Source organism: Hypanus sabinus, chromosome 6 (assembly GCF_030144855.1).
Source record: "Hypanus sabinus isolate sHypSab1 chromosome 6, sHypSab1.hap1, whole genome shotgun sequence".
NCBI lineage: Eukaryota > Metazoa > Chordata > Chondrichthyes > Myliobatiformes > Dasyatidae > Hypanus > Hypanus sabinus.
Window position 1 is genome coordinate 155,121,448 of NC_082711.1, and position 288,358 is coordinate 155,409,805.

Genomic DNA, 288,358 nt, shown 5'->3' on the forward strand with positions numbered 1-288,358 from the left:
TCCCCTCTGATCTCCCTCCTGGCACTTACCCTGCAAGCAGCAGAAATGCTACACCTGCCCATTCACCTCCTCCCTCACCACCATTCAGGGTCCCAAAGAGTCCTTCCAGATGAGTCAACACTTCACCTGTGAATCTGTTTGGGTTGACTACAGTATCTGGTGCTTCAAATGCGGCCTCCTCTACATCAATGAGACCCAACTTAGACTAAGACTCCACAAAAAGCAGAATTTCCCAGTGGCTAACCATTTTAAGTCCTGTCTACATTCCCATTCCGACAAGGCAGTTCTTGGTCTCCTCATGATGAGGCCACTCTCATGATGGAGGAGCAACACCTCAAATTCCACCTAGGCATTCTTCAACCTGATGGCGTGACCATCAGTTTCTCCATTTTCCAGTAAATTTTTCCCACTCCCCCTTCCTTCTTCTTCAACTCCCCACTCTGGCTTCTCTCCCCTTCTTGTCACCTGCCTATCATCTCCCCCTGGTGCCCCTCTGCCTTCCCCTTCTCCCATGGTCTACTATCAAATTTCGTCTTCTCTTTACCTTTTCCACCTATCACCTCCCAGCTTCTTACATCATTTCCCTCCCCTACACACCCAGCTTCACCTATCACCTTCTAGCTTGTTCTCTCTCCCCCCCACCTTCTTATTCTGGCATCCTCCCCCTTCCTTTCCAGTCCCAATGAAAGACCTTGGTCCAAAACATTGACTGTTTACTCATTGCCATCGATGCTGCTTGACCTGCTGAGTTCCTCCAACATTTTGTGGGTGTCGTTCTGGATTTCCAGCTTCTACAGAATCTATATTGTTTAACATATTAGTTTACTCACTTCTCCATTCTGATGAAGGGTCATTGGCAGGAAACATTATTTGTTTTTCTCTCTCTGCAGAATGCTGCCTGATAAGCTGGGAATTTCTAGCACTTCTCATTTTTATTTCAGAACTTGAGAGCCTTCATTTCCTTTCCCCATGAATATCAAATCCTTCTTTCCATGTGACTGTATGACTCTTGTATCCTCCCACAGGCTAAAGCTGTGTAGGTTGGTAAAATAATGGCAGCTGTAAAATTACCCCTCATATGAAACGGAAAGGTAGAATCTGGATGTTGGATGATGGGTATGTGGGGAGAATAGGTTACAGGCAAAATTAGTTGCGGAATGTGATTGTTAGGCAGGTTGGCATATAAACAACAAACTGAAATAGTCTATAAGACATTTGAATCATTGAAATTTCAAGACTGCACTTGAGGAAGGGTCTAGCAAGTTCTGGACTCCCATGTTAAGCTGCAGTCAGTTTGGATCACCTCCACGATCTCTTTCAGCACAGGTGCACCACAGGGCTGTAAGCTTAGTCCTATGCTCTACTCACATTACCCTTGTGGTTGTGTGGTATTGCACAGCTCCAATGCCAAATTCAAGTTTGCTGACGACACCACTGTCATAGGCCAAATCAAAGGTGGTGACGAATCAGTACATCGGAGGGAGATTGAAAATCTAGCCGAGTCCTCCCACAGCAACAAACTCTAACTCGATGCAAGCAAGACCCAAGAGCTGATTATTGACTTCAGGACAATGAAACCAGATGTCCATGAGTCAGTCCTCAATGGGGGATCAGAAATCAGCAACTTTAAATTCCTTGGAGTTATTATTTCAGTGGACCCGTCCTGGGCCCAGTATGTAATTGCAATTACAAAGAAAGTGTGGCAGTGGCTCTACCTCCTTAAGAGTTTGCGAAGATTTGGCATGACAACTAAAACTCTAACAAACTTCTACAGATGTGTGACAGACAGTATATTGACAGATTGCATTACAGCCTGGTATGGAAACACTAATGCCCTTGAAGGGAAAATCCTACAAAAAGTAGTGGATACGGCCCAGTCCATCGTGAGTAAAGCCATCCCCACTATTGAGCACATCTACACTGAGTGTTGTCACAGGAAAGCAGCATCCATCATCAGGGAAGCCCTCCACCCAGGTCATGCTCTCTTCTCACTGTTGCTATCAGGAAGAAGGTACAGGAGACTCAGGACTCACAGAACCAGGTTCCCTCAACTATCAAACTCTTGAACCACAGGGTTCTTGAACACTTGAACTCTTGAACACTGCCCCATTTTTAAAATATTCCCACAACCTATAGACTCACTTTCAAGAACTCCTCATCTCATATATTATTATTTCTCTCGTTTTGTATTTGCACAATATGTTGCCTTTTGCACACTGGTTAAACACCCAAGCTGGTGCAGTTTTCCATTTTTCCATTGATTCTATCATGGTTATTATTCTGTCGTGGATTTATTGAGAAAATAAGAAAATGAAACTCAGGATTGTATATGGTGACATATATGTTCTTTGATAATAAATATATTTTGAACTTTGAACATATTTGCCAGAATTTGGTGTCAGATTTGCAGCATAGTAGTTAACACTGACAATTTGAACATTATTACAACCAGAATATTTGAAGCAGAATGTGGAACAATGAACTGCTGGAATGAGAATCCTCTTTCCCTGGAATCAGTTGCTTAATTCCAAATGTAATATAACAAGAAGTCACTAAAGTTATCAGTGATGGGAAAGGGAACAATTATATGAAATAATTTGAGCTTGCTCATGGCTTCTGGTTTCAAAGAAAAATAGCCAATACTTGGAAGCAATTTGCTCTTAGGAAGTGGGATATGGTTTGCAATAGAAAGGGAAAAAAGATCTTAGGAAAAGCAGAAAAAATGTCACACTTAACCAATAGTATCATTTGGACAAAAAAAAAGGGAATAAGCATTTGCTGTGTATTTAATAATTAAACAATACGGTAATAAAAAGGCCATAAACAGAAGAATTCAGAGTTCATAAAGTGTGACTATCAGGTGATATTAATAATCTTCTTTAAAAAAGTAAAAATGGAAAGATTGATGAGTTTTATTACACAACAGGTAATTGGCTCATGTATACTGAGCTATTGGAACAGTATTCTGAAGCAAATGAAATAGCCAATGAGAAGTGAGTCATCAATTTTGCTAAGTGTATTAGGTTTAAAGACATACAGTTTGCTTCAAAGTCTGCTCCAACTAAACCTGCAGAAATAAGATTTGATGATATTGTCAATGTAATGCAAGAAAATTTAGAACCAAAGCCATTTCTGATTGCAAAATGCTTTGCGTTTCATAAGGAAGGGGAGTCCATTTCAACGTATGTGGCCAAATTTAAGAGATTGTCAGAGCATTGTCAGTTTGGTAATGGTCTTAGTTTTTCACTGAGAGATGAGTTAGTTTGTGGAATCTTACAAGAAAGCATTCAAAACTGGCTTCTAAATGAAGCACAGCTTACCTTTAGAAGACCGGTGGAAGTTGCTCTTTCAATGGAAACCGCAGACACAGATTCAATTGAGTTGCAGTTAGGAATGAAGGTGAGTGTGAACAAAACGGCCACAACCAAACTGAAACCAACCCAGCCAAACAAATTGTGTTACCGTTGTGACAGGGGCTCACATACACCAGACCAATGCAGATTTAAGGGCACAACTAGCACATACAAAGAGCATGTCAGGTAGACAAAAACTAAATGGATGGCTCAGGGAACAGAAAAGGCTAAAATGTCAATTTACTGTTTCAAAATGAGCACTAATCTGCATGCTACTGATGAATAATTTGATTATGAAGAGAGTGACACAAGATTGTGTTTTCTTGAGATTTACAGTGCAAAAATTAACAATGGACAAACAATATGGTTCATGCCAGAAATAAATGGCAAATTAATTAAAATGGAATTAAACACCAGTTCAACTGTTTCAGTCATTCCTCAAAACGAGTGTGAATGCCTTTTCAAAGATACTAACCTGAAGCCAGCAAGTATCCAAATAAGAACTTGTACTGGAGAAAAGATAATTCCTGTAGGAATGACATTGATGACAGTGAAACACAACAACCAACAAGGCACATTGGGCGTGTATGTGGCAAAAACAGAAGGGCCAGCATTATGGGGTGTGATTGGCTGAGACAACTGAACTTGCTTGGAGATCCAGCCACAATTTGCATGCCACATCCTCTGCAATGAAGCTATATGAAAGCGAATTAAGAAAGGTCCTGGTTGATGCCACAAGTGTCTTCATGCTGAACACCATGAACCATTGCCCAAGAGAGAACAAACAGGTGCTGGTGCCTCTGGTTGGAAAGCATATTGGACCAAGGAAGGACCATGCTGCTCAATGGAAGTGTGGAAGTGACAAATATAGTGGTCTGCCTACAACAGCATTTGTATGCACCAGTTTTGAGAAAGCTTTTGTTATGTTGATCAGGCAGTTACTTGTGAAATCTGGCTACATTTAAGCTGGAAGAGACTTCAAGGAGCTTTAGGAAAGTTGCAGGCATTCAGCTTTTGTGGTATAAGGTTATCGCATGAACTTCAAGCAGGACAAAAAAAGCTTCTTCTAAAAGTAGATGCAAAAACCAGAGCCCAGCTGGATGAATGGAAGGCCAAAAAGAAAGGAGCCAATGCAGATACAAAAACAGAGGATCTGTCAGATGATGTTTTGAATGAGGAAACTACAAGGAGAGATTAGGTCATAAAGGGAGTAAAAGAAGGGAATATTCCAGTGAACTAAATGCGCTTTGCTGAGATCAAGATGCACAAACTAGAAGAAAAAGGAAGAAAGGTTGCTTCCGCTGTCAGAACCACTTCCTGAATTCCAAGAGTCAACTCCTGTAGCCACCACAAGTGGTGCCCCACTGTGATTGTTTTCACAGCCACAAGTCTCACCTGCCAATCAGAGTGACACCTCCCCTCCCCTCTCCACCGCCACTTGTCAGAAAAGATGTTATCCCACAAGAGTAAGAAATCCACCAAGGCAATTAAGTATTTAGACCTGACTGGGGCAATTTAAAATTTACTATGCCGTGGATGTCTGTATATAGTAGTTGTATTAATAGTCGACTATGCAAACAAGTTGAGATGCATTCTCTTTTGAGTTAGAGTTTATAGCTAAGCAGACAGGAGTGTTATGTATTTAATATTTCAATAATATTTGAGTTATCTTGTAAACATATTGTTTGATTAAGAATTATTAATTGCTTAAATAATTATTATTTGATTACATTAATTGAATGTGTCGTCTCTCTACCATGTGATACCTGCGCTCCTCGCTTAAAGTAAACCTGTAGTTAGACTCATATTTCGGACTCCCGTACCTTCTTTGAATTAGTTTAATGTTTTGATTTATCGTTCAATGTATGCCCGAAATTAAAATGTTTTTCAGACTAGAACAAACCTGCAACACGTTCTCCACTTTAATTCCACACCCCTAAAAGCAAACTCAGATTGGAGCAAATTAAGACTAATAATTGAGATTAATAACTTGTTGTTGATCAAAAATACTCCGGGCTATGGAACAAAGGCAGTTATAGAACATTAAGAGCTAGATTAGCAATTTTAAAGGTTGAACAGGTTATAAGGGTTGGCTAGTCCATTCTGCTTCTTACACTTTTGAAAGCCAGCTGAGGTTCTGACAAGAATTCGTTTGCTTACTTTTCCATGATGCAGTAACCTAGGAATAGCCAATATCAGTAGGAGGAATAGACAGGAAAAAAAGAAGCTGGAACAGGGGAATGCTAGTGCAGTGTATAATTGTGCACAGGAAAGACATCATGTATTCAAGAGGATAACATTATTATACTTGGGTAGTTAACTGAACATCAAACATGATTCAGCAATTACAGCTATTTATAGAATGTCATACTCGGATTTAAACATGAAATTGAAGTGTCTGAATGTCCAGACCTTCCAATTATGGTATTCCCCTTGGAGATGATTAAGCATTCTAGATTCATTACCAAGAAACCTTACTGCAAAAATTCTCACATCTTGTAAACAACATCTGATGCAGAACAATGTAATATCTGAATCCACCAGGGAAAATTATTACTACTATATATCTTTAAACAAGATAACAGCTTTCAGGCTTTGCCAAGAGAAAAAGAATCTGAAAACTGGATTCCTTATAAAGATTATGCAGCAGGTTAAGGAAAAGAAGGGCACAATTAAATAAATTCTAAATGGTTCGACCTACCTAGAATTTAGGCGGAGTCAATTTTTTGCATGCGCAGTAGAGACACAAGATTTGCTGGAAATCGATCCATGGCTCTCATTAGCATATTAAGCAAGCGCTCTGGCAATACGTTTGGACAAGTAAAGACCTGAAGGAAATTCTGATATAAAAGGATGGCCTGTATATGTTTTGTGCTGTAAACAGCACGGCATACACCAACTAGTACTCCAAATTTCTCTGGAACATACCATCTACATCTTTTTTCCTATATTGATGACACAACTTTCTTAAATTTGCTTTGCACATCTGCATGTGTTTTCTAAGTGAAAATGGGTTTTTAAGAGTTGTTTGATAACTGTTCCATCATACTCCCAACCAATCCTCCACACCCCATCCCACTTAACAATTTCTTTTAATTAATCATTGTTGCTTAAAAAAAATGGTATGGTTGGGTATATGTAAAGGGGATATTCCAGTCTCCAGAAAAAGTGATGTCATCAAGCAGTAAGTGGCCAATCACATTGGGGAATAAAGTTTAAAAAGTACATACTTGAAATAAACATAGTAGCATAATGATAAGTAACTTTTAAAATTAAATAGTTTTAGGAAAAAATTGAAATTGTTCAGGGAATGACAACGCACACACTTAATATGAGGTTTGGAGGCCCAGCGAGGTTGGTTAGTGGTATGCAATTTAAAACTCATTCATATTTCATGCAAAAGTATTTCATTCTCTTCTTCACACACTGTGTAGTTCATAAATAAGACACATCCTCATCAGCTCATCAATTTTCCTGACAATGCTGAAGGAATTGCAAAACAACAGACCCTGTGAAGAAGCAATAATTATTAATAGCAACTTCAGAATTTCCATATTTCACTGTATATGTGGGTGCTCTAGATATCACTGGCAGTTCCATTGTATAATGACAGTGAAAATTCACTGTTTCACAATCATTTTGATTGCAAATTTTGAACCATGATCTGTTCTGTTTTACAGAAATAAATTAATGGGAGTGCTCTGAACTGACTCCAAGTAGGATGACAAGTGCTACCCATTTTCTTGAATGAGGGCACTACTAATAAAATTGAAGCAGCACATTCAAATTAAACCAGCAAGATTAAAGAGCAATTTGTCAGTGAAACATCTATCCAAATACGTACATCAGGTATGTAAATCTTCAAGTAAACTGGTGGGCAGTGTGACTTAAATATCTGGAAGAATTATTGCTGTAAGTCAGCTTCATTTAAAATTCGCTCCTGACTTTTAGGTGGGACCTTCATTCAGCTATGTACCTTTCTCCCAGCGTCCAAATACGACGTCAACAATTGTGCAATGTCCAAACTTTGACTCCCTCATGACTTTCACAATCAGTGGTCTGAAACACAACAGTTCTTATTTACACAGCAACTAGCTTTTACCAGTCTGCTTCCTTTTCATCGATGCTATTTAAAGGTGCTCAGACAGCCTTCTTCGTTCTCACTAAGATCTGTGACCTGTTTATTCTTCAGAAAAAGGCTAACATATGAAGCTTTCCACATTGAAGTCAAGGTCGAGATGACTCTCAGCTTCTTATCATGATCTGCTGGGACTGCACCCGTCCTCTTCGATTAATACAGCATTCATTCTTAAATAAAGTCATAGGGGCATAGAATTGAACAGCATAGGATGAGGTCCTTCAGCCCACAGCATTTATACTGCCTACTGATGCAACTCCCACTTCTCTTGGCTGGATTAACACAAACATCAGCAGCTGTACAATCTAACACAGCAGGGAGCATTAATGCAGCACAGCATTCCATCAGAAGCCCAGAGCTATTGTTCAGGAAACCTTGCAACTAAAAATTATTATGTCCATAGGACTTATTAAAAAAATAGTATCAAATTGATACGCTATGCTGCTTTCATGGCATTAAAATGTGTTTATCAATTCCTCAGCCTTGGAATCATACTCCATGGACATCCTAGTATATAATGGCCGATTAAAACGCAGCAAGCTGTTAAGGTGAACCCGGACAAGTTATGCGCAGTGGATTTCAACCATTAGCAAAGAGATTCAAGAATCAACCCTGTGGGATGCTGGAATTCAATACTCGCAATCATACTAATGAATAAAATGCCACAGCCAGCCTCATCTGGGCCCACTGGTTCTAGTTAGTGAGGCATCAGCCTCAGTCATAGAGCAATTCTGTTCTCGTCTTTCGAACCACATCTTGTGCAGTTGAGGATTGAGTAAGCACATTCAAATGAGGAAACTACTATGATTGTACTGTAGATGTAGCATGGTGGGGCCAGGAGAGGTGGAAGCTGATGATTTTCTTTTCAGAAAAAGGTGAAATGGTGCATGGGTCTTTCACATGATACATGACAGCTCTTACTTAGGAAATTAGACTTTTAAATAGATGGAAAGAGAAATAATGTACAAAGTATCCTCACCTTTGGGGCCAGATTGAAAGACTCAGTGTACTGTGTATGCTTAACTAACTTTCTCATTTAAATACAAGGCCTTGGAGCCTGTGTAAACTTGTAATGCACTCCTAGTATGCAAACCAAATTTTGATTTAACAGTTCAAGACAAAAGTCAAAATAATTTAAAAATTAAGCAGTAGCATATGATGAATGATTCTTAAATCGCTGCATAAGCAATCCCCTACCAAAGTTAAACTAAATGATAAATTGTTATAGCCAAATTGAGATCACTTATAGGAACTACCAGACTTAAAATGAAGAGATGTCTAATCAGTTCAAAATAATAGAATTTTCAAAATGCAGTTGCTTCTGCACTAAGAAAACATACACCCCCTCGACGTCCCCCCCTGTGAGATGCACCATTTCAGAAGGCTTTAAGACAGTTTCCTGGAAATACTGAATATGCTTAAGGCTTTAGGCAAATGTACCAGCATTATTAGCAGCATTTTGCTCAAGAGGGTCACCAAAATTAAACTGTAGTATATTCACAAATTTTTCCAACAGCCTACTAGTTAGTGAGGTATGCACATTATGCTAGCTTTAAGAGAGAGATCACGCTCAGAAACAGATATGCCATTTAGTGACAGTCAGCAGTCCAAATATAGTTACAGTCTAACACCTGCACTATATAAAGTTCTGATGAATCATAACGTCTAATTAAACTATGTAAAATGAGGTCAATTTGAGCCTAATATACCAATCACAATTTAAATTTAAACCTAAAGTTAGATAAAAGTGATATTTGCTCAACTGCCCCCATAAAAAGTCCACAATTTTGTCCTGGTGTTCGTTTCATTGTTACATAAGACTATAGCAGAACTAGGCCATTTGGCCCATTGAGTCTGCTCCGCTATTTCATCATGGCTGATCCAGTTTTCTTCTCAGCCCCAATCTCCTGCTTTCTTCCTGTATCTCTACATGCCCTGACCAATCAAGAATCTATCAACCTCCACCTTAAATATACATAAAGATTTGGCCACCACAGCTGCCTGTGGCTAAGAATTCCACAGATTCGCCACACTTTGGCTAAAGAAATTTCCTCCTCATCTCTGTTCTAAAAGGACGCCGCTCTATTCTGAAGCTGTATTCTCTGGTCTTAACTCTCCCACCATAGGACACATCATCTCCACATCTGCTCTAGCAAGGCCTTTCACCATTCGATAGGTGAACATTCCTTACTGAGACTTGTACCATTACTCTGAAACAACATTATCCAAAACGTTTTTGTTCAGACATCAGATTGTATGCTAATGTCATTTTGCCTGCAACTATAACTGATTAATATCTAACAGACTTACCTATTTGAAACAAACACCATTCATTTAAAGTATAATACTACAGTCCTTTTTAAAAGAGATTCTGTAAAACAGGCAATAATACCAATTGCTGTCATGAAAACTGGCTAAATTATGAACATATATATGCTATAGAACATATATAGATGGCATAGATTGGGAAACAACAAAACTGCATTTTGATGCTAAGGCATAAAAATCATGCGTTTTTGCATTGCTAATTGCAATCTTGTTTCAGTATTAATTATGTTTCATCCAGTATCTTTATTTCACTTAATCATGCATACATATAATACATAATTTGAAGATCAAGTGTTTTTTCAATCAGGTTCATGAAATAAGATAAAATCACTTAATGTGGTTGCACGGAGCTGACACAGAAGCAAGTTAATGAGTGTACATGGCACCACTCAATATGATCTACTGAAGGTTTGGAACAATGGATTGAATGACAAAAGAACTTCACAACGGTCAGATAAAGCACACAGAGAAACTTGAGCAATATTAGATTTTCTGCCAACCCAATGCACAAAATAGTAAGCATTGCAGATTTTGCATCATGTGCATATATGTGTGCACATATATTTTGCATAGACATGAGGACGGTGAATACAGAAGCATCACTTGAGTTTTGCAACTAAATCCCTTGCATCCATTAGTGAGTGATTCATAGAACATAGAAGAGTACAGCACAGGGACAGGCCATTCAGCCCACAATGTTATGCCGTACCAGCTAAAAAACACATCAATAATCACGAAATACTGATCCTTCTTATCTACACAATGTCCACATCCCTCCATCTTCCTTACGTCCATGTGCCTATCCAAACATCTCTTAAAAGCCTCTAATGTATTTGCCTCTACCTCCTTATCAGGCAGTGCATTCAAGGCATCCACCACTCTGAGTAAAAAACTTACCCCTCGCACCTTTAATCCATGCCCTCTAGTATTAGACATTTAAATGATTCAATTGAGACGTTTCAGAATTAGCATTAATTAAGGTAGTTTATTACCATAATATACGGTTACTTTAAAAGTAGGGATTATGGCAGAACTAAATCACTCATACAAAAATTATTAATTCTCCAAAGTAGCAATTCATTGCACTGATGAATTGCAAGATTCAAGACAGATTACATGAACTGCTGTGGAACCAACAGACTATTTTAGTTTACACCTTGCATGGCATTAACAAGAGATCTCATGGCAAGGGATATTTCGGTGAATACTGATCACAACCAAAATGATTTTCTTTTAATAATCATAAAATTTGATTTGACGTACTTGGGGCATAGACATCAACTATACAGGTACAAGGACAAGCTGGCGAAGTTAAATTGGGAAGTTGGACATTGTGTAGGTAAGAGGATTGCAGGCAGATAACATAACAAAACAAAAAAAAACTATTTCCAAGTTTTCCACAAATGTACTTCCCATCTGCAAATTAAAAACTCTTCAGGAAAAATGGGCTAGCACGGCTAATTAATGAGGTTCAATATGACAACATTTTAAAGCAAAGCATAAGTTTCCAAGGTAAGAATCAAGACTGAGCATTAGGAGCGTTTTAGGAAGGAGCAAAAAATTGCCAAAATACTTATTGATGGAGAAGGAATAATGCAAGTATAAATTAGTAAGGAATGCAAGTATCAAAAATTATATAGAGTAAGCATATTTCCAGAGGCAACTATAAAAGGCAAGATAAATTATGAAAGGAAAAGCTAAGTGCATGAACAAAATGGCTTCACAACTAACAGGGCTGACAAGATGTAATAAGAAGGAATCTGGATCATGTTCTTCTTCAGCCATAGAGAACCAGTGAGTAAAGGCATTATGGGTCAAAATATTCCTGGCTTGCACAAATGTGATTGAAATGTGGAAGTCAGGAGTGCACTAGAGATCAGATGCCAACTCTGCTGATGGATTTGCCACCAAATCAGGAACAAATCACATTCCTGCTGATCCATGGACCAGCTGGATGTTCAAGTTTCTAAGGCCAATAACATCATAACCCAGGAAAGAGCCCAGCAAACGGAACATTCCACTTCATGGGCGGCCACAGCCGCAAGGTCTGGAGCTTGATTTCTTCATTGGGGCTGAAAATAAGTTAGTACAGCTGGTGAGGAGTTGGGGTGTGGGGACTATCTGCTAACATTAGGCACAGAATTGAATCAAGCATACTAGTGCTTTATTTCTGAATTTACAAAATGGCACAGCGGGTGGTTATATGAAATTAGAGAATCAAAGGATTGGAGGTAATATAGTAGAATAATTAGATGATTGGTTGAAAGGCAGAATGCATAGAGTAAGAAAAAATGGATTACCTTGTGATTTCCAGATTATTGCTCAAAGGATGAAAACCTTCTATTGTTTATAATCTACATAAATCTTGAATGAAGTGTACTGCATCCCAGTTTATTAATAATAGAGATTTGAATTGGAAAGTAAGCACTGGGGATTATTTAAGATGATACAGGCAAATGTTTTGGAATGTCAGAGTAAAGGCTTCTTATTGCAGGTGTGTAGAGCTTTGGTAAAGTGCCATATAAAATTTTAGTTCAAGAATTTACAGAATTATCTATCTGGAAGAAGTAAAGAATAGCATTACACGATTGATTCCTGAGATGCGGGCTGTCCCAGAAAGAGAGACTAGGAGGTTAAGCCCAAATTATTCAAACGGCTTGGCAGACTGGCACAGAACTGAAAAACAAAATATAGTGAACAGATTTAAATTGGTATTTTAGTAGTGTTTCATTAATTTAAAAGGATGCTGCTTATTTACTGGTTATTCATTTACTGCTTATTTCTCGCCAACTATCAGTGGCAGAAATTTCAGCAATTTGAACACAAACATAATGCTAGCTAGAAACTGTCTGGCAGCAGTCTCCTGTCCTAGTTAAGTGGTACAGTGTCCCAAATAAGCTAAGGGAATCCTGGCTATTTTTTAATAAGTTTTTGTTCTTTAAGAGTTTTGCCAAATAAATAACTGCCCCAATTCACCAATAGTCCAATGAATACAATACATTGTTGTTTGTACAAGGTTCCTTTGTGTAAATTGGTTTCTATGTTTCTTACATGACAATAGTGATGGTATTTAACATGCTTTAAAGCACTTTTGGATAGCCTGTGATTGTGCAGATGTACATTTTCCTTTTTGAATACAAAGTTAGTCTATTTTCTTTACTAAGTAAGGAGAGATTGCATCATCTCACTTGTAAAAGGCATCCAAAGTTACAACATTTCGCGCTAAAGAGACAATTTAGATTACAAGACTTTGAAGTTTTCTCAAATTCACAAGATATTTCAGCAAGGTAATTACGGAACTAGATTGTTAATTCAGAGGCCTGTTCAAATTTTCTGGTGATTTGATTCCAAATCCCAGTGAGGAAGAAAAATATTCTGAAAAATTAACTTACAGTAGCCATTATTCTGACATTGCACTCAACTACAGTATAATAAAACAACTACTATATAAAAAAACTTAAATTGGACAGACTGCTCAACATCAACATGGCAGGACAAACCACCAAAAAAAACTTGCTCAATACACTTCTGAACTACTCTCATTGCAAATTGCAGCCTGTAATTTCCCTTTAAGTAATGTACTTCTGAAAAATCTTACCAAACTAGCAATTTCACGAGTTTCTGAAGGACCTAACATTCAAGGATGCAGATACTACACCTTTAAGCAGATGAAAGGACAACACCATTGTCATAGAGGGAGAGAAGGGAAACACTCCAAGCCACAGAAAAAACCAAGGCACGAAAGTTCCTCTATCTAGTATTATGTTAGCAAATACACAATTGCTGGTGAACAAGACTGTGGATCTAAGGACAAGATTATAGTAATGGAGGGAAATAAGCCATTGCTACATTCTGTGTTTCACCAGACATGGCTCACTCCAGTATGCCTGACTCAGCGATCAAAGCCAAGGGCTTCTTGATACACATGATGGAGTGGACTGTTGATTTGGAGAAAGGAAAAAGTGAGGGTCTGTGTTTCATGATAAACTCTTTGTGATGTTTGAAAACAGCAGTCTTTTTGCACTCTTTTTCCCCCAACCTAAAACATCGAATGATTAAGTGCCAACCATTCTACTTACCAAGAGAGTTCTCTTGCATGATTTTGACCACAGTTTACATATTGCCAGAAGCTGATGTAAGCAGGTGCTCGAGGCACTGGGTGCCACCAACAGCAAACAAGAAATAGCCTATCCCAGTGCACTTCAAATCATGGTCAGGGACTTCCGTCCTGAGGAATTCCTCAGATCTTTTCTGGATCACAGACAGATAGACATACCTTATTGATCCCGAGGGAAATTGGGTTTCGTTACAGTCGCACCAACCAAGAATAGTGTAGAAATATAGCAATATAAAACCGTAAATAATTGAATAATAATAAGTAAATTATGCCAAGTGGAAATAAGTCCAGGACCAGCCGATTGGCTCAGGGTGTCCAGCATGCAAATGCCATTATAAAGAAAGTACAGCAGCAACTCTATTTTCTTAGAAGTTTGGGAAGATTCAGCATGTTTCCTAAAACTTTGACAAACTTCTATAGATGAGGCCTGAACTATATTGACTGGCTGCATCATAGCCTGGTATGGAAATACCAATGCCCTTGAATGGAAATGTCTACAAATTGCAGAGGATATGGCCCAGTCCACCATGGGTAAAGTCCTCCTGACCATTGAGCACATTTCCATGGAACTCTGTCACAAGAAAGCAGCATCCATCATCAAGGTCCCTCACCAACCCTAGGCTTTCATGCCATTGTTGCCACCAGGAAGGAACTTCAGGAGCCTCAGGACCCACAACACCAGGATCAGGAACAGTTATGATTCAACCACCAGGGACTTGAACCAGAGAGGATACGTTTTCTCAACTTCACTCACCCCATCACTGCGCTGTTCCCATAATCTATGGACCCACTTTCAAGGACTCTTCTTCTCATGATCTCTGTATTTATTGCTTAATTATTATTATTTCCTTTTTTTAATTTCTTTCTGATTTTGCAGTTTGTTGTCCTCTGAATTTGGTCTGTCCTGTCCAGTGAGGTCTTTCATTGATTTTGTTTCTTGATTTACTATGAATTCCCACAAGATAGTGTATCTCAGGGTTTTACATGGTGACATATATGTACTTTGATAATAAATTTACTTCAAACTTTGAAGTCTGCAACATATAACCTTCCTCACTAATAATTGATTATTATTTAGAAAACAAATCTAGTTCATTCATTTCGCATATGTGTGCGATGATAAACCTGATTCTGACACGGGTCTCTGTTGTGGACTGAGAGTGGGAAGGGGGCAAGGAGAGGGAAATCGTGCTTTGGAAAAGGGGAAGGGTGTGGGAAACACCAGAGAGGCATTTTGTAATGATCAATAAACCAATTGTTTGGAGTCAAATGATTTTTGTGTGGTGTCTCAGGGCTGGGTGTGACCGCACCAGCACCACACCCCATCCCTAGCACTGTTTCTCTGTCACCTGCTCCACACCCCTCCTGTGGCGCGCCACCCATGCCATTCCCAACACCTGCCAGATTTACAAACTCACTCTCTGCTCCATATGGACAAATACTGAGCAAAAGTCTTGGGCTTCCTAGCTCTATCTATCTATACACACACACACACACACACGTATATATATATATATATATATATATATATATATATATATATATATATATATATATACACACACACACATATATATATATATATAGAGAGAGAGAGAGAGAGAGAGAGACACTGTGTGCCATGGCCTTGAGCAAGCACAGTATTTGCACTGCAAGCAGATCTCCTCCTTTTAACTCTAAGCAACACTTCATCGTGTTTAGGGCAAATATATTATGCTAGTTTATTATTCCTTGGTCAAAAGCTAGCACTTGGTATCTAATAGCAGTTAGTGCAATAACTTTTACAGCACCAGAGATCAATGATCAGGGTTTGATTCCCACAACGGCCAGCAAGGAGTTTTTTTTATATTCTCCCTGACAACGTGTGGATTCCTCCGGGTGCTTCGGTTTCCACTCACGTTACACATATGTATGATTAGGGGTATTGATTTGTCGACATGCTATTTTGGCGCCAGAAGCATCATGAAACCTGCGGGCTACTGTCAGTACAATCCTCAGACTGTGTTAGTTATTGACACAGAACATTGCACTTGAGTAATGTTTTGAGGTTTTGATATACATAAAGTGAATTTTAATCTTTCATTATAATCTTTAAACAGTAACAATATTTGAGAAGCATTTAGTCAGATACTTACATGAGCAGAGTATACAGGAATGTAGAATTAATGATGGGATATGGGGTGGGTACAGATGCATTAACCTGAAGGGCATCTTAATGACTGAATTTACGCAAAAAGACAATCCACAAGAAGCTAGGTATGGGGTATAAATATCAACTTTGTTAACAACACTCACATGAAAAGAAACTGAACAGGAAAGGGCATCATTGGGCCAAATAGAATCAGACAAGAATAGACTCCAAAGAACTGTCAGGGCTGCAGAAAGGATTATTGGTGTGAAGCTGCCCTCGATCCAGGATTTATATGCATCTAGAGTCAGGAAATGAGCAAGCAGCATTATTGTGGACCCATCACACCCTGGACATCACCTGTTCCAACTCCTTCCTTCTGGTAGGTGCTTTAGATCACCGTATGCCAGGAGAAATAGGTACAAGAACAGTTTCTTTCTGTATGCCATCAGTCTTATGAACACTTGAAATTAGTCAATTATAAATCGTCCACCTGTACATTCAATGAGTTTGTATATAATTTATGACTAATTTGCACTATTCTTTTTGTTTTGTTGTTGTTTTTGTTTGCATTTAATTCTGTACAGAGAAAGCTCAGGGAAACTGGCATCAAATTCCCTGTATGTGTCCTCATACTTGGCGATAATAAAGGAATCGGATTCTGATTCAAATCAGCATTTAAGATATTTTAGCCTTGTTTAGCCAAATAACCCTAAAGATGCTTTATTTGTTTCTTTTTATGTATCAGAATCAGGTTTATTATCACCAGCATGTGGCATGAAAGTTGTGACCATGTTAAATTTTAATTTTAAACCATTAACATCCAATATAAATTGCAAATAATATTTCAATTCGATTTTAAAATACAAGTTATAATCAAATGGATTTTAAACTGTCGTTGACATAATTTAGAGTGATGTTTCTGTGATCACTTTGAAATTTTTGACTGCAAAAAGGAGTCTATTTTAGGAAAACACCTTAATAATATCAAAAATATACTCTCTTCATACCGATTGTACAAGAGGGTCAAAGTACTGAATACAATCGCATGACTATCTGTCCGCTAAGAATAATAACAACGTAATCCATCATTTGATACCATGGCGTATTGAGTAATCAGCAAACAGCATGATACAAGTTGCCATTGTGAGAAGGTGGTTACCGGAGGCAGGGAGGTTAGAGCTTGCAAATGTTCTATATACCTACATCTCCACCCACCCCCACCACGGCCGCCTGCTGCATGTGACCAGCTTCATTGACGTCACACTTCGGGACGTCCCATTAGTCACGCGGGCAAGAGTGGGAAACAGCTGATCGCACTCCATGAGGTCAGCGAGTTCGCAATGCTCAGCTGGAGGGGCGGACCCTTTTACGCAACTCTTTCTGATGAGTCATTGAGTCAACCGACCTCGCCCAAGTCCCGCCTATCCCGTTAACCACCATCCGGTTGGCTTGGGCAGCTGCCAGTCAAATCCCTGCTCCTTCGTCCTCTCGTTATTCTACATTCGTTTGTAAGTTGCGTTGAGTTAAAATTATCGCATTGCGAACTTGATCCATGTTTAGTGAAATTGCCAAGATAAATAAACCAAGGGATGGACGAACAGTCAAAAACTAGCAAAATAGCGTGCAAAAAGTGGAAACACAGAAGTTTCATCGTAAAACTAACCGCGAGCTTGCTCTTTTTAGCAAATAACATGAAAGAAACTGTTTAAAAACTCCTAAAATCACCATCCATGAATTGCCAAGTCATGCAGTGCAATGCTTTCTGGGATTTGTAGTTTCAAGTTCCGCAGTGCCTCTCATAATTGAGAAACTATTTGACTGGAACGACAAATCCCGACAAAAGTGGATTCACCTCATTGGGCTGTTTGTATCCTGACACTATGTTAGGAGAGGCGCAGGCAAGGTATTGCCATTCCTATTGGTTTATACCTCTGTCAATCCTCTGTCGTAACAAACCGCAGCCCCTCCTCCTCCTCCACCTCATTTCTGCTTGCATTTGGATTGGCTGCTCTCTCCCGTTTGGTCGAAAGGCGGTGCCGAGACTACTTATTGGATAACTGGTTGCGCTGGCCACCTTTCTCTTCCTGCGGACTGGTGGGTGTCACTGTCAATCTCGGGAAAACCGTGACGATCACAGCTGTCAAGAGAAGTTGAGTCGGAACCGGCTGGTTACTGAGAGTTGCGTTGCTTGCTGCGCAGTGAGAAGCTGCGAATGGGGAAAAGTAGTTATTGTGTCGGGTGTAACTTCAGAAGAAGTAGATGATGGGCTTAACCTGGACATTGAAGAGAGTGATCTAGATCTCAAATACTTATCATTGGCGCGAAGAGGAAGATACCGAAAAGCAACTGGATCGGCCGGGACAGGGACTTTAAACGTGTAGTTTGGTTTTAGCCCGGTGGCTGGTGGTCCGTATCTGCGCAAGTTCCTGAAATGAAAAAAAACGATGAGAACCCAGACAACTCCCTACAAGTGTAGAGAAGAGGGTGATCACGGGAGAAAATTATTTTACTTCTTATAATATGTATTTTCGTTATATACTCGAAAGTCTTAACTTTTTTGTAGGAGGAACAGAAAAGATAATTTGTATGTCTGGTGAGAATTTTTGGGCTGATCTTTTTGTGCCTAACTTTTCTTAGGTATCGAAGCTTTTCTGTGCCAAAGGCGGGGAAAGTCCTGAAATTTCTATTTTATACTTAGATGCATTATGAAACCTCAGCGGTCAGGAAAGTTCTCGAAGTGCAAAGGAGCATTGTCTGTGTGCGAGGAGCTTAATTTAAAACTACAATTAGGGAGTTTTAAGAAGGCAAATGTATTACTGCTCACCTGACCTGACCTGTGGAAGTTCCGGAAAAATCTGTTCCCATATGGTACATAATTAAAATGTATTTTTTCTCATTTAAAATTTTCCTGAACCCTGGTGTGCTTGTATTTCATGTATCAGAAATCTGAGATTTTCGTCACGTTTTCAAAATAACAAAAAAATGCGAGTTTAGTTGTTTGCCTTTATTACATTCGTGCTTGCGCAACACTGCAGTTGAGTTACTGCCCTTAGTTTGTAACTGCGGGGAGCAGTCTAGCTCCAGTGACATTGATCTGGTGTTTGTAAAATGTGGTCTCTTTCGTTTATTTTTCCAATTTCCGATCCCATTCCTAAGATTCCAATAATTTAGCCCATGGCAAATCAAACCCTCTCAAGTGCCTGGCTGTTTTGTGCATGTGCTTCATGAAAGGGAACTATACAATCTCCCCAGAGCGGAGTGTAAGCTGAGTGAAATCTCTGCGGAAAGCAAAGTGAAATGACTAATGCGGTTTACTGTAAACCTTCAACGTTATCTGGAGTCATTTAGGTTGGTATTTCTCATTGGGATTATCGTGAGTATGGGTGCTCTTTAATGTTGTAAGTAATTCTCAGTGTGCTGTATGAAAATGTTCTTAAGAAAAATCTGGGGTGTGTACTATTTGTGTCAGCAAAGAACTTACTGGGAATTGCATTTTTTTTTGGCGGATATAAAGGCTTTCACAATCGTTACGTGTGAAATGGAGGTAGTTAATCTGAATGCGTGGGATAAATCGCGAAGTTTCTCCTTTATCGCAATCTGGATATTGGGGGCAGCACTCAACTTGTAACTCTCCCCAGTGCTCGTTTTTTCAATAACAGCAAATCTATAATTGAATATTAGTCTGTCTTAACATTTTAACAGGTTCTTGAATCAATGAAAAAGGCCATGTTGTTTTAATTGATCAGTTTCGAATCTATTAATCTATACAACTATACAGAAAATAATGCATTATATAATGTGAGCTTTCAGATTTTTTTTCAATGATAGCAGATTTGTTGCCTCGTATTTCTCGTCTCCACTCCACCCCAGATTTCCTGTTAAGTCACTTGAATGAAGCCTCTTAAGCTTTGGCCTATTGCTGAATCATGCATTAACAGCAAGGTGAAAGGCGTACTGACATTTGGAATACAGTTCAGACAAATGGCTGGCAGACTAATTGGAATTTGTACCATATGTAAGAGGCATCCCAGGAATTCAAAGCATCACGAGCTTATTGAGTAACCCACAGTACTGGAATACAGGCCCATCTGGTTTCCATAGCTACAGTACCTACTTGGTTCTCTTCTGGCAAGTCTATCTCAAGAGGGTGTGACCATTTTTTTAAATAGCTAAATTTAGTTATGTATTAAATGATAGATTTTTTGAAACAGAATTCATAGAACTGACTTATTGTTTTCCTAGAAAACTTATTTTTACATAGTTCACATTGCTGGTATAATGAAAAACAATTGACCTCAAAATGTTAAAGTAAAAAAAAGCTAATCTCACTTAAAATAACCCTTGCCCACCATGGCTTCAAAGCATTTTGGTTGCTATGTAATTCATGTAATGAGATAAACCACTATTTTTCTTTTATTTTTGTAGGAGGGTTGAATTCCACAAATTGGTCTGGCTATCCTACAGCCGTTCTTCACTGGCTAGTTTTATGTTATTGTCCACCAGCTAAAGCTGCCAGTTGAAGAACTGTTGAGGTTAGCTATTTACAGCAGGACATTGAAGAGGATGTAAATGTGTGGAATTGTGGTCCATTTGAGACTAAACCATTCTGGTGTTGTGAGTAAACACTGATTACTGTTGGTCTGGAATCAACTTCGAGAACTTCATTCCAGTAACTTTATTTTTTTTTCCCAAATGACGTTTTAAATTTTATTATAAAACTTGCGTTTTTTCTCTTTGTTATTTTGGGTGGGGCTTTTACTGCAGTCATAGACTTGCAGCTGAGGTTTGAGTAAAAATGAAGAATTTACATTGGGTATTTGAACCTTCCATTGGCCTACTTCATTGTTAAAGTTCATCAGCTTTTTTTTCAAATTTCAAGGTTTTTTTTGCATCTGAATTTTGCAACTCATTATAAAACATGGTTTTAAGCAATTCCTTCACTAGTCAAATTCCTTTGTATTGACGTCTGGTGCTCCGCAGCTGCATTTATTATGTTAAAATCTGAGCTGCAATGCAACTGAAATATTTTAAAGAAGTGATAAATTTTTGCTTTTGTGTGTAATTGATGCCTATATGTTTTCTCTTTGTAAATTATTAAGTTTTTTGTCCTTTGAAATTTAATAATCTTTGGCAAAAACAGGCTGTTATTCATGCTCTTTATCTATGTTTAAGTTGCCTGCTGATTTTCGCTTTCTCTGTACAAGGCCTATGATGTATCCCGAGCTGGAGAACTAAACCCCTTTGCAATTCACATTATACAGATGTTTAATTTTATTTTTAAAGAAGGTGCTCATCTTTGGGGGAAGGAAAAAAATGACCAATATTTTATTTCAGGAATTACTTCTCCATCCACAACTTGCCTTTATGCAATATTGTCTTTAATTTAGGAACAGATCCCCCTGGATGTTTCACAGAAGGATAAATAGACAAAATAAAAACAATACACTGGGAATTTAAAAAAATGATGAGGAATAAGATATTGGAAATTATGTAAGCATTTGTAGATAGAATTTTAATCATTGCTCTTGGTGTACTACTAAATACAATTAGAATTTTAAGTTAAAAGTTTGTTTTGAATACAAATATGAAAATGGCTTTCCCTGCTAGACAATTTTGTTAATAAATCTCCTATGCATGTTTCAATGTTTTGTTTATCTTGTGCATGCATCGTGAAGCAGGTCTCAATGAATTGCTTTCTATACTGGATAACAAAATTTTTGATGTTATGAAATCCATCACAGGGAACAACCCTAATGTTGTCTACAGAATTAATAGAACAGAAAGTTTGCATAGTGATTACACAGCAAAAGTAGAGAATTGGTTTGAAACTGTTGAAATCACTACAGTAATATTTGAGTGTATGAATTTTGAGTTAGTACCTGAATTATGTTGAAAGATTGTTTTGGTGAATTGCAGGACCTAAATACCTACATTATTCTTAGTCTGCATGAGGAGTTTTATTCCGCACCAAATGGCGACAAGTATTGTAGTAATGAATAGTTTCAAATCAAAATTTTTCCTTGTTCTCAAACAGATAAAATGGGACTTCTTAAAAGTACAAAGTGTTCAATGGAAATCTAGGTGACTTGATGTAGTGTAGAATAGGAGTTTGCTTGTACCATAGGACTTTTTATTGCTTTCAATGCTGCCAAGATTGATGGTGTAAATTGACAGAAAGTTCGTGGTTGCAAGAAAATACCTGTGGTCTGGCCTGGGCAGGTGTAATGAGTGACATTGAATTGATTCTAGAAAAGCATGGGGAAGAAATGTACAGATATAGGGGGATCTTAGTTTGCTTATCTATGTCCCTCTGATGGCAAGAGTGCTAGATTAAGACCTATGGGTTACTAGATTGTTTTAGTTATGCTATCACTGTTTTAAAAACATTTTGGATCATTGCCTAGATCTAGTTGTCACACTACAGGAAATATGTCATAGTATAAAAGCGTAGACAGTAAGTTTGAGGATGTTGCCAGAGCTGATGACACAAAGATAAGTGAATTCACAAATTTTGAAGGTGACACCAGCTCGGCAAAAAAAGGCTAAGTTAAGTGATCAGGGAAAGAGTTGGCAAATGGACCATATTGTGAAGTTATTCACTTTGGATTAAGCAGTAGAAAAAGCAGATATATTACTTAAATAAAATTATACAACAAAATATTAGGCTCCTCAGTGCATGAAGCAAAGTGTTGCTATGCAGATAGCAAGTTATTACATTGGGTAATAGACTCCTAGATGAAGAGTGCTAGTGAAACTCCACATGGATTACTATTTAAAAGGATTCACTAGGTTGATTCCTGGGGATGCAGGGGTAAAGAATACAAGATAATATTATTGAAAATGTATGATGCTGAGAGATCTTTGACTGGGTTGATACTGAGAAGATGTCTCTCCAAATCGAGGTACAATCAAGGAAAGTGCCTGCAGAATAAATAGTCACATATTTTGTAAAGAGGAGGCAGAATTTTCTCCCTGAGGATTGTGGCTCTGGAATTCGCTACCCCCCCCCCCCCCCAAGGAAATTAAGCAGATGATGATGCAGTGGAAAATATTAGGGGTGACAAATGACACGCATGCTTTTATGCAAAGTGGTGGAGGTTAGTAAGCTTAATGGGCTGATTATTAATGTTCCTTGTGTATAATACTTGTAGTATTAGCCTGCTTAGGTTGATGGTGATTTATTTTTATACAGAAAAGGCAGTTTGGTGAAAAGTCAAAAGTATATAAAATTTTAGGTGTATCGTGTAAGCAGAACCACATTTCCCTTGGCAGAGAAGCGAGCATGGTGTTTTATATTACAAACTATAAATATCATTCTGAAATGAAAACAGAAAAGTGCTGGAAATATTTAAGCAGAGCAAAACCACATTAATGTTTCAATTTGATGACCTTCCATCAGTACTTTAGCACAAGATTGGAGAAAATGTGAGATTATTTTGGGAGTGGTGGGAATCTGGCACTCACTGCCTGGAAAAGTGGAGGCTGAGGCCTCCACTTTATTTGAAGCTTTACTGGATGAGTACTGAAAGATATAATCAGCTCAGTAATCACCTGCAGTGTTCTTTTCTATTTCATTATGCCACTCATTATCCCAGTATTAACCCTAAAGCCGGTTCTATAGAAAATCATTTTGGAGGGCAACATGAAGCTTATCTAATTAGACATGGGATCTTTTCACTATATTGATAAATGAAACATTGTTTTGCTGCAATTACAAATGCACACCATCCTGGAATGCTTTTGTGCATTTGTAATAGAAGATTGAACTAATGATGAGATAAAAATCTAGATACAAAAATAAATAAAGCAATTAAAATGTAGTTTTTTTTCCTTTTATTAAAAGAGGTAACATGGCATAAATTCATTAACATCTGTTTTGCACTTTTCCATGAAAATAAATAAAATTTGTACCAAATATAAAGTAGGCTTTAGAAAGCAACCTTTCTCCTACTGACCAATTTGAATTTATTGTATTAGTGTAGATTTGTATTGGTTAACATTAAGACTAAGAACTCACTCAACTATTAATTACAGTATATGGATGACTATTGTGATACACAGCTAATATTTTGCATCCATTTCATCCTCCTTTTTCAGCTTCATATAGCAAGACCACTCTGTCAGTACAGTGCCTAATGTCGTTAACCTGGTTAGTTACAATTTTCTAAATAAATGTAAATCTGTCTTGAACTTTTTTTCTGAACCATATCTAAACCAGTCCTGAAGAAGTGTCTTGGACTGAAACGTTGACTGTTCATTCAGTTCCATAGATGCTGCCTGACCTGCTGAGTTCCTCCAGCGTTTTGTCTATGTGTTACTTTGGATTTCCAACATTTGCAGAATTTCTCGTGTTCAGTATCTAAATGTGCTAATCATTAAGTGCATCGTTAAATTAATTTCTGCCACTAGTTTCTGTGATGAATGGGAACTGCCCAAAACTTTTCTGTTGTTGAAACAACCCTTATTTTAACAACTTACAACTTTTTTGTGCTCAGCTCATTTGATTTACTGCATGATTTTTTTTAAACTTGTCATTGTAGATTTTTTTCTATTATTGCTTCAGGGAAATGAAAGTGAAACTGCTGGATTGAATGCTATGATGGAAAGGATGTGCATGAACTTTCAAGTAAACATTGGAGGGGTGATTGATAAGTTCATGGCCTAAGGTAGAAGGAGTCAATTTTAGAAAACCTAGCATATTTATTTTCCCTACATCTACACACTTAGTCCAGTGGTCGTGGCGCATACTGATCACTTCTTTGTAGAAGTTGATGTTTTGGACCACCAGAAGTGGTCCACAGCATGGGGTGATTGATAAGTTCGTGGCCTAGGGTAGAAAGAGATATTAACTTCAAACTTTCTGCATTTTCACTCAGAGTTGACTTGCACGTGCATGTAACAAGAGCTGTATAACTCATCTCCTTCTACCTTGGGCCACAAACTTATCAATCACCCCTGCTGTGGACCACTTCTACAAAGAAGGGATCCATATGCTCCACGACCGCTGGACTAAGTGTGTACATGTAGGAGAGGACTATGTTGAAAAATAAATGTGCTAGCTTTTCTAAAATTGACTCCTTTTACTTTAGGCCACAAACTTATCAATCACCCCTCGTAAATCCAAGTGGTATATGCCTTGTTTCAAATTTCAGGACAGCCCAAAAGTTTAATGGAATCTTGCAGAAACTGGATTTGCCTAAGTTGGCGAGATCTGTTTGCAGAAGCAGCAATGAATTAGTAATCAGAGTAAGAAGTGTTTCAACTGTGATGGAAACTATAAGATTAGCCTCTTTCTCATTGATCCTAAGACAGAGATAACCAAAAATTACCTTAGAACATATCTGTGATGTATTCAATTACTTTCATCAGTTCTTAAAATGAAGACAACTGTTATCTATCACCATCCTAATTTTTTTGTTTTGTTTGCCCACATTTTAAATATGCAAGCGTTTGACAGCATGCTGATAGCATTAAACACTTAAAGGATTGAATGACAGCTTCTATAATGTGAGTTTGCCTTGTGCAATTCAGTGAAAGCTGACTTGATGTGGATCAAGATGTAGGTTATGACTTAAATTACACAACTCAGTGGAACAAATAGCTTGCAACGTATAGTTTTTGCCATCCTAGTGGCTGTTGCCATAAAAACATAGCATTCTCTAAACTGGGGCGTATACTTACACTTGGCTACATCTGCGGCAAGTGTAATGCTGATTGCAAAATGGTACGACACACTGCGGAATTTGACCTACTGAGTTATTTGATCTATTGCTGCCTTCTTTAGAGTTTTTGCACATTTTCCTTCTATCCAGCATTTAAATGCATTGAAACAAGAACTTAAAATTTGATCATGTATGTGTAGATTTCAAGACCATGCTTATCCACAAAAAAAAGTTGGTTAAGTATTATTCTGAAGTGGTAACTTAGTAGCAATTGGTAAAGTGGTATCTGTAGTTGACTGTCAGAAAAACCTAAAACCTCACAGATTGTGCTCAGGCATTGTAAACTAGATCATGGTGCATGCTCTAACTTTATAGAGGATATCCAGTATATGACAATAATTGTCAGAATTCTAGCCACATACAATTTGTATCAACATTAAAAATGAGCAAGACAATGCTTAGCTGATGTGTTAATATTTACCATTTTTAATTTGAAATTGTAAAAATCAGTAAAAGCATGAAAAATCTTAATATTGCCAATTTTTCAGTTTAAATTTATTACAAGATGGCAAATATTAGTTAATTTTGCCAAAATGAGGAGCTCTTGTCAAGCAAAACTCAATAATACTTATTGGAGTACGTACTGTGAAGTGCTGAGAGTATCTCTTGAACATATAAATTGAGTTGGTCATTTTAATGACCATAACAATGACCACATTTATTTTAATATATCTCCACTCTGAAAGTAAATCAGTTATGAGAGAAATAGAGAATCCTAGTCTGAATGGATAACAAGTCCTGTATTAATGTTATTGTATTAACAATATTAAACAAATAACTAAAGAAATTTTTAATACTGTATATAGTGATATTGTCAGAAAATAATAACTGGAAGCATGATAATACATGCATAGAAAAAGCTTTAATCCATTCATGTTACTTGAGTAGTTAAAAGTACAATTATACATCATTCTAAACAGCTACACAAGCTGTGACATTTCACAATGGCATAGTTTTAAAACTGCATGATCAATAAGTCAAACCACTTGCTGAACAAAAAGATGTGCGAGGATCAACATGTACGCAGATATCAAGTGAGATGGCCATGATCAGATGACATGAGAGAGTTTTAAACAAAGTTTAGCTGCAAATAGTTGGCCTTCAATTTCAGTAGTCAGAGTAATGAGCATTCTGGCTTCCTCCTAACAGTTCTTGCACTAAAAATGAAATGGACTCCATCTTTTGATTACTGGGACAAACATTAAAAGTTGTTTGAATGCTGGCCTATGCACGTGCACAAGAATTTAGATCTTGAGGTCATATGTCAAGTAAGAGAAGTGGTTAGGCTGAGCTTCCAAGATACCAGGTGAGTGAGGTGATGATGAGGATTGGGTGATTCATTATGTGCTGTGAAAAGCCTTGTCAGTTCTTTTCATCTTTTTGCTTGGGTAAGTAAATTCTAACAATGATTGCATCTTGCCATTCTTTAGGTCAGCCAGTTGTGCTATGTAAAGACTTAATATTTCTGGATGTAACAATTATTAAGGAGCAAGATTATGCAGAGGGTAACAGGGTATTGCCACTATTTCAGATTAGTGTCCTGGAAACTTAGTGAGGCCATTTCTTTAAAGTACACACACTTCAAAATTGAGGCCATGCAACTATGTGCATACAGAGAAGGGTCAGAAAGACAGCCTTGCTGCAGTAAGCTTCACTCTCAAACCAATTTAGAGCAGTAATACCTTTCCCTGGTAAGTAAACAGTTTCTGATTTAACTCAGCATGTTTGTGTTCTATTGAAAGTAGTATATTGCAGGATTACTACTTGACTCTTACACATTAGAATATAATTTCAATGTACCAGAGACAAATGGAATGCTGATAATCTCCGATGCAAATAGCATGCTTGTGCTAAATTTGTTTTTTTAATTCAAGGATAAGATGGCACACCATTAAGAGTGTGTTGGATGGCTGTAGTAGTGATGTACTGCTGACCATTTCAGGGTTAACTGCTGTGCGTTTCAGTAGAGTGGAAGACCTTGTCAGCTACTAAACTGCACAGATTTCTTTGTCAGACAAAGCGGTGCAGTAGTGTTTCTGAAGAGTGGAAGGCAAGAACGTTGCATTAATAGTGACATGTACAACAATGATGTTATTTTGGGTGTGCCCATCAATGATAGCTGCTTAGACAACATTGTCTCACCACTGTAGAGGAGGCTGCTTTAGGAGCACCGGATACAGTAGTCGACCCCTCTAGATTCACAGGTGAAGTGCTGCCTCACTTGGAGGGACTGTTTGGGGCCCTAATGGAGGTGAATGGGCAGGTATAGCACTTCTGTATGCAGGGAGATTAATGGGGAGGGATGAATAGACAAGGGCATCACCAAGTGGGTGATCCCTGTGGAAAGTGGAGGGGGTATATAAAGGTGTGTTTGATGGAAGGATCCTGTTTTCCTGTCCAGAACATCAGAAATGTTCTTCAAAGAATGGGATATCCCTTCATCATGTGATGCTGCCCTGACTCCCATCTTCCCACCACCTTAACAGGGATAGTTCCCCTTATCTTCGCATACCAACCCATGAGCCTCCACACCCAGCACATTCTCCACAACTTCCACCATATTCAAAGGGACCCTACACCAACACATCTTAGCCCCCTGCTTTTTCTCCACTTTCTGCAGGCCTTGCTCCCTCTGTGTTAATCTTTACCCCCCTCACCCACCTGGCTTCACCTATCACCTTTTAGTTTGTACTCCATTCCCGCCCCCATTGCACCTTCTTATTCTGGCTTCTTCCACCTTCCTTCCCAGTTCTGGTGACTGGTCTCAGCCTGAAACATCAACTCTTTATTCTTTTCCATAGATGCTGCCTGACTGCTGAGTTTTTCTAGCATTTTGTGTTTGTTGCTTTGGATTTCCAGCATCTGCAGAATCTTTTGTGTTTACAATATAGTCTAAATTTCCTCTCAGGGCTTTAAAAGAAGCATTCCCTCAGGTACAATCTTAATTCAGCATGTATACAGTGCTTAGTAGTCATACAAGGCACAGAAACAGCTTGGTTTCTCTCATGTAAACTAAGTATTCCATGTTACCTTTCTAGCGATAAATAACAAGTTAGTTTTCACTGAACCTTGCAGCCCAAAGCATGCACTGAATATTTATTCTGTACAGTGGGATGATGCTCTGCCTGCAAAGTAAAGTCACTAGTTTTGTAAACTTTTAAAGATGGAGAAGCTCAATTTCCACTGGATTCCTGTAAAACTGGAAATGTGGCCTTTCTTTAATTTAGCTCCTGTTCATTACCTTCATTTTGGGATTTTAGCATGGTTTAGATGTTTGGCCTTCTATTTATTCCTTCATTGCATTTGATGGTTTGTAACTCTGATGGTTTGTAAATACACTGATGCTGAAAATTAGATCATTAAGTTTGAATTTGTACCAAGATTACTTTTGAAGTTGTTTGATTTTACTTTTAATAAACTCTGTAACCAAGATTTGTCAATTTGCTAAAACTGCTATTTATCAGTTGTTCCTTTATCTGGCTCTCAAATTGGTGGTGAGGGTCCCTACCAAAATGATACATAAAAATGTTTTTTTTGGGGGGGAGAATGTTTGGAAACTATGCTCAAATAACCCGTATTTGGGCATAGTTATTTAGAATCAATTTGTGCCGCTTACATATAATCCACAGTTGTAAATGCATTATTGTTGCAAATCTCAGTCTGTTGTAGATAGGTGCTGCTTTAATGTATGTGGAATAGATGTTCTATTTTAAAAGGCTGGCCACCAGGTTCGATAATTATCTCCCACTGCCCCATATTTCAATTGGTTTTAGTAGGAGTGAAGTGATGAGCTGCCCCAAGCATGTGTATGTGCAGACTTCCTCAACAAAGGTTAAAAAATGTAGTGAGTAACAGTGTGTAATCATGTGTTCCTCATTTTTCCCCTCTGTTCTCATGAATATTGCTTTTCTGAATGTGGGAAATAATATTTATGCTGGGGACTGGTACATTTGTCAGTAGTAGCGGTATCCAGGTAAGTTTGCTGTGTGTATTAAGTTTGTCTCAGCATAAACTTCCTGCTAGTAATATGGTGACAATTAGCCATTTATACCCATCAGACCTCCTGTGGCTTTGGCAATGAATAATGGATACAAGGACAGACGATACCAAACAAAAAGTATTCTGAACTGGGATTTTATTGAGATTGGGTTCCATTAACAGCCAGCACATGCGGTGATTCAAATTATGATATACACTCAACCATCAGGTGAGACAATGGTGAGAGCTTTACCAGTTGTTTGGATGCCAGTTTGTACAAATTCTTCAAAAAAATAACTACATCTCACATCAGTATTCTCCGCAAAAACCTTAACATTGGCAAACTGTGTGTCATCTCCTTGCCCTTTTAAGTAATGATGCTGTACATTCCAATGTTATGACCTGAACGTTATTAGTATAAGAGGCAGCAAAAATAAATCAAACAAATGGCTGAACTCACCACTGCACAACATGCTAAAATTTTCAGAAAATGTTGATGCTCATTCCCGAACACTGCATTGCCCTTCTGTAAATAGGCATAAACTAAAAAGTGTCTGCATGCTTATTTTGCAAAACACTTAAGATTCATTTACAAAGCCTATGACTTTTATATCAGCATGAAAACTGAAATGGCAAGAGTGTTGTAATTATTTATGATATTCTAGGTGCACTATTGGAATTTTGAAATTGATTAATATTTTTAAATGCCAATTGCATGAGAATTGCAGATAAATCGATATTAAATAAACAAGAGTTCAGTGTAATAGTACAACTCTGTTTAAAGTAAATTTGTTATCGAAGTACATATACTGTATGTCACCACATACAATCCTGAGATTCCTTTTCCTGTAGGCAACCATGGTTAATCTGTGGCTCTTCAGACACATTTTGAGCAGCTAAATTAATTGAACATTGATACACTTTGCTTGGTATGAAATCCAAGCAACATGAGGGAGCTATGTCACCATTACTCCCCAGAATGAAGTGCGGATCTACATGTGAGTGACATTTTGAGAATCAAGCTACCATTTAAATGCTTCAATCAACTATCTTGATAAACCCCTGTAAGTTACCTTTGTTTCTACCACCACTCATCCTCATCCTCCTCCTGACATTACCCAGGAAATTCTTCATGAAAAAGGAAGAATTATTTTTAACTCAACCCTCTCTCTAAAAAGAGGCAGAATTACATTTTAGGGGAAAAAATAGATAATGTAGTATTGACTCTGGGCCGAACTGCTCATGATATTGTTAACTTTACCTGTCTGCAAGCTGGTGCTTCATCAAAATAATTTTCATTTCATCCAAATTTAGCATTGAGTCTCTTTAAGTCTTTTGAAGATGATTGTGTAATGTGATAAGTCCAATAAAATAGTGATTGCAAGTAAAAATGTGTAATCTAAGAATACACACATTTTCAGTAATGGAAAGAGGGGAAAAATTAAGGTCCTGTTCCACTACTCATGGCCTATAATTCAGAATGAAAAATGTGTTGCCACATTAGCAATTTGTAATGGGTATCATTTGCATTGTTCCTCATGCCAACTGACTGAAAACCAATTCTTTTGTTAGAATTATTTTGTCTCTGACGCAACTCTAAATCTCTACTAACAATTACAACTATATGAAATACGAGGGGCGATTTGATAAGTTCATGGCCTAAGGTACAAGGAATCAATTTTGGAAAACCTAGCCCATTTATTTTTCCTACATCTACACACTTAGTCCAGTGGTCGTGGTGCATACGGATCCTTTCTTTGTAGAAGTTGACGTCTTGGACCTCCAGAAGTGGTCCACAGCAAGGGGTGATTGATAAGTTTGTGGCCTAAGGTAGGAGGAGATGAGTTATTAACTTCAAACTTTCTGCGTTTTCACTCAAAGAGTTGAACTGCATGTACATGTAATGAGAGCTGCGTAACTCATCTCTTTCTACCTCAGGCCACGAACTTATCAAATACCCCTGCTGTGGACCACTTCTACAAAGAAGGGATCTGTATGCTCGACCTCTGGACTAAATGTGTGCATGTAGGAGGGGACTGTGTTGAAAAATAAATGTGCTGGGTTCTCTAAAATTGACTCCTTCTTCCTTACTAGAACAGAATATGTTGCCATCAGGAAATAAAATACATATGACTTGAAATGATTTGAGGAAACTCTGAGCAGCAATGGAAAAAAAACGTGATGGGTAACAAGATGAATGTAGTATTGCCTGTCTGAAAGTTATTTTTATATTGACACATGCAGGAGCTTTCTGAAGCTTTGGAAGCAATATGTAGGTTTTAGCTGTTGAAGTTTAGAGTGAATTTATTCAGGGGATAAAAATTTCATTGGGAATGTATTCTTACTAGAGAAAATGTCAGAATTCATGTGAAATAAATATGAAAATGCCACAATAGAAACTATCAAAATGGTGAAATCTGATTCTTAAACACAGTTTAAAAATAAAAGCTATTTTGGAGAGAGTTGAATATCTCACTGAGGTATTGCAATAGTTCAAATATTTCAGGTTTCTTCCATTTGTAAGTATTGTACTACTGAAACATAATTTGAAAATAATAGTAGTGCAGTGGGCACGTGAAGATTGGGTGATAATTCTTCCACATTTGTGCACTTTAATTATACAGAAACAATCAATTCCACTGATTTTATTGTAGCCTATAATGTGATAGAATACTAATCAAAACTAGAATCGAGTGGAATATTGGTGAAAAGCTTTAAAAATTTCAGATTAAATTCTAAGGAAAGCAAGGTGAGTTTTTAAGAGAAAGATACATTCAAGGAAAAAGTGTAAGATATTATAAATAAACAACCTGAACAAGACGTGGAACAAACATTTTATTGCCCAGTAAATATGAAAATATCTGTTCAATAATGATTTTCTAAAATTAACGAGTACAGTACTGTGCAAAACTCTTAGGCACACATGTACAGTTAGGGTGTCCAAGATTTTTGCACAGTATTGTATTTGCCAACATTGAGCAGAGAGAGAATATGTAAATCTGGCAGGAGCAAAAGATGTTGGGAACAGTGAGGGTGGAGTGGTGTGGGACAGGTTGCAGAGAAGGAGTGCCAGGATGAGGGGTGGTGTGGGTGAAGAGACACCAGTCAAGGTCATTTGATTCAAAGCAATTGGTTTATTGATCATTACAGAATGATCCTCCAGTGCTTCCTGCTCCCTTCCCTAACCCTTCCCATTTACCCAACCATGATTCCCCTTTCCCTGCCCCCTTCCCAAGCTCAGTCCACAATAGAGACCCATATTAGAATCAGGTTTATCATCACTTACATATGTCATAAATTGTGTTTTTTTTTTGCGGCAGTAGTACAGTGCAATACATAACACTACTACAGTGCTGTGCAAAAGTCTCAAGCTCCATAGCTGCACATATGTGCCTAAGATTTTGGCACTTATGTAGATGTAACAAATTCTTCAAAATCTGTTTTTTTTTAAGTATTTGATTTATGGACAGCTAAGAAGAAGAAATGACTAGAATATGGAGCATAATGTTCAACTTCTGGTGAATGGGAATTATAAAGGAATGTATTTTAAATTTTGCTCAATGATCCCATTTAGTAATCTATCTCACTTATTGATATGGTCAGGAATTGATTACGGAAATCAACTTGCATTTGATATGTTTGAGCTTCACATGAATTCAAAGATTGTTGCTACATTGCTATCTATAACTTTTGTAAATGTACCTTGCAGTTTGAGTGTGAGAGAGAGGGAGAGAGAAGCTAACATCAGATGTGTCAGTATTACAGTGGAATGAGAGAGGAGTTGGCCAAAATCAATTGAAAAGGGACACTAGCAGGAATGATGGAAGAACAGCAATGGCTGGAGTTTCTGGAAGCAACGCAGAAGGTGCAAGATAGATACATCCCAAAAAAGTATTCTAAAGGCAGGATGATCCAACTGTGGCTGACAAGAGAAGTCAAAGTCAACATAAAAGCAAAGGAGAGGGCATACAATACGGCAAACATTAGTGGGAAGTTAAAGGATTGGGAAGCTTTTAAAAACCAACAAGGCAACAAAAAAATCACAAGTATAGAAAAGATGATTCTTGAAGGTAAGCTATCAAATAGGATACCAGTAGATTTAGAATTATGATGAACATTGTTGATATAAGCTCATGGAAACAGTGACTGGAAGAGGATGGTTATGAGTCAAAATGTGATTAATTCTTGAATCATTCAATTGGTCTAGACTTCATCCATGATCCTGAATGATAACTGGTTAGGTTAAATATTAATACACTTTGAAACTTGTGTATTAAGAGGAAATGGTGACTCATATTGCAATGGGAACCTTTGTGGATTCATTATTATGACACTGGAACAAATGTTTTTCCAAGCAATTTAAATAAATACCATCTTTATGAAGTAACTGCACTGAAATATGTCTATCTGTATTTTGTTGCAAAGACATAAGCATTTGTGGTTTACATGTCTGAATTTTTTTTAAAGAAGAATTGATTTGCTTTGTAAGCTGCAATGTTCTCTGTACATTATGGATTCAAAAATATCAAAATATATTTCCTTTGGCTTGTGTTTTTATAAGTATATTTGACGGGATGGGAAGCTGCATGTGCAATGCTGATTCTGTGCATCTTTCAAACATGCAAAAGATGTTCTTACCCATTTTGCACCACTATCTTTGATTTCAAAGTAAAGAAGTGTTCCATGTACAAGGTTATCCACTTTTTGTATTACATTACAATCCATTAATTTTTAAAGAAATTTTGAATATTAATGGAAGCCTTGATGACAATCAGTCTTGTTCCCATTGGTGGAAAACAAAGTAGATTTGCAGTCAGTATTGGAATTACTCTCAGTGGCCACTTTATTAGAAACCTCCTATACCTAATAAAGTGCCCACTGCATATACGTTTGCGGCCTTCTGCTGCTGTAACCCATCTATTTCTAGGGTTGACATATCGTGCATTTAGGGATGCTTTTCTTCACACCACTATTGTAACATCTGATTATTTGAGTTTCTGTCACCATCCTGTCTGTCAGTTTGAACCAGTCTGGCCATTCTCCTCTGAACTCTCTCATCAACAAGGGGTTTTCACACAGAACTGCCGCTCACTGGATGTGTTTTGTTCTCCGCACCATTCTCTGTGAACTCCAGAGGCTATTGAGTGTGTAAAGCCCAGGAGATCAGTAATTTGTGAGATCCTCTGAACCACCCCAATTGGTATCAGAAGTCACTCCACAATCAAAATCAGATCACCTTTCTTCCCCATTTTGATGTTTGGCCTGAGCAACAACTGAACATCTGACCATGTCTCCTTTTTTTATGCATTTAATTGTTGCTATGTGATTGGTTGATTAGGTATTTGCATTAACAAGCAAATATCTAAATCATGTGAATGTACTTCATATGTGCAAATTTTTGATGTTTTGCATTAGAAACAAAAAAAAAGAACAAATCCACATGCAAAGTTTATTTGTGACTTACAAAAAAAGGGTAGTTGTTGGATTTGCAACCAGTAAACTCAGCAATACAGGACAGGCTTGTCATTCTTTCGGGTTTATTGTATTGGAATTGAATTCGGCTTGTGCATCATTTTCTGCCTATCGCAGGAGATTACCTTGTACTGACCTTTGTCAAAGGCACAAAGAGTAAGTGAGCCACAAGCTATCTCTTGATTTTACCATTTAGTATGCTTCAAAATGTGAGCAGTTCCCTTTGCATTTCTGTGAATTTATCTTTTCCTGCTATTTACTGATGAGAGACAGTGAAGCTGCAAGTCAGTTTCTGATGCATCACAACTGATTCCCAACTCAATTAAGGCAGATACTTGAAATGACTATAATTCTTCAAGAATCAGGTTTATTTATTACGCGTGCATCGAAACATACAGTGATGTGTGTCACTTGCGTTAACAACCTTTGAAAAATGTCAGCTGGTAGCAGTATATTTAGCAACTAGTGTGATAATATTGAAACCTAAATAACTTAATTAGTTTAAGTAATTTACATATGATGCAGCAGATGTTAAAATACCTGAAAATAAATATCTTAACCTCTCTCAGTAATAAAAAATTAGAAGTTGAGTGTTTCTTCCTGAAGTGTTTATTAGCAGCTTAAAGCAAATTATCAACGAAGAAGCTAAAATATCACATTGCTCAAATAGTATCAAAAATCTGCTTTCAGCCCTGTGGTTACAAAGAATTAATGGATGTTTAGTTAAATGTATTTGCCTTCCATTGGATTAGAAAAGTCAAGCTCTCAACGTGCCTGAATACGTTTGCTAATTATTTGGGACAAAAATTCAAAGGTATGCCAATTGCAGAACTTTGTGTTGGGCGTTCCATAATTTGAGGTATTAAACTAGATATAAAAGCTGGTAACTAGGAATTTTATTCAAGGTGTTCTGTTGCATGGGCACAATTGTCCTGAATGTTGCTGGGAACTGCATGCTCTTCCCGAGTTGATTTAATTTCAGTGGTTAACTTGAATTTGTCAGTCCTTTGATCAAGGTTTCTGTGCTAATAGGTGCAAGTTGGAGCAGCTGTAAAAAAAAATAAATAAACCGTCCTACTTTCAGTGTGATTCAGTGTATATTGGAAACTTTGTCAGATTGTGCTATCCATTATTCACATTTAATCAGCTGCAAAAACAAAAGTGTCATTTGCATCATTCTAAGTTTGGTAGATTTGAAATTGGCAGTTCAATTTAAAAGTTGAAACTTTTTTTCATCTAAATTGCTTGATTTAGAGTTAACACGGCGAATGGATTGTCTAGATTAATGAAGATCACCTAAATCTTTTAAAAGTATGAATTGCATTATAAATTCAAACATTTATAGTGATTTCTCAGTTGTATTGTAAAGAGCTGGAATGGTTAATACTGTTTGGCTTAAAAGATTACACATTTGATTCAACTGACACAATGGAAAAATAAGGACCAGAAGTTGAAAACATGAAAATTAATAACCTTTAACTTCATTTCTTCAGAAATGTCATAGAATTTCTGAAGCCTAATGGCTTAATAGAAACTTCTAGAAAGTGGGTTTACCTACATTCTGATGAAGGGCCTGGCAGCTGACTCAAAAGCCAAATGACTTGTTCCTCTGAAGGTGTTGCTGGACCAGTGTATGTTCCAGCAACACGAGCTGCTGAAGGAACTTGATGAGTCAGGAAGCATCTATGGAGGAGAATGAAAAGTTAACCTTTCAGGTCAAGACATCCAAATGAAGGGTCTCAACCCAAAACGTTAACAGTCATTTTCCTCCATTGATACTGTCTGACCCACTGAGCTCCTCCAGCATCTTGTGTGTCGCTCTAGAATTCAGCACCTGCAGTCTCTTGTGACTCCTTGTGAATATTCCAGCTGTGAGTGTTTTTCCTGTTTTCAGACTTTTAAGCATAAGCAGTAATTTGATTTTTAGTAAACAAGTTTACCCCATCTTTTAAAGCTATCTGTGGTCAACACTTAATTGAAAACATAACAACAACCCTTTTTGCTTTGAAATATTATTCTTTCTGCACTGCAAGTTGTAATAATTTTTCAATCACGAACAAGAGAAAATCTGCAGATGCTGGAAATCCAAGCAACGCACACAGCATTTGTTCCTCCAGCATTTTGTGTTGTGTTACTTGTAATAATTTTTATTAGTTTTCTTTTGTCCTTTAGATGAATGCGTACATTGTGTACATGAAATATCTATAAGTGAACTGAAAAAGAATATACTTTTGCTAAAGGAAATCTAACCTTGCATCTTTGCTACTCTGTAATACTGATTGCTTGGGGGAAGTAAGTAATTGTGCTTGAATAAAATGCGATACAAATATCAATTTTAAACTTGGCTTTAAGTAGCTTCTTGACACATTTTATAATCCAACTTGTAATCATGATGCATATTTGGATTTCTTCTCCACTGAACAAATGCTTGTACTGGGTAGAGTCCATTCATTACCACTCCAGTACCACCATTTGCCACCAGCTGAATGAAAGACTGCAGGGTAATGCAGATGTTTCTATCCCTTACGTAATTCACAAACATCAACATTGAGCTGGGGTTCACTTAAAAAGGCTGGTCTGACATGATGATATAATTATGTTAAGTTTACTGCACATTTTGTTCTGTGTTTGGTGAATTGTTACAGTTTCCCTTAAAATTAAAATGCCTCTGCCATTTTATTTATGAAAGCCTAGAAACCAACTGATCAGTCCTGGATTTATCCACTTGGTTTAAGTGTCTTCTCACTTCACTAATCGCCTGAGTTTCGAAAAGACAGTTCTATTGGAATGATTGTTGTAGATGACTGGACGTGATTTACAAAATCACAACAGGATTAGCTCCTCACAAGTTAACAATGATTAAAACAAAAGTTCTTGTTTACAAAGTTAACATCTGCTGCAACTAGACAGGCAGAATTAGCTTTGTGTATCAGTTAGTGTAACTGGCAGCAGAGCTTCTTTGAATATACCATCCAATGCCCAGAGAACATTTATTCCTGCATACACAAAACCCTGGAGGAACTCAACAAGTCGGGTGGTATCTGTGGAGCGGAATAAACTGTTGACATTTTTGGCTGAAACACTTAGTCAGCACCAAAATGTTGACTCTTCATTCCTCTCCATTGGTATTGCCTGACTTGTTGAGTTCCTGTAGTTAGATGTGTGTGTGTGTGTGTCCCACAAGATTTCCTGCACCTACAGAATCTCTTGTGTTTATGATCTTTGTCCTGTTGCTAAAAAAAAATCAAATTTGAATTTGCAATGCTGTTATTTGGCACTAATGAAATTTTTGGGAGCTTGCTCTTTGAGGGGAGAAATTCAGCCATTCTGTCGTTGACACTTGTTGCAGCTATTAAAGAAAAGAAGAACTTTTCATACACTGATATGTTGAAATTACAAATCAGTAACAGCAAAGTGAGGAACTAGCTGGATATAGATATTGTTAGTAAAAGCAGTATTTATTTTCTGTTCCTAATTGGTTTTGGTGGGAATCTACCTCCATGAGCCACTGCAGTCAAATCAGATTACTGTTGAGTAGAAATTTCCAGCATTTTTTCCCCAAAAAATGAAGGAGTAGTGATATACTCCCAAGTCAGGATGTTACTTGGCTTGCAGGAATGCTTACAGGGTGTGGTGTTCCCATGTGCCTGTTGCCTTTGCCTATTGCATGATGTAACTAGTTCAAGAACACGAGAGTTCAGTTCTACAGCCGGCCTCTTCGTTGGACATGCAGATTTGCTGCATTCAGTGCTACTGGTTTGTTTCCCTTTTGCTGCAAAAATGCAAGAACAGCAAGCTCTAAGTTATAACTCGTAATGTTTTAGAAATGTTGATTGAGACAAACATTGGCCAGGGTGCAAAGTATGATTTCCAATATGAGACAGTGTCATTGGGTCTTCCACATACAGACACTTGAAATCAGGCCATGCCGTAGTTCAGGATCACAGTCAGTTCTGAGACGAACATGAAGGGAAAGGAAGATTTTGATTATGTGGAGAGGAATAGCAGTTGTATCCAGAAGGAAGAGCAAGAAAATGCGGAGTTCAGGAGGGTGAAGAGGTAAGGTGGGAGGTAGTAGGTGATGATAGATTGGCTGTGGTTAATCTATTAATCAAACAACACTAAAGGTATTATCATAGTTATAATTTTAGTCTCCACCCTTGCCCTGAATTGAAATGCACTTGTTACACATCTCTATTTCTGATAAAGGGTTGTTGACTGAAATGCTAGTTCTATTTCTTTGTCTCTGCTGAATGTGTCGGACAAATTGTTTTTCTAATTTCTGTGGAGGGTGTTCCTGTGCCTGTGGTATACTTCCAGTAGATTCCCAATAAGTATATAATTTCAGCTGCAGCAGTGTTCAGTGTTACTGTTGACCAGGAATATAATATAGTATTTGTGCTTGCACATTGCAACAATTATAGTACAGCATGTGATATTGGTTGTGTTTTAAAGCTTATTTTGATATGTGGCTTTTGGGAATCATCAGTACTTGAAATGACCATTTTAGACATGCAAGGCAGTTTGCAGTATTAAAAGTCTAAAGAAGCAAATGAAGTTTGTTTCGTGTCAAATGTAAGAACAAATGACTTTGTTGTAAATGATATGAAGACTGAATTTAGTATACTCAGCACTTAAGTTATTAAACAAAGCCATGTTGTATCATTAGCTCTTTCCCTGGCTTGGTAAACAAGTCTGTGCCTGCAGTATCCAATACTTTACCACAGTGTATTGTCAGCAAATCTGACAGATTGGTTCCTTTTTGTTTGAAGTTATTAGTCTAAGTAGTAAATAATTGTGGCTCATTACTGAACTTGGGGGCACAACCTAACTTGTCAAACTGAAAAGGGCCCCTCCATTCCAACATTCCACTGCCCATGCTAATGCATCACCCTGAATGTAATGAGTTCTAATCTTGTACAATAATCCTTCTATGAGGTACCTTATTGAATGTCTGCTAGAGATCTGAATCATAGAGCAGAGTGAAGTTGCTTCCTGTATGTGTTCCTATTCAAAAAGTGTGACTACTTAATGCAAGAGAAAATTATAAATTGCATTGCATTTTAAAGGGTCAATTTGAATAGTTAAAAACCAGATTAAATGCTACTTCATTAACTTGTCTTCATAACTGACCAAAAGATAATTGGTACCATTTTCTGATTCCTTAATTTTCATCTGCCTTGGTGAAGATGCTGTATTGCTGCAATTGAATATAAAAAGCTGCCTGTTTTTAGTTAACAACTATTTACCATTTAACAGCCTGTATAGAGCAATGCTGTAAAATGTAGTGAGGATTAAAACTGTATTTGGAATCTAATTGGAGTAGGATACTGTGAAAGGAATCTTTCAAAAAAAATAAGTGTTTAAAATAGGAATTAAAATTCAATTCAAGTAGGTAGCTTAAGTTATTCTACTTTTCAATAAAATAAACTCTTGAGTAAGGGGTGTTTAATATAAAGCAAAGCATGTGCAAGCCAGTAGTTTCTGAGTCCACAAAGATAAAAATGTAATGGGTAGACAAAATAAATAGTGAAGCATATTATTATTTTAAAATAAAACCTACATCTTATTCCTAGATTACGTATATAAAAACTTGTAAAATTTTTTAGTGGTTATTACTATATTATGTACTTTTTTGGAAAAATAATTGTCAGAGATGTGACTAACTAAGGTGTATATTTATTACAATTTATTTTTTATTACATTACATTTATTACTATTTATTTTTTAAAAAATGGGTTTCAATAGGTAATGTTAGAGAAATGTATACAATATACAACCTGAAATTCTTTTTCTTTGCAAACATCCATGAAAACAGAGGAGTGCCCCAAAGAATGAAAGACAGTTAAAACCCCAAAGCGCCCCCCAGCTCCCCCCCTCCCACGCGCAAGCAGCAGCAAGGCAACAAATCCCCCCTCCCCACCCTCCACTGGCAAAAAAGCATCAACCCCCTCCACCGAGCACTCAAGTGTGCAGCAAAGCATCAATAAAGACACAGACTTGCAGTCCCCCAAAGACTATTCATTCACCCGACCATTCAACATACCACAGGCTCTCTCTCTCCCTGATACGGGAATAAAAGGTGTCTTCACAGCAAGAGGGGAGACATAACAAACAACTCGTTGATTTACGATGTTAAGAGTCTGTTGCATCACTTTTTCCAAGCTTAATATTAATATTACTAGATGGTAGCACAGAGCAGGCAACAAGAGAATGCAGGTTTTAATTTCTTGAGAAGTTTAAAAAAACTGATGTTCGTATCACCAAATGATCAGAGATCTACATTGCAAACCAGAATTAGGTTTAATATCACCAGCATGTGTTGGGAAATTTGTTGTTTTTTGTGGCAGCAGTACATTGCAGTACATACTAAGAAAAACTGTGAATTACAGTAGATAGTGTATGTGCCTTCAGGGTCCTGTACCTCCTCCCTGATGGTAGCAATGAGAAGAGGACATGTCCTAGGTGATGGAGTACTTAATGATGGATGCTGCCTTTTTGAGGCATCACTCCTTGAAGATGTCCAGGGTGCTAGGGAGGCTAGTGCCCATGATGGAGCACAGTGGTTAGCTCAATGCTTTACAGTACGGGAGACCAGTGTTCAATTCCCGCCGTTGCTGGTAAGGGGTTTGTATATTCTGCCTGTGACCGTGTGGGTTTCCTCTGGGTGCTCTGGTTTCCTCCCATTGTTTGAAGACATACTAGATGGTGGATAAATTGGTCATTGTAAATTGTCCCATGATGAGACTAGAGTTAAATCGGGGATCTGGGCAGTGTGCCTCAAAGGATCTATTCTGTGTTGTAACTCAATAAGTGAATGAAAACTGACTAAGTTTTCAACTTCTGGCAGCTTATTTTGTTGCTGTATAGTGCCCCCACCCCACCCCATACCAAGGGCAATGCTACTATCCTTTAAATCCTCAACTATTTCACTCTGTCTTATTATTCCCATCCTGTACTTATGGAGTTTGGAGTAGAATTTCAGAAAAACCCTGCTATGTCTAAATCCTACTCAAATCTATGACTTGGGTTCATCCCATACAAAAGTTTGTTATTACCAAATATGGATTTACTCATAGATTTTGTTTTAAATTTCTGCGAATTTGGACCTTTAGAATGGAAAAACCTCAAATCTGTTAATATATCTTTGGACTCTGGGAGGAAACTGGAGCACCTGGAGGAAGCCCATGCAGTCACAGGGAGAATGTACAAACTCCTTACAGTCCGCGGTGGGATTTTTGTGGTATTCAAGATCCTTGTCTAAATCCATAAATTTCAACCTGGTATTTCAATATTGATGCCAAACTTAAGTTACAGGTCTGTAACTTAAAGGAAGAGGGTACATAATTTTCTTTACTATTGATTGTGACTTCTTCAACATATTAACATGTTTTGGATGAAAGAAGTTTTGGCAAAAGTGTCAGTTTTCCTTTTCAAGTTATTTAACTTTCTTTAAGAATCCCCAGATGGTAAAATCAAAGACATTTATTAATTATCGGTGATTGTACTGTGGGCTTATGGAGTAAAAATATGAAATATGTTGCATGAACTAAGAGTTCTCCATGAGTTATCACCATTTCCATTTTGTTCACTGCAGTTTCCACTTGGAACAATTTCTGGATACTTTGTACAGTGATAAGTCTGGAGTCATTAAGGAGTAGTGGCTTCGACTTCCTGTAGATTATGACCGGCTTCTATGCAGTGGCAAGATTTTGAATGTATGAAGTTTTTTTGCAATGACTCACCCGAGCCTGAAGCAGATGTTTGAGGAAGGGATGATTACAAGCTTGGTCTCTGTTTTCATCTGGTCACTCTTTGAAAGAAAATGAACTTTTACACAAATAAATGAACCCACATTTATCATCTTTATTTGTCTGAGCTTAAATTTAATGTCGTGAATGAGTCACGTAGACAATAAAACTAAGCAACTGGAAGAAAATCTGAGAGTAGATTAAATAATAAGACTACCTTCTGTGTTCATTGGCTTTGCTTATTTGATCATTAGATTGTGTTACAGTGTAAATGTGCAGAACTTCTGCAGATATTTTATTACATAGAAAATGTTCAGAATTCAAACAGAAACTTCCAAGCGGACTTCAGTTATCTCTAGATCCAAGGAGAACCTCGGTTTTTATTTTCCCTGAATGAATTTTACACCTGCTGGTTTTGAGTTTAGAATATCTGACCCTTACTCCCTTTGGAAGTGCGTGTCTCACGCAGCTTCTCCTGGTGGGTCCCAGATCACATCCTCCACGGTTAAGAAAGCTCACTGAAACCTCTACTTTCTGCAATATTCATGCCCTTCTGCCGATGTACAGTCGAGAGCATCCTAACATGCTGCATTGCTGTGTGGTATGGAAACCACATGCTGCATTGCTATGTGGCTGACCGGAAGTCTCGGCAATAGGCAGTTAAAACTGCCCAAAGTATCACTGCATCAACCAATCCGACATCGAGGCAGCCGGCAGCGGAAAAGCAACATCAATTTCATTTTTAAAAGCATGTATTAATGAGATGGCATTTGAGGGGAAATTGTGTACGGGTAGTTTCTGAACATTTGGATGTAATTATTTCCTTGAAGCTTGCATAGGCTTCCAAAATAGACTTGTAAATCAGAAATCTTATGTGCCCCTCAGTAAAATTGCATAATCTTAATTCTTTTTATTTAAATTTATACTCAAAGCACTAGAAAGCCCATCCCCAATTCTTAAGAAAGTATTGCAGTCATTATGTCAGAAGTTCTCCATTAATATAAAAACAGGAGGTTTCAGGAGTTTTGAACCAAAGACCAAAAATATAGTGTCGCATTAAAGAGAAGGTTCTAAGTGGTAGCCTTTCCAGACATTTGCTAACCTCTTCCAACTAAATATTTGAAAAGAGCTGTCAAAAAAAAACCCTTGTTGAGTAGGGTTAAAGTGCTCTTTGCAGATGATGCACATTGTAGATACAAAGCACAGGTGGTTAAAGGAGTGATTGTTTAATGTGGTAGTTAGATTGCCAGCCAAAAGAGCTGCATAGAACTTGATCTATCTTACCATTGTTGTTTTGACACAATCCAGGCACAGATGTGCAAATAAGCCAGGAAAGAAAAGGGTTTGATCAGCCACAATGATAGATCTTTTCACTCTGTTGATGCTGCCTGGCCCACTGACTTCCTCTAGCATCTTGTGCGTTGCTCCAGGTTCCTGCACCTGCAGTTCCCTGTGTCTTCAAGCAGATGTATTGGAATCTGGGACAAAAAGGACAGAATGCTGGAAGAACCTGGTGAGTCATTCAGTATATATAGAGGTAAATGGTGTAAGTTGTATGTTTGGTTGTAGAATACTTGCCCCTCCTGATGCCATGATATTGATGTCCGGTACAGTCTACTTTAGTTTGAAGAAAACCTTTTAGTGGCTCAGCATACTGGATCTCACTTGTGGACCTGGATTTAATTCTGTGATATTGGGCTCAGAGGAGAGGGTGGTGGAGGTAAATCTGATCCTGCTTCTGGTATGCTCTTCTATAGTGTTTGTTCTCCTGCCCTGATGATTATGAGGACTGTATCCCCAACACGTTGCTACTGAATGTTGAAAATGGATGGCATAACCGCTTTTAAAGATGGTCTTTCTTGAGCACGACAGGGCTCGGGTGGCTTTTGATAATCTATTGGATTGTGCTTCCATTTTGGTTCATCCTCAAATGACATGGATGTACAAGTAAACCCAACTAGGCTGTTTGTCCGTTCTGTGTTAGACTGATGTCAAGTAATCCATTTGGTATCATCTAATTTTATCATATAAAAGTGTGGCTTATTGGTCCTTGTAGAGATATTAGAGAACAGTTAAGAGTGTGTCTACGGCTACATAGATGTCAGACTAGGTAGGAATAATAGATTTTCTTCCCTATAACACTAATGAATCAGATGGGTTTTTGCCACAATCCGGTAGTTTTCAAACTGTTATCGTTATCCAGACCTGTCTTACTGTTGCGGGAACTGTTTCTTTGGATAATTTCTTGTGTGTCTCCCTTAGTTCCAGGCTGTAATGTCAGATGAGAAACTTATCTATTCTCTGCTTTGAAGTTGCATTTGTGACACGCAGCAGCTTATGAATTCCTAAAGGAAAGTGGGCTGGAAACGTGTAAGTATCTTAAGCTGGCCGAACGAGCACTGAAGTGACTGAGGGTCATTGTATGGGGAGAAAGCAGACCTATTGGCAATAATTTAAAAAACGTAGGCAGCAGTCTCAATAGGTCTGCTATGTTGTATGAGTGTACTTCATCTAACGATCATTTATAGTTTAGAGCTGGGGTGTCACAGTGCCAGAGCGGGTAGAGTTGTTCAACCCCAATCTCTGCTGCCTCTGCATGTTCTGAAATCACACGAGTTCCCCTGGATCCTCCAGCCTCCTCCCAGGAAAATGTGCAGGTTAAACACCAGAGGATTTCCCCTGTTGTGTACGTGATGGAAGCCAGTGAGGAGAGGCATTCGGAACAAAATCACATTTGTACTCTTTAATTTAAATGGGTGCTTGATGATTAGTGAGGACTTGGTGGGTTAATAGTCTATCTGCAAGCTGCAAGGTCCTGACAAAGTTGTTGAAATAGATTTCTTTTTATCCTGTGGCATAGCTTTGATCAACAGACGTCAGAGAAGTTCAACGTACAGAGGTCAGTGACTCTGGTGGTAGAAAACCAAAGGTCAAAGGCCAAAGCTGATAAGTCTGGCCGTAGAAGCCCGAAGGTCGAGTCTGCAGGTCTGAGCCAAGGACTGGAGGTTGGAGGCAGCCTTTTCTGGAGCCGAAGACCTAACTCTGTGAGTGGGAGGGCGGGGGAAGGGGCTTGTTTTGCTGCTGTTGTAATGTTTTCATCTGCTAAACATTGTGGCCATGCTAGGTTGGCACTGGGATGTCTGGTTGTAAATGCAAACCATACATTTCAGTATGATTCAATATACATGAGATAAATCTGAATCTGAAACCAACAGAGAAGCAAGTAAATTAGTAACATAAATGAAGAAATGTATGGGATTTAAATTGAACAAATTCTCTGCACAGGATGGTCCTTATCTTGAACTTGGAAGACGTGGTTGTAAAGTAATGGATATATTAGTAAAGATCTTCTAAAATTCATTTCCAGGAACCATTCCAGTAAATTGGAAAGTGGCAGATTTACTGTTGCTATTAAGGGGGAGAGAGGGAAGCACAAACCATTTACTTGGCATCAGCTGTAGGGAAAATACTAAAGCATTATGAAATAAGTGTTTTCAGAGCACTCCAATCATTATATGATTAAGAGCCAAATGTTTTTTATATAATAAAAACTCAAGATTTTTTTTTCTTGAAGGTACATTTGGATTTTCAAAAGATATTCAATTGGTGGTCATGTGAACGATTAAAGGTTGGTGAGGATGCGGAGTAATAGCATGGCTGAGAGGTTAGTTAAGTTGGAAAGCAGAACGAGTGAATGAATTGTTACAAGTGATAGGGGCTGCCTCATGTAGTTGGGTGCTGGCTAAATTCTGCCAAGTGTTAATGATTTAGCAGGAATTAGCTGCTAATACTTTCCTAACTCGTTTTGTAAGTCTTAAAGTGTAAAGACGCAAATTAAGTTGTGATGAAGAAGTTAGCAGTGTAGGGAATTGGGGTTAGTAATTGAAAACCAGGACCCATTACAATTTTCCTACAGCCACAATAAGTCTGCAGTGGATACAAACACACTGGGCTTTGGACCACCTGATGAACAACAATAGCTATATCAGGCTGCTGTTTATTGAATGCAGCCAGTGTTCAATATCATTATCCCCACAGGACTAATCAACAAGCTTCAAAACATGGACCTCTGTACCTCCTTCTGCAACTGCATTCTTGACTTCCTCATTAGGAGATCACAGTCAGCACAGAAAGCGATAACATCTCCTCACTCACTGACAACACAGACACACCTCAAGAATACATGCTTAGCCCACTGCTCTCCTCTTCCCTACACCCATGACTGTGTGGCCTTGCGCTTGACATCAGCAAGACCAAGGAATTGATTGTGGACTTCAGGAAGGGGAAGTTAGGAGAACTCGTGCCAATCTTCTTAGAGGGATCAGTGGTGGAAAGGCTGAGCAGGCTTACGTTCTTGAGTGCCAAAATCTCAGAGGATCTATCCTGGGCCCACCATATTTATGCTATCAGGACAAAGACATGCCAGCAGCTATATTGGATTTGAGGAGATTAATGATGTCACGAAAGACTCCAGAAACTTCTACAGATGTACCACAGAGAGCACTCTGACTGGTTACGTCATTATCTGGTGTGAAGATGCCAATGTACAGGATCGAAAGAGGCTTCAGACAGTCGTAGAGCTATTAAATGTAATAAATCTTTGCATGAATGTACTACCTAATCCTAAACTCCTCTTATGGTGTAATTTTTTTGTAATTATATTTATTCAATTTATTGTGAAATTTGATTCATGTTAAACTTGCAGACAAAGCTGCTTTACTTAAGGACTATATTTAACCCAAGTGCTAACAAGATCAGTACAATATTTGAGTTGTGTCTCCAAAATCACATACTCCACTTGTATTAAGATTATTAATCTACTAGTCATTTGATCCTCACATCATACAGCCCTGCAATGAAAATAATTCCAATAAATTGCTAGCAATCTCTATAACCAAATATATTGGATGTCATCACATCCTGAAGGAATTATCACATCCACTAGAATCTGTTTAAGCTATGGAGTTCAGTTTCAATATGAATTTCCCAGAAATATCTCTCAGTTTCACTATCATTTGCACTGTTCTGCTGCAAAACAACAAATGTCATAATAAACATCAGTGATAATAAACCTGACTTTGATTCTGATTTTCTGTGCATCTCAGTGATAACTGTCATTTCATCAGCACAACTTAAAAGATGTAAGTATATTCCCAGCCTTAACTTACACATAAATACTAAGGCTGGTGTTAAGCCATGAATATAATCAATATAGATTAGATTGATTATTGTATCATCCTTTTTCGCTGATAGTTTAATAAGATATTGTTATCTTGTTACTAATTTAATTTCAAATCTATTGTATTTATAACCTATTTAATATAATATTATGTTATGTTTTTTTAAAAAAAACTAATAAAAAGATTGAAAAAGAAAAAGAAAGAAGCCATGAATCTATTTAGCAAATAAGCAATAATGAATCTTGGTACCATCAGCCTAAAACATTTTTTGTTATTAAATTAATTTGCATTCTAAATGCCTGAGCCAAAATGTGAGTAATAATGCATAATCTTCACAATGAGATTAATTTTTTTAAGGCATGGGCTCAAATGTATTGTAATCCCTGTTTCTTCCTGATTTATTCCCAAAAGAGTATACTTTTCATCAGTCAATCCACCTAACCGAAGCATCAGATTACATACATTCTCTGGAAGTTTAATAAATTCAGTAGAAGTTGTGATCAATGTTGCAATAACTCTTATAGTTATTTTTAGTCATTAAATCACACAATGTACTAGGAAGAGGGGACAGAAAGGAATGCTTTTTAGTTTATCCATTTCCATTCTGACTTGTAAGCACCACTGATCATCTGTCCCTTCAATTGATGCAAATCTTTCACCTGCCCATTTTCACAAAAATATACATCTCACCACATTTCCCTCCATGTTTTTGCTTTTTCCTGGGCTCGTCATAAAATAACAATCCAGAATTACAGCAGTAATTAAGGTGTGGTTCCCAGTTCATTACAGAATCATGGAAGCTTTTGCAATTTACACCGTACTCATTCAAGGGATATTCCTGTAGTTTTTCTAATTAGAATCATGTAGAAATGACTGATTTGTCATGTTCCTCAATTCTTATGCATTATCCTTCATGGAAGGAAGGAGTAGAAAATAAGATCTAATAGAACACTACGTCATACTATTGAGCAAGTTTTCTGGTCCTCAAATCCTAATGCTACTGGTGTGATACTTCATTCCATCAGAAGAACTTATTAGAATGCAGATGAAGTTCAACCCAGATAAGTGTGAGGTGATTCATTTTGGTAGGTCAAATATGATGGCAGAATATAGCACTAACGGCAAGACTCTTGGCAGTGTGGAGGATCAGAGGGATCTTGGGGTCCGAGTCCATAAGACGCTCAAAGCTGATATGCAGTTTGATACTGTGGTTAAGAAGGTAACACAGTGTGTTGGCCTTCATCAATTGTGGGATTGAGTTTAAGAGCCGAGAGGTACTGTTGCAGCTATATAGGACCCTGGTCAGACCCACTTGGAGTACTGGGCTCAATTCTGTTTGCCTCACGACAGGAAGGAGGTAGAAACCATAGAAAGGGTGCAGAGGAGATTTACAAGGATGTGGCCTGGATTGGGGAGCATTCCTTATGAGAATAGGTTGAGTGAGCTCAGCCTCTTCTTGAAGCGATGGAAGATGAGAAGTGACCTGATAGAGGTGTACAGGATAATGAGAGGCATTGATTGTGTGGATAATCAGAGGCTTTTTCCCAGGGCTGAAATGGCTAGCATGAGAGGGCACAGTTTTAAGGTGCTTGGAAGTAGGTACAGAGGAGATGTCAGGAGTAAGCCTTTTAGCAGAGAGTGGTGAGTGTGTGGAATGGGCTGCCAGTGGCACAGGTGGAGGCAGAAATGATAGGGTCTTTTAAGAGACTCCTGGATGGATACATGGAGTTTAGAAAAATAGAGGGCTAAGGGTAAGCTTAGGTAGTTCTAAGGTAGGGACATGTTTGGCACAGCTTTGTGGGCCAAAGGGCCTGTATTGTGCTGTAGGTTCTCTATGTTCCTGTGTTTCTAAAATATGCAGATTTTCAACCAAAAATTGGCCATTGTGTACATTTCAACCTTTACACTGGATTCAATGTGTGGAAGTCAAAATAATTTTGTTCTTTTTTTCTTGCATTACTATTGGTGAGAATCATTATTGATTCAAGGAATACTTATTATTAAAGTGTGTATAACTTGTACAACCTTTAGATTTGTCTGCTTACAGGCAGCCGTAAAGCAAGAAACCTAAAAGAATCCAATTAAAAAGGAAAGACCAACACCTAATGCGCAGAGAAAGAGAAAAAAAACACAAGTCATGCGAACAATAGAAGCAAGCAACAGCATGCCGAACCAGATTGAGTCCATAGACCCCAAATCCCTGGATCTGCCAGAGGAGGCACCAAGCCTCAGCCTTAGTTCATCATATAGCAGGGCAAATTGCTGCATTTGGTCTGCCTAGAGCTTGATGCCTCATGACTCCTTGTAAACAGTGACTAATTATTTTGATTATTTGAATAAACACCAGAATCCAGAAAACTCCTGAGGAAGGAGGAGAGCTTCACTTCTTTGCTGTTGAGTACTCTGGCTCAATGGGCTTACTTTCTTCCCTTCTCCACCTCTTCTTCTGGAGCTTTTGTTTAGAATGATAGGAGCATAAGAAAATCGTAGGTGTAGGTAGAAAACTGAGCCTCTCAACCCTGCATCTCACTTAATACATCTTTAGCAGATTTGCTCCTGGCTTCATCTCTTCTGTACCAGTTCTTCAAGACCTTAAATTTCATGATCTTCCAAAAATATATCCACTTTCTCTTTAAATGCCCTAAAAAACCAGCCTTCAAACCCCTAAGGATTTTCAACCCTCTCTTTTTAAATTACCAACTCCCTAATCTTACACAATGACCTCTTCACCATTTTCCCAACAGTGGAAAAAAGTCAATAATTAAAATCAAGATTGTCCATCTCTTACATGAAGTATCATATAAATCTAGCTACAAGACAAAATACTCAGGGTTAACTGGCAATCAAAGGACTAATTAGTATCATTGCAGTTTTTCTTGTGTGTTTCAGAATAGTGAGTTTAGCATTAAACTGAACAAGATGCTGTTCTCAGCTGATGGTCTCAGTTAATAACCTTATGGTAATGTTACAGTACTAGTTTACCATAGGCCCACACCAGTGATGTAATGAAGTAGTGTGCAAGTGTTCTGCAGAGAAAGGCAATCTTACAGGAAGGAAATAAAGGTTGAAAGAGTGCAGAGAAGGTTTACAAGGATGTTGCCGGGACTTGAGAAACTGAGTTACAGAGAAAGGTTGAATAGGTTAGGACTTTATTCCCTGGAGTGTAAGAGAATAAAGGGTGACTTGATAGAGGTATATAAAATTATGATGGGTATAGATAGAGTGAATACCACCAGGCTTTTTCCACTGAAGCCGGGGGAGAAAAAAAAACTAGAGGACATGGGTTAAGGGTGAAGAGGGAGAAGTTTAAAGGGAACGGTGGTGAACTACATATACCTCTCTGGGCATGCCCCCTGCTGACTGCTCCTGTGGCTCCTCCCACAGACCCCTGTATAAAGGCGATTGAGGCCTGAGCCCGGCCTCTCAGTCTCCAGGATGTAGTATGGTGGTCACTCACTGCTTGTTCCTTCTTCCAGTCAATAAAAGCCGATATCTCGCCTTTACGTCTCAGAGTGAGTTATTGATGGTGCATCAGGAACATTGGGGGGGGGGGCTTCTTCACGCAGAGAGTGGTGGGAGTGTGGAATGAGCTGCCAGACGAAGTGGTGAATGCTCACTTTTGACATTTAAAAAAAAACTTGGACAGGTATATGGATGAGACTGGTTTGGAGGGATAAGGCCCAGGTGCAGGTCAGTGGAACTAGGCAGAAAAGTGGTTCTGCACAGCCAAGAAGGGCCAAAAGGCCTACTTCTGTGCTGTATGGTTCTATGGTTCTAAATCACTTCTGAAAGCCATAATTTGCAACTGCAGATCCTAAACTTCCTGAGACATGTACGGTATGATCGTTTCAACTCTGCTTCAGAAATGTAGGGCCAGTAGCAGAAAGCCAGCTTCCTGCAGTTTCTCTACAATCACCTCTTCGTTTATCCCAATGGAAATATGCTAGATCAAAGCACACGTTGCTAAGAAGAGCAGTAAGCTGAGGATTGGAAGCATGTTTCAGAGTTCAACAGCAGATCACCAGTGCAATGAAAAGGACGTAGAAAATATGAGCCTAGCACAAAATAGAAAAAATGAAACATATAAAGAAGAAAATTAGCTAAAATTGATGTGGGTTGCTTACAGACAGATGCAGAGGCCTTCATACTGAGTTAAAGAAAAAAGCAGAGAAATTGAGCATAAGAGGCTTTACAGATGCTGGGAATCTAGAGCAACACCCGAAATGCTGGAGGAACTCAGGCAGGATGAAGGGAGTAAAGAGTTGACATTTCTGGTCGAGGCCTTTCATCAGGCCATTGTCTATTAAAATATTATTTGGCTTATGGGAAGAAGGTACAGAATGCCACCTGCAATAGTTCCAGTTTGTGAAGAGCTCATAAAATTTAGTATGGGTTTAAATAACAATATTGTAGTTGAAATGAATAGGAATGAAACCTTGTACTAAGAGCGTAGCATCCTTAAGATCTTGAAGAGGTGGTCGTAGAGATGCATTGATCCAACATCTGCCCAAATTTGATAAATTCTAGAATGGTTTCTTTTGGTTAGTAGGTACCAAGTGTAACCTTGACTTTAAGAAACAACAGAGGAGCTAAAGGTTCATAAACCATTAGCATGACAATATTATGGGATCTATTAATCTGAAAATGATAACACGTCAGTAATTTCATGATCTGGCGGGCAGTAAATCTTTGGAATTCACAGCTCATAAGGGTAATAGAAATGGGGAAGGAAAGAGTCAACATTTTGGGTTGAAATCTGTCAGAATTGAAAAGGTGAAAAAAGAAGTTAGTAAAGTTACATCAAGGGTAGGCAACCTTTAAAGATGCAGGGAGGTCTATGGAGGCTCTATATTCAAGACGAGAATTGTGTAATATGGGGTAGTGTATGAAATTATTGTAAGGGGAAAGATCTGTCAAGGTTCCATTTAAATAATAGAGCATCAATGAGGAGCTGAATGGCCTTCTGCTGCTATTTCATATGATCTTCAGAAAACTTTTCCAGGGACGGAACAAGAAGCAGGGCAGGGCTAATTGGGAAAACTCTTCCAAAGAGGCAGTACAGATGCAATTTACCAGATGCCTACCTGCACTGTGTAATCCTATGATTTTCAGGAAACCTAATGTAGATTGGTTGAATGGAGAGTTAAGTCTTTAAAAAGTACAATATTTAAGTTATTTTATAAGCAAAGCTGAAAACACAGCCAATAAGCAGCAGATCTGTCAGCATTGAGAGATTAAAGTTATGATGTATATCCTTCATTATTCTGCAGTATTATGAATTTTCACTTATATTATACCCCATAATTTTAACGTTATGTTTAATTACCTGCATTTCGCTGCTTGAGGGAAGTGTAATGCATCAGTTTTTGCAAAATTATTTTTTGCTTACAGAAACAAGCATTGGGGCATACTCAGCTGACGAACTTCTGATCTTTCATTAATCTTTGTTCCAGGAAAAGTTTGTAACCTAAATCTCCTTAATGGGAATGGTGTTGTGCTTTCAGGCAGCTTGGATGTATGGTAGGTTCACCTCCCGGAACAAACTTTGCCAGAGAATTCCTATTTTGATCACAATAACATCTGGCAAATTTGTTCTGCCACAAATATCGTGTCGAATACGGTATTTCTGTACAAGGTGGTCGCTCCAGATCCATGTCAATGGCAATAATTTTGTTCTTCTGGGGAAGGGGGAAGAACAATTGCAGCACCATTTATGAATTGTCTTTACAATCCCTAGTTACAATTATGGATTAGGATGATGCCTCTCAATGTTAGAACTCCTATTTGAAAATCAGACTTCTAAAATGCATTGGTGTAGTATGAGGCAGGTGAGTACATGACATCCACAAGAACCCCAAGAGACCCTCACCTCCACTGGAAGGGTCAACTTAACAAGGCTTTGCCACAGGCTAAACAAAATACCATCAGCAGAAGGATTGACAGACAGACCAGCCTGTGCTTTTGGCTCAGAACTGTACATGAAATAGGACTAATAGGGAAGGAATAAAAACAGGAGATCCTGAAAATATGCAGGTGGGGGAAGCAGTCAATGTTTCAAGCCAATGGCCTTTTGTCAGTTCTATTGAAGGATCATTGCTACAGGACACGCCGTTTCTTTTCCTGCTGATACTGCCCGGTCTGCTGAGTGTTTCCGGCTCTCTGGTTTATTTTGATTTCCAGGATTTGCAGTTTTGTGTTTTTTTGGTTACAACGCAGAGTTGGGAGTTAACAGTTCTTGTTTACGTTCCATTCTGCCTCTCTGGATTCTTGTGTTTAAGCAGTATCCATGACCTTAGTGAATGGAATGAGTTACTGAGCCTAATAGTTGTAAGAAGTACAAATTAATAGCTTTTAAAGACCATAAGATATAGGAGCAGAAGTAGGCCATTCAACCCAGCGAGTCTGCTCCACCATTCAATCATGGACTGATCCAATTCTTCCAGTCATCCCCACTCCCCTGCCTTCTCCCCATACCCTTTGATGCCCTGGCTAATCAAGAACCTATCTATCTCTGCATTAAATGCATCCATCTACCCATCTAGGGATTAAACTAGGGAGAAGATTATTTTGTACACACTGCTCTTTTCAGCCTGACAATTATCAGCAGCAGCAGTAACATCTTCAAAACAGTACTTTTAATACAGAAAACCTAATTAAAATGAAGGGAAACAATGCATTCTCAAAGAAATTATTTTCTTGTGGTTTCTAAAGTAATGATAACTGATACAGAAGTTCCTCCCCTCCCATCCCCAGATGTTTACTACATATCATCCAGGATCTAAACATTACCTCAGCAAAATGACCCAAATGTAGTATTTTAAATTAATTACTCAGTGGCTAAAAACTTGTAATCACAGCAAGTGAAGAATGCCTGGAATTCTTCTGTGATTCTTCCCAGATCATTCAAGAGGAAAGCAAAGTAGAGCTGGAGTTGTTTCATCCAAAACTGTCAAGATGTGTCATTTGCGACTATTTATATAATACAAAGCAACTACTGAAATTGTTAAGTTGATGGAATGCATGAACACAGCTTTAACATTTAATTTCAAGGAATATTAATTTGGGTACAAACATACCATAACAAAAGTTCTAGTGGTATATGTCACAATATAAAGATAATCACAAATCACCTTCTCAAGTGGCATTGAAAACTTACACTTCATCCTGTTCTGCACAAGTACTGTTTACTATCATGACTCTGCCTCCTGCTTGCAGCCTGCTGTCTTTTTGGCCCGTTTCCCTACTCTGAAGGGCGTGCCAACTATACTTTTGGTTTCACTCAATCATTCCATGATCTTACATGCTAGTATCTGTAGTTAATCGGAACAATTATATGAGTGGGAACGTTTTACATGAGGGCCTCTTTCTTCATTATATGCCATCCCTTCAGGGAGGAGGCTACGTAGCATCCACTTCAGGACCACCAGACTCAAAAACATTTATTTTCCCCAAGCAGTAAGGCTGATCAACACCTCCACCCACTAACCTACCCCACCACCACTACTTTACATAAGGTGTCAGAGTCACCTAATGTAAAGCCAATCTATGTATATAAGCTATCTTATTTATTTTTATTTGCTGTGTTCTTTCTCTTATTGTGTTTTTGTTTTGAGCTGCATCGGATCCGGAGTATCGATAATTTAGTTCTTCTTTACACGAGTGTATTGGAAATGACAGTAAACAATCTTGAAACTTAAAATTTGAATCCATCTCTAGGCATTCCAAAGTACTTTACAGCCACTACAGTAATTAGGAGATTTAGCTGCTGTTCTCCTGCCACAAAGATATTAATTAAACAGGACAGTTTTAGCTTGTATTGATATCCATTTTTCTAAAGTTAGCAGTGATCAGAGGACTAGCAGTGTTGGTTTCTTGTCCACAGCAGATTTTTTTTAAAAAGTTGCTTCTAGGCTTGAACTGACCGTTGGAATATTCAGTTTCGTACTGTGGTTTTCTATCTCGTTGTCAAAGATGTACATTCAGTGGTTGAGTTTATATGACAAAATGTGAAAGTTATCAGTAGAGATTTTCCAGCCAGTGTTATTGCAAAAGTGAACATCATTAACAAAACCTCTACTAACATTCTCCACTTGATCTCAGATGCAACTTGTGAACAATTGCTGACCTCAAGTTAAAGTAAGGTTCTGCACTGTTAGTCAATTGACAGAGAACCTATAATTAACAGTTATTTTGGGAAGCAGGAAGTCCATTCTGTCGTGTTAATGGAATCTTCACAGGAAGTTCCCTTTTTAGTTCTTGGAAATGGCTTCAGGAATTGGTTGAAATGGGAATTCCAGCTTCAACCTCTATCAGGTTATGGTTCTAATTTTAAAACAATTTTAAATGCGCTGTTGCAAAACTATGATAGTAGATCTGATTTTAAAGACAAAGTTTCAAGCTGCATTTTATGTGCATGGGAAGAGATCAGCTGGATTAACACTGCAGTAATCGTGAACCCTGTCACTGAAGATCCATTGTGCATTTCTGCAGTAATTGCAACAGGAAATTTGAGTTTTTAGTGTCTGTTTTTGGATGCTATAAATATCCTTCACCCTCCAGCCAAGGGCCTGCAGTGCAAATAGCAAGCTTGGCATCTTCCCTTATTCTAAATACATTTCAGCAACTCGGGGTCATGACTACTACAGGTAAAACGGCTGAGAACTCTCGCACACAAACAGCATCCACATGAATGTGAAAGGAATGTCCCGCCGTGGCAAAAAATGGCATGGTACTAACATAATACTGTTTCAGAGGAGCCATGCAGTACTGACATGTGGGGTGTCAAGCTTTTTCGTGATGTCGTGTACGCTGCATGAGCTTGGTATTATGAGAAGGCAAAGAAGAGAGCCTTTCAGACTGCAGTGCTGGAAACTACAACTGAAATTCCCCAAATGATTTCCCCTACATCATGAGCAATCAGAACCAATCATTCTGAGCAATCCGGATACACCAAGTTAAATTCATGTGCTCCACTGCATAAACACTATAGCAGAACCTTTGCCTTGATCTGATATCAGAGCTTGCACACACACTTTCTGTTGAACCATGCACTCACATTTCCCAATAGTCCCTGAGAAGCAGGAGACAAATGCAACTGTGTATAATGGAATGGGAAGCTCAGCCATTAGCAGCGTCTCTAGAAAGAGATTGCCGCTGTGGATTGAGCTCTCAGCCACCCTTGCTCTGTACTACGTGTCCACTCTCAGGAACTCTCCCTCTGGATAGGACAAGGATGAAGTTCCCTTCCCACCCCACCAGCCTCCGCACTCAATGTATCACTTTTGCCTTCTGAGTGTGTGCGCACTGCAGACCAATGCAAGATCGTGCTATCAAACCCACAGACAGGGAGGGCGTTTTTCCAGTCTGGCAAACTGACCTCTACCTTACACAGGTGAAGTGCTAGCTTTCACACATATCCTCAAACCTCCTTCCAGGCTACAATCCCACCAACAGAGTTACAGATCTCATTTCATCAGAGGATCCACAGCCTCCAATCTGGCAGTACTCCAGTCCTGCACTGAGCACTTGCGTGTCCTCCCCAAGATTCGCAAGATCCTCTTGCCCTACCGAGTACCTTTCTTCCTACCTTGAATACCCCAAACTCCATTCAGCCATGAGACCTGTGTCACATGATGATAGTCTTCCAGTACCGAAGTCACCAAAGTCCAGTGGAGGCAGATAAAGATGCCATGGTGCACAAGCCAGGAATGGAAAATAACACTGATACTGATACACGTTTTGAACCCTTTATGTCAAGCGACCTCATCTGATAACTCGGAGTTAAATGACCTGATCAGGTCATTTGTCAAAGGCAAATGCAGAATTACTGGCTTTAAGACTGCAAGGGTGGAACCTGCTGTCACCAAGCTCAAAAATTTCTACAAAGGATTTTGATGATTGAGACAGATATTTTCCAGAACAACTGTTGCCAAGATTAAGGAAGACATTTTTGCTGGTCCAGAAATCAAATACAATGGGTGATTGATAAGTTTGTGGCCTAAGGTAGAAGGAGTCAGTTTTAGAAAACCTAGCACATTTATTTTTCACTGTCCCCTAGTGTTGCCACCATGTCCTCGTGGACCTCCTTCGGTGATATGCTGTTGAGACCGAGGTAGCGGATGACTGCACGAAGGCTGATTTTGACCATTTTCTCAGACAGTGCTTACTTGCAATTTTCAATTATCTGAAACAGAATTACCACGGAAGTTATTAACTTCAAACTTTCTGCATAATCGCTCAAAGAGTTGAACTGCACGTGCATGTAACGAGAGCTGTATAACTCATCTCCTTCTACCTTAGGCCACAAATGTATCAATCACTTCCTGGAGGTCCAAGACACCGACTTCTACAAAGAAGGGATCCGTATGCTCCATGACTGCTGGACTAAGTGTGTAAATGTAGGAAGAGACTATGTTGAAAAATAAATGTGCTAGGTTTTCTAAAATTAACTCCTTCCACCTTGGGACACGAACTTATCAATCACCCCTTGTAGGTCATCAACGACAGGCAATTCAAAGAACTTCTAGTGGGACTGGAGAAAATCGCATGGGAGGCATTTAAGGAAGGCCTATAATGATACAAAACTGGAGCATTATGTGGGAAGGAAGGGTTAGATTGACCTTAAAGTAGGTTAAAAGATTGGCTCAACACCATGGGCTAAAGGGCCTGTACTGTGCTGTAACGTTCTATGTACATGTCAATTATCAGTAGTAATGAATCTGATTCTAATGGATAGTGCATTCATTTTTCTCCATGGCCATTATTCCAGTGTGCAATGTCTCCTTACGTTACACCAAAGTTCTTCCTTTTTCAAGTTAATTTCATTTGTAGAATAGAATTAATTTACAATTATTATAATTGATATTTGCCATGAAATGTGTTGTTTCGTAGCAGCAGTATGGTGCAAGACATTAAAAATACTATAAGTTACGACAATAAGTAGAGCAAATGAAGTAGTGTTCATAGATTCATGGACTGTTCAGAAAACTGATGGCAGAAGGGAAGAAGCTGATCCTAGAACGTTAAGTGTGGGTCTTCAGGTCTAATGTACCACCTCCTGGTGGTAGAAATAAAAAGGGGGCATGTTTCAGATGGTGATGGACATGAATAATGGATGTTCACTTCTTGAGGCACCTCCTCTTAACGATGTCTTCGATGATAGGAAAGGTTGTGCCTTTGATGTGACTGGCTGTGACTACAAACCCTCTGCAGCCTCTTGCCATCCTATGCATTAGAGGCTCCATACTAGACAGTGATAAAACTATTCAGCGTGCTCTCTATTCTGCACCTGAAAAGATTTACAAGTGTTTTGATGACTTACCAAATCTCCTCAGAGCCCTATTGAAGTAGAGTTGCTTCATTGTGATTACAGGAGTGTGTTGGGCTCACAATAGATTCTCTGAGACGCTCATGATAAGGAAACTGAAGCCACATACCCTTTCCAGCGCTGACCTCTCAATGAGGGCTAGTGTGTCTTCTCCCAGCTTCTCCTTCTTGAAGTCTGCAATCAATTCTTTCTTCTTACTGGTATTGAATGTACGGCTGCTGTTGCTGCACCACTCAACCAGCTGATTTATCGGATTCCAGAAAGCCTCCTCATCACCATCTGAGATTCTGCCAGCCACATTTGATCTGTACCTCGCTATACAATCATGAGTGTAGAGACAGCAGAGCAATGGGCCAAGCATGCGCCCACGAGGTGCACTGAGCAGCAAGAGAAATGTTCTGGGAACAGTGAGGAAGAACAGGAAAGGATTGAGGGGAAAGCTCAGGGGAAATTGAAACCAGTAAAACATTCAAGTTGAACCCGGTTCAATTCACTCTTACAGATAGCCCAAGACGAGTGAATCTGCAGATGCTGGAAATAAATAAAAACACAAAATGCTGGCAGAACTCAGCAGGCCAGACAGCATCTATGGGAGGAGGTAGTGACGTCGTTTTGGGCTGAAACCCTTTATCAGGAGACTTACAGATAGCCCTATGTATTATGACATAATGAAAACATTTATTTATTTATTTAAATGGTTGAAATAAAGCAACACACACAAAATGCTGGAGGAACTCAGCAGGCCAGGCAGCATCTTTGGAAAAGAGTAAACAGTTGACATTTCAGGTCAAGACCCTTCACCGGTCCTGATGAAGGGTCTCAGCCTGAAACATCAACTATTTACTCTTTCCCATAGATGCTGCCTGACCTGCTAAATTCCTGCAGCATTTTGTGTGTGTTGCTTTGATTGCCAGCATCTGCAGATTTTCTCTTGCTTATGGTGAAATATATATGCCGTTTTTTTATGAAACACATTTACATTCAAAATACAAATCAAATACTGGAAAGTCGACGTCAAGCCTGTAACTTGAACCTGGGCCGTGTGCTTAAATTTATTGTGGAACTCCTAGTCCATCACTGGTGCTCACACTTGAGGGGAAGTGGCTGCTTATGGGAATAAATATTGTTTCCGCTTTTGTCAAGCTTAGCATCCATTTGAAATAAATCATGAACACACTCAAGGGAATGGGTGAATGTGGTGGTATGCAGACACCAAGCAGGGTGCCTAATTAAAGTGAAACTAAATCCGTGCAGAGGGAAATGATCCAGCACTTGACTCCAGATTCAGCAGCGGTGTGTGTGGGGATTATGTGAAGAACTGTTCTGCCTTGTGCTTCAGAGCGCTCGCCCACAATGCGGTTTAAAGCAAATGAATCACTTGTCAGTGTTATGCACGACCACCTGAAAAAGGGACATCGGGTCCATTCTATCACTTACTCACATATGATGCCATTTCATCAACACAAGCACATAAACGAAGAGATCAAATACACTCCTGTCTACTGGAGTGACTCTGTAATATATTCAACTGCAGAGAAACAGGAGATTCATATTTAAAATTGTTTTTCCTGGAAGTACAGTTTATTTATGCTGCAGTAAGATATATAGCTATTGTTTAAATAGCTTTACTATTGGGTACCAGGACCAAGAAGTACAATTTTCTGGTCTGTGCCCTGTACAGATACAGTACTGTAACTTTAGTTATGATGGAAAATATGTATTCTTAAAAATGCCCACTTTCTGATAAATATACTTAAGTGGCGACCCACTTCCTAGCGGACTCGAACCAGCTCACAAATAGCCAGCGCGCCAGCATAAAGGCCAGTCCCAAAAGGGCGCCAGGTCTGCTTCACCAACAAAGGGAAAAGCTCGCGCGAGACTGTGAGTACGTGCCTCCTACAGCATCCACACCTGGGGAGGGCGGGATCAAGGAGGCTTTAAAGCGAAGCCACGAAGTTCGAATAAAATCTTCTTTAACTGCAGTTTACCGACTCCGTGTTGTTATTGCAGCGCTGCGTGTAGCACACCGCTACAATTGGTGACCCCGACGGTCCAAACGATATTTGGACCGGAGATGAACGACGCCGCATCTGTTCATGCGGTTTCATTGAAACTGCCAAGCTTCTGGACGCTGCGACCTCACCTGTGGTTCCAGCAAGCAGAAGCCCAATTCCACATTCAGTGGATAACCTTAGAGGATACACGTTACTACTACGTGGTGAGCTCCCTCGACCAGGAGACAGCGGCCCAGGTTGAGAAGTTCGTACAGTTCGTGCAGACGGCAAGTACACGGAATTCAAAGCCCTACTCCTAAGGACTTTCGGACTCTCACGGTGTGAGCGGGCTGCCCGCTTACTGCACCTGAATGGCTTGGGAGACAGACCTCCATCGGCTTTGATGAATGAGGTTGTCTCTGGCCACAAACCCTGCCTCATGTTTGAGCAGGCATTCCTGGAGCAGCTGCCCGAGGACATACGCCTGCTGCTGTCCGACGCGGATTTCAGCGACCCCCGGAAGGTGGCAGCCCGGGCGGACTTGCTGTGGAAAGCCAAGAAGTTGAGTGGGGCGTCCGTTGCACAGATCACCAGGCCACGCTCCCAGCAGCAAACCAGACCAGGCCCGGCCACAGAGCCCACTAACCCCAGAGGCAGGGGTGAGGAGACCAACGAACAATGATGTTTCTACCACCGGCGGTGGGGCGCAGAAGCCCGCCGCTGTAGCCTGCCCTGCAAGTTCCCGGGAAATCCCAGGGCCAGCCACCGCTGATGGCTACAGCGGCTGGCCATCGGGATAGCCTCCTGTATGTGTGGGACAAGCAGTCGGGATGCCGCTTTTTGGTCGACACCGGTGCCAAGATCAGCGTCTTACCTCCGACGAGTTACGACACCCGCAGCAGGGCACCGGGTCCCCCCGAGGGCCGTGAATGGCAGCACAGTAAGGACCTATGGCACCCGTACGGTGCAGCTACAGTTCGGCTCCAGCTGGTTCACGTGGGACTTCACACTGGCCGCCGTAGCCCAACCGCTTCTGGGTGCGGATTTTTTGCGGGCTCACAGCCTACTGGTTGACCTGCCCAGGAAGAGACTGGTCCACGTCGAGACTTTTCAGACATTCTCCCTGGGTGCAGCCCAGTTGCCAGCCCCTCACCTCGACTCCATCACGCTGTCCGACGACTTCACTAGGTTCCTGGCAGATTTCCCATCGGTTCTGGCACTGCAGTTCACGGCAGCCATGCCCCGACACGGCGTACAGCACCACATCCCGACCCAGGGACCACTCCTCCACGCCCGTGCTCGAAGGCTTCCCCTGGACAAGCTCCGACTGGCGAAGGAGGAGTTCAAGAGGTTGGAGGAATTGGGGATCATACAGCGGTCCAGCAGCCCATGGGCCTCTCCCCTGCACATGGTGCCCAAAGCGATGGGGGCTGGAGACCATGCGGCGACTACCGCAGGCTGAACGAGGCTACCACACCGGACCGCTACCCCGTGCCACACATTCACGATTTTGCAGCAAACCTGCACGGTGCACCGATCTTCTCCAAGGTAGACCTCGTCCGAGGGTACCATCAAATCCCGATGCATCCGGACGACGTCCCCAAAACGGCTCTCATCACCCCGTTCGGCCTTTTCGAGTTCCTCCACATGCCGTTCAGCCTGAAGAATGTCGCACAGACGTTTCAGCAGTTAATAGACGCGGTGGGACATGACCTGGACTTCGTTTTCATTTATTTGGACGACATCCTCATAGCCGGCAGCAGTCGTCAGGAGCATCTGTCCCACCTCCGTCAACTCTACGCCCGACTGAGGGAATACGGTCTTACAATCAACCCAGCCAAATGTCAGTTCGGGCTCGACACCATCAACTTCCTGGGCCACAGGATTACTAAAGACCCCTCTGCCCGCTAAGGTAGATGCAGTCCGCCATTTTCCCCAACCCACCACAATCAAAGGCCTTCAGGAATTCGTGGGTATGATAAACTTCTACCACCGCTTCCTCCCCTCAGCTGCCCGAATCATGCGCCCCCTGATCGCCCTGATGTCGGGTCCACGCAAGGATGTTACCTGGGACGAGGAGTCCGCCGCCGCTTTCATTAAAACGAAAGAAGCCTTGGCAAATGCTGCGATGCTAGTGCACCCCAGAATGGCCGTCCCTACCGCCCTCACAGTGGACGCATCTAACACGGCCGTCGGTGGGGTACTGGAGCAACTCATCGCGGGTCGCTGGCAACCCCTGGCGTTTTTCAGCAAACACCTGCAACCGCCCGAGCTCAAATACAGTGCTTTCGACCGGGAACTGTTGGCGCTATACCTGGCAATCCGGCATTTCAGGTACTTCTTGGAAGGTAGGCCCTTCACCGCGTTCACGGACCACAAGCCGCTTACCTTTACGTTCACGAAGGTGTCCGACCCCTGCCAACTGTCCTACATCTCTGAATACATGACGGATGTCCAGCATGTCTCGGGTAAGGACAATGACGTGGCGGACGCGCTCTCTCGCCCTACCATTCATGCCCTTTCCCAAGGGGTAGACTTTGAGGTGCTGGCAGAGGCGCAGCAGGCAGACGAGGAGATCCCTAGTTACAGAACTGCAGTCTCCGGTTTGCAGCTCCAGGACCTCCCCATAGGCCCAGGTGAGAGGACCCTACTCTGTGACATCACCACCGGCCAACCCCGTCCTGTTGTCCCGGCAAACTGGTGGCGCCGTGTTTTCGATTCCATTCATAACATAGCGCACCCCTCCATCAGGACAACCGTCTGGATGATCTCCAGCAGGTTCGTTTGGCACGGACTCCGCGAGCAGGTCAGTGACTGGGCCAGAACGTGCATGCACTGCCAGACGGCCAAGGTGCAGTGGCACACCAAAGCTCTGCCACAGCAGTTCCACCCCACCCACCGGCGTTTCGACCACATTCACGTGGATATCGTGGGCCCTCTGCCAGTGTCGCGCAGAGCACGGCACCTCCTGACTATCATGGACCGGTTCACAAGATGGCCAGAGGCGATCCCGCTCACCGACACCACCTCCGAATCTTGCGCCCGGGCACTGATCACCACCTGGGTGTCCCACTTTGGTGTACCGGCCCACATTACCTCCGACAGAGGCGCCCAGTTCACCTCCAGCCTGCGGTCAGCTATGGCCAGCCTTTTGGGGACACAGCTGCACCACACAACTACCTACCACCCACAGTTGAACGGCCTGGTGGAGCGTTTCCACCGTCACCTAAAGTCGACTTTCATGGCCCGCCTGCGAGGAGCTAACTGGGCGGACGAGCTTCCCTGGGTCCTGCTCGGCATCCGCACGGCGCCCAAAGATGATCTGCACACCTCGTCGGCCAAGTTGGTGTACGGCACGCCCCTGGTCGTCCCCAGGGAGTTCATACCAGCCCCACGGGGGCAAGAGGAAGAACCCGCAGCAGTCCTGGGCAGACTACGCGAGAGGCTCGGCAACCTGGCCCCCATACCCACTTCTCAGCATGGGCAGAACCCAACCTGCGTACCCAAAGACCTGCAGAACTGTAAGTTTGTGTTTGTACGAAGGGGCGGACATCAGGCACTGCTATAGCGGCCCTACGAGGGGCCGTTTATGGTGATCAGAGACAACGGGTCCACATTCATGCTGGACGTTGGGGGGAGAGAGGAGGTTTTCATGGTGGACCGCCTCAAACCGGCCCATGTGGACGTGGCGCAACCGGTCGAGCTCCCGGCACCGCGGTGCAGGGGCCGACCTCTCAAACAGGGTCTAGTCCAGACTGTGGACATTGGGGGGTGTATCGCCGGTACTGGGGGGGGGGGGTTATGTGGCGACCCACTTCCTAGCGCACTCAAACCGGCTCACAAATAGCCAGCGCGCAGGCATAAAGGCCAGTCCCAAAAGGGCGCCAGGTCTGCTTCACTAACAAAGGGAAAAGCTCGCGTGGGACTATGAGTAATGTGCCTCCTACAGCATCCGTGCCCGGGGAGTGCGGGATCAGGGAGGCTTTAAAGCGAAGCTGCGAAGTTCGAATAAAATCTTCTTTAACTGCTGTTTACCGACTCCGTGTCGTTATTTCAGTGCTGCGTGCAGCACACCGCTACACTTATATAAATAATTGAACATATTTAAAAACTACATTTCAAGAATTTTAAATGGCTCAATTTCAAAGTAAATTTATTATCAATGTCCATCTCCCACCACCCCCCTGCCATCCTCATCACATTCTACAGGGAACAACACACACAAAATGTTGGTGGAACATAGCAGGCCAGGCAGCATCTGTAAGGAGAAGCACTGTCGATGTTTCGGGCTGAGACCCTTCGTAGGACGGGCCTGAAACGTCGACAGTGTTTCTCCTTAAAGATGCTGCCTGGCCTGCTGTCTTCCACCAGCATTTTGTGTGTGTTGTTTGAATTTCCAGCATCTGCAGATTTCCTCATGTTTACATTCTACAGGGGTTGTATTGAGAGCATCCTGAGCAGCTGCATCACTGCCTGGTTCAGAAATTGCACCATCTCGGATTGCAAGACCCTGCAGTGGATAGTGAGGTCAGCTGAGAAGATCATCAGGGTCTCTCTTCCCACCATCACAGACATTTACACTACACGCTACATCCACAAAGGAAACAGCATTATGAAGGACCCCATGCACCCCTCATACAAACTCTTCTCCCTCCTGCCATCTGGGAAAAGGCACCAAAGCATTCGGTCTCCCACAACCAGACTGTGTAACAGTTTCTTCCCCTAAGCTATCAGACTCCTCAATACCCAGTGCCTGGACTGACACCAACTTACTGCCCTCTACTGTGCCTATTGTCCTGGTCATTATTTATTGTAATTCCTGCATTGTTTTGTGCACTTTATGCAGTCCTGGGTAGGTCTGTAGTCTAGTGTAGTTGTTTTTTTTCTCTGTGTTGTTTTTTAAGTAGTTCAGTCTAGTTTTTGTACTGTGTCATGCAACACCATGGTCCTGAAAAACGTTGTCTCATTTTTACTATGTACTGTACATAGCAGTTATAGTCGAAATGACAATAAAAGTTGACTTGACTTAATGTATGTCACCATTTACAACTCTGAGAATTGTTTTCTTGCAGGCATACACAGTAAATCCAAGAACCATAATGGAATCAATACACTCAAGGGTGGGCAAACAACCGGTGTGCAAAAGACAACAAACTGTGCAAATACAAAAGTGAAAAAATGATGATGATGATGATGATAATAATAATAAGCAATAAATATTGAGAACATGAGATGTAGAGTCCCTCTAAGTGAGTCCATAGGTTGAGGGAACAGTTCTGTGATGGGGCGAGTGTAGCTAAATGAAGTTGTCTCCACTAGTTCAACAGCCTAATGAATGAGTGTTAACAACTATTCCTGAACCTGGTACTGTTAATCCTGAGGCTCCTGTACCTTCTTTCTGATGGCAGCAGCTAGAAGAGAGCATGACCTGAGTGTTTGGTGTCCCTGATGATAGATGCTGTTTTGCTACGATAGCACTCTGGGTAAATGTGCTAAATGGTAGGGAGGGCTTTACCCGTGATGGACTGGGCCATATCCACTACTTTTTGTAGGATTTTCCATTCAAAGGCATTGGTGTTTCCATACCAGGCTGTGATGCAACCAATCAATATACTGTCCGCCACACAGAGAAGCTTGTCAAAGTACTAGATGTCATACTGAATCTTCATAAACTTCTAAGAAAGTAGAGATGCTGTCGTGCTTTCTTCATACTTGAACTTACATATGTGCTGGGCCAGGACGGGTCCTCTGAAATGATAACACTGAGGAATTTACAGTTGCCAACCTTCTCCATCTCTGACCTCCAATGAAGACTGGCTCATGGACCTCTGGTTTCCTCTCCTGAAGTCAATAATTAGCTCTTTGGTCTTCCTGATATTGTAAGAGGTTGTTGTTGTGGCACCACTCAGCCAGATTTCCAATCTCCTTTCTATATGCTGATTCGTTCCCAAATCGTTGACTTGGCCAACGACAGTGGTGTCATTGGCAGAGTTAAATATGACATTGGAGCTGTGCTTTACCATGTAGTCATAAGTGTAAAGCGAATAGAGCAGGGGGCTAAGCGCACAGCCTTGTGGTGCACCCATGCTAATGGAGATTGAGGAGGCGATATCGTTGTCAATTCAAATTGACTGGGGTTCTCAAGTGATGAGATTGAGGAACTAATTGCACAAAAAGGTAAAGAGTTTTACAACCAAAATAAAAGCTTTGTAGCTGTGTAGTTACTATTATATACAAAGGTCTGATAATTAATCCCTACATTGTAAAACCACAAATACAAATAAGCAATCCATTAATTTGTTTTAATGATATTGGTTAAGCAATAGTATCAAAAATCTTTTACAGTCGGGTCTCATGTTGTTATTGCAACTAAATGTCATTACCTTATATTATATACCCCAGAGAGAGAGAGAGCAATAAGAATTGGTCTAAAGTATAAACTTTAATCTCTGGAGTGAATTTTTTGACTTCAATCTGAGAATAGTACTATTCAGCTTGATTGACCTGTTTGGAAAAGAGAATTCCTTTTGTAGATGTATGACCTTTGGTACTTCTAACTGTTCTACTGTTTTCAGTCAGGTTTGCTAATCGAGATTATCAATAACTGCTTCAAGGAAAGCTGGAAAAGTTAAGATGGGTATTCTAGATGTAATTTTGCAGATTTCTGCAGACATATCAATTTGCAACGTCATTCAGGGAGCTCTCATATGCATTTCTTTTGAGAGGCTTGAACCGAGACTGCATATAAAGCAAGAAACATGTAATGTGATATTCCAAATGGTATACTTGAAATATAGACAACTTGCCACTTTGGATTTAACTTGTACATTAGGCAGTCAATGGTTAAACTGACTTTGTAGTAATTGAGCTACTTACAATATTGTACAGAGATCTGTGAGATCATGGAGTTGGTGTTTATTGCCAAAGAGCTGCTGCTTATATTTTTGAATCTGTTGGCTTCTTTCCAGTTGTTCCAATGATTGTAAAAGCTCAACATTAGACTCAGAAGAAATGAAAACATAATATTTTGATGTATTTCTGTTCTTGTTTTTCAAGAACTTTCTTTAAAATGAATAAGCCCATAAATCATAGTATTTGCTCTTCTGTTGTTCTCAATGACTGTACACAGCCTTTCTAGTTGATCTGACTTAATATTTACAGGTCTTCTTACATCAAATCTAAACCACAGATAATACTATTATTCAACAAAGTGCATAGTCTCTGCACTTATCATTTAACTGACCTAAGTGACACAACTTCATTAGTTTTATTTGTAAATATCTAAATTGGTGCATTTTATTGTTGAAATACATTTTACTTAAAGCTCATAGTTCTTATGATTTTTCCCTCATTTCTTCACTTGTGAAGAAAATTGGTTGGTCTTTCCAGACTGAACTATGTCCCTATGTACTGGAATGGAGGGAACCTAGAAAACTGAGATTGTTACAGCACAAATACACTCTTAGTCACTTGTGGCGGGGTTCACGAGATTTAGGGCACGAATAGCATTTCTCTTTAAATACAAACTAGTAAAAGTTTAAAAGCCCAATGTGGAAGTGACTTGATAAACAACCATTTCAAAGACAATTGCCTCATCCTGAAGTAGGAGTTTCACCTAAAACACCTGTAATTCATTCTTCAACCTTTATAGATGATGTTTGACTTGCTGAGTTCATCCAGCATCTTGTATGTTGCTTCATATTCTACAGTCTGCTGTCTACTGTCTCCATTCCAAGGACATATAGGACATTCTCTTTATGTCCTTTAGCAGCCTTTAATGATGGTGGATAAACAAAAAGAAGGCTCTTGCAAACGAGGCATCAAAGCATTAATCTTACGAGCAATACCAACAACTCACAACTTCCACTCTTGCGTGCAAAATAGATTAATTGGTAATTCATATTATACACAATTATAAACTATTTGTTTATTGTGCTTGAATAGCAGGGAATTGAAATTAAGTTATTTTGATTTCAAAGAAATGCTGATGAATTTGGTCTTGCGTGTTATTAATATTTTTACACTATAATAAAGATGTAATCTGATGCCTGGTATTCCTTTATGCTCACCATGAAGAGCTTGATCCTATTTGTTGGTTTAGAAAGACTTGGACGTACAATACATAGAGTCTGAAGTATCTTTCCCTTTAAGAAGATACTCTGCATGGGGCATTACTGAAAACAATTATCCGATCCAACTTCATTTGAATCAGTTTTCCTTTGGAAACTTCTGAGTACTTACAAACTCCCTTTTTAGTTGTGTGTTGATAAATAGATTCAGGATGGTAGAAATTTGTTAGGCTATTGGGATTTCTTTATTTTTGAGCGATGGATCCTCATTCAGTTGTGTATGAGATTGTGAAGCTCAATCTCGTTTTATTACATTATGTACGCCTTGTGCATTTTGTAACATTTGAATCACACAGTTCTGTGTGCATACAAAACAATACACTGATGTTTTCAATTCTTTTTGTACTCTTGTCCTGCTGCATTGGACAATATATGTGCACATAACTGAGTACTCAAGCAGTTGAATCTTACCAGCAGGAAGAAGCCTCACAACCATGCTATTTTAAGGGATTATTAATTACTTGCAGGTTTACTGGAGGTTGATTTAGAAGTGAGCTGGTTGGGTCAGGCTATGCTAAACTCTGTGTTTAATGAGGATCACTGTTCATTACTGGGGTAAAGCCTGCTGTATTTTGTTTAACCTTATTAGTGCTCTCTGCTGGTGGTTCTTCCGAGCATTTAGTATGAAGAGAGTCAAGTGTCAAGAGCCTACAAACACGCCTCCTTGCCTGGAGATTCTGAAGGCCTGTGAGCGAGAAAAATTCTGGGCAGTAGGGCCTAACCCTCAAGAGTCTGGTAAGCAACATTGCTCATTCTACATATCAGCGAAGAACTAGTATCTGGCGTTCTTTGTGAGATGAGCTGCAAATGTGCTCTTTTGAGCTGAATACTCTCCCCGTGGAGCAGAGGGCAACAAAGGCTCTGGGACTCGTAAGTTTTGGATCGTTCTGAATGATTGCTGCTGATGTTATTCCATAATGCAGTTTATAACACAAAACTGTATTTACCATGTGGCATAAGTTCCCCACTGAAGGTGGCAGGAAATCTTCTCTTCCTCTAATAGATTGTAGTTGGCAAATGGACTTCTCAGATATCTGGTTTCCTGCAGGGTTCAGAGGACTATGGATCTCTCTTCCTGAATACACAAATAACGTGTTCCTGGGATGTTCATATTTCATTCATTCTGAAGTGTTCTGCCCTGACTGCCAGCCCATCAGAAAGATCTTGTAAGATAAATCCCATATCCTGAATCCATGACTCCTCATTAGCAATCCACAGTGGATCATTGATCTTACTACCTGAGATTTAGTAACATTTTCAGCTGAGGGAGCTTAAGTCCAAATACACTTGGAATAAAAACAAGTGATCACCATGTAAGTGCCTGATTGTCATAGAAGTTTGGTATCTTTTGTTACTTAACAGCCTTGCCCAAATGTGACTGCCACCCATTAGTGTGATTGACTCTGAAATGGCTACTTAAGGACTGATACAACGGGTCTCTTTCTGGATGTGTATAGGATGTACCTAATAATGGCCACCTCTTACAAGAGAAGATCTAACTATCTAACCTTGATATGTAAAATCATTACACTGCCAGCAGCCCTCACCGCCCCCCCATTAATGTCTTGGGATGTCATCAGCTGAACCAGCCACAAATAACATGGCTATACAAGCAGGTACCCTGTGTGGAATCATTCATGTTCTCACATTCCAAAGGACTTTCTGCTATCTACAGAGCACAAATCAGGACCGTGGTGAAGTACACTCCACTTGTCTGCAAGAATGCAGTTCCAACAATGTTTATAAAGCTCAATGCCATTCAGAACAGAACAGAACAGTTCACTTGACTGGCATCTTAGTTAGCACCCTAAATATTCATTTCCTCCACAAAGATTGGAGCAGAAGTGATAAAGTTCCTCTTGATGTAAAAGATCATTGCTAGGTAGGAAAGTAACTTGCAGAGTATTTGTGTTCTGTCCACCACAAAAGGCAGGAACCTCCACTGGCTCCCCGCTTCAATTTGACTTCCCATTCCCACTCTGACCTCCTGTACTACTAAAATGAGACCAGACTCAGATTGGAAGAGCAACAGTTCATATTCAATTTAGGTAGCCTCTAACTTGATGGCATAAATATCGATTTCTCTACCTTCTGGTTATATTGTTCCTTGCTCTTCTCTCTTTTTCCGTTCACTATTCTAGTTACCCACCCCATTTTTTCCCTCACCTGCCCATCATCTCCCTCTGGTTCCCATCTTCCCTTTTTTTTTCCATGGTCCACTGACCTCCCCTATCAGATTCCTTCTTCTTCATACCTTTACATCATCCACCTATCACCTCCCAGCTTCTTAGTTCCTCCTGCCCCTCCTCTTCTGCTTCAATTGGTTTCCACAGCACCTGCCAGCTTGTACTTCTTCCCTTGCCCCCACCTTCTTACTCTGGCTTCTGTCCCCTTTATTTCCTGTCTAAAGAAGGGTCGTGGCCTGAAACGTCGACTGTTTATTCCCCTCTGCAGACGATGTCTGACTTTCTGAGTTCATCCACCATTTTATCTATATTGCTGAATACTTCCAGCATCTGCTGAATCTCCTGTGTTAATGATTCTTTCATACGTTCTGTGCCGTGTCGTATGACATGGGCGATCATGGTCTTTCCATGACCATGATTGTTCTCGGCAAATTTTTCTACAGAAGTGGTTTGCCATTGGGCAGTGTCTTTACAAGACAGCTGATCCCAGCCACTATCAATACTCTCCAGTGTCTGCCTGGTGTCAGTGGTGGCATAGCCAGGACTTGTGATATGCACCAGCTACTCATACGACCAACCATTACTGGTCTCATTGCTTCATGTGACCATGACTCGGGGGCTAAGCCTGCAGGCTAGCGGAGGGAAGGAGCACTTTACACCTCCTCTGGTAGAGATGTATCTCCACCCAGCCACCCAAATTATCAGAAACTCTTCTTTTCATCTTGAAGATCTCATCATGCCAGGATTTGTTATCCTGGGCAGGGCGTATGGGGTGAGGAGGCATAAGATGCCTGCAGTCCTGCGATAGCAAATCCAGACCCACTGGTCTCCCAAATGCGAATTCAGGGTTCAGGGCATCCATGATCTGAGAGCTCATAACCCGGAGAGTATCTATAAATGCAACTTGCGCATGTGTGAGCTCTTGTGTTTCTGAAGGGGAAAAAAAGCACCATGATGTGACCAGAGCAGAAAGAGGCAATACAAGAAGGGCACAGGCAGACCCGTCGAATCTCCTCAGTCAGAAGAGAGTGGCTCAATGACATGATCACTAGTACCCTTTCTTCAAGACCAACTAACCCTGCACACATTCTAAAGTTCAGCATCTGTTTGCTTTATGGGCTGCAGAAGTGTGCTTTTCCTTGCTGAAAAACAGTGTGTTAATACTTTACGTTATTGCAATGTGCCTGCCATTGCTGAATAAGTGGAGGGAAGCCTGAGTGAGATTTTTTAACTATGTGTGAGACTGTGTGATGGAGCATATAACTATCTGGTAGGTATGTCTTATTATCTTCCTGAGCTACTGGGGAAAAGATGTAGCTATTCAAATTAACAAAGCCTGCTTCTTAAACAAAGAAAGCCTACTGTGACAGCATCCAGGTTGTAGTTAAATTGCATGCAGACTGAATAGATCTGCCCAGTTCTCCATTAATACATCTACATACACACACACACACACACACACACACACACACACATTCCAAATCAAATTTATTTATCTTCACTTACATATGCCATGTTATTCTGTGGCAGAAGTACAGTGCAAGACATGATATATTTTACAAATGAATAAATAGTGCAAAAGAGGAACAAAAAAGTGGTTTAAATTCAGAAATCTGATGACCCGAGGAGAGCAAGCTGCTCCTAAAACGTTGAGGTGGGTCTTTAGGCTCCTGTACCTCCTCCCTGATGACAATTAATGAGAAAAGGGAATGTTCTCAATGGTAAGGGTTCTTAATGATGGATGTCACCTTCTTAAGAAGCCCCCAGTGGTGGGGAGGGATGTACCTGTGATGAAACAGGCTGAGTCTACAATCCTCTGAAGACTCTTTTGATCCTGCATATTGGATCCTCCAGACCAGGTTGTGATGCAACCAGTTGGAACGCTCTCCACGATGCATCTGTAGAAATTTGCTTCCGTCTTCAGTGACACACCAAATCACTGCAAACTTTTAATGAGGTCTAGTCATTGCTGGGCCTCCAGCGAAGGTTCGAAGGTTCATTTATTATCAAAGTATGTATGCAATATGCAACTCTGAGATTCTTCTTCTCCAGATAGCCACAAAACAAAGAAAATACGTGGAAACAGTTCAGAGAGAAACAGCAAACCCACCCCCGCACAATAAAAGACAGGCGACTCAGTCACAAATCTCCCCCAGACCCCTATTCCCCCGTACAAACACAACAAGACCATCAGTCCCCAAATCCTCTTCTGCACAAAAACTAACAAAAGCACAGCCACCATTTGACCCCCAAACTGCCCCTCCCCCACACAAAAAGCAACAGAAGCATCAACTCCCAAATCCCCCTCTCTCCCGGAATTAAAAATACTAACAAAAATGTGAGAACATCGATTCCCAAATCCCCTTCCCTCCCAGAATTAAGAATACAAACAAAAATGCATGAACATCAAACCCCAAGTCCCCCTCCCCCATGCAAAGCAACAAGAATATCGACTCCCAAATACCCCTTCCACCACACAAAACAGACAATGAGAATGAACGGGCAAAAACACAAGAAAATAAAAATCATAAGGCTGAAAATGTCCATAATCCATTTTCCAAATTCATAACGCAGAACCTTGGTAACATCTTCAACATTATCAAGAGACCTCAAATGCATAGGCCTGTCCTCCAGGCCCAGTGGGTAACTGGCTCTCGCCTCCCACATTTGCACATTTCAATCTTCCTCGTCACATTAATCGGTGAATAATGAAGGCTTTAATCAATAGAACAAAAATATGCCACGTTTCATACTTTGTTCACCCGAAGCTCGCACTGGCGGCTTTCTGGAATCTTCTTGGAGACAGCAAAGCACTGAGTCGCTGAACCGATCTGCAAACTGTAAACCACAGGCCCTAACAGATCCATAAAACACATTTAAGATGAAAAACAGATGTAAAGGAAGTGAAATGAACCGTTTTATGGTCTATCTAGAAGGTGTCGACCGAGGGAGTGTTGTGCGCAAGTGCAATCTTGACCGGAGAGTGCCGTCATGATTCTGCAATCTTCATGATTGTGTCAACGTTTTGGGCCTTGGATAGGTCTTCTGAGGTGCTGACATCCAGGAACCTGAGGCTGCTCACATTTTCCGCCTTTGACCCCTCAATAGAAACAATTAATCAGATTTTGTGATACTTTCAGTACACACTCAAAATTACATAAACCGCATACTTAGAATTCACCTCAACCTGACGTCGGTGTTGGAGTCATAGTGAATGGAGTAATGTGTGAGCGATGTTGTGCAATTTTTGGCAAATGTAATCTGTTGCCATGCTTAGCTAATTTAGCTAAAGCACTTAAGCTTCTGGCAATGTGTGACACTTTTCCAGGCATTGACCTTCCTTCAATGCAACTTAATTTCTTCCCTGAATGGAAACTGTCCCAAGAACAATTTCCTCCAATTCTCTCACTCCCACCCAGGTAGGCAAGGCCTATTTCCAGGAGTCACCTTCCATGAGGATCTCGAGCACGAGTCAGAGAAACAAAGTGCTTAAACCTGGATGTGTACATTGTTGTCCTGAGTGCTCAAGGAGATAGTCAATGACTAGCAATTAACCACCATCTTCTAGCAGTGAGAGTTCTCTTTAGGAGATGCAGACATGAAAGTGTATGCTATCTTCAGCTGGTAACCTGCTGATTTCATTGCCATACCTGAAATGACTCTGTTATTGAATACTCAGACATAAACGAGCCTGATTAGTGCTGCCTGTGCACTTGCATAATAACAGGAGGACTAAATATGATCTCTAACCAGTAACAAATGGCAGCATTGTGCACAAGCCCCCTCCACACCCATAGCCCCAATGCATAATCATTAACCATATTAAATAGCCATGTGAAATCCTGTAATGTGTATAACATGCAGTTAAGGTACCCCTCCGAAAGCAGTCTAACTTACGTTCAAGCACGTAACTATAGGGTCAGTTATACATCATGGGAAAGTGTCCTTTGGCCAGACTGCCCATCTCAGCTAGTTCCATTTGCCTGTATTTGGAACATATACCTCAACTTTTGATTTCATCTCTTGGTGGAACTAGACCCAACTGGGTTGGATACCTCCCAGCTTGCTACTTCAGAGCACATTGTCAAACACAAGCAATTTTCTATGCCGCAAACGTCCATGCTGTTAATGCAATTGATCCTGTTTTACCCAGTATTTGGTGATGAAGATTTTGCTGCGGCAGTTGTTGTGGGACCTACATAGTTCCAGTCAAATACTTTCCTGACAAAAAAAATGATTAGCACATCTGGCTAAAAAGTGATCCACAAATTTTAAAGAATTTGTTGTTAAGCAACAACCACAAACTTACTGTTTAGTGTGTTAACACAATCACCTGTTGCAATGCCCTCTTGTTGCATTAGAAGGTTAATTTTAGTTAAAAGTAAAGCTTAATTCTTAAACCAGACTTGTGATATAACTAATATTAAGGCTGGGTGCAACAAAGTTTGACATTAGAAAATGTGCAAACTAAAAACTGGATTGAGAAATGTTGCTGGGACCAGGAAATATCCTGTTTATAGTTCTGAAGGCTTGCAAACTAGAGGTAGCCATGCCACTGGGCAAGATAGAACCATAGAACACTGCAGCACAGTACAGGCACTTCAGCCCTCCATGTTGTGCCGACCATATAATCTTTTAAAAAAGTGCTAAACCCACACTACTCCATAACCCTCCATTTTTCTTTCATCCATGTGCCTGTCCAAGAGGCTCTTAAATACCCCTAATGTTTTAGCCTCCACCACCATCCCTGGCAAGTCATTCCAGGCACTCACAACCCTCTGTGTAAAAAACTTAGCCCTGATGTCTCCCCTAAACTTCCCTCCCTTAACTTTGTACATATGCCCTCTGGTGTTTGCTATTGGTGCCCTGGGAAACAGGTACTGACTATCCACCCTATCTATGCCAGTATGTTCCAGTATAGTCTATTATCAGCTAATACATCATCAGATAAAAGATAGAAGGTACAGGTTACAAATAGCATTCACGTTTTACTAACATCTTATATTGTAGGTCTCATCGTGGTCTTGGTCCAAGCATATGACTGTCCTTGGCATTAATCTCATGTGACTTCACAGAGCCTTGGTAAAACTAAAATTAGTAGACTTCAGAAGGAAAATACTCATCTGGTTGGAGTCGTACTTCACATAAAAAAAGATGATTGTGGTAGTTTGAGATCAAGCATCGAAGTCTCAGGCTATTGCTCCAGGAGCTTTTCAGAATGACATACTAGGTGTAACCACCTTCACATGTTTCATCAGCATCTGACCTTCAAGGCTGGGGTGCTTGCTGATCTTTGCACAATTACTAAATTTATTTCACAGTTCCAGACTGTATGAAGCAAAGCCAAGGACTTGGTGTGCATGAGAACACCACCACCTGCAGGCTACCCCAGAAGTCACAGGCCATCCTGAACTGGAAATGAATTCCTCCTCCTTCAATATCACTGGGTTTAAATCTGGAACTCCCTACACCCTGGAGAGTATCATCGCCAGAAAGGCTTCATTGATTGTAGCAGTTGGCTTAAAAGCACCACCTCAATGGAAGGGCAACGCATATGGCCTGCGCCATCAGTGGAAACATTCTGTAAAGTGCCTTTAAAAAGGTTGAGCATTAAATAGAATTTTAATAAAGGGTAAATGTGAAGTGACTCCTTTTGTCAGGGAGAATAGTAACATTACCAACACCACAGAAAATTTAAAAATATATACTGGATGTGATAGAACAGGAAAGAAGACTAAGATTAGCCGAACGTCTAGGAGCAGAATTAAGCCATTCAGCCCATCAAGTCTGCTCTGCCATTCCATCATGGCTGAGTTATTGTGCCCTCTTAACCCCATTCTCTTCTCTCCATAACTTTGACACCCTGATTAATCATCTTCATGCTTAGATATACTGAATGACTTGGCCTGCACAGACGTCTGTGGCAAAGAATTCACAGATTCACAACACTCTGGCAAAAGAATTTTTTTTCTCATCTACGTTCTAAATGTACGTTCGTCAATTCTGAGGTTGTGTCTTCAGGTCCTGTACTCTCTCCACTACAGGAAACACTGTCTCCATGTCCACTCTGTATAGATCTTAAAATATTCGACACGCTTCAATGAGACTTGCCCCCACCTTCCTCGCCCATTCTTCTAAACTCCAGCAAATAAAATCTCAGAGCCTGGGATCACTCTTGTGATCCTCCTCTGTACCCTCTCCAATGTCGGTACATCCTTTCTTAGACCAGGAGCCCAAAACTGCTCACAATACTCCAAGTGCAGTCTGACCAATGCCTTATAAATATATTCTCGAAATAAACAATGACATTGCATTTGCATTCCTTATCACCCATTTAATGCATAAGTTAACCTTTAAGGAATCCTGCACAAGGACTTCCAAGTCTCTCTGCAACTCTGAATTTTGAATTTTCACCCCATTTGCATTCAATTTAAGGTTCTCCTTGTCAAGCTGAAGGGTGAATTCAATCATATTTGTGATTACTGTCTCCTGAGGGTTTCTTTACCCTAAGCTCCCTTATCAAATCTGGGCCATCACATAGCACCCAATCCAGAATTGCAGTTCTCCTAGTGGGCTCAACCACAATCTTGAAGCTTCAAGATCTTGGCCTCAGTACCTCCTTGTGCAATTGGATCCTGGATTTCGTCACTTGCAGATCCCAGTCTATTCAGATTGGTGACAGCAGCTCTTCCACAATCTCCATCAGCACAGATGCACCACAAGGCTGTGTGCTTAGCCCCTGCTCTACTCTACTCAGCTGCTAAGCACAGCTCCCATTGCCATTTTCAAGTTTGCTGAAAACACCACTGTCATAGGCCAAATAAAAGGTGGTCACAAATCAGTATTTTGGAGTGAGATCGAAAATCTGGCTAGGTGGTGTCACGACAACCTCTGATTCAATGTCATCAAGAGCAAGGAGCCAAATATTGATCTCCCTCAGGATGAGGAAACCAGAGGTCAATGAGCCCGTCCTCATTGGAGGATCAGAGGTGGGGAGGGTCATCAACTTTAAATTCCACACTGTTATCATTTTGGAGGACTTCTCCTGGGCCCAGCATGGAAGTGCAATTACAAGGGAAGCATGGCAGTACATCTACTTATTTAGGAGCTTATGAAGATTTGGCTTGTCATCTTAAAGGACCTTAGATGTGTGGTGGAGAGTTTATTCACTGGCTGCATTACAGCCTGGTATGGAAACACCAAAGCTCCGAAGGAAAATCTTTCAAAAAGTAGTGGATATGGCCCTGTCCATTATGGGTGAAGCCCTCTGCACCATTGAGCACAGCTACATAAAGCGTTGTCTCAAAAAGTAGCATCCATCATCAGGGACCTCCACCAGCCAGGTCAGGCTCTCTTCTCATTGCTGCCATCAGGAAGAAGGTACTCACCCCTCAGGACTCACAACCACCAGGTTTAGGAACAGTTATTACTTAATCATTAGGCTCTTGAACCAAAGATGATAACGTCACTGAACTTCATTTGCCCCATCATTGAAATGTTCCCATAACCTGTGGACTGATCTCATGTTCTCGATATTTATTACTTATTTACTAATTATTATTATTTATTTGTTTTTGCATTTGCACAGTTTATTGCGTTTTTCACACTGGTTGAATGCCCAGTTGGCGTGAGCTTTCATTGATTCTATTATGGTTATTATTCAACTATGAGTATGCCTGCAAAAAGTGGATCTCCAGGGATGTATATGGTGAAATATATATTTAGCTATTCCTTTCTGCTCCTTGTGGGTGCAATTGTGCCTTTTCTTTAGTATTTTTGTATTTTTTTTTACAAGGCTGAATTGCTAGCTTGACGCTTTACCAGCAAGGATGGAAAGTACACAAGGAGCCAGCTGGATTCGAACCCAGGAGCTTTCTCATTAAAGTCTGGTGTGGATACCACTACACCACAGGCTGGCTTGACAAATACCTACATAGATAATAAATTTACTTTGAACTTCTCTTGTTTTTATTCTACAAATTCCTTCTCTTGGGATCCAGCACCAACCAAATTTTCCTAATCTACTTGAAAATTGAAATCCTCCATGGTTATTGCAACATTGTCCTTTTTTACGCACCTTTTCTATCTCCCATTAAAATTTGTAGCACACATCTTGGCTACCGTCCAGAGGGCTGTACATAACTCCCATTTGAAATTAATAACTCATCAGTTAATAACGCATCGGGGTGATTGATAAGTTTGTGGCCTAAAGTGGAAGGAGATGAGTTATTAATTTCAAACTTTCTGCATTTTCACTCAAAGAGTTGACCTGTATGTGCATGCAACGAGAGCTGTATAACTCATCTCCTTCTACCTTAGGCCACAAACTTCTCAATCGCTCCTGCTGTGGACACTTTCTGGAGGTCCAAGATCCGTATGGTCCACGACCGCTGGACTGAGTGTGTAGGAGGGGACTATGTTGAAAAACAAATGTGCTAGGTTTTTCTAAAATTGACGCCTTCTACCTTAAGCCACGAACTTATCAATCACCCCTCGTACAATATGAAGGACATTTGCCTTCACAATTTACCTTGTTGTGATCTTGCATTTTATCGTGTAACTCCACTATACTTTAAATAAACTTTATTCTAACTGTTAATGTTTTACCTTACTTTAGCTTGAATTGATTTGATGTTTTTCGAGCAGGCTTGTTGCCAATTATTATTGTATGTGACAATAATAAAGCAAAGCCAGACCCAATACCAGTCGATGCCAAACTTGGCTGTAATTGGAAGATTGCACAGTTCTTTGTCTCTGTGCTTTTAAACAAACACTGGAGAACATGATGATAATTACAAAGCTGGTTCCAGAACTGATTTTTGATGCCAGATCCTCTCCTAATTTATGGATCCAGACAAGTTAATTATGTATGGACACAGGTTAATGCCAGAGTTGTGAAATTTTTAAATGCATAGGTTAATATCTAGCAAGCAATAACATCTCTCTCTCAGAGACCTGCACTTGTAGAAATCCTGATGTAATCTGAACAACATCATAGTTTTATGATAGTTTCCCGTACTGTGCCCAATGATAATCTCTCACAGTGATCGTTAAAGTTTAGACTGGAACTTTTAAAATGTGCACAGCATAATGTATATATTTCCAAATCAAAATACAGTTACTACTCTTCACAATGATTCATTTCATAGGTGTATTTTTAAAATATGATACATGGATTTTTAAAGGATTGTCTAAATCACAAAAGAATCTTTAAACAAAGATCTTTCTGAATGTATATGACAGAACTATTAATCAAAAGTGTATATTGTGCACTGGATCAATGTAGAATTTGTTATAGTGTGCAAATGTTTTGTTTTCCTGACTCTGGCTGAGTGGTGTTGGCATGATTTATATTCAAAAGTCTAATGGCAGTTCCAGCACAGCCAGGAATAGTCACTCCACACTGATTATCTACATGTGATAACATGGTTAGACAGTGCCTCAGGTATTGTAATTACTTATGTCAATTGCACTTTGCAGTAAGATTAACTGGATGAGTAACAGCACATCCTTGCAATTGAATAAGCTGCCCTTTATTTTATTTAGAGGTACAGCGCCATAACAGGCATTTCCGGGTCAACGCTCCTGCACTGCCCAATTACCCAAGTGACCAATGAACCTACTAACCCCTACATCTTTGGAATGTAGGGGGAACTGGAACATGGAGGAAACTGATAGAGTCACGGAGGGGACGTACAAACTTCTTACAGACAGCAGCAGAACTGAACTAAAAAAAAATATGCATTCTCCTGTCTGTGGGTGTGCATTGATTTAAGGAAGAAAGGTGAAGTGTTTAAGTGGAACATGAGAGGGAAACTCAGAGGATGATGGGAGTGTGGAACGAGCTTCCAGCGGAAGTGGTGGATGTGGGTACGATTTCAACATTTAAGAGAAATTTGGATAACTACATGGATGCGAGGGGCATGGAGGGCTATCATCCAGGTTTGGCACAGATTAGATGGGCCACAGGGCCCATTTCAGAACTGCAGTGTTCCATGACTCTATAATAATAATACCAGCCAGAGAAAATGGCTGTCTTCAAGTGCTCCTTCAAATCTGGTATTTGGTAATTATCAAATTCCTGTACCAGCCATTGGCAGTGCCTTTGGGGTGGTATAGCTGGTGAAACTGCTGAGTCGTAACTAGACCGACTGATCAGGTTTGACCCTGCCTTCAGGTGCCAACTCTGTAGGGTCTGCTAGCTCTCCCCATCACCAAATAGATTTCCTCTGGATGCTCTGATTTCTTCCCACATCCTCTCTTCATTCCCCTCGCGCCTTCTGGCAAAAGCCCGCGAAACCAACGGCTTCCAGACACAGAAGAAAGAATAACATTTCCCCCCATTGGATAGTCACCTGTTATCTCATTATAACCCAAACATTGTTGCTACAGAGAAACCATTACCTCATCAGTTAATATTACAGGGAAGCCATTACATTTGCCTTAGCGGTTAACAGTACAGAGAAACCCTTACAGTGGTAAATTGCCTCTCAAATATAGGCAAGTGACAGAATCAGGGAAATTGATTGGAGTGTGAGAATAAAATGGGATTGGTGGAGTTGGTTCTCCAGAGGGTGAAGGGCCTTTCTCCATGCTGTCTGTCTCTTTGATCTCTATGACTTTACGTTGCTGCTGTGAGCCTTTCTTTTAGATGCTCCTTGACAGCTACATTTCAGGCATCTGATATAACTTTGCATGGGATAGAATTAAGTTTGCTTGATTACAGTTCTTGCATTTTCCTGTGTGCATCCCAAAGTATAAGCTATTGTTGAAATAGAGAAAAATTGGGAGACTTCCGGTGGCTGTAATGGAGTAGGTTGCACTAGCTACGTGCTCCGAAATTATTTGCTTACTTTGCTGTTTAAACCTATCTCGGTGAGAGCACCATGAGTAGAAAGCTGTCAAAAAAAGAGACTACTTTAGAGACTTTGACTGAAATGTTTCAACAAGTGTCAGAGAAACTCGAAAAATTGGATAAACTGGATGACTTGGAATCCAAGTTTGATTTGTTACAGAATTCCTTCGACCTGGTTAAATCTGAACTGAAAACGCTTAATCGGAAACTTGGACATATACAGCAGACTGTGAATGACCACGAAATTCGTATTAAGCTACACGAAGAATCTCTGCCTGTGTTGCAGAAGGATATCCAAGGTTTCAAGAAAATTTCTAAGGAACGACTTAAAAAATACGATGCGTTACTGAAGAAACTTACAGATTTGGAGACCAGGAACCGAAGGTGCAATATCTGAATTCTTGGGCTTCCTGAAAAACTGGAGGGTAATCAACCTATCGATTTTTGTGCTCAAATGCTGAAAGATTTATTCCCTGATATGTTATCGGAATTACCAAAATTTGAGCGCGTTCACCGAGTTACCACGTCTAATTGGGACCCTGCCAAACCTCGCTCTATTATCATTCGCTTTTATGACTATCAGATTAAAGAACAGATCCTTCGTGAATCAAGGAAGAAACGTATATTACAATTTCATGATCAACAGTTTTGGATCGTTCAAGATTATCCACCGGAAGTTCTAAGAGCTAGACAGGTTTTTAAAGAGGTCATGTCTGATATTTTTAAGCTTGGCTGTCGCCTTCCTCTCAGAGATGCATGTAGACTCAAGGTTACTTCTTCTGATAATAAGGTTTCTTGGTTTACGAAGCCTGAAGAAGCTAAGACATTTTTACAAAGTCTCCATCCTTAAATTCAACTTTGAGTTGTTTTATGTTAAATGTTTTAATTTCAGGTGTTCAATCAAGTAATTGGCGTTTTGTTGATAACAAGGTTTCTTGGTTTTACGAAGTCTTAATCATTTGTTTGATTAAGTAACTGGCACCTTGTTATCTTTCAAACTATGCAAAACATGCAGGCAGACAGCATCCATTTTCTCTTTTGCTGTTTTTCGCAGCTCTTTTTAAACAATACGTTATATTCTCTCAGTGTTATGTAGGAAGCTATCTAAACCACTTCCCTTTTTAGTTATCTTCTATTTGTTTCTTTACTCAATTTTTGCACCCGCGAGTATATGTTGTTTTGCTTATTGATTTTCCTTATCTGTCTTTCCTTTTTTACCGAGACTAATACTTATAATTTCCCATGGTTTTTTTTTCTCGTAATTAGCAAACTTATTTACTTTGATTTTTTTTGTATGTATATATATATATTTACAATTGTTTATTCAGCACAGCTATACATATATATTTGCTGGAGCCACCGGAGTTTTGGGTTGGGAACGTTAGAATTAGTCTTCAGCCTCCCTTGGCTGATTTCTCTCTTTGGGGGGGAGGGAGGGGGGAAATGGGTTTTTCTATAAAGCTGATTGGATGTTTTTACTGTTCTACTTATTCACTATCTACATGTCTGTGATTACCTTTTATACATTACTAAAGGATACTTAATGGATTCTTTTATTAATATACTCAGTTTTAATGTGAAAGGTTCCCTGTTAAAGGAAATAAGATTTTCTCTTATATCCGGAAACTTAAAACTCATATAATCTTTCTCCAAGAAACCTATATTCGTAAAGATGATATTTCACGTTCTTTCAAAGGATAGAAGGTATACATTTTCACTCACCCTCTCAATCTAGATCGAGAGGCGTCTCTATCCTGTTTGATCAGAATGTATTCTTTATTCATCATAATGTAATTTCTGATACAAATGGGCACTTTGTTATTGTTTTGGGTAGTCTTGGGAATAAACTAATCGTATTTGTGAATGTATACGCTCCAAATACAGATGACTCCTTGTTCTTTGAACGTCTTTTCTCTTTCCTGCCTGATTTGAATCGGTGATGGGTGGAGATTTTAATTTTAATTTTTGGCTTGACCCTATATTAGATCACTCTTCAAGTAAAACCCCTGTCGCTAATAAATCAGTCCTACTTTTTAAATCTTTTTTATCTCAATGTGGTATTCTTGACATATGGCGTTTTTTACACCCCCAAGAAAAGGAATATTCATATTTCTCTCAGGTTCATCATATGTACTCTTGGATTGATTTTTTTTATATAGATAGAAACTTGCTTCCATTGGTACGATCCTGTGATTATAAGGAGATTGCTTTGTTTGATCATGCACCTGTGCTTCTGGCTTTAAGATTACCTGTTTACTCTGTACCAAATAGAAGTTGGCATTTTAACTTATCATTGTTATCCGATAAAAATTTTCTAAAGTTTTTGGAAAACCATATTACTTTTTTCTTTAAAGAAAATTTTAAAGGAGATACTGCTGGTAATATAGTCTGGGATTCTTTTAAAGCATATATTCGTGGAGAAATTATCTCTTACTCTACCTATAGAGTAAAGGATTCTATAGTCGGGGGGCAGATAGGAAATTTTGTGGGGAAGATCGGGAGTCTCAGATGGTATGTTGCTTCCCTGGTGCCAGGATCCGAGAGATCTCAGATCAGGTGCAAGTTATTCTCGAGAGGGAGGGCAATAATCCAGATGTTGTGGTCCATGTAGGGACCAATGACGTGGGTAGAATGAGTGAGGGGATCCTGCGTAGGGAGTTCAGGGAGTTAGATGCGAAGCTGAAGAGCAGGACCTCCAGGGTAACAATCTCAGGATTGCTACCTGTGCCACGTGCGAGTGAGGCAAGGAACAGAAAGATTATACAGATTAATACATAGCTGAGAGGATGGTGCAGGAGGGAGGGCTTCAGGTTTTTAGATAATTGGGCTTTGTTCCAGGGAAGGTGGGATCTGTTCCGAAGGGACGGTTTACACCTGAACTGGAGTGGTACTAACATTCTTGCAGGGAAGTTTGCTAGTGCTTCCTGGGGGGGGGTTTAAACTAAATTTGCAGGGGGCGGGGATCCAGAATGTGAGAGAGGGTAGCAAGATGAAGAATAAAGGACAGGTGCAGACTACACGGTTCCGGAATATTAAGTGTGTAGTAGAGAAAGGTGAGGCGGAACAAGTGATAAGGAGAACACATGTACAGAGGGATGGTCTGATGGACCATGGAGTTAAATGTGCAGAAAGAATAAGTAAATTTAGCAAGGACAACAAAATTCTAGGGGCGTATAGCCTGATGGGAGTTCGGGGAGCTGGGTTAAACAGTGATAGGCAGAGATTCAAACAGAGAGAGAGGAGAAATGGGCTAAAAATTCTATATCTGAATGCACAAAGTGTCAGAAATAAGGCAGATGAGCTTGAAGCTCAGGTGCTAATGGGTAACTATGATGTTGTTGGGATAACGGAGACATGGCTGCAGGGAGAACAGACCTGGGAAATGAATATGCAAGGGTATATGTGCTATCGTAGGGACAGAAATGTGGGCAGAGGGGGTGGGGTGGCCCTGTTGGTTAGGAATGAGATTCAGTCCTTTGCAAGGGGGGACATAGGATCAGGAGAAGTGGAGTCTGTGTGGATAGAATTGAGGAACAGTAAGGGCAAAAGGACCCTAATGGGTGTTGTCTATAGGCCACCGAACAGTAGCATGGATATTGGGTGCAAGTTGAATAGGGAGTTAACATTGGCATGTGCTAAAGGTAATGTCGCGGTAGTTATGGGGGATTTCAACATGCAGGTGAACTGGGAGAATCAGGTTGGTTCTGGACCCCAGGATAGGGAGTTTGTAGAGATGCATTCTTGGAACAGCTTGTACGAGAGCCGACCAAGGACAAGGCTATTCTGGATTTAGTGTTGTGTAATGAACAGGATTTGATAAGCAATCTTAAAGTAAAGGAGCCATTAGGAGGTAGTGACCATAATATGATAAGTTTTTATCTGCAATTTGAGAAGGATAAGGGCAGCTCGGAGGTGTCAGTGTTACAGTTGAACAAAGGAGACTATGGAGCCATGAGGGAGGAGCTGGCCAAAGTTAACTGGATGGATATCCTAGCAGAAAAGACAGTGGAACAGCAATGGCAGGTACTCTCGGGAATAATGCACAAGGTGCAAAATCAGTTCATCCCCCAGAGAAGGAAGGATTCAGTGGGGGAAAAGGGGCCACAGTGGTTGGCAAAGGAAGTCAGGGATTGCATAGCATTAAAAAAAAGGAAGTATGACAGAGCTAAGGTGAGTGGGAGGACAGATGATTGGGAAATTTTTAGGGAACAACAGAACTTAACGAAAAAGGCAATACGGGGAGAAAAAATGAGGTACGAACGCAAGCTAGCCAAGAATATAAAGGAGGATAGCAAAAGCTTTTTTAGGTATGTGAAGAGTAAGAAGGTAGTTAAGAACAATGTTGGGCCCTTGAAGAATGAATTGGGTGAAATTGTTATGGGAAACGGAGAAATGGCAGAAGAATTTAATGAGGACTTTAGATCTGTCTTCACTAAGGAAGACACAAGCAATCTCCCAGATGTATGGATGGGCCAAGGACATAGGGTAACAGAGGAAATGAAACAGACTGACATTAGGAAGGAAACGGTGATGAGTAGACTGATGGGACTGAAGGCTGACAAATCCCCAGGTCCAGATGGTCTGCATCCTAGGGTACTAAAGGAGGTGACCCCGGAAATTGCGGATGCATTGGTAATCATTTTCCAATGTTCCTTAGATTCAGGATCAGTTCCTGAGGATTGGAGAATGGCTAATGTTATCCCACTTTTTAAGAAAGGAGGGAGGGAGAAAACAGAGAACTATCGACCTGTCAGCCTAACATCAGTAGTGGGGAAGATGCTGGAGTCCATTATTAAAGATGAAATAGTGGCATATTGGGCCAAGCCAGCATGGATTTACCAAGGGCAAATCATGCTTGACTAATCTATTGGAGTTTTTCGAGGATGTAACCAAGAAGTTAGACAGGGCAGATCCAGTGGATGTAGTGTACCTCAATTTTCAGAAGCCATTTGATAAGGTCCCACATAGGAGATTGGTGGGTAAAATCAAAGCTCATGGCATTGGGGGGAAGACATTGACATGGATAGAAAATTGGTTGGCAGATAGAAAGCAAAGGGTAGTGGTGAATGGGTGTTTCTCGGAATGGCAGGTGGTGACTAGTGGGGTGCCACAGGGCTCGGTATTGGGACCACAGCTGTTTACGATTTACGTCAACAATTTAGATGAAGGCATTGAGAATAACATCAGCAAGTTTGCTGATGATACTAAGCTGGGTGGCAGTGTGACATGTGATGAGGATGTTAGGAGAATTCAGGGTGACTTGGATAGGCTGGGTGAGTGGGCAGATACTTGGCAGATGACGTTTAATGTGAATAAGTGTGAGGTTATCCACTTTGGGAGTAAGAACAGGAAGGCAGGTTATTATCTGAGTGGTGTAAAGTTAGGTAAGGGAGAAATACAAAGAGATCTAGGAGTCCTTGTTCATCAGTCATTGAAGATGAATGAGCAAGTGCAGTAGGCAGTGAAGAAGGCTAATGGAATGTTGGCCTTTATTACAAAGGGAATTGAGTACAAGAGCAAGGAAATCCTCTTGCATTTATACAGGGCCCTGGTGAGACCACACCTGGAGTATTGTGTACAGTTTTGGTCTCCAGGGTTAAGGAAGGACATCCTGGCTGTAGAGGAAGTGCAGCGTAGATTCACAACGTTAATTCCTGGGATGTCAGGACTGTCTTATGCAGAGAGGTTAGAGAGACTGGGCTTGTACACGCTGGAATTAAGGAGATTGAGAGGGGATCTGATTGAAACATATAAGATTATTAAGGGATTGGACAAGATAGAGGCAGGAAATATGTTCCAGATGCTGGGAGAGTCCAGTACCAGAGGGCATGGTTTGAGAATAAGGGGTAGGTCATTTAGGACAGAGTTAAGGAAAAACTTCTCCCAGAGAGTTGTGGGGGTTTGGAATGCACTGCCTCGGAAGGCAGTGGAGACCAATTCTCTGGATGCTTTCAAGAATGAGCTAGATAGGTATCTTATGGATAGAGAAATCAAGGGATATGTGGACAAGGCAGGAACCGGGTATTGATAGTAGATGATCAGCCATGATCTCAAAATGGTGGTGCAGGCTCAAAGGGCCGAATGGCCGAATACTTCTGCACCTATTGTCTATTGTCTATATAAAGAAAAAAGCTGACAAAGTAAGGTCTGACCAAGCAGCGATATTAAAAGATCTTGATTGAAAGTATGTCCTATCTCCAGATCCAAGTATATATAATAAGCGTATTGAAATCCAATCCAAGTATAATCTTCTGCTGACTTACCCAATTGAATGACAGCTGTTGAGAGATAAAACTCAATTTTATATTCACAGGCATAGAACTGGTAGTTTATTAGCCAATCGCTTAAAATCTTTTACAGTTAATTGTCAAATCACAGAAATTTTTAAAGATAATGGAACTAAGACATCCGACCATTCTGAAACTAACAACGTATTTAAAGACTTTTACCTTAAGTTGTATCAGTCTGACTCTTCTTCAGATGATACCTATATGAATGCTTTTTTCAGTAATATTAACATTCCTACATTGTCTGCTGATAGTTTAACACAGTTAGATCAGCCTATTTTCAATGAATAAGTGGCTGAGGCTATACGTGCTTTACAATCTGGTAAGACCCCAGGACCTGATGGCTTTCCTGGGGAGTTTTATAAAACTTTTACTATGTTACTTACACCTTATTTATCCTCTGTTTTATCAGAATCCTTTAAATCAGGTAAACTCCCTCAATCATTTTATGAAGCTTTTATTTCTCTTATTCTATAAAGATGAAAATCCTGCTGAATGTTCTTCATACAGACCGATTTCTTTATTAAATGTTGATGCAAAAATTTTATCTAAAATCTTAGCTCAAAGACTTGAAAATATTCTACCATCTATTATATCACATAATCAGACAGGATTTATTAAAAATCATAACTCACATTTTAAAACACATCAATTATTGAATGTGATATATTCACCATCCAAAAAAAAAATCAGAGTGTATATTATCCTTAGATGCAGAAAAAGCCTTTGATAGGATTGAGTGGCATTATCTTTGTAAGACCTTAGAGAAGTTTAATTTCTGGCCTAATTTTATTTGTTGGGTTAAGTTAATCTACTTGTCTCCTACCGCTCAGGTTATTACTATCTCTCAAATTTCTAAGCCCTTTAAATTACAGCGGGGAACTAGACAAGGTTGTCCTCTTAGTCCTTTACTTTTTGCTTTAGCTATAGAACCCTTAGCAATAGCACTTTGAGAATCTAAGGACATTTCTGGTATACTAAGGGAAGGTATGTCTCATAAAATTTCATTATACGCTGATGATATTTTACTTTTTATCTCTAACACTGAAACTTCTTTACCTTTGGTTCTTTCTTTAATCTCCCAGTTTAGTTCTTTTTCAGGATATAAGCTGAACCTACATAAAAGTGAGCTATTTCCTTTAAATGACCTAATGCCATCAAATGCCAAATTTCGGTTCAAAGTTGTTACAAGTCAATTTACATATCTAGCTGTAACAATTACTAAAAAGTTCAAGAATTTATTTAAAGAAAACTTAAACCCCTTATTGAATTATGTGAAAAAGATGCTTTCTAAATGGTCCCCTCTTTCTTTAATCCTAATTGGCTGAATTAATTCGATTAAAATGAAGATTCTTCCTAAATTTTTATATCTTTTTCAGGCCTTACCTATTTTTATTCCTAAGACGTACTTTGATTCTTTAGATTCAATTTTAACCTCTTATATTTGGAATAATAAACAAGCTCATTTAAGTAAAGTTTACTTACAAAGAAATAAAGAGATGGGTGGACTAGACCTACCCAATTTTAGGTTTTACTATTGGGCTGCCAATATAAGGAATATTACTATCTGGTCCTATTATATTTATCGTAAAGATTGCCCATCATGGGTCTCCTTAGAAGTTAATTCTGTAAAAAATTCCTCTATTGTCTCTCTTCTTGGATCATACTCTTCTTTTTCAGCAAATAAAACAACAGTTTACATAATTGTTAAGCAAACTTTAACGATCTGGTCTCAATTTAGAAAATTTTTTGGTTTAGCAAATTTTTCATTATCATCTCCCATTCTCCTTAATTATTTTTTTATCCCTTCCGTGACTGATAAAGTCTTTAAAGATTGGGATGAATTAGGTATTAAGTATTTTTGGGACCTGTTTATCTCAGGATCTCTTGCTTCATTTGACCAATTGTCAAATAAATTTGCACTCCCAAAATCACATTTTTACAGCTACCTTCAAATTAGAGATTTTCTACATTTTCAATTAACTACTTTTCCTATAGATCCTGATAAAAATTTACTGGATGATCTTTTAAATTTAAAACCTTTTGTTAATGGTTCTATTACCGGTATCTATAACTTGTTGATTGATTCTAGACAAGACTTTTTAGATAAAATAAAAAAAGCTTGGGAGGATGACCTAAATTGTCAGATTTTTGATGATAGATGGAATAAAATTCTTATATGGGTTAATAAATCATCTTTCTGTGCTTGTCATTCTCTTCTACAATTTAGAGTGGTTCATAGAGCTTACATTTCTAAACAGAAGCTCTCCAGTTTTTACCCAATAGTTTCTCCACTTTGTAATAAATGCAACTCTGCTGATGCCTCTTTAATTCATATGTTTTGGTTTTGCCCTACAATTGAAAAGTTTTGGTGGGAAGTATTTCATACCTTCTCTCAACCTTTTAGGGTCCAATTTGACCCAAATCCCCTTACTGCCTTGTTTGGTATTATTGCACATGAAGATATAACTTTAAATACTCCTAACCTACAGGTTTTAGTTTTTACCTCTCTTTTAGCAAGATGAGCAATCTTGCTTAAATGGAAGGAGTCTACCCCTCCTACACATCTTCAATGGCTACGTGATATTATGTATTTAAATTTAGAAAAGATCTGCTGCTCAGTCTTAAATTACTTCTCCAATTTATAAAGTTTAACAGTGCACAGACTTTTATCTATATTTTTATCTTCTCTTCTTAAGTGAATATGTTTTTTTTCTAATTATCCATTGTCATCTGTCAGCTTTTTTCTTTGGTAGTTGGTAGGGGGTTGACTTTTTTTATATATAAAAAAATTTATTTTATGATGTATGACCTATCTTTAAATTTTTGATTACAGAGTGGTATACCTTTATATGTTATGCTATAACATTTTGATCAATTTTATTACAATATATGAATGTACACAAGTTATGTTGAGATGTATCTATGTGTTGCACTCTGTAAATCTTTTTTTCTTCTGAATAAAAATATTATAAAAAGAAATAGAGAAAAATTATAATTGAGTGTTAGTATCTAATTATTATGATAATGATGATCATCATCATTATGAGTTTAATTGCGTACAGGCAGACATTAACAAAGAGTCGAGGAACAATAAATGCTTTTATGTAACAGCATTGGGAAAAGCAATTCATCCATGATTTTAAGATGTGGGTGCTGCAGGGGTTTCAAGCATTTCGATACAAACAATCAGAGCCTTTCTTTGTCCATTATTTCCCTCTTCAACAAATATGACGACTTCCTGCTGTCACACCTGGTCGAATTGCTGTTTACTCAGCACCCATTGTTGAAATGCTCATCTTTGAACAGCTGCCAGTGATTGCATTTCCTGTGAGTATGAAAAGCATGCCTAAAGTCTGCCGCTGCATGGACGCAAAGTGATTTTTAATCCATTCTTAAGTAACGAAAAGTAAAGGCTTTGCTTATAATTTTGTGTATGTGGTGGGAGGGGGTAGCTTTTAAAACTTGGTTTATATTTTGATCTTTCTTTAAGTAGCTCCTCTAAGGCATTGTCTCTGAAGGGTCTGTGAAACTGTTAGGGCGTATTCTGGAGTTAGGGTATATAGCAAGTATTAATTTCACCAGCAGCCCGTCTTCAGATTTGAATGTCGATTGCAGATTAGATTTAAAACACAGCTCAGAACAGAAAGATCTCAGAGGCCTGCATATGCATGAATGTGACCTAGAGTCAGAGGAGATTACCATTCATTTTGGATGCCTGGAGTGTGGGTGTGAAAGCGTGAGAAGAATTGTATGTAATTCAAAGGAAGCATTGTAAATACATTGTAACTATAAAATTGTCCTGCTGTTACCTTTGATCTTTAGCAAATAAAATGTCATGTAATATTGGGTCGAGTTGTCCTCATCTGCCGAGTGTCTCAATATGATGCCTGCTGCTTGTTTTTGTTAAAAAAAAGCACTTCCATATTCACCAGCTTCAGTATCTCTGTGGTGACTTTGTTCACACCACAACAGCGCTATCTGCAATAGAACCTATTCCTCAGGATTTTGTCTAAAGAAAAATTTTTTAAAATTCTAAAGAAATTTGGGGCATTCATTTTGAATATTCAAAACACACTCTAGAAGGAAGTTGGATAATCTATTTTAAAATTTGAAAGTAGAAAATGAATTTCACCACAGCAAAGAATGTTACTTTTTTGTTTACAACATTGGTCTTTCCATGTAATAAATGTTGAAAGGAAAAGATTTTACTTACTACAATTTGCATCCCTTTCATGATGTCCCATTGCAAAGAACGCACTTCTTGAAATGTTCTCAGTCCTACAAAGTTGGACATGCGACAGCCAATCAGTTGTGCAGTAATCCATATACAAAGACAAGTTTCCATTTCTTTTGAACTATATTTTGGTATTATGGATTGAGGGATAAATAATAGCTGTAATCCTGCTTCAACCTCTTTGCTTACCTTTGACAATATGACATGAACTCTTTTACATTTACCTGAGAGAGCAAACAAGGACTCCGCAATAACTAGCATGAGAAAAATCTGCTGATGCTGGAAACCTGAGCACAAACAGAAAATGCTGGAGGAACTCAGCAGGTCAGGCAGCATCTATGAAAAAAAGCCGAGGAGTAGATTGCTCCTCAGCTTTTTTTCTTTAGTCCCGCCAAAGGGTTTCGGCCCAAAACGTCGACTGTACTTTTTTCCATACATGCTGCCAGGCCTGCTGAGTTCCTCCAACATTTTGTGTGTGCTGCTCTGCAATAACTTCCAGTTAATGGATGGCACCTGCAACAATGCAGCACTCTCTCGATGATGCACTGATCGTTCACCCTACATTGTTATGCTGAAATCTTTGGAGTGTCTCTTGAACCATAAACCTTATGAATGAGATGAACATATTGAGGCAGAGCTGACGGTGGATATGTCCTAATAAATCCAGTAAGGATTTTAGAGAAACAGTTGAGTTGAAGTGAATAGGATGGATGTGTTTAACAAGGAGGAAAATTTTGAAGGTTGTGTTGAAAGGGACATGTGACAGAATAGGAGGAGGTTTGTCTAAATCACAAGCACTGGCTCAGGACATTTGCTATAAATGTGAATGATCAGTTGACTGACTGGAAAACACCAAATCCATTTGTGCTCCAAAAGTGCCTAGTTATTCATGTGCACATTTTCCAGATGTGTATACTGTATCAAACAATGTGAGAATATTTCTGAAATTATTCCCTAATGTTCCACTTTCCAATAGCTCCTTTACATTTATGGTATCTAATTTTATTTATTTTCCTGAATCAACAGGTGCAAAAACATGGAAACCCATGCAGTCATGGGGAGAATGTACATACTCATTACGGGTAGCGGTAGGAACTGGACCCTGGTTGCTGGCACTGTTAAATGCTGTGCTACGACTATGCTACTGTGCAGTAGTCTTTACTACTTATTAAGTAACTGATGGTAAAATGCTTTGGGACAAGGTGAAACATTAAAGACACAAATAAAAAGGCAGACTTCTCTTTTGAACTATATTTCTATTCCAAAGTATACTTGCTCTTGTTGGGGCTCATTCAATAGCAGGGACTCATGCACTCCATAAATGGATGTTGGGAACCATTATTTCCCTTCTCCTCCCATGCATTTTGCACCATAAAATACAACATTTTCTGCTTGGGAATTGATTATTATTGTATCCTATATTACACTAATCTACCTTGAACACAAATGTGGTCAGTGATCTCCTCCCAGAGAATAAACATAGAAGCCTAGAAATCTACAGCACATTACAGGTGCTTCTGCTCACGACGTTGTGCCGACTATGTAACCTACTCTAGAAATTGCCAAGAGTTTCCCTACCGCATAGCCCTCTTTTTTTTTTGTAATTTGTTTGTTATGAAGTTCATCATCAAACATTTCCATAAGATGTATTTCAGATAATGTACATATATATCATATAGTCATATATGCCACAAATCTTCACGTAATACTTACAGAAAAGAGAGGAAAGAAAGAACAAGTGAAAGGAGAAAACTATGTACAAGTAGGGAGTGATCTTTTTTTTTACAACACATTCATTGATTTGTGAGAATAAAATCAGGTGTATAAGGTGCTATGTAGTTAAACCATTTTTTCCAGTATGAATCAAATGGTTGCAACTTATGATTAACTGATGCTGTTATCTTCTCCATTTTGTAAATGTCTATTGTAATTTCCATCCATGTATTTAAAGTTGGGCTCTCCTGTGATAACCATTTCCCAGTAAGAGTCTTTTTACCAGCCACCAACAGTATAGTCATTAAATATTTATCTCTTTTCAACCATTCTTGAGGTATATACCCAAAATATATGGTCTTACTTTCTAAGGGTATTTCACATTTAAAGATGTCTTGTAGGGCATTGTGTATCCCACTCCAATAGTCTTTGATAAAGGGGCATTCTCAGAAAATATGATAATGGTTTGCATTTTGATTTCCACAATTTCTCCAGCAAACAGAAAGGTTACTATCATAATGGGATTTCTGAGAGGGTGTAATAAAATATCTTATCAAGTTCTTCCATCCAAACTTGTTCCATTTCTGTGAACTGGCATACTTCCATTGATACCTCCATATTATTGTCCATTTTTCCTCAAATATAATTATCCCTCCTTCCTTCTCCCATTTTGTTTTAATGTATGGGCGAATGTGTTTTCAGATTTTACAAACCCTTATACATGCTTGAAATGATTCTACTACCATTATCTGAATTATAGCCCTCTATTTTTCTAAGCTCCATGTACCTATCCAAGAGGCTCTGAAAAGCCCTACTGTCTCCACTTTCACCACCGCGAGTGGCAGTCTATGTTCCCTCTAAGCTGTGCGCATGCATGCACACGCGCACACATTTTTCAACCCGCGTGCAACAGGAAATTAATGTGCACACAAAAAGTTAGTTACCTAAATAATGTAGTAATTAATAATTATACTTATTGGAAATAATCTTTTAGCTAAATGCTTCTGTTGACTAGTTAGTCGGTATTTCAGATATCACAATGCATGTCACTAATTTACGTCACCTCATCTTTCCTGTTCCGGTTTGTACAACTGCATCACGGCAGCAGCCATCTTCGTAAAGTTTACAAAGAGCTGTTTCAAATCCTGTAGATAGCTTACTAAGTTTTTGTTGAAAAAATATTGATTCATTATGTTGAGTTCAAAAGAAGCAAAGGGCATGAAGCGCAAAAGAACTGCAAATTTGTTTAAAGTTGAGTGGCTGAACAAAATAGTAGAAACTGCTACACCGAAAGCTCATGAGGTCATGAACGTTCAGCTACGAGAAATATTTATCTATGATCCGGAAACTGGAGTTACCTGTTTGTATTGTCGTTTGTACTGGATATGTTAATGAGAATCAAAAGCTATCAATTGGATGGACGTTCTATTAGTCTAGATAGAGTTTACAAAGAATGGCTAAATGCTAAAGACAGGAGAGAGAAAAAAACCTGAGTGACTTAAATATGTATGTTATTTTGTTGTTATTCTGTGCAGTTTTATGTCAAATATTTTGTAAACTACATAAACTGTGCCATGTGTGCATTCAGTGTGCATATACTCTGCCACAGTAAAAAAAATTTGCACAACATAAGATTTTTGCGCACACTAACTACTAAAAATTAGAGGGAACATTGTTGGTAGAATATTCCATGCACCCACCACTCTCTGTGTGAAAATCTTGCCTTTGACATCCCCCTTGTACCTACTTCCAAGCACCTTAAAACTATGCCCCCTTGTGTTAGCCATTTCAGCCCTAGGAAAAAGCCTCTAGCTATCCACATGATAGATGCCTCGCATCATCTTATACACCTCTATCAGGTCACCTCTCATCCTCTGCCACTCCAAGGAGATAAGGCTAAGTTCGCTCAACCTATACTCATAAGGCGTGCTCTCCAATCCAGGCAACATCCTTGTAAATCTCTTAGGCATTCCCTCTATAGTATCCACAAATAAGCAAACAAATAAATAAATAGTGTTTCCTTGCTTCTTATCTTTTTTTTTTCCATTATGCTTGTTCGATTCCTGTTAACAAACATTGCATTTATTTATTTGATATAACACTGAAGAGTATTTATTTATTGTACCTGAAATGTGTGAAGATCCTGCTAAATTCATTTCACAATACAAATAAGGTGACGTTTAACATGAACACACACAGAATGCTGGAGGAACTCAGCAAGTCAGGAAGCATCTACGGAAAGGAATAAAACCCTCCTGATGGAAGGAGGACTGTTTATTAAACATTGACTGTTTATTCCTTTCCACAGACACTGCTTGACCTGCTGAGTTCCTCCAGCATTTTGTATGTGTTACTCTGGATTTCCAGCATCTGCACACCCTCTTGTGCTTTTGATGCTTTAAGTAGTTTTGCTCCATGTGCTTTTTAAACTAAAGGCCAAACACAACTTCCACTTCTCATGTCCTGCCAATTTGGCCCCAGCAGTCCACGCAATTCCACTGTACATTTCTTCTCCTGGTCCTTTCATTGTTGGCCTTGAAGCTTACCTTAATGGTAGCCTACTCCTATTGAAATCTCAAGCTTCAAATTTCTATTCAAAGTTCAAAGTTAATTTTATTATCAAAGTACATAAATGTCACCATATACATCTCAGAATTTCATTTTTCTGTGAGCATATTCAGCATATCTGTAGAACAGTAACTATCACCGAATCAATGAAAGATCAGAGTACAGAAGACAACAAACTATACAAATGCAAATATAAACAAGCACCAATAAATAACAATAAACAATAGATGCAGAAGTAGACCATTCGGCCCTTCGAGCCTGCACCGCCATTTTGAGATCATGGCTGATCAACTACTATCAATACCCGGTTCCTGCCTTGTCCCCATATCCCTTGATTCCCCTATCCATAAGATACCTATCTAGCTCCTTCTTGAAAGCATCCAGAGAATTGGCCTCCACTACCTTCCGAGGCAGTGCATTCCAGACCCCCACAACTCTCTGGGAGAAGAAGTTTTTCCTTAAGACAGTGATGTGAAATCTCATCACTTGGAGGGTCGTGGCTCTTCGGAATTCTCTATCCCAGGTGCAATGTCTGACAGACATTTGAAGACACAGACAGACAGGCTGTGTCTAACTCTGTCCTAAATGACCTACCCCTTATTCTCAAACCATGCCCTCTGGTACTGGACTCTCCCAACATCTGGAACATATTTCCTGCCTCTATCTTGTCCAATCCCTTAATAATCTTATATGTTTCAATCAGATCCCCTCTCAATCTCCTTAATTCCAGCTTGTACAAGCCCAATCTCTCTAACCTCTCTGCGTAAGACAGTCCAGACATCCCAGGAATTAACCTCGTGAATCCACGCTGCACTTCCTCTACAGCCAGGATGTCCTTCCTTAACTGTGGAGACCAAAACTGTATACAATACTCCAGGTGTGGTCTCACCAGGGCCCTGTACAACTGCAAGAGGATAACGAGAATGAGTCCTTAAAGTGAAGTAATTGGTTGTGGGAACATCTGCATGGATGAGCAAGTGAAGAACCTATCTCTTCTGTTCAAGAGACTGATGGCTAAAGGGTAGTAGTTATTCTTGAAACTGGTGGTGTGAGTCCTGAGGCTCTTGTCCCTCCTACCTGATGGTAAAAATCAATCTGAAGTTCTTCCATAAATTCACCTGTGAGGATCATGAAGGTCAAGAACTTGGGTCCACCTGATTAATGTTTGGTTTAGTTCCACATTAAATAGAACAAAGATCAGAATAAGAGTGAAATAAGAACCAGAAGCTGGATAGCTGGTCCTTTACTCGAACTTGCTCTGCAGTTTCTTATAATCATGGTCTCAGTATCACCTTCCAGCCTCTTCTCCCCATCTCTTCAGGTCAATGTAGTTCAAATGCCTGTCTGTCTGTGTCTTCAAATGTCTGTCAGACATTGCACCTGGGATAGAGAATTCCGAAGAGCCACGACCCTCCAAGTGATGAGATTTCACATCACTGTCTTAAATGGAGAATTCCTTATTTTGAAACGATGATGCTGTTCTGGAAAATCCCACAAAGGGAAACATCCTCTCAGCAACCTCCCCAGGATCCAATGTGTGTCTAAGGGCTCTCTCATTCTTCTAAACGCCAATGAGCAGAGGCCTTTCTTTGCATGTTAGTCTCTTCTTCACCCCCCCAGCCCCAGAATCAATCTTCTCTGCACCATCTGCAATGTGAACACATCCTTACCGTAATATGGAGAAAAAAAATGTGATACCAAATAATATAATTGCTTCCTCTGGCAAAATAAAGATTCAAAAATTTGCCCATAAGAAGTTGGCCCTGTTACCCCAAAACAATGGGAATGAAGTGTTAACACTAGGGGGCACTCAAACTTAGCATTAAGATTGTAAATGAGTCTGCAGAGAGAATTGCTTTGCTTTTATGAATGGTTTTATTGAAATGCAGAAAGAGAAACAGCATAATCATGAATACAGAAATTGGATTAAATCCTATAGCATAAGTTTGCTTCTTTCATCAAAAATTAAAACTAATGTCAATGTTACATAGTTGTAGTGTGAATGGCTTGAAAGCTCAGAATAAAAAAGATACTTGTTGTGTATTTATATATATATAGATTGCAGGAAGAAGAATGTTCTGCATCAGTTGAAGAAAGCCAGTCCAAAGCAAAAAATAAGTGCTGGAAAGAATAAACTAAATAGCCAACTTTCGAGATTGCTTTCATACTTGTTCTGTTTTGGCCATTGGTATTTATACATCACTTGCAAAACAAGCATTCCAAAGACAACTAGTGCAGCATTGAGGCAAGTACTAAATGCAGACTTTGTTCTTGGATATGGTATATGTGCATTAAAAGAAGGAATAACTCCAATCAAATTTACTTGCTGCTGTTCAGTAAAGATATTTCGAAAGTTCTAATTTCAATGAAGAAAACAGAATTACTCCATCAATGTGCATCGAAGCTTCATCCAACTGGTAGAGTACTGCTTTGTGGATTATTTGGCATCTTGTGTGAGAGGAGTCATTTTCTTGAAACCAAGCGGGAGAATTGTGAATTGAATATAAAAATGAAAATGGGGGACTTAAAAAATTATTTTTACAGCTATCTCTATACATGGCAAAATACAATAAAGAGTAATAATATTCTTGTATGTCTGTGGCTTATTCTGGCTTAACTTGAAAAACACAAAATCATGTGTACAGAGATACATGTGACTTTATATTTTTAGAATATATTCATATGATTTGATTGCATAACACTGCAACAGCTTGCATATTAGAGTATACTGTATATTTTCAATGCCAATACAACAAAGTTTCCTCCACTATCAACCCCCATAAACTCAGTTTATTGGAACATTATGCCATAACGTGCTATTTATCTGCATCTACAGCTATCAAGAGGATTACTCATTCAAATTACTAGCAGTTGTGCTATAACCATTTATCAACCAGGAATAAAAAGAAATCAGGAGAATACCTATAAAAAACTATTATAATGATAATTCTAACACATTTCATTTTATTAGGCAGGTTAAAAAATATAGAAATGTTAGGTATGGTAATCAAATTTAATTGTAGATCATAGAAATTAATATTGTATTCTCCCAGTTTACATAAAATGTTTTGAAATAAAAGATTCATAAAACAAATAGAAAAATCAATTAAGTTTTGGGAAACTTCCTTTAAAATGTAATTCTAAAATTTTTGCTTGAAGCACGGAAAACGTCAGATCTTTTTAATCCATGGCATATCCTCAGAGCTGTTGGAAAGTAAAATAAATATTTCAGTCAAATGAACCTTGAACTGCATTATCATTACTACAGGACAATGAAGATGAATCAGGATGGTAGAGCACAGTGACGATTTTCATACAGATTTGAACTTGCAAGTCTACACAAAGTGACAATGTATATAGGGTGAAGGTGGTACATTCAGAAAAGAATCAACCACCAATCCAATTAGCCCATCTGGCCACAGCTGAGTATCTCAAAAGCAGTAGGAACACGATAAAGTGAAAATTTCGGGAAGTTTAGAAGTAGAGAGAGAAAATTTTCCTCTTTTCCTACTCCGGCACATGAGTTTCACATCAGGCGAATGCAGAGTTAAAGCTGTGAGGACAACACATCTCCAGTAAAACATTTCTGACAGTAAATACATTTTGTCAATCTATTTAAATGCACAGGGGTTTTGATGGGACTTTGCTGTCAGAGTCCAATCCCCTCTCTCTCTGATTACCTTGATGCTTTACCTGATCACTCCTCCATTCTGAAGAGTGATATCACACCCAGGTACCGATTCAACGCAAAATTGCACAGGGAAAGCACAAACTGCAGAAATTTAAGGTAGTATTTAGAACGGAATTTGCCTGGGTCTTTTCTGTAGAGCACTAAATCATTAAAGATATGGTCAACTGTCAGCCAACTCTCTCAAAACGGTTACAGCACAAAAAGAGGACATTCGGTCTGTTGAATCTATACTGGATCCATGTAGGAACTTAACTCATTTCCCAAAACCTCTCCACCACACTGCAAATTCTTTCCTTTCAGACTTAGCCACTTTTTGAATGCCATATTTAGATCTGTCTCTAATTGAATCCACAGTGGTGAATTGACTTGAATTGACTTTATTTCTTCTTATATCTTTCACATACATGAGGGGTAAAAATTATGTCTGTCTAAATGTGCAATCATAGTAATTTATAATAAATAATAAATAATAAAGTCAATGTAACATAGAGTACACTCAAATCAGCGTGAGTTAATCAGTCTGATAGACTGGTGGAAGAAGCTGTCCCGGAACCTGTTCGTCCTGGCTTTTATGCTGCGGTATAATTTCCCGGATGGTAGCAGCTGGAATAGAATGTGGTTGGGGTGACTCGGGTCGCAATGATCCAATGATTTTACACACCTGTCCTTGTAAAAGTCTTGAATCACGGGAAGTTCACAACTACAGATCCGCTGGGCTGTCTGCACCACTCTTCAGAGTCCTGCGATTATCCATATCAGGCACAGATGCAGCCAGTCAGGATGCTCTCAATTGCGTTCTTAGGATTTGGGGGCCCATACCAAACTTCCTCAACTGACTGAGGTGAAAGAGGTGTGCTTTATAAAAAGGTTGCTTATTTCACCTGTGGCTTTTCTGCAGCCAGTGTCATACGTCCAGGGTTTTGCCTGGGGCCAAGGTATGGATTGTGGGCTAGGTAAAATGTGAGAGCCAGGACTGAGGTCCAGAACAACAGGGGTCAGGAATATGGGTATGTGTGCAGTCGGAACCAAGGTTTTGAAAGCTTATTATATTTCCCACTTCCTGAGTCACACTGGGTTCACTGAGAGCTTAGTATTCTACTGTGTAGCATGTAAAAAATAAATTAAAATCATGCTGGGAAGTATTAGCACAAAATAAATGCGAATAGCAACAAAAAATCTGCTGGAGGAACTCAGCAGGTAGGTTGTTTGTTGTTTGAGTTTCCAGATCTCCAGTCTCTTAGCCTCCAATAAAAACTTCTAGTCTGGCACCAAAGCTGCGAGGTGCCGGATCTTTGTAATGTTAATGTAACACAGACTGAAATCCAAACAATGCAATTGTAAAATGCCTTGTACAAAGTCTCGTGATATTTTTATGAAGCTGTGATACATCCTAGGGTGCACTGGGATACATCATCAGTGATATAACCTGGGGTCATCGGGTGCTTTGGGTCTTTTCAACACCAGACACCATCACCTGGTCGACACACCCAGGGTTGATCAGGCCCCAGCATGCGTCCCAGCAGCACTGGTCCACGGGTTACACCTCTTGATCCACAACCATCTGGAGGCTCACTCAGCAGCCTGGCTCTTTTCTTTGCAGCCCTCATAATGCCAAGGAGAGAGTAGGTTCAGCACAGTGAGCAGCCAGCAAAACTTCTACACCCCACCTCGATAGGTTTGCATTGTGCCTTCCACCCATCTCCAGCACTGCTCTACCAGTTCCTGGTATTTGGCTTTCCTAAGTTCAAAGGATTCCTCAATTTTGGTCTTCTGAAGGAACTGCAATTCTACCATGCCCACCTGCTTTGAGGTTTCTGACAGAATGACCATGTCAGGCCTCAGGGTGATGATACGATAAAGTCAGCGAACTTTAGTTGCTTGCCAAGATCTACAGAAGGTTTGTACAATACAGGAGGGAAATTGAAAATCTGATTGAATGGTGTCATAACATCAACCTCACACTCAATGTCAGCAAGACCAGAAATCCATGAGCCAGTTGTCATCATGTGAACAGAGGTGGAGAGGGCCAGTAACTTTAAATTCCTGGGTGTCTCTATCTCAGATGACCTGCCCTGGACCCCTCATTTAAATATAATTACAAAGAAAGCACAACAGCACCTCTACTTCTTCTGGAGTTTGTGGAGATTCAGTATGTCATCAAAAACCTTGACCAACTCTATAGGTGTGTGGTGGAAAGTGTGCTAACTGGCCGCATTGTGGCCTGGTATGGGAACACCAATGTCTTCAAACAGAAAATCTTACAAAAGGAAGGGAATTCAGCCCAGTACATCATGGGTAAAGTCCTCAAACTACTATGCACATTAACTTAAAATGGTGTCATAGGAAAGCAGCATCCATTATGAAAGATCCTCACCACCCAGGCCATGCTCCTTGCTTGTTGCTGCCATCAGGTAGAAGGTACAAGTGCCTCAGGATTCACACCACCAGGGACAAGAACAGTTACCACCCTCATCCATCAGGCTCTTGAACAAAAGAGGATAATTCATCTGTTGAGATGTTCCCACAACCAGTGGTCGCTACTTAAGGACTCTTTATCTTGTTATTTCATGCTCCCATTTTATTGTTATTTATTTATAATTGCAGTTGCACAATTTATTGTCTTCTATGTTCTTTCTCTTTCCCTAATCCTGTTTACAGTTACTACTCTATAGATTTGCTGATAGGGCCACAGGAAAAAGATCTCAGGTTGTACATGTTGACATGTATATACTCTGATAATACATTTTACTTTGAACTTTTAACTTCAGGTATTCCAATTTTTGTGGTTTGATTTTTTTTTGTCGCATGAATTAATGGAAAGTAAATAAAAATGGCTCAACTTCCAACTAATTTCTGGAAAAAAAGGATTGCCTAATCAGGTTTTCACTGATCAACTTGAGATTGCCATCATCTCTAGTCACCCATGAATTTATTTCATTCATCAATGTTTCTCATCTAGATCATCAGACTATTTTTAGGATTTTCTGTCAATTCTGAGAAAGGTTTGGGCTGAGGAGGCAATGTTCATTCATCAAGAGTTGAATTTGATATTAAATAATATATTTTCAAAGATTAATTTCTAAGTGAGGTGCAACATCAAGTTAAAGTTGAATTCTGCCTGCAGAAGTGGTAGGAAAACATTGACAACTGGGTAAGCCACATGACGTGGTTGTCAAAGATGTCAAATATATTGAACATATCTAAACATTTTCTGATATTCAGAAACATTTTAAAATTACACTATTAAAACTTGACATTTCAAAACTTTGAAAAAATTAAACATCTGACAAATTTGAATAATTAAGTCTTTAATTGGCTGATATTTTGAAATGGAGAGCAATAGCTACGAGGAACCAAGGCAAAGAACAGGGAAATTGTTGAAGCAAGTGTTCGAGTGAAACTCCACAACTTTGTCCTCATGACCAAAAGGGTGAGAGATTTTCCTACCAAGAGAGGCTAAATAATTTGACTCTGTATTCTATGGAGGTTAGAATAGTGAAGGGTAATCTTATTCACATATACAAGATCCTAAATGAGCTTGACAGGGTAGATTTTAAAGATGCAAACATGAGGAAATCCGCAGATGCTGGAAATTCAAGCAACACAAACAGAATGCTGGTGCCTAGCCTGCTACATTCCACCAGCATTTTGTGTGTGTTGCTTGACAGGTAGATGTTGTCATGCTTCCACTAGTGGGAGAGTTTCAAACAGAGGGATATAACTATAAGATAAGGAGCCAGATATTCAGAATGTAGAAATTTCTTCTAGCGGATGGTATTGGACCCCTGGAATTAATCTCGGAAAGTTGGATCAATGGAAATATTTAAAGTGAAGACGGATAAATATTTGATGGATGGTGAATTTGAAGGGTACTGAGAAATGGCATAGAAGAAATATTGAGGCCAGCGTTGATCAGCCATGGTCATACTAAATGGTGGGGCAGCCTTGAGGCCTGAAGGCATAATCCTGCTGCTATTCTCTCATGTTCCTTATTGAGTCAGAGCACAGTTAGTAAAATTGGCAAATACATCTTAACCCAACTTCAGGATCTCTGCATTCATTTGGAAATTCCCAAAGTTGATGGACAGTTTCGCAGGGAGAAGATATCAAACAGCTGGTATGGCGATACAAAATTTTGGCCTTAGTCCTTTCCAGTGTAACTTTAATTTCTGACATTCGAGGAACACATTTCCAGTGTTCCACTTAACACAATGAAGGTTGCAACACATGAAACACAAATTTACTGCTCATGTGCAAATAAGTGAAATCTATATATTTTTATGTAATCAGACTTCTACAGAAGCATAAATGTTAGACTTGGACAGTTACAGATTATGCCCAATCTTTAGAACAGCGGCACATGTTATACTTACTTTTTAATCAAGTTCAGAGAGATACCATAGGATTTATCAAACTCACATATTAAGAAAGACATACCTAGCTTCTTCCTTCGATATAGTCTTTCCTGAGGCTAGAACTTCAGCTACTTGGGAAACCACAGGATCATAATTCAGACTGCAAACTGCAATGACTGTATCTCCTCTAATAATTTGAACAAAATATTACAAATTACATGCTTTAATTTCAGTTTCTTAAAATACAGAATCTGCAAGTATTTTTCTTATTTAAATAGATTTTTGGTGAAGACTTACTTGATATAGAATGCAACAAATCTCATTTCATCCATATTGCCATGAATGATTACTTCTTCATAGCCTACTCCATATCCTGGCAGAAAACAAAAGGGTAAATTTCAGGAGAATTAAATGCATGATTGTAATTGGTATATATGCTCTAATTGATTAGGAATGTCTCAACCAACTGAATATGCAAAATTAAATGTCATAGAATTGAAAGGAATCTCAAGCGAAACTTTTATATGACCAGGATTCCCACTTGGGATCAATAAAGTACTTACTATTAATATTATTCCATAGAAATTTAATTATGCATAACACATTATTCAGATGAGACTATGAACTATATTACTTTTAAAGAAAGTATACAATGTCAGCTAGTGTTTGAGAGTGGTGTCAGCTTAATAGAGTTAGAAAACTATAGTCAGAATGAGAATTATTATCAATGTCATAAATGATGTGAAATTTGTTTTGCAGCAGTAGTACACTGAAAAAGCATAAAATCACTATAAGTTATAACAAATAAATAAATCCCACCAAAAAATGAATAACAACATAGCATTCATAGGCCTTTAATAAATCGGAGGGGAAGAAGCTGTTTCTGAAAACATCGAGTGTGGGCCCTCAGACTCCCCCAACACCTGCTAGATATATAGTAACATCAATAAAAACAACACAAACGGGAGAAGGATTGGTTTACTAAACTACTCAAGCTGACTCTGCTATTCCCACAGGATCAGAGCAGTTCTGACTTCAGCCCCAACTCCAACACTTGCCTATTCCTCAAAATCCTAGACTCCCAAACAGACCAGCAATCCACCCATTTCAGGCTTCGTTATGATTTGGTCTCTCCAGCTCACTGAAGAAATCTAAAGATTCACAATTTCAGAGTTCATCCTACATTTTAAACAGGAATTTGTACTTAATACAACATGAACAAAAGTGGAAGTGAAGGTATGATCAGAGACCAAACTAATCAATCAATTTGTTCTCCATGCAAACAAACCCAAAAATGAAGTACAAGGCTTCCTCTGCTAAAGCAATGCACTCGGAAAGGATAGAGTTCCACTTTTATAGTTCCCGTACATTTGACACCAGTTCGTATTACTGTTAGCAAATTACTCAGCCACGTAGCCACATCATCCATTATACAATCAGCACTTACTGCTACACCACAATATTTCACAGTCAGGGTTGCACAACCATCGATGTGAAATATTGATGCAAGTTGATAGAAACGTGGAAAACCTACAGCACAATACAGGCCCCCTTTGGCCCACAAAGTTGTGCTGAACATGTTCCTACCTCAGAAATTACTAGGCTTAGCTATAGCCCTCTATTTTTCTAAGCTCCATGTACCTATCCAAAAGTCTCTTGAAAGATCCTATTGTATCCGCCTCCACCACCATTCCCGGCAGCCCATAAATATTAAGAACATCAACTAAAGAATCATTTATTTCATAAGTATGAAAGTAATAATGAAAACAAAAAAATTGCAGGTGCCTCAAAGCTAAAATAAAAACAAAAAGGATGCAAAATCCATACAAATATTTGATGAAAGGCTTTTAATCTCAAAGATTAATTTTAGCTCATCATAAACACAAGAGATTCTGCAGATTCTGGAAATCCTCAGCAACACACACAAATTACTTGGAGGAACTCAGCAGGTCAGGAGCATCTATGGAAATGAATAAAGAGTCGATGTTTTGGGCTGAGACACTTCATCAGGACTGGAGAGAAAGGGGAAGAAGCCAGAATAAGAAGATGGAGGGAAGTGAAGGAGTGTACAGAAGATAATAGGTGAAGCCAGGTGGGTGGGGGAGGGGATGAAGAAAGAAGCTAAGAGGTGATAGGTGGAAAAGGTAAAGGGCTGAAGAACAAGTAATCTGATAGGAAAGGAGAGTGATCTATTGGAGAAAGGGAAAGAGGAGAGGCATCATGAGGAGGTGACAGTCAGGTGAGGAGAAGAGAAGAGGTCAGAGGGGAGCCAGAGTGGGGAATGAAAGAAGAGGGAAGGGTGAATGGGAAAAATTACTGGAAGTTAAAGAAATCAACTTTCATGCTATAAGGTTGGAGTTCAAGTTCAAGGTTATGTTTAATTGGCATTCAACCATGCATGAATACCCATGAATAAGGCCAAATGAAAGGATGTTACTCCAGGGCCAAAGTGGGAAACACAGGACTAACAGGCACATATAAGATAGCAAATACATATAGCATATAAGACAGCAGTAAAGTACAGTATATAGTCCAAGTCTGTGAGTCCATGAGTGTTGCAGCAGTCTGCAGTTGAACAATACAGTTTGTCTTCTGCTGAGTGATCACTGGGAGGGGGCAGCAGTGACTCCAACATGGACGCCACACCACACCGCCTCCAGCACTCCCGTGCAGCCCCCAACTCCGACATCTCTCCCTGGGTGGCTGTGAACAGGAGACAACACGGCTTGAGGGCCAGTCTTCGCTACGACTGAGGCTGCGCAGCTCTCCCGCCGTCCACTAATAAACCAATGAATGGGACTTGCAGCAGTCCTCACCACCGATATCCAAACTTTTCTTGTGATCACAAGAGAAGTGACTGAGACGATCACTTGCTATTAGTCTACATGCCAACTTCACGCACCGACCCCTCTCTGTTGTAGTTAGCGTCACAATCCACTCCAAATCCAGCTCCTTCGGTTTCTGTGCCAATGAGCAACTTGTTGAAGGAGTAGACCCATAGTATTTTAAGTTATTAATGTCCAGCAGGACACTACGATTACAAAAAATACAGTAACACCTGTGGTTGACCCCAAAGCCGCTGAATCTGAGTGCACTACCTAGGCAAAATATGAGGTGTTTCTCCTCCTACCTGAAAGTAGATGGACCAACATGGGAATTGGAATTACAATGGTTAGCCACTGGGAAATGCTGCTTTTTGTAGATGGAGCAAAGGAGCTCGCCAAAGCGGTCCTCCAATCTAGATCAGGTCTCACCAGTGTACAGAAGGCCACATCAGGAATATCAGACACAGTGGACAATCCTGAAAGATTTACAGGTGAAATCTTGTCTCGTCTGGAAGGACTCCTGAATGGAGCTGAAGGAGGTTGTGAATGGGTAGGTGCAGCACTTCTTTCACTTGAAGGGGTAAGTGTCAGAAGGAGGATTAGTGGTGAAGGACAAGAAAATCATAGAGGAAACAATTCCTGTGGAAAGCAGAGAGTTGGGGAGGGGGAAGGTAAAATGTGCTTGATGGTAGGATCCTGTTGAAGATGATGGAAGATGGTGCAAACTGTGGAGAATGATGGATATGGAGGCTCAAGGGATGGTAGGTGAGAACAAAAGGAACTCGATACCTGTTAAGGTGGCAGGAAGATGGGGTGAGGGCATGTGTGTGAGAAATGGAGGAGATGCATGTAAGGGCAGCATCAATGTTGAGGAAGGTAAATCCCGTTCTTTGAAGAAGAAGGACGCATCTGATGTTCTGAAGAGGAATCCATCATCCTGGGAACAGATCCAGCAGATACAAAGAAACTGAAAAAATGGAATTGCATTTATATAGGAGACAGGGTGGGAAGAGGTAGAGTTATGATAGCCGTGGGAGTTGATGAGATTATAAAAGATATCAGTGGACAGGTTGTCTCCAAAGATAGAGCCAGAGAGCTTGAGAAATGGGAGAGGGGTATCAAAAATGGACCAATTGAATTTAAGGGCAGGATGGAAGTTGGAGGCAAAGTTGATGAAATTTGAGGAGCTCAATATGGGTGCACGATGCAGCACCAATGCAGTTATCAATGTAGCAACATCCGAAATACAAGGATACAATTGCACAAGGGGATATTGAGGCCAAGGTCTTGAATTGTATTGATTAGTTTTGAGGCGATGATAGTGCCAAATGCTGAGCTGTAGCCGATAAAGAGCATCCTGATGTATGCATCTTTACTGTCCAGATGTTCCAGGATTGAGGAATATGTTTCAAAGCACTTCATCACAGTAGGTGTAAGTAGGTGGGCAATAGTCATTGAGGTTCTTCCAGACACCGTTTTAATTGAAGCCTGCTTGAAGTAGATGGGTACCTCAGATGCCAAAGCAAGAGGTTAAAGATAATCGATGAACTTTCCAGTCGGTTGATCAGCACGGGTCTTTAGTACTCGGCCAGGTACCCCATCTGACTCGGATGCTTGCCGTGGGTTCAGCCTCTGGAAGGCGCTCGTACATTGGTCTCAGGGACTGGAATCACAGGGCCAATGGGGGTTGTATGGTTCCACCATGTTTTGATGGTCACAGAAGGCACTGGGCTGATCTGGGAGCGAAGCTTTATTGTCGCCTATGTTGCGTGGTTTCACTTCGTAAGAGGTAATAGCATTCAAGCCCTTCCACAGCTGTCGAGCATGCTCCAGTAGCTCAAGTTTGATCCTAATTGCCACTTTGCACATGAGATAGCTTTCCGGAGCTTGTACCTGGACTTCTTGCATCTTACTTGATTGGCAGTACTGAATGCCACTGATCTTGTCGTCAGCAGAAGGCGGATCTCATAGTTCATCCAGGGCTCTGCTTGAGGAAGATTCTAAATGATTTTGTGGAGACAAACTCAGCTAGGACTCTTTTAATAAAGTCTGTGACAACACTGGTGTATTCATTCAGATCCTCTGATGTGTGTTTGAACACGACCCTGTCCACCGACGTGAAGCAATCTTGTATCTGTTCCTCTGCCTCCTGTGACACCTCTTTGTTGTCCCTATCTCTGGAGCTTTGCTCTGTAGCTTCTGCCTACATGCATGTAGGAGAAGTACAGCCAAGTGATTGATTTCCCAAACTGTGGTCCAGGAATAGAACTGTAGGCATTTTTAATCATATAATAGCAGAAATCGAGTGTGTGGAACCACTGGTGCTTCAAGTTATATGCAGATGATAATTGGGCATAGATTTCTTCAAACAAGCCTGATTGAAGTCCCTGACCATGATTTGAAATGCATTGAGTCCCCAGTTCTTCAGGACTTTACACAGGGGCACAATCGAGTGCATTCTGACTGGCTGTGTTATTGCCTTGTTTGGTGAAGGCAGCATTTAATATCTTGGGTGCCTGAGTAATATCAGCTTTCGGTGGTATGTAAGTTGCAGTCAAGATCACGGAGGAGAACTCCCTTAGCAAGTAGAGTGGTCGGTACTTAATCATTAGATGTTCCAGGTGAGGGGAACAACAGTGCAACAAGACTGCCACATCTGAGCACTACAGAGAGTTTATCATGAAACACACATGAATCAGCCTTCTCCGAATCAGCAGTTCTGTCCATCTTGTGTATCAAGAAGCCCTCAGCTCTGACTGCTGAATCTGGCATGTTCAGAGTGGGCCATGTCTCCATGAAACACAGAATGCATCAATTCCTCATCTCCCTCCAATACACTAATCTTGCCCTTAAGTCCTCAGTCTTTTTCTCCAGCAACTGTACAATTGCAGACAAGAGGCTGGGTAGAGGAACTTCCATTGCTTTGTGTTTCAGCTTGACTTAGAGTCCTCCCCTCCTCCCACTCTCCCACCTGTGATGGTGTAACTTCATCTGCTAGAAGGAGCTGTACCTGCATGCTTGAGAGTCAAGTCCACTGAGTCCTTCAGAAGATGATGAAATTGCTAGTTCTTTAAGATGGTTCAAAAGTACGCTGCTTAATGGAAAATTACAGGTTGCAGATTGCAATGAGTGTAATTCAGAAGAGGTATATTTATTTATTTTATTTCTTACATCCAAGGGAGTAAAAATCTTTATGTTGTACCTCCATTGCAATGTACAAACAATAAAGAGGGGAAATATGAGAAGATATTGCCCAAACACAAAGATTGTGTACATAATTGTTTCATATACGTGTATTACAGTCAGATGCACAATCAGATTATGTACAGTCAGATACACAATCAGATCAATGAGTATTAATAAATCTGATGGCCTGGTGGAAGAAGCTGCCCCGGAGCCTGTTGGTCCTGGCCTTAATGCTGCAGTACCGTCTCCTGGATGGTAGCAGCTGAAACAGTTTGTGGTTGGAGTGGCTGGAGTCCCTGATGATCCTCCAGGCCCCTTTGACGCACCTGTTGCTGTAAGCATCCTGTTTAGAAGGAAGTTCACACACACAGATGCACTGGGCTGTCCACGCCGCTCTGCAGTGCCCTGTGATTGTGGTTAGTACAGTTCCCATACCAGGTGATGACACAGCCAGTCAGGATGCTCTCCTGAGCAAGTCCTAAGGGCTTGGTGACTCATGTCAAACTTCTTCAGCCGTCAAAGTTCATGCTGCTGATGCATGACTGCATTGCTGGATTCGGCTAAAACCAAATCATCAAGCTCACTGATAACACAAGTGGCTGGCCTCACGAACAATTACGATGTGACAGCATTCAGAGAGGAGGTAGAGTGGTTCGGAGAATATCGAGAGCACACGTGGATAATACAAAAGGGACATGTGAGGACTTTGGGAAGGTGCAGGCTGACCAGTCCTTAGTGCACATGAACTGCAACTCCATTGAGATTGTTAGGAGTACCAAATATCTGGGAGCGGCCATCTCACCTGGCCCCCCAAACACCACTTCTTTGATCAAGAAAGCATAGCACCATCTCTAGTTCCTGAAGAGAAGTACTGTGGGTGAGCGAGGATTCCCCCACCCTGCCGTTCTAACGAATTATAGGAGTACCATCGAGAGTGCCCGGACCCCTGCATCACCATCTGGGACGGGAATTGAAAGGCATCTGACTGCAAATTCCTACAAAGGACTGCAAGAACTGCTGAGAGGATCGTCAGAGTCTCTCTTCCAACCATCAGAAATATTTACAAGGAGCGCTATACTGTATATGCAGGGCCCTTAGCATTGTCAATGATCCATCCCATCAGTCCAACAATATCTTCGACTCCCTACCATCAGGCAGGACATACAATAACATTAGGACAAGAACTGTTAGGAGGGAAAACAGCTTCTTTCCCCCAGGCTGTGAGGCTACCGAACTCCCTGCCGTCACCTTGGTCTCATCACATATGAAGTGCCAATAGTGCTATACTCTTTACGTTTTAACTTGTGTTGTAAATGCACCTCATTATTTGTTAATTTATTTGTGGCAATATCACTTCACATGTTGCATGAAGTTGTGCTGTGCACCATTGTCCGGAGGAACGTTGTTTCGTTTGGCAGTGTGCTTGTGTATGGTTGTATGACAACAAACTGAACTTGAACTGTGTTGTCTGCATGAGGGATATGCTGGGGTTGGGGAAGGGGGACAGCCTGCACGTGTTGCCAACTTAGCAAGCCCACAATTTACTAACTCTAACCTGGGCATCTTTGGAATGTGGGAGGAATAAAGCTGGAGGAAACCCCTGTAGTCTCAAGGCAAATGTACAGTAGCAGCGGGGTTTGAACCCCGATCTCAGAGCTGATGTGCTACGAATCAATGTGCTAACAATTTTCCTACTGTGGTGGCCCTACTGAAGATTTATTGGGTCTCTTTAAACCCTGAGGTACATTTCAAGAGCAGGAAGATTCGGTTCCACAGAAACACCTATCTTTCAAAAGAATTCAAAGTAGAAGAGGAGAGGAACTCAGTATGTGTTCTACATTTATAACCATATAACCATATAACAATCACAGCACGGAAACAGGCCATCTCGGCCCTCCTAGTCCGTGCCGAACTCTTAATCTCACCTAGTCCCACTTACCCGCACTCAGCCCATAACCCTCCACTCCTTTCCTGTCCATATACCTATCCAATTTTACCTTAAATGACACAACTGAACTGGCCTCTACTACTTCTACAGGAAGCTCATTCCACACAGCTATCACTCTCTGAGTAAAGAAATACCCCCTCGTGTTTCCCTTAAACTTCTGCCCCCTAACTCTCAAATCATGTCCTCTCGTTTGAATCTCCCCTACTCTCAATGGAACCAGCCTATTCACGTCAACTCTATCTATCCCTCTCAAAATTTTAAATACCTCGATCAAATCCCCCCCTCAACCTTCTACACTCCAATGAATAGAGACCTAACTTGTTCAACCTTTCTCTGTAACTTAAGTGCTGAAACCCAGGTAACATCCTAGTAAATCGTCTCTGCAATCTCTCTAATTTATTGATATCTTTCCTATAATTCGGTGACCAGAACTGTACACAATATTCCAAATTTGGCCTTACCAATGCCTTGTACAATTTTAACATTACATCCCAACTTCTGTACTCAATGCTTTGATTTATAAAGGCCGGCGTTCCAAAAGCCCTCTTCACCACCCTATCTACATGAAGACTCCACCTTCAGGGAACTATGCACTGTTATTCCTAGATCTCTCTGTTCCACTGCATTCCTCAATGCCCTACCATTTACCCTGTATGTTCTATTTGGATTATTCCTGCCAAAATGTAGAACCTCACACTTCTCAGCATTAAACTCCATCTGCCAACATTCAGCCCATTCTTCTAACCGGCATAAATCTCCCTGCAAGCTTTGAAAATTCACCTCATTATCCACAACACCTCCTACCTTAGTATCATCAGCATACTTACTAATCCAATTTACCACCCCATCATTCAGATCATTTATGTATATTGCAAACAACATTGGGCCCAAAACAGATCCCTGAGGCACCCCGCTAGTCACCGGCCTCCATCCCGATAAACAATTATCCACCACTACTCTCTGGCATTTCCCATCTAGCCACTGTTGAATCCATTTTATTACTCCAGCATTAATACCTAACGACTGAACCTTCTTAACTAACCTTCCATGTGGAACTTTGTCAAAGGCCTTGCTGAAGTCCACTGCTTTACCCTCGTCAACATTCCTCGTAACTTCTTCAAAAAATTCAATAAGGTTTGTCAAACATGACCTTCCACGCACAAATCCACGCTGGCTACTCCTAATCAGATCCTGTCTATCCAGACAGAATTTAGTTAAATTTAGGCGAATATGACTTTTTTCCTGAGCTGGTTAACTAGATCTCCATCAAGGCTGGTTACAAATAATTTGAGTAGTTTGTAAGCTAGTTTAAACCCAAGTGTAGCATCTGGTTTAAAACTAGTACATACCAGTGTATGCCAAATCATACTGACACGTTTGCAGATTGTTATGATTGTCTATTCCTTTTGTCTCACGTACTAATACCAGTTCAGTGAAAGGCCAGGCAGTTGGGCATGGTGAAAATGAGAACCCAATCACATTTTGTATCACTTTAAGCCCTGTGTTGTACTGTTCTATGTTCTTTGTTCTAAGGTATTGTTACTTCCACAATGAGCTAGGCTTTTGACTGGCAGGGCCTGAATGGAGCGAGTCCAAATGCATTTTGGTCCATTTCCCCCGCAATGATGCATTAGGTCATCGTTACCTGCATATCGAACACTGCTTTCTGAAATGGCTGACCAGAAGTATGGCACGGAATTAAAGGCAGCATTTTTCTTCAGCATGCTCAGCGCAGCCACGTGACCTTAAGAGTACAAAAAAAACCCAGATATTTACATCTTCCGATTTTATAAACAAGAATACCATATAACATGTATGGCTGGAGGCAAAATCCTCACAGCATTTGACATGGTAGATACAAAATTGTCTTCCCTGGTGAAGGATCTCAGAACCAGAGTCACAGTCACAAACTGAAGTTCAAAGTAAATTTATTAGCGAAGTATGTATGTTACCATATTGAGAGTCATTTTCTCACAGGTGTTTACAGGGAAAAAGTACAATAGAATTTATGAAAAATTATACATAAACAAATACTGAAAAGAACCAATGTGAAAAAGAAGGCACACCTAAAGTATATGAGATAATATATTTGGGGTGAATACTAAGGTTAGCAAGTACTAAGGGACAGTGGGGCCTTGATGCATATGTCCAAGAATCCCTGAAGGAGGTAGAACAGAAAGTTAAAGTCAGTGTAAAAGATAGTTGCTTTCATTAGTCAGGGTAAAGAATCTAAGAGCAGGGAGGTTATTATACAATTTTATAAATCATTACTTAGGCCACAGTCGGAGTACTTCATGCAGTTCTGGGATGATGGGATTATAGCGAAGGGGTTGTAGAGAAGATTCACTTAGATGTTGTCTGGGGAGGACCGGTTCAGTTATGGAGAGGCTGGATTAGTTTTCTTTGGAGTGAAGAAGGCTGCGGGATGTATACAGAGTTATGGAGTGCATTGGCGCAACGAGTGCATTGGGACAGTCGCAAGGCTGCGGGACCAGACGGCGTCCCAGCACGGTTACTCAGAGTGTGCGCGGCACAACTGGCAGGTGTGTTTACAGACATTTTTAATCTCTCCCTCTCCCAGTGCAGAGTGCCCTCCTGCTTCAAAACATCCATCAGTATTCCTGTACCTAAAAAGACCAAGGTAACATGTCTGAATGACTGGCGTCCTGTCACTCACCTCAATAATAAGCAAATTCTTTGAGAGGCTGGTCAAGGACTACATCTGCAGCTTGCTACCACCCACAAAGGACCCCCTACAATTCACCTATCGACACAACTGATCGACAGACGATGCAATAGCCACAGCCCTACACACCATCCTTAGACATCTGAGGAAAAGGGACGCTTATGTGAAAATGCTGCTCTTCGACTACAGTTCAGCATTCAACACCATAATTCCCTCCAGGCTCGACAAGAAGCTCAGAGACCTCAACCTGCACCCTGCCTTGTGTAGCTGGATCCTGGACTTCCTGTTAGATCACCAGCAGGTGGTAAGAGTGGACTCCCTCACCTCTGCTCCTCTGACCATCAACACAGGTGCCCCACAGAGCTGGGTACTAAGCCCCCTCCTTTACTCTCTGTGCCCCCGTGACTGCGTCGCCACCCACAGCTTCAATCTGCTGATTAAACTTACTGATGGCCTAATCTCAAATAATAATGAGGCAGCCTGCAGAGAAGTCATCACCCTGACACAGTGGTGTCAAGAAAACAACCTCGTCTTCAATGTTGCAAAATCAAAGGATATGGTTGCGAACTACAGGAGGAACAGAGACAATCTAGCCCCTATTAACATCAATGGACCTGGGGTTGAGAGGGTGAACAGCTTTAAGTTCCCCGGCATGAACATCACTGAGGATCTCACATGGTCTGTACATACTGGGTGTGTGGTGAAAAAGGCACAACAGTGCCTCTTTCACCTCAAATAGTTGGAAAAGTTTGGTGTGGGTCCCCAAATCCCGATAACTTTCTATAGGGGCACAATTGAGAGCATCCTGACTGGCTGCATCACTGCCTGGTATGGGAACTGTACTTTACCCAATCACAGTACTCTGCAGAGAGTGATGTGGACAGCCCAGTACATCTATAGATGTGAACTACAGATTGATGTCATTATAAAGAGGGCACGACAGCGGCTATACTTTATTAGGAGTTTGAAGAGATTTGGCATGTCAACAAATACACTCAAAAACTTCTATAGTTGTACTGTGGAGAGCATTCTGACAAGCTCATCACTGTCTAGTAAGGAGGGGCTGCTGCACAGAACTGAAAGAAGCTGCAGAAGATTGTAAATCTAGTCAGCTCCATCTTGGGTACTAGCCTACAAAGTACCCAAGACATCTTTAGGAAGCAGTGTCTCAGAAAGACAGTGTCCATTATTAAGGGCCTCCAGCACCCAGAGCATGCCCTTTTCTCACTGTTACCATCAGGCAGGGGGTACAGAAGCCTGAAGGCACACACTCAGTGATTCAGGAACAGCTTCTTCCCCTCTCCCATCCAATTCCTAAATGTGCATTGAATCTTTGGACACTACCTCACTTTTTTTAAATATACAGTATTTCTGTTCTTACACTTTTTTAAACCTGTTCAATATATGTAATTGATTTACTTGTTTATTTATTAATATTTTAAAATTTTATTTGTTGTTATTATTATTCTTAATTCTCTCTGCTAGATTATGTATTGCATTAAACTGCTGCTGCTAAGTTAACAAATTTCACGTCACATCCCGGTGATAATAAACCTGATTCTGACTCTGAGCCCACTATTAAGGACATTTACAAAGACAGATGTGTGAAAAGGACCTGAGTCACCCCAACCACAAACTATTCCAGCTGATAGCATCTGGGAAACGGTACCACAGCATAAAAGCCAGGACCAACAGGCTCCGGGACAGCTTCTTCCACCAGGCCATTAGACTGCTTAATTCATGCTGACACAACGGTATTTCTATGTTATATTGACTATCCTGTTATATGTACTATTTATTATAAATTACTATAAATTGCACACTTAGACAGAGACGGAACGTAAAGATTTTTACTCCTCATATATATATGAAGGATGTAAGTAACAAAGTCAATTCAATTCAATTCATTGATAGGGGAGGCATTGATAAATTTTGCCCTCAGCATAAGTCCAGTCATAGGTTGAAAGTCAGGAGTAGGAGATTTAGTGGGGATTTTAGAAAGAATATCTGCGCTATCTGAGAGTATGGTGTGGGCAGATACTCTCACAGCAATAAAAAGTGTTTAGAAAAGCACTTGTAATACCATAACAAAGAAGACAATGTGCTGGGAAATGGGACTAGTTTAGATAGATACTTGGCATGGATGTAGTGGGCAGAAAGACCAGCTTCAATGCTGGATGACTATGGCTTCCATCAAAAACCAGCTGGACAGAAAAAATAGAGCGCATGTTAAAAGTCAGCTGTGAATTCTGTGACTTAAGACAGCAGCTCTACAAGCAAATGAACTGGCCACCCTCCAAGAAAGCAATGAATAAAAATGGTTTTCCCTTATCATTGCAATTTGTACAACCACAATTCTCATAAGGGCAGCTCAAAGTACCTTGTGAATGAGCCACTTGCCAATGACGAATGGTCACATTTTCATTATTTTTCAGCGGTAGTGGAAATGAAGTAATGTCCCCAGCTGCAAACACTCTAAGATTACTGGTCTGCATGTTCTGAAACAGAGAGCCAAAACAAAAATGAAAGCACTCGCCTGGCAAAATTTCAAATTCCAGCATCGTTTAAAACCTGCCCTAAAGCACCGTGCAATTCAATTTCCACATCAGTCACATTTCTCTTAATCCCAAACAAAATGCAGTGAAGCCAATTTTTTTTTATTGCACAATTTTTTTTTAAACCACCATGATTTGGGGAGTCTAAGACCAGAGGACCCAGCCTCAGAATAGAGGGATGTCCATTTAGAACGGAGATGAGGAGGAATTTCTTTAGTCAGAGAGTGGTGCATCTGTGGAATTCATCACCGCAGGTAGCTGTGGAGGCCAGGTCACAGGGTATATTTAAGGTGGAGGTTGATGGATTCTTGATTAGTGAGGGCATGAAGGGATATGGGGAGAAGGTGGGAGATTAGGGCAGAGAGGGAAGATGGATCAGCCACGATGATATGACGGAGCAGACTCAATGGGCCAAATGGCCCAATTCTGCTCCTATAACTTATGGTCTTATGGGTGGGAGACTGGCATATGGAATGAATGTAAATGGACTCAAGAGGCATCACTACAATGAGAAGTAATGCAATTTTAATTGCAAAGCATTTCATTTCAACCAGATGGCATGGAACAGGCCCTTTGGAATTTAGAACTGACAGCATTCAAAGTTTTGAATTAAGTTGAAGGTGACACTAAAAAGATGCTTACACAGGAATGGATGGAGCTGTTTAGCTAGTAGGGCAGTCAATAGATAAAAACAAACACAGAAAACCTTCTGGTTATTACTAAACAAGTATTTTTAGCAGTGATCTTGCTTTGCCGTACACATTACACTAACATGCTCAGCTGTAAATGTAGACCCACAGAACAGATCCACATTGGTAATTTGATTAGGTTACACTTGAGTGCTTAGTCAAATGCCAAGCTACTGGAGTAGACATACCCATATTTACATTATTAATTTTATAAAGAGCTTAGTGTGGATGTGGTCTGGCATGTTCTTAATGAATTACAAAGTGACCAGGCACAACTTAAGGACATCACTGCAGGGTCATTTCAAAGCTTATACACTCCTCCCGTTGAGTCACAGTTTAATGGAGGAACCAGTGTCATTTTTCAACATCATCTAAAACCAGCACTAGACCTTCGCCGAGAGTGATGAACTTATCTTAAATTCAACATGAAATATAAATCATTGATCTGTCGCTCCTATTGCCACCTTTTAGTCTAAGCCAGCATTTAACTGTCTGTCCCAAACTGCCCTTAAGGATGTGGTGGAGAGCTGTCATCTTGAACCACTGCAGTCCTTGTTGGCATTGTTGACATAATCACAAAGCTTTTTGGAAGTTCCAGGAAGAGTGATGTACAGTACTTCCAGGTCAAGATGGAGTGTGACCGGGAGGGCAAATTTCAGGTGATGGTGCTCCCATGGTTTTGCTGCTCGTGTCCTACTAGCTGGTAGAGGTTGTTGGCTTGAAAGCTTCTGTGTAAGGAGTCCTGGGCCATTACAACACCATTGTGCAACACAGAATCATAGAACGGTACCTGCACAGTAGATCGGCACTGGCTCCGTGTAACTATGTTAAGTCATTTGCAAAGCAATCCAGTATCTTTCTTGACATTAATGCAGTAATGGAGACCAAGATAAACTGTAAACTAAGTGTTGTTGAAGGGTCTCGATGCAATACATCACTGGGCCCTTTTCCCTTTATAAATGCTCCCTGGCCTGCTGAGTTCCTCCAGCAGTTTGTTTTCCACTGGTTCTACATCATAGGCACTGAAGGCATTCCTCTTACACACTACCACTTTCACATTACAAGTTTTACTCCCCTGTCATTGACACCTTTTCCTTTCTTGACTAATTTCCTAAACAGGAAACACACAATGTTCAGTGTCCGGTTACGCTTTAAACAAAACATCTTGTCCATTACAAAGATTACTCAGCTCCATCTGTGTAATACTCCCATCATTCTTTGCTAAAGCCACTTAGCAATGCAGGTGCGAGTCAATGGGAAAAGGCAGAGTAACAGTTCAGTACGGACTAGATGGGCCATAGAGAATGGTTCTATTCTGTGGTGCTCTATGACTATATCTATCATGACAACATACAAATTTGGACTGACCTGATATGCTCCTCCCTCCCTACATATTCACATATTAAAAATGTGGAAAGGATGTTTCCCATGGTTGGGGAGTCTAGGACAAGAGGGCACAGCCTCAGGATAGAGGGGCATCTATTTAAAACAGAGATGCAGAGAAAGTTCTTTAGCCAGAGGGTGGAATTTGTGGAACTTATTACCACAGGCTCCTGTGGAGCCCAGACCATTGGATGTAGTTAAGGCAGGTCTTGATAGGTTCTTGATCGGACACAGCATTAAATGTTACACGGAGATTGGTGGGGAGTGGGGCTGAGCAGGGTGGAAAATGATCAGCCATGATTGAATGGTAGATCAGACTCAATAGGCCAAATGGCCTACTTCTGCTCCTATGTCTTATGGCCTACGGTCTTATGTTGCCTCCTGTATTCTATCCACATTAAATTTCATTTAGCCATTAACTCCATGTTTTCAATTCACTACTGACTCATCACGTCCTATTTTCCAGGAAACAACCGATAAAAAAAATGTAATCCCTTTCTGACATGAGATTCCCCATGTAGTTTTCTGTTTCAGACAAGTGATTTACATTGTAAGGTACACCAGAACGAAAATTAAGCGTTTCAATTGGCTTGCAGCCAGGGAAAATCTAAAGAATTAAATCAAGGAGGAAATGCCCTACTTTGCACAAGTGAAAAAGCGGCAGATCATTCCAAAGTGGAAATGCTATCATTTAAATCAAGGAATCAATGGTAAAACATAAAACAATTTCTACCTTATTGACAATAACTGCACCATTCGAATCAGTTTTTATGCCACTCTTGTTAAGGAAATCTGTTGCGGGTACCACTCCTTTCCACACAGCAAGCAGTTTATATAAGAGAAAAAGATCATGTGAGGACAGCCCCTTAGGGGGAAAAAACTAAACGATTCACAATTGGCGGATACAATAGCGCCTTTTAAGAGACTTCTGGATAGGTACATGGAGCTTAGAAAAATAGAGGGCTATGGGTAACCTTAGATAACCTTAGATAATTTCTAAAGTAAGTACATCTTCGAAACTGCATTGTGGACTGAAGGGCCTGTGTTATGCTGTAGGCTTTCTATGTTTCTAATTATATGAACCAGGGATAGTTACCATGTGCAGGCAGAAGTAATTAGGTGTCATTAGCTTCCTATTCATATGATTTGTAAGAGGATATAGAATGGCTGTTTAGATAGAGGCAAATTTGTAGATAGATTGTCAAAACATACAGCAGGATATAAATCATTTAGAAATTTCAACATAGAAAAGGCAAGAATTTAATCCGGACAAGTGTGAAGTGTTGTACGTTGGAAGTCAAATGTAAAAAGAAAATATTCAGTAAACATCCAAGGATACATATTGTATCAAAAGCACAGGCAGGTAGGCAGAGGGGGTGGTGAGGCTCTGTTGGGGAAAAATGAAATCAGAGGAGGCGACATAGGATTAGAAGATGAAGAATCCTTTTGGGTAGAGCTAAGAAACTGCAAGGGCAAAAAGACCCTGATGGGAGTTAAATACAGGCCTCCGAAAAGTACTCAGGATGTGGGCTACAAATTGCAATGGGAGATAAAAAAGCATGTCAAAAGGGCAATGTTGCAATAGTCATGGGGGATTTCAATACGCAGGAAGATTGGGAAAATCAGGTTAGTGCTGGATCCCATTGGCTGGATTTTTAGAGCAGCTTGTGGTTGTGCCCACTGGGAGATCAACTATTGTGGATTGGGTGTTGTGTAATGAACCATAGTTGATTAGGAAGCTTAGGGTAAAAGAACCCTTAGAAGATAGTGATCATAACATGATCAAATTCACCCTGCAATTTGAGATAGAGAAGCTAAAGTCAAGTGTACCAGTATTACAGTGGAGTAAAGGGAATTACAGAGGCTTGAGAGAGGAGTTGGTCAAATTTGATTGGAAGGGGACGCTAGCAAGGGATGACAGCAGAACAGCAATGGCTGGAGTTTGTGGGAGCAATTCAGAAGGCGCAAATAGATACATCCTAAAGGAGATGTATATTAAAGGCAGAATGACGCAACCACGGCTGACAAGGTAAGTCAAAGCCAACATGAAAGCCAAACAGAGGGTATATAGAAGAACAGAAGTTAGTGGGAAGTTAGAGGATTGGGAAACTTTTAAAACCCAGCAGAAGGCAACTAAAAAAAGCCATAAGGTAGGAAAAGATGAAATATGAAGGTAAGCTAGCCAACAACATCAGAGAGGATACCGAACATTATTTTCTGGTATATAAAGAGTAGAAGAGGCGAGTGTAGATATCGGACCACGAGAAAATGATGCTGGAGAGGTAGTAAGGGGGGCAAGGAAATGCCGCATGAACTTATTAAATATTTTGTGTCTATCTTCATTATGTTAGAAACTAACAGTATGTCGGAAGTTCAAGAGTGGTGGGAGAAGAAGCAAGTGCAGTCGCTGTCAATAGAGAGAGCTTGGAAGCTGCAAGGTCTAAAGGTAGATAAATCACCTACAACAGATGGACTATACCCCACAGTACCCTGGGGTGTAGTCCATCTAATGAACTAATGTGGAGACATCAATAATCATCTTTCAAGAATCACTAGATTTTGGAATGGTTCCAGAGGACTGAAAAATTGCAAATGTCACTCCACTCTTTGTGGAGTGAGAGAGAGGCAGAAGAAATTATAGGCCAGTTAGCCTGATTTCAGAGGTTGGGAATATGTTGCAGTCAATTGTTAAGGATGCGGTTTTGGAGTACGTGGAGGCATAAGATAAAATAGTCAAAATTTAATATGGTTTCCTTAATGAAAAATGTTGTCCAACAAATCTGTTAGAATCTTGAGGAAATAACAAGCAGGACAGACATAGCAGAATCGGTGGAAGTTGTGTAATTGGATTTTCCAAAAGCCTTTGACAAGGTGTGGAACATGAGGCTGCTTAGCAAGGTAAGAGCCCAAGGAATTACAGGAATAATACTAGCATGGATAGAGCATTGGCTGATTGGTAGGAGGAAAAGAGTGGGTCTAAAGGGAGTCTTTTCAGATTGGCTGCCAGTGACTAGTTGTGAGCCGCAGGGGTTGCTGTTGGGACCATTTCTTTTTATGTTGTATGTCACTGATTTGGCTAACAGATTTGATGGCTTTGTAGACAATAGAAAGATAGGTGAGGGGCAGGTAGTGTTGAGAAAGCAGGGAGGCTGCAGAAGGACTTGGACAGTGGTCAGTACAGATTCATGGGTCAAAGGGCCTTCTCCTTTTCTGTATTGTTCTAAGGTCTATATATGATTCTAACCAAATATATGGTTTAAAAAAATGGTTAAGTTTATACCAATTCCAACTACACAGATGTTTGCTGGAAGAACCATTCCATTTTCGAGCACAACTTCTTCCAACTGCAAATATATGAAAAATAGTTTGCGTAAGTTACAAAAATTAATGCAAGATAGAACAAAAGCTAATTGCTGAAATGATTCAATTTTCATTGGGTTTACCAATCCATTCTGTCCCCTGAGTTCAGTCACTTTACTTTCCATGTAAAACTTCACATTTGCCGCTTCAAATTTCTGCAATGTTACAGAGAAGGATTTCAAATCAAAACAAAGTGAAGAAGAATTAATATGCTTATATTAAAAGCTAAGAGGAAGATTGAAATAAACAGTGCTTTTCTTGATCAGCAGTGGAAGATATTTTCAGTATTTTCTCACTAATTAAGACAAACATGGCTAAAGTTAGGATTCAGATCAGTGGCTTTTGTCAGAAAATGCAGAAAACACTCAGTGGGTCAGACAAAATCTATAGGAGGAAAAATATTTTAATTTTAAATATTAATTAAGTTTCTTTTCCCATGGGCACTGCCTGACCTGATTTCCTATGCTTTCACTTTGATTTCCTACAAGTGCAGCTTTTCTTTCCCACTTTCAATTTCCTTCACAACTTCCTAAACCAATTTTTATTATCTGCAAATTTTGAATTGTGTTCTCTTCAGACAACTGAATTTTCATTTGGCAACTTAACTTCATTATTGCAGTGCCAACATCTCTTCCCAACACATCCCGAAACGGAACCTTGCTGGTTCCAACCACAGACACAGACTTAGCTTTGTTAATCAGGTACCAAGTTATCTCCATTCCTGGAAGACAAAAGGAAAGATCTGAAGTAAAATATTTACATTACTTCATTTTATGAAGTCATGCACAAACTAACAATGGCCCTGCACCTGAAAGTTAAAGGTTCAAATATAGCTTTCACAGATAAAATTCAGACTGGCATTCCATCTATTGTAGTATACGGGGTATGCTCTGTTATCTCAGTTCCGACTCTTAGAACTTGTCAAACTGAGGATTTGCCTAAACACAAAGTACACTGAAGATGCTGTGAATCAAAGCAACACACACAACACACTGGAGGAACTCAGCAGGTGGGGCGGCATCCGTGGAAACAAGCAGTCTCGGCCCGAAACGTTGTCTGCTCATTTCCATGGATGCTGCCCGACCTGCTGAGCTCCTCCAGCGTGTTGTACGTGTTGCTGAGGATTTGCCTGTCCTCTAGACATAAAATGTGCAAGATAAATGTAAACTTTTGGAGGGGAGGGGAGAAACAACTAGTGATTAGAAGAAAAACTGAACATTTCAAATAATTGCCTGAGGTGGAACAATAATTTATCTTCTTTTGCTGTAGTTATTTAGTTGCCTGTAGTCCCGTCCCTAGCACTAGAAGGCAGTCTCACAGAGCATTTAAGAAACATTTAGATCAAAGAAAATGTACAGTAAAAGGATATCGCCAGAAACACAAGATATTTTGCAAAAGCTGGAAATCCAGACTGAGACACACAATATGCTGGAGGAACTTAACAAGAGTTAAGAGCATTTATAGAGAGGAATAAAGAGTCAATGTTTTGGATGAAACTCTTCACATAGCCAGGGCCTGAGACTTGTTATGAAGAGAGGAGATAGTGATGAGGCTACAATTGTTTCATTGGTTCAAATGAGGCTGAGAGAGCTTAAATTGAGGTGTACAAAATCATGAAAAGACTAAGTTGAGAATATGAGTGTCCTGTTATCCTCAGCAGAGGAGATGATATCTAGGGTGAATATTGTAGAAGAATAGAGTGAAGGAGGAAGTGGTGAAGAAAGACAAATTTCATTCAGTGAATAACTGTTTCTCTTCCATGGTCACTTCTTAAAAAGAAGTGGGAGAAATAAATACCAGCCTCATATAATAAATCCATGGAAGAGCACTTGGAAACTATAACTTACAGGGTCACAAACCCAAGAGCTGGAAAGAGGGAATAACTTAACGTCCAGATTTGGTTGACATAGACTCAAATGGGCCAAATGCCCACCTACTACCCTGTACATTTTTACACTGAATTCATGCTGGTAATATTTCCTGATCATTACTGTATCCTAGAAGTCATGTTAGTAATATGACACAACAAAAAAATCCCAGGGTCACTTAATTCATAGCTATTACGCTGCTGGAATTTTAAGAAAATCTTCAATTACAGGTTTCGGGTTACTCCAGGAAGTATGAGTGTTTTGACTGTTTGACATAGGTTGGCAAACTGACATCAGAATTAGATTGCCTGTGATACTGAACTGGAATCAAAAAACAAAATCAAGAATTCACTCAGTCCACAGTTCTCCGCTGGACAAAATAAAACAGCTATTTAGTCTAAACTCAACCACAGCTCCCTGGCCAAGCATTACACATCATTTCAAGGGTTTATCTATTTCATTGAATATCCTGAGGATATCTGTCACAACCACCCTTTACAGTAGTAAGTCCTCCTCCTCTTTCTTATTTTGGTGGGTACGAGAAAGTTAAAGGCAGGGAAAATAGAGATTCGGTAATAAAGACCAACTGTAATTGCTGGTACAAATAAATTCTGTTCTAGCAGATGTCCATAAATTGGAAAATAAATAATACTCAATATGGTAACTGCCCCTTCACAGTATTGTAATGAATATCATCAAAAACACATAAGGACAAGTACTATAAGTGGATAGAAGGCAAAGCCAGGAAGAAATGTATGTACATAAGTATGTCAGACTAATGATTTTAATAATATTTAGGAGCACATTCATACGTAGTGTTGACCATAAACCGGATGTTCTTAACTCAGCAATGGCCTTTATATAATGAAATGCAAGGAGAATGGCGACTAAGGCAGATAAACTGATGCCACAGGTAACTCTGTGGATATATGACATAGAAGTGCACAAAAATATCTTTAAAAAGGGGCAAGACTAGATGCTTAATTTTGCTGTTTGCAGAGCTTACAGTAGATGTAGAGAAGGATTTAAAAGGAGAGCTGCAACATTGTTTAAGGTGTAAGATGGGGTGCGATTTGGAAGCTGCATGGGTTGAATGAAAGAACAAAAACAGAGGCAATTACACTAGTACATTACAAAATTCCAAACAGAGTTACAAAGCAGCAGAGCAAATTTCTGACACGTGCAAGAGCACTTGGGCCAGTAATAGTGGAAGTTTTAATTACCCTTATACTGACTGAGATGCAGGGAATGTAAAACATATGGAGAGCACAGGATTCTTAGCTTGCAATCAAGTGAATATTTTTAACCAATAAAAGGGAGTATTGGGAGGGGGCATAAATCTGAATCTAGTTTTAGGGAATGAAACTGGGGAGGAGCCTTGTGGGGGAGGGGGAAGCACTTTCTTTTTAGTACTAATTCAGTTTGATTTGTCTAAGATAAAACGAGTGTATTTTTCTTAATTGAAGTAGGCCAATTTTTGAACAATAAGTCTTTATAAGACCATAGATGCTTGATTAGTCAAGGTATGAAGGGAAGAGATTGAGGAAGAGAGGAAAATTGGTCAGCTTTGATGAAATGGTGGAGCAGACTCGATGGGCTAAATGGACTAATACTGCTCCTCAGTATTAAGGTCTTATATTCTGTGTTTTTGTCCGTTCTTTCTTGTTACCGTCTGAGCAATTTAATTTGGCGGGAGCAATTTGTAAGTTTTTTTGTGTGGGTGGTGGGGGGGTGGGAGTTGGGGTTTGATGTTCTCGCAGTCCCGGGGGTGGTGGGGGGGGGGTTGATGCTTTTTCCTTGAATCATTTCCATTATTTTCTTTGCTTAATGGCTATTTGAAGTAGACGGATCTCAGAGTTGTATACTGCATATATACTTCGATAATCAATAAACCTTTGAACCTTTAACTTAGCTAGGTAAAACAACAAAAGTGGACTGGAATTGGCCAGTTGATGGTAACTTAGCCTGAGAAAAGATTGCTCTACAGGGATATGAACAACAAATGACAGGATACTGAATGGAGGAAAAACACGGGCTTAGAGTAGATGTCCGTAGATTCTTAAAAAGTGGCCAAGCAGTTAAAAGGGTATCAGAGATGGCAGAGGCACATCGGAAAATGAGTTGCAAAGCCATACCCTGTGTGCGTATGAACCTAGTGTTAGAAGGTATTTCGCAGCATGAACTATTGGGCCGAAAGTTCTACAAGCAGAGAGTGAGACCCCTACAAGCAGATACAAGGAAAAAGGAAGTGGCATAAGTATTTAAGAATTAAAGTAGAGCTGCGATCTCACAGCTCCAGCCACCCTCGACCTCCGGTGCTGCCCATGTGGAGTTCGCACGTGTGACTTCTCCTCCCCCACCCCGTGACTGTGAGAGTTTCTTCTAGGTGCACTAGTTCCCACCGACATCCCAAACATGTGCGACTGTTAGGTTAATTGGCCAATGTAAGTTGCTCCAAACGTGTAGATATCTGGAGGAATTTGAGAGGAGGTGACGGGAATGTGAGTTAGTGGAGAACTAGTGTAAATGGGTGCTTAATGATTGACAAGGCTCAGTGGCTGGGATGCCTAATTTTGTGCTGTATCACTCTTTATCTTGTGATTTATCAGTATGGTTTTACGCATGGAAGACAGAAAAAAAGGCAGAACTATGAGGGAATGAGGAACCAAGGAAGTAGGTATTACTAGAAAAATATTGACGACATCAACAATCATTAAATCCCAAGTGTCCAATGATCTACATGCCAGAATTTTAAAGGAGTAGCAACTACGACACCACTGTTTAAGAAAGGATGGAGGGATAAAACAGGGAATCACCCATTTGATTAGATTAGTTTATTATCATTTACACAAGGATGTAATGAAATGCCTTGTTTGTATGAAGCTCTCAGGGTAAACAGTATACATGGCAATAACAAATACAGTAATAAATATAATGAACACGAAACAGCAGAATGGTGCAAAGGTTGTTGTGTGATCTGTAGTAGTGCAAAACAAAATTAAAGTGACAATAGTGGAATAACTGAGAGAGGTTGAGTTAAAAGTACAAGAATGTGGCAGCAACTGGGCCATGGATGACCCCCAGCCTGGCTGAGAAAGGACCCCTCCCCCAATAAAAATCCGTGCCACAGAAACACCAACAGAAGCTTCAAAAACCTCATCCCTGGGAGAGGAAGGATACACCAAGAAGATGGGCTACACCTGGGAAACTCGAAAGGCAGGCTCAGGACAGGACTTTGGCGAGCAGCTGTCGGCGGCCTACAACCCCAGCATGGGTGATGGGATGAGGAGGAGGAAGAAGGGGAAAAAACTATGAAAGAAGAGGAATAGAAAATGGAAGTGGAAGAAGAAAAGGAAGAATAATACTACAAATACAAGCCATTATTACAGCTAGGACAATCCATAATAACTGTCTGGATGTAATATTGCAGGGTGAACAAGCAAGAACAACTTACTTAATAGATATAGCCATTCCAAACACATATAATATTAAGTGAAAAACACCAGAAATATGCTGAATTAAAAGAGGAAATTGAAAGACTTTGGAACATGAAAAGAGTATACTTGGTCCTGATAGTAATATCTCAACTGGTATCACCCCAAAGTCACTACACAATGGAATTAAGCAATTAGGCCTACACAACAATACTTATGTAAATCTCCCAAAAGCCACAACGCTAAACACCACTAGAATAGTCCAAAAGTTCCTTGTAATTGTGTAATGAGTCTGCTTGGCAATGCCCATAGCTCAGGTTTTACCAGCTTGAGATGAGCAAAAATAAAAATACAATAATGATGTGGCAGCAGCATTGGGAAAGAGGTGATTAGTTCAGAAACCTGGTAGCAAAGGAGAAGAAGTTCTTTTAAGTCTGGAAGTCCGGAGGAAAAAGGCCCAATGGTAATTATAGGGAAAATGGTTAAGTCTATTAATGAGGACGTAATAACAAATATCTTTGAATGAATAATAGGATTGAGTTGAATCAACAGGCATTTATGAAAGGAACATAATCTTTTACAAATCTAATCCTTTGGGGTTGGTCAACACGTTTAGAGCCCTTGGAATTGGGGATAGAATTCTGACAATGGATTGAGAATTGAAAGCAAACTATGGGAATAAACAGATCCTTCTTCAGTCTTCAAGACATCCTTTAAAACCAACTTCCTGTGCTAGTCTCTCATTTTGAGGCTTGGTGTCTAATTTTGTTAAACAGTGTTATACAAAACACTTGAGCCCTTGAGGCATTTTGCAATGCTTAAGTTTGAATTGTTACTAAGGTATTAATGTGAAATATGTGCTCTCTAGAATCATTCTGTATGTAATTGTTAGACAAGTCAAACAGCCCTTACAGTAATTATCACTGATACATTCAATATCACACACAATACGTAATGTTGGTAACATCTCTTGCAACACTTATTTTGCTTCAGATTACAGACAACAGAACTTCCAGTGTAGACACACCATTATGTACAATGGAGTGACATTGAGTTATAAACTAGTTCCTAGGGTATTAGTGCGTTTCTTGATTACCATAAAATAATGGAAACATAATGGAAATACAGGTTGAGTACCCCTTATCTGAAATGCTTGGGGCCAAAGTGTCCGGATTTCAGATTTTTTTTTGGATTTCGGACTACTTAATGAGATAGCTCGGGGTCGCCCTCATTTCCGATTCTGAATTTATGTGCTGCTGGTAAGCAGTCTTTAGCTTACGCTTGTTCATTACACATGTGTACTCAACAATAAAAATTATTACATTGAATTAATAGAATGAAAATATAATGTGTGTTGGGTAAAAAAAGCAGCATCGGGAGAAGATCTGAATCAGCTGTTGAACAACAACTAACAACGGCAGACTTTCAGTCTCCACCTTTGATACTGCATTTTGATTAAAAGTTTATCATGTATTGTATTTTACCTTTTTTATGTTTTATGTGAGGTATAAAAACAATCAGCATTGTAGACTTGTTCTGGGGTTAGATTTTCATCAGCAACATGATAAAAATGTAATACTATTATGTAAGGTATATAAACACTCAGCAACATAGACTTGTTCTGTTGCTGGATTTTTGTGATCGGCAGTTGTTTTAAAAATTAATTCTGTGCCTTTTCTTAAATTCCAGACTGCTGAATATTCACAATTACCTTCAACTTTCAGTTCTTTGTGACAGATCTTTGCTTGTTTCATGATCAGAATATGATAAATTAATTCTTTCAATACACGATCAAGGTGTTCATTTTTTGCTTTATGCAGTATTTTTGTATTCTTTCATTAACTTCTGTTCATTACATACATGATGTCACTTTTCAGAACTATCTGTGACCAAACAAAGACCAGTGCATCACCTGGCAACCTTTCCAGAGCCTTGTGAATTTTTTTTTTAAGTACTCTGACGATGGAGGTTTTTGGATTTTGGAATTTCGGATAAGGGCTACTCAACCCACAATAACACAAGTGACCTTCTTAGCAGGAAATGTAAAGGAATTACCAATGAATGAGGAGCCCACGATGACAACATCTTTTTCATTTGATAACTCATGAATTTTGTGTGCATCTTCAGGAGTATACAAGCAAAATACATTTTCTAGATCTGCTCCTGGACAACTAAGTTTTCGAGGTCTGCATTTAAACATATCACATATTATAAACAAAATAAAACTGAACTCCAAGCAACTGATGTATATCAAATATGTTTTTCTGTTGCTATAATGTCAAAACTAGAAATTTTGAAGGATTATATAGTACAATTAACAATCAACTCAAAAGAAATCTCAAGACAAAATAAACAGATCTGAGGAACTATTATGTTAAAAAAAACACATTTTGGTGAAAAGATTCCCAAGTTCAAAACTAATTAGAAGGCACTTGAAATTATTCATATACTGTACATGTGTCTGTGGTGATATCACATGTCACAAGTCAGAACGTGATTAGACTAAGTTCGGAGCATGTGCAGAAATGACAGAATGATCGAGAAGCTTGTATGTTAAGTTGTGGTTGCTGTTTGCTGTTAAATAAAAGTTCTAGTTATGTTGTTCCAGAATAGGTGTCTTTATGAGTAACCCACGACATGTATAAAGAACGCAACATGGTGTCAGAAGTCGGTCTGGAAGAATAATTCATTTCGCTAACACGGGAAAAGCAAAAATAATCGAAAAAGAAGCACAAACTTTTTTGTTGTTGGCTAACAGCTTTAAGAATGGAAGTTTTACAACCTCAGAAAACACTTCAGCTGACTGGGAACATAGCTGAAAACTGGAAAAGATTTAAACAGCATTTTGAGATTTATTTATCGGTGTTCGGAGCAGAAAATAAATCAGAAAAAACGAGAGCTGCGATTCTACTCCACGTGATTGGTGATGAAGCAATTGAGGCATATAACCATTTTACTTTTGAGCATGGAGATAATTTGAATCTAAAAGCGATAATCAACAAGTTTGAAGCATTTTGTATACCGAAGAGCAATGTTACGTATGAACGGTACAAATTCTTTACATGCAAGCAGAAAGCTGGTCAAACGATTGATCAATTTGTTACGAAATTGAGAAATCACAGTAAAACATGTGAGTGTGCAGAGCTGACGGACTCTCTCATTAAAGGAAGAATTTTTTGCGGCGTTCTGGATAATGGTCTGAGAGAAAGACTCTTAAGAGAACCAGATGTAAACTTGGAAAAAATTTTGATTCTCTGAAAAGCTTCGGAGTCCGTAAAGTCACAGGCTAAAGAGCTTTTTATTGAGAACTGCAGCGTACACGCTGTGAGTAACTGTGAACATGTTAGAAAAAATAATGAAGCAACTACGAAACCGACAGACAGCAAGACGTCATCTGAAAGAAAAAAAACTTTGTGATCGCTGTGGGCAGCAGCACCGACCTAAAATGCATTCAGTGTATCGGAGAGTGTGCAACAATTGTGGTAAGAGCAATAACTTTTCACGCTGTTGCAGAAGTAGAAAAGAGAAAAAGCACATAAATGCAGTGCTTGAAAATGAACGTGAGGAGTTTTATATCGATGTGCATTGTGAAAGTAAATAAAGTCAGAATGACTGGACTTTGCCATTGCAAGTGAACCAAAACATTATTCTGTTTAAATTGGATACTGGAGCACAAGTAAATTTTCTTGCAGAATCTGAATTTAATGCATTAAAGCCAAGACCAGTGTTGCATCAGACAAATATAAAAGTGACTGGGTATTCAGGTGCAGACATTCCAGTTAAAGGAACATGTGTGGCAAGAGTATCACACAAAAATATGGTGCACACACTTTCATTTGTGTACAGTCAATACTTGGTTTATCTGCCTGTGAGAGACTGAATTTGATGGTAAGTATTTTAGTCCTGGATAGTGACACAGAGTCAGGAGAGAGAGAGAGAGAGAGAGAGAGAGAGAGAGAGAGAGAGAGAGAGAGGGGGAGAGAGAGGGGGGAGAGAGAGGGGGGAGAGAGGGGGGGAGAGAGGGGGGGGAGAGAGAGAGGGGGGGAGAGAGGGAGAGGGAGGGAGAGAGGGAGAGAGGGAGAGAGGGAGAGAAGAATTTGATTCCAACACAGCAAAAGTAAAAAAAAGTCATAAAGAAAGATCCCAGACCCATCCCTTTGTTACCAGCATCTGACAAAGCACTGCCACCATAACCAAACTTGCCGGTACAGTACAATACTGACCTGAAGCCAAAGAGTGACAAGAATCAGGATCCAATTGAAGAAGAGAAAGCACAAGTTAAGGAATTGAGAAATGTTATTGAAATGAAGTCTCAGCATAAAAAAAGAGATTACACAGTTAATGAATGAATTGCGATTTCTTTGCAAAGGCCTCAAGAAAGAGACAATTTCAGAGTTTCCATTAACTGATGCAGACCAGACGAAATATGAAAATACCAACGAAACACAAGAACTGTGTGAACCACTTAGAAGGTCGACTCGTGTTCGTAAACCCCCAGAGAGACTGATAGAGACATGTTAAATTATGCATTTGTTTTGATTAATGTTGCTAATTGTTTTTCTTTTTAAGGAAAGGAAGATGTGGTGATATCACATGTTACGTGTCAGAACGTGATCAGACAGAGTTCAGAGCATGCGCAGAATTGACAGAATGATTGAGAAACTTGTATGTTAAGACGTGGTTGCTGTTTGCTGTTAAATAAAAATTCTAGTTATGTTCTTTGAGAACATGTGTCTTTATGAATAACCCACAGTAGGTATAAAGAACACAACAGTGTCTAAACAGGTTTACTGCTAAAGTCTTCTGCAATTGCTTTGGACTTCCACATACATATATTGTGGACAAGTATCTGCTTTTTGCTTTTATACTTTCAGACATTTTTTGATGGCAGTTCATAAGGTAGTTACTGACATGCAAGGAACTAACTCATCAATGTCCTGCACTGATGCCATACTGAAGATAGTATTAAATCACCAATGCATGAAGTTTAAATAAAATCAATCGCGACATGCCATGGAGGCTTAGTTGCCAAGTTCATTCAAAACACAGCTTTCTTTATCAAGGGAATTAAAGGATATTGAGACAGCACAGGAGAATGGTGTTGAGACAGAACATCGACAGAAAGTCTTTAGGAACAACAGAGCTGCTTTGAATGGCCAAATGGCCTCCTCCTGCTCCTACATCTTATGTTCCAAAGTGCTCCTGACCAACTTCCTTGTTATACCATCTTAAATTTGTCCTTCAAAATTCCCACTGACATATCATAACACATATGAAGTCCTATCTATCCATCAGTCTGGCCAACATGGGCTCTGGTACATTTCACCTTGATTTAAAGTTTTCATTTCTGTTTTCAAAATCCTCCATGTATTCACTGTCCTATCAAATTCTAAATCTGATTACTAATTTTTGCAGTGTGTACTGAGGTCCCAAAGGAGCAGGACAATTGTGGAGTGGCGGGTACGGACTGAATCAAGGCAACAAGGACCAAGCCTGAGAGTGGGAAATGAGCCAATGTCCGGCTGCTAGAGCAGTCTTGGAGGTGATTCAAAGTGCCAGAACAGAGGCAAGGTGAGCAGATGCAAGGCAGAGTCAAACTGGTAGGGCTCGGACCAGAGAATGAAGTAAGACCTGAGGTTTCGTCAATTTAAGTGGCGAGCCAAACTGGAAAGGTCGAGTACAGACCAAATCGAAGTGGCAGGGCTCAGGACTGAGAGAGCATTTCGGAAATGGCAAGGCCTGCGTCTGAGTGCAAGGAACAGGCGAAGTTTGACCAATGTAAGCACCAGTGTGTCGGAGCCAGAGGCGAGCGATGGGCCAGTGTTCAGCTCACTTTTCTATGAGGTTTACACATCTCTTCTGCACTGAACTGAGACTGTGGCCTGCAAACAGTGGACTTCGAGATCAGATACAGTGATGACTTGCTTCATGGCTGTGGACTTCAGTTAATTGCTTACTTTCATTGTTTGTACAATTTGGTTTCTTTTCTCTCTACACGTTGGGTGTTTGACGGTCTTTTAAAGAAAAAGTTCTATTGGGTTTCTTTCTTTGGTGGCTGCCTGTAAGGAGGCAAATCACAAGGTGGATATAGGATACATAGTTTGACAATAAACGTACTTTGAACTTATTTGGTTTGGCCGAACAGTGTGGGCAAGGGCCCGTTCCTGTGCTCTACTGTTCTATGTTCTATGTTGTAAACTCTTCTATCCCTGTTACCCCTGAGACAAGTGAAATTGAAATTCCAAAAATTAGGTAGAAACCTAACTATACCGATGGTAAACTATTAATTGAAAGTCACTAACGTTGCCACATCACATTAGATCTGTACACTGCAGTTCAATGCTTCTTTCTGACTGTGTCTAATGTGGGCATATGTTCACACAGCACATTTGTTATGCTATAAAGTAAATTTATCACAGGAATGAAAGGAGTTTTGAAAAATTGGCATAATTTCAAGTTTCAAGATGAACCATATATTGTTCCTACTAAACAGAACAACTTATTCTCAGATATTCTAATAAGCCTAGATATAAACAAAAATATTAGAAGTTATAAGCAAGTTGGAAAGCATTCGACCTACACATTCAGGTAGCTGGTATTTGCAAATCTGAAAGAACCAGTCACTTACATGCAGCCTGTTGCTATCAGTAAGTAGTCATATTGCTGGGTGGTTCCATCTTTAAAGGCAACCCTCCTTTTACCCGTGTTCACCGATATTGCCTAAACATAACAGAAACAACGCATTTACATCTGAACCTTTCAGGGAATACATTCCTTTGCTATCAGCATGTACTTGCAGCATTAAGGCCAAGGATTAAAATGTGTGTTTACATTTTTGAATGGAAACCTCTGCTAAGATGGAAGCACTTGGAATCCTTTCCTTCTGGATATTTTTCTTTTTCAGTACATGTAGTATTGGCAACTATAACGCAGAAAGATATTTTGTAAATATGTTGAATACTTGAAGCTACACAGACAACTTGAGGAAATCTCATTATGCCATCACAATGTGTAAATAAAAGGAGGACATCCTAGTGCAACTACGTTCACTATTTGTACTCTAGAATTTGCCTCTTTTTATTATTATCTCTGCCCAGTTTTTCTTCGAGCACCCTACCCTTTTTATTTGTGGAATAGTTCACTGAAAAGTTAAACTGTGAATTCAAAACCACTGGGAAATGGGTCAAACGATAGCCTAAATAATCCTAACATGTTGGAGTGAAATTGTTGTAAGGGTTTATTTCCTGAACAGGTAAAGCTCTGATGTAAGGTTATATTGCACAGATATACATTCTCTGCATCATTGTCTATTACAATATAACATTTGGTTACTTCACGCTTCCTATTAACCAGGTCTTTAGAGGAAACAACCAATGAAAGAGCATCCTGATTGATATCAGAGAAGTGCTATGAAAACCCATGCGATAAAAAAGGGCCACACTTAGAGAGCACCTGGGCCAACATCAGCTCAGCACTTTAGGACATCTGAGCCACCTCTTCTGCTGCACATTGCTTAAATCTTTTGGTGGTTTGCAAGGTAGTGTTGTACAATAACCATATCACATGATGTATCACGAAGAAATCTGCAGATGCTGGGAATTCAAGCAACACACACAAAATGGTGGTGGAACGCAGCAGGCCAGGCAGCATCTATAGGGAGAAGTTCAGTCGACATTTCGGGCCGAGACCCTTCGTCAGGACTAACTGAAAGAAGAATTAGTAAGAGATTTTAAAGCGGGAGGGGGAGGGGGAAGGTGAGTTCCGAAATGATAGGAGAAGACAGGAGGGGGAGGGATGAAGCTAAGAGCTGGAAAGTTGATTGTCAAAAGGGATACAAGGCCAGAGAAGGGAGAGGATCATGGGATGGAAGGCCTAGGGAGAAAGAAAGAGGGAGGGGAGAGCACCAGAGGAAGATGGAGAGCAGGCAAGGAGTGATTGTGAGAGGGACAGAGAGAGAAAAAAAGGGAGGGGGGGGAGAGAGAGCAATAAGTAGGTAAGTAAGTAAGTAAGTAAATAAATAAGGGATGGGATAAGAAGGGGAGGAGGGGCATTAATGCAAGTTAGAGAGCTGTCAAGATGAAGCCCCAATCAGGTTGAAGGAACAACACCTTATATTCCGTCTGGGTAGCCTCCGACCTGATGGCATGAACATTGACTTCTCTAACTTCTGTTAATGCCCCTCCTCCCCTTCTTAACCCATCCCTTATTTATCTATTTATTTATTTGGTTATTATTTATTTATTATTCCCCCCCCCCCCTTTCTCTTTCTGTCCCTCTCATAATCACTCCTTGCTTGTTCTCCATCTCCCTCTGGTGCTCCCCTCCCCCTTTCTTTCTCCCAAGGCTTCCCGTCCCATGATTCTTCCCCTTCTCCATCTGTGTATCCCTTTTACCAATCAAATTTCCAGCTCTTAGCTTCATCCCCCCTCCCCCCGTCTTCTCCTATCATTTCGGATCTCTCCCTCCCCTTCCCACTTTCAAATCTCTTACTATCTCTTCTTTCAGTTAGTCCTGACGAAGGATCTCGGCCCAAAACGTCAACTGTACTTTTTTCCATAGATGCTGCCTGGCCTGCTGAGTTCTCCAGCATTTTCTGTGTGTTGCTATTATTTTTAACCCTTAATTAACTATCAACCCCGTTCCTCATGGACTCCAGATAGTAAAGCTTTTACTGCATTACCAGAAACTATCCTCGCCACAATAAACCTGCTGATACACCTTAGCTTGATACAAAGCTAGGCACCTTACAAAACCATGTAAAACCATCACTTTTGTTTTTCTTGGTTTATTTATTTGTTATCTGGTAGCTAAAAGTGGCTGTAAAATACCATCACAGAGAGTAAATGTCACATCTCACCTCCTTGTTCGTCAGCATCTCAATACCATGAGTGGAGTAAAACTCGGACTTCCGTAACAAGATTCTTTCAATGCTGATTTCTAACTTCTGAAGAAACACACAACAATACAGTCAGAAATGTTTCAGAGAATGCAATGTGCTGTTTGTAGAGGAAATACAGAGCTCTGTTCAGTTAGCTTGATAAATCACTTTATGGGTGTATCGTCATGCAACTAATAATATCATTTCTCAGCTCATTCAATTAATACTGTTCCCAAGAGTCCATGAGGAAGGAACAAAAGAGAAAAGAATCTTTATAGAATTGTTGACAAGTAAATGGGTGTAATGCTTTCAAGAAATCTATACAAGTCCAAGAATAGAGGTAATAGCAATGTCACAATCATTGCAGTTACAAAAACATATTTTGCACTGAAATTAGTAATTTCTTGTCATTTCTTTAATGCATACACAGTAGAACAAATCTTGTCTGAGCTGGAAATTACTTTGACAGTGATTACATTCAACTTCTCTTTCAGTTCAACATACTAAAACAATCTTTACCCACAGCCAAGACCGATTTGCTTCTGTTCTTTAAATGAAGTTACAGAGTACTACTTCAGCCCACCTAGTCCATGCCAACCTATTGTCCTGCATTGTCCCATCAACCTGCACCAGGACCATGGTCCTCCATACCCCTACAATCCATATGCTCATCCAAACTTCTCTTAAATTTTAAAATCAAACCTGCGTCCACCAGTTCCGCTGGCAGCTCATACCACACTCTCACCATCCTCTGATTGAAGAAGCTTTTCCTCATGTTCCCCTTAAACATTTCACCTTCCACCCTTAACCCATGACAGTTATGTTTTGTAACTCCAAAGCATAAAACTAATCAAAAGAAAAAGGTGGGAGGCTGGGGATAACATGTATCTACTTAGTTTCTATTCTTGTGAGGCGTACACTTACGATGTGGTGCTGTAATGACGTATGCCATTCACGTACTTTTACGTATAACTCAATGAATTAAGTGAACAAAGAATGCTTAATCAAACAATATATTTACAATATTACTCCTCCCTGTCTAGCTATAAGCTCCAACTCAATATAAAATGCATCTCAACTTATTTATATAGTACAGTATATAATACAACTACTATATAGACATCCATAGCCTTTATTTAAACTCAATCATCTTTTCTTGCCTAAAGAAACCACATACTGCATTTTTTTTAACTCCAGCATCTTGCTGCATTTTTAAAAAAATTTAAGTATCTCCTTTCCCTTTGTGAAGTAAAAACATGCTGAACTTCAACAGGTAGTTGTCTTGGGTTCATTTCAAATCTTGTTCATTACCACTGTTATGCGTTATAAGTCCAAAACATGAAATGAATCGAAAGAAAAACACTGGGAGCCAGGGATAATGTGTACCTACTTTATTTTCATTTTTGTGAGATGCATGTTTATAAAATGGTGGTGTAATGATGAATGCCTTTCACATACTTTCACATATAACTCATAATGAATTAAGTAAACAGCAAAGAATGCTTAGTCAAACAATTCACAATATTACTCAAATATTACTAAAATATTAAATACACAGTAACCTCTAGTTCTAGTCTCAGTCAACATCAGTGGAAAAAGCCTGCTTTAACTTTACCACTTATAATTTTATATACTGTTATCTAGCCCTAACTATGCTCTAACTTATTCAAGTTTTCCCTAGAACTCAGGTCTTCAAGTCCTGGGAACATCCTTGTAAATTTTCTCTGTACTCTTTCAATCTTATTGATATTTTCCCTGTAGATAGGTGACCAGAACTGCACACAAATTAGGACTCACCAATATCTTATACAACTTCAACGTAACATCCCAGTTCCTGTACTCAATACTTTGGCTTTATAAAGGACAATGTTCCAAAAACTCTCTTTACAACCCGATCCACTTGTGATGCCACTTTCAAAGAATTATGGATCTGTATTCCGATAACCCTTCAATTTACTGAGAAAACAGCTCAGGAAAGACAATCACTATGCATGCAGACACAGACAATACGTTCTAACTGGGTAATCTCAATTATTGCATTTACTGTAGTAGCTTAGATATTGTTTTAATTTGAGTGGGGTCAAATAGGATCATTCAATTATTTCCTCATTACTGATTTTCAGAAATAGGGTTAACAAAAAATAGATTTTAAAATACCATTGCAAAAATCTCTATAATTCAGAGCATTTGTCCAAACATTATTTATGTAGTCCAAGCATTGTTTATATCATATACATATACAATGCCAAATTCTTTATGGATTACTGTTCAGCAAACCAGAAATCCACTATCTGAGTCACTGCTTTTCATATGTTAACAACAGAATTACGCTATGCTAATTTGGTAGCCATCTGATCAATGCTAACCATAGTGGGTTATCAAACTCACTGGAATCAAAATGTTGGTGCTTTACAGTCCTTGATCCACTACTTTATAGGAAAATACATCATAAAATACACAACTAATTGCACAATTCATCAAAATCATATCATATTGTTGTTGAGGTGGAGTCAACATTTAACTCCAATTATTGCAGAATAAGCTTTTTAAAAAGATGACAGTATAAAAATTGAAGGGAATTATAGTAATAATTGCAATAGACGTAACAAGGAAACAATATCCTTGCACAGTCTAGGAAAAGGAATGGGCCATTCATTCAGATCAGAAGAGAGCAAGTATACTTAAAATGATAACATTAAATAATGGTGACAGTTGTTCATTATGTCTGAAAGTGGTAATTAAATAACTTTTATTTTAAACTTATTAATCTTTATGATATTTGTCTTGATACAAAGAACATACTGTATAACATTTCTGTTTCCATGGTCATGCTTTCATACACTCTGAAATACCTACCACATTAAACCACATTGGGAATGACCACATTACAGGTAGTCGTGCACTGTGTGCCTGTACCTCTGGTTAAGTTGAGACCAATTTACTTAATATCCTTGGTTCCTCAACAGATTGTCAACTAACAGGTAAAGGCAGGCATTAACATAATCTTCTCTATAAGTGCTGCTCCAACAACTAATGGAAAACAATTACAAATCTATACAATATCTTGGTTTCAATTCACATGCAAAATATTCTTCAAGCAAGTGAAAATTTACCAAGGGTCAAAAATTTTTAGATTTTGCAAGTCCACCAGTGTTGATAGTGTTTCATTTACTATGAAACAAAGTGACATAATAGCAAATTTAACAGTATTGAATGAAGATTAGAGGCAAAAGCGTGTCTAATTACTTAACCTGCAATATAACTATTTCTTTACTAACCTTGCTGAGTTTTGTACGGTCATAAGGCAAGTGTTGTTCTTTGGTTGCTATTATTATGCGTCCTGTGTAAAATTCCTGGCGAAGAGTTTCTGCACAAATTAACGAAGCTGGACCTTATTGCAGAAGTGAAAACGTACAAGAGTGTTAATCTAAAAGTCTTCAATAAATCTACAAGAGAACCATATTCTCACTTCGGCAATAGTTACTTTGGAAGTTCTTGCTCAAAATAAAATATGTGATTTCTACATCTTGTCTTTCATTTGGCCTTTTTTCAGGACACTGACAACAATATTCAGAAATTAACCATATAATATGCCCTAAGTAAACATTAACATAGAAATATGATAGCAAAATCAGGCATAGTGAGGCCAAGCTAAAGAAGACATCATCAAACACAAGAAATTTAAAACAAACTGCAGTTGCTGGAAAGCTGAAACAGAAACAGGAAATGCCAGAAAAGCTTGGTGGGTTGTGACAAAGTGTCTCAAGTCCAAAGCTTAGTACTTCTTTCCAAAAACAGCCTTAACTGCCAAGCTTTTCCAGCATTTTCTTCTTAAGGTACTTATCAAAGCTTAATTTTTAAAGCTATTAATGCTAAGCAAGATTAAACTGCAGGCCTGTTCTTTCCTAATGTTTAGCAATTTAAAAATAATCTTTGCACATGAGCACAGGCAGATTATTTTTTATTTCAGACATCAAACATGACTCAGAGCAGATTATTGCTTTGGTTTGGTGCGGCTGCATTGCAACACGCAGAGGCAAATTACTTCACTTCGCAGAGAATACAACCTTTTAGTTGATACACTATACCTACCTCCACCTATAAGAAGAATGACTGTCTTATTTGTTGGTGATGGGGTGACCATGGTTTTGATCCTTCTGTTTTCTTCCAAGGTCTATTTAAAACAAACACATCCACACAATACTGAATCCCATTGCAGGTAGACAAACAAGATGGTAAGAATTTATTTTTGAAGTTTGCCTTTGCCACACTAAAGAAAACGTACTTCAACACTTGCCGATATAATAACCTTGCCATTCTGAACTTCAACCTGTGGAATCAAAAGCAAAAACAATGTTAAAATAATTATACTTGAGTGGTTTTTTTTCTTCAAAGCATCTGTCTTGCCAACTTCACGCAAAAGGGGATTTACTTCTGAAGTTTATTCATCTGTTTTATAAACTGTCTCATCTGTTCAATGTATCCCAGGATTTCATTGTTCAGATATGCCATAATGGAAAAAAAAGTGAAAAAGAATACCCTGTCTTAAAAAGAAAGAGATGCCTTATTGTCATATGAATTACAAGACATTCAGGAATTTTTTAAGGGATGAATTTAAATCTTAATCCATTGCTAATGTTTATGGGTGCTCTTTCATTCATGTAAAGAATAGTCATTTTCAAATGACAGTTTTCAAAAGATACATTGTTTGAAGTTCCATGTAGTATTACAGCTTGGCTTACTTCCTGGCCAAGCAGAAAAACAAATAAAGATCTGAAAGCAATATGGGCAAATGAGCTGTGAATTACATATTATTGTCTAATACTTTAGAGCAGCCATTGACAATGCCTTTGAAAACTGTTCATTAGACATCAGGCCATCACTTAGTTTTGCTGGCTATCTCAAAAAGCCAAATTAGCTAGGAATGTCCTCAAGTAACATACTGTACTTTTGAACTGTCTAAACAAATCAGTGATTTCATTATTGTGTTCAGTTTTGGTCTCCAAATTTGAGGAAGGACATTCTTACTATTGAGGGAGTGCAGCGCAGGTTCACGAGGTTAATTCTCGGGATGGCGGGACTGTCATATGTTGAAAGATTGGAGCAACTGGGCTTGTACACACTGGAATTTAAAAGGATGAGAGGGGATCTGATTGAAACATATAAGATTATTAAGGGATTGGACACGCTCGAAGCAAGAAACATGTTCCCGATGTTGGGGGAGTCCAGAACCAGAGGCCACCGTTTAAGAACAAGGGGTAGGCCATTAAGAACAGTTGAGGAAAAACTTTTTCACCCAGAGAGTTGTGGATCTATGGAATGCTCTGCCTCAGAAGGCAGTGGAGGCCAATTCTCTGGATGCTTTCAAGAAAGAGTTAGATAGAGCTCTTAAAGATAGCAGAGTCAAGGGATATGGGGAGGAGGCAGGAACAGGATACTGATTGTGGATGATCAGCCATGATCACATTGAATGGTGGTGCTGGCTCAAAGGGCCAAATGGCCTATGCCTGCACCTATTGTCTATTATCTTCTGAAAGACTTGAAGAACATTGATCAAGAATGCAGGTATGGCACCTTAAAGTGGACAATGGTACATCGCCCTGGCTACAAAAGAGGGAGGGAGAGGAGGACTACAATCCAGACTGAAACACTGAGGAATGAAACTTCTTCCACCCAGCACCTTGTTAGCAAATATGCTGTCACTGGAGAACAAGACTGATGACCTAACGGCAAGATTGCTGTATCGGAAGGAAATGAGGGACCACAGGCTGTGTGACTAGACCTCTGCTCTACTCACTCTATATTTATGACTGTGAGGCCAAGCACAGCTCCAATGCCATAGTTAAATTTGCTGACAAAAGCACTGTTGATGGATGTATCAAAGGTGTTGATGAATCGATATACAGGGGGGAGATTGAAAATCTGGCAGAATGGTGCCACAACAACTTCTCACTCATTGTCAGCAAGACCAGGGAGCTGATTATTGACTTTAGGAGGAGAAATGAAGGCCCATGAGCCAGGCCTCATCAGGAGGTGAGGCGGAGAGAGGGTCCACAACATTAAATTCGTCTGCTATCATTTCAGAGGATCTGTCTAGACTCCAGCACCTAAGCACCATTAAGAAGAAAGCATAGCAGTGACTCTACTTTCTCAGAGGCTTGTGAAGGTTTGGCATGTCATCTAAAACTTTGACAAACTTCTATAGTCAGTGGAGAGTATACTGACTGGTTGCAACACAGCCTGGTATGGAAACGGCATTGCTCTTGAAAGGAAAAGCCCACAGAAAGTAATGGATACAGTCTAGTCCTTGCCCACCCAAAAAGCACATCTACAAGGAGCGATGCCTTAAGACAAAATTACCCATCATCAAGGACCAGCACCACTGAGGCCATTCACTCTTCTCACTGCGGCCATCAGGAAGAAGATGCAGGAGCCTCAGAACCCACACCAGCCAGTTCAGGAATTGTTATCATTTATCCTGGTTCTTGAACCAGTGGGGTTAACATCACTCAACTTTACCTACCCATCATTGAACTGTTCCCAATACCTAAGGACTCACTTTCAAGGACTCTTCATCTCATTTTCTCAATATTTTATGCTTTATTTATCTATTATTATTTTTTTCTCTCAGCTCAAGCTGGTAAAATCTGAGCTACAGGCTTAGCCGAGCAAATTTCTAAGCATATTTCTTAATCGCTATGAATTTTCAGACTATTCTAGTGGTGTTTAGTGTTGTGACTTTCTGGAGATTTACATAAATATTTCTGTGTAGGCCTAACAGCTTAATGGTATTGTGCAACAATTTTGGGATGATACCAATTCTTTGGGACAAAATTTTCTAGTCTTTCAATTTCTTCTTTTAATTCAGTATATTTCTGGAGATTACATTTATTGATCTTTGTATGTTGTGTGTGTTTGGAATGGCTATATCTATTAAATAAGTTGTTCTTGCTTGTTTACCCAGCAATATTATATCCAGATGGTTATTACGTATTGTCTTATCTGTAATAATAGATAGGTCATAATGTAATTGTAGGACTCTGATTCTGAAACTGGATTAGGCTTGTATTTATAGTCAGGTATGGGTGTTTCATTAGTTTATATTTTAAGGCAAGAGTTTGGTGAATGACGTTTGCCACTCGATTGTGCGTAAGTAGTCAGATTGCATTAAACTGTTGCAGGATCCTGTAATGTGTCATATTGCTTCTGGTTTCTCTTGGAATTTTCTGCATTTGTCATCTTGAATTTGTTGTTTTTTTATTATGTACACTTGACATCTTTGTTTTAACCACCTGGTCCTGTATTGTCAATGAACTGCTTTTTGTAAGCGCTCCCCAACTCTAAGCCAGGCATTCAACACTTCTTCAGTTCTTTCAGACTGAGCAACATCCAGTCTGCTCAGATGTTAATAATGGTATTATTTTTTCTCTTTCTTTTTATATTTGCACAGTTTGTTGTTTTTCTGCACATTGCTTGTTTGACTGTCCTGTTGTGGTGGTCTTTCATTGATTCTATTGTGTTTCTTATACGGACTGTGAATGCCTGCAAGAAAATGAATCTCAGGGCTGACATATATTTACTTTGACAATAAATTAATTTTGAACTTTGAATGTTTTAGGTTTGGTCTCACTTTGTGCTGTTTGGTTGAACGGTAAGGGCTGCATTTTGTGTGAGGGCCCTGGGTCATAAATTGTAAGATGATTGCAATTAGCCAAGGTTTAAGCAGCTAATGCCAGGCAGTGAATCTGCTAAAAACTGCCAGTGTGGTGATGCTGTGCCTGAATGGATTCAAGCCTGACAAAGCACCAAAAAAAAAAAATTGCTAACATTTATGGAGCTATTTTATAGCAATGGTGAGTTGAATTTTAAAAACATGAAGAAGCTATCATTGGTAACAGGAGGTGGTGAGAGAAGCTGTCTAATGAAAATCTAAGATATACCCATTCAATAACTTGCATCTTGAAGATTAAAGTTTAGTTTGATTTGTCACCCGCATTTCAAAACATAGAGTGCAATGCATCGTTTGTGTCACAAATGTGCTGGGAGCAGCCCACAGGTATCACCATGCTTCCAGCACCAACACGGCATTTTCACAACTTCCTAACCCTAACCCATACTTTTTGGAATGTGGGAGGAAACTGGAGCACCAAGAGGAAACCCACGCAATTACAGAGAGAAAGTACAAACTCCTCACAGACAGCTGTGGGAATTGAACCCTGACTGCTAGCGCTGTTACAGCATTGCACTACCAAGATCTAGGTGTCCTTGTTCATCAGTCACTGAAGGTAAGCATGCAGGTAGAGCAGGCAGTGAAGAAAGCTAGTGGCATGTTAGCCTTCATAACAAGGGGAGTTGAGTATAGGAGCAAAGAGGTCCTTCTGCAGTTGTACAGGGACCTGGTGAGACCACACCTGGAGTATTGTGTTCAGTTTTGGTCTCCAAATTTGAGGAAGGACATTCTTGCTATTGAGGGAGTGCAGCATAGGTTCATGACGTTAATTCCCGGGATGGTGGGACTGTCACATATTCAAAGATTGGAGCGACTGGGCTTGTATACACTGGAATTTAGAAGGATGAGAGGGGATCTGATTGAAACATAAAATTATTAAAGGATTGGACACACTGGAGGCAGGAAACACGTTCCCGATGTTGGGGGAGTCCAGAACCAGAGGCTACCGTTTAAGAACAAGGGGTAGGCCATTTAGAACAGAGTTGAGGAAAAACTTTTTCACCCAGAGAGTTGTGGATCTATGGAATGCTCTGCCTCAGAAGGCAGTGGAGGCCAATTCTCTGGATGCTTTCAAGAAAGAGTTAGATAGAGCTCTTAAATATTGTGGAGTGAAGGGATATGGGGAGAAGGCAGGAACGGGATACTGATTGTGGATGATCAGCCATGATCACATTGAATGGTGGTGCTGGCTCAAAGTGCTGAATGGCCTTCTCCTGCACCTATTGTCTATTGAAAATCTTGAAGATTCATTATGAAATTATAACCCAAGAAAGTTTTCATTTATATCAATATTTTAGTAACTTTGTGCTTTGTTGAGGCTATGCACTGCTCTAGGGATCCATCATCATTTCTTATTGAGCTTTTCATTTATCATTAGCTCAACAATACCTTCCCTACATCTATTCTGCTCAGAATAGTTCCTCAATACAAATCTTTTAACTGTGTAGACATAAATTTTAATCTTAAAATGAACTTACATCATTAATATTTTAATATACCACTTGGACATTAATTACAATATTTAGTTATGCATAAATGTCACTGACAATTCATAGTTCAAGCGCAAATAGAATCATTATTGTAATTAAAATTGTACCGGAAAGCATTGTAGTGCATCAAGACAAGGGTACTCTTCAATATCACCTGTTTTTATATTAAAACAGGCGCCATGCCAGGGACATCGAACTCTCCCATTTGAGAGAACTCCTAGATATGTAGAAAGATTTAAGACTGTGTATAAGATGAGAAGATACATTGAGAAGCATGTTGAAATAGTAATATATTGTATAACATTTAGGATTCATTTCAAAGAATAAAAACATACAAATCCAGGAATCCTTACCCCCCCCCCCCACCAACCCCTTCACCATTCCCATCCCCTTGTTCCTCTCTCATGATATCTCCTAGTCTGCCCGTCGCCTCCCTCTGGTGCTCCTCCCCACCCCTCCATCTTTTTTTCCTTTCTTCCATGGCCTTCTGTCTCTTTCACCAATCAACTTCCTAGCTCTTTGCTTCTTCCTTCCTCCTCCAAGTTTCACCTATTGCCTGGCATTTCCCTCTCCCCTCCCCCCACCTTTCAAATCTACTCCTCAGCTTTTATCCCTCCAGTCCTACCGAGTAGTGACACAAACTGAACAAAGGGTCTTGCCCGATATTCCTTTCACAGCCAGTATCATTTAAAAAAAGGTTCAGTTCAGTAGGTGTTACTGAGATTACGTATACATTGCTGTTGCTTATGGTGCCTTTTGACATGAAAAAGTCAAAGTGTATTTTGACAAAATGAAGTACAACAGAAAAGCAAAACTGCATTTTCTTGGCAAAGGAGACTCAGTTATTTCCTCATAGGGAAGATGCCTGAACACATTGCTGAGATTGGGGGTAGAGGCTAATACAGCAGGGACATTTAAAAGACTTTTGAATTGGCAAATGGAAAGAAGAAAAATGGCGGGTTATGACCATGTTAGAGGAAAGAGTTAGATTGATCGTCAACCAAGTTTAGAACTACCTGGCACAACATCATGGGCCGAAGGACCCATACTATGATCTTCTGTTCTATATTAACAGTTGTGAGACACTGAAAAGTGCACCTGTGGCTCTTCCTACTTTGACAAAGAGAGCCAACTTTGGGTTGACAATATGAGCTGTGGAAATCATCACCAAAATCAGTAGTTCATTACTCTAGGAAATTAGATAGTGATTCATTTTGTATGTGTGTATGCACGTGTGCACACACAAGCTTAACTCTTAGTGCAGTTGTTAGGTTAGATACTAAGCTTAATACTCTAAGTCTATCTAGTGTACTTGCCTTGTAGTTCAATTGTGCTGGGGAATTTGCACTAAATGATAATTGCATTGCATACCAAAATTAAGTTTGTTATTGGTATGAGAAATTCATTACTGAGTTCCACTTACAGATTTTCCTATTAGGGATCTTCAGGAGGACAGTTTCATATAAGTCCCTGAGTACAGTCAGGGATGATGGATGGGCATGATGTGAGTAGATCTATTTGGTATTGGTCACATGTCGAAGTGTGAGCACAAGGTAAATTAACCAATTAATTCTCTAGAGCATTACTACTGTATGTTACCCTTTTAAAATTACTGATCTTAAATAATGTGTATAAACATGCAACAATATGTGGCAATAATGAATGGGTTTACATGTATGAAAGACAACATATTACCTTTTACCAGTGGAGCTCCAGCATGAGTACACAAGTGCCCTAAGGCACTAAATTCCCCATTGCTTTTGATAAGCAACAGCTTATGGTTTTCTACTTCAAATTCACGCATCCTGCATGTAACAGCAGATTAATTAAAAGTTTAATTCCACTCAAAAGAAAGAATATTAGACACCAGTCATTAACCCTCTTCTAGTTTAAATTTCTCTCCTATCTTCAAAATTGATTAAAATTTAACATTTTGTTGGCTGGAGTATTCTAATAAGTTTTAGACAGGGCTACTTTTATAAAGAAACAAAGTTATGTGTAGGTAACATTTTTGTAAATTTATAACTGGACACATGTTACAAAGGAAGATCGTGGTTCAATGGTTCTATGTAATATCAGAGAATGTATACAGTATACAACCTGAAATTCTTACTCTCCACAGACATCCTTGAAATGCATGCACAAGCAGCATAATTACCTAACATCATCAGTAACCAGGACAAGATTGCTGCTCTCTGATAATCTAATTTTGTACTTCGTGGTCAGATAATTAACTCTACTTAAATGCATATTTCTTGCTACCATTAAATTTTGAACAACCAATTTGTTGCTTTCACCAAAAACCTAGAAGTGAATCTGATAATAAAGCTCAGAGCTTAATGTTGATATATCCATTGGAAGCTTAAGGTAAAGGGAGAATACCATGTCAATATTGAACCAAATGTAAAATTGAAGTCAGCATTAATGAGAAGCTGTCCGACTCTAAGATACAAACTGGCATACCAAAGTAACAGTCTAAAACTTGGTGGAGTTGCTGCTAAGGTTTTGTGGGGAAGAATTACAATATGGGGTTTTGCTATCACTGAACTTTGAGGGGCTAATGATTATGTAATATCCTTCTCATGGGTATATTTTTAAAGTGGAAACATGAGTAGAATTGGTGCATTGTAAGAGGATGTATTAATTTGATGGTGCAATGAAAAAGTAATTGTATTTCCTGTGTATACTTTTAATAAATAATGTATATTTTGAAATTACAAAGTAAGTAACTTTAAAGTGTAAACACTAGAAACTACAGATGCTGGAATCTGGAGCAACAAACAAAAGTCTTGAAGAACTCAGCTGGTCAGATAGCATCTGTGGAAAGAAATGGACAGTGGACTTTTCACATCGAGACCTTTCATCTGGACAAGTCATGTGATGGTCTTGACCCAAAACATTGACTGTCCATTACTTTCTGAAAATACCGCTGGACCTGCTCAGTTGCTCCAAATTTTTGTGTGTTCCTGTGGTAAAATAGAAGACAGCTCGATATGTTGGTGGCTCGATTTGCTCAGCTTCTCAGTACTATTTCCACAACAGTAATTGAGTCCTATAGGTTATTGTGCAAACAATAGATCTTTGAGTAGAAACACATTAATATTTTGTCAACTGCAGTTATAAATGGTATGAACACTTACTCTCCTTCGTTCATCTCTTCAACTGAACAAATTTCTTTCACAATTATAGCCTCCTCTTTCTCTTTTGTCTTATGTGTATGCTTGGGAGTTTTATTCTCTTGGCTGTCAATAATAGGAAAATTAACTGTAGTGAGGAAAAAGAATAAGGAAAAAGAATTATAAGGTCTTTCTTTTGTGAAATGACAGGCAGCCCAATACCATCTCCAAGTTTGATTACATAAACTCAGAAATCCCTAGTACATTTAGTCATAGGTCTTACTTTATAAACAGTGCCAGTAATGGCATTGTGAAAAATAATTTCAACAGTAAGTATAGTCAAAATCATAGTCAGAATCTACACATAAATGACAAAATTAGCACAACATAATTTGGATCTGAGAGTACAAAGATTTATTTGTTTAAAGACACAGAGATTCTTTTATCCTTGTTCAGTGTTAAATCAGATCTTGAACATGTGGTGTGAAAGTCAAAGAAAATTTCTTCATATTGCTGTTAGTGTGGAACCAGCACTGCAGCACAGAAGGGTAACTTCAGTTGACTGCTTTTTCAAGCTATGACCAGCAAAGTTACAAACCAAATTTTGGAAGGGTGGACAAACCTAGACAGCGCTTTTGCAGTTAGCAAGGATACGATGGGCAATTGGCCTCCTTCTGCATTGTATAAGGGATGATAGTGTTTTATTCCTGTAACTCAATTAAAAAAATGTCCAGAAATGCCCCAAATGCCATCAGTTATATTTACACTCACATAGATTAGTTTAGGCGTTGTTTCTGAACCTTAAATCATGCTGCCTCTGAGAATGGTCAAGACCGATGAAAATTGTTTCACCAGTCAGTGCCAGAGAACATCATCTAATTTTTTGACAGAATCAGAATCAGGTTTATTATCACTGAAATATGTCATGAAATTCATTGTTTTGCAGCAGCAGAAAAGTTCAGTCCATAAAAATTACTATTACATAAGAAATATAAAAAAATGTAATGCAAATGGAGAGCAAAGAGTAAGGTATGTTCACGGTCCATTCAGAAATCTGATGGCAAATGAGAAGAAACTGTTCCTAAAATGTTGGCAGTCCGGATCATCTGCAGTGGAATAGAATATCTGTTTATAAATGAAGCTGTGTTTGGATCGCAACTACAAATCTCTAAAACAAAATTAATATAGAAGCTAAACACTTACTAAAATGTATTCACTAAATGACCATTAAAGCAAAAGCAATTAAACTTCAGTGTTACTCAGTCTGAAAACTATTTCTTGTCTAAATATAAATAGTTTATTATAAACACAATTCCAGAAAGAAAAAATTCAAGTTCCCCTTAAAACACATCCAATAAAGGTAACTCTATAGATACATTCCAGGAATAAATCTGTAATTTGATATACACAGATACACTACCTTTATAATTAAATCTTTATTAAAAATGTTACAATCTAAACCAACATGCATAGTTTAAGGATTTTTGCTAATTTGATTAAATAAGGAAATGTTTTATGTAATGCAAGTAGTTTTTAGAAAAATATTAGAACAAATTTTCCTTTCCATTCGTGCTATCTTCCAATATTTGGAGTTTAAATGATTTGTTACCGTTATCAATTTTACTCTTATTTTTAAATGAGTAGCAAGTTTCAGTCAAAACAGCGAAACATTGTAAAAAGGTAACACAAAGTTCTACAACACCTCGAAAGTGGTCCTAACAACTAAAAAAAACAATGTTAAGCATAAAGATACACAAGTAGCAATAACACAACTATAATTTTTTTTATTTAGAGATGTCAGGTTTAATTTTTGCTTTTCATTTAAGTATGATAAACAGAAAATCCAGAGAATTCAGTCTACGCCCTGCTCCTGGCGCGGGACTTTATCTTTAGTGTATTATCTGGCACCTCCTTGCGCAAACTAAAATATAATCAAATATTTCATTTTAATAAAACAATTAAAACTCTGATAATAATTGTAAATTCTATTTCCGTTCATTTGAAACGTTCTTCAATCTAGAAGCAAATATGAATCAGTTCATTTCTCCTTAAACAATATGGTGCTAATACATAAAAGACATTATACTTTTTACTCAAGAAGTTAACCATTCAAGTTTATCTTACTACTCTCCAATATCCATTGATGATATTCAGTTCACCTTGAAAGAACACAATATAAGATTCTTGATTATACCGGGTGCACCGTGTGAAATACATCTTTGCTCATAATGCTAACGAGGAACAAGTTCTCCGAACCCATGAATACGTTTTAAAGAGGCATTTAGTACCAGATCTAGATTTGCCTACTCCCATCTTGACTGGGTGAACTTCAGACGGCTCCAACCTGGAGACGCAGCGACGGAAGATGCCGAGCCTGGAAGGGAAGCAACAGCTCTGAGCAGCGAACGCTTTGCCGAGCCAACGTCAGCAGAGTCCAGGGTAAACAATGGGCGACAGGGTAACGTGCCCGTCTCCTAGGAACAGCCCCCGCCCCGCCTGATGTCACTAGCTGTCACCGCCCGGGGCACTGAGATGCAGCGATGCCGCAGTGACTTATTTCAGAGAATCGTGCAAAGCTTGTTCTTTATCGTGAAACAGAACAGTACAGCACAGGAACAGGATCTTTAACCCTCGATGACTGTGCTGATCATGAGGCCAAAGCCAAGCTCGTCCTATCTGCCTACACACGGTCTGTGCCCATCTCTTCATGAGCCAGTCTAAATCCACATAAAGTGCTGTGGTATCTCATTCCACAACTTCCCATGGCAGAACAATCCAGGTAATTACAACTCTGTGTAAAATAATTGCTTTATAAATCTTCAGATTAGATTAAACTTTGTCATTGTGCTCAGTACAGATACAAAGCCAAATGAAATGCAGTTAGCATCTAACCAGAAATGCAAAGAATATTATTTACAAAATAACTGCCAATAAAAAGTAAGTGCTACAGCACACAAATATAAAAGTACTGGGACAGTACAATATGGGTGAAATACTGCTTAGCGCTCTGATGTGAAGTTCAGCAGGGTCAAAGCCTCAGGGAAGAAGCTCTTCCTGTGCCTGCTGGTGCAGGAGCGGAGGAGCCTGTAGCACCTACCAGATGTCAGGAGAGTAAGAAGTCCATGGTTAGGATGAGATGCATCCTTGATAATGCTTTTTACCCTGCCCAGGCAGCGTTTATGATAGATGTTCTCAATGGTGGGCAATTGGGTGCCGGTAATCCACTGGGCAGTTTTCCCTTTCCTTTTAAATCTCTGCCCTTCAGTATTGGAAAAAATACTGTATACCCTGGAGTAGCCCCTTCAGAACCTAATGAAGGTTCTTGCCCTGGAATGCCAATTGTTCATTTCCCTCCATAGATGCTGCTTGACGTGCTGAATTTCTCCAGCACTTTGTGTGTGTTGCTCCAAATTTCCAGCATCTACAGTTTCTCTTGCATCTCCATCTATCACACCTATTTCATAATTGTATATGCTTCCATCAAGTCACGTGGTTGAAAACCAGTCTCCTTGAAGCATAGGGAAGTAATGATGTAATTGTTGCACTTTTTTCATCAACAGTTTATGATGTCTGCAGTAAAAAAAATTACTAACATGTTTTTCCTTTTTTTCTTCTTCTTTACTCCTCTCTGCCCATTGGAGTGGTGCAATGTTTAGGGGGTCTGTCCGCAAGGTGGGGCCTGACTGGATTAGCAGGTGGATAGGTTGGAGGGAGATAAACCAATATTGAAAACATGAAATAAGTATGTCAGGTTCCAACTGAGTTGGTCAAAGACTTCGGAGGCCTGAGGATAGGGAGGGAGGCATGCTTTAGCCCTTGTGTGTCAATGGATTTCACAGTGATGGTCCATAAACATAATGCTTGTTAATCTATGAGGAACCAATATTTTAATTAACTGTTAAATAAGAATCAAGATTTTATGCCAAAGATCTGTCATCATTAAGATCTTCCATAAGTACTGACTGTAGCTTCTGAAGGGGTGAAAAATGTGAAGTGGCTCAGTATCTGTAACACAATTATGTCCATGTTTATTATATAGTTAGGAAATACAAAGGTTCAAAGTTTCACTGAATATCGAAGCATGCATCTCTGAAATTCTTCTAGCCACGTCCATGAAACAAAGAAAAACCATGGACATCAGTTCATAGAGAAACAACAAACCCACCCTGCCCCCCCGTACAAAAAAAAGAAAGGCAACATGATCATCATCCCCTGAAACTCCCTCCCCCCACACAAAACATAACAAGATCATCAAGCCCCAAACACCCCTCCCCCACGCGAAACACAACAAGAACATCGGCCCCTATATCTCCCTCCCCCGCGCAAAAAAACTAATAAAAAAGGCAACAAGATCATCAATCCCCTCAACCAGCACCCACAAAAATGCAGCAAGAACATCAATCCCCAAATCCCCTCCCCCACATGAAAAAACAAGTGGGAATTGTGAGTTTCATGCTGTCATCATCATAAACTGTTGTGTCATATGCTGTAGACAGCCATGATCTCCTGACCATGATTGTTCTTGGCAAATTTTCTTACCAAAGTGGGCTGCCGTTGCCTTCTTCTGGGTAGTGTCTTTACAAGGCGGGCCACCCCCCCGCCATTATCAATACTCTTCACAGATTGGTTGCCAGTCGTCAGGAGTTGCAGAACCAGGACTTGTAATATGCACCACCTACTCATCTGACCATTCACTACCTGGTCCTGATTGTGGGACTAAGCAGGTGCTACACTTTGCCCAAGGGTGGCCTGCAGGCTAGCAGAGGGAAGGAGCGCTTTACACCTCTTTTGGTAAAGAGGTATCACCACCCCGCCATTCTGTACGTTAGTAAAATCTCTGCTTTAAATCTCTTATCTGTTAAAATTCGCCGTTCTCTAAACCTAATGTGAAAATTGTTGTCTGAGCTGGTTAAGTGGAATGTACAGGGCTCAAGATGCATTAGCATAAGGTTACCTTGTTACTTATTACTTATGCATACATCATAGTTTGTTAGGGTGTGAGAGTCTGTTACAGGACTGTTGCTTGTTTTAAGGCATAAACTAAATAGTGAGTGCTGCTTGAAAATGTTAACAGGAACAAACAAACCCTGAACACAAAAAAACTATGTTTGCATGACCAAGCGTTCTATTTCTCAGATGGATATTAATGGAAATGCAATTTGTGTTCATAGTGTCATGCAACCAGCACCATGTCCATGTCATCTATCAAATAGCTATCTTTACAAATCCCATTTACTAGCACATGGTCCATTGCTTTCTACTCTTTAATGACTTAGGTGCTTGTCTCCATACGGTTTAAATTATGTGAGTGTACCTGCTTACAGTTCCTGAGGAGACTGAGATGAGCCAGGCTGCCCACCCCCGTTCTAACCAGATTCCACTGGAGCACCATCAAGAGTGTTCTGGCCAGCTGTATCACTGTCTGGTATGGGAATTGCAAGGTATCTGACTGCAAAACCCTGCAACAAATTGAGAGGACTGCTGAGAGAATCATCAGGGTCTCTCTCCGCTCCATGCAGGGCAGACACCAGAAGCATTGTGTTCACAGAGCCCTCAACATAGTCGAGCACCCCTCCCATCCCTTCCACAATTTCTTTGACCTCCAAGCATCGGGCAAAATGTATCTGTTAATATGATTGTGTTTAATATTATTTACGTTCTGTATGTGATATATGTACTGTATTTTGCACCTTGGTCCTAAGGAACATCATTTCATTTTGCTATATAATTGTGTAAAGCTGAATAAACTTGAACTTCATCACCTTCTGAAGCAATACACTCCAGTGTCCAGATTCTGGGTGAAAAGATTCCTCCACAGATTCTCTCTAATCCTCACCCTATGCACTTTACTAACTCAAGCTAGCAGGTAGTTAACTACCAGATAAAGAACTTAAAATTAACCTTTATAAAGTAGTTGCTGCAACACACACAAAATGCTGGAGGAACCCAGCAGGCCGAAACATCGACTGTACTCTTTTCCACAGATGCTGCCTGGCCTGCCGAGTTCCTCCAGCATTTTGTGCATGTTGCTCGGATTTCCAGCATCTGCGGATTTTCTCTTGTTTGTAAAGTAGTCGCTGTTTGTTTTTTTTCAAATTTGCCCTCCCAAAACAATGCTTTACAGTTGTGTGTGATGTTGTGGTTCAGCTTTTTGACCATACAAAAAGCTTTAAGGTTTAAAATAATTTTTTTTTTCAACCGTGTAGGTTCAATCCATTTCTTCTGACATTGTGTAAACAAGATCTGACAAGCCAGCTTAATCCTTGCTTTTTAACCCCTGGTAATTCACTAATAAGCCACAAAATATAATCCTATTGGAAAGTTTTTATTCTCCCTGGGGAAGATTATAACCTTTCCTTCCTGGGTGATAAAATGGTGAAGTGGATCAGCTACTTGTTGTCAGACCAACTAAAGGCCAAGCAACTTATTCTCCTGTGGGTACCTGGTCTGTAGTGAATTACCATGTGCAGTATGCAGCATAATAGGAGGGAAACAAATACTCTAATCTTTTCCAGGATTATTCAAATTCCTTCTTAACCTCTGAATAGTCACTCTGTGACCACACTTTGGAGTACATAGGAACAGACCCTCTAGCTCACTGTGCCTGTGCTGTGATGCTAATCTAACCTAATCTAACTTGATCCATATCACTGGAAATAGTCTCGTATCCCTGATGAGTTTTTCCAGAATTTCTATTTTTATTTCAGATTTCCAGTGTCTATTCTTTGGAGATTGGGACTTTGGGACTTCTGTAAGCTTGATTTAATGAAATCTGGAAGGCCAAAGTAAAAGCAAAGCAAACAGAATTACGTCAGCTGCGGAGAGAAGAGGTTCATGTTACTTGGTTTGTTTGAAAATGGGTGAATGACGTGGAAAGATTCACATAGACTATATGTTCTCAGAGCATGACACCAAGAGAATAGTGAGGAAAACAGTGGGCTTAAATATTATATTCCCTGGTGAGTCCAGCAATTCCTGGAAATGATTGAAGAGAGTTAAGAACAAACACCTGCACTGAGTCCAGAGATGGATGCTACATAAGCAACATCTGTGGAGTCTCCCCAAGCTGCACCAGTATGGTTGTGCAAATCAAAGTAAACTCGAAAGCCAATTGATCCTTAAACTTGTAAATATAGCTAAATAGGTTTACTCTTCCAATCATAAGATCACAAGATATAGGAGCAGAATTAGGCCATTTGGCCCAATGAGTCTGCTCCACCATTTCATCATGGCTGTTCCATTTTCCCGCTCAGCCCCGATCTGCTGCCTTCTTCATGCCCTGACTAATCAAGAATCTATCTGCCTTTAGTATACCCAATGACCTGGCCTCCACAGCTGCTTGTGGCAACAAATTCCACAGATTCACCATTCTCTGGCCAAAGAAATTCCTCCTCATCTCTGTACTAAAAGGATATTTCGTCGCCATAGGAAACATCCTCATCCCATCCACTCTATCAAATCCTTTGATAAGTTTTATTAAGTTAATTCCTCATTCTTTTAAATTCCAGTGAGTACAGGCCCAGAACCATCAACCACACTTCATATGACAAGCCTTTTAATCATTTCTGTGAACCTCCTTCGAACACTCTCCAATATCAGCACTTGCTTTCTTCGATAAGGGGCCAAAAACTGCTCGCATACTCCAGCTGAGTCCTCACCAGTGCTTTATAATGTCTGAACAATACATCCTTGCTTTTACATTCTAGTCCTCTTGAAATGAAAGTTAACACTGTACTTGCCTTCCTCACCACTAACTCAACCTCCAAATTAACCTTGAGAGAATGCTGCACAAGGACTCCAAAGATCCTTTGCATCTCAGAATTTTTAATTTTCTCTCCATTTAGAGAAGAGGCCACTTTTTATTTTTTTTAAATAACCAAAGTGCATGACCATACACTTCCTGACATGTTATTCTATAATGTGAGCTGCTTTAATGACTATCGCCCAGTAACACTCACATCTACAATGATAAAATGCTTTGAGAGGCTGGTCATCACTAGACTGAACTCCACCTGGACAATACAAGCACCTATGTCAGGATGCTGTTCATCGATTATAGCTCAGCATTTAACACCATCATTCCCACAGTCCTGATTGAGAAGTTACAGAACCTGGGCCTCTATACCTCCTTCTGCAATTGGATCCTCAACTTCCTAACCAGAAGACAAAAATCTGTGCAGATTGGTGATGTTATCTCCTCCTTGCTGATGATCAACACTGGTGCACCTCAAGGGTGTGTGCTTAGCCCACTGCTCTACTCTCTCTATACCCTTGACTGTGTAGGTAGGCATAGCTCAAATACCATCCATAAATTTGCCAATAGATACCACTATTGTTGGTAGAATCTCAGTTGAAGATGAGAGTACATACAGGAGTGAGATATGCCAACTAGTGGAGTGGTGTCAAGCAACAACCTTGCACTCAACCTCAATAAGATGAAAGAGCTGTCTGTGAACTTCAAGAAGGGTAAGACGAAGGAACACATACCAATTCAAATAGAGGGATCAGAAGTGGAGAGAGTGAGCAGTTCCAAGTTAATGGATGTCAAGATCTCTGAGGACCAACCTGGTCCCAACATATTGATGCAGTTATAAAGAATGCAAGACATTCACTGTACTTCATTAGGAGTTCAAAAAGATTTGGTATATCAACAAAAACACTCAAAAACTTCTATAGATGTATCATGGAGAGCAATCTGACAGGCTGCATCACTGTCTGGTATGGGAGGTGGGGGGTACCGCACAGGACCTAAAGAAGCTGCAGAGGGTCGTAAATTTAGTTGACTCCATCTTGAGAACTAGTCTACAAAGTACCCAGGACATCTTCAAGGAGTGATGTCTCAGAAAGGCAGAATCCATTATTAAGGAACCCCGTAACCAAGGCATGCCCTTTTCTCATTGTTACCAACAGGTAGGAGATACAGAAGCCTGAAGGCACACACTCAGTGATTCAGGAACAGCTTCTTCCCCTCTGCCATCTGATTCCTAAATGGACATTGAACCCATGAATACTACCTCAATTTTTCAATATATATTATTTCTGTTTTTGCACAATTTTTAATCTCCTATATACATATGCTGAATTGACCTAGTTACTTATTATTCTATATTATGTATTGCATTGAACTGCTGCTGCTAAGTTAACAAATTCCACGACACATGCCAATGATAATAAACCTGATTCTGATTCTGTTTCTATTTGCCACTTCTTTGCCCATTCTTCTAATCTGTCTATGTCCTTCTGTAGCTTCTACTTCCTCAGAACTACCTGCCCCTCCAGCTATCTTCGTATTGTCCGCAAACTTTGCCACAAAGCCATCAATTTCATCATCCAAGTCACTGACATATAATGTAAAAAGAATCGGTCCCAATACAGACAGCTGTGGAACTCCACTAGTCACCACCAGTGAACAAGAAAAGGCTCCCTTTATTCCCACTCTTTCCCTCCTGCTAACCAGCCTCCACTTTATCCATGCTAGTATTTTTCCTATAATACCATAAGCTCTTAACTTGTTAAGCAGCATCATTGTGGCACCTCATCAAAAGCCTTCTGAAAATCCAATTACACAACATCTACCAATTCTCTTTTGTGTCTATACTGCTTGCTATATCTTCAAAAAGTTAGAACAGATTTCTCAGGCAAAATGTTCACTCGAGGAAGCCCTGCTGACTCCAGTCTATTTTATCATACGCCTGCAAGTACCCTGAAACCACATCCTTAACAATCAACTCCAACGTCTTTCCAACCACTGAGGTCAAATTAAATGGCCTATAATTTTCTTTCTTCTGCATCTCTCCATTCTTGAAGATTGGGGAGGCATTTACAATTTTCGATTCCTCTGGATTCATGCCAGAATCAACTGATTCTTGAAAGATCATTACTAATGCCTCCACAATCTTCTTAGTTGCCTCTTTCAGAATCCTGGGGTGTACAGCAACTGACCCAGGTGACTTACCTACCTTCAGACCTTTCAGTTTCCTGAGAATAGTCTCCCTGGTAATGGCAACTTCACATTTTTCTTCCACCTGATACTCTTGAACTTCCATCATTCTACTGGTGTCTTCCACATTGAAGATTGATGCAAAATACTTCTTCAGTTTGTCCACCATTACTATTTCTCCAGCATCAGTTTTGAGCAGTCTGATATCCACTCTTGCTTCCCTTTTACACTTTCTGTATCTGAAAAAACTTTTGGTATCCTCTTTAATATTATTGGCTAGCTTTCCTTCGTTTTCCATGTTTTCCTTCTGAGTGACTTTGTAGTTGCCTTCTGTTAGTTTTTAAAAGCTGCTGAATCCTCTAACTTACCACTAATTTTTGCTCTATTTTATGCCATCTCTTTGGCTTTTATTTTAGCTTTGAATTTTCTTGTTAGCCACAGTTGTGCCATCTTGCCTTTAAAATATTCCTTCCTCTTTGAGATGTATATATCCTACACCCTCCAGATTGCTTCTAGAAATTCCAATGATTGCTGCTCTGCCATCATCCCTGCCAGTGTACTTTTCCAATCTGTTATGGCCAGCTCCTCTTTCATGCATCTGTAATTCCCTTTACTCCACTGTAATACAGACACATCTAACTTTAACTTCTCTTTCTCAAATTGCAGGATGCATTCTTATCAAATTATGATTACTGGCCCATAAGGATTCCTTTACCTTGAGTTTTCTAATCAATTCAGGTTCATTGCACAACACCCAATCCATAATAGCTGATCTCCTAGTGGGATCAACCAGAAGCTGCACTAAAAAGCCATCTTGTGGCACTCTAGAAATTCCCCCTCTTGGGATTCAGCACTATTTTGATTTTTCCAGTCTACCTGCATATTGAAATCCCCCATGATGATTGCCCTTCTATCTCCCATTGTAATTTGTAGAACACATACTTACTACTGTTTGGAGGTCTGTATATAACTCCCATAAGGGTCTTTTTACCCTTGCATTTTCTTAGCTCTATTCACTATGATTCAATACTTTCTGACACAATGTCACCTCATTGTAAAGACTTGATTTCCTTCTTTACCAAAAGAACCACACCAGCCCCTCTACCTACCTGTTCTTTCAATGCATTTTGTATTTCTTGGACATAAACCTCCCAGCTATAATCTTCTTTCAGCCATAATTCAGTGATGCCCACAATATCATACATGCCAATCTGTAATCATTTAAAAAGGAAAAGCTGTTTAGTAGATATAAATCAGAGTGATATAATAATGTAATTTTTTTAATTATTTGGGAATGATACTGATGCACCATCAATAACTCTCGGAGACATGAGACGAGATATAGGCTTTTATTGGCTGGAAGAAAGAACAAGCAGCAATTGACTACCACACTGCATCCTGGAGACTGAGGCCGGGACGGTGTCTCCAATCGCCTTTATACCGGGGTCCGTGGGAGGAGCCACAGGAGCAGTCAGCCGGGGGGTGGGGGGGCCCTGTCCAGACAGGTATATGTAGTTCACCACATTCACCCCCCCCCCCTTTCATTTAAAAGAGAGTCCCCATGGGGCGAAGTTTCTTACAAGTATATTTACAGGTTAAGTCTATCAGATGGTCGAATCTGTCGCTGCAATCTACATAGCACCGGCTGTGATTGCACAGGTGCCGGTGGTGATTGTACCGGAGACGGTGGTTGTGCTGGTTCCGGCCTAACTGGAGGTGTCAGCCCACTAGGCGTCAGTGATCCCTCATGCGGGTGCAAGGTACCTGGTATATGTGTGTGCGAGACTCCCGGTATAGAAGTGTCATGAGGAGTCTGTGTAGGGCTCGGTGTGCGCGGTGTCACCTTGGATACAGGGTTCATAGTTACTGTGGAGTGTTCGGGGTAGTGGTCTGATGCTCCTGTGGGCGCCAGGTCGTGGACGGAGACCATGTCCTCCCGCCCATCAGGTAAGACCACGTAGACATACTGGGGGGTTCGCATGTAGTAGGTGAACCCTCTCGACCAGCGGGGAGTATTTATTGCTCCTCGCATGTTTCTGGAGCATCACTTGCCCTGGGGACGTCAGCCAAGCCGGTAGGGTGGTCCCAGTGGCAGACTTCCTGGGAAAAGAGAATAGGCACTCATGAGGGGTGGCATTGGTGGACGTACATAACAGGGAGCGGATAGAGTGGAGTGTCTCAGGGAGGACCTCCTGCCTTCGAGAGACCGGCGACCCTTTTGACTTAAGGGCTAAAAGTGTAGCCTTCCACACTGTGGCATTCTCCCTCTCCACCTGTCCATTACCCCGGGGATTATAGCTCGTGGTCCAACTGGTAGCAATGCCCCTAGCCAGCAGGTACTGGTGCAGCTTGTCACTCATAAAGGAGGACCCTCTATCACTGTGGATATAGCAGGGATATCCGAACAGAGTGAAGAGCTGGCGCAGGGCTTTTATGACAGACGTGGCAGTGGTGTCAGGGCAGGGGATGGCAAAGGGGAACCGCGAGTATTTGTTGATAATATTGAGAAAGTAGACATTGCGGTCAGTGGAGGGAAGGGGGCCCTTAAAGTCAACACTCAGTCGCTCAAAGGGGCGGGTGGCCTTGATACGTTGCACCTTTTCAGGGCGGTAGAAGTGCGGTTTGCACTCAGCGCAGACTTGGCAGTCCCTGGTCATCGTCCTGATGTCCTCAAGAGAGTAAGGCAGGTTCCGGGCTTTCACGAAATGGTAAAATCGGGTGACCCCCGGGTAGCAAAGATCTGCATGGAGGGCGTATAGCTGGTCGAGCTGTGCGCTGGCACACGCTCCCTGGGATAGGGCATCAGGGGGCTTATTGACCCTTCCAGGCCGATACATGTTATCATAGTTGTAGGTTTAGAGTTCCATTCTCCACCGCAAAATTTTATCATTTTAGATTTTGCCCCGCTGTTGGTTGCTGAACACGAACGTAACCGAGTGCTGGTCAGTCAACAAGGTGAACCTTTTGCTGGCGAGATAGTGCCTCCAGTGCCTAATAACTTCCACTATGGCCTGGGCTTCTTTCTCCACTGCGGAGTGCCGAATTTCAGTGCCTTGAAGGGTACGAGAAGAGAATGCTACTGGCCTGCCTGCCTGATTGAGGGTAGCACCCAGCGTGAAATCAGAGGCGTCACTCTCTACTTGGAAGGGAATGGTCTCGTCCACCGCATGCATCGTTGCTTTGGCAAAGTCCCCTTTAATGCGGCTGAAGGCCGCGCGGGCCTCGGCAGAGAGGGGAAATGTGGTAGACTTGACCAGGGGGCGGGCCTTGTCTGCGTAATGAGGGACCCATTGGGCATAATAGGAAGAGAAGCCCAGGCACCGTCTGAGGGCTTTGAGGGTGGTGGGAAGAGGGAGTTCTAACAGGGGGCGCATACGGTCGGGATCAGGGTCAATGACCCCGTTTTCCATGACATACCCAAGGATAGTGTGTCGGGTGGTTCCGAACACACACTTGTCCCTGTTATAAGTAAGGTTCAGGGCTTTAGCCGCTTGGAAAAATCGTTGGAGGTTGGCGTTGTTATCTGGCCAATCGTGACCACAGATGGTGATGTTATCCAGATAGGGAAATGTGGCCTTCAGTTGGCAGTGGTCCACCATCCGGTCCATTTCCCTCTGGAAGACAGAGACACCATTTGTGACACCAAATGGAATGCACAGCGGCGGTGGTAAATTCACTCGCGGGAACCGGCGGAGGATCGCGCAGCTGGACAGCGTCAGCGTTGTGCAGAGCAGCCTCCAATGTGTCGGCCGCCGAGCGTAAGGTAAGATCGGCATTTTCCAGCAGCCGCTGGTGCACGTTCACTGACCTGATCCCCGTAATGAAGGCATCTCTTACCGGCAGCTCCGAGTGTTGTTCCGCCGTCAGTCCCTTGCAGTCGCAAGCCCGCACGAGTGTCTGTAGGGCTCGGAGAAACTGCCGGCTCGACTCTTCGGGTCGCTGCCACCGCGTCGCTAAGCGATGTCTTGCATAGACGGTGTTCACCGGCCACAGGTACTGTCTTTTGAGGGCGTCCAGTGCCCCTTGGTAAGTCGGCAGGTCCCTGATAAGGGAGTAAACTTTGGGGCTGACCCTCGAAAGGAGGATTCTGTGCATAATAGTGGGCTCAGTCATGGGAATCTGTTCCAAGTATGATTGGAAGCATGCAAGCCAGAGTTCAAAGGCAAGAGCCGCTAATGAGTCTTGAGGATCAATGTCCAATTTTTCCGGACGTAAAATGCTTTCCATGTTTTAAAAACTTCCAGCCAATAAAATTGATGCACCATCAATAACTCTCGGAGACGTGAGGCGAGATATTGGCTTTTATTGGCTGAAAGAAAGAACAAGCAGCAATTGACCACCACACTGCATCCTGGAGACTGAGGCCGGGACGGTGTCTCCAATCGCCTTTATACCGGGGTCCGTGGGAGGAGCCACAGGAGCAGCCAGCAGCGGGGCGTGTCCAGACAGGTATATGTAGTTCACCACAGATACCTCCTGCACCTAATAAAGTGGCCACTGAATGTATGTTCGTGGTCTTCTACTGCTGTAGCCCATCCACTTCAAGGTTAAATGTGTTGTGCATTTTGAGATGCTCTTCTGCACACCACTGTTGTGATCTCTAGTTATCTGAGTTACTGTCACCTTCTCTTTAACTTCAACCAGTCTCCTCTGAACTTTCTCATTTACAAGGTGTTTTCGCTACCATTCACTGGATGTTTTATTTTGTTTTGTTGCACCTTCTTCTGTAAACTTGAGACAATGTTGTGCATGAATATCTCAGGAGATCAGCAGTTATTGAGATACTCAAATCACCCCGTCTGGCACCAGCAATCATTCCACAGTACAAGTTACTTAGATCACATTTTTTCCCCATTCTAATGTTTGGTATGAACAACAACTGAGCCTCTTGACCATGTCTGCACACTTTTTTTTGCATTGAGTTGCTGTCCCATGATTGCCTGATTGGATATTTCCATTAAAGAGGGCACCAGGTGCATTTCTCTGGAGAGTGTTCATTGAAGGTTCAAAGTTCATGGCAAAGTGGACTACCACTTGGGGTGACTTGATTGGCTAAGCCTGAGTTCATTGGAATTTAGTGAATGTGTATCTTATTTGAACGTATAAAACTTTGACAAAGCTATACAGACCCTAATCCCTAATCACTAGCTTAGCCACATTTTGAAAACTGAGACCATTTATTTTGTTCTAATTGCGTTTTCTCGTGTAAATTGTGTTGTATTTATGTCTAATCAATGGTCGTCTTGTGAATGCTGCTTATATGATGCTATGTGCCTATGATGCTACTCACTGCTACATGTGCATGTAAATATGACAACAAACTTGACTTTAACTGACTGTATTCAGGGAAAAGGTTACCCCAGCTGAGCGTTTAGAACTAGGCGGCATTCTCAGAATATGAGGTAAGACATTTAGGACTGAGATGACATTTCTTCACTCAGGTGATGTACTTGTGGAATTTCCTACCACAGAAGGTGGTGGAGACTAAGCTACTGAACATATTTAAAGAGTTCTGTGACTCAGACAGGAAGAGGAGAGAAGAGGCACACTGTGGTGATAGGGGATTTTTTAGTTAGAGGAACTACCATGAAGTTCTGAGGGTGAGAACAACATTCCTGGATTGTATGATGCCTCCCGGGTGCCAGGGTCTGGAACATCTTGGATCAAGTGCTCAGCATTCTTAAGTGGGAGGGTGAACAGTCACCTCGAGGTCATGGTCCATGTAGGTACTGTTGTGATGGAAGTAACTGGTTCTTTGAGTCTCAACAGTAGAGGCCTGGACACACACAGTTTTAATAATAAGGAATTTATTATTAAAGGGGAAGTCAGGTCAACACAAGCAACTACAATACACAGGAAGCAGTGTGGGGAGAGGGTACGGTTACACATACAAAGAACAAGGGAAAAGCACTACGACAGGTATCCCCCTTGACCTTGGATAGCCGCAGCTCCCTTACCAGGACAAACGATAGACCTTCCCAAACATAAATCAATACACTTACCTTCAATGAGATGGTCTGTAAGAGAGACCGAGCCAGGGACAAGTCTCACATTTTATAGCATGGGGCTGGGCAAGATAATCCAATTAAGGTGACCAATAATTTAGGTGTGCATTGATTAGTTGGGAGGGACCAAATGTTGATTGGCATGTGGTGTGTCCTCCGACCAGCCACGGTGGCAGTGCATCTGTCACATGGCCGGTATCTCTGGATACAGGTACCAATGACATGAAGAGGATGAGTGATGAGGTTCTGCATAGGAAATTCAGGGAGTTAGGGGCTAAGCAGGACCTCAAGGTTGCTACCCATGCCACATGCTAATGAGGCCAGAACTAGGAAGATTATTAAATAATACGTGGCTAAGAAATTGGCGTAGGAGAGAGGACATAAGATTTTTGGATCATTGGGCTCTCTTACAAGGAAGGTGGGATCTGTATGGAAGGACCGGTTTGTACCTGAACTGAAAGGGACTAATATCCTAGCAGGAACGTTTGTTAATGTTGCACAGTGGTGTTTAAACTAGAGTTGCAGGGGGATGGGAACCAGGGTGCCATTACAGTTAGTGAGGAGATTGTGGAGGCTGATGTTGGTAGGACCTCAGACAAAGTAAGGAATCATGGTGTGACTAATGTCCTGAGCTGCGTATATTTCAATGTAAGGCGTATCGTAGGAAAGGTCCATGAGCTCAGGGCCTGGATCAACACCTGTAATTATTATGTTGTAGCAATTACTGAGACTTGGTTGCAGGAGGGACAGGACTGGAAGCTTGATATTCTGGGGTTCCGTTGTTTTAGACGTGATAGAGTGGGAGGGATTAAAAGAGGAGGACTGGTACTACTAGTCAGGGAAAATGTCACGGCAGTGCTCCGTTGGGACAGACTGGATAACTCAACTACTGAGGCATTATGGGTGGAACTGAGAAATAAGAAAGGTTTGACCAGGTTAATGGGGCTGCATTATAGACCATCTAACAATCCTAGGGGTTTAGAGGAACAAATGTGTAAAGAGGTTGCAGACTGTTGCAAGAAACATAAGGTTGTTATGGTAGGTGATTTTAACTTTCCACATATTGACTGTGAATCCCATACTGTAAAAGGACTAGATGAGATCGAGTTAGACAGAATGTATTCAGGTTTTTTTCATCAGTATGTAGAAGTCCCAAGGAGAGAGTGTGTGATACTAGATCTGCTGTTAGGGAATGAGACAGGGCAGGTGACAGACGTTTATGTAGGGGAACACTTTGCATCCAGTGACCACAATGCCGTATGTTTCAAAGTAAGTATACAAAAAGATAGATCTGGTCTGTGGGCTGAGATTCTAAATTGGAGAAAGGCCAATATTGATGTTATCAGAAATGATCTGGCAAGTGTGATTGGGACAAGGCTGTTTTCTGGCTTGGAAAGTGGGAAACCTTCAAAAATGAACTTTTGAGAGTACAAAACTTGTTTGTGCGTGCCAGAGTAAAAGGTAAAGATAACAAATGTAGGAAACTTTGGTTTTCAAGGGATTTTGAGGCACTCTATGAGAAAAAAGGAGATGCATAGCAGGTATAGGGAAGGGAGAATAAATGAGGTGCTCATGGTGTATAAGAAATGTAAGGGAATACCTATGAAAGAAATCAGGAGGGCTAAAAGAAGGCATGAGGTTACTCTAGCAGACATGGTGAGGGAAAATTCTAACGGTTTCTACAGATATGTTAAGACCATAAGGATTGCAAAGGACAAAATTGGTCCTCTGGAAGATCAAAATGGTAATCCATGTGTGGAGCCAAAACAGATGGGGAAGATCTTAAATAAATTATTTGTATCTGCATTTACTCAGGAGACAGATACAGACGATTGGAGCGAGGCAAAGAGGCATCAACTTCATGGTCCCTGTACAGATTAGAGAGGAGGAGGTGTTTGCTACCTTGAGGCAAACCAGTTTGGATAATTCCCTAGGGCCTGACAAGGTGTTCCATCGGACCCTATGAGAGGCAAGTGCAGAAATGGCCAGTGCCCCTGCAGAGATATTTACAACATCCTTAGCAACAGGAGAGGTACCGGAGGATTGGAGGTTAACCAATGGTGTTTTGTTGTTTAAAAAAGGCTCTAAGCATGATCCAGGAAATTACAGGCCGGTGAAACTGACATCAGTTGTGGGAAAGTTATTGGAAGGTATCCTGAGGGACAAGGAGATAACGTTGAGGCTTTTTAAGACACTAGTCAGGCCACACTTGGAGTATTGTCAACAGTTTTGGGCCTCATATCTCAGAAAAACAGTTTTGTCATTGGAGAGAGTCCAGAGGAGGTTCACAAGGATGATTCTGAGAATGAAGCGGTTAACATATGAGGAGTGTTTGGTATCTGGGCCTGTACTCGCTGGAATTTAGATGAATGCGGGGGGGATCTCATTGAAACCTACCAAATGTTGGAAGGACTAGATAGTGTGGATGTGGAGAGGATGTTTCCTATGGTGGGCGTATCCAGAACCAGAAGGCACAGCCTCAAAATTGAGGGGCGACCCTTCACAACTGAGGTATGGAGAAATATTTTTCACCAGAGAGAAGTGAATCTGTGGAATGCTCTGACACACACAGCTGTGGAGGCCAAGACTGCAGGTATATTTAAAGCAAAAACTGATAGTTTACTGATCAGGGCATCAGGGTGAGAAGGCAGGTGTATGGGGTTGAATGGGATCCAGGATCAGCCATGATGGAATGGTGGAGCAGACTCAATGGGCTGAATAGCCTAATTCTGTTCCTATGTCTTATGGTCTTATGGGACCAGATATAAGTACTTGTATAGACATGGACTGATTACGGATAGTCAGCATGGCTTTGTGCTAACCAATCTTATAGTTTTCCGACAACACACACAAAATGCTGGTGGAACACAGCAGGCCAGGCAGCATCTATAAGGAGAAGCACTGTCAACGTTTTGGGCTGAGACCCTTCGTCAGGACTAACTGAAGGGAAAGATACTAAGAGATTTGAAAGTTTCCCTTCAGTTAGTCCTGATGAAGGGTTTCAGCCCGAAACATCGACAATGCTTCTCCTTATAGATGCTGCCTGGCCTGCTGTGTTCCACCAGCATTTTGTGTGTGTTGATTGAATTTCCAGCATCTGCAGATTTCCTTGTATTTGCTCTTTTAGTTTTCCGAGGAAGTTGCCAGGAAAGTAGAGGAAGACCAGGCAGGGGATGTTCTCTACATGGACTTTAGTAAGGCATTTTTGTAAAGAACATGAAGGAGAACTTCTTCACTCTTAGGGTCGTGAGAGTGTGGAATGAGCTGCCAGCTCAATTTCAATGATGAAGAGAGATTTGGATGGGTACGTGGATAGTAAAGGTATAGAAGGTAAGGTCCTGGCACAGGTCAATGGGAGTAGGCAGTTTAAATGGTTTTGGCATGATCTAGATGGGCCAAAGGGCCTATTTCTATGCTGTGCTTCTCTATGACTATGAATTAGATATTGTATATGTCTAAACTCAAGCGTCTTGTCAGATGGGGAAAAGATGGAAATCTTGAATACAAATAGAGGATTATCCGTAATCCCATTGAATGCGAATAGACTCAAAGGGCCTACTTCTATTTCGAATATAGTAATTTTACGAATATTTTATGTAATTTGTTTTTTAACTGCAAGATAAACTGAAAAGTGTTTGATATGATGGAAGTGGCTCGGAGCTGTCAACAGGTGTCAGTGTAATCCACACTAAAAAGCAACAGTACTTGTGACTGGTGACAGCCGACGACTGTTATCAGGGTGGATCCCACATCGCGCCGTGCCGAGTTCGGTTCCAGCTGCGGGCTGCGATGCCTCGATTACAGAGCGACTTCACTTCACCACCCACGATCCGGACTGCAATGCCCAACATGTCAAACTCCAGCCCGCCTTGCGAGTATGTCCGAGGACAGCACCAAGCACTGCCAGAAATGAGACGTTCCCATTGCGAAACGTGGCAGAAGTTCTGCGCTCCAGCAGAGCTGGGTGTACACTCGGCCAGCGGAGGACGGGTGGGGTGGGGGGGAAATTAGCTGGCGCGCTCTCGTGAGCGAGCTCCCGCGCCCTGTGCGCGCGCGCGTGCGCGCGGTTCCGGTTCCCGGCGGCAATGCACGGAACGCCAGAGACAGGGCAAGCTGATGTGAGGCAGCGAGTTGCGTAAAACTCGCAGAGGCTATTTATCAAGCCCACTCGGCCAAGCCTCTGCTCCTGTAGCTGAAACCAAAACGCAATCCTGTGCTCTGCTTTTCTTGGCGGGGCTGCCTGCACTGTTTACTTATTTCGTTGTATCGATTGAGGTACAATGGAGTGGAATCCCGCGATTTTAATTATAGGAGCTTCCTTTGGAAGTTTCAAACTGATTAGTCGAGTTGTGGGGTCTTTCCCAACGCCAGAGTCTGCCTTGAGGAACAGATGGAAATGGAGAAACATTCTCACTTCTATGATGCACAGTGTGGTGACAGGGATTTGGGCTGTCCTGTGGTGAGTGTTTCAAACCAACCGCGTTGTCCGATTTTATTAAGGATACTAACTTTAAAACCCCATGGGGTTTAATTGCTGATTGTATTATTAATTGCTAAGCGAAAATTCACTGAAATATTCTTCAAACAATGTGATATTTAGTTCTATTAAGTTGTACGTTGCTCACGGAATCCGGGCACAGCCAACAGTATGGTCACTTCCAACTCGTTTTGCACTTTTCAGTTTTTATTTGCACCGGCCGATGGCCCAGGACCTGATCGCTACATATTCTCTCTCGTCTCGCTGTCTCGTGTCGGTCTCCGTAGGTAAGTACAGATGCACATGGGGAATGAGAGAGGGGGCTCTGATCTTTTTACTAGGTGTAAGTGATGTAATGAGGAGTTATACAACGCCGTGTTACACAACATCAGTCAGTAGATTGTGGTAGTTTAGCACGTGGTATTGACGTGGCTCTGCAAATGAACTTTGGCTGTGTCTTTTTCCTTGATCTGATCGTTAATTATTTGTCTCACTGTTATCCTGTAAGCATGACTGTTGAGTGCAGAGGCACCAGAGCGGCAAGATGTGCTGTCTACCTTAAACGTATTAATTTTAATGATTCCTTGAACGTGGTTGGAGTTCAGTATTTTTCATCCGGATTACCTTGCCGTGGCAAACTGGCTCCCTATACATGAGGCTGTTGTTTCTCCGTATTTCCACACAACTTAAATATCACAGGCAGGTTATACACAGGTGTACAGAATCCCCAGATACCAGCAGCAAGACTCTTGGCTAGTTTATGTGCGAGAATCTCCAAACGCTAGCCAGATTTTCCGGTATGGCAGATGAGCTGTTCGCTTGGTGGGCGGGGAGCTGGAGAGGTTTTGGATGAGGTTATTTATTGGAAGTGCTCAGGAGAGCAGACACCCACAGATGCTTCACACTCACACTCCTGGGCATTTAATGGCCCAACCCTCGTTGCCTTGGAGAGGGGTGGTGGTGAGCTATCTTCCTGAATTGCTGCAGTCCTTGAAGTGCGGGTATGAGACCACAATGCCTAGGAGCAGAATTGGCCCATTCAACCCGTCAGTATGCTGTGCTATTTGATCATGGCTGATTTGTAGTCCGTATCAACCCCATTTTTCTGTCTTCTCCACTTAAACTTTGACAGCCTTACTAATTAAGAACATATCAACTCCCACTTTAACTATACCCACACGACCAGCTCCACAGCTGTCAGAAGCACTGAATTCCATAGATTCACCACCCTGAAATTCCTCCTGTTCTCAGTTTTAAAGGGATGCCTGTCTATTCTGAGGCTATGTCCTCTGGTCTTAGTCTCCACCACTATGGGAAACATCCTTTCTACTTCCAAACAACACATACAAAATGCTGGTGGAACACAGCAGGCCAGGCAGCATCTATAAGGAGAAGCACTGTCCACATTTTGGGCTGAGATCCTTTGTCAGGACTAACTGAAAGGAAAGATACTAAGAAATTTGAAAGTAGTGGGGGGAGGGGAAAATGCGAAATGATAGGAGAAGACCGGAGAGGGTGGGATGAAGCTAAGAGCTGGAAATGTGATTGGCGGAAGCGATACAGATCTGGAGAAGGGAAAGGATCATGGGATGAGAGGCCTCAGGAGAAAGAAAGGAGGGGAGAACCAGAGGGAGATGGAGAACAGGCAAACAACTAAATATGTCAGGGATGGGGTAAGAAGGGGAGGAGGGGCATTAACGGAAGTTAGAGAAGTCAATGTTCATGCCATCAGGTTGGAGGCTACCCAGCAATTCCACTTCCACTCTTCAATATTCAGTAGGTTTTAGTGAGATTCTTCCCCCCCCCCCCAACCAATCCTCTAAACTTCAGTGTCCAAACATTGCATTTGCCTTCCTTCTTACTAACTCAACCTGCAAGTTACCCTTTGGGGAATCTTGCACTGAGACTCCCAAGTCCCTTTGCAGATCTGATTTCTAAATTCACTTCCCGTTTAGAAAATTGTATATATTCCTTCTGCAGAAGTGCATGACCATACAATTCTCTACACTATTTTTCATCTGCCACTTTACCTATTCCAAGAATCTGTCTAAGTCCTTCTGCAGACTCCCTGCTTCCTCAACTCTGCGTGATGCTGAGAGAATCATACACAAAAGTTTTGGTGCAGGCAGCTGATAGTTGAGTGACCACCAAAAAAGATAGAATAAGCAAGCAAACAGTGCAAGATACCCCCGGAGCCATTTCTTGCAGCAACAAGAATATCCTTAAGTATTGTTGGGGGCCTGACCTGTCGGGGCTCAGCAGCAGTGGCAACGGCCAGGTCAGTGGCATTCTGGCCAGTTCTGACACGCCACAGGGGAGGCTAAAGATTGCAACAGTAATAATGATAGGAAACCCAATAGTTAGGGGTTCAGACAGGATTCTGTGGCTGCAAGAGAGATGCTAGTTGGTGCGTTGCCAACTGGGTACCAGGGTGAGGGATGTCTGGGAGCAGCTGCAGAACATTCTTAAAGAACAAAATTAATAGAGTAATTAGCTGGGATTCCCTTTGTTGATTTGGGACACTGTGCCCCTCAATTGGGGCAGGAAACTGCTGTCAAACAGTTTCTGACTAGCATCAGTAATGTGCACTTGCATGGCTGTTAGATACTTCACCATGCTTAGAGTGAACAGTTTTTAAAATAGCATCAATTGAGTGTGTTTGTGTTCAAAAAGCTGTGATTTTTGTCACTATTAGTTGATGAGAAATAAGCAGTAAGACAATTCAGAACTGATTTCACTACTTCAATAAGTTAGAAACTACAAAGAATTTGAAGGTATCAACAGTCATCTTCAATGTTACAATGAAAATGAAGATTTGGAGGATGCAGTTGTTGAAAGCTTTGTATGAAGGCAGTCCATTATCTACATTAGGTGTCTGCACTGATTTTGTTCATTTACAGTCAATCAAAAGAACGCACCTGCAAACACTGGCTGAATTCTCCAGCTGTAACTATTTGGAGTTAATGTATAGTTTTGTAGTCCTGTACTAGTACCAATAGTGTTCTAATTTATTATGTTTTTCATTTAAGTACAGAATTTGTTACTCTGTTAAATAGTAGTTTGTCTTTTTTATAGCTTTTAAACTATTTCCATGCAACTTTGGCTAATTGAGGCAGTCGTTTAATTGGGCCAAAATGTACTGGTCCCAATATGTTTCAATTAACTGGAATCCACTGCTGTGCACTTTGGCACCATCAACATGGTTATAAAGGGGAATGAGGACCTGTGCAGTGAGTATAGAGAGTTAAGAAAGAGGCTGTAAAAATGGACCACAAAGGTAGTGATTTCTGGATTGCTCCCAGTCCCACATGTAGGCAGTGCAGGAATAGAAAGATGGAGCAGATGAATGTATGGCCTAGGAACTGGGGCAGGGGACAGGGTTTCAGGTTCTTGGGTCATTGAAACCTTTCCTAGGGGAAGGACAATCCCTGTGAGTTCAATTATATTGCCATTCAAATGTACACCTGTATACAGCTAAATGAAACAGTGTTCCTCTGGGACCAAGGTACAGAACACATTACATACAGCACATCACCTATAGCACGTTAAATAATATTAACACAATAATGGTGGCTGTCTGTTGTGCCCAATGACGACAATAAACCTATGCTGGAAAATTTTAAGGTGGAATAGCCACTGGGGTTTTTCCACTCTCTGGATCTCAGAAATCCAGGTCCTGTGATACGAATAAGCATCACAAACTGGGGTCTTCCTTGGTTGTAGTAGATGACCATGATGTCTTCTGTGCCTTGTCATGCCCTTTGCTCTCCATGGAGAGTTGCAATACCATCCTCCTGACCAAAAGATCCCACTGTAGATCTCATCCAATCAGTCTGCCGGAGCTGACTTTGCATGCTTGGACAGGTGTGTCCCTAGCAACACACACAAGGTTCTGGAGGAACTCAGCTGGCCAGGCAACATCTATGGAAAAGAGTAAACAGTCAACGTTTCAGGCCAAGATCCTTCATTATGACTGGAGAAGACAAGATTAGAAGTCAAAGGAAGAAGATGGGGAGAGGGGAGGAAGTACAAGGTAGTAGGTGATAGGTGAAATCGAGAGAGGTGGAGGGGTGAAGGAAAGAACCAGAAAGTCGATTGGTGATAGATTAAGGGCTGGAGAGGGGGAATAGGAGAGGACAGAAGGCCATGAAAGAAAGGGAGGGGAGATAGACCAAAAGGAGGTGACGGGCAGGTAAAGATATTAATTGAGAGAGGGGAATGGTGAAGGGTTGGGACAATTACTGCATTGGAGAAATCGATGTTTGTACCATCAGGTTGGAGGCTACCCAGACGGAATATAAGGTGTTGTTCCTCCAACATGAGTGTGGCTTCATCACAAGATCCCTTTGGGAGTTCCGTGAAATCCTGTCACTGCACACCCCACATATAGTTAAATATACAACAGTATAATGCTGCGGGAGCTATCATAAATAATGTGCTCTGGTGGTTGCAGGGTGTTCAGTAGTCTCACTGCCTGGGGGAAGAAGCTGTTACCCAGACTAACAGTCCTTGTTCTTATGCTGCAGTACCTTCTGCCTGATGGTAGGTGGTCATAAAGTTTGTGGGACTGATAGGAGGGACCACTACAAGAGAACGAGTTGCACCTTAAGTGGAGGGGGACCAATATGTCGGCTGGTTCGCTACCTGGGAGAGTTTAAACCAGTTTGACAGGGGGATGGGACCACAGCATTATAGAACTCAAAAAGATAAGAAAAGTTCTATCACTCTGATTGGATTATACTGCAGACCTCCCAATAGTCACCGGGATATTGAGGAACAGATATGCAGGCTGATCACGTGCTCACAAGGAGATCATACAGACTTCTTGCAGTGGCAGGAATCAAAAGCTGGATTGGTGATCGCTGTAAATGTAATGAAGTTGAAGCTTGTGACTAATTAATAAAATTGTAGGTGTTAAGTAACAACTGCCCTTTTTAAAATTGTCTTACTCTTGTTTTGATAAATGTGATTACTTGGAATGATAAATGGCAGTCAGGGCAATGAGTTTGACAGCTGTTTATGTTGAATGTTTTGGGAAAAGAGGTTGTGCAACAATACTTGATTTCCATCACTTTTCCTTTGAGATTTATTCATTTTTGGGATCTGTATGTCACTGGCATTTATAGCCCATCCCTGATTGTCCTTGATAAGGTAGTCGTGAGCTGACATTGAACTACTGCAGTCCTTCTGGTGAGATTATTACCTTTGGACTATGGATTGTGATTTAGTCCCAGTGATAATGACGGTACAGCAAGCTATTTCCAAACCAAGAATAATACACATGTTTGGAAGGGAACATGCAGATAGTGGTGTTCCTGTGTGCCTGCTGCCTTTGTCCAATTCAATCACAGATTTGGAAAGTACTGTTAGAGTAGCCAAGGTAGTAACTGCAATCCGTTTTATGGTTGATAGAGACACTGCAGTCCTACTTGCCAGAGGTAAGGGAAGTTATTCTTGGTAAATCAAGCAGACTGATTTGTCCCAGGTGGCGTCAGGCATCTTGAAAGTTCATTCAGACAAATAGAAAATATTCCATCGAACTCTTGTGGCTTGTAGGTATCAGGGAATATGCACAAAATGCTTGAGGAACTCAGTATGACAGGCAGCAACTATGGAAAGGAATAAACAGTCGACGTTCCATGACCCTTCATCCTCCAGCATTTTGAGCAGGTTTCTCTGGATTTCCAGCATCTGCAGAATCTCTTGTGTAGTAGATACCATAGAAGATAGAACAGTACAGCACAGGAACAGACCTTCTGGCCTACAGTGTTGTGCCAAACCAATTAAATTATAATCAAATGACTAACTAAACTAATCTCTGCCTAAACAATGAACATACCCTTCCTTTCTCTTCACATTCATGTGCATCTCTAAACATCTCTTATAAGTCCATAATGTATCTGCCTCCACCACCTCCCCAGGCAGTGCATTCCAGGCATCCAGTACTCTCTAAGTTTTAAAAAAACTTGTCCCTCACATCTCCTTTGAAATTACACCTTCTCACCTTGATGCATGCACTTTAGTTTTAGACATATCAAGCCTAGGAACAAGATACTGTCTGTATCTATGTCTCTCATAATCTTATAAACTTCTATCAGCTCTCCCTTCAATTTCTGCTGCTGTAGAAAAGAACAACTCAAGTTTGTCCAACCTCTTGTAGCACATGCCCTCTAATCCAGGCAGCAATCTGGTAAACCTCTTCTGTAGCCTGTGCAAAACCTCAACATCCTTCCTATAATGGGGCGACCAGAACTGTAGGCAGTACTCCAGATGCAGCCTAACTTGAGTTTTATAAAGCTACAACATAACTTCCTGACTTTTGAACTCAATGCCTTGACCAATAAAGTATGCCAGGTGTCACATAAGCCACCCTATCAACCTGTGTAGCCACTTTAAAGAAGCTGTGAACTTGGACCCCAAGATCCCTCTACTCATCAACAATCTTAAAGGTCTTACCCTTAACAGTGTACTGTCTCTTTACATTTGAATATCAGGTGAGTTTTGAAGCCCTCCATTGTTCAGGGTCAAACATCGATGTTGTGTCCCAGCTGACCATGTGATATGCAGGCTGGTATGCAAACCAGAGCAGTACGATATGGAGAGAAAGCTGTTGCCCATGTGATATCCTACACTGTCCATGCAACAGACGAATCTAAAACAATAGGAGAGACTGACACAGTTTGGCTCCAGCAGCTTTGCAGGAGTTGACAGTCAGCATTGAACTCAATGTAGGGCATCCTTAGGGACTCCAGCTCTGGATTTTTCCTTGGGGTTTACTCCTGAAGCATGCCCCGTGAGTATAGCCATAAGGTAGTGTAAGTCTGCGATCAGAGTTTTCCTTCTAGATGAGCTGCCAACCACTGCTGATGAGTCCCATCTGTGTGAAGGGAATGGTTTTAAGGCGCCAGTGACCTGCCTTTGTCTGATCTCCTGTCAGTAGAAACAGTTCCACTGGGCTTAGTAGCTAAGCCACACATGAAGGCCAGGAGCTGGACTTGGTTGTCAGAGACTATTTGAGATGCATGCCATTAGAGCATTTAATAAATTGTAGGAGCTTATCCCCACTACTGCCTCCGGCTATAACAACCTTATTGAAGGTTTACTCACTACATTATACCCTATTCTCTAATCTGCTGTTGAAACCATGAAATTTATGTCAATGGTTATGTTTCATTTCTGGGCTGCTTCATTTGCTGAGGAGTTGTGAATGTTTCTGGACATTGTGTAATCTTTAGAAGACATCCGCACTTCTGACCTTGTGTTACAAGGAAAGACGTTGAAGCAACTGGAGTTGTTGAGACCAAGAACATTGCCTTGAGGAAGATCTGTAGTGACATCTTGGGGCTGGAATGATGGATCTCGAAGTAGCACTATCTTCTTTTATGCAAGATTTAACTCCAAGTATTACAGTGTTCTCCTTTGATATACGTTGCTTTCAGCTTTGATAGACATTGCCTTCAGCTTTGATAGGCCTCTCTGATGCTGTAGTCAGTCAAAAGTCAATGTCAAGAACACTCAAGGGTTTACCTTCACCAGTCCCACACAACACCTCTTCCCAACTCCAAATTCTGCTTCTCCCTTGCAATTTGCAGTCAATCATCAGATGTACATTTTAACCATTGTAACATTGACTTTAGCTTTGCCTATAGTGGTGTTTGATGGTTATTCTTAACCTCTAGATATATTTGGAAGATTTATAACAGAATCATCTAGCAAAGGAAATAATTATATCTTCATGTATTACTCCATATTAGTATGGTTTGTGGAAATCTGAAATAAAACCTGTGGGGTACATTTAGTGTCAAATGAAATTAAATTCGGAAAGGTGGAGCAAGTGATTTGCTGCATTTCAGCTCAACAAATAGAACAATTAGCTGCCCTTTTGTCTACTTTAAAGGAAGATGTTATGTCATTTTTCCTTCCATGGTATAATCCCTAAACATTTAGACTACAAAACATTAGCATAGCTGCATAAATACCAAGTGATTTCATTTGTTCCAAATTCTCTTTGTTATCTTTTCTGAGATTTACTGAGCTAGAAGATTAATCACATTTAGTTAAAAATAGATTTTTGGGTTCAAGTGCCTTTGAATAGGCAGACACACTAGCAAATCTGAATTCTATTCAGTATGCTACAATAAACGAGTTGCTTTCTGAAAGTAGAAAGTGGGTTGGAAACTTAGATGCCAAGGAATCTTGTAATGCTTGAAATGTTTTTTATGTATATGTCCACAGAATTGTTCCCAGATGTTTTAAATGAATTGAGTCTTTAGGAGGGCGGGGTTGCATTGGATACTTAATCAAAATGAGAACTCAGAAATATTCTAATGCTGTGTATTACTGAATTATCACAAAATTTTAATTTACACATTTTACATTGTAAAAGAAAATTGAAGTGGTAAACCAAACTGGATTTGTTTTATATTCTTGAAAGTATACTTCAGGCAAAATCTACACTACATGTCAAGATCTTCATTCTTTAAAAATCGATTTCAGTACCATCCCCTACAATGCTTTAATATCACTAATGTTTCATCTTTAAGCATTTTATCAGTGAAACGTTTGAGAGTCTGTTACATAGGGCCCAGCCCCTCACTGTTCACTAATGGTAGGTTTCTAAGTTTCTTGTCGAGCTTTGTAGTGGCTAGACTAGGCATCAGTCCATCTCTCTGCACACTCCTGCAACTGGGAATATGACAGTGAACAGCCTTTACTCATGGTCATCTCCTCAACCTAAAAGAACAGCAATGCAGATTATTGCATCTTATACCAAGTTGATGGCTGAACGATGTCTCACCTGTAGTGTTTTATATTTAATATATCAGTAATATTGTAATATATTGTTTAATTAAGCATTCTTTGGTGTTTACATAATGCTTTGTAGGTTATATATAAAAGTACTTAAATGGCAAAAGTCGTTAAGCCACCATGTCTCGCTAAAAGTAAAAATGGAGTTTAGAAGCATCTCTTGAGGTCCTGTTTTGTCTTGTAGTTAGTTATTCTGTTTTGTAGTTACAAAACAACAGTGGTGGTGACAAACGAGAGAATCTGCAGATGCTGGAAATGCAAGCAACACACACAGTATGCTGGAGGAACTCAGCATCTATGGATAAGAGTACAGTTGATGTCTCAGGCTGAGAGCCAAGGTGCTGCCTGGCCTGCTAAGTTCATCCAGCATTTTCTGTGTGTTATAGTGGCGACAAGTATGTTCTAAATGAACCCAAGATGACTACCTACTTGAAGTGCAATGAGACATTTGAGTTTTTTAAAAATCGTAGCAAGTTTTTTCTTTCTTCGCAAGAAGGGAAAGATGGTTGAATTTTTTAGAAAGGCAAAAAAAGGACAAATTCACAGGTTCATAAACAGCGAGTACTACTGGGTGATAATTATAAATTTTTAAAAAGTAGAAGTGGTTGGCTACATTGGAAAAACAGATGTGTTTGATTACATTGGATATTGTACAAGGAGTGAATTGAGCATTACTTTAAAGCAAATGGAATAGCCAGTTTGCTATAGAGTACCAGTTTTGCTATGTGTAATAGGTAGGAAAGTGTGCAGTTTGCTTAGAAGTTTAACTGGTCCAACAAATCAAGCTGAAATGAGCTCTGCTGATATTATGAAAGTAGTTCAGGAACATTTAAACCAAAACCATTATTGATTGTAGAATGCTTTAGGTTTCATAAGCAGAATCAAAAGGAAGGGGAGCCCATTTCAACATGCGTAGCTTAATTGAAGAGATTGTCCGAGCAATGTCAATTCATTTAGTTTAGAGATCGTTTAGTTTGTGGAATCTTACAAGAAGGCATTCAAAACTGGTCCCTAACAGAAGCACAACTCACATTTAAAAAAGCCGTTGAAATCGCTTTATCAGTGGAAACAGCAGACAGAGATCCAGTTGAGTTGCTGTCAGGAATAAAAGCAACTGTGAGTAAAATTGTAATGTCTAAACTGAAACCTGTCTGGCAGAACAAATTATGTTACCATTGTGGCAGGGGCTCACATATACCAAACCAATTTAGATTGAAAGGTGAAACTTGCAGAAAATGCAACAAAGTAGGACACATACAAAGAGCATGTCGGAGTAGAAGAAAAAATAAATGGACTGCGCAGGGAAGAGAGGAAAATAAAAAGGTTCAAAAAGAGCACTACTCTGCATGCTGTTGATGAAAAATATGATAATGATGAGAGACAGGGAGTGGGTAACCTGGGTAAAAGTGAAAACTGACAATAGACCAGCAATATTGATTACACCAAAAGTGAATGGCAAATTAATTAAAATGGAATTGTTCACTTGCTCAGCTACTTCAATCATTCCACAAAATGAGTTTGTTCGGCATTTTAAAGATACTGAACTGAAGCCTGCAGATATCCAGCTGAGAACTTATACTGAAGAAAAGTTAACTCCTGTTGGAATGACATTTCTAACAGTGAAATATAACAACAACAAACAAGCTACATTGGGCTCGTATGTGGTAAAAACAGGAATGCCTTCACTGTGGGGATGTGAGTGGCTAGACAACTACAACTTGATTGGAGATCCATCCATGATTTGCTTGCTACATCCCCTGCAATAGAATCAACTGAAAGCATATTAAAAAAGGTACTAGATGATGCCGTAGCAGTGTTCAAGGATGGCACTGGAAGACACAAAGATACCAAGGGTAAAATATTGTTAAATGAAAATGCCACAAGTTTTGGAAAGCCTGCCTGCTTCCTTATACCATCCATGATTAAGCAGCCAATGAGCTCAATTGCATGGAGGCTGAAGGAATTCTTTACAAGATAGAGTGAAGCCCATGGGTATCACCAGCGGTCCCAGTTGCTAAGAAGAAAGGATCTGCGGGAATTATAATTGTGGTGATGTCACATGTAAGAACGTGATTGGATGGAGTTATGAGCGTGCACTGAAATGACAGAATAATCTAGAAGCATAACAGTGTTAAAACGTGGCTGTTGTTTGCTGTTAAAGTTCTAGTTTTAATTCTTCCAGAGTATGGTTTGTTCTTGGTAAACCACGGTACGTATAAAGAACACAACATAGTGTCAGACGTCAGTCTGGAAGAATAACACCGAAACAGGAGAATTGAAGATAGTTGAAAAAAAGGAGCGCAAACTTTTTCATTGTTTGCTAACAGCTTTAAAAATGGAAGTTTTGCAACCCCCATCAACGCTTCAGCTGATGGGAAACACAGCTGAAAAGATTTAAACAGCATTTTGAAATTTATTTATCGGAGAACGGAGCAGAAAATAAAACGGAAAAACGCAAGCTGTGATCCTATTCCACGTATTAGGGGATGAAGCAATTGAGTTATACAACCATTTTACTTTTGAGAATGGAGATAATGTGAATCTAAAAGCGATAATGGACAAATCCGACATATTTTGCATACCGAAGCACAATGTGACGTATGAAGGATATAAATTTTTCATGTGTAAGCAGAAAGCTGATCAAACGATTGATCAATTTGTTACCGAATTGAGAAACTGCAGTAAAACTTGCAAGTTTGCAGGATTGACAGATTCTCTCATTAAAGACAGAATTGGTTGCAGATTTCTGGATAATAGTCTGAGAGAAAGACTCTTAAGAGAACCAGACATAAATTTGGAAAAAGCTTTGATTCTCTGCAAAGCTTCGGAATCCATGACATCGCACGCTAAAGGGCATTTTATTGAGAGCTACGTAGACATTGTGAAGCACGAACCTATTAGAAAAAATAATGAAGTGACAATGAAACCAAAAGAAAGAAAGACATCGTTTGGAAGGAAAAAACTTTGTGATCACTGCGGGTGGGAGCACAGACTTAAAAAGTGTCCAGCGTATGGAAAAATGTGCAATCACTGTGGAAAGAGTGATCATTTTTCACACTGTTGCAGAAATAGAAAGGAAATAAAACATGTAAATGCAGTGCTTGAAAATGAACATGAGGAATTTTATATAGGTGTGCTTTGTGAAAACAAACGAAGTAAGAATGACTGGACAATGCCATTGCAAGTGAACCAAAACATTATTCTGTGTTTAAATTGGATACTGGAGCACAAGTAAATGTTCTTGCAGAATCTGAGTTTAATACATTAAAGCCAAGACCAAAGTTACATCAGGCAAATATAAAAGTGACTGGGTATTCATATGCAGACATTCCAGTTAAAGGAACGTGTGGCAAAAGTGTCACACCAAAATACTGTGCACATGCTTTCATTTGTGGTCGTGCCAAAAAATGTACAGTCAATACTTGGTTTATCTGCCTGTGAGAGACTGAATTTGGTGAAAAGAGTCTTAGTCCTGGACAGTGACACAGAGTCAGAATACAGTACCTTGATGAAAGAGTATGAGGACTTGTTCAAAGGGCTTGATTGTCTTCTGGGAGAGCACACGATTAAAATTGACAACACAGTGCCACCTGTAGCACATCTATATAGAAAAGTGCCTTTTGCATTACGTCGTCAACTGAAAACAGAACTTGACAGAATGGAATGGCTAGGAGTCATAAAAATATTGATCAACCGACTGAATGGGTTAATTCGCTTGTTATTGTCGATAAGAAAAATGGAAAGCTGAGGATCTGCTTAGATCCAAGAGACTTGAATCAAGCTATTAAAAGAGAGCATTTCAAATTGTCTACTGGTGAAGAAAGTATGTCACAATTTGCTAATTCAAAGTACTTTAGTGTAAAGGGGGTTTCTTCTTTTTGTTAACTAGCAGGAATGCTAATTTACTGAGAGCGAGAATGATATTCCTTTGTAAACCAAATGGGGATTAATGTTCTTTCTTCTGAGTCTGTAAACTTTTGGCGCAGATTGGCGCAGATTGGCGCGAGGGGGTCGAGAGAGAGGACGCAATGCTGTAAGCTGGGCGACGATCGGACCCCAAGCGGGGGTCAGAGGCTGGGAGGTACTCTGAGGAGGGGGGATGAAGCTAGATGTGCTTGGTTGACCACTCGGAGGGTCCTGAGCTGCGAGTCGAGGAGTTCGGAGGGGATCGAATGGTGGCCAGAAGACTTCAGAAATTGAGCTCCAACGGTTGTGCATGAAGTGGTTTGGACTTTGATAAGTTTGGCGCCTTTTCTTTATTTTTTTCTCTTCATATATACTGTATCATTATTAATCACTTAGTTATAGTAACCTTTATAACTTGTACTCATTTAATCGCATATGGTGTACTGTCTGTTTTTGGGCGAGGCGGGGACATCACACAGCATCCACACCAGCTGATTACCCAGTTTGTCGGGGCCGAAGGCTGCTCCCCCTAGACGAGAACGAGTGTGAGCGAGCAGCTGAGGGGACCCAGGGGGTTACATTGTGGGGTGCTCGTCCGGGATTGATTTCTGTGGAAGCTGTGTGATCACCCTCTTTAAATTGTGTCTGTGGCGAAGAGCTGGTGTGTCTTTGTGGGTGTGCGATTGCTGGTTATCACTGCGTGTGTGTTGGGTGGGGTGTCTGCTGTTGGTAGCCTGGAGGGCGTTGTTCTAGTTCTGACTAGTGCTAACGAAATGGTGGTGGGACTGTGGTTGTCGGTGCTGTTTGGGGAGTGAGGAGTGACAGGTTGGGATGTTTCAGCAGTGGTGAGCTCCGCCTGGTTGTTGGAATAATGTCCAGCCCTAAAGGGGCGGAGGCGTGGGCGGAGCGGACCCCTCAGTTGTTGGGTGAGTGGCAGTGCTTGGCTGAGGAAAAGCGACAGGGACAGGTTGAAAGTTTGAGTAGGTGGGCTGGTGACTTTGTTAGAACTGTCAGGCGCAATTACCTCGAAGTGACAGCTGCCAGTTCTGGGAAAGTGGGAAAATGCGTGTGGTTTGACTGGAAGTCAAATGCCGCAGCTGGGGGGCTTATCATATCCGTGGCAGGAGATTGGTGGGAAGTTTTTAGGGTATCCCTTTTTGCCTAGGGGGGCAGATAAATTGCTTGTGGTGCCAAGGGGATCTGTCAAGGGGATCAGTTGTTCCGTTGATTCGAGAGGTGTCGGGAAACTTAGAGGAGGCCCAGTGGGGGAATGGCTTGGGGTCTCTGGGGGAGCACGTTCCCAGCAATGTACCAAGGAACTCCCGAAAGGAGCAGACCCTATTGGCTTAGCGGGACCAAGCGCACAGGTGTTGTTACGGATGGATGGAAGTCAAGTTAAAGCCATCCTCGGCACTGGGGCGCCGGTTAAGTTGCTGTACAGTTTGTTTTATAACTGTTATTGGAAGCATTTACCCTTGACGACATTGAGGACACTGGAGATTCGGGGTACCAGTGCCGGTGATTATCCAGACGACGGTTGTTGGTCAGTGAAAGTGGAGTTCTTAGAGGCAAATGTGGAGGAGACTGAGGTTCGTGAATCGTTAATGCTGATGTGTCCGGACACTGTTGAGACGGGCTGCGTTTCTGTTCTGGAGAGAACCAATATCCTGCTGGTGCGCTTGGGGGCCTGCCTGGAGGAGGCGGGTGAGCGCTGTTTGGAGGCATTGTCGATGCACCCAGAGTTTTGAGCTGCTTGTGCGGACATGTGTAGCACCCTTGGGCCGATACCGAATTCAAACAAGAGCCAGTGGTGGTACGGCCTGGGGGAAGTATCTGAGGGTGAGACCCTCTTAGTGGACGCTGCGAAATACCACGAGGGAGGGGAGTTGACTGCTGAAGACACCTCGGAGAGAGAGAGGTTACGGCGACTGGCCCCTACAGCCGTGGAAGACGTAGGCAGCGTGTGTGTGGATTATATTGCGCTGAAGAGGCGCACTGTCAGTGACCAGAATATGGCCCTGAGGGCCAGAGAGGCGATGACCTGTCTGAGTGGTGTGAAGTGGTTTAAGGTGCTGGATCGGAGGAGTGGATGTTGCCAGAACCCGATGAGTGGGGCCGACAAGGAGAAGACGGCCGTTATAAATTCCCTAGGAGTCTTCGGGTCCGAAAAGATGCCACAGGGCATATCAGGAGCCCTTGCAACCTTCCTGCGGGGCAGGTGGAAGATCATAGGGGATTTGGAGGCGTTTGGAGTTTTGGTGTATGTGGATGATCTCTTGGTATTTGGATTTGCCTCAGGAGAATATGAAGTGAGGTCGTTGCAGGAGCAGCTGAGAACTACCGAGTTAAAGTGTTTTCTGGACACGTGCCAGGGCTGGCGAAGGTTGCAGCTCGTGAGTGACTGTCTCTACGGAATCAAGTTTGAAATGAAGACGGAGAGACTGGAGAAAGTGATCTGGAACCATTCGGAAGACTTACAAGTTGGAGGGAATGAAGAAAGTTGTCTGACTGAGGGTAATAGCAAACTGAGAACCTGGAGAGGGGAGTTTGCGGAGGTGAAGAAATTACAGAAAAAGCTCAGAAGAGGGAAGTGGAAGCTTGAAGGGAACCTGAAGATGACCATCGACAGTTCAAATGAAGTGCAAAACCTGAAAGTTGATCTGGAAGAAGTCATGAGGAAGAAGAAGCTGGAGAGAAGTGCAGTGAATACTGAACAGGAGGCTGAAGAGACTGCAGGGGCAGTGTAGGCTACGTGTTTCCGTTTGGAGAAGATCAAACAGCAGCTACCGATCACAGAAATGAGGAAGAATACAGATTCGACGGATGATGTGCTGGATGTGTGGTACATGCTGCCTTTTGCTGACTTTCCCTCGATTGAGGAAGAGACCTTTGGCCCTTCTCCCATTGAGTCAGGTGTAGCGGGGAGGGTTAGCTGTGTGCAGTGTGGGGCATGAGTGAGAGGTTGAGAGAGGAGTTGGTAGTGGGCCCAAGGTATCCCCAGTTGTGTCCGAGCCTGAAGGGTTTAGGTGAGGGGGTACGGAAGTCTCAGAAGGGTTAGGGATCTCCCAGATAGTTGGCCTAAGTAGCGCCTGAGGAACAGGGCGTGAGGTTTACTGTGTGGGGAGGAGATGTCTCTGTTTGTGCTTGGGTTACAGTGTGTTGGCAGGAAAGGTGGCGAGTTATTTAATAGTCATGAGGACATGACTTTATTTGGTGAGGGGCGAGTGTAAAGGGGGTTTCTTCTTTTTGTTAACTAGCAGGAATGCTAATTTACTGATAACGAGAATGGTATTCCTTTGTAAACCAAATGGGGATTAATGTTCTTTCTTCTGAGTCTGTAAACTTTTGGCGCAGATTGGCGCAGATTGGCGCGAGGGGGTCGAGAGAGAGGACGCAATGCTGTAAGCTGGGCGACGATCGGACCCCAAGCGGGGGTCAGAGGCTGGGAGGTACTCTGAGGAGGGGGGATGAAGCTAGATGTGCTTGGTTGACCACTCGGAGGGTCCTGAGCTGCGAGTCGAGGAGTTCGGAGGGGATCGAATGGTGGCCAGAAGACTTCAGAAATTGAGCTCCAACGGTTGTGCATGAAGTGGTTTGGACTTTGATAAGTTTGGCGCCTTTTCTTTATTTTTTTCTCTTCATATATACTGTATCATTATTAATCACTTAGTTATAGTAACCTTTATAACTTGTACTCATTTAATCGCATATGGTGTACTGTCTGTTTTTGGGCGAGGCGGGGACATCACACAGCATCCACACCAGCTGATTACCCAGTTTGTCGGGGCCGAAGGCTGCTCCCCCTAGACGAGAACGAGTGTGAGCGAGCAGCTGAGGGGACCCAGGGGGTTACATTGTGGGGTGCTCGTCCGGGATTGATTTCTGTGGAAGCTGTGTGATCACCCTCTTTAAATTGTGTCTGTGGCGAAGAGCTGGTGTGTCTTTGTGGGTGTGCGATTGCTGGTTATCACTGCGTGTGTGTTGGGTGGGGTGTCTGCTGTTGGTAGCCTGGAGGGCGTTGTTCTAGTTCTGACTAGTGCTAACGAAATGGTGGTGGGACTGTGGTTGTCGGTGCTGTTTGGGGAGTGAGGAGTGACAGGTTGGGATGTTTCAGCAGTGGTGAGCTCCGCCTGGTTGTTGGAATAATGTCCAGCCCTAAAGGGGCGGAGGCGTGGGCGGAGCGGACCCCTCAGTTGTTGGGTGAGTGGCAGTGCTTGGCTGAGGAAAAGCGACAGGGACAGGTTGAAAGTTTGAGTAGGTGGGCTGGTGACTTTGTTAGAACTGTCAGGCGCAATTACCTCGAAGTGACAGCTGCCAGTTCTGGGAAAGTGGGAAAATGCGTGTGGTTTGACTGGAAGTCAAATGCCGCAGCTGGGGGGCTTATCATATCCGTGGCAGGAGATTGGTGGGAAGTTTTTAGGGTATCCCTTTTTGCCTAGGGGGGCAGATAAATTGCTTGTGGTGCCAAGGGGATCTGTCAAGGGGATCAGTTGTTCCGTTGATTCGAGAGGTGTCGGGAAACTTAGAGGAGGCCCAGTGGGGGAATGGCTTGGGGTCTCTGGGGGAGCACGTTCCCAGCAATGTACCAAGGAACTCCCGAAAGGAGCAGACCCTATTGGCTTAGCGGGACCAAGCGCACAGGTGTTGTTACGGATGGATGGAAGTCAAGTTAAAGCCATCCTCGGCACTGGGGCGCCGGTTAAGTTGCTGTACAGTTTGTTTTATAACTGTTATTGGAAGCATTTACCCTTGACGACATTGAGGACACTGGAGATTCGGGGTACCAGTGCCGGTGATTATCCAGACGACGGTTGTTGGTCAGTGAAAGTGGAGTTCTTAGAGGCAAATGTGGAGGAGACTGAGGTTCGTGAATCGTTAATGCTGATGTGTCCGGACACTGTTGAGACGGGCTGCGTTTCTGTTCTGGAGAGAACCAATATCCTGCTGGTGCGCTTGGGGGCCTGCCTGGAGGAGGCGGGTGAGCGCTGTTTGGAGGCATTGTCGATGCACCCAGAGTTTTGAGCTGCTTGTGCGGACATGTGTAGCACCCTTGGGCCGATACCGAATTCAAACAAGAGCCAGTGGTGGTACGGCCTGGGGGAAGTATCTGAGGGTGAGACCCTCTTAGTGGACGCTGCGAAATACCACGAGGGAGGGGAGTTGACTGCTGAAGACACCTCGGAGAGAGAGAGGTTACGGCGACTGGCCCCTACAGCCGTGGAAGACGTAGGCAGCGTGTGTGTGGATTATATTGCGCTGAAGAGGCGCACTGTCAGTGACCAGAATATGGCCCTGAGGGCCAGAGAGGCGATGACCTGTCTGAGTGGTGTGAAGTGGTTTAAGGTGCTGGATCGGAGGAGTGGATGTTGCCAGAACCCGATGAGTGGGGCCGACAAGGAGAAGACGGCCGTTATAAATTCCCTAGGAGTCTTCGGGTCCGAAAAGATGCCACAGGGCATATCAGGAGCCCTTGCAACCTTCCTGCGGGGCAGGTGGAAGATCATAGGGGATTTGGAGGCGTTTGGAGTTTTGGTGTATGTGGATGATCTCTTGGTATTTGGATTTGCCTCAGGAGAATATGAAGTGAGGTCGTTGCAGGAGCAGCTGAGAACTACCGAGTTAAAGTGTTTTCTGGACACGTGCCAGGGCTGGCGAAGGTTGCAGCTCGTGAGTGACTGTCTCTACGGAATCAAGTTTGAAATGAAGACGGAGAGACTGGAGAAAGTGATCTGGAACCATTCGGAAGACTTACAAGTTGGAGGGAATGAAGAAAGTTGTCTGACTGAGGGTAATAGCAAACTGAGAACCTGGAGAGGGGAGTTTGCGGAGGTGAAGAAATTACAGAAAAAGCTCAGAAGAGGGAAGTGGAAGCTTGAAGGGAACCTGAAGATGACCATCGACAGTTCAAATGAAGTGCAAAACCTGAAAGTTGATCTGGAAGAAGTCATGAGGAAGAAGAAGCTGGAGAGAAGTGCAGTGAATACTGAACAGGAGGCTGAAGAGACTGCAGGGGCAGTGTAGGCTACGTGTTTCCGTTTGGAGAAGATCAAACAGCAGCTACCGATCACAGAAATGAGGAAGAATACAGATTCGACGGATGATGTGCTGGATGTGTGGTACATGCTGCCTTTTGCTGACTTTCCCTCGATTGAGGAAGAGACCTTTGGCCCTTCTCCCATTGAGTCAGGTGTAGCGGGGAGGGTTAGCTGTGTGCAGTGTGGGGCATGAGTGAGAGGTTGAGAGAGGAGTTGGTAGTGGGCCCAAGGTATCCCCAGTTGTGTCCGAGCCTGAAGGGTTTAGGTGAGGGGGTACGGAAGTCTCAGAAGGGTTAGGGATCTCCCAGATAGTTGGCCTAAGTAGCGCCTGAGGAACAGGGCGTGAGGTTTACTGTGTGGGGAGGAGATGTCTCTGTTTGTGCTTGGGTTACAGTGTGTTGGCAGGAAAGGTGGCGAGTTATTTAATAGTCATGAGGACATGACTTTATTTGGTGAGGGGCGAGTGTAAAGGGGGTTTCTTCTTTTTGTTAACTAGCAGGAATGCTAATTTACTGATAACGAGAATGGTATTCCTTTGTAAACCAAATGGGGATTAATGTTCTTTCTTCTGAGTCTGTAAACTTTTGGCGCAGATTGGCGCAGATTGGCGCGAGGGGGTCGAGAGAGAGGACGCAATGCTGTAAGCTGGGCGACGATCGGACCCCAAGCGGGGGTCAGAGGCTGGGAGGTACTCTGAGGAGGGGGGATGAAGCTAGATGTGCTTGGTTGACCACTCGGAGGGTCCTGAGCTGCGAGTCGAGGAGTTCGGAGGGGATCGAATGGTGGCCAGAAGACTTCAGAAATTGAGCTCCAACGGTTGTGCACGAAGTGGTTTGGACTTTGATAAGTTTGGCGCCTTTTCTTTATTTTTTTCTCTTCATATATACTGTATCATTATTAATCACTTAGTTATAGTAACCTTTATAACGTGTACTCATTTAATCGCATGTGGTGTACTGTCTGTTTTTGGGCGAGGCGGGGACATCACACAGCATCCACACCAGCTGATTGCCCAGTTTGGCGGGGCCGAAGGCTGCTCCCCCTAGACAAGAACGAGTGTGAGCGAGCAGCTGAGGGGACCCAGGGGGTTACATTAGTAAATTAGATACATCCTCTGGACCTTTAACACTCCTTTTGCCAGATACCATTTTCTCAGGCTTCCATTTGGAATTGCATCAGCTCCTGAAGTGTACCATAAAACCATTCACATGCTATGTGAGCACATTGAGGGTGTGGATACTTCCATGGACGATATTATTGTTTGGGGATCATCTAAACAAGAGCATGACACCAGACTCAGAAAAGGCTTTGAGGCAACACGCAAGGCAAACCTGAAGTTGAATAAAGACAGATGTCAGCTAGGAGTGACTGAACTTACCTTTGTGGGTGATATCATCAGCAAAGAGAGTATGCGTCCTGATCTATTGAAGGTTTCTGCTATTGAGAACATGCCAAGACTGCATTGTAAAAGGGATGTTCAAAGGTTCATGGGAATGGTCAATTACGTGGGACAATTCATACCCAATCTTTTGGAACAGCTTGCTCCATTGAGGCAGCTAACAGAAAAGAAAAACGAATGGAGCTGGAATCATGAACAGGGGAATGCATGGCAAAATCTCAAGAAAGTGCTCACCAAAGAAACTGTGTTGAAATTCTATGATGCAGAGAGACCCATCAAAATCTCATGTGATGCATTTCAGGCAGGCTTAGGGGCAGTATTACTCCAGAAATATGATCAGGAATTGCTACTAGTCGCATATGCATCTCTTGCATTATCTAATCCAGAAACCAGGTATGCCCAAATTGGAAAAGAATTGCTTAGCATTGTGTTTGCTTGTGAGAGATTTCATCAGTTTGTGTCAGGGCAATCTATTGATGTTGAAACTGACCATAAGCCTCTGACTGTATTGTTTAACAAACCTTTAAGCGACTGTCCTTTGTGAATGTAGAGCAGCAATGAAGGTCCTCCACTCCTGTTTGTTCTGGGCTAGCTTCTGAATGGTACACCAGGTGTAGTTCAGGGTCTTCAGCTCTCCCTCTACAGTTCGAGGCTAGGTATTCTTGGGTCTTCCTCTTTTCCTCTTTCCTTCTGGTGTCCAGTGGAGGGCTATGCGTGTGACGTTAGGCATAATGGGCAGTAAGTAAGTAGAATTGTGTTACCTAAAAGTCTCCAAAAAGAAATGCTTGGGAAGATTCATGAAGGCCACCTAGGTATTGAAAAGTGTAAGAGAGGGGCACAGGAAATGATGTTTTGGCCCAGGATGAATCAAGAAATTGCAGAATTGGTGTCTTCTTGTCAAATATGCTAACCTAGCAACCCTAAGGAGCCACTGCATCCACATCCTAGTCCTCAGAGACCTTATCAGAATGTAGATGTTGATCTTTTTGTAACTGACAACAAAGATTATCTATTAATAACAGATTACTACTCATTGTATCCTGAAGTGTGTGGTTTGGGCAGAACAACAGAAAATGTAATTACATACATGAAATCAGTTTTTTTTCAGACATGGTGGACCTGATGAAGTTTTCACAGACAATGGTCCACAATTCAATGGTGAATGTATGAGATATTTTGCTCATGAATGGGGCTTTGTTCATACAATATCTAGTCCATTTTTCCCTCAGTCTAATGGATTAGTTGAGAAATTGGTAGGAATTATCAAGAAACTGATGCACATAGCAAAAGATAGTGGAGGTGATTTTTATAAAGTTTTGTTAGCCTATTGCAGTACTCCACTTGAATGTGGATTTTCACTTGCTCAGCTCTTGATGGGATGCTGTTTGAGATCCAATCTGCCAATAGATGAGAGCCGTTTGAAGGTGAACAAGTGAAAAGGTGGAAAGATAAATACAAAGCAAAGCAGAATACGTACTTTGACAGATGTTCTTGTTAATTACCTGAACTGCACCAGGGAGATGAGGTAAGGATACAAGACAGAATGAACACATGGACACAGAAAGCTACAATACTTGAAGAAGTACAACCCAGATCATACATGGTCCAAACCGAAGAAGGAGCAGTGTTGAGAAAAAATCACAAAGACCTCAAGAAAGAGCTAACTCCAGAGTTTCAGTTAACTGATGCAGACCAGAGAAATCATGAAAATAACAACAAAACACAAGAACTGTGTGAACCACTTAGAAGGTCGACTCGTGTTCCTAAACCTCCAGAGAGACTGATAGAGACATATTAAATTATGCAATTGTTTTGATTAATGTTGCTAATTATTTTCTTTTTAAGGTAAGGAAGATGTGGTGATGTCACGTGTAAGAAAGTGATTGGACGGAGTTATGAGCATGCGCAGAAATGACAGAATGATCTAGAAGCATGGCAGTGTTAAAATGTGTTTGCTGTTAGATAATTAAGTTTTAGTTTTAATTCTTCCAGAATATGGTTTGTTCTTAGTTACCTACGGTTCGTATAAAGAACACAACAATAATGGCACCATCAACCCAGTACTGAAAATAGATCAATACCCTTTGCAAATCTTTCTGGAGGAAAACACTTCAGCAAACTGGACTTAACTGAGGCCTGCCTACAGCTGGAGATGGAAGAAGAGTCTAAAATGTTTCTTACCATAAACACTCACTGATCTTCAACCATTAGTGTCCATTTTCAATCCACTGAAGGGTGTTCCACAAACAGCAGAAGCATGAATGCAGAGATTAGCTCTTGGGAGTCAAAACTGCAAGACCAAATTCAAGGGGACGACTAATCACAAAAGGCTGATGGATTGTCCTGTTTACCCTTGGAAAATGAAATGCCTGAAAAATTTACAAAAGAGGATACTCCTCTTGTTATACTTCCTCTAATGCCAATTAAAAGTCTCTCTATTATGGCAGAAATGATCCAGAGAGAAACCAGAAAAGACCCCATACTGTCGCAGGTGTACATGGCTACTCAAAGTGGCTGGAAAGTACAGCAGAAACTCCAGTTCACCCATTTTTTACCAGCCCTGGGATGAACTTCCCCTTGATGGAGGTTGCCTTATGTGGGGAATGGTGCTCATCCAGATATAGTCAAAATGAAAGAGTTGGCTTGAATTTTTTTTTTTTGGTGCTCTGAGATAGATCAGAAGATTGAGCAGCTTGCCATGCAGTATATCCAGAAGATGCCAAGAGTGGTATCTCTCCATCCCTGGGAATGGCCTGCACTGCCTTGGCAGAGGATTCATGTTGATTTTGCTGGATTACTCATGGGCACAAATTTCTTGGTAGCAGTGACCAGAAGTCTTCCCAATAGCATCCACTACAGCCTTGCACACTGTTGATGTGTTGAGAAGTCTCTTCTCAAGGACTGGTGTTCCAGAACACTTGATCAGTGACAATGGACCGCATTTTGTTGTGGAGATTTTCTGAGATTCCTGAAAATAAATGGAATCAGCCATATTATATCTGTAATGTACCACAAATGGCTTAGTGGCAAGGTTTGTCCAGAGTCTAAAGAACACACCACGAGCAATGTCAGCTGAATCCACGACACTGTCATTGAATCTGAAGCTCATTATTTTCCTCCTTGCGTTTTGCGTTACGGCACACTCCACAACCAGCAACTCACCGAATAGGCTGTTCATGAGCCATCCCTCATGTTCACACTTGGGACTCCTCAAACCCAATCTCAGAAGGTGCATGCAGTGCCAACATCTGAGACAAACTGAAGGCTCCTCAAACAAGGAGTTTCGATATTTCACTCCTGGACAAGCAGCCCTAGTTAGGGAATACAGATGTGTTCAAAGTGGGTACTCAAAAAGATTAAGAACAGAACTAGACCACTCTCCTACACAGTGGAGGTCGCATCTGGTGTCATATGGAGACGATGCAGCGTAGGAGGTCCCAGAACCTGAGATTGTTTCATAACCACAAGTCTCACCTGCCAAGCAGTTTGTTAGGAAAGACAGCCCACAAGAGTAAGAAATCCTCCACAGTGATTAAATCCTTTGGTCTGATTGCAATCATTTAAAAGTTGTTCTGCTGTGGACGGATATATTGTAGTTGTATCATATGGTATTCTGTGTAGGCACGTTAAGATGCATTTCAATATTGAACTAGAGTTCATAACTAAGCAGGAAGGAGTATTGTCTATTTAATATTTCAGTAATATTGTAAATATATTGTTTGATTAAGTATTATTTGTTGCTTACATAATACATTGTGGGTTATACTGTGTATTGATTAAAACAGTAAGATGTTGGGAAACATAAGAGTACTGAACTTTGTATTAGCTCAGTCATATTAAGTGTTATTTGGTAACTGGACAGACGTAATAAACAGTACTGTGCAGAAGTCTTGGGCACCCAAGCTATCTATATCTAATTAATTAATATACGTAAGACTTTTGCACAGTAATGTATGTAAAGGTACATAAATGGCATACGTCATTATGCTGCCATGTCATATTTATGTGTCTCGCTAAAAGTGAAAACAAAGTTTAAACACATCTTTCTGGGTCCCTTGCTTTTCTTTTGTTTCGTTTTATGTCTTGGAGTTACAAATCGTAACATGCAACATCTCAGTTTCTGAGCATCTTTGTGGATGCTCCTGATTTGGCCTTGGTGCCTACAAATGTTGATTCCAGTGGGAAGGCACTTGGCCCATTATCAGCCCATCAAAGTTGTAATGCACTTTTAACCTCCTCCCACCTTTATATTAGCATCTCTACAAAGAAGTCAAGACAAATTGTAATTCAATAACACATAGTTCAACCAGCTACCTAGGGTGCAGTTTCAGCCAATACAGCCGGCTGATTGTCATTTCTGTGAGAATTCATTAAGTAGGACTCTTGTTGTTGAGTTACAAAATGAAAGAAATACAAGGGAGCCCAAAAGATGCAAATAAACTTTGTTTTTACTTTTAGCGAGACACGTACATATGACGTGGCGGTATAATTATGTGCGCCATTTATGTACCTTTATATACAGTACTGTGCAAAAGTCTTAGGCAGGTATGTATTTATATAGCTTGGGTACATAAATAAGCCTTTTGCACAGAACTGTATATTACGTCTTTCCAGTTACCAAATAACACTTAATGACTGAACTAATACAAAGTTAAGTACTCTTATTTCTGTTATGAGTTTGAGTTCCACTTCAGAGGTTTGAACACGAAAATATATGCTGACATTCCAGTTAGAACAGAGGGAGAGCTACACAGTCAGTTCCATCTCCAGAATGATATATTAACATCTTTCTCTGATGGATGGAGTCAGATTGTTAGGTCATTTTCATATTCTTATACAATTTTGCTACATTGCTTACATTACAACTGTGAACAGACCTGTAAAAGGCTTCACTAGATGGAAGGGTGTCTTTTTCATGATAGTGGTGTAAAAGGCACTATGAAATAGAAAATTATTACTGTGCTTTCCAAATAATGTACATGCTGTGTCATGATTTTGGAAGATGTACCGTAGTTTTCAATGTATAATTATTCTGTTCAATGCAGCTATTTCATAATGTTAAACATTTTGAAATTACTCAATTGATTATTAAAAAAATATACATTAATTATTCATCTACATATGATACTGGTGCATTTTGGCACTTTAGATAATGGAAATTCTCAAAACACTACGAGAAGTTTGAGATATTGAGTAAAAACTTGGCCTGATGCAATTTATAAGAGAAAATGTAAATAAATAATCATCAATTTTGTTTTCAAACTCTCTTTTCTTGATGCATGAGCAAATGGCATATCTTTGCACTACGGGTGATCATAATATGGATCATTTTCTAGGAGCACAACCCTCCCTGTAATGCAGAGAAAGCTTGTACTGTGATCCTCATTCTTAGAGCCCATTTGATATTGCATTGGAAAAATCATGTTACACCTGGAGAGTATGCTTATAACTACATTTTTTCACTACATTTTTCATTCTTGAATAACTTTGCTTAACTTGTCACAGAAAATTTGTGGATGCTAATAATGTCAAAAGTCTTTGATGAAAGCAGTGCCTGAAATATTCCAAACATCAACAATACTTGTTTTCCATTGTTCTGGGGAGAGCTCTGGGCAAAGAGTTTCAACCTATAAACTTATTCTTATTTTTGATTCATAGGTTATTTCCTCCATGATTTCACGGACATGCTGTGGAATCAGAAACTGCAACATTCCTGGGAGCTTCTTTTCCATCATGCTGTGGTAAGATACTACTTCATGTGTTTACAGTCACTTGAAATTGGCTCAGTACACTGCATCAGATCTTGCCTGCATGGGTACCTTGATCTGTTTTTTTTAAATGACTTAAGCATTAGTGGTGTTTTCCAACCCAGAATGAACCATGATCTCATTCATTTAGTATCCTTTCACCTGCTGAGTTCACTGATGCCCAGCTGTGCCCCAAGCTGCTGTTTAGGAAGTTGTTTATCTGTTTATGGGATGACTGCTTTATACAGGTGTAGTTGTGATTTTTTTTCTCTCTCTCTTGATTTTCCTCCACGAAAAGAAGCTGAAATCAGGAAATTTTATTTTCTTAGTTTAATGGTTGATTTCTGGAAATTATTGAAAAAAATGTATTTCCAATAATATATTCACATCTATAGAGTTTAATTATTTGAATTATAACAAAACATTGCATAATTCCTTGCAAGATAGAAGGAGGCCACTTGACCTATAAGGTCAATTCAGGACCTTGAATGATGCAATTTCCAGCACTTATTTCTCTTTAGCTATATCTTTTTCCGCATGGACCCATCAACTCCTTACCCAGATATACTGGGGTTATTTTACAAAGCATGCTTTTGAGATATGGAAAAAAAAAACTAGAGCCCTATGGAAAATCTACATGATGTTAAGTAGAACATGCAAGTTGCATCATAATACATAGGAGCAGAGTTTGGCCATTGTCTCCAAGTCTGCTATGCCATTTGACCATGGCTGATTTATATTCTCTCTGCCTAAAGAACTTCCTCCTCATCTCTGCTCCACAGGGATGTTCTTCTATTAAGATGCTCTGCCCTCTGGTCTTAGATTCTCCCACTATTGGAAACATCCGCTCCATCTAGGCCCTTCCATATTCGATATGGTTAAATGAGAAACGTCACTACGTACAGACCCAGAGGCACCAATGCTCCTCCCACATTAATTCTTCATTCCTAGAATCTTTCTCATGAACCTCTTCTGGACCTCCTCTGTTGTATTTTTTAGATATTGTTTCTCAAAACTGCTCACGATGCTCCAAGTGCAATCTGACCAATTCCTTCCAAACCCCCATCATTAAATTTATTTTCTAATCCTCTCAGAATAAATGCTAACATTGCATTTGCCTTCCTTACTACCAACGCAACCTGCACTAGGGCCCCCAAGTTCCTTTGCACCTCTGATTTCAGAATTAGCTCCCTGTTTTAGAATAGGCCTTTATTCCTTCTGCCATAGTGCACTGCCCTGCAGTATATTCTATCTGCCACTTTGCCCACTCTCCAAATCTGTCCAAGCACTTCTGCAGACTCCCTGCTTCCTCAGAACTGCCTGGCCCTTCAACTATCCTAGTATTATCTGCAAATTTGACCACAAAGCCATCAATTCCATCATCCATATCATTAACATATAACGTGAAAAGTAGCAGACCCAATAGCAAACCCTGCAGAACACCATTTGTCTGCAAGAGCCAACCAGAAAAGGCTCCTCTTGCCTCCTCTCAGTCAGCTATCCATGCTAGTATCTTTATTGTAATACCATGGCTCTTATCTAGTTTAGCAGCCTCATATGTGACACGTTGTCAAAGGTCTTCTGAATATCCAACTAAACAATATCCACTAATTCTCCTTTGTCTACTCTGCATGTTATTTCCGCAAGAAATTACAACAGGTTTATTAAGCAAGATTTCTCCTTAAGGAAACCATGCTGACTTCAGCCTATTTTTATTGTGTGCCTCCAACAATCCCAAAACCTCATCCTTAATAATGGTCTCGAATATCCTGCCAACCACCAAAGTCATCTTAACTGGCCAATAATTTCAGACTTTTTACTTCCCTCTGTTAAAGCATCGATGAATGACTTTATTTGCCATATACATTTGCATGTTTTGAAGAAGAAGAAGAAGAAGAAGAAGAAGGCCCTTAACTCTGAGTGGAATCATCGGGACGCCGTCATGACGGCGTTTTTTTTTAGCAGGCTTTCTTATTTTTACGAGGCCAAGTTGCTAGCTCGACACTCAACCCAGCACGGTTGGAAAGCATGCAAGGGGGCTGGCTGGATTTGAACTCGGGAGCCTTCGCTCCGAAGTCTGGCGCTGATGCCACTATGCCACCAGCCAGCATATTTGCATATACTAGGCATGTTGAAATGACATGCTTAAAAAAAACCCACTCAATTATAAAGAAATATATAAAAGTACTTAGAGGTTAAAGTACAGATATGGAATAAAATGTGCATAAATATATAAATACCAGCAATATAAAAACATTATTAAAAAGTGGTTGAAAGAGTGGAATGATATTTGCAAATTTCCAATATTCTAGAACCACTCCAAAATCTAGTGCTTCTTGTAAGATTGCTACTAAATGCCTGCACAATCTCTTCTGTTACGTCTTTCAGAATCTAGACGTAGACAGTACTGGAGATCAGGACTAAACCTCGGTCACAGAAGCTGTGAGGTAGATACACAAGTTACTGCCTCATTGTGGAAAGGGGATGTAATTGGAAGTAGATATGGATCTTAAAGGCATTTGTTTAAAGTTCCAAGTAAGAAGGTTAATTTACAAATGAATGATCATGGATTTAATTTGGGATAAGAACAATAGGTACTGTATGTTTTCAGATAGGACCATGAGTTTCATCTAGGGAACCACTCTGGAAACCTACCTATCATGTTTAATATAATAACCATTATAACGAAACATATCTATTCATCTAAGATTATTGATAACCTGTTAGTAATTAATAAACAGCATAATTGAGAATATAAGCTAACAAGTAGTTAATGACAGATTAAATTAAAGAAAACCTGGGGAAAATGGATTCCATTTTAGTTAAATGTGAACTCAAAAGTATAATGGATTCAGAATAAATGATGGAAAACTAGGAATATTTGAGGTCCAAGGGGATTAAGTAAATGCATACAAAGATCACTTAAACATAGTAGTCCAGACCAATAATAATCAAAATGTAATAGAATGCTAGTCTTTTGGTCCATAAAGCAAGGATATGTCAAATGAACCTTTGCTACAACTATAAATGGCAATGGTTGGATCCCATCTAGAAAATGCGCACAGCTGTCAGGGTTGTAATTTAGATTGTACTTTAAAATAGCAGGGCAAAGATCCACTTTGATGTTTCCATGGCTTCTGTCAGGATCTGAAACATAAACTGCTTCCCAGAGACTACATAAAGTTATGTGGTGTTGAATATTTCTGGATTTTAAAAAGGAGTTTATAGGGTGTAGGGGGATATCTAGTACAAGCCATTGTAGGGGAATCAGTTCTTCATATGAATAGTAGTAGCAGGATGGAACTCCCTCCCAAAAGCAAAAAATGTTCGGTCAATTATTTGAAAATAAAATGTTAGTAGTTGTTTGTCTTAGAAAAGTATAAAAAGATACGAAGCAAAGGCAGAATGTTAGAGTTAAAATGCAAATGTACAATGATCTGATTCAACATGTAACATGAGTGCACCTTGTGTGTAATGGGCATGTTGCTAAACACAATTTTTCTGCTTAGAGATAGCTAGGAATAAACATTCCTTGCTTCTGCGGCACTTCATTATCCTCTGCTTTCCTCATGCTCCTTTCCTATCATGAAAAAGAAACCTTACCATCAATGCAATTGAAAAAAATGCATTGAAGGCAACTCATAAAATGGCTGGAAAAGTAAGACTTTGTTTCATTTAATACTCAAGGGGAGAAGAGCTTTTTTGTTGTTAAAATTATGTTCTTTTAAAAAATACAGTAGAATAGAGTGTTAAGGAACGTGATTTCAAGAGGTGTACAAAAGGCCAAGACAACAAAATTTACACAAATAAAAGATTCTTAATTAGCTTGCTTTGAACGAATGTTGTTGAGACTTTTGAGAATGTGGGCATGTGATTGCACTGAGAATAAACAAATCTTCCATTAAATCACTTGTTTGAACTAAATTTAGTAATTCCAGTGCAAAAAGAATTTGATTTATTAGATTGATTGAAAACCATTCAGAAATAGAGCTGTGCAAGATCCTTTTGATTTACTTGAAAGGTACTTCTAACCCTTTTGGAAGTCTGCCTTGGAGAATGTCATATAGTGTGTCTGAGACTTAATTGGAGCTTCAGTTTTCAACTTCTGAGATATGGTTCTGCCTAATTACCTTCTGTGAACAAACTATTCCACTCTTCATGGTGGTTCTATACAGGGTTTTGTCATGTCTTTATTGTATTAGTGGACTTATAGTAACATTTGAAACCCTTCAGAGCAATTGAGATCATTCTTTGAAGTTTTAAGATCCTTAAAGAACGTGGCCATCATACTCTTGAAATTGGTGATTGGGCTACATTGAGAATCCAGTCATTTTGTATTACCTGCCTACACCACTGTCTCTGAATACCAAGGACCAAATGTGCTGACCCTCTACATTCAACAGGTTGCCAGTTAACTGACTCAATTTTTTTTTTGTTTAGATCTTTTAAGTAACTATGGTATTTAAAGCTATTAAAATAGATTATCTTAAAATGTTTAAATATCAAAAAACAGGAATTAAATGACATTTGAAAATACTGAAAAATAGTTAAGAATAGTAAAATCAGTACAAGCTCTCTGTAAGACCATAGATTCTCGGGATAAAAATAATGTTTCTAAAATTATTGTAATTGCTGATTCTTTTTGGAATTATAGAATAACATATCTCAGAAGGAGGACATTGCAGCTCATGCTGCCAGTCAGTATTTGTGTAGAACCATATGTGATTTTGTGTATGTGTACATGTGCAGAGGAGAGTGTACCATGGGGAAAAAGGAACGAAAGAGGGGCACCAGAGTGAAGTGATGGGCTGGTGAGCAGAAGAGAAGGGGTGGGCGATGAATGGAAGAAGAGAGAAGGGGGAGGAGGAGAAATTACTGGAAGTTTGAGAAATTGATGTTCATGCTATTAGGTTGGAGGCTACCCGGATGGAATATGGGTTGCTGCTGCTCATTGTGGCATTAGTGGAGGATGTGAACTGACATGTTGGAATGGGAATGGGAAATAGAATTAAAATGGGTGGCCCCTGGTAAAACTTAACTTTTTAGGCAGGTGGAGCGAAGGTGCTTGACGAAGGTCTCTCAGTCTAAGTTGGATCTCACCAATGTAGAGGAGGTCACACTGGGAGAACCAGATGCATTAGACAAGCCTGACAAACTTGTAGGTGAAGTGTTGCCTGACCTGGAATGACTGTTTAGGGTTCTGAATGCTGGTGAATGTTGTGGTCCAAACGTCGAGGTCCCGATATGTTTTATAACTATTATAAGGTTTACAGAAGGCACAAATGGAAAGAGACATCAAACAACTCCAGAAAGAAGGTCCATTCAACCTCTCTGTACATCTTTTGCAGAAATAGAAGAGTTTATACCTTAGCTTTTTAAATGACTGAAGATGTGTACATCAAAGCTCCGACAAGTCAGTTTGCCTCATTTTTAATTGTATGAAACCTGGCAGAATATAAATACAAGGAAGATAATGCAGTATGAAGATAACGAAGGATCCTGCCCACCCTATTCAGGAACAGTTTGCCCCATTCCCATCAGGGAGGAGACTTTGCACATCCACGCTAGGACTATCAGTCACAAACACAGTTACTTTCCCCAAGCAGAAAGGCTAATCAACACATCCAACCATTAGCCCACCCCTCCACACCCCCAGCCACCACTATTTCATCGTTTCCTGTCGGAGTCATCTTATATTCAGGCACTCCTGTGCCTCACGTTACTTTATAGACAATTAATCTATAAGTTATGTTATCAGTTTAAAATAATTTTTTATCTTATTGTGTTTTATTTTGTGCTGCACTGGATCTGGAGTAACAATGGTTTTGTTCTCTTTTACACAATCTTTAATTAAACAATCTTGAATAACGTTGTAAAAGCATTGTGCAAGTGAGTAACAATAAAACATATTACCTCCAAACTGAGTTCAGGAATTAATGAGTGAATTTTGTAAGGGGATTCCCAAGCAGGAATTTCTTTGTACAAAACGAGGTAAAGAGCCAAAGGCTGTTTTGTGGAATTCCAATTAAAATTGGGAAGGGAATCAGGGAAGCCTTGTGATTCTTTATTTTGTGTTTATTATTTATCAGCAGTCACTGGGGTATTCCTGTTACAGTGATTTATGTCAGATAGTAAAGCTAACTTGAAAGGGTAAATGAACCTGAAGTGATTACGTTCCCTTTATAGAATCTAATAATGAAAATCATTACAATAAAATAATGTCAACTTACTTAGTATTTCATAACATCTGGTCAGAAGTAAAAGACTGCTGGCCAAATGTAATGAAATATGTTACAAATGAAAGTGGTAGATATTCTCCATTGGCAAATGTTGAGAGTGTATTTAGATTTCCAAAATGAAGATTTGTGATGCCCTCACATACTGTTTAAGATCATTTGTTAAACAAAGGTTTGTAGTATGACAAAATCTGTAACTTGGGCAAATTTGGGAAATCCAAATTCCAGTCTGAGGCCTGGCTGGGGGGGGAACTGTTGAATAATTCCAAGTTTGCAGGAATGCTTAAGTCATAAGTTATTTCGCCCACCCTGCTGGGCTAATAGTTAAACTTTGCTGTTTGTAGTCTTTGCAATCTAGAGCATGCTCATGACTTTGACTGTAAGTTATATAGAAATTGGCAGTGTATTTTTCCTGCCGCCTGCTCTTAGACAACAGTAGGTGTGGATTTATATCCATGAACCTGCCAACTTTAAGCATGTACTCAGAAAAGCATAACCCGTTAAGTACAAGGATTGTATAGTGGAAATCACTGCACTTTTAAAAACAATAAAATATGATTCATTCAAATAGTTAATTGCACTTCAGAATTACCCTTGTAAAAATTTTTGGTAATTACACAGTCCTCAGGAAGTTTTGATTCAATGTTTAGTCAAGTAACATGCCTATTCTGTTCATACCCCAAAAGTGTTACTAGCATTAGATATTTCTCCTCACTGTTGTTATTTGATCAGAGCAACAGATTACATTACCACTCCCTGACTTAATACAATTGCTTCGTTCTCACAGGAAAACGCAGGCCTGACATGGAGTTCCCATTAGGTAGCTTAGAGGATTTTGTACATGTTCGTATGAAAGGTCAGCCAAGTTGGAAGTTTTCTATCTAATGCAATATGAAGAAATCCTTATTTATTTTGTTTCCAATGAAACAAATACTTTACTGTATACTGTTCACGATCAGTATAAATGAATATTTAAAAATAGGAGTAGCAAGCCATTCAAGCCCTATAAACTTCTTCCAGCAAACAACACAATCCTGGCTGGTTATCTATTTGAATACCTGCTGTACCTCCTCCTTAAATATACACTCAGGTACCTCCTGCATCTAATAAAGTGACCACTGATCGTACAGTATGTTAATGGTCTTCTGCTTCTCCAAGTCAAGGTTCAATGTGTTGTACATTCAGACATGCTCTTCTGCACACCATGGTTGTAGTGCCTGGTTATTTGAGTTACTTTTGCCTTCCTGCCAGCTTGAACCAGTCTGGCTATTCTCCTCTGACCTCTCTCATTAACCAGGCGTTTTTGCCCACAGAACTGCCACTCACTGGGTGCTTTTTAATTTATTTTTTGCACCATTCTCTGTAAATTCCAGTGTCTGTCTCTAGGGACTTCTGTGTGTGAAATCCTAGAGTCACTTAGAACACACTTCCTCATTCTGATGTTTGATTTGAACAACAACTGAACCCCTTGATCATGTCTGCATTGAGTTGCCACCACATAATTGGCTGATTAGATATTTGCATTAACAAGCAGATATACATGTGTGCCTAATAAGATGGCCACAGGGTGTATATATTAAGAGTAGGAGTAAACCGTTCAGCCCTTTTGACTTGGTTATTTAACAATTGGTTCCACTGCCAAGCACTTCACAGGTCACAGCTCTTTCGATAGAAACATTTATCCTCATTTTGTTTATAAATGACCTGTAGGTCTCCATTGCAACATCAGTAAAGATGCCTTGCTACAGTTGCACCAAGCCTAAGTTTGCTGCAACTGCCTGAGTTTGCCAAGCTAATTCCTGAAATAGCGGGGCTGGCACATGTTAATCATGTAGGCCTGTGGGCATTAGAACAGGGATGTCAAACTCATTTTAGGTCACGGGCCGGATTGGGCAAAATGCAGCTTCATGCGGGCCGGATCAGTCGGGCGCGTGCGAACGCAGCTTTCATTGCCTCCGTTTTTTCAGCCTGTTCTCATGTGTCTCAGTCTCTGCTATAACTACAAAGTGTTTCACTTCACAAATTCCGTTTCTTATGAAGAAGACTGCTGAGCAAGCATTATTTTTATGATTGGTATTAACTTACAATCATAGGCTTCATATCGCCGGGCCATTAATAATTAAAATAATAGATCTATCTAAAATGATCTCGCAGGCCGGATATAATTGTACGCCGGGCCGGATATGGCCCACGGGCCTTGAGTTTGACACCTATGCATTAGAATATAGAGGCCATGACTCCAGCATCAGAAAAGTCTTACACAGGGTCAATATACAGTCTGCTTTCCTGAAGGCTTGCTGGATGTACAAAAACATCCAGGTCTTGCATCTTCCTTTCCCCAGTCTATCACCATTCACTATTGTTTTTAGAAACATCTCTAACAGTCTGTCTGTAAAGCCCTCTCCATCATCTTGCACATTTACAAGGAACGCTGCCACAAAAAGGCAGCATCCATCATCAAGGACCCCCATCATCCAGACCATGCTCTCTTCTTGCTTACAATCATTGGGCAGCAGGTACAAGAACCTTGGATCCCACTGGACCAGGTTCAGGGACATTTATTACCCTCCAACCATCAGGCTCCTGAACCAGTGTGGGTAACTTCACTCACCTCAACACTAAACTGTCTCCACAACCTATAGATTTCATGCTCAAGGACACTACAACTTAGTATTGTTTATTTACTTTTTATTATTTGCACAGATTTGTCTTCTTTTGTACATTGGTTGTTTGTCAGATTTTGTTGTTTATAGTTTTCATAAATTCTGTTGTGTTTCTTTATTTTCCTGCAAATGCCTACAAGAAAACGAATCTCAAGTTAGTATATATTGAAGTGAATTTACTTTGAACTTTGAGAATGGAGTCACATTTTACCACATTAACTCATTTATTCATCTTGTCTGAATCATAATGGAGCTTCTTTGCATTCTTGTATCTCACATTACTCACCACCCATCCCACACCCAGTTTATATAGTTTGCACATTACATTCAGTTCCCTTGTTCAAATATTGGTGTACATTGTGACTAGCTAGGCCCAAGCACCAAACCCTGAGGCGCCCCACTAATCTGTGCCTGCCATCTGCATGGCATTTTTGCTAACACCATAATTTGCATTCTTTTATTGCTTTTCCCTTTGTATTACTTCGGTGTACAAATGTATGAAATTATCTGTTCTCATGACATGCAAAACAAAGTTTGTCACTATACCTCAATATAGCAACAAAACCAATAGTAACATATTGTTTCAGTTTCAAGCGTCTTTCAGTCAGCAAGTCCTTGGCCTCTACCATTGTAGTATCAATCTCATGAGCTTCAATTTGATATACTAGCTCTAGTGTGGGACATTATCAAAAATCTTGTGAGCATCTACAATATGTTGAAGACAGTGCCATCTGCAATTTCTACTTTGGTTACCTCTAGTCATTACGTTATGATTTTTTTCATTTGGGAATAAGTGGTTGGCATCTGTCTGTCTCAGAGGACGATGGGTGATGATCACCATCATCACAAGCCTGGGCGGAAGGTATCGAGATCCTGAGATGCCCAGTCATCAAGAGCCCCCTCTCGGCCTCACCAGTATAGTCCAAAGGAAAGCTTACGAAGCAATATGTTTAGCACCATCTCCTGCCATGATGAGGCCACTCTCAGGGGTAAATCAGGGGCAACAATGTACTCCATCTCCTCCTGGTGCCCCTCCTCTTCCCTCTTTCCTGTGGTCCACACTTGTTCTATTTAGCCCTTTACCTTTCTCACCCACCTGGCTCTACCTATAACCTTGCCCGCCTTCCCTTCGCCTACCTGTTTATTCTGGCTTCTTCCCTCTTCCTTTCCAGTCCTGATGGATTATTTACTTTCATAGATGTTACCTGACCTGCTGAATCCCTCCAGCGTTCTGCATGTGTTGCTCTGGATTCCCAGCATCTGTAGAATCTCTTGTGTTTATGAATAACAAATATCATTCTCGTGGCTCCTGATGTTAACCACTGTTTTGCTTCTTTTTATATTATGTTATTGGAACGCAATGATGTCATTAGAGTTTTATTGATTTTGACCAAAGATGCCTACTTGGAAAATTTTGCATATATGTGATAGAAAATGCAGGCTGTTTCTCTCAGAACTGTTTTGCATGGCGAGTTTAAGAGGGGTTTATAAATGCCTCCCTGCAAGACGATCAGCAGAGACTATTCTGAACAGTTTTTCAAACTATTTATCCAAATCTAAGATGGCCTGTAGTTGTTTCTGTGTCTAGGCAACTAACATGCACTGGCTGTATCACTTTTTTGTCATTCAGTACACAGAATCTACTTTCTTAAAAGACTGAAACCCTGTATCCACAAATAAATGATCTTAGAGATTATTCTAGCCTTGTGTCTCTGGGCTACCAATTTTTATTTTAAATGCTTTTACTCAATAGGTCGTCATCATCAGGTAAGGTCATACAGTATCATAAATCTTGAGACTGAATACTTTTAGGAAAAGACATGATAGTTTGAATGGTGAGGGTTCAGTAGGAATTGAGTGATACAGTGTTGCCTTATGTGGGAGCATTATCTCCCACTTCTGGATCACATTGATACTGTCAGCAAGTTCCTGGCTAATATCTGACATTTGACCTTCTGCTCTGCGAATGTATTTTTGAATGTTTTATGGGAATTGCCATATTAGTAATCATCTGAAGGACAAACTTGAATCATCGTTTTTTTTTCTGCAATCCTCCCAAGTTCTTGAATATTAACATACACTCTTCGTGCTCCACTCTTAAATGAATAATTTAAAATACCTTGAATATAAAACCAGAAGTTCCCAAAGTATTAATAAGACTAAGCTTCAACTAAAGCCTAAGTGAACAATTAAACAACAGCCAAACCTGGCTTCATTCCATACTGGATTTGCACTTCGCTTAGAGTTGTATCAAATTGACCACATTGTCAACAAGTATGTATGGCATTGCAGTGCTCCAGGGTTAAGGTGGCCTTTGAAGTGCTTGAAAACAAGGATGAGATTTTCAGGTTTGAGGTTGTGGACTGGAAGCAGTTGTAGGCAGCATGTATCAAGGTGACTGTGGATTGAGACCTGGTGGACTGAGATTTGGACAGCAGAATGTAGGCTCTTAAGTTTATAGAGAATTGCAGATGGGACGCCAGCAATGAGCAGATTGAATGATCAAATCTGGAGTCAAGCATGAGAGTCATAGGAAGACAGAAGCAAGGACAGAGATGCACCCTAGATAGTTGGAGGGGAAAGACAATCAGAAATCTACTGCGTAGTTAAATAGAACACCAAGATTGGGACAGTCTGGTTCATCTGCAGACTGAGCTACAGATGTTGTCTTCCTGATGCTTGAAGAAATGCCCAATGTTTTCTCATCCACTGTTCAATATAGCATAAAAGGAGGTATATACATATATAAAAGATCAAAGAAATGGGAGATTAGCGTAGAAGAGGAGGTGGGCCTGTGACAGATCATAATAAACAGTGGGACAAGCCTGAAAGGCCAAGTGGCCTACTCCTGCTCCTCTGTATCTGTGCTTTCCTGACTGGTATGAGTGCATTAAACGTGATTGGAATCGAAGCTGACGTAATAAGTGAACTTCAATTCCAATCACGTTTAATACCCTCTTACAGTAATTGAGATTCAAAGCTAATAAAGTGGCAATAATAATTGTGACCAAAAAAAAAGGACTCTTGGCCCGAAACATCAACAGTTCTTCTCCCTATAGATGCTTCCTGGCCTGCTGTGTTCCACCAGCATTTTGTGTGTGTTGCAAGTAATTTTAACATGCATATTATTCAAGAATTGATTATATCAATGATAAGATTATAAAATAGAATGAGTTTCACTTCAATTGAGTGAAATTTATTAAGAGAAAAGTCCTTTGATCATCAGTGCTGTACATAAGCATTGACTACTGGCAGTAAATTCTGTTTCAGCAACAGGTAATCTTGCTCTGTTGTCCTTCTTTGAAGACCAAGTACACTGTATCTGTGTGATTATGCAGAATTTTTTCTTAAAAGACAGTCTCGGGCTGAATGTAAAGATGGTAGTAATGTCAAGTACATCTGCCTCTATTCTAGTTTTGTTATGAGAGGATATCTCGGGTTTTTGCAGTCTGTTTCATATACTGACAGACACATTGAGCCTACTTGTAATAAGTAGATGTGTTTTATGGACACTGTGAAACTTTGTATTTTCTGTTAACACAGATTTAATTTTGCAACTGGACCAGTGCTAAACTCTCAGTAAAATAACTTGTTGAAGATTTTCTGATAAATTTAAACAACTTTTAACTCAACTGACAAAAGTTGCAGATTTTACGACTTGCTTATTAATCTATTGTGTCTTACACATCTAGAGTTTTGCCACATGTGTTCATTTGTACTAATTACAGCATCTCTGATCATCAACCATTGTATAAAAGGGCAGGAACTACAGTTCGAAAGTCCTCATTTTCAGACTTCATGGACTACTATATCTTAACGAGGTATATGTCATGGAGTTCTAGGCTTTGAGGTTTATTTTGGTACTAGTCTGATTTTTGTTTTATCCTGCCTCCAGTTATAATTCTCCATAAAATCATAAGACATAGGAGCAGAATTAGGCCATTCAGCCCATTCAGTCTGCTCCGCCCTTCTATCATGGTTAATTTATTATCTCTCTCAGCCCCATTCTTCTGTCTTCTTCCCATAACTTTTGACATCCTTACTAATCAAGAACCTATCAACTTCAGCTTTAAGTATACCCAGTTACTTGGCCTCTACAGCCATCTGCGGCAATGAATTCCATAGATTCACCTACCTCTGGCTAAAGAAATATGTCCTCAAAATTCGTTCCTAAAAGGAAGGTCCTTTTATTCTTATGGTGTGCCCTCTGGTCTAGACACCCCCCCCCCCCCACACAGGAAACATCATCTCTACATCCACTCTATCTAGGCCTTTCAATATTTGATAGGTTTCAATGTGATTCCCCCTCATTCTTCTAATCTCCAGTGAGTACAGGCCCAGAGCCATCAAACGTCCCTCATACAGTAACCCTTTCATTCCCAGGATCATTCTCGTGAACCTTCTCTGAACCCTCTTCAACGCCAGCACATTCTTTCTTAGATATAGGGCCCGAAATCGCTTACCATAATCCAAGTGCAGTCTGACCAATGCCTAATAAAGCCTCAACATTACATCCTTGCTTTTAAATTCTAGGCCTCTGGAAATGAATGCTTCCTTTTTTCCTCGAAGCCAATGAATTACTTCCATACTACCAACTCAACCTGCAAGGTAACCTTAAGGGAATCCTGCACCAGGACTCGCGAGTACCTTGCACCTCTGATTTCTGAATTTGCTCTTTCAGTTATTTCATTTAGACTTACCTTAACATTTGGGAAATAAGCAGTGGGCTTTTTTTAAACTCTGGATTACAACTATCTTTAGGAGAACAATAATTTTTCTTTACTATATGTGGAAAGGAAACTGACTTGTTTAACATGGTGAAAATGAGCAGATATTTGCAAAAGTCAACAAATGCTGGCAGAAATTCCTGAGCAATTATCAACTCTTTCATGAAGGATCCTCCCAATAGGAAGGAATGGTGACCACACCTATACTTTGTCACATCAAATGCTAAAATGATGATTTTGTCATTCTTTCCTGCTTTTGGCTGCTTGTGTGAGGATTAGAAAGTGCAGAACATTTCTATGACAGTTTGTTTTCAATGTGATTACAGATTTTTAGATTATTGTACGTTTGTAGTTCCATGTAGGAGGCTATAGTGGGAGTGAGAGAGAATGCACAAAGCAGAATGGGAGGAGATGTTAAAGGTACAGAACAGGTCACTGTAAGTGATGGCAAGATGGATACTAGGAGCAATCTGTGGAGTATGGGTCAAATCAAAACTTGAAAACTGCTCTTGTAAAAATCAGTGGGTTTGTGCCACAAAGGGGTTTATTCAATCCATTGATTTTAAGTAGATCAATGTAAGAGCATATGCAAAAACTTCTGCCAACCTCAACCCCCTCCCCTTAGCTGTAGTTCTAACCTTTCATGTGCTTACGTTCCATTTAGAGTGGCCTCGCTGAATCTGGTACCAATACTTGCCCCGTAGTACATACCATATACAGAGCTCCATTCAGAGTTCTTAAATTCCTCCTGTCACTTTAGATTCTTTGCAATCATCGTCATTCTATTATCTCCTGTTTCTGTACTCTTTCGCCAGAGGAATTAATTTGTTTGTATTTGCTTTTTTTTCCAACAACATTCATGATCTTAAATACTTAATAGATACTTTCTCAGCTTCCCTCTTCTAACGAGAACAATTCCCAGTTTTTTCAATTAAAATTCATCATTTCTGGAATTTGTACGACAAATATCTTCTCCACCCCTTCCAAAGCCTTCATATTTTTTCCATTTTTGAAAATTAAGCACATTTCTCCAGTTTTACAATGTAAAATATTTCCTGTGCCCTCTTGTATTTGTTCTCTAATTTCATAACCTGTTGCTACAGGACAGCGACCAAAATTATTGATCACACCGAGTCTGTAAATTAAAACAAACTATAAAGACCATTTATCATTGAGTTTCGCTTCATCCTAAGTTAACTAGTATGTTTGAGGTGCTCTTGTTTGCCTCTGTTTTTATTAACCATAAACAAAACCTTTTCAGAAAGACCTTCAGCTAATACTTAGATGATTTACAGCAAAGTAAATGAATCATTTTGCACTGATATTGGGCCTTTACCTTTTGTTCTCTAACATACTGTACGTCAGTGAAAACATTTTTAAAAAATGTCATTAGATGAAAATCCCCTGTTGTATTACAATACAATGAGTTTTTCCATTTAAAATGCATTTCCTCTGTACATAAATTGAGTCCCACTGTAAAATCAATAGGCATTTAATGGCACTTATATTTGATGCAAAACAGGAGGAGATAATGGAACTGACTCTGAACTAATACAACTATTTACATAATTGACATCTCGGTAGCTACGTTTGCTAAAAGTAAGCTCTACTCAAAGCAGGCAATATAGATGCTGCCTGAGCCACTCACTGAGAATCAGAACCAGGTTTAATATCACTGACATATGTCGTGAAATTTGTTAACTTAATGGCAGCAGTACAATGCCCTCTGATTTTTTTTTTTCAAAAGCAGTTTTCAAGTTTTGATTTGACCCATAATCCACAAATCGCTCCTAATATCCATCTTGCCATCACTGACAGTGACGTGTTCTGTATCTTTAACATCTCCTCCCATTTTGCTTTGTGCATTCTCTCACTCCCACTATAGCCTTCTACATGGAACTACAATAATCTAAAGAAAATCTTTAACCATATTGAAAACAAACTGTCATAGAAATGTTCTGCGCTTCCTAATCCTCGCGCAATCAGCCGAAAGCAGGAAAGAATGAAAAAAATAATTATTTTAGCACTTAATGTGACAACGTATAGGTGTGTCATTCCTATTGGGAGGATCCTTCATGAATGAGTTGCTAATTGCTCAAGAATTTCTGCCAGCATTTGTTGACTTTTGCAAGTATCTGCTCATTTTCCCCTTGTTAAACAAGTCAGTTTCCTTTCCACATATAGTAAATAAAAATTATTGTTCTCCTAAAGATAGTTGTAATCCAGAGTTTAAAAATCCACTGCTTATTTCCCAAATTTTAAGGTAAGTCTAAATTAAATAACTGAAAGAGCAAATTCAGAAATCAGAGGTGCAAGGTACTCTCGAGTCCTAGTGCAGGATTTCCTTAAGGTTACCTTGCAGGTTGAGTTGGTAGTATGGAAGTAATTCATTTACTTCAAGGAAGTAAGGAGGCATTCATTTCAAGAGGCCTAGAATTTAAAAGCAAGGATGTAACATTGAGGCTTTATTAGGCATTGGTCAGACTGCACTTGGAATACAGTGAACGGTTTTGGGCCCTTTATCTAAGAAAGGATGTGCTGGCATACTTAGTCTTTTATTCAATTATTGATAATGGTCATCTACTGAGAAGGGAAAGATCCCTTCTTAATGCATTTTTTGGGTATGTGGATTCTACACTTGCCATTCTATCTTCATGGGTATGCCAATTCATTCTTCCCCCACACAATTAAAGCATGGAATAATCTTCATCCTACCATAGTCACACAATCAAACCCAATTAAATTTAAGACAGCTCTTCTTCAAAAATCTCCTTCTTAAGTACACCCTCCACTACCTCCAGTTTAAATTCCATGCGGAATATTTTGGAGGACCAAGAACCAAGTAAGTTAAAAGAAGGAATGTTAGCATGGTTCACAGCCTATAGAGTAAGTATACACATACGTTGAGTGAAAGGATGGATGCAAAATTCCAGAAATACTTTGTGTATTGATGCCTGCTGCCTTTTAGTAGTTTGTAATCCCCTGGGGTTTGGGCTCTCCTCCAATGCAACAGGATGAGACCCTGAGTAAAACTGGGTTACCAGTGATTGCCTCCAGCTATTTTCATTGTTTGGAAAGTTGCCTGGTAATAAAAGTCACCTCAGGAAGGAAGAATCATTATTAGTATTATGGATTTTTTAAAAAACTTTGAAGTTCTATTAACCTATCCAAGAGTGTTATGAGCTAAATCAGGAAATACATGAGTATAAAGTGTGCTGTTTGTTCATTGAAACAGGTTAGTTAATGAAGAGTGTCTGCAGTAACAGAGAAAATAGTTTAGGGAGATCCTATTTCATGCTGGAGAAACACATAAATGAGCTGGAGAAGACATAGAATCCAGGTCATCTTCAAGGAGTGGTGCTACAGAAAGGCAGCATCTATCTTTAAGGACCTCCAGCACCCAGGACATGCCCTCTTCTCATTGCTGCCATCAGGAAGGAGGTACAGAAACCCAAAGGCAGACACTCAATGATTCAGAACAGCTTCTTCCCTTCTGCCATCCAATTTCTGAATGGACATGTGACCTGAAAACACTACCTCACTACATTTTTCATTTTGTATTTTTTTGCACTTCTTAGTTAATTTATCTATATATATTTTTTTACTGTAATACAGTTTTATTTTTCTCTCAATTATCAGTAATGGTGACAGGGATCTTTTGGGTGTTCTTTCCCTTCTCGGTAGAACTCCTTTATCGATGAATGAATAAAAGACAAAATATGTATTTCCTTGGTGCTTATCGCTGTGGGGTAATAGCTTGTGATAGATTGATACTTTAATGGCTGGAATAAATAAATACTGAACAATTTCTTAATTAATTTTGAGATTTAAATTTCCCCCAGTTTGTTTTGATGCCTGATAATCCAAATAATCTGTTACTGATCATTGCTGGAGGATTCTTACTCATGTAAGAATACAGCCACAGACAGTTGTTCTGGAGCTTAGAATTAGCTTTATTGTAATGTCCACTGCAGTCACTATATCTTTTTACTGACCTGTCAATAAAGATGCCGGCTGTCGGTGTGAAGGCATCTGCACCGGACTTCAAGGTGAATGGTCATTGGTTTGAATCCAGCCCTCGAGCTAGCAACTTGGCTTCACAAAAAAAAACAGACAAGATGCTAAAGAAATGGCATGGTTGCTGCATGATGCACCACAAGGCGTGGCAAGGAACAACATTACTAAAGACAATAGGCCAGATTTTCCTGTTTTAAAAATAACATTTGTGCGTGAATCTTGCAGATACTTTGCTAGTTATAAATACACTGTTTGATGTATCCATTTCTAAATGTTTTGAGTAATTTAATTAATGTCAAACAACTTGTCTGACATTGAAAATTGAGCATTCTTGTATGTTCATATGCTACAGATTTTGATCACTGAAGAACTTAATGTTAAAAATAATATATTCCATTTGTTTTGCAGGGTGTGATTTTGCTTTTGTCTCTCAATGTATTTCTGAATGTGATCTGACATTGAATTCATGATTCTGACCTGCATTTCTCAGATTTAAATATTAAGATGTTCTTCATGACACATTTTTTTCAATCTGATGATTATAAAGAAACACCAGTCAGGAAGTTAGAATGTGTGACTCTTTTCATTTCTGTACCATGTGATTGCAAATGTATTTACATGGAAGAAAACTTGACTGGTGATCATTTCTGGATCTTTACATGTCACTCCAGAAATGCAACTAGGCCGTTCCCTGTGTCAGTCACACATTCCCTGTTGACTGAAGGTCTCAGATGTAAGGTTAAATCATGACCCAAGCACAGCTGATCCACACCTGACCTAAGCTGTTCTAGTTCTTTTCCATATATCAAACTTAAACAAGCTGTTTGTGATTGAAACACCATATTGATCAACAACCCGAAGACCCACTAGCAGGAATGTTTAGCAAACCATTCTGACAGAATAAAATATTTAAATGAGTACAGATGTTTTAGCAAGATGTTCACCCGCCACATGTAAACCCCAGAAGGAGGGAATTATTCAATGCATAAACATTAGAAAGTCTGCAGATTCTGGAAATCTGAAGCATTACACACAAATGTTGGAGGAACTCAGCAGGAATGGAAATTAATAAATAGTCAACGTTTCAGGCTGAGCCCTTTCTTCAGGACTCAAAACATAGACCCAAAACATAGACTGTTTATTAATTTCCATAGATACTGCTTGACTTGCTGAGTTCCTTCAGCATTTTGTGTGTGTGGCTTGGGAATTATACGAAGTTGTTCTGGGAGGGTCCTTTGTGAGTAACCCCAGGAGAACTACAACATGCTGGACTGGGAGCTCAATAAATAAAGTCTTAACTTTTTCCTCTTATTTGTTGAGCCTCCTCCAAGCTCCCACACTTTCTTGACTCTCTGATGGTCCCCAACCTGCAGCTGCTGAACTTCCCTTATTTCCCACACTGCCCCGTTCTATTAAATGTCCAAAGTAAGCTTCTATCCCGAGAGTATTTTCTGAGGCCTGGAAGGGAAGCTTTTAGTCTCAAGTCCAGGACTGAAATGGGAGTGGGCACACCACTGTTACCATCACCCAGTACGTCCACCAAGATTCACCATGCCATAGTTGCTGCTTTTGTTGATGCAGCTCCCAGGTGTTTGGTGGAGGGCTTCATGAATTTCCATCTCTTATTTTAAGCAAGATCTCCTTAACTAAACTGGCAAGGGGGAAGTCTAGCAGTGGCGAGATTGGGTTGTAGGTGAAGGTTTGTAGCAAATGTAGATTAGATGCAACAAATTTCAAGCCAAGCTAAAAAATGGCTATTTCATGTTTAGTTACGGTAAAGTAAGTAAGTAAAATCACGATTCCTCTATTTAACCCTTTTTATTTGGTCATTGGCTAATATTTCCTCTGGCAGAAGTGTTTAGAAACATCAGTTAGCTTCTTGAAGACCATTTGGAAAGAACTTGTTGAAACACGTCCAGATTTTTGCACACTACAGGCAAATTTCATGAATTGAAGTGTTTCAAGTAGTCCTATCAGCAAAATCTCCTTTAGTACCCGAAGGAGGTTATTTAATTAAATACCATCATAACAGATCACTAAAAACATATGCATAATTTATTGACATTGACATCACTTAATCTCCCGCCCAGGCTTGGCTGGTTTGACTGGTTTGTTACACTGTTAGTAACAAAATCATGTGAACTTCTTCATTCTATATATTTATATGAGTCTCCCCATAAACCCTATCAGCAATGAGTGCAGTTGTCTTCTATAATGTAATCCTACTCAAAATACTTAGTGAACTTGAGGCAAAATATGCAGCTGAACGATGGGCTTGCTGTTTTTACTTTTAAGAGGCAGCTGTTGAGTCATGTCTACCAACGTTATGCTTGCTCTGCTAATAAATATACCACACCAGTAGTTTAGAAATCGTGATAATTGTTTGGTTTTGAAAGGAGGGTTGAGGAGGGTGTGCTTGCTTGACAAGATGTTTTACTGTTGACTTAAAGTCTGTCAATCAAACTTGAGAGATCAATTAAATACCAAACTGCAGTACATAATGGCATTTGAAAAGAGCACTCCTCTTCAGTGATTGAATTTACTACAGTAACACCCTCCAAGTTCTTTGGTAGCCAATGGCAATTAATACTTAAACTTCTCACTTATGTAGCAGCTGCCAGGCAACTTCAAATAAAACTATTACGTTATTATGTTATACTAGCCTCAAAATTAATGACATGTCAGCAGAAATTAAATAGAATGTCTAGCTGTTGCTCTTCAGCCTTTTAGGCTTGCATGAGATTTGGAACACAAAACAGTGCATTTTTGTATCTGATATCTAATAAATTAGCTCAGGAGCCATAAATTGAAAACTTTTTTGCTATTGGTGAACACAGACAATCAGACAAATAATCAAATTAACAAAAATTGGGGAGCTGAACTAAGAGTTGATCCCTATATCCCTTTTTATTTGTTCAGTGGACATGGGTGGTGTCAGCCTATGACATTTATTATGAAGCAGCCTTCCAGAATTTTTTGTATATCAGTTCTAATGTATTAAATTCCTAAGCAGCTGTAGTTGGAGCTGAACTAGTGTCTTGAGATCATTTAGTTAGTTCTCCTTGTATACGACTCTATCATCAAGACTTCTGAACTGTTGTTATTAGCTGTTGTTAGCCTGTGTGGTAATCTGTTTAGCTAACAATACCTGTTATAAAGAATTACATCTTAAGCACTCATCCAGAAATCTACTTTGTAGACATTCCGAAAATAAATGACAATGGTGTAGGTTCGCAGGCATTTTAATTTTCTTGGCCTCTTTGGTTTTGACTATTTGGCCCATCAAGTCTATGCTGCTTCTCAGATTTATCCCATCAATCCATTTGTCACTTGTTTCCTTGTAACATGTCACCTTGACACCTCATGGAGATGGCTTGCATCAAGATTCTGCATCCTGGAGATTCTGTCACCAGCCACCTCCACAAGGAGTAATTGACAGTAGTCTATTAAGTTGACAGCCAGTGAAATTTGGAAATGTGGAAGGAAGCCAGGGGTCCCTGGGGAAAACACACACTATCATAATTAGAATATGCAAACTCCTACACATTGCTGGAGTTCAGAAATAAACACAAGTCCCAGGAGCTGTGGGAAATCTGCACTGAAATAACCATGTTACATGCATAGTTGACCCTCTCATATGGCGCAGGCGGGGAGGGGGTGATATTCTTAAAAAATGAGCAATATTTCAACTTGAGGCACATTGTCTGACCATGTGTGAAGAAAAAGGTTGAATAAAAACTACATAGATTTGTTTAATTTTTCCACATATATTGCATGAGAGAGAACTTCATTCTATATCTCGAAATTTTGTATAATGATGTGTAAAATCTGCAACGGAAACTTTCCATAAACTGAATGACCATAATATGTGGATTGCCTATACTTCTGTTATGCCATCAACTGCTCTCTTGCTTAACACGCACATTGTTGGAGAAACTCATCAGGTCAGGGAGCATCTCTGGAGAGAAATAAACAGTAGAAGTTTTGGGCCAAGAGGGTCTCAGCCTGAAACGTTGACTGTTTAGTCCTCACCATAGATGCTGCCTGACCTGCTGAGTCTCCAGCATTTTGTGTGTGTAACTTTGGAATTCCAACATCTGCAGAATCTGGTAAGCTCTCTTTTGTATGACATTTTAGTTAACATGAACGATCTTATCCCTTTTTATTTGCACATCTATACTTGTGATGAGCTAAATTTGACACTTTGTGGGGACAATTAGTATCGATTTTTTTCCTTCCAGGTAGATGCTGTTTATTGCTAGATAAAGTATCACTCCCATAGCCTGCAATGCTCAGCCAATTCTGCCCTGACTTAGATCAGCCAGTGTACTAACTGTGTATCCCAAGAGTCATTTGGGATAGTTAGCTATCTTGCTTAGATTTAACAATCCTGAAAATGTCGCTCTTTCTGTTGAATGATTGAAGAATAATCGGGCCCATATTTACAGAAGGTTGACTTGTTTTGATATCAAATAATCATTAGTTTAAATGGGTTCCTCTGGTTTGGCAAGTATTATCCACTGAATTGGCGAAGCTGGTAATTTGAAATCCCCATCTTCCTTAAGTTTGTTGTGCAATGCTACATAGATTCATTGTGCAAAGGGGAAGAGAGAAATTATGAAATGTGCGAAACTGTTTTACTTTCTCAATATTAAAGCTTCATTATTGTGTGAGAAGTGTGCTGAGTTAATTAAGAAGGTGAATTTAAGACCATAAGATATAGGAGCAGAAGTAGGCCATTCGGCCCGTCGAATCTGCTTCACCATTCAATCATGGGCTGATCCAATTCTTCCAGTCATCCCCACTCCCCTGCTTTCACCCCATACCCTTTTATACCCTGGCTAATGAAGAACCTATCTATCTCTGCCTTAAATACAGCCAATGACTTGGCCTCCACAGCTGCTCGTGGCAACAGATTCCACAGATTTACCAACCTCTGACTAAAGTCATTTCTCCGCATCTCAGTTCTAAAAAGACGTCCTTCAATCCTGAAGCCATGCCCTCTTGTCCTAGAATCCCCTACCATGGGAAATAACTTTCCCATATCTAATCTGTTCAGGCCTTTTAACATTTGGAATGTTTCTATGAGATCCCCCCCCCCCCCTCGTTCTCCTGAACTCCAGGGAATACAGCCAAAGAGCTGGCAGACGTTCCTCATATGGTAACCCTTTCATTCCTGGAATCATTCTTCCCTGAACCCTCTCCAATGTCAGTATATCCTTTCTAAAATAAGGAGCCCAAAACTGCATATGGTATTCCAAGTTTGGTCTCACGAGTGCCTTAAAGAACCTGAACACATCCCTGCTCTTATATTCTTTACCTCTAGAAATTGCATTTGCCTTCTTCACAACTGACTCAACCTGGAAGTTAACCTTTAGGGTATCTTGCACAAGGACTCCCAAGTCCCTTTGCATCTCAGTATTTTGAATTCTCTCCCCATCTAAATAAAAGTCTGCCTGTTTATTTCTTCCACAAAGTGCATGACCGTACATTTTCCAACAATGTATTTCAATTGCCTCTTCTTTGCCCATTCCCCTAAACTATCTAAGTCTCCCTGCAGGATTTAGATCCAGTGAAATGCATAACTAGTAAACTATGTACATGTTTGAAAGTTGACAATAGCCATTTGTTTTACGCTTGTCACAGTAACACAGCACTGTTTGCAACAAAATGAATAACCATGTCATGAGTCTGGCAAGAGGCACTATGCACATGATTTGTTATAAACTACCTTGTATCCCATCCGCTAAAGGTCACACAAAAATCCCATCACACTCATGATCCATGTGAATATCTTTTCTTCAGATACAGTTAAATTTGTATGACCTTAACACTTCATCACCTTTTGAATTTGAGGCAGGTTATCTTATACAGTTAATTTTATTTCCCCTGAATGTCCAATTGTGGAATCCTTATATTAAGTCTTCCAATTACAATTTTTTCTTGCGTTTGACATACGTGACCACTAATTCATTTTTCTTGGGCAACACAAGTGAATCTGCAGATGCTGGAAATAATAAAAACACAAAATGCTGGCAGAACTCAGCAGGCCAGACAGCATCTATGGGAGGAGGTAGTGACGACGTTTCTGGCGAAACCCTTCATCATTTTTCTTTTATTGTTTCTTAATTCTTTTTGAACTTGTTTTATTCATTGCAAAGTGAAATGTAGTTATTCCCATAAGTTAGTGTTTCTCAGAATGACATGACTTGTGGACTGGGCTTCTCTAATACTTGGTTATCTATCACTTAATTTTATATAAACCTTCTCAATGGAAGGTTTGGTGATTTTGAAAATGCACTAATTTGGCACAACAGTTTACTCTTCATCATAATTCTTTATGAAGTGGATAAAGAGCTCATATTGCAGAAAATTTACTAAACATTGTTGAATGTTTCTTTTTTCAAAATAAAGTCATAGAACACTACAGAACAGTAAAATGCCTTTCAGCCCATCTACTCTGTGCCAAACTATTATTCTGCCTCGTCCTGTTGCCATGCACCCAAACCATAGCCCTCTGTACCCCTGCCATCCATGTGCTTATTTCTCTTAAAGTCTGAATTTGAATGTATACACCACTTGCACAGGCAGCTCATTTCACACTCTCACCACCCTTTGAGTAAAGATGATCCCCATCATGTTTCCCTTAAATATTTCAGCCTTAACCTATGACCTCTAGTTCTAGTCTCCCAACTTAAGTGGGAAAAGCCTGCTATATCTAACCCCTCATAATTTTGTATACTTCTATCAAATAGTGGTGAGATTGAAACAGAATCCAGTTGATTGATATACTTCCAGCAGATGGACAATAAAAACATTAATTAAAATTTTGTATAGATGCTTGGTTACCTGTGGACAGAATTCAGATCTTCTTTGTGCACTTTCTTCATCTTTTTATTCCTTCTCACCTTGCTGAGAAGCAATCTCTTTGCAATCTCTCTGCAATCTTTTTATCAGAGGAACTAGCACTTCAGCATCAATTTTTATCTATTGCTGCATATCTTGTTCTATCTGGTCTGTCATACCCGTGGCATACTCCACCAATTTGTGGGTAAATTTCTTTTCACTGGAAGCTCTAAACGCAGCATTATGAAAAGATATGATCAGGGTATTTAGTAGTAAAAGATTCTTGGAAAATAAGTAACTACAGTTTCAGTTGTACAGTTCATGCACTCTAGCCTAGCACCCCAGGGAGCCAGCTGGTGCCAGAGCACAAAAGATGCCCTGAGAAACCTCAAAGTAAACATAGGATTAATGTGGTGACTTGCCAGTTCACTCTGCATATTTATTGCCATGTCCAAAAAAAGTAAAGTAAAGCTTAAAACAGAAAATAAAATGCCAGAAGAATGTTTTTTCTTCATGAAATATGATGTGAAACTTGCAATTGAAAAAGTATAGTGTACCTTCACGTATAACTGATGTTGCTGAAAGATGCACATAGAGTTTAAAACAGAAAAACAAAGCAAATTTCCTTTTACTGCTGCCATTATTCCACTTTTAATGGTTATTGGTAGCATCAGTGTTACCAATACTTTTTCCAGGGTACCAGGGTACTTTTTCATCAGGGTGGAGGGAAGTGAATTATCATTGATAGATTGTCCCTCACTAGTCTTTTCGATGGTTTTCTTGAGCCAGTATTCCAAAGTAACTTCATGTACCGCTTTTTTTAAACTTAAGTAATAAATTATATCTGCTTACTTGTTTCACACTAAATTAATTAAATCCCTTTGTTACAGTCCTGGAGTTGAATTTCTAGTCAGCTGGGTACTTGTATGGAAAGAAAATTGTACTTCAAATTTCCCTTCTTCTACACCTCCTTCATCTTCTTGTTGCTTCTCGCCTTGCTGAAACCTCTCCAAGATCTCTTTATCAGAGTTTAGATCGGCAACTGGCACTTCAGCATTGATTTTTATCCATTTCTCCGGATTTTGTTCTGTCTTGTCTTTGACTATTTCAAGGCACTGAGTCTGTCATACTGTTCACTAATTCTGGATAATTTTCTTTTCACTGGAAGCTTTAAACACAGCAAAGTTAGTCCTTGCCTTTCTGTTCATCAGAATTCAGGACTGGCCACTATTTGTGTCGGCCACCCTGCAATGTCCAGTTATCAAACTTGCCCCAGGCTGAAGCAAGTGCTGTCTTTTAGATTAAATTCCTGTATGAACAATGGAACAGGCTTCTTATTATTCAATTCAAGGAGCAAACAGTGCATGAACTCTGATCTTTATTTACATTTCAGGGCACAGGGCTGAATCAAAGTGGTACATTTAGGATGCAAATACAGCTGAATAACATTATCTTTGTTCTGCTTTGGGATGGTCTGAACAAGCAAATCTATTTTACACGTTGGATCGAAGCCATCAGAGTTCCAGTGTGCTCTAGCTTATGGTGAAAATAATTTTCAAACCATTCAAGACATTGTTTTATTCTTATCTACCTTCTCTTGTTGCCATGGCACTAAACGGGGAAAAATTCACCTGTTTATAGACCCTTGTGTACCCATTCCAATCAATTAACATTAGCTTGGGTCTGCCAGCTGCGTTGATGCAGCCAAGAATTGTGAGACTATTCTTGGAGTCCTGACTTCCAAGTGGAGCCACCTCAATTTCCTGAGCAAGAGATTTTCATGGCACTCAGGGCCAAAAGAGACTGGTCATATCAACTGCTCTGTAGATAAATTTTCCATTGCCACCAACTGTGCAGATTCATCCACAGCTTCAATATCAACACTTAATTTTTCTGCGACAAACAATGCAATGAAATACCATTCCTGGTTTTAAACTTGTGTAGCCATCTGTGAATATTTGTAATCATACTCAAGGTTGAACGCTTGAAGAACCTTTGCCAGCACCAAAATGCTTACACCATCACTATATCCAAGTTTATGCCACTTTATAAATGCGCCAACTCCATGTTCTTTACAGTTTTCAGTTTCCTAACTCTAAGCTTCTCTAACTTAAAAAAACTTCTAAAAAATATATTTTATTTCTTTAATTTACGAACAGTTGATCTAATATCATAGAACCCGCACAAAACTCTTAACAAAATTTCTTCATCTAACCAGTAATTCAAACTTTTGGACATGCATCTTAGCACTATCACCACCTCCCAAACCTCCTGGTCTCTTGGAAGACACATTATAGGAGTAAAATATAGGCAAAATCCTGTATAGCTAAAGATAAAAGTGTAGAACCAAAACACTCGGCTAAAAATGTAAACAAGCTTGGCACCACTGAAACATCCACCCTGGAGACTACTCTGCAAACTAATGGCACCAAAACATACAGGACCTTGGGATTTTCTGGATCTGAACAGTTCAACCAGTACTGAACTAGCTTCATTTTGAGCCAGTGCATCCAGAAGTTGCAAAAATGTAGAAACTAATATGCTGGAGCCAATTATTAGTAAATAATTGCAATAGTTGCAGTCCTAAATATTTGGAGCAGTAGAACTTTCTTTGTCTATAACTTGCCGAAATGCAAATTTCCACAGGCTTTCGTGTTGGCCTTTGAGAGCAAGCTGTGGCATGGGGTTTTTTTAAACATGGTGCCCTCAACAGAGAACTATTCCTGTTGGTATTCCAGCATTTTCTGTTATCACACTGTTCATTACTAATTGACAGTTTTAGAAACTGTAACTGCCAGGTTGATTTTATTGTGAAACAGTGCTTGTACAATCTGTCCTTCAACTTCAGAACTGCCTGACTACATTCTGGATCCCTAATGCTCCTCAATGTATTATTATCTTGGCCAAGAACAAAAGGAAACTTAGGTGCGAAGCAATTAAGGATATAAGTAACTTCCGCGGCAAAAATCAATTAAGTAGATTGCAAATCGAGTTGACTTGCAAATTGACCTGCAACACAATGTAGTTTGGTACTTGGCAACTTTTTATGGTAAAGGTTCACAAAAAATGGTAAATTTCACACGTGAGTAATTAGTAGAAGAAAGTTTGAATTTTAATGCAATTTCTTTTACTTGGAGTTGATGTTTTAAACATGTTCATTTTTGTTCCATTAGCACAGATTGTCCATATTATTGCAAGCCATAGTATGTTGCCACCTGGTGTTTGGTTTAAGCTACAGTCAGATGTGGATTCTAATCACCAAAACTCACATATATAATGTAACTCCACCCCCTACCCACTTACTATGAATGGAGCTCTTTTACTGGGCTCCATGCTAGATTTGTTTTAGAGTGTTCAGTATAAAGATATATTTTCAATAGTTATTCTCTGCTTCATATCACTAAAGGTACAAAGGATGATTTATGATTTCAATACTGAAGTTATTGCATAGTCAACATCGAATCAGTTTTCAAAAATGAGTATCAAGGTTCAAAGTAAACTTATTATCAAAGTACATATATGACACCATATACTGTACAACCCTGAGATACATTTTCTTACAAGTATACTCAATAAGTCCAATAATCATAATAGAATCAATGATAGACCATGCCGAACAGGGCAGAAATCAGTGTGCAAAAGACAGTAAACTGTGCAAATAGAAAAAGAAAGGAAAAATAATAAATAAATAAACAAATAAACAATAAATATTGAGAACATGAGATGAATAGCCCTTGAAAGTGAGTCCATAGTTTGTGGGAAGATTGCAATAATAGGGCAAGTGAAGTTATCTCTTTTGGTTCAAGAGTCTGATGATTGAGGGTTAATAACTGTTCCTGAATGTGGCGGTGTTAGTCCTGAGGCTCCTGTACCTTTTTCCTGATGGCAGCAGCAAAAGAGAACATGATTTGGGTGGTGGGGTCCCTGATAATGGATGCTGCTTTCCTGTTACAATGCGTCATGTAGATGTGCTCAGTGTGAGAAGGGCTTTACCATGATGGACTGGGCCATATCCACTACTTTCTGTGTGTTTTTCCATTCAAGGGCATTGGTTTTTCCATATCTGTCAGTGATGCAGCCATTCCTGCAGTCCAGGAATGAAAGAGTTATCATACGAGGAACGTTTGATGGCTCTGGGTCTGTGCTGACTGGAATTTAGAAGGATGAGGGGGGATCTCATTGAAACCTTTCAAATGTTGAAAGGCCTAGACGGAGTAGATGTGGAAAGGATGTTTCCTATGCTGGGGAGTCTAGGACAAGAGAGCAGAGCCTCAGGATGGAGTGGCTCCCTTTCAAAACCGAGATACGGAGAAATTTCTTTAGCCAAAGGGTGGTAAGTTTGTTGCCACATGCAGCTGTGGAGGCCAGGTCGTTGGGTGTATTTAAGGCAGAGATTGATAGGTTCTTGATTAAACATAGCATCAAAGGTTACGGGGAGAAGGCTGGGAACTGGGGCTGAGGAAGAGATAGAGAAAATAAAATCAGCCATGATTGAATGGCGGAACAGACTCTATGGGCCAGATGGCCTAATTCTGCTCCTATGACTTATGGTCTTAATAAACTCTCCACCACACATCTATAGAAATTTGTCGGAGTTTTAAATGTCATGCTGAATCTTCGCCATTTTCTGAGTAGAAAGCACTGCAGTGCTTTCTTCATAATTGCACTTACGTGCTGGGCCCAGGACAGGTCTTCTGAAATAACACTGAGGATTTTAAAGTTGCTGACCCTCTCCAACTCTGATTTCCACTCGCCCACCCCCCCACCAGATGAGAACTGAGAACTGGCTCTTAGACCTCCTGAAGTCAATAATTAGCTCCTTGGTCTTGCTGGCATTGTCTCAGCCAAAGTAACCAGATGAATACTGGATTTTAAGCTACAGAATATTAATCCTGCATGCAGCATCTATAGGTTTGCTCAGTATAAGATTAAAACTCAGCCTGAGCCTGAGTCTTTAATATTTTCCATGCCTGGTTCCACCTTTGCTATAAATATGACAATTTTGAACATCCAAGAATGAAATGCATGCAGCATTGCAAAGTAAATCATCCAGATCTGCTTGAAGTACTAAGCTAGATGCAGCCTACCCTGACCTGAACCCAATATATCTGGTTGGCTCCTATTGGGCTTGAGTTACAGTAAGTAGGCATGTTGAGTGTGTCACCTTTCTCAGTGAACAACTGAAGTGGTATTTACCAGTAATCTCCAAAGCTTCTGGGAGAGAACTCATCATCATGAGGTGTTGCAAAGCCTCACACGTACAAGACTGTGGCAGAAGCTTCCTCTGTTCAGCTGTTGCTGAACTCTGACTTAGTAAGAGGCTAGAAAAGACATTGCATGGGCCTTTATGGAGATACTTCCTTCACTGTTAGCCACTAGTAATGTTCCTAAAGGCTGGAAGATGGCTAATGTTCTGTTGTTTAAGAAGTTGGCAAAGATGAGCCAGGGAGCTACAGGCTGGTCAATAGAGCAAATGTTACGGGAAGGAGTTCTGAGGGACAGGATCTACCAGCATTTGGATAGACAAGAGTCTGACTAGGAGTTAGCCTGATGTTGTCTGTAGATAGTTGTATTTGACAAAACTTTTGGAGCTTTTGAAGGGATAATCAAAAGGGTGGTGGATATTGTCTAGTTTGACTTTAACAAGGCATTTGACAAGATACTGCATGATAGACTGGTCTGGAAGATTAGGTCCCATGGAATCCAGGGAGAGCTAGCTAGAAGGATTCAAAATTGGATCAGAGGTAAAAAGTGGAGGTTGAAGGTTGTTTTCAGAATGGAGGCTGATGTCTGATAGTGTGCCACAGGGTTAGTGTTGGAACCCGGTTATTTATTAATTATATGAATTACTTGGATGCAAATGCATAAGGCATGTTCAGTAAGCTTGTGGATGACCCAAATTAGCAGGTGCTGTTGATAGTGAAAATTGTTATTGTACATTACGGAGAGATCTTGATCAGTTGGGGAAGTCAGCTGAGGAGTGACAAGTGGATTTCAATACAGATATATGGGAGGTCAAATCAGCATAGGACTTGTACTATGAATGGTAGGGCTCAAGAGACTAGATGTACAAGTAGATAGTTTGGTGAAGATGGTATTACAGGTAGGTAGTAAGAAAATAGCATTTAATGTGCTGACCTTCATCAGTCAGATGATTGAGTATAGGAGCTGTTGCAGTAGTATAAGTCATTGGTGAGGCCACACATGGAGCATTGTTTACATTTCCCTGTTACAGAAAGTATGTGGTTAAACTGGAAAGAGTGAAGATGGTTCTAGGACTAGAGGTCCTGAGTTATGGGGAGATGTTGGCTAGGCTAGGTGTTCATTCCTTGAAATGTAAGAGAATAAGAGGCAACATTAAAGAAACGTTTAAGATTATGAGAGGCATAGATAATTTGGCTGCTAACAGCTGGGTAGGGGAGTCCAAAACTAGGAGGCGTAGGTTTAGGAAGAGACAAAAAAGATTTGAAAGACACCTGAGGGACAACTTTTCCACACAGAGGGCCTTGAGTATATGGAATTAGGCTGTCAGAAGGGGTGGTTGAGAGAGGTACAATAATACCAGCTAAGAAGCACTGGGATGGGCACTTGGAGAGGTGGGGCCTGGAGGTATATGGGACTACACAGGAAATTGGGACTAGTTGAGTTGGCATCGAGGTTGGCATGGACTAGTTGGGCTGAAGGGCACTGTGTCTGTTCAGTGTTGCTCTCTGTGACTTTGTAACTAGAAAGCCTGCAGTCAAATATGAACTGAGAAGGGACATTCCGCATGTTTGTTTCCCAATATCCTTGTGTCCACATGAGCTCAGAGCACTTCTGGAGGGTAGGTTAATTATTTCCAAAGCAATGGAATTGAAATGAATCAGAGGAAATTAATGAGATTCCTTTACAGACAGCTGTCCAACCCAAGCTTTTAATGTTCATTTTGTCCATTGTGAACCGAACTCATTTTCATTACTTCCCTTTTCCATCCCATTCACTCAATTGGACATTAGTGTCTTCACCCAAGTGTATGTGTTAAAATTCTGGGCTTACTCTGGCAAAGAAAGACACCGTTCAGCCCTCAGCAGAGCAAAGCTATCCCATCAGCTTCTGTCTTTGCCACTTCGTCCACCAAGGTAATTTGCAATACCAATTATCCACAGTGCTTTGGAAATATTATACCACCGCCAAACAATTTCTATATATACTCACCACCCTCTGCATGAAAATATTATGTTTTGGGATGCTTTTAAGTCTTTCACCTCTCACCCCAAAACTGTACCTTCCCCCTTTGTTTTGGACTTCCCTGCCCTATGTGTCACATAATCCTAAATATTTCTAAATGATTACCCCTTAATTTCCTAGGTTCTGAGGAATAAAGTTCTAGCCTGGCCAGCTTCTCTCTATAACTTAAGCCCTCTAGTCCTGGCAGCAAATTTCTCTGCAGACTTTGCAGTTTAACCACAGGGTTTCAAGTCAAGTCGCTTGTGTCATTTCGACCGTAAACTGTTGGTACAGTACACAGTAAAAACAAAACAATGTTCCTCCAGGACCATGGTGCTACATGAAACAACACAAAACTACACTAGACTGTAAGACAACTCATGGCTACACTAGGCTACTTAAAACAAATCAAAACAGTGCAGGGCAGTACAATAATTAATAAATAAATAATAAACGAGAGTAGGCACAGTAAAGGACAAATTTCAATATAATAATAAATGATGTAGATGTCAGTCTGGACTCTGAGTATTGAGGAGTCTGATGGCTTGGGGGAAGAAACTGTTTTACAGTCTGGTTGTGAGACCCCAAATGCTTCGGTACTTTCTGCCAGATGGAAGGAAGGAGAATAGTTTGTATGAGGGGTGCGTGGGGTCCTTCACAATGCTGTTAGCTTTGCAGGTGCAGCATGTGATGTAAACGTCTGTAATGGCAGGAAGAGAGACCCCAATGATCTTCTCAGCTGACCTCGCTATCCGCTGCAGAGTCTAGAGTTGCAGAGCAATAGGGCATGGATACAGCCTCTTTGGCCCGAGCAGTTTTTGTATTGTTCATGTAGCACCATGGTCCTGAAAAACATTGTCTTGTTTTTACTGTGTACTGTACCAGTAGTAATGGTCGAAATGACAATAAAAACTGACTTGACTTGACTTGACTTGACTTAACTAGTCCCAATATCCTGGAGAATAATTTGTATTACTAGCTTCTAATACTTTTAGGCAGGAGGTGCAGAAGCTTTTCATCCCCTAACTCCAGGTTTCAGAACGATTATTACCTTACAGCCATCAGAATCTTGAGCTGACGAGGATAACTTCATTCACCACTTCTCTGAACTGATTTTACAACCTACAGACTCACTTTCAAGGAGTCTTTAAAACTAATGTTTTCAGTATTATCTTTATTTGCATAATTTGTCTTATTTTGAATGTTGGTTATCAGTCTATGTCCAGTTTTTTAGTTTTTTTTGTAGAATTCTATTTCATTTCTTTTTTAGAGTAAGTGCCTGTGAGGCAACAATCTCAAGGTAGTGTAGATATACTGGGGTTGCTGCTTATTTGGGACAACTCTTAAAGAATAAAAATGAATCAAAAAATAGCCAGGATTCCCTTTGTTTAGTTGGGGGCACTATGCCACTACATTCTACTGCAAAGAATTTGAATGTTTTGACAATCATCTTGAATATTACAATGAGAATGAAGATTTGGAGGATGCAGTCATCAAACACATTGTATGAAGGCAGTCCATTATCTGCACTGGGTGTTATTTATGGGACTTGGAATTTCTTTGCAAGCTCAACATCTAATCCCCTTTTCCAATTGTTGTCGATGAGATGGTGGTGAGCTACTGCCTTTAACCCGATGTTCAGCCTTAATACTGCAACTGCTTTTTGTTTTTACAAATGGTCATTAGTAACTAAAGGTTTTGTGCCTTGCCAATTAGTTGTGACATTTTAGTTTCACTGGTTCTGCCATCCTGTATAACGTTGTTAGTACAAACTGTCAGTTTCAGTGGAGCCACTAATGCCTCACAGCTGTATCATTCAACTGTTCCCAGATTGTGGCTAATCCACTGCAAGTGCCCTGAAATCCAGGATAATGCTGTAATGACTTGACTGTTTCAGCACTTGCCATTTAACAGTCAAGCCTGTTATAGTTGCAGGAGGTGGGTTTCTAAAATATCAGTGGCTTTACTGTGTACGGAAGTATAAACATGCATGTTAGATTAATCAGAATAAATCTGTAAAAAGAAGGTAGGCTGAAATTTTAGGATAAAAGATTTTCCTTCCAATAATTTCTTTGGAGACTGTGTTGTGTCTTTTTAACATTTATTGTGTTATCTGATTTCTAGCACTTTTCATCACACACTATACTTTTCCAAGGTATAATTTTTGAAGTCAGAAAGCATAACTATCCCATTAAATTAAACCTTCTGGCATACTTTCACTCTAAACATTCAATGATCTTTTGAACAGCATTGATGTGTTTGACTACAAATCTGCCGCATCATTTTCTTCTAACTCTTCAAACTCTTCATAATATGTATTACATTTCTGGAGCACAGCTGGGGCAGTGACAACCATGATAAATGTGTACTTGTGATTTGCATACCTGTGAATTTGGTTTCATCATAATTGAGGCAACCTATGGAGCACCAGAGCTGTGCATCAACGACATTGCACATGGTTAAGCCAGAACAAGCTGCTTTTCACATTAAAGCACTTAGTTACAACTTGATAAAACATACCTTTGCTTGGTTAGCTGTCAAATATAGAATAGAAAAACAGCCAAATTTGAAATGTAAGTTCCAAAACTTGCATTAAAGCAACAATTGAGTATTCAGCTGAATATTATTATTTCAACAAATACAAATTAGCTACACCCTTGTTCTTTGCACCCATTCCTCTCCATTGAAATGAATGAACATGCTGGTGCAGTTCAGTGTAGCTGCTGCCAAAACGTGGCAGCTCGCATCCCCACTACTGGTGTCATAAACAGTCCAGTGTTGAAGCACAGTTGAGAACTTGCAACTGAATTGTGGTCGACAAACTCACGGTTTTCCTAGCGACATATTTATCGGTTGTTGCAACTCTGAAGTTTAACAGTATTTTTTAAATACCTTGCACGTCTCAAGGTTTTCATTCATCCATGTTCTAGGCTGAAACTGAAGCCAGTCTTTCTAGTGTATAAGGGGATTGAAAGGAGGAGAGAACTCCTCATCATCGGGTAAATAGCAAAGAACATGCCTTCAGTTGCAACCGCAGAAAACACTCACCAGATCTGACAACACAGGAGGAAAGAGAAGCACTCTTAATGGTTTGGTTCAAAGACCCTCTATTAGTCCTGAAATATTGTCGGTTTCTCATTCCAGAGACACCACCTGACCTGCTGAGTGCTTCCAGCAGTTTAGGTTTTTATTTCAGATTTGCAACACCTTCATTTATTGATTAAAGGCGTTATTTAAAGAGCACTTTCCCATTCAGATTTCTGCATGCTCTAATGTCAAATATTCTCTATCTCCTAGGTAATTATCTGTTTTGGCATAGCTGTGTGCCTCTGCAGATACATCGGGTTTGCGGTGGTTGCCTTGTTGGTTGAAATCAACTCAGTCTTTCTCCATCTGAGGCAGATTCTTCTGATGGCCAACATGCGCAAAACTACGTTCTTCCGCATCAATAGCATCATCAATCTGGGAACCTACATCATCTTCCGCATCAGCACACTTGCCTGGATGACACGCTGGGTGGCCTTAAATCGTGACAATATTCCTCTGGTGACTTACAGCATTGGCAGTGTGGGAATGGCCATTATGATTCTGATGAACATCGTGCTCTTTTACAGACTACTGAGAAGTGACTTCCTGAAATCCAGCAGAGAAGGGAAGAAGGAAAAGGAAATTTGAAATGGTGTTCTGCCAATGGTACTGATACGTGGATTTAGTTACTAAAAAGGAAGCATTTTTTTTGCTCCTTTGATCAGAAATTTTCTTTTACACTGTATATATACTTACGGATTTGTACTTAATTTTTTGTATCTAACATCATGGATTATATTTTTAAATGATACAATAATTATGCAAAAAACATTGTGAATTTTCTTTTAAACATATGCTTCTAGATGTGCTAAAAGAGTAAAATTCCTTAATTTTTCACTACCTCACATTGAACTACATCTTGCAAGTATTAATGTTATCAAGCAGAGCTACACTGTGGTTATGTGCCAGGTTATTCTGGGTTTTACTGCTGGAGCTCTCTACCCAACAGCCATATGAGAGTACCTTCACTAATAGACCTGTGGTGGTACAGAAGACAGAGCACCATCATTATCAGGGTTTTCCTTATCATAATGAACAATGTCATAAAGTATATAGTTCATTCATCATTTGTTTTCAATTAATTATATGGTTGATGGGTTGTTCCTTAGTTTGTATTGAGCAGGAGTTCCCAAGGCGGGGTCCATATGGCATATAAAAGATTGGGAAACCCTTAAGAGTGATGGTTGCCATACAGATGATCTGTGATAGTGGTGCTTACAGGAGGCATACAGTAGTCTTAAGCAGATATATCGTTATCTTGAAAATACATATCTTCACAAACTTTAACATTGCTTTGAAAATATATCTGTATGTGTGCGACTCAACTATTTTTGGAACTGTTACCAATTATCTCTGCTCTTTTCTTATGTCAAAATTGAACTTTTGCTTGAGTATTCATATTCAGGAAATACAAGGTATATACAGCAGAAGTAATTATTTTTGCTTTTATGAGAAATAATTTCATTTGTGGCAAATATTAATGTTTATCCAGTGACAAGATACACCAGTTCTGAGACTGCTTTCTCAAAGATTTTTAATTTTATTTTTGATGCTTTGATTAATTAAGTAATTTGTGTGAAAATTTGCTCAAAGATATTAAATATACTGAAAAGCACTTGTTCTGGTGAGTTTACAGCTGTTAATTTGGAAGCACTTACTCGCCAGGAAAGTCTTTAAATATGGCAAAACATGCTTAGCTGGATTTCCAGCTATTGAGTACGGTTATGATATTGGCCCTTAACTACATATTAAATCTGAAAACTATTAATGAATAGAAAGTTAATCCATTCGGACCCCGGAAGAGTATTTAAGCTAGCATTCTGAGGAGACAACACCCTCAGCTATGCACTCATGATAGCTTCTTGATTGGAGCCAAAATAACTGCAAACATATTGCCAAGCTGGGCGATCAACCAAACTTCCAAAGTTAATTCTTTGTCGATAGGAATAGTATGAAGCTTGATGCTAAAATGGTTGATCAAGATAAACACCTTATTACACTTAAATGGTGTTTGTACATGTAATCGTAGTGCCATCACATAAAGGTCTGTAGACCCTCGTAATGGAAGGTGTGATTAAGCCAGTTAGCTCAATGCTATGAAAGGCCTGTCTTGTGTTGGAAATATACTATCATTCTGTACTTCACAATTATATATCTTGGTGCCTCTAAAATTTTAATTTAAAGCAAAATATTCACAGTAATATCAAGCTGTAGTGTGATCAGAAACTTTAAGAATTGGTATAATTCACTCTGTAAAGCTGAGTGCAGCCTCTTGGTCAAATCTGCCCTACAACAACTCTTGATTTTAGTCCGCTAAAAACATCAAATTTTCCGTCAAACAGAACCCCATTGTGGTAGAATAGACCCCTTTTTAATGCCTTAATGTTGCAAAGGCAATACGTTAGCATTTGTGGCTGGGTGATCAAATATTAGATGAGATGGGGTAGGATTAGAGAGTGGATCATCAATGTGAATCAGAAGAGGATCTTTGGGGGTGAAGATGATAATGGTGGTTATTCTGAGGGTGGACATGATGAAGATATTGGAACTGTGAGGATTGGTATGAATAACACAGGAACAACTTGCGACTTCTTTGATAAGTGTCCCTATATTTTCTCCACACAGAAAACAGCCCTAATCCTATGTGTCTTTCCTATGTCCATACCCTTTTTTCTTCTTAAACCATTTATATTTTATCCATATAAAATTGCACTCTCTGCTTTAGTTACAATATTGTCATGCTTTTACTGCTCCGTGACTGATCTTTAAAAAAAATCCCTGCTGAACTAAATTTCTCACTTTTAATGTTTTACCTCTGTCTTCATTCCAGAGAATAATCCCATCTGAAACAGACCAAATAATATCTTACATAGTTTTAAACCCTTTATCAAATTTCTGTTATTTTTAATAAATATTGTTCCTTCCTGCAATCCAAATTAATTCTGTGGTGTATCCTCTAATGTCTCAGTGTTTTTCTCTGTAGTCTTGACCTCCAATCTATAACATTCCGAGAGGCAGTCTTATCAGATTCAGTATGCACAAAATAGGTACACCTTCACGTCAGGCATCCAGAGTGGAAATTCACTTATGGGAGATCACGATCACAAATAAAGTAACTTGCTCTGTAAAATTTTCTTTTCAGTATTTTTAATCATTCAGTACTAGAATATAACACATATTGCTTTAGTACTTGCTTATATTGTGTTAATTTGAATCAAAGCTCACTCATGACACTAGTTGCTGAAGTATAATTAAATGAAGACAGGTTTACAATGACAACCAATACTATCTTTATTGAATTGACTGGAAGAATCTTTGCAATTCAGTTGTGTGTTAAATGCTACTTTCAACACAAACAATACTATTAGAAGCTTGGCTACTTTCTAAATTTCCCAGATAAGAAAATACTAGCTGGTTAAGAATGAACTTGGTTCCTAATTCTACAAAGGTTTCCTCCAGGTGCTCTGGTTTCCTCCCACAGCTCAAAGATGTGGGTTGTTTGGAATTTATTCCTGTACTTTGTCTCTCTATGACTGCATATATAATTCTATCTCCAGTGATCTTTTTGAAATCTTTTACATGTGTATTGGGTTAAATTCTTAATATATAATATTATACTTTAAACAGTGAATAATATAAAATAAAACTTCGGACCATACCATTATTTAGACAACATGGGTCAGTGAGTACCACCATGCTTTTATCCAGAACAGCTGTGGGCATGTGGTACTCTGAAATTTCCATTTAAAACTATTTAACATATTGCCACAGTGATGACATTTTGGTTTGAAGTGTGGAACCAAATGAGTGGTCTTTACTTTAAGGTAGCTGAGAAAGAAGGGACTCTAGTGTTTTGCTTCCAGGACTCAACAGGTGAAGTGGAGGTCTGAAATCCAGCCTTGGAGGTGAGTAGTTGATGGAAGGAAACTAAAGTAATGAGAAGATAGCAGCCTGAATATAAGAAGGAGACAAAAAGTGGTAATGTGATGCTTGCATTTGAAGCTGGTAAGAAGCAGTCCAAGTAGAGTGGAATGTTTAATCAAGTCTTCAACTTTGGTCTGGGGATTTTGACAAGAACCCAAGAATTTCCTTTAATGTCTGTGCCTGTATAAAGTTTTATAAGCCACCACTCAATAGAATACAACCATTCCTTATAAAAGGAATGTCTTATAAAAGACTGTGAGGAGGGATCCTCAAACTAACAATATGACAGCAGATAAACATGTGAGTACGGAGCAGAATGAGGGCAAATATGTGCTGGAGTCCAGTGACCCTATCTGTGACAATGAATGGATGAACAAATGACTGAGTGAGCAGGTCTTTCAATAATACTAACAATATTATTCTAGATCAAATGAGTTAGCAGAATTTTGGATTAGATTCTCATGAACTTAAGTCTAGATAGAAAATGGTTCTTTTTTTTAATTAGTTTTTTAATGCATTTTCTACATCGCTACAGATAGAAAAAAAAACCCAAATCAAAATGAAGAACATTAATACAGTGCAAAAATAAACATACAATAATAATATAATACAAAAAAGATAATTGAGAAAGCACCCAAATTGAAGACATGTAAAATTAGCATCCACCCCAAGCCCCGCAACAAAAAAAAACTCCAGACCAACCACAACACAATATAGAGAGTATAAATCAGGACATTCAAACCCCCAAAACTGTAAATACACTTAAAAACAGAAGATGATAATGCCTACTACCAAAAAAAAGAGCTGAAAGCAAGGGACCGAAACAAAAAACCTTAGTTAAGAGGAAGGTTATTAAAGTACTCAATAAAAGGTCCCCAGACCTTATGGAACTTTATATCCGAATTAAGAACTGAATAATGAATCTCGATTTTACCCTAATATGAGTCCTCTTTGTGATAAATGCAAAAGGGGCGAGGCCTCTCTTATTCATATGTACTGGTTCTGTCCTAGATTGGAGAAACTTTGGAAAGATGTCTTCATAACTTTATCTTATATTCTGAATCACCACCTAGAACCTAACCCTTTAATTGCTTTGTTTGGTTTTTTGGGTGAGACAGATTTACGTCTGAGTTCGACTAAGTGTCGAATATTATCTTTTGCTTCTCTCCTGGCTAGACGTTTAATCCTCCTTAGATGGAGGGATGTTGCCCCACCCACGCATGCTCAATGGCTTAATGATATTATGTCCTGTTTAGACCTTGAAAAAATTCATTATTCAGTTCTTAATTCAGAAAATAGTTCTTAATGCATCAACAAATGGATGGTAGTAGGACAAAGACAACGCAGTTTCTAAAGTAAAATGTGGATTGGCTTTCCTAAGTCAGATAAGGGATCACTAGTTTGTTATTTTGAATATATCAAGATGTTCACACCAAAACCATTAAGAAATTAACATAGGTTCAGCTACTGGCTATGCATTCAAATCATGATCATAACTTAAAAATGACAACTAATTCATTTTAAATAAGTACTTGAATTAGTATTTATAAAAAGCAAGTTTGTCTATAAGTAACTTAAATTCAGATGTCATGTTAAATTCTTGAAAAGTATCTAAAAAAATGCAATTGATAGGTCATAACATTTTTTTGGAAGATAATGTATTTTATCCTGTTTGCACCTGAGACTGTTTAAACCCCCAAATATAATTACTTTGCCCACACACAGAAGACTGAACCATTGTGACAGCTATTGTACTGGTAGATAAAACATCTATGTTGGCTACATCACTCATCTTTCTCTTCCTGTTAGTATAGGTCTTGTCACATTTAAGCAGCTTTAGGTGCTCAATCCACTCCTTCAACAAGATTAAATCCCTCATGAAACTGAATTGTAGTGTCAGTGAAAATACGTAGCATGAATGCTCCATTGGTGTCTGGTGCAAAGGTACTTGGAATGATTACATAGTGTCCTGGTACAAGTTTGCTGCGGAGAGTTATGCTTCTCTGGGCCACGTAGGCTCCTGAATTTGAAACTTCTGTGCAATGGGTAAAATGCTGTGCAGTTAGAACTTTCTGGGGGTTGTAAGACTGTCAAAACAAAAAGGACATTACATAATTTAGTTCAGGTGTCTTTCCAAAATTCCAAAAAAAAAGTGCTGCTATTGTTATAAAGTAGAATAATAAAATATGAACTCTCTTTCAGAATATTCGAGAAAGGTTAGGAATCAACATGTTTGTTTGTGGATAACTGTTCTCCACAGCTGGCTCAACCAGATGCAAGTTTGTTCAGGCTAGAGTAAATAAAAGGCTGTTTGATATTGATGGCATACTTACAGACAAATGTCACTGCCTTCCGTGTCACATTTTCTTTCAAGGCAACAGAAACTAACTACTGCATGTAGAAACAGAGAAATGCATTTTAAAACATGCAATTTCTCTACTCAGTCATGTGAACAAGGATTCAGTGCTGAACATATTTAAAAGAAATGTTTCTTTGCATAATTCTCAATGAACATATCTACATGAGGCACTGAATCTAGAAAGCAACATTCACTGTCTTCGATCCCTACCATCCATGCCTTGCCATCTGCTTGCAAGAAGAATCGAGCAAGAATCATCAAGCAGGAGGTTCAGAAGTCTGAAGGCTCCCACTACCAGGTCCAAGAATAGTAACTTCCTTTCAACTATTTGGTTCTTTAACTAATCTGCACAATCCCTATCACTACTTCGGCATAGTATTCTATACACAAGAGATTATTCAGATGCTGGAAATCTGAAGTAGCACACACAGGATGCTGGAGGAACGCAACCTGTCTGGCAGCATCCATGGAAATGAACGAAGAGTCAAAGTTTCAAGCTGAGACCTTTCTTCGGGAGTATTATATACGTTCTATGACCACTTTGCACTGCAATGGACATTTTTTGGTCTAATTTTGTTCTTGTATAATTGATGTTCTTATCAGTAATGTGTCTCTAATATTATGTGACAGTGATACTACTGCAATGAAGTCTTTCATTACTTATGTCCTAATGCATATGACAGTATACTTGAGTTTGTCTTTGACTTACCTGGTAAATCTGAATTCCAATGGGATTCATTGAGATTCCAAGCTTCCTGTTTATCCTTTTATAATTCTGAATTAAGCAGATAAGAATAGAACATGCCCCATCTTCATGGTATCCATTACCACCTATATAAACATCTGAGAAGTGGCAACACAGCAAAAAATTGTTTGTGTAATTCTCCATCTAGCTAAACCACCAAGAGAACAATAGTACTAACTGGGCAATTGAAATAAAAATACCCATATTTGTATAATTTTAAAAAACATATGTAAATTGATAAGTTTTGAGTGAAGGCAAGTCAAAGAAAGTATGGTTTATGTTTGCACGTGCCTTTGTTACTTGAAAGGTAGAATGATACTGTTCATACATTAGCCATTCATGCCAAGGTTGAAATTTTATCCAGGACAAGAAATGAAATAACCCTGCACTAGAATGGAGGTGGATAGTCTGCCATAATCCAGTGACCTGCTTATCACATTTAGATCTACGAATTAGGAACTTCAGTAGGCCACATGGCCCTTTGGGTTTGCTCTTGTATTGAACAAGATCATGGCTGATTGGAACCTCTGCTGTCTTTTCCAAACAACCTGGTAACCTATCACCCCTGGTTTGTCAAAACTCTGCCTTGCCTCATATTCAAAGACTATGCTTCCAATGCACTTGGAGAAATAGGATTCCAAAGAATCACAACACTCCAAGAGAAACCACCTTATTCGTCTTATAGTATGGGCAACTATTGTGTATTCAATATTTCAGTAATATTTGAGTAATATTGTGAATTTATGGTTTGACTTAGCATTCTTGGTCATTTAAGTAATGCATGCAGGTTTTATGTAAAAGTACATAAATGGCATACGTCATCATGCCACCTTTCAACTAGATTTTATCTTTTGGAGTTGCAAACCATAACAGGAAAGCACTTATTTATATGGTGAGCATTGGATATCATCAAGAACTCAGGATTCATCTTACTCTAGAGTGAGAACTCTTTGAAGGAGACACAGTGGCCTCACAGCCTCAGCAACCCGAATGCAATCTTAACATCCATTGCTGCCTTTGGGGAGTTTGTATGACTTTCATTTTCCTCCCATTTCTCAAAGGCATGCTGCTTGGTAGATGAACCATATATTGTAAATTTTCCCTAATGTACCTGAGTGGCAGGAGAAGTTGTGAGTGGAAATACATGGGGCAATGGGACTGCTCTGATTACTGGGCTGAATGGTCCCTTATATCTCAGGAATTATGTCATGAAAGATAAGGATCTAAAATACTAGGACTTCAAGGGAGTATGGTTCTCATTGCTGCAGGGAGGACCGTGTAAACTTCCTGTATGATCACTATATGGACGCTGAAGCCATTGTGCATGTTTTCGGAAACTAAGGTCAAGCTTTACACTGCGATGAGATGAAGCTGCCTGATTACTATCCAATTATTTTTAATTATCAGGAGAATATAGGTGCCAGGAATCCTGCAGCTGGTCTGTTTAAGGACTCTGTTGTCATAATTCTTGCTACAGAAGCTTGATTATACCAATTCTGCGGATGAATTTCTGGACTGTACAGCTCTCCCAACTTTGGAAAAGCATCTACAAATTTTAAGATATCATACAGAACAAATGTGTTATTTTGGATCATTTGACTTAGGCTACTGGAATTTTGGAGTCCTGTCCATGCTGACCAATGATCAGATATTCACCATAATCAGAAACCAATCTGCAGCGGCAGTTCCACTCTTCATATAACAGGTTGGAAATAATGAGCTGTGCACACTCTCAATTTCTTTCCCCCCAGCTATTACAAATATTTTCCCTTCTTGTTTATAGCCAGTTCAACATTGAGAACTAATTCTGACCTGCTTCTAGCAGTATTATGTGCTGTGGGTTCCAAATCATAACTCCATTTGCAAAACAAAATCCTCCTCTTGCTTCGGGTTTGTTTCCTAATGCGACAAATCTGCATCCTTTCTGCATTGACAGGAACTTCCTGTCAATTTTCCTCACTTATTCTATCCAAAACTCACATTATTTTGAAGCCTTTCATCAATCTCTCTTTTATCTTTTCTACTTCTCTATTTTCTTCATTCAGCTGAAAACCGCTTCCAAATTTTCCTCAAGTTTCAAAAAGAAACTAATTTGTGAAGGACAATTATGCTTAACTGCTTGAATATTCACATTTTACTTTGATACTTAATTATTTATCAATTTAAATAAATGCCCCAGTTACTTTAACCAATATTCACTTTGTGATGATCTGTGATTTTATATTGGGATACCAACAAAACTGAAAACTTAAATTCTATATAATCTCTACTGGAGATTCTTTTGGCAATTGAGTAAACAATTAATTGAGGTAATTAATTTTAAGATGAACAAGGATTGCATTTAATCCTAATAATCCTTTCACTCCAGTCACTAAAATATCAGAACAATTTACATTAAATATTTTGTTTTTGTATTTCACATTTCTTTCCCACTGAAGTATGAGAAGAGCTTTGAAAAGGACCATCTGATCAGAAAACAGCTCTCAAAATTAAATACCGGGATGTGGGAATTCCTAGTCCATTTGGAGTTTCCGGTAAGTACAGAAATTCTCATTAAAAGAAAATGGAAGTGTTTCTGGAAACTGTTCCATTGAGAAATGATACAAGTCAAAAAGGTGGGGCAAGATGTTTTCTAGGTGTTTCACTGATAGATGAAGGATGGTATGCTGTTCCTTATGGTGAAGGAGGTTTCTAAATCAAAGGCCAAGACCCTCAAAGAGTCAAAGGTGTCATTGCAAAAAAAAATGGTAAATCAAACATTTGTTAATTGAGAAACAAATATGTTCTAGTGGAGCATATCCTCACATGATAAAACTTCCTCCATGTTCAAATTTTTAAATCTTTTAAATATTTTTTTCTTGCAAACCATAGATTTCCTTCCCACACTCATTCCTTCATGGTCTACATTACTTATTTCGAGTGTCCATCCCGTATTCATTCTCCCATTTTCTTTTACTATATTTTTATTTCAGGATTTTGTTCCGTTTATTTCCAAGTAGAATTAACATCAGGTTAGCTGAACATTCAGCCATTTCATCTCTGCAGCTCTGTTCTTTTCTAACTCAACCATCTAACCCTATGATCATAACTATTTCTTTTTCCTTTTTATAGTTACTCTTGGCTACCTGCTGGCAGTTTTCCCATAAGACACTGATTGCTGACTACTTACCTTTTATTTCTACTCCTGACATAAGCTAGTTGAAGTTCTGGAACTTTTTTTTTCATTTTCCCCCTCATCTAGTTATTTGCCTTTACTTTCTTTTATTCAAACTTATTGTCAATTTTCTGATTCCGTTAGCTTTTGGGAAAATATTTTTTTCCCAGTTGAGCGGAAGAGCTTCCATAGGGGCATTGGAATGTCATCATTTTCTTCTGTAGAACGTGGCAGCAAGCCTGGCATTCAGACAATTAGGAATCCACCTTCTTGAAGTGGGCTGTTCAGCTGCAGGCTATAGAGCAGCAAATGAAAAACGGTAATGTATTTCCATGTCAAGATGGTGTGTGACGTAAATGGACAATTTGGGGTTCTGGTGTTCCTGTGTGCGTGCCACCATCGACCTCCGAGGTGAAATGAGTCACAGATGCTGTTGACAAAGTCTTAGCAAGTTACTGGTATCCTGTGGTCCAGTGGTTGTGAGAATGAATATCTAAGCTGCTGAATAAATTACAAGTGACTATGCCAGATTACCTTTTAGGATTTGAGAAGTGGATATGGAAGTCTATTCTTACCTGTTTTTGTGATGGTTATAGGGTATTGAGGGTTACAACTGTACTTGTTCATATTATTTCTGCATCCACCTGCATTGCATCCAGTCACCCACCGACATTTTACCTCCTTCAAGCTGCCAGGATCTGTAATCAGCAGAAAATGTCAAACATGTTCTGAGAGATAGCCTCCATTGCTTAAATACATTTGCAAGCAGGCACACATATGTTACAAGATACAGAAGCAGAATTATGCTGTTCAGCCCAGTTTCAGCAATTTCTATAACTTGGAAATACCACTTTTAAAAAATAGCTGTACTTGAATATACTCTGTATATTAAAGACATACAAACCTGCCAAATTGAAACTCTTACATGCCGTTTCAATATTCCCAATTATCTCCGAAGAGCAGAAATAAACTAAACAATGAGCAGACGATGTTTTACAGGGTTGCAAGGACAGGGCAAAAATGTGGAGTTGATCAGATCAGCTATGATCTTCCTGACGGGCAGAGGAGGATTGATGGCCCAGATACCCTACTCCTGGTCAAAGGTCTGACATATTTCTGGATAAATAATGAACACATACTTGCCTAATTAAGTGGTACATAACAGAGCGTTTAGTTGCTTTGAGGTTATCTGGAGCAAAGTAGAGCGCAGTGGTGACCTGCACTGAGAGCATAATCCCTTTTTCGTGGTCAGGTTCTTGCCAACTGTCACAACATAGGTGTTACCTGATGTGGTTTTGTCCTGCAATTTGCATGCTCCCTTAATCTTCTTCCTCCCAAGCTGCTGCCTCATCCCTCTTTTCCAGAAGGAAGTCTGGCAATGGTCACTGTGCCAATTATACACAGCAAGAAACCTTCTGGCTGATTTACTGTCAGAATTATGGTTTAGACAATGCCTGATCAGGCTTTGAAGATTGATCCTAGCCAACCTGACCCTCCACATGTCTCCTCCAAAAAGCTCCTTTAAAATTGTTAAATGTTTATTTTCTGACAAAGGGTTTTGCCCTGATGTTAGCTCTCTTCCACTTTCTACAGATGCTTTCTGATTTACTGAAAGTTTCCAGCATATTCAGGGTTCTTTATCCAGTATCTGTAGTTGTTTCTGATGTTCTTTAAAAAAAAATAGGAGGAACAATTCTCCCCTCCCACCACTTCATCAAGAATGAACTTCTGTCATTACCTGCACCTCCATCACCATCAAAGTCGGGACCCAGTGTCAAAACCGTGATATTCGCAAACTTTTGGCAGAAGTCATCGAATCTCATCCTATGAAATAAACATACTAGCAGTGTTTGCAGTAGATATGTCAACTTTGCTACAAGTAGTGCATTAAATAATATAAAGATCATTATCTGAAGTATCCTACCAGAATTCACCATCATTCTTCTTCGTAAATCCAAATGATTCCCTAGTCCAGATTGGGATTTGATTCCACAGAGGGGAACTTTTGAAAAGAATTCATATTTTGCTAATTAATAACATCTCTTTCTAAACATTTCAAGGCAATCAGATTACTTCTTTCAAAGAAGTATTCAGAAGATACTGATTGAAATAGCAAATTAGAAATTTAGGTTTGCAGAATGGCATCACATTCCAGAGTATTAAAGGACTGTTCTATACATTAAACACTATAGTGATGACTATGCTAGAGAAGAAAATATTTGTCTTGTGATATTTCATAAGTATTCCATTTTTTTTATTTCTGAATTTCTACCTGCCTTGGTTTTAAAATTTGTTGATAATATTTTTTCCTCATTTAAATCATCATCAGCTAATATTATCAGTAGAGTTCTATGTAAAAAAAGCTGAGAAATACCACGATTAAAACATTAGTAATCAGAATTAGAATCACCAGCATGTGTCGTGAAATTTGTTAATTTAGCAGCAGCAGTTCAATGCAATACATAATATAGAAGAAGCGGGAAAAAAATAAAATAGTAACAAACAATAAATAAATAGCTAACTAACTAACTAACAGTACCTAAGTCAAACATTAGAGATTAAAACTCAGCTTCCTGCCAGTTCAGAGTTATACTGATCATCATCCCTGTTTCTAAAGATATTGATCTGGGGGTTAGCTATGTGTCTGGCACCCGGTTAAAGAAAAATTAATGCTTATGAAGGAATTGCTTTTACACGAGGGATCAAGCATTAGCATATTTAAAGAAGATTTCCTTTAAGCCATCCCGTTCCTGGGCACCTCTAGGATCAATTCCCCAACCTTACCCATGAGCCATGTTTCATGAAGAGGTGCACTTAATTATCATTCAAGATATGCTATGTTGGTGTAGGAAGCATGGCAATAATGGGGGCTGCCCTCCCTCCAACACATCCTTGGACTGTGGAGATCATTGCACCAACAATGCCTTTCACTGTATCTTCCAATGTACACGTGACAACTGAAGTTAAACTCTTATCTCTTACTTGCCTTTATTGCATGGATGGAAAGGTACTGCTACAAGTACACAAGACACTTCTTATGTCATGGCTAGAATAGTGTGTACAGTTTAAGTCACCACAATACATGAATAACAAGGTTGCACAGGAGATTTGCAGGACTTTTCTAGAGGAGCTTGAATACTGCAATACTGCGGAGGGAAAGTAACATCCAAGGAGCGTGGCACAGCAAAGTGTGTCTTTTTGATTGGTATGTTTGCAATAAAGTGTCCTTTGACACCACCTCAGTTCAAGAAACATTCAAAAACGTAACATTTTTGCTTAAATAAATTGTGGAGTGGTAGGAATTATTGTACATGATATTCTGAGAGAATGGAAAGAAATACGACTCAAGGTTTGAAGAAAAGCATACGATGATTTTAAAAACTCCTACAATGGTTACAAGAACTCCATTGTTACAAAGTGTGAACAAGTGCTGTCTGAAGAGCGATGGGTCAGTTGAGTGCAATGTTGCTCAATGCAGAAGAACTCTAGGTTGATGAAAACATTATGAGAGTATTCACACTAAAATAAAATCTCCGCATAAATCCAAGTATCCATGTATATTTTAACTTTATGCCGAAAACAGAATTCTTAGTTTATAAATGCCATGGTGAACCAAATATCACTATTAGTTCAGGCTCTGGCACATTATTATTACAGAAGAAACAAATCTATCACTTACACCTTAAGAGAGTTTATATAAATTAAATGCAGGGAGAGAAGAAGAATTTGAGCAGATATTAAACAAAAGTCTATTTCTGAACAGCATGGACACGGTGGCCATGGTAGCCTTCTTTCGATGCTATAAATTTCCAAGATCCTCTATATTGTAATACCAAATGTACACATAAAAATACTGCTCATTTACTTATGAGATATCAAGTAGCAGATGTACAAGGCTTTATGCAACTTAGAATCAATGTTTAGCAAAAAAGGATATTGGAAGCTTGTGAAGCAACACACACAACAATTTGGAGGAACTCAGCAAGCCAGGCAGCGTCATTGGAAAAGAGTCAGTAGACAGTCAACAATTTGGGGCTGGAGAAAAAAGACGAGAAGTCAGAGTAAGAAGGTGAGGGGAGGGGAAGAAGTTCAAGGTGGTAGGTGATAGGTGAAACTGGGAGAGGGGGATACATGAAGTAAAGAGTTGGGAAGCCGATTGTTGAAAGAGATAAAGGCTAGAGAAGGGGGAATCTGAGTGGAGAGGACATAAGACCATGGAAAAAAGGAAAGGGGGAGGAGCACCAGAGAGAAGTGATGAGCAGGTAAGGGGATAAGGTGAGAGAGGGAAATGGGAATGGGGGTGGGTGGTGGGCCATTACCAGAAGCTCGAAATATCGATGTCCATGCCATCAAGTTGGACGCTACCCAGGCGAAAAATAAAGTGCTGTTCCTCCAACCTGAGTGTGACCATGGGCAGACATATCAGATTGGGAATGGGAAGTGGAATTAAAAAGGGTGGCCACTGGGAGATCCAGCTTCTTCTGGCGGGTGGTGCTCAGCAAAACAGTCTTCCAATCTACATCCAATATACAGGAGGCCACACCAGGAGCACCAGATACAGGAGATGACTCCAATAGATTCACAGGTGAAGTATCACCTCACCTAGAAGAACTGTTTGGAGCCCTGACTGGTAGTGAGGGAGGAAGTGTAGCACTTACTCTGCTTGCAGAATAAGTGCCAGGAGGGAGATCAGTGGAGAGGGATGAATGGACAAGGGAGTCATGTAGGGAGCGTCCCTGCAGAAAGCAGAAAGTGAGGAAGAGGAGGGAAGGATGTTCTTGGTGGTGGGATCCCATTAGAGGTGGCAGAAGTTGTAGAGAATTACGTGCTGGATGCAGAGGCTGGTGGGGTGGTAGGTGAGGACAAGAGGAATCCTATCCCTGGTGGGGTGGCGCGAGGATGGGGTGAGGGCAGCTTTAACGGTGGAGGAATGAAGCCTTGTTCTTTGAAGAAAGAAGACATCTTCTTAGTTCCGAAGTGTAAGGCCTGATCCTGAGAGCAGATGCAGTGGAGACCAGGGAATTGAGAGAAGGGGGTGGCGTTTTTACAAGTTACAGGGTGGGAAGAGGTATAGTCCAGGTAGCTGTGTGAACGAGTGGAAGCTTATGAAGTTAAATTTTCCTTTTTTTGTCCCAAGAGTCCATATTTCTTGAGAAAGAGAAATATGACATTCTTTCCATGTGGAAGTGGTACATCAAAGGTGAAATTCAAAGTACATTTACTATCAAGGTACTGTGCATATACTGTATGTTACCAAATAATACCTTGAGATTCATTTTCTTGCAGGCATCTTCAGGAAAAAAGAAATACAATAGAATTTTATGAAAATTTTATGACCAGTGAGTCTTACTTCAGTGGTTGGTAAGTTGATGGGGAAGATCCTGAGAGGCAGGATTTATGAACATTTGGAGAGGCATAATATGATTAGGAATAGTCAGCATGGCTTTGTCAAAAGCAGGTCATGCCTTACAAGCCTGAATGAATTTTTTGAGGATCTCACTAAACACATTAATGAAGGTAGAGCAGTAGGTGTAGTGTATATGGATTCCAGCAAGGCATTTGATAAGGTACCCCATGCAAGGCTTATTGAGAAAGTAAGGAGGCATGGGATCCAAGGGGATATTGCTTTGTGGATCCAGAACTGGCTTGCCTACAGAAGGCAAAGAGTGGTTCTGCATGGAGATCAGTGACCAGTGGTGTGCCTCCGGGATCTGTTCTTGTACCCCTACTCTTCGTGATTTTCATAAGTGACCTGGATGAGGAAATGGAGGGAAGGGTTAGTAACGTGGAAGGAGATGAGTTATACAGCTCTCGTTACATGCACATACAGTTCAACTCTTTGAGTGATTATGCAGAAAGTTTGAAGTTAATAACTCATCAGGGTGATTGATAAGTTCATGGCCTAAGGTAGAAGGAGATGAGTTATTAACTTCACACTTTCTGCATAATAACTGAAAGAATTGACCTGCTTGGGCGTGTACGAGAGCTGCATAACTTGTCTGCCTCTACCTTAGGCCACAAACTTATAAATCACCCATCTGTGGACACATTCTGGAGGTCAAAGATCCATATGTTCCACGACTGCTGGACTAAGTGTGTAAATGAAATGGGGGACAATGCTGAAAAAATAAACATGCTAGGTTTTCTGAAATTGATTCCTTCTACCTTAGGCCAAGAACTTATCAATCACCCCTCCTATCTACAGAAGAGATGTCAGGGGTAAGTTTTTTTACGCATAGAGTGGTGAGTGTGTGGAATGGGCTGCTGGTGATGGCGGTAGAGGCCGATACAATAGGACTCCTGGATAGGTAAATGGAGGTAAGAAAAATAGAGGGCTACAGGTAACCCTAGGTAATTTCTAAGGTGGGACATGTTCAGCACAGTTTTGTGAGCCGATGGGCCTGTATTGTACTGTAGGTTTTCTATGTTTCTAAATGTCGATTCATTGTTTTGGCCAACAACAGCTGTGTTGTCAGCAAACTTAAATACAGCATTGGAGCTGTACTTAAGCCTCACAAGTATAAAGTGAGCAGGGCTACACCTGCGTTAATAGTGAGTGAGACGGAGATGTTGTTGCCAAAATCTGTTCTAACTGGGGCCTGCCAGTGAGGAAACCAAGGATCCAGTTGCACAGAGAGGGACTGAGGCCTAGATCTTGGAGTTTAGGGATGAGTATCAACTGGACATCAGCAACATGAGTTGATACTTTCAAACTAGAACTGCAATATTGGTTTTGCTCCAATTACTAACCAGGTAGTGCTACAGAGAATGAAAATCAGGACCATGCTTCACTTGGATATGGATCCTTATTTTCAGCTGTCAGCCAGCTGTAGCTTCATACAGTCCAGCTGATTACTTTTGTTACGCTACACCCAGAACATCCAGTTGTCCAATAAAAGGGTGAAGTATAAAGACATAATAAACTAGAGACAGAAGAAATACACACAAAGTGCTGGAGCAACTTAGCAGAACAGGCTGGATCTATGGAGGGAAATAAGTAGTCAACATTTTGGGCCAAGACTCTTCGTTAAGACCTTTCCTGATTCAACTAAAAATGTCAACACTTTATTTGTCTCTATAGATGCTGCCTTGTCTGCTGAGTTCTTCCAGCATTCGATGAGTTTTGCTCAAGAATTTCAACATCTGCATAATCTTGTGTCTATAACTAGAAACAAAGAAAGAACAGATATCTTTCATGATCTCAGAGTATCCACAAGCATTTTACAGCCATTTAAAGTGTATCCATTGTTGTAATGGACTATTGCACACAATTTGCATTGGTTGCTTCAAACAACACGGTTCTTGTTGGATAAATATTGAGATGGTTGCTATGGGTAACTTCCTTGAGTGTCTTCAAAATAGTGCTCTTGCACCCAGCTGAGAAAACAGTTGGATGACGAAAGAAGACATCTTCTTAGTTGCTGTTGCTTGACTCACTGACTATTTCCTGCATCTTCTGTTTTTAATTGTGTCTGTAGCCGAGCAAAGCTCCACCCAGTGTTCAGATGCAACAGTGCATCAAATAATTCATTACCCAGTTTTCTAAAATGTTTGCACACAGTTAAATGATCACCAGAGACACATAATTACTTGTATTTGTTCATGGGAGAGCAGATCAGTATTCAGGACTGCTGGGGATATATAGGAAAAAATTTTGATGACTGAGAATTTGAAGCACCCATTCACTGTTTGAAGCAATGTGCTGTTGAAAGGACTACGTGAAACAGAGAATCACATCAGGAAGCAATGTTTCAATGAATGAACATCCAAAGGCTTCTGAAGTATGGAAATTCAAATACTTACAGTTCTCTGCTTGAAGTTTCTCCTCATCTTAATCCTGATGGCTGATCAAATGTGCGCATAATTTTCCAAATGGAATCTATTCAAAGTCCTGTATGATCTCACCAAATTTGTAAGCTAACTCCCTTGCAGTAAGTGCCAACAAACTATCTGGCATCTGTTATATGTGAATTTCTATTTAATATTTTGTGAATGAGCACATCAAGATACTTACATACTCCAAGACATACTAATTTTTAAAAACGTACGTGCCAGGTTTTCATTATTCCTTCTAAAGCACAGACCAAACATTTTTCCACATTATACTCCATCTTACATCTTCTTGACCATTCATTTTGCCTTCCTTATATCTGTGGTGACTTCCTCAGATCTCACTTTTCCCTTTGTTTTTTATTCATCAGTAAGCTTAGGCACTCTGCAATTTTACTGTTGAGGTGTAAATATCTTGAGCTAGGGAATTACCTCAGCCACACCCATGTAATAACAATGTATTAAACTATAAGCATCCTATTTATTCCAACCCACTGATGTACATGCACAGCTCAATGAATACCTCACTACGCAATTTAATTTTTCATTAAGTATCTGCACTGGACCTGTAGGTGCATTGTCCAACACAGTGGTGCATCTTGAAGCATTGGGATCTTGCACTCTTCCTGCTATTCCAAAACTGATGGAAGTACTGGAGGCAATTCATTATCTGTACTTACAAGATTCATGTTTTCAGAATTCTAAGTTCAAAATTGAGAATCATTTGCTTAACTTTGGTGGAATTCAAGAATGCTTTGAATCAAAAAGTAAATAGATTGGATTCTCCAAGGTCGGTTAACTTAGAATCTTCAAGCACTTACAGCAATCGGGCCAATTAAATGGAACTTCTAACAGACTTGCGGCATTGGCTGGTATTACTGCTATGTTCTGATTAGTGTTGTAACATACACTCAGTGGCCACTTTATTAGATACACCCAAACGTTAATGCAGATATCTAATCAGCCAATCTTGTGGCAGCAATTCAATGCATGCAGACATGGTCAAGAAGTTCAGTTGTTGATCAGACTAAATGTCAGAATTGGGAAGGAAATTGATCTAAGTGCCTTTGACTATGGAATGATTGTTGGAGCCAAACAGAGTGGTTTGAGTAACTCAGAAACTGCTGAGCTCCTGGTATTTTCACACTCAACAGTCTCTAGAGTTACAGAGAATGGTACGAGAAACAAAACATGTCCAGTGAGCAGCAGTTCTGTGGGCCAACCAACCTTGCTAATGAGAGAGATCAGAGGAGAATGGCCAGAATGGTTCAAGCTGACAGGAAGGCAACCATAACACAAATGACCATATGTTACCACAGTGGTGTGCAGAAGAGCATCTCTGAACACACAACACATCGAACCTTGAAAATGGGTGGGCGACAGTGGCAGAAGACCACAAACATATACACAGTGGTCACTTTATTAGGTACAGGGAGTACCCAATAAGTTGGCCATTGAGTGTATTGTTACTGTCTAGATCTAAATTTAAGTAGAGTTAAGTGTTTATTTCAATTGTACGAATATAAACAGGTATATACAAAGAAAGATCACAAGCTCTATATGGAAACAGATTTCAAAAATGCAGTTTGATGAGTTTGCCCTCTACTGTTCCAACAATGAAAGAATGACAATACTTACTCGTCACTCCAGTCCCCTGTCCATTCCATGTTCTGCCCTGATCCCCATGGATTGAGAACCCGAACAAGGGGCACCCTTCCTCTTGGAGTGGTTAGCTAAAGGAAAGAATGATTTAAAAATAGGGTCAGAATATTTCCCGTCCAATTCAGTTCAGTTCATTACATCGACATCTATGGGACCTGACATGAATCAAGGAGACAAAGCGGGCAAAATGGGTTAGAATTTATGTGAGGCTATATGGATTAATTCAAGAATGAACTTGTTGTTCCAAAATGTTTTAAATATAGATTTGTTGCCGAGAGAGACCACTGAAAATAACATAAGTATGTCTGGAAAATTTCCACACTTGGGAATTGTTTTGTATTTTTGTTTGGTTGAATTTGGAGCTGCCTCTGCTGTTTTAACAGCAGAAAACAGAAAACTAAACACAGTTTATCTACAAATTTTAAGTTGTCAATGCTATGATTCATGCTAACCTTACGTTAACTGTGTGCAGTTTTGGGCTCCCTATTTAAGAAAGGATGTGCTGATGTTGGAAAAGGTTCAGAGTAGATTCACTAGAATGATTCCGGGAATGAGAGGGTTAACATATGAGGAACGTTTGACCACTCTTGGACTGTACTCCTTGGAGTTTAGAAGAATGAGGGGGGACCTCATAGAAACATTTCGAATGTTGAAAAGCATGGACAGAGTGGATGTGGTAAAGTTGTTTCCCATTGTGGGGGAGTCCAGTATGAGAAGGCATGACTTAAGGATTGAAGGGTGCCCATTCAGAACAGAGATGCGAAGAAATTTTTTTTAGCCAGAGGGTGGTGAATCTGTGGAATTTGTTGCCACAGGCAGCAGTGCAGACCAAGTCATTGGGTGTATTTAAGGCAGAAATTGATAGGTATCTGAGTAGCCAGGGCATCAATGGTTATGGTGAGAAGGCGGGGGAGTGGGACTAAATGGGAGAATGGATCAGTTCATGATAAAATGGTGGAGCACACCCGATGGGCCGAATGGCCGACTTCTGCTCCTTTGTCTTATGGTCTTATGAATACTGTCTGTTACACTGACACTTCTTACATGTATTTCAGGGCTATCTTCCCTAAAACCTTCAGGCTTTCTACTTTTAACAGCAATGTGAAATTGATTAGGTTTTGTGGCAATTAATCATTGCCTTAATAACATTGTCATAGAGTTATAAACAGGCCATTTAGCCCAGCTCGCTCATGCGGACCACGTTACCAGCAATTGTACTAAAGTTGGGAATTGTCTCTGCTTCAACACCCCATCACCACCAGCTAGACTCACTAGAAACTAACCACAGAGACATCTAAATAAAATTCTTACTTCCTCAATAACCACAATAGAGAAAATCAGCGAGCTGCTAGCCTTGTGTGGTTCTCAAATGCTACTTGAGCAATGCCAACATTTAAATGTATCTATTTCATATAAAATGTGCCCAGCACAGGAATTGTTTTACCATCTCTAAAGGAGAATTAGGAGCATTAAGAGCTGTTGTCTGTAAGGAGTTTGTCCGTTCTCCCCATGACCATGTGGATTTCCTTGTGTGCTCCAGTTTCCTCCCACAGTCCAAAGATATGCCAGTTGGTAGGTTAGTTGGTCATTGTAAATTGTCCTGCGATTAGGCTAGGGCTCAATCAGGGGGTTACACGGCAGCACGGCTCAAATAGCTGATTCTGTACTATATCTCAATAAATAAATATACAAGAACTGTAATATTTTGAAAAACAAAATGCAGAGAGTTTTTTTGAACAGGGTTTACCTTTTTTACTGCAGTAACCCCATAGGCATGGCCAGCAATTAAACCATCTTGATTTCCAGATTTTTCATCTCCCTAAAAGACAGCAGATAAAGAAAGCTGAAGGTCAAACTTACCTTGAGAAAATTAAGTTTCTTCTCATGGTGTCTTCTTTCATTAGTGTATGAGTTGGAATTATTGGTGATAAGGGCAGCAGTTATTTTATCATCCTAACTCTTTTGAAAAAGTGACAGTGACTTTTAAACAGAGAACTTCAGGATCTTGACCTGGTGATGATGGAGCAACAGTGATACACAGAGAGGATGCGTTCAGAAAATGGATCGTATCTTCTTCATAGTTACTGTATGAGGCAATGTGGCAGTGGATAACCTCCTTTGCGGCACTTCATTTCACAGGAGAAAAATGTTATCCCCCCCCCAGCTCTGTCAATTTTCCTTTCAGTAAGAATCTAACAGCAGCGGAAAAAATGTTTTTGCAAGCACTCTTTAGAAAAAGGATCTAGTGCTTTCTCGATGTATATCATGAATAAGTTCTTCTTGGGCTTCCAGCCGGGTACTAGTATCAATTATAACCAACACTTTGATGACAAACTCTGCCACCTTCATCAGGGATGATACCTGGGTATGTCTCGTACTAATACCCCTATAGTCCGCCCCTCCTGTTTGATAAGTCCTCATCCAATCAGGTTTCCACTCTCCCACCTTATTTACAATTGAATTCCAGTCTTATTTAGAGTGAGACCTTCGTCTTTGTTAAAATTCTTTTCCTCTAGTTTTACTTCAATGGCGTTCTTTACCAGGCAGTCTCAAAAGCCATTAGCGTGGCACAGTCGTTTTGTGCTGTCAAAGTCTTCTGCTACCGTCAACTTCTCCAGGTAACCCAAACAGATACACCTCCTGTGCTCCTTGATACATTTGGGTTACCCAGAGAGATCAGTGGTAGCAGAACATTGCATTCGCAATGGGCATAAGATTAACTTTGACGGCATAAAATTACTGTGCCACACCAATGGCTTTTGGGACAGCCTGGTAAAAGAAGCCATTGAAATAAAACTAGAAGAAAATAATTTTAACAAAGATGAAGGTCTCATTATGAGTAAGAATGGAATACGATTGTAAACACAGTGGGAGAGCAGAAATCCGACTGGATGAGGACTAGCCAATTAGGAGGGGTGGAGTATGGGGATATAAATACGACTGGGCTAGACATATCCAGGCATCATCCCTAATGAAGAAGGCAGAGTTTATAACTGAAACATCAGTTATAATTGATCACTGTACCCGGCTGGAAGCCCGAAAAGTGTTTATTCAGAATACAATAACTTTGTGTTTAAATTATTGCTAAATTACGGGGAAACGGACTGCAGCCATTTAGAACTCTATGCCTTTCCAAGTGCTTTCATTGTAAGTTCTTGTATCCTTGCTTTATAAACTAAAAATGTAGCTTGTAACAATAGTTGAACAGTGCCTCACTCTGCCCACATAAGGATGGTACTGAATGCATTCGCAGCTCTTCTGATCCACAGAGTTAAATGATGGGGAAGTTAAATCAATCACCATTTCTAATCATTAACCACCATCTGCTACACTCTGGTAATAATCCTCCAAAGATTAAATAAACAACCACTCTCTTGAAAACACACTTCAATTATTACTATGATTGAGAGGTACATCGAAGGGCTTTGCCAAATAAGTTATCTGCTTTCAGGAGAGATAGGAGAAAATGATAGAAAGTAGGAAGGAATTTTATTTTAAAGAACAGGCTACTTAAGAACCATTATAAATGCTGGTACCTGTTATAAGTGGTAAGAGTGCTGTTAGATTATAATGGGATTGGGCAGGGCCAAAATGGAGTATCCATTATGAGATCACACACATTCCATATGTTCTGCTGCAGTGTCTTAACCCAGATAATCGATCATCCTTTTGCCCCCACAGATGATGCTCAACCCTAAGGGTTCATCCAGCCGATTGTTGTTTATTCTCTCTACACATAACTCTTCCCTCACTGTCACCGGGTGTAGCTCCTGGAACTCCTTGTTCAACAACGCCGTGGAAAGACGAGCACCAGAGGGGCCACAATGGTTCATGTTTACCAAATGTAAGTACTAACTGCTTTGCCATGCTAGCGCGGTGGTTAGCGCCATCACTCTACAGCGACAGCCATTGTCAATCAGAGTTCAACTTCTGCTCTTGTCTGTAAGGAGTTTGTGCTGTCTTCCCATGACAACATGGGTTTACTCTGGGTGTTCTGGTTTCCTCCCGCAGTCCAAAGGTATACAGTTAGGTAATTGCAGGCATGTCGTGTTGGTGCCAAAAGTAGAGTCTTGCAGCACTTGGGGTGTTCCCAACACAGTGCTGGGAATGTCTGGTCATCGACTCTAATGATGCACTTCACTGTATCGATGTTTTGATGTTCTTGTGACAAATAAAGGTAATCCTTATTCTGATCTTTAAATAGATAAGGGAACATATGTGAATATGATGCAGTTTGTTTCCTGAATGTCACCTAAGGTGTGTTTTCAAACCAACTTAGAGCACACAGCATTCAGAGGTAGTATATGGCATGGACTGAAAATTGATTCAAGGACAGAAAACAAATAGGGATAAATATTCAGGAGTCCTGATTAAGGGTCTCAGCCCGAAATGTCGGCTGTTCCTTTCCATAGATGCTGCCTGACCTGTTGTAGTTTCACGACTATTTTATGTGTGTTGCTCAGGAATAAATATATAATTTTTCAGTTGTGAGGAAATGACAAGAGAGGTTGGGGATTGATGCTAGGGCATCAGTTGTTGACAATCTATACCAGTGCTTAGGATGAATAGATCAAATGTGTTATGATTTGAAAATCCAAAGCTGAAAACTAATTGAAAGGAGAACATGGAGCCAGGATAACTCGTGTGTGTTCTTAGTTCTATTTTTAGTGAGACGTGCATATATCACATGGTGGCGTGATGATGTAAGTCATTTACATATTTTTACATATAACACACAATGCATTATGTGAACAATGAAGAATGCTTAATCAAACAATATATTTGCAATATTACTCAAATATTACTGAAATATTAAATACACAACACTCCTCCCTGTTTAGCTATAAACTCCAATTCAATATAAAATATCAACTTACACTATATTTAATATACACAATATAATATATAATAAAATTACTATATAAACATCCATACCATAGTAAATTTTAAATTGTCCCATTTAGACCTAAAGATTTAATCGTTATGGAGGCTTTCTTACTCTTGTGGGATAACGTCTTTCCTGACAAGGGGGATCACCCTGCTTGACGGGTGAGACTTGTGGCTGTGAAACAAACTCAGGTTCTGGCCTTCGCTGTAGCGGTTGTAGGAGTTGACTCTGGGACTGCATTAAGTGGTTCTGACAACTCTGGCCATCTTTCTTCTCTAACAATTAAGTCTACTCTCCTAAACTGATTGGTGTGTCATCTTCAGATGGTATCAGACCGAATCTCCATTGTGTAGAAGAGTGGTCCAGTTCTGTCCGCAATCTTTCCTCGTACCCACTTTAGATCTCCTCTGTAGTCCCTCATCAGGACTGCTTGTCCAGGAGTGAAACATTGAACCCCCTTGTTTGAGGAGCCTTCAATTTGTCTCAGCTCTTTGTCCTGCATACTCCTTCTGAGACTGGGTTTGAGGAGATCCAAGCATGAGCGCAAGGGGCAACCCAAAAGCAGCATAGCGGGTGAGTTGATTGTGGAAAGGTCTTCATTGCGATATGCAAGGAGGAAATTGACAAGCTTCTGATTCAGTGTCAGTGCAGTGTGTTCTGCTGACATTGCTTGAAGAGTTTTCTTTAGACTCTGGATGAAACTTGCCACCAAGCCATTTATAGCTGAGTGGTATGGTGTTGACGTAATATGTCTTATTCCATTTATTTCAAAATTGACTGAAACTGTTCTGCAACAAACTGTGGCCCATTGTCACTGACTAAGTGTCCTTGAGAAGAGGCTTCTCAACTCAACAGTATGCGAGGCTGTAGTGGAGTCAATTGGGAACATTTCTGGCCACCTTGTAGCTGCACCCACTACTACCAAGAAATTTGTACTCATTAATGATCCAGAAAAATCCAGATGAATCCTCTGCCAGGGCAATGCAGGCCATTACCGGGGATGGAGAGGCGCTGCTCTTGGCATCTTTGGGTTATGTCACTGCCCCTCACAGTGCATGGTAATCTGCTGATCTATCCCAGACAATGCTTCGAGCCACCACTTTGATTTTAACCATGCCTAGATGACCGGCATGTAGCTCCTCCAACACGTTAGTTCTCAGCTTGGATGGTACAACAATACTTGATCCCCACATAAGGCAACAAGTGTCAAGGGCAAGTTCATCCTGGCACTGGTAAAAATGGGGGATCTTGGATTTCTGCTGCCATTTTGGGTGGCTATGTAGACCTGAGTTGGAGTGGAGTCTTTTCTTCCATAATCGGAAGACTTTTGATTTGTGTTAGGGAGAATATATTGAGAGGGGTGTTCTCTTTTGTAAATTTTTCAGGTATTTCCTTTTCCAAGGGTAAAAGGGACAATGCCGCAGCATCTCCACGATTAGTTGTCCTCTTGAGTTTGATCTTGCAATTGTGTCCACCAAGAAAGCGAGCCCACCTCTGCGTTCATGTGGCTGCTGTTAGTGGAACACCCTTCTGTGGTTGAAGATCAGTAACAAGAGTACTCTCTCTCTCTCTCTCTCTCATACAAATACTGGTTGCAATGTGTTGCACCTCAAACCAGACTGATGGTCTTTCTGTCAATCTGTGCATAATTTTTCTCTGCAGCAGTAAGGGAACATGATGCAAAGGTACTGTGTCTTTTTAACTTCCATCATTCATAACATGTCATAACATGTGAATTGACCGCACCTACACCATAAGGCAAGGTGTCACAGGCAAGCTTCATTGGACAATGTGGATCATAATGTGTGAGTATAGTGTCTGATGTCACCATTTCATTTACCTTCTTTAAAAGCCACCTCACTTTTTTTTGTCCATTGCCATGTCTTCCTGATCTGTAGTAATGAGTTCAAGGGATGAGCACAGTGGCCAGGTTTGGCAGGAACTTCTTATAGTAATTGACAAATCCTAAAAATGCCCACAACTGTGATACATCCTTTGGCCTTGGGGCATCCTACACTGCTTGAATTCTCTCGGCGTACTTGTGTAATCCTCGCGCATCAATGATGTGGCCGCATTAAATAACGCTTGGTTTGAAGAATTCAAATTTGTTGCGTCATGCTCTGAGCCCATAATCTTCCAATCTTTTTAACACTGTCTTGAGTGGATATGGTCCTTGTCATTCTTACAGTTAACAGTGTTGTTATCCAGATAATGCAGAGTGCCTGGGCAACCTTGCAAGCACCTGGTCCATAGCTTTCTGCCAGACTGCAGGTGCAGATGCTACTCCAAAAAAAAAATCTGTTATAGTGATAAACCCCTTCTTGTGAGTGTTCAAGGTAAGAAGCATATTGGACTCTTCTTCCATCTCTAACTGTAGATAGGCCACAGCTAAGTCCGCTTTGCTGAAGTGTTTTCCTCCAGAAAGGTTTGCAAATACATTGTCTGTACTGGACAGAGGGTATTGATCTAGCTTTCAGTACTGGGTTAAAATCACCACAGACCCTGACGTTCTTCTTGGCTACTGGGAACACTAAAGTTGCTCTTAAAAGTTAGAAGACTAGCTTTATTTGTCACATGTACATCAAAACATACATTGAAATGTATTATTCACCTCAGATCAAATTTGCGAGGATTGTGTTGGGCAGCCTGTAAGTGTTACCGTGCTCTGGTGTCAACATAGCATGCGTGTATCTCACTAACATACAGCTTTAGAATGTGAAAGGAAACTGGTGCATCCAAAGTTAACCCACACGGTCAGAGGGAAAATGTAGCCTCCAGAGGGAGATTGAACTCCAATCTTTACTGCTGGCACTGAAGCGCGATTGCTATACTGTGCATAGGTCTGTTCTCCGTACCTGTGGAAGAAATATCCTTGAGATAGAAGGATTACAAAGATTTATCAAATTATTCCTGAGATAACAAACAAGATGCTGGGGGGAGGGGGGTTCTCAGTGGGTCAGGCAGCATCTGTGAAGGAAAATAGACATTGACATTTCAGGTCAACTTTCTTCATCTTGACGGAAAGTTAGAGGGGAGATAGCCCATATTAAAAAGCAAGTGAAGTAGTGGAGCAAGAGTTTTGTGGATCCAAGTGATTTTGGATGTCATGCAGATGGAGGAGAAAAGAGAAGAAATGTTGAGAGGGGCTGTGAGATTCTTGGGAAAACACTGATGAGGGGGCACTCAGTTGATTGGGCCTGTACTCCATTGACCTTAAAGAGTGAGAGGAGCCTTCCTGAATTACAGAAAAATTTGACAGAGTGAGCAAAGGAATGGAAGTTTCCCTTGGGTGACTGAGATGAACAGAAATTTCCTCATGCAGAGGATAGTAAATCTTTGGAATTTTCTGCTCAATTTCCTGAATTGATTATGGAAGCTCAAGATGATTCCATCTCACCTGCCTTACCTTTTCTGTTCCGCAGGTCATTAGAGCATTCTTCCTGGAGGCAGCCGCAAGATGGTCGTATAATTCCTCGAACCTGTCTGTATATTCCGAAAATCTGTAAATTTCACCCACGCCACCAGTGAGGTCTGTCAGAGCATCCAGTGTCCATCCACCTTCAATTGCTTTATATGAACCGTGTAACCTATTGGGAAAAATGTGGGCAAACAACAGTACCGAAATTCACAATCCATCTGATGGCTGGCACGGAGAATGTTCAATGGCATGTAGCAAAGCAAGCTTGTGGTTGTCAATCTCCATGTCACCAGAGGAAACATCTAAGCTCAGTGCAAATTACATTCATATTGTTTCATATCATAGACAGTGATCATTAGGGTCATTGTGTTGATGCCTCCTCTTGGAACATTCCCACTGGTTCTACTTCTTCACTCAATTCCCTTCAAAATCTGGGGTAAGATTCAGGAAAAGCTGGAATACTTGAAGGAATCTGGCATTTTAAAACTACCTATTACTATCATACAGATGACAGGGCGGAGATATGTCTCTACCAAAGGATGTGTAAGTGGCTCCTTCCCTCAGCTAGCCTTGGGCTTAGCTCCCACCCCGATCAGGGTCATGTGAAGCCATGGAAGCAGGAGGTAGATGGTTGTATGAGCAGCCGTTGCATATCACAAGTCCTGGTTATTGCCAAGCAGACAACCTCTGAAGAGCATTGCTAATGGCTGTCGTCACCAGTTTTGTAAAGACACTGCTCAGACGAAGTCAATGGCAAAACATCTCTGTAGAAAACTTTGCCAAGAACAATTATGGTCATGGAAAGACCATGATCGCCCATGTCACACAACACAGCACATAATGAACGAACAATTATTATCATAATTTGAGTAGATATCTCCAAGATTTTGTCAGGACAATTCAGTTCAAATTTTAAAGTTATGCATATCTTTATTCTTACATTTCTATTAAAAAATTCCCTTATTTGAAATTAGTATTGAAATTAGAATTACACTGTAATGATATCATCTGCCATTTCTATCAGGAAAATAATTGCAGTGTAACTTTCAGTCGAAGCCTTCCATTATAAATGCAAGCTTAGGAATGCACGATGCAAAACATGACAGGAAAATGCAAATAAACAAGTTCATGAATTTGTTTTTGGTCATTTGAAAAGCACATACTATTGAAGTGGCTTTGCTATGTATTTCACTTCAGAAGTTTGTTTTTATTGATTTCAACAGATAGAATGTATGTACATTAAGGCCTACTTGGAGAGGATCTTTTCTATAGTGGGTGGAGTCAAGGACAAAAGGCCTCAGGATAGAAGTATGTCCCTTTAGAACAGAGATGAGGAAGAATTTCTTTAGCTATAGGGTGGGGAATCCATGGAATTCATTGCCACAGATGGCTGTGGAGGCCAAGCCATTGAGCATATTTGAAGCAGAGATTAATAAGTTCTTAGTTAGTAACAGCATCAAAGGTTATGGGAAGAAGGCAGGAGAATGGGGTTGAGAGGGATAATAAACTAGTCACGAGGAAATGGTAGAGCGGACTCGGTGGGCTGAATAGACTAATGCTGCTCCTATGTCTATGGTTGTATAAATGGAGTCTTTTAGCTCCAGAGGCAGTATTTTGTTCTATATTTAAGATGTGGGAATTCTCGGAGAGCTTCAGCCTCCTGTATAACCACATCTGCACCGGGTACATTGAGCTGCAGCTCCTCAGAGAATGCATTAAGGAACTAGAGCTGTAGTGTGATGACCTTTGATTCATACAGGAGAATGAGGAGGTGATAGATGGGAGCTACGAGGAGGTACTCACTCCTATGTTGCCAGAGGCAGGTACCTGGGTGACTGTCAGGAGAAGACAGGGAAATGAGCAGCCAGTGCAAAGTACCCCTGTCGTCATTCCCCTCAATAATACGTATATCACTTTAGATACTGTTGAAGGGGACAACTGACTGGGAGGGAGGGGGGGCCTTAGTGACCGGGTCTTTGACAATGAGTCTGATGTTGTGGCTCAGAAGGAAAAAGAGGTGAAGAGGTGAGAAGGGATTTCATAGTCAGAAGAACAGAGACGAGAAAGAGACACCCAGGGTCAGGGATGCCTCAAATCGGGTCCACAGCATTCTGAAGGGGTAGGGTGTGCAGCCAGAAACCTTGAAACATAGTGGCACCAATGACAAGAAAGGTGAGGAGATCCTGAAGAGGGATTTTAGGGAGCTAGATAGAAAGCTAAAAAATAGGACCATCAGGGTAGCAACCTCTGGGTTGCTGTCCATACCACATACCAGTGAAGGTAAGAATAGGATGACTTTGCAGATGAATGTGTGGCTGAGGAACTGGTGCAAGGGACAGGGGTTCAATTTATGGATCATTGGGATCTCTTCTGGGGAAGACATGGCCTATACAAAAGAGACTGGTCACATCTGAACCGATATCCTAGTGGGCAGCTTTGCTAGAGCTGTTCGGGAGGGTTTAAGCTAATTTGGCAGGGACACGGGAAGAGGAGCAATGGCGCTGAGGATGAGGTAGCTGGTTTATAAACAGAGGCAGTGTGTATTGAGATGCCTAGCAAGGAGAAGCTGATGATAGGGCAAAATTGCAGTCAACAGGATGGGTTGCAACATAAAAGATGGACAAAATCGAAAAGGGTGAAGGCAGGACCAAGTGTATTATATTTGAATGTGCGCAGTATAACAAATAAGGTGGATGAACTTGTAGCACAGTTACAGATTGGCATGTATGACATTGTGAGCATCACTGAATCGTGTCTGAAAGAAGATTATAGCTGGGAGCTTAATGTCTAAGGATACATATTGCATCGAAAGGACTGGCAGGGAGGCAAATGGGGTGGTGTGGCTCTGTTGGTAAAATGAAAATGAAATCAAATCATTAGAAAGAGGTGACATAGTATCAGGTGTTGAATCATTGTGAGTAGAGCTGAGGAACTGCAAGGATCGAATCACCTTGATGGGAATTATATACAGACCCCCTAACAGTAGTAAAGATGGGGTTTACAAATTCCAATGGGAGATAGAAAGTACATGTCAAAAGGGCTGTTGTCCTCAGGGATTTTAATATGCAGAAAGATTAGGAAAATGAGGTTGGTGCTGGATTCCAAGAGGGGGAATTTCTGTAATGTCTACGAGGTGGCTTTTTAGAGCATCTCCTGGTTAAGCCCTCTAAGGGATCAACTTTCCCAAGTAAAGGGAATTACAGAATTATGAGAGAGGAATTGGCCAAAATTGATTAGAAAAGAATGCTGCCAGGAATGAAGGCAGAGCAGCAATGACTGAAAGTACTGGAAGCAATTCGAAAGGTGCAGGATATATGTGTATATCCCAAAGAAAAAGAAGTATTCTAAAGGCATTAAGAAGGAAAAGGTATAATACGGTTATGCTAGCCAATAATATTAAAGAGGATACCAAAAGTTTCTTCAGATATATAAAGTGTAAAAGAGAGGTGAGAGTAGATATTGGATCATTGGAAAATGATACTGGAGAGATAGTAATGGGGTTTAGGAAATGCTGGACGAACTGAATATTTATTTTGCATCAATCTTCACCATGGTGACACTCGAAGTAGACCTGACGTTCAAGAGTGTTAGGGGTCAGAAGTGTGTGAAGTTGCCATCACTGGGGAGGTTCTTCGGAAACTGAAAGGTCTGAAGGTAGAGAAGTCACCTGGACCAGATGTAAACACACCACCAGGGTTCTGAAAGAGGTGGCTGAGGAGGCTTTAGTGATGATCTTTCAAGTATCAATTGATTCTGTCATGGTTCTGGAGGAATTAAAAATTGCAAATGTCTCTCCACTCTTCAAGCAGAAGAAAGGAAATTATTTGCTAGTTAGTCTGACCTCTGTGGTTGGGAAGACGCTGGAGTTGATTGTTAAGGATGTGGTTTCCCGTACTTGAAGGCACAAGATAAAATAGGCTATAGTCAGGATGGCTTCCTTAAGAGAAAATCTTGCCTGACAAATGTGTTGGAATTCTTTGAAGAAATAGCAAGCACAGTAGACAAAGAAGAATTGATTGATGTGTAGTTGGATTTCCAGAATGTGCCACACATGAGGCTGCTTAACAGTTAAAAGCCCATAGTATTACAGGAAAGATACAGGCATGCATAGAGCATTAGCTGATTGGGAAGGAGGCAAAGAGTGGGAATAAAGGGAGCCTTTTCCATGTGGATTGCGGTGGCTAGTGTTGTTCCATAGGAGACTGCATTGGGAATGCTTCTTTTTACATTATATGTCAATAATTTGGATGATAGATTTGATGGCTTTGTGGCCAAGTTTGCAGACAACATGAAGATAGGTGGAGGGGCAGCTAGTTATGAGAAACTAGTGAGGCTACAGATGGACTTAGAGAGATTAGGAGAAATGGCAGATGGAATACAGTGTCGGGAAGTGTATGGTCATGCACTTTGGTAGAAGAAATAAAAGCATGGACTATTTTCTAAATAGAGAGAAAATACAAAAATCTGAGGTGCAAAGGGACTTGGGAGTCCACATGCAGGATTCCCTAAAGGTTAGTTTGCAGGCAAGGTCGGTGGTGAGGAAGGCAAATGTAATGTTACCATTCATTTCAAGATGACTAGAATATAAAAGCAAGGATATAATGTGAGCTTTTAAAAAACACTGGTGAGGCCTCACTTGGAGTATTGTGATCAGTTCCGGGCCCCTTATCTAAGAAAGAATGTGCTGACATTGGAGAGGTTTCGAAGGAAGTCCACAAAAATGATTCCGCAATTGGAAGGCTTGTCATATGAGGAGCATTTGATGGCTGTGGGCCTCCACTCACTGGAATTCAGAGGATTGAGGGGTGAGCTCATTGAAACCTATCAAATATTGAAAGGCCTCAATAGAGTGGATGTAGAGAATGCTTCCAATGTTGGGTGAGTCTAAGACCAGAGGACAGAGGCTCAGAATAGAGAGATGTCCATTCAGAATGGCGATGAAGAGGAATTTCTTTAGCCAGAGAGTGGTCCAATCATTGCCACAGTCACCTGTGGAGGCCATCATTGGGTATATTTAAGGAGGAGGTTGATAGATTCTTGATTAGTCAGGACATGAAGGGATACGGGGAAAAGGCAGTAGATTGGGGATGAAATGGCAGAGCAGACTCGATGAGTAAAATGGTCTAATTCTACTCCTATATCTTCTGGTCTCTTGTCTTATACCACCATATCACAGACCTAAGGCATCTAAGTGAATGAATTTCAGATGACAAATGAGAAAATCTGCAGATGCTGGAAATCTAAGCAACACACACAAAATGGAACTTTGACCTGAAACATGAACTGTTTGCCTTTCCACTGATACTGCCTGACTTGCTGATATTTTCCAACATTTTCTGTTTTTACTTCAGATTTTCAGCATCTGCAGTTTTTTTTCTATCCCAAGATTTGCAGCAAAAAACAAAGCATTTGTATTAAACAGCCCTGGCGTTGTTGAACATGTTCTGTTGAAAGGATTTGACTAGCAGAGTGTCAGCTCTCATGTATTAGCACACCTCACTACTTCTCTTGCTTTTAAGTTTTCAACACAATCCTGACAATCGGTTGATCTGATGTACTTACTTTGCAAATGCCTTTTCAAAAAGTGAGGGCCAAAATTCATTGTCCGCTTCTGATCTGGCGTAGATAAGTTTTCCATTCCTTGTTGGCAAATAATCATCCACCAAGATTTCTACCCACTTCCCAAACTGCCAGAATCGGAATCGAAAAATTCCATAGTATGGAGAACTGCCGGTGATAAACTGACCTGTAAGCATTTAGATATTCAATTTAGAGTCATCCCTTTACAAGTTACAAAATGACTATCAATAACTAAAGCAATTTATCATCATACTGTACATGCTCGTAAGGTTGAGCACCCCTTATCCGAAATGCTTAGGGCTGGAATTGTTTTGGATTTTGGGTATATAATGAGAAAGCTTGGGATCATCATCATTCCTGACTCTGAATTTATGTGTTACCAGTAAGCAGTCCTTGTCTTGCACTTGTTCATCACACATATGTACTTAACAGTAAAAAATTATTACATACAATTAACAGAATGAAAATATAATGTGTGCAGATTAACAAAAGCAGCTTTGGGAGAATACCTGAATCAGTTATTGATAAACAACAAGCAAAGGCAAGCTTTCAGTCTTCACCTAAAATGCAGTGTTTGATTAAAAAGTTACAATACGTTGAATTTGTATTTCACTTTTTTTTTATTTTATGTAAGGTATAAGAACAATCAGCATTGTAGGTTTGTTCTGGTGCTAGATTTTCATGATCAACAAGTGCTTTAGAAATTTAATTCTGTCTTTTCTTAAATTTCTACAACCAGCCCACTGAATATTCATAAGTACCTTCTGTTTTCATTTGTCATGATAAATCTTTGCTTGCTTCACGATCAGCTTATGATTGCCCCACCACTGACGATACACGATCAAGATCTTCAGTTTTGGCTTTATGCAGTGTTTTTGCATTCATTTCTGTTCACTACATATATGAGACCACTTCTCAGAACTGTCTGTGGTACACAGAAACCTGCCCACCGCCTTGGAACCTTCCCAGTGTCTTGTGGAACTCTCGATTTGTGACGTTATATCAGCACTCAAAACAAAATTTGGATTTTGGGGGTCTTATGGATTTTGGAATTTGGGGTAAGGGTTACACAACCTGAACCCTGTGAAATAGACAGAAACATAGATATCTCTAGAGAAGGTTAGGGAATGCTGTCATCTGGCGTTGATCTTGGGAATAATGCAAGATTTTGTTTGAGTAGGTGCCAACAAAAATTACTCCATTTATGGGGTATCCAGAATGAGAGGTTGTATATACAAAAAAGTCATTAATGAACTTCAGATAATTCATTGATTTCTTTGCCTTGTCCTTTAGTTTAAATAATTAATATTCCCATTAAGAGTTTTCAAAGAGTAATACAAATGAATTAATGTAAAACTGTTAATATTAGGTATGATCTCATAATGAAGAGCAATAATTTCCATTTTGTCTTTGATGGAACTCTATTCTATCTTCCCCCATTCATTTTTCTCTGCAGGAACCGACAGCTGGATTCCTGGGAGAGTTGTTGACCTTAAATATTTCAAATGGAAAGCTTTGCTCTGCTTATGACTCATTTGCTGGTTCTCTAGATGATACTACTAAGAAAATAACACAGCTTCAGGGCATACCTGGCATAAGTTCTTGCTAACATGAGAGCACAGATTTTTAAAATAAATTGAAGTGGAGCTTTGAAAAATAAATATTTTACAATTAAGATGAAAATTCAAAACCTCAGAGAAATGTTGACGTGGAATCATTAAGCTGAAAGTAAATAAGATAGTTGCTTATAAAGGAAAAGTAATGAAAGATATGATTGTGAGTGAAAGATAGAGGCTAGACTTGGTGGCTAATGCAGTCAATAATATTGGAACTGCCTGAATCACCATCATAAAGATTCATTGCCCAGGGAACTCAATGAATTCACAGCCATTGAAAAAGACAATCACTCTAAATCAGGGGTTCACAACCTTTTTATGTCATGGACCAATACCATTAAGCAAGGGGTCTGTGGACCCCAGGGTGAGAACTCTGCTCTAAATCCTCCTCCATTGTCCTATGGGCTACAGCACATCAAGTGCTTCTTTTAATGTGAAAAGGACTTGTTTCCTAGCCACTCTACTAAGTTGTTCACAATATTACACATCTCAGTTCACTCTCCCCACAGCTCTCTTCACCTGCCCATTAAAACTGAATTAGGATTATGTTGCCATGCCAACATCCTTAGTGTGTGAAGCACCAGTCATTTGCCCTGGGCTCTATTGAGAAGTAGGTTTATTTCACACACAGAGAGTAGTAGGTGTGTGGAACACTCCGGCAGGGGTGGTGTAGAGATAGATACATTAGGGGTGTTTAGGTAGACACATGGATGAAAGAAATGGAAGTCTATGTCACAAGCTCAATTTTGTGTGTGTTCCTTTGGAGGTCTATGTGGAAGGGAAGGGCTGGAGTGATCTTGGAGTAGGCTAAAATGTCGGCAAAACATTGTGGGCCAAAGGGCCTGCACTGTGCTCTACTGTTCTATGTTCTATAACATTCATTACTTTGTGATGTATTAGAGAACAGTCGGATTGACTTAATTCTACCAATACTTTGCACTGAAGGAAGAAGCGAACCTTTTTCTTGTGGCAGTAATCACACCCTCGAGTTGGAAAATAAAGATTCCAGACAGACTTACTCAAAGTTGAAACTCTTGTCACTGTTGAAATGGATACTAACGTACAAATTAAGCAAGAGTTCCCCTCCCGATTATAAAGGGCTCCTTAGCCGTAATTGCAGTCCACCAGGAGCAAATACCCCAAAAGAATGTTAGAAAACCACCTCTGCCAATTTCATTTACTGATTACCTAGACAGCCTGCAAGACTTTCTAAGCTCCTATGGAGCTTGAATGAGGTACAATGCTGCTTATATTGGTGCATGGAATATTTTACGGATGAACAGACATATTATTCACTCAAATATGTATCAATATTATGTTTACTTTTACTTTCCATTTACTTTCAGTATATAGAGGGATTCATTGCCTGATGTTGTCATGATAGGTAATACGAACCAGATGATATTCTACTAACCTACTTAGCTTCAAACATGAGAATTCTAATCATTAATTATGTTATGCCTTGTAACTCAAAAACGTCAAAACTAATTAAAAGAAAGACACGGAAGCTGAGAGATGAGAGTCTTAGTTTATTTTTTTAAGCAAGGTGTGCATGTATCACCGGGTGCCACGATGACATACGCCATTTACATATAATCCATAATGTATTATTTGAAATGAACTAGAATGCTTAAATCAAACAATATAGTATTTCCTAAATATTACTGAAATATTAAATACACTACAAATTATACAAGAGAAATTTAGGTTAACTGACGGTAATTATAATAAGCTTTCCTGGAAAGTAAGGACTTAAAGGCAATGCTTCAGAAAGGCAGCACCATCATTAAGGACCTCCCTCCCCACTCAGGACATGCTCTCTTCTCATTACCCCATCAGGAAGAAGGTTCAAAATCCTGAAGATACACTCAATGTCTTAGGGAAACTTCTTCCCCTCCACTATTAGATGTCAAAATGGTCCATGTAAGATTCACTTCAGAATAGTCCATTTCACTATATTTGCACTACATATACAGTATATTCCTATTGGATTTCATAGTCTATTATGCATTGCATTGTGCTGCTGCCACAAAACGATAAAGTTCACGCCATATGTTAGTGATAATAAACTTGATTCTGATTTCTGTTTTAGATTCTGATACTAGCAAATACACTGAGTAACTTGGCAGACTAAGTGCAATTTTCAAAAAAAAATTATGCCTTAATCAAAATGTATTGACATTTATGGCAATAGATGTTTAAAACGGAATATAGACATATTTATTAATTCTCATGTTCAGGCAGTTACCCGTAACTCTCTGTTTATCATGTATTCAGACTTGTTGGACCAAAGTCTTCACACAAGCCTGCACTTGTGGAAGAACGCCACTGGGATTTTGTGATGTATTAAGATATTAATTAAGTGCACTTGACAGGTTGAATCACACCTGAGTCTTAGCTGAATGCAATACTAATTACCAGGTGGTGGAGAACTGATAAACAAGAGCAAATCTCTCACACGTTCAAGTATTTCAGAATCAGCATATTCAATGGAATTTCCCTGCAATTTCTCCCATTAGATGCAATGGGTTTGAATGGAATAACATCATAAATATTTTCTTCATTTATTCAATCTCTTAGGGAGCTGGCTACTACTAGAAATGCTAGCTCTAACTAAGCCTAACATTTGAATAATAATCTTGCAGTTCCTTTGGCATCTTAGACTAAGAAAATGAATTAATACTATTTTGAGTATTAGTTTGAGATATATTTAGTTGTCAAACAGGGAAACGGGCACCTAAAACAATTACATATTCTTCGAGGCTTTAATACTGGCATATAAAAAAATGAGGAATTAGAAGAGGATTGAGATCACTTGGCCTTCAGTATAATCAAGCCTTACCCCCTATTCTGTGCTAGTTCTCCATAGCCCTCAATTCTCATAGCCCAGATCAATCAGAAATGCACTTACTTCCTCTTTAAGTACTCCAAGTGATCTAGCTTCCACACTTTCTAAGGTGGAGAATTTCAGAGATTCGTTATACTCTTTAAAGTGTTGTTCCTAGGTGCATGGGTTTTAAGTGACCACTTGTAGCGGTGTGCTACACGCAGCGCTAAAATAACGACAAGGAGTCGGTAAACTGCAGTTAAAGAAGATTTTATTCGAACTTCGCGGCTTCGCTTTAAAGCCTCCCTGATCCCACCCTCCCCGGGCGCGGATGCTGTAGGAGGCACGTACTCACAGTCCCGTGCGAGCTTTTCCCTTTGTTGGTGAAGCAGATCAGGCGCCCTTTTGGGACTGGCCTTTATGCTGGCGCGCTGGCTATTTGTGAGCCGGTTCGAGTCTGCTAGGAAGTGGGTCACCACACACTCTCTAACCTTGTAACTATGTCCCCTTGTTCAAGATTCTTCATACATCTCAATATCTTTTATTATTTAATGTATTTGTCATTTATCATAATGATCAGTGAATTGTATTTTATTTGCTAGATGATAAAATTTAAAATAATGCTGATCTACTATTCATTTATAAATTAGAAACATGAATGTACAGTGTAAATTTAAAACATGTCTGGTTGATTTTTAAATTTGTTTTTCCATTCAACTTATTTCCTTTGCCCTATATAAAATGCATGGTTTGCATATACAACCATGTTACCTGCTGTTGCAATGAATTAGAAAGAATGAATATTTCATCAAGTATAATCTGTCAGTGAAATGGGATAACAATCCTTCTGTTTATACCACTGGCACATCTCCAAGCTGGTGCTGAAGTCATGCCAGAGTGTAGTAAGTGAATGCAGTCATAACTAACCCTTCCAAAACCAAGTACTTGTGCTTAGAAATTGGATTTGGCCTTCTTTAATGTGCTAAACTGCTGTTCATTTAGGTCCCCACAAAGTATCTGAGAATTGGCCAAAAGATATTTTAACCCATGCTGAGGAGACTTACACCCAGAAATATTGTGCGTGCTGTAACAAGAACTCATGGTTCACAATGACACTGCATTCAATTTGGTGCAATTGCTGACACATCATTAAGCAGCATGAAAAGAGGGGCATCATACCTTAAAGGCATTCTCCCCTGGCAACTGGGCACCTGCTACACACTGAATCACCCTCAAAGGCCTCAATTCTGGGATGATGGCCTGGGACCATTAATATACAGTACTTATAAGATAGATGCATAACTTTAATTTTTTTAATTTTAACTATAGTTAAATTTTTAAAAAGCAAACACTAAACATTAATCTGGAAATCTACAACACTAATAGAAAACCAAAAATCTCTATTTTTAAATAGGAATGCTTACCTGATGGAATAACTCGTTCTGTTAATCTTTTATAATTGGCTATAGTAGCCACTGATGCCCAAAACCAGCAGTCTCCCAGCTCACCCTGCACAATGTCACTTTTGCTAACTCCATCTGTCATAAAGTAAGGCCTTTCATGTAGGTCCTAGACCAAAGAAATCAGGGATTATCATAAGTAGAATCCTACTCCACTGCTCAGCATTTCAAGACAGAGGAATGAATTGGTACAAATTGGAATTTATTAAGGATAAAATACAGTTCATGGTGTCTGTGATAAAGCTCTGCCATCCCCCACCCCATCACTTCTCTTAGCCATAGCCATTTCCATTTACATGATTATCTACTGCGTACATCAGCTTTAATTTAAGAAAATGTATCAAGGCACTTCGTTTGAGAGATGAAAAAAGCTGATACAAGTATAAATTTTAAGAAAGTTAATGGTAGGGCTCTTATGTAAATGCTGCAAATCGCTTACAAATTAAAACAGAAAATGCTAGAAGTGTTTGAGAAATCAGATGCCTTTTACAGAGTGTGCAAGATGTTTGCATTTTAATTCCACTTCCCATTTCCACTCTGATATGTCCATCCATGGCCTCCTTTACTGTTGTGATAAGGCCACACTTAGGTTGGAGGAACAACACCCTATATTCTGTTTGGGTAGCCTCCAACCTGATGGAATGAATGTTGATTTCTCCAACTTACAGTAATGCCTCCACCACCCCCCCCCCCCCCCGCTTCACCATTTCCCATCTTCTTTTCCCTCTCTCGTCTTAACTCCTTGCCCACCCATCACCCCCCCCCCCGGTGTTTCTCTTCCCCCCCCCCCCTTTTTCTTTCTTCCATGGCCTTCTGTCTCTTTCACCAATCAATTTCCTAGCTCTTTGCTTCATTCCTTCTCCTCCAAGTTTCACCTATCATCCGGCGTTTCTCTCTCCTCTCCCCCCCCCCCCCACACCTTTCAAATCTACTCCTCAGCATTTTTTCTCCAGTCCTGCCGAAGGGTTTTGGCCCGAAACATTAACTGCGCTTTTATCCATAGATGTTGCCTGGCCTGCTGAGTTCCTCCAGCATTTTGTGTGTGTTGCTTGGGTTTCCAGCATCTGCAGATTTTCTCTTGTTTGTAAGATCTTTGAGGATGTTTTAGCCTTATGGCCGTTCAAGAAGAACTAATCATTACCTAAGGAAAGCTTTGCTGTATGGTATTTTGAAAAACACTCCCATAACATTTATCATTCAATCCCTTATTACATTCCTACCGACACTGTTAAATATCAACATCTTCATCTTACTTAGTCACCTCATAATTTGCCATTAGATTTATAAATTTAAATAAAACTAACAAGGAATGTGCTAGAATCATTTCTTTTCCATTGTAAATTGTTTACAGGAAGGTAAAGCCAATATATCATTGCGACAAAGTGCAGGACTAAAATTTGTCCACGCTAAAAGGGAAGAGTTTCACTGACTAATCAATACTCTATTCTATCTAACTGATACACAGTATAATCCGCTTTGCACTGTTGCCCAACGTTTATTATACCTCTGCATCATGAAGAAAATCCAGATGATCTCAGCTGTTTCATCTCCAGTACATTTTAGCATGATTGTTTTTTATGACAGTAACAAACTATACCTAGGACCAAAAAGTGTGAGACCATTCTGTAGTTACCAAGGAACGGATCCATTTGATTTCTTCTGGGGCTACTGGTTCATAGGTTAGTGATGAAAGTTCAGGAGGAAATTCCGGATCTACCCAGAGCTCCCCAGTTGTCTCAAGTTCTTTTATAATGTTCTGATAGTTCTGAATAAAATAAGAAGCAATAGTACAATTATACTAAAGGAAGGTAGCATTCATGGATATTATCAGAATAAAATTATTAATTCAAAATTGCTGTGTTTATGAACCAGTATATAACCATTCAAAAATGTTTCACTTTTACCATAAGTTTTAATTAAGCGATGTTGATTTAAAAATACAGGGAAAAAATGACAATGTGTCATTTTATCAGCTTTTTAATACACCATACAAAATAACTAGTCTTGTGCATTGTTAATCCAATCCTATGGACTGAAATGGTCCAGCAATAGGACTCATCTTTTTTTTAACTGTGATTTAGGTTTTTTTTTTAATTTAGTGTTTATGCTGTAATAAGTTTGCAATTCACAGTGAAAATCTAATAGTTATTCACATTCCATATAAATGGCAGACCACTGTTTTTGTTTTGAATACTTAAATATAATTCAGCAACTTGAACTTAACCTCAAGTATGTAAAATTAGCTAAGTTTTCATGCTTGCTATAAAACAGATTGGGGTCTAACTTTTTGTAAAGATAGCAGAGTATCTGTTTATTTGCTAGTTCCCTATTAGGATATTTACCATAGGACCATAAGATATAGGAACAGATTTAGGCCATTTGACCCATCATTACTGCTCCACTACTTCACTATGACTGATCTATTTTCCCTCTCAGCCCCAATCTCCTGCCTTTATGCCCTGACTAATCAAGTATCTATCAACCTGTCTTAAATATACTCAATGATTTGATCTCCACAGCCACCTGTGGCAACGAATTCCACAGATTCACCACTATCTGGCTAAAGAAATTCCTCCTCATCTCTGTTCTAAATGGACATCCCTCTATTCTGAGGCCAGAATTTATTTCTCAAATAAATTCTGGCAATTGCACTTCCTTGTCTCTGTGCAGAAGTTAATCTATAAATTTCAGGTCACAGATCAATAGATGTCCCTTTTTAAAAAAATAAATGAAATGTCATTACCATTTTGTTATGTAAGCTGCAATGTTCTATGGACATAAAAGTACATACTACTGATGACCCAAGTTACAAGTGACGACGATCTCAGTCAGTTAGGGTTTAGAACAGATTTTAATTTTGTAAGGCAAAAGCTCAGGTTAGAATGTGGTCCATGAATTCTCAAAATATATATGGTTAACACTAAAGATATGCAAGATTTCTGCTTTCTTTTTGCATTACTTATTTATTTTTTAATTAAATATTTGATTAATATTTAATTTTAAGTTTATTTTTCTTATTGTAATTGATAATATTTGTTATTATGTATTGCACTGTACTGCTGCCACAAAACAATAATTTTCATATGTATCAGTGATAATAAACCTAATTCTGAAGATTTTATTACATCAGCAATCTCGATATCTAAATTTTTGTAAATAATCAAAGTATCTACAATGCAATTTAGTTATGTTGTTTTATAGAAGTAATCCTTTTCTTCTGTATTAATAAAATACAGGTTAATAAGGTTGAACACAGGTCTAACTGTAAAGATATCAGATATATATATAACTTTAGTTGTATGATCACAGAACTGTATAAATTAAAATGTTCTTAATTTTTAGGCTCCTGACTCGGGGCACACCTGATTTTAAACTGTCTGCCTCCCTTAGCTGTAGCATCAACACACACCTTAATAGTTTCTAAATTCAGAGTCAATGTAGTCCCTGACAACAAAAATTCATTCATATTTAGCATCATATAATGTTAAACTCACTCCATGCTTGTAATGGGAAAGCAGCATAAGATTGTATTGCAGTGGTTTGCAAGATTGTTTGTAACTATGATTCGCCTGCCAGCAGTAGCTCTAGTTATGGGAACAGGTAGGCCAATAGCTCTGCAGTGCAGTAACAAGGATCTAAAAAACACTTGTTGATATTTCATATTTTAAAACGCCAAAGGCACACTAAATAACTATAATTTGTGAAATTTAGAGTGACAATTGAAAAAATAAAGAAAATATTGGGACAAATTTTCCCATCTGATTACATTAATTCTGCAGAGCTTACAGTTAGCATAAATCTTATCTAAAATGACTTTAATGCCCTATAATTATTTGCAGAATATTCATTTCAATTTAATCCCACCAATCACCAGATAGTAATCAGTATTTGCTTTAATGTGACAAGTAGGTATTATGCAAGTTAGCAAGCTAAATAAAAACTGACAAAATAATATAATACCAAACTTTAACATGCAAAACATTTTATAGTCTCAGTGCTGTTTTCCCTACACTTTAATTGGTAGCCCAAAACAGAAATAGAACTGGCAGATTTAAAAATAATGTCTGAAGTGCTCATTTATTTTTTATAACATTCTGAATATTATAAAATGAAGACTCTCTATTAGTGTTGCCACAGGGTTAAACAGCATTACCTTCGAAGTACATTTTAGTTCATAAAGATATTAATAAGAATGTGGTGTTATCTATGTTAAATAATACATCAATATGGAAAGAAACTAACAATGCTATCATGTCAATGTATAAGTACCAAAGGAGTTGGATAGTATAACATATTTAACATCACCTTGATGAACAACATTGAGAAGTTTGTGCATAAAAATTAAAACAATGAGTTTCAAGAATTAACTCTTCCAAAGACAAATTACAAGCAAATTGAAAAGGTAGCATATGTAAACCAGGCAAAGTTTTGACCAAAACAGTATATTAAAACAATTACCGATTCAATAATTAGATTGTCATCTATTTTCAGCATTTCATTTACTTGATTCAATAGTTCCCCTATATCATTCTTCCTTGGACAAATGTCTAGAAGAGCTTTCACCTCCCCAGTGAGCATATTCCATTTCTCACTGATTGCTTTCTGGTCTGTTACTGTATGTGTGTTGTTCACTTTCATCGACAGCACCCTCTTCTCCGTACCATTGTTTTCCAAGGATCCATCAGTTTGCAGGAAATGAATTTGTGTTACTGTTGTGTGGGTACATGAGCAACTGTTCCCCATTCAGCGCTAAATCAAATCTGCATCTTTCGCTGGTCACTCAAGTTAAAAGTGATACCTGTTATTCAGGTAGTCATAAGATATTCCGGAAGATTTTTAATGAACTATGATCCATTTCCTCTGTTGCTATGAGATGATGCACACACAGTGCCCTCCTTTTGAGAAGGGCACTTCAAGAATGTATTTCCTTTATTTCATCTTCACCCCACCCACCAAAAAAAATCTTGATTTGGATGCTTTAATACCTTGTCGTCAATGCATGTCATCGCAAACAGCCTTTCGACCTGAAGGCTTGTAACTAATGTTGTTCTGTAAAAGCACTGAAGATATAACTTGCTGGATGAGAAAATTGCAATCGCTCCTTTTCTAATGTACTGTGCATGTGAAAGGGGGAGCCTGGCAAATGACCAATTATTCATTTCAAGTTTGCTGCCGACCCCATGCTCCCCACAAAGAAAGCAATTGAAGGCAGTTAATATTTCCAAAAAAATAAATGTATTTTTCTGAAGTTGTATGAAGTTAATGTGGCATTATTTTTGTATTAGGCAGGCTCATACAACACGGTCATTAATATGGTCATAACATAATAGAACTGTTACAACACCAGAAGCATTTCAACCCATTCAGTGTAGATAGGCTCCTAATCATGCAATCCCATCAGTCCCATTCCTTGCTCTTTTTTCATTACCTTGCAAATTATTGACTCTCAAGTGCCTATCAACTCCCTTTTGGAGACCAGACTGATTCTATTTCCACCATGATTTTAGACGATGTATTCCAAGTGCTCAAGCTTTTCAACACACCGCATGTACATTTTGCAGAAAATTTCAAACCTGTTTCTCACGGCCCTTGAATTATCTAATCTTGGGAACAGCTCTTCCTCCTCATAACTGGTTATAGCCACCCGGTGGTATAGTGGTATCAGCACTGGACTTTGAGGCGAATGATTCTGAGCTTGAATCCAGCGAGCTCCTTGCACTCTTTCCATCCGTACTGCATTGAGCATTGAGCTAGCAACTTGGTCTTGTAAAAAAAAAAGTCAAATTCTACGGAAATGGCAAAAATGCCGCCTGATATGCCACAAAAGGAACAACAACATAGCTAGTTATGATATGGTATATCTCTCAATCTTCTTTACTCCACGGAGAATATGATATGCTGAGTTGATTGGGGCTCTAATGTTGTAGATCTGATAAGTACTAAAAAAGTATAAATTTTAGGAGACACAAGTAGTTTTAGGACACTTGTTCAGTCTTTATTGAACAGTGACTACAAGAGGAAGAAACCTCCATGGGCCTGTCCTCATTAGGGGCTCAGAGGTGGAGCAGGGTTGGTATCTTGAAATTCCTGGGTGTTATTATCGTAGCAAAAGATCCATCATGGGACTAGCATGGAAGTGCCATCACAAAGAAAGCACGTCAATGCCTCTACTTTCATAGAAGTTTGGCAAATTCAGCATGTCACCTAAAATATCGACAAACTTTTATAGGTGTGCAGAGAGTATTCTGACTGAATCACATTCTAGTACGGAAACATCAATGTCCAAGAGGTGTATGGGCAGGTCTAGCACTTTGCCACTTGCAGAGATAGCGCTGGGAGGGACAAAGGGACAAGACAATCACGGAGGAAACAATCCCTGCAGAAAGTGGAGGGGGGGGGGGGCAGGTAAAGATATATTTGGTGGTAGGATCTCTTTGCTGATGGCAGAAGTTGAGGAATATGATGTGTTGGATGTGGAGGCTCATGGGGTGGTAGGTAAGGACAAAAGGAACTCTATCACTGTTAAGGTGATGAGAAGATGGAGTGACAGCAGGTGTTCAGGAAATGGAGGAGATGCAGGTGAGGGCAGCATCAATGGTGGAGGAAGGGAAATCCCATTCTTTGAAGGAGGACATCATGGGAACAGATGCAGTGGAGATGAATGAACGGAGAAAAGGGAACAGCATTTTTATGAAACAGGTTGGAAAGAGGTAAAGCCAAGATAACAGTGGGAATCAGTAGGTTTATAAAAGTCAGGCTGTCTCCAGAGATGGAGGACAAAGAGATTGAGAAAGGGGAAAGAGGTGTCAGAAATGGACTTAAGGGAAGGGTGGAAGTTGGAGGCAAAGTTGATGAAATTGACGAGCTCAGCATGACTGTATGAAGCAGCACCAGTGCAGTTGTCAATGTAGCAGAGGAAGAGTGGCATTACAGGTGTAATTACAGGTGAAAGCTTGAAACATGAACCATTCTAGGTAGCCAATGAAAAGGCAGGCATAGTTGGGCCCATGTGAGTGACCATGCTACCCCTTGAGTCTGGAGAAAGTGAAAGAAGCTGAAGGAAAAATTGTTGAGGTTGAGGACCAGATCTGCCAGACAGAGGAGGGTGGTGGTGGAGGGGAGCTGAACAGTTCTTTTATTGAGAAAGAAGCTGAGAGTATTAAGGTCTTCTTGATGAGGATAGAAGTGTATAGGGACTGGACATCCAGGGTGAAAATGGAGTGGTCAGGGCCAGGGAATTGAAAGTTATTGAGGAGATCGAGAACATGAGAAGTGTTGCAGATATAGGTGGGAAGAGACTGGACCAAGGGGTCTTAGAATGAAATTGAGGTATGAGGAAACAAGTTTAGTGGGGCAGGAGCAGGCAGAGTCAATGGGCCTATCTGGACAGTCAGGTTTGTGGACCTTAGGTAGGAGGTAGAAGCAAGCATAGTGAGGTAAGGGAACTATGAGAGTGGTGGAAGTGGATGGGAGTTCTATGGAACTGGTGAGGTCAGTAATGGTGTTGGAGATGGTTTTCTAATGGTCTGGAGAGGGGTGTTCTTCAAGGGGTAGGTATGAGGAGGTATCTCAGAGTTGCTGGCTGGCCTCAACAAGGTAGAGGTCAGACCGCCACACAACAACACCCCCTTTGTCAGTGGGTTTCATGGCAAGGTTGAGACCGGTCAGAGTGAGTGGAGGGCAGTGTGGTCAGAGGGAGTAGGGTTCAAGGAGGAGAGAGGCGTGCTGAGGTGAGTTGATATCTTACTGGCAAGTTGAGATGAAAAGATCCCGAGCAGGCAGAGAACCAGAGCGAGATGTCTAAAGGGGAGAAAGGTTGGAGATGGGAGAAGTGGAGGTGGGTCATCAATGCAGGTTGAGAAATACTTACCAAGAAGTGGGCTCGGTCACAGAGGTGGCAGAAGCTCAGCACTGTGGCGGGTGCAAAGCTCACTGAGGTGCAGGCAAAGGAGGACAAAGGTAAGGCCCTTGCTGTGGAGAGAACATTCCACCTCAGAGTGAAGGTTGAAGATAATGGTGAAGACACAGCAAGGATTAGAGCTGGGATCAGACAGGTGGGGGGGGGGGGGGGAGAGAGAGTTGGTGATGCCAGAGGAGAGGGAAAAGTTGGGGTGTTCAGGGAAAGTGGGGTGGGAGGAAGACAGAGGCACTGAGGATCTCTGAGGTGATGGTGGAGCCTGAGACACTCGAGGTTGGAGAGAGGTTGAAGGGGGGCTCAGTGGCAGCAAGGAAAGTCTCAGCCTGGAGGTGCTGGTGACCATGGTCCAGGATGAAGTCGAGTTAAAAGCTAAACTGAAGCTGATATGAAAGGATCGAAAGCTCTGCTGCATTGAATATAGCTTTGTATCATTGCAAAATGACACTTCATGGTTAAAGATGAACAGCCTTGAAGAACTTTACTTTTTAAGCGTCCTTGCAAAAGCACACGAGCCTTTCTGCTGCACTGGCTTGAATATTTGATTGTGTTCTTCATTCAAAACACAGGCAGATATGACTGGACATTGGCACCGATTCTTCAGCTGAACCGTTAACTTCAAAAGCTGTCTCAGTTTCTTGATGATTTTACACACAGAACTTAAATCAATTTGATTAGGTATTGCTAAGGGTAAGAAAGTTATTGCTGCCTTTCTGACAAAAACAGAACTGGTCATATCTGAACTCATTATGTTGGCCATCTTCATGTTTACAGGGGTTCCTATGGTGATTTCCTTCTGAACTTTTGGCAGATTGCACATGCCAACTCCAAATTTTCCAGATCATTGTCAATATCTAACCAATGTACAAAGTGCTGGTAATAGATTTCATATATACAAAGTAGTGTAATTCTTAAAATCAAGATCAAGCTAGGATTTTTTTTCATTTCTGGTCCCTGCAAGGGTTCCTCCCTGAGATTGCCTTTGGGCCCTTGTATTAAGGGGTGACAGAAGTGTCATCCCAGTCAAACTTCCCATCTGCCCTTGACTCCAGGGGTTGCCTCACTGCCTATGATCAAAATCTCAATAGCAGGGCTGATTAGTATGCATCAACTAATGTGGATAGGCAACAATTTTTAGAATAATCTTAAAGGAATTACACTTGTTTCAAAAGAGCAGCTTTTAGTGAATAACCAGTAATTTCTACAGCTGCGACAAGAAAGTCATTATCCAGTGCGCTCAATATCTAGTCGGAATTTTCAAACAATAGTCTGCATAAATTAAATATGATTGGATTTTGTTTGAAAGACTGATACTCAATCTGGTAGTTATTTTGGAAAAACAAAGTCTAACATCTCTGCATTCTAGAAGCAGTCATGATTGGAGCTATTGATTTTGGACCCAGAACATTTAATGGGTATTAGTAATCTATGAGTGAAGTGAAATGTCTTCCAAATAGGAACTGGAGAGTCATCTTCACTGCAAAAATGATGATTAGTGGTTCTTTTTCTACCGGCACATAATTCTATTCAATGTTACTTTAAATGGAAGATACAAACACTATTGGTTTCCATTGGCTACCATCCATCAAGTGACTGACAACAGTAACCTCTAGTAATCTGAGGCATCACGTGGAGGCTTCAATGGGCCCAACATATTGTAATGTATAGGTAATGATTCACTTTTACATTCTGGCTCCATTTTTCATTTCTTTAAGTATCCTGTCACAGTTATAATATGCAGCAAAATTGTGAATAGAACTGAACCATACACAACATGTACGGTTCATTTCTCTATTAGTGGTAATGAGCAAGCTATCCTGGCTATATAGAGAATGGTCTTTGCATCCACTGTCAACTAAATAATTCTCAGTGGCAATAACTTCACCTGGCGTTCAGAACATGAGCATAGACACTTGGGCATAATTATCGTGAAATAACCAGACCTATATCTAAGAGTACATCAAACCAATAAACCTAACTGTTATTAATTTAGCTCCAACAAATTCCATGTAATGATTGAAGTGCCAGTGACACCCACCTAACTGAGGTCAAGTTTATCTAACCATCTTGTCAACCTAACTGATTAATGGTTTCCCGTTCACTTTGACTCATTTTCACCAGGACTCTTTATTTCCTAGCTCACTGAGCTCCTCATTCTCATGACTTCTTAACTAATATAGAATCAGTTCAGATTTACAAGAAAACTAGTTGGCATCAGGCATCATGCAAATCTGTTTTTTGTGACTTTTTAAAAAGCGTTCAACCCTTTCCAAGTATGATTCTGCAGTACCTATGTGAGCACTAAGCACCCCTTGTCAATTGATTATTCATTTTCTGGACCAATTAGTAGTCCTAACCATTGGCCATTATGACATTTGATGCATTTTATTTGGCTAAGAACTTCATTACATCACCAGAAAAATGTCTGTAGGCTCAACTTCATTACATCACCAGAAAAATGTCTGTAGGCTCAATGCACTCATCGTCCCTGAATTATCTGCTGGGAATAGAGTAGGTTATGGTTAATTGGACAATCAGATACTTGGCATCCTTTTATTTGGAACAAATCTTAAAGAATAAAAACTATGTGAGAAAACAGCTGGAATTCCCTTTATTTATTTGGGACACTATGCCGCTTAATTGGGGCAGGAGACTGTTGCCAAACAGTTTCTAACTCGTGTCAGTCACGTGTTCTTGTGTGGCCGTCAAGACATTACACTGTGCTTCAAGTGAACAGTTTATAAATAGTGTCAATTGTGTGTTTGTTTGTGTTCAAAAGGCAGCAATTTTTTGTCACTGATAGTTGGCAAGAAATTAGCTGTTTAAAGATAGTGTGTTGTTTGATTATATCTTTTAACTATTTCCATGAAACATCGGCTAATTGAGGCAGGTGCTTAATTGGGTCAAAATGTACTGGTCCCAATGTATCCCAATTAACCAGAATCCACTATATATGTATATGATAAATAAGTGTATAAACTATATGTTGTATATGCACCTTAAATCAATGTAATCTACAGGATACTTTCTTTATCTGTTAATACTATTGTACTAATTTTTTATGTGCTGTATGTGATATATGTACTGGGTTTTGCACCTTTGTCCCTGAGGAACATTGTTTCATTTAGCTATATACATGTGTATGGTTGAATGACAATCACATTCCCAGCCTGTCGACATGTCTTCCCTGTCTATGAGGTACACATTTCCGTTTCTACCTACACAGAGACATTGCTGCGTTCAAGTCCAATTTGTACTATGGTCACTTCTCTTGTCATCTCTCTCTTTTCCAGTACAATTAATTGCCATGTGTTTTAATTGCCAATGAATGCAGAAATATTAATATCAAGTTTTGTTCTTATGTAAAGCCATATTTCAATTGTTCCAACTACAGCATAACTGGAGAATTGGAGAAGACGAAACTCATACAGCATTACTGGATAACTAGAGAGACGAATCTCAGAGTTTAGTTATTTATTTATTGAGAGAACAGCATGGAACAGGCCCTTCTGGCCCTTTGCAGCCACACCGCCCAGCAATCCCCCGTTTTAATCCTAGCCTAATCATGGGACAATTTACAATGACCAATTTACCTACCAACCTGTGTGTCTTTGTATTGTGGAAGGAAACCAGAGCACCCAGAGGAAACCCAGGTGAGAAGGTACAAACTCCTCACAGGCAGCAGTGGGAATTGAACCCAGGTCGCTGGTGTTTTAAAGCTGTATGTTGCATACATACTGTGATAATAAATTGACATTTTTACCTTCACTGGACTGTTTGTGGAGCTCACTAATTGTATTTATACACATGAGAAATTCTATAGATGTTGGAAATCTAAAGCAACACACACTAGCTGAGTTCCTCCAGCATTTTGTATGTGTTGCTTTGTATTTATCATACTGTGTTTACATATCTATATTCTTCTAGTCTTCCTTTGTCTGCTTCCATATGATGCTATACTGGAGGCGTCTCTATTGCTTTTGAACAAACTCATTCCTTTGGGCACACACCTGCTCTTTCGGATGCAATCCACTTGCTTGAATTCTGGCTGGAGAGTAACTTCTTCCTGGAATCTCTGATCCACAATAGTCTCAGCCCTCTAAAGCTGATCCTCAAGTTTGAAAAACCTGAAACAGAGCTTGATCGGTAGGAGGGACTTTCTACAGAGTTTGCTTGAAAGGTCCTGAAGCTCACACAAGTTGCAGGGAATGCATTCTGTAGATTTCAATTTTCCAGTGATGATGTAAGGAATCTTATACTTCTTCTACTGCCTTTACTTATTATTAACATTATGATTGAACTACACTACCCTCTTTTTAACACTCTGATTCATAATTTAAGTATACATTGGTAATTTAATAATTGTTCTGCTGCATTTTAATGATGATTCAGATATATCTGTATAATTTAGATATGTGGTGATATTTGGTTTGCTGTCTGCAAAATTCTAAACTCAAACTTAAAGTCCTAGCTGCTATAAACAGCCACAAGTACTCTCACTGAAGAGATTATACTGTAACTTACCAATCTTCAAAGACCAGTTTACATCTCTGTTTACTCTTCATGGCAAGTTTTGGCTGCCAATACCCATGATTTGAGTGGTGGGTACCCCCTCCCTATGAACAAAGTAGTTGTTCAGCTAACAAAGTAGTTTCAACACAATTCATTTATTTTCAGTGATACATGTTTAAATCCAACCAATTTTCTTAAAACACATTCAAGATTCACATAGGGTTTCTATCTTATAAAAGATTTCAAAATTATCAATCATTCTGGAACATAAAGATCAGGAACATTTTTAATTGGGGAGGACAAATTATGAGGCTATAAGGCTAGAACTTATGGGTGTGAATTGGGATGATGTTTATGCAGGGAAATGTACTATGGACATGTGGTCGATGTTCAGGGATTTCTTGTAGGATGTTAGGGATAAATTTGTCCTGCTGAGGAAGATAAAGAATGGTAGAGTGAAGGAACCATGGGTGACAAGTGAGGTGGAAAATCTAGTCAGATGGAAGAAGTCAGCATATGTGAGGTTTAGGAAGCAAGGATCAGATGGGTCTATTGAGGAATATAGGGTAGCAAGAAAGGAGCTTAAGAAAGGGCTGAGGAGAGCAAGAAGGGGGCATGAGAAGGCCTTGGCGAGTAGGGTAAAGGAAACCCCCAAGGCATTCTTCAATTATGTGAAGAACGAAAAGTTGACAGGCGTGAAGATAGGACCGATTAGAGATAAAGGTGGGAAGATGTGCCTGGAGGCTGAGGAAGTGAGAGAGGTCCTCAATGAATACTTCTGTTTGGTATTCACCAATGAGAGGGAACTTGATGACAGTGAGGACAATATGAGTGAGGTTCTGGAGCATGTTGATATTAAGGGATAAGAGGTGTTGGAGTTGTTAAAATACATTAGGACGGATAAGTCCCTGGGGTCCAACGGAATATCCCCAGGCTGCTCCATGAGGCGAGGGGAGAGATTGTTGAGCCTCTGGCTAGGATCTTTATGTCCTCGTTGTCCACGGGAATGATACCGGAGGATTGGAGGGAGGCAAATGTTGTCACCTTGTTCAAAAAAGGTAGTATGGATAGTCCGGGTAATTATAGACCAGTGAGCCTTACGTCTGTGGTGGGAAAGCTGTTGGAAAAGATTCTTTGAGATAGAATCTATGGGCATTTAGAGAATCATGGTCTGATCAGGGAGTCAGGATGGCTTTGTGAAGGGCAGATTGTGCCTAATAAGCCTGATAGAGTTCTTTGAGGAGGTGACCAGGCATATAGATGAGGGTAGTGCAGAGGAAGTGATCTACATGGATTTTAGTAAGGCATTTGACAAGGTACCACACAGTCGGCTTATTCAGAAGGTCAGAAGGCATGGGATCCAGGGAAGTTTGGCCAGGTGGATTCAGAATTGGCTTGCCTGCAAAAGGCAGAGGGTCATGGTGGAGGGAGTACATTCGGATAGGAGGGTTGTGACTAGTGGTGTCCCACAAGGATCGGTTCTGGGACCTCTACTTTTTGTGATTTTTATTAACGACCTGGATGTGGGGGTAGAAGGGTAGTTTGGCAAGTTTGCAGACGACACAAAGGTTGGTGGTGTTGTGGATAGAGTTGAGGATTGTCGAAGATTGCAGGGAGACATTGATAGGATGCAGAAGGGGGCTGAGAAGTGGCAGATGGAATTCAACCCAGAGAAGTGTGAGGTGGTACACTTTGGAAGGACAAACTCCATGGCAGAGTACACAGTAAATGGCAGGATTGTGGAGTGTGGAGGAGCAGAGGGATCTGGGGGTACATGTCCACAGATCCCTGAAAGTTGCCTCACTGGTAGATAGGGTAGTTAAGAAAGCTTATGGAGTGTTAGCTTTCATAAGTCCAGGGATAGACTTTAAGAGTCGCAGGGTAATGATGCAGCTCTATAAAACTTTGGTTAGGCCACACTTGGAGTACTGTGTCCAGTTCTGGTCACCTCACTATAGGAAGGATGTGGAAGCATTGGAAAGGGTACAGAGGAGATTTACCAGGATGCTGCCTGGTTTAGAAAGTATCCATTCTGATCAGAAATTAAGGGAGCTAGGGCTTTACTCTCTGGAGAGAAGGAGGATGAGAGGAGACATGACAGAGGTATACAAGATATTAAGAGGAATGTTCTGTGCTGTATTGTTCTTTGTACTTTGTTGTTCTTTATAAGGATTTCCAAAACACAGGTACAATTCTTATTAACTAAGAACGCATACTAATAATGCAGATGCAAAAAAAATTGTCTGCCACACGACCCAAAGCCAGAGGGAATGGATTCTAGTCACCTTGTCTTCCAATCATTCTTCTTGATGTTCTTCAACCACTCTCTACATTTACACCCTTTCTCTGACACTTCAGTGACTTCACACAAATATGATATTTTCTCAGATGCCCTTCTAACACTAATGGTCTAAAAGTATTTTGGAGACATAGATCTATACTTAATATCCACATTTCAACACTTAATGCTGTAAAGCTAACTTCCTTGAGTACATAAACCTTCCAACTGTAAACAAGTCAGTAATTTGGTATGTTTTCAGTAAGACGGCGGCAACCAAAGGTGCTTTTAGAACCATAGGACACTGCAGCACTACGATCCAAAGACAATTCTACTGCAAGACCATTGGATATGCAGGGCTACGCCATCACTGAGCTGCTCATTGATCAGAGTAACTGGACTACTGTCAAAGGTGCTGGCCATGATGTTGGAGAGGGAGCCAGCTGAGGTGTCAAAGGGGCTGGCCGGGATATCGGAAGAGCCTGCCAGTGTGTCAGAGCAGTAGGTTTGGGTATTGAGGAGTTGATCTGGCCGCAGACCGTGTTGCTGCCTGCTACTCAGAAGCATCAGAGTTGGTGCATTATAATAGTGGGAGATTGTCTCGGACATTCCACTTGCGATCACAAGACTCTGTTGAATAGTGATAATGTAAGTTGCTGTAGCCTGTGTATGATTTGAACGATAATTAAACATGATTTGGTGGGGACATTTTTTGAATTATTTTCAAAATCTTTGATTTGTTATCAAGTACAGATGTTGGCTAATAATATGTTTTACTATATGGTAAGGATTTTTTTTTGTTTTTCTTTCTTTATCAAACAGCTTTTCTTGGTAGAGGGTTTAGATTTTTTTGTATAATAAAATTATTACTTTTCAAAATTACAATTCAATTTAATTTATTTGAATATGGGGTAATGAGACTATAAGTGTGATTCAAATATATTGTAATTGATATATGATATATATCTCTGTATTCTTTTTTGTAAGAAATTAATAAGAAAAAAATTTTAAATCATTTGATTCGATGCTATATTATTCATCTGGTTCTGTAAGCTTCCTTGAATTGAGCACCTTAGAGTCAGCTTGTCTGCTGAAACAAGCCAAATTAAAACAGCCCATTGTTTTATACTACACCTTGAGCAGCAATAAACCAGTTGTGGTGAGCTAAATCTTACTTCTCACAGGCAGAGCATCAGCTATCTACAGAGCTTGTTTGCAAAGCTGTTCTATAGACAGTACTTGTTTTAACTTCAAGCTGATTACTGCCTGCTACTTACATTTTAAGAACTGAAGGCTGACTTCCATTTACGACCAGAATTCAAAAAACTGTTAGAAAGCAGTTTACTTATAATTATTTCTGATCCTACAAGTGGTTGCTGCTGTGCTTAGAAAGCAAGATCAGGAAACAACTAAGAGGCCTACTGGCTAGGAGAGAATATCCATCACAGATATGACAGAAGTTTGTGATATCTGTTGCTCTGTTGATATGGTTTATGTTATTGGGTAATGGAAGCAAGATTCTTCAACAACCTAGGAACCACAATTAAAGAAATCCCTCTCCCCAATTTGTAATGACATCATCTTGACTAAATTTTCACTCAAGGCATTTAATTCGAGGCTCCATAGAGTCATTTAACAAAGAAAAATGACTTTCACTCCAATACTCCTCACAAGCCAAGATTCCCGTCTAAGCTACTGCCATTTGTCCATGATTGGCCTATATCCTTCTGAACCATAAGATCATAAGGTACAGGAGCAGAAGCAGGCCACTTGGCCCATTGAGACTGTTTGGCTGTTTGATTATGGTTGATTTATTTTCCCTTATAACCTCATTCACCTGCCTTCTCCCCATAACCTTGAATACCATTAGCAAAGACTTGGCCTCCACAGCTGTCTGTGGCAATGAATTCCTCTGATTCTCCCACCCTCTAGCTAAAAAAAAGCACTTCACCTCTGTTCCAAAGGGATATTCTTCCATTCTGAGTCTTTGCCCTCAGGTTCTGACTCTCCCACTACAGTCGGCCCTCCTTATCCGCGGGTTCTGCATGCGCGGATTCAACCAACCACAGTTCAGGAAAACCCGGAAGTTACCCCTCCAGCACTCGTTATTTGAGCATGTACAGACTATTTTTTCTTGTCATTATTTCCTAAACAATACAGTATAACAGCTATTTACATTCATTTGCATTGTATTAGGTACTATAAGTAATCTAGAGATGATTTAAAAGTACAGGCAGTCCCCGGCTTATGAATGAATTCCGTTCCTGAGTCTGTCTTTAAGTCGGATTTGAAGTCGAAAAAGGTACATCCGGTATTAGCGTCAGTTAGTCAAATGTTTGTCTTAGTATACAGTATACATTTTACCTTTCTATGCATATGAAACACTGAAGAAACATATGTATTTCAATAATTAGATCACTGCATTGCTTAGTA

At 40.0% G+C, this 288,358-nt stretch overlaps 3 protein-coding genes and 1 long non-coding RNA gene across 7 annotated transcripts in view; 2 read left to right on the top strand and 2 right to left on the bottom strand.

The window, feature by feature from the left end:
* The window catches only part of LOC132395100 (uncharacterized), a 10,677-nt gene extending 2,522 nt beyond the window's left edge, over positions 1-8,155 (top strand). Inside the window, exons 2-3 of the long non-coding RNA XR_009512531.1 lie at positions 7,034-7,202; positions 7,973-8,155. This is a non-coding gene — a long non-coding RNA (uncharacterized LOC132395100). The remainder of the gene's footprint in view (positions 1-7,033; positions 7,203-7,972) is intronic.
* A 91,179-nt stretch (positions 8,156-99,334) lies between these two features.
* aifm4 (apoptosis inducing factor mitochondria associated 4) lies at positions 99,335-161,804 on the bottom strand. Of its 4 annotated transcripts, none has more exons than XM_059973250.1 (19): positions 161,708-161,804; positions 150,683-150,806; positions 149,238-149,347; positions 147,650-147,783; positions 142,609-142,653; positions 142,416-142,497; positions 141,602-141,714; positions 138,303-138,389; positions 136,074-136,165; positions 131,501-131,631; positions 124,749-124,864; positions 124,227-124,298; positions 124,064-124,127; positions 121,517-121,593; positions 118,537-118,654; positions 115,116-115,214; positions 105,809-105,884; positions 105,594-105,698; positions 99,335-100,669 (listed from the first exon to the last, which is right to left on the bottom strand). In XM_059973250.1, the coding sequence occupies exons 2-19, from the start codon at positions 150,694-150,696 to the stop codon at positions 100,636-100,638; spliced, it is 1,569 nt and encodes a 522-aa protein (XP_059829233.1). In that variant the 5' UTR covers positions 150,697-150,806; positions 161,708-161,804; the 3' UTR covers positions 99,335-100,635. The 4 variants fall into 4 exon arrangements, with proteins under 4 accessions (XP_059829233.1, XP_059829232.1, XP_059829231.1 ...); XM_059973249.1 differs by lacking the exon at positions 161,708-161,804 and adding an exon at positions 152,947-153,080; XM_059973248.1 differs by lacking the exon at positions 161,708-161,804 and adding an exon at positions 152,818-152,890 and having other exon boundaries at positions 147,650-147,759.
* Positions 161,805-170,644: 8,840 nt separating this feature from the next.
* tlcd2 (TLC domain containing 2) lies at positions 170,645-233,377 on the top strand. The gene is made up of 4 exons (XM_059973252.1): positions 170,645-171,062; positions 171,285-171,367; positions 196,887-196,969; positions 231,968-233,377. Exons 1-4 carry the CDS (start codon positions 170,884-170,886, stop codon positions 232,343-232,345), a joined length of 723 nt encoding a protein of 240 aa, XP_059829235.1. The 5' UTR covers positions 170,645-170,883; the 3' UTR covers positions 232,346-233,377.
* A 2,707-nt stretch (positions 233,378-236,084) lies between these two features.
* Positions 236,085-243,768, bottom strand: LOC132395989 (calpain clp-1-like). Its single transcript, XM_059973253.1, has 4 exons — positions 243,678-243,768; positions 242,515-242,637; positions 238,750-238,883; positions 236,085-237,768 (listed from the first exon to the last, which is right to left on the bottom strand). The coding sequence occupies exons 1-4, from the start codon at positions 243,760-243,762 to the stop codon at positions 237,526-237,528; spliced, it is 585 nt and encodes a 194-aa protein (XP_059829236.1). The 5' UTR covers positions 243,763-243,768; the 3' UTR covers positions 236,085-237,525.
* Positions 243,769-288,358: the final 44,590 nt, after the last annotated feature.

Bases quoted from the DNA above. Each gene is read 5' to 3' on its own strand.
- aifm4 (XM_059973248.1), bottom strand. From the start codon at position 152,875: ATGTATTTCACACGGTGCACCCGGTATAATCAAGAATCTTATATTGTG. The intron at 124,299-124,748 runs TTAAGTTGCCAA...GTAACATTGCAG, and splicing joins TTGGCACTGCAATAATGAAG to AAATTTGAAGCGGCAAATGT. The intron at 105,885-115,115 runs GTAACGATGACC...GTTTTCTGCCAG, and splicing joins AAGCAGTGTTCGATATGCAG to GATATGGAGTAGGCTATGAA.
- LOC132395989 (XM_059973253.1), bottom strand. From the start codon at position 243,762: ATGAGATTCGATGACTTCTGCCAAAAGTTTGCGAATATCACGGTTTTG. The intron at 242,638-243,677 runs GTAATGACAGAA...TGCTGATTACAG, and splicing joins TGATGGTGATGGAGGTGCAG to ATCCTGGCAGCTTGAAGGAG. The intron at 237,769-238,749 runs GTAAGTCAAAGA...TTGTTTTGACAG, and splicing joins TTGGAATTCAGATTTACCAG to TCTTACAACCCCCAGAAAGT.
- tlcd2 (XM_059973252.1), top strand. From the start codon at position 170,884: ATGGAGTGGAATCCCGCGATTTTAATTATAGGAGCTTCCTTTGGAAGT. The intron at 171,063-171,284 runs GTGAGTGTTTCA...TGCACTTTTCAG, and splicing joins GGGATTTGGGCTGTCCTGTG to TTTTTATTTGCACCGGCCGA. The intron at 171,368-196,886 runs GTAAGTACAGAT...TTTGATTCATAG, and splicing joins TCTCGTGTCGGTCTCCGTAG to GTTATTTCCTCCATGATTTC.